Raw genomic sequence first — 288,358 nt, 5'->3', positions numbered from 1 at the left:
TTCATTTTGACCTCTGATTTTTGCAGTTCTATCAGCTTCTATGAATATCTGTTTAAAACTTCTTCCATTTTTTTCCAGTCTTTTGTTATTTAAGTCGATATAATCATTCATTGTTTCATTTATTTTAATCAGCTCTGAGGACAGTTGACCTATTTTCCTCTAGATTACAGGAAGTCATGCTTTGCACCAAAGCTGGAGCTTGAACTGCTTTTTGCTGAACAGTTGCCAGATTCTTCCCAGTCAGAGTTTGCCCTTCACCTTATCTAATTAATTTTCTTTCATGCCTTCTTAGTTTCTTGTTTGCAAGCATCCAGGCAATGCATTTAATAACCAGCAACTGGATTTTACTAACATTGATAGTATCTCTGGTAGCAGTTTCTCATTTTCAGTTTTCATACCGGGGGAGGTGAAGTCAAGCTGTTGATCAACGTGCAACCATCTAGGAAGTCAGGGATAGGGGAATGTTAAGGGAAAGACCTGCTTTGGTAGAGTTTTTAGTTGAATCTGAAACAGAAAATGCTGATAAAACATAGAATTAGTAGGGCATATAAAATACTGCATGGCATTGATAAGAATCAATCATAAGAGGTCAGGAAAGATCGGAAAGAAAGACTGGAACAGCAGTTTGCAAGAGAACAATGGGTGGACATATGTATGGCTTTCAAGTATGCAACAAAGCCAAGCAGGTTCAGGATCTTTGCTTGAAAGTGTTTGCATAGATATTTTTATAACTCAAATAGACTTCAAAGAATATTTCCTCCAAATGAAGGTGTGATAAAGAAGAAAGAGATAACTGGGAACATATGCTTTGGGAGTGTAAAGTACTGTCAGATTTTACAAATTTAAAAAAGAAAGACAGTTATAATTTAAGAATGAAAATGCTTATTATTTGTGCTGCTCTTTGGTATTGTGATCCAAATTGGTCAGTGTTTCATTCCTACTTAAATTTTGAAAATTCTCTACAGAGTACTCTGTCAGAAACATTGGGAGATCAAACGCCTGTAACTAAGGAAATGTTTCTTTTGAGCTGGGACAAAGGATCTGAATTGACTTGACAGAGTGAGGCCTTATTAAGTTTAATTCTGTTGGCTACCAAAAAAAAAACAATCACCAGAAAATAGAAATCAAAGTCTAAACCAACTATATTTCCCTTATAACTGGAACTGTCTTCCCCAAGAACATATAAAGCAGGCTAATAGTAATTATTTCAATACCTTAAGTAATGGTCTTCCTTCACATTGGCTTGTCTTATTTTTTGTGGGAAGACATAACTGTAACTCCTCCATCCTGGAAACTGTTCTCCTTCCTCTGTTATAGTGTTACAAAGTCAATGAACTATGACAAGCTTTTCTGGTTAATAGGGTAGCATTTGAGCTCTTTTGTCCACAAACAGCATAGTACCTACACATATGTGCTTATAGTATTATATTTTCCTTGGAAATGACACCACAGTTGTGAATAATTTGATATGATTTTTTTGAATATAGATTATTTATTTATTTATACTTAAATAAGTGCTTTTTGCGGGGGAGGTAACACTCCCCCTTGCCCCACACTGCCCAGACTTACAAATAAGAACTCCATGGTTGTACAGCAATGGGGAAAGGAGGAATTCCTCACAGAAGTGAACAGTGGTCTCACACAAACTGAGGTCCTGCACAGACTAAGTGTTTAAACATCAATTTCAACCTGTTGTGTTTGGGCGGTTGCAGCCCAACCAATTGGTCCATGATCACCGTTGCAAAAGTACACTGATTTTGGAGTTAGTACATAAAAGAAGCAGTATTGTAGGGGGTACAGCCCCTATGTTATAGTATGCAGAAGGGCTCTTTCAAAAACATTTGAACGCTGTAACAGTTTTACAAATTGCTGTTTTTCTAGCTGTATTGCAGTTTATTGTTTTAAAACATCAGGACTTGCACTATCAGGTTTTGCACTCCTAACACAGATTTTTATTTACGTAATTTACTGCAACACTTATTTCTGAAAGTTTCTCTTCAAGTCTCCTCTGAAAATGGGCTGTAACTTAACTGGGCAAACTAGCTAACAACACATAAATAAATAATGCAAACAAGCCTGTCCACACTGCAGTTCAGAGTATTTAGGACAATGTTTCAACTTACTGTCATTAATAGTGATGATCAGAAGAAGTTTATTAAAAAGTACTTTGCAAGCATTTGAAATTTACCTACTGTTATCCTCAAATATTACTTTATCAATAGTAGAGGTCTTAGAGGATATAAAGTATTAAGTATTATGTATTAACCCATGTTAAGTGGAGCCAAGATGAACTTCCAAACACTAACCACTGTTAACCTTTCTGACAGAAAAAAGTTTTGGAGAAGCATAAAAATATTAAATATTGTCACGTAGATGCTCTCAGGAGGATATCCTTAAGCTACTTACATAACACACTCACATCATGTGACTGCACACTCAGTAGGCATTTCTGCATATTTAACAAAGGAACCACAAGGTTGCATTACATCAGGAAAGTTTGTTTTACTGAAAACACCACCGTGGGAAAACTCTTACCTTTAAGAGGAATATAAAAAGGACAAATTAAGAAAAATTATAAAATCATATAAAATTATTCCCATGTAAATACAAGTTGTTTTCCATATTACTGTAAGACACTTCCATATATTTCCATATTGAAACCAGAAGGTGGCACTATTTTACAGTTTGAGAAAAAAAATCACTTGCACTATAATACATTTTAAATTGTGTTACTGCGGAAGCATGAATTGTGTATTTTTAATAATACACAAAATGAGGATAACGGCCTGATGTATTACACTGAAATGTTCAGCCACATAAATGATGACATCTTAATATGACAATCTTTAATGTGTCTTTGAATTCTGTCATTGATGGTTTCATGATTTGTCCAATAAACAATAAATTTCAGGACCACATATATAAATGTACTGCTTGTTCTTTCTCAGTCTTAAACACTTCAGAAAAATCAAATATTCTATTATTACAATTTTATCATCCGTAGGACAAATTTCCTTATCACAGACATGAATTCCAGAGAAAGCTATACTTTAGTCAGTGTTAATGACTCACCAGGTTGTACACACATATCTTTGATGCCAGGTAGAGCAGAAACTGTGGGTTGTCTTCCCTTACCTGGTCCATGAATTTATAGTTATAATACTAACAATGTAGTATATCATTTGTGGTGGGGGATGTACTAAACTTCGGAGGTGCTATCTTTCACATGAGATATTAAACTGAGGTCTGTCACTTTTAATTTCTCCAAATCTTTTGGGTTTCTAATACCATTATGGGAATGCACCCATTGCTAAGTCAAAGTACGATTAAAGTTCATGAAATTAGTATCGTTTCAATCTTTGATGTCAGCCAGAAGTGCTCCTCGCAGCACCCGCAATGTGCCGAGTAATGACTCCTTCTGCAATTCATATGGAGTTACATGTATGGGTAACATATCTAAATACGATTGTAGATTTTTTTTTATAAGACCTGTTGCTCCTACAACTATTGGAACTGTCTTGGAATCTTTCTTCCACATTGCTCTCATTTCTGCCTTCAAATCCTGATATTTTATGACTTTGTGTAATGATCAATGCTACTTTTGTTTTCTTTTCATGGACCACTATAGCCAGTTTTCTAGCATCTATCTTTTGAATTGTTTGCAATGGATGATCCCATGTAATGTAGATGTCATCATTTTCTATGATGCTTTGTGGCTCATGTTTCCAGTGTTTTTATGTCACTTCAATACTATAATGTTTGCACAATCCCTAGTGCAACAGTCTTGCCAAATTATTGTGTCTTTCAGTATACAATCCTTCTGCCATTAGTATGTCACAGCCAGCAGCAAGGTGTGCGACTGCTTCCAATTCTGTTTTATAAAACCTACCTTTGTCTGTTTTTCCCACATGTTCAATGGGCTTTGTAAACCAATGTGCATGTAGCCCACTATCATGGGCCACCAATATTAACCTTTCATCTTTTGGTTTGAATTCGCCTCTCCTTAACCATTCCTGCATTCGATCCTGATCAACATGAGGTTCTTCCAGACATTTACTATACTTGTAACTATATTTATGCATTTTCCAGATTTCTTGCCTTCTCATCTGGTCCTTCACCTTATATACTTTCTTTTGCTTTTTGGCACATTCTGTTGCTGCCTGATTGTTATCTACTTCTGGTTTGATTTCCATTCCTGCTTGACACCAATACGATTCTGCTAGTTTAAGCAGGAAAGTCATCTTAGATTTATTCTCCTCAGGTTTCAAACCTTTCACTACATTTGGGTCTTGTGAGGTCAGCAGATATGTGTGAAGTTCCACAACTGTAGATTTATACATGTAATCAATTACAGGGAGGTCTATACCTCCTTCAGAACGGGGAATATATAATCTTGGTATGTACTGTTTTTCAGAATTTATTTGGTGAGCATGAAGCATCCTTCTTGATTTCCTGTCTAATCTATCCAACATGTTTTGGGGCCAGTCAATCACTCCAAAACTGTAAGTTAGGACAGGAAGAGAAAATTGATTTATAGCTTGGATTTTGTTCCTAAATGTCAACATTGTTTTCAGGATTAATTTGTTTTCTAAAGTATTCCTTACTAAGTTTTATTCACATTTGTTCATGTTTTATTGCTGATCCTTCATAAATTCCCACATATTTATACACTCCCTTTTGCTCAATTTCTTTTATTTAACATCCCAGTCCCAAACTGATGTTTTCTTGGTGCTGCAGTTTTCCTGCTTTAAAGGTTGCTTTTGCACATTTATCAAGACCAAATGACATTCTTATATCATTTGAAAAAGTTTTGACAACTTAACAGTTGTGCTTTCAGATCCTCATCTAATGAGCTATACAGTTTTAAATCATCAACAAAGAAAAGAGGAGAAGTCTTTACACTTTGTTGTTTTCTAGGAGCCAAATTATAGCCATGGCCTAAGCTGTAGACAGGTTAATGGTTTAATGGCAAGACAAAATAGCAGCGGTGACAGAGAGTCACCCTGGAATATTCCCCTTTAAATTTTTATCCCTGGAATAATAATTTGGCCTTTATCATGGCTTAATTGCAAGGTGGTCTGCTACTGTTTCATGGTCACTGTAATGAAAGTCGATCAGTATAAGGTGTATCTTATACATTATTAAGCACTCTTTAGTTCTCCGCTATGACTTTGGTTAACAACAAATGATCCTGTCTTCCATATGACTTTCTTTTACTGCCATTTTGTTCTATTGACATAGAGTTTTCTTCTCTCCATTAAGCTTCTTATTCTTTCTTTTACTTCTTCTGTCCATTTAGCATCTTTATATTCCCAGGATCTTCATAAATACATCTCCAAAATGTATCTATTTCTTCTTTTTTTGGTGGTCTTTCAATTTCTTTTGCCTTGTTTCCCAATTGTCTATGGAACTTTTTGGGGTCATCAATAAATTGCTTATTTTGTACTTTTCTTTTATATTTATCTGTGTATCTTCTAAGTTTTTTCCACCTGTGGTGAGATTTTTAGATTATTATTTGCAATAGTGCATGATGTTTCCTCCCATATCCAAAAGACATGCTGTAGGTGGAGTGGACACTCTAAATTGGCCGTAGGTGTGGGTGCATGCATGTATGTGTCTTCTGTGGAAGGTTGGACGCCGGGCTGGCAACTCGACACTGTAAAACTCCACTGCCAATCATGAGTGGACAGGTGATCCTCTGTGGTGACCCCTAACCAGGAAAAAGCTGAAAGAAAAAGAAGAAAATTTGCAATAGTGCATGATAGATCCTGGTCTGTTCTAATACTGCACATTGCTTTTATCACATCTATCTTTCTTCGTATTTTTGTTGCTCTATTCCCTCTTCTATAGTCTTCTAAGAGTGATACTTCTTGTCTTAACTGCTTTATATTTTTCTCTATTTGATACTTCCATGATGGTATTCGATTTCTTCCCTTCCTTTCCCTCACTATTCTGTGTTCTTGTGGTAGAACTTTATCAGTTATTAGTTTAGCTGTACAGTAATATATTCTGTTTACTTCTGTTATATTGCATGGATCTCTATAGGCAGAGCTAATTAGTGAGTTCATTTGTTTTATCAGCCTTCTGACTTTTGGGGTTTTATTGACCTTCTGCAGTCTATTTCTTTTGTTGAGCTTAATTTATCTATCTATATCTATTCAATCAAGTAACTCTTCTCCTCATTTTCTTCCAAACTGAGGGCGCATCCCTTGTTTTCTATTTCTTGCGGGCATTCTATGGAAAGTTTTATAGCATCTTCCTGTGGCACCTTCTCTTCAATTTCATCCTGTGCCATCCGTTGCTCTGTCATATGGGAATTCACTGGCCTATCACTCCTCAACATTGACTGCATCAGAATTTCCACAGTTTCATGTTCCTTCCCTTGCTGTCTAGCTTCAAGTGAACATTTATACTGGTTTCCTGTGGAAGGTTCCAAAATATCTTGATATGGCACCTGACCAATTGCTTCCTACTCCACTGGATTCCCCTTAATTTGGATATCCTGTTGTGGTGCTTTCTGCATTAGATTTTCTAGTCTGAATCCTTCACTTTCCAGGTGCTCCATAACCTCAATTTCTATTTCCTTGACTTCTCCATTACTAATCTCCTTTTCTACTTTTCCTCTTTGTCGTCTTATTTTTTGTATTGTAAAGTTTTCCATATCCAGATTCCTTTGCCTGTATTTCTCTTCAAATACCTATGGTGCTGCTCTTTTTGTATTGGTTAGTTTTGCTTTCTCCTTTGCATAAATATTATACCATATTAAATCTCTTTTGATTTCTCATGTTCATATTTCTTCTTCAGACGTCTCCTGATCTTCCTGCTTCTCCTTACTTTGAGGACTCACTCTGTCATACTGTAAAGTAATCTGTGTTAGACCTTCTACATGAAATCTTTCACTTTGCAGGTACTCCATAACTTCAACTTCTATTTTTTTTTAACTTCCACTTTACTAAATGTCTTTTCTACAGTCCATCTTTGTGATATTATTTTTCTTATTGTGAAATGTTCCATATCTAGATGCCTTTGCCTGAATTTCTCTTTCAATATCTTTGGGGCTGCCTACTTTATAGTGATTAATTTGGCTTTCTCCTTTGCATGAATATTGCACCATATCAAATCTATATTTCTTTCCCATGTCCATATATTTTTGCACTTCCTCAGATGCTTCTTTCTTCAAATGGATGAAAGTTTCTTGATCTATATACTGTTTTTCAAAAATCTGTTGTATTAATGAATGCAAATTTTTATTTGAAGCTTCTGACAGTTTTTCTTGTGGAAGTATTTTTCTTCCCTCTACTTCATCAATTAATCTTTTTGTATATACTGTGTCTGGAAATTCTGGGCTTTTTGCATAATAGTAAGAGTACATAATTTATCCTCAATAGTCCACTCTATCATCTTTATGGCTCTTCTTTGACCTATCAGTTTTTATGATTCTTGTGGACTGCTACTTCCTTCTACAACAGGGGGGGCATCCTCCCCCTTGGCCTGGCCTACCCCCATTGTAGGAATATTTCCGTATTTTGAGGATTCTACACTGTCATTTTTTCCAGTCCTGGCGCCAATGCGCCTACCAGGATTGGGCACTTTTTTATCCTGGGTCTTGTGCACCCAGCTATCTTTTTTAGTTTTTGACCTACTTCTGTCCATGATATATGCTATATAAATACAGTCTATACATTAGTGTCACCTTGGTGAGATTTTGTGAAAAATAGGGTCCACCTCGTGAAGGTACTCACCAAGACTTGAGGATGAATTCAATTTCAGCACTACTACTCTCCTTTGCTTGCTGACTTTTCATCCCTCCATTTGGACCCATCAGTAATCATGGCCACATCACAGGATGATATCAGGAGGAAAATAGTAGCATATATGCACTGGCTCACATTGCAGGAACTATGTGAACCACATTGATGAGCGACATGACAGCATGATGTTGCCAAATGCTACATTAGATTCATATAATGACAACAGATATGCATGGGGAAATGACACACAGAACACACAAAGTATCAGGTATGTAGATACAATGTTGGTGTACAGTGGCTTGCCAGTGTGCCACCTATCATAGCATTGCAGTGGCATGGTACCCTTATGAGTCCGAAGGTGATGTGCAAGTAGCCTGCAGCTCCATTAAAATAAGCAGACCTGCCCATACATTCACAGGCCACTTTTCAGTTCACAGCTTGTTAGCACAGGCAGGTTTAAGCCCCACAGTGAAGTTCAGAGACATTAGGTTAAAATGCCTCATTAGCATAATTGCAGCATGAAGACTTGGTCTGCATTGCAGTGGTAGGGGTGCAATAGTCAGTGGTGTGGGGAGGGTAAGAGGATATTTTTGAGATGTTGCATTGTGTGTGTGGGGAGGGGGAATTGACATGTGAATAGGGAGCACAAGGAGGGTTGTCATTGATCTTTGCAGAAAATAATCACAGTGGTCTACAGACTGTAGAATTGTTATGCATCTGCTGTGGTAGGGGCACACAGATCAGCAGCAGGAGGGTTGGATGACTGGCTATGTCTATAATTATTGTAATTGTGGGGGAATTGTGCCATGGAAACTTGCAGAAACTGGATGGGGATCACTGGCAGGGTGCATTCCCATCTGAGCTCCCACACCACCAGTCATGGCCACATACACACAGTGCAATGACATCAACAGGTGCTGGGTAACCTGGAAGCCATACTGAGCAATTGCACACTACAGCTGGACAACTACATCCCTCAGGAAGCACCACATTTTCCCGTACAGTATACCTAGCTGCCCACCTATCATCTATACATACTTGCTTCCTTTCATATCCTGTGCCCCTCCCCACCTGTGCATATGATGGCAACTGTTCTCTGTTCTCACTGTTATGTTATCTATTAGGTAATGTCTGATGCACTTTGCGGATAATCAATGCACCATACAGCATGGCCTGGGTGTAGTATTGCATGCATCAGTTTTAATATTTGTTGTGTCTAATCTGCCCCATAGTTGTGGACTGGATGCTACCTTTTTGCCCTGTAGTAGTTCATTGTATCTGTCTCTGCCTTGCATGGTCTTCTCTCTGTTAACAATTCCTCTGGTGAGTCTTCAGCTGATACCTCCTCTGGCACTGGCTCCACTCTGTCTAGTACTCTAATGATAATCCCCTGATCTAGCTTTCTGCAAACCACCATATTGTAGAGAACTGCAAAAAAACATAAATATATTGCTGCAATTATCCAGAGCATATTGGAGCATTCCACCAGCAGAATCAAGGCAATGGAAAGAGCCTTAAGCAATCCAAACACATGATCAAAAATATTCTGACTATACAGCAGTGTGGTGCTGTATTGCACTTCAGCCATGCTGTGGGGGCTGAATATCTTAGTCATGAGCCATTCCTCAAGGACATACTTGGCATTACCAGTATGATATGTATACCTGTAAGAATTCACTTTACACAAATCATTGATATAAATCTAATGTATGATATATGTGGTAACTGTAAAAAATGTTTGGATAACTCAGACACATTGTATACACCTCTTGGAAGATAATGGAGTGAAAACAGTTCCAAATACTTCTGCTCCACATAGCTAAAAGGACAGTGGTTAACCAAAATAGCAATGAAACACACCACGTTCCCACATTTGTAGAATTTAATAAAAGTTTTAGCTGCAAACCTTTTGAGACACAAGCTCTTTTTCAGTGCATTGAAAAAGAGCCTCTGTCTCAAAAGCTTTGCTGTTACTACTTTTATTAAAATCTACAAATGTGGGAACGTGGTGTGTTTCATTGCTAGAACCTCAAGGAAACTGGCTATTTTTGTAGAATGCCTCTGCATTGTTATGTTTCCATCTTCTACAGTCCATGGGTACTACACATCTCCTTCACATGTTAAAGCATAATATCAAGAAACTGGTGTAGTATTCATAAGAAGGATGCCTGTGATACCCTCAATGTTTCCCCTGATGAGTGGTGGAAGGTCTCTGTAACAGGTATAGTCAGTGCTACACATAATTAAATGTCCATGAGGATCAGTATTCTGTATATCCATGGGAATCCATGTGAGGATGGTACACGTCTACAAGCTCCTGTATGGTGTTTCTCTCCACATGATAGCATTCAACTATGTCCTTGTAATGGAGGTGATGGTATCTTAAGCATGAATGGATCTATCTGAGATGCAGAGGACTGATATTGTACACTGTCATGGAGACAGGGATATACTGGTCAGCTAATGCAGATGCTACTCTTAGCATCTTAGCCTGGTGTCTTGTCTCAGCCTCTATTCATAAAGAAATGATGGTGTACAAATTCACTGGCAGATGCAACTCAACACTCAGTTTTTACATATTTCTGAATCATGCCACCATGTTGTTTATCCTAATTTGTATGCCTGATTGGTCTCATTACCATAATGTAGCACATTTCCATATAATTATACAATCAGTTTCATAATATGCTTGTCTGACAGTTTTGCCAGGTTTTGTGACTACCTGGCCCCATCCTTTGCACTGCCACTCATTGCTCAGTTTCATCTAACATAATGAACTATTTATTTTTGAATCCTGGAATGTCAGTTACACTAAAATTCTGTTTAATTGCAGTCTGATGAAGAGTGTATAATGAAAGCACTCACTATTTTTGTAGATTGTACAATGGAACTTTAATACAACTGGTATTTATTTATTTTTTGTACTTCATTTTACTTTGGCCCTGTTTTAGACTACAGTGATCCTATCGTTTTGTGTTAAATAATCTGTATGGTAAAAATAATCATAATTTAAGAAATATTTAAATATATTCACATGTGCAAGGTAAGTGCAGATCCTGTCACTATGTTTCACTTTGGGAAGAGCTGTGTACCAAAAACAAGGCAGTGATGGATGCAAAATCATAGCAAAATTCTGGTGTGAGTCCTATACTCCTGAACTGACCCAGTAATCAAGAAGCCTCAGTTTTCACCATTGGCAACAGTGAGGGATGTACACAATGGGAGGTTGACAAGTGCACACACCATTTCCCTTAAGAGTACAGAGATCACAGTCAGTCTGGGACTAGTTTCTCCCTCTTTCTCCAGATCCCCAATATGACTCCTCACTGGCACAGCTATAGAGTTACGATCTCAACCGAGTGGCCAAGCTAAAACCTCCAACACCCTCTGTCCAACCAGTGCTTCCTGACCCTTATGAAGTAGCTGACACACACACACACTTTGAGATTTGATTGATATACAAACACACACACATGCACACACCTGGGAAAGGCTGGCACAAATTTACTAGCTATGCCCCTTCTGCCCAGACTATAATGTAGTACAAGTTGTCACCAGCTACCTTTACTTATCAGCTACTATAAGGCCCTTACAGAGGGTGTCCAATCCTACTGTGTATTGTTACTATTAATCCAAATAGTAGTCTGACCAAGACTTGCAAGGCTATTTAGGAGTGACCTGTACAGTGTCACCAAATACATATGCAAGTACACTAAGAGTTTAAATATGTCTCACAAATACCAGTCAGAAAGATAGGTTTAAATATATTTAATAATAAATAATAAGAGAACATAACAATACTCAGAAAATAAACGCAGCTACTTCACAGTTCAAAATCACGAAACATATTTTACAACATCGCAGGACAATCTCAGAAAACATCTAAACTAATCTTTACTATATTCCTATCTATATCTAAAAGAAATTGCTGTTCTCTAGTTACTTACTATTAGCAAGGCAAGTACAGATGATGATGATGAATGTTTCCAGGTCAAAGACAAAATACAAAATGCATGGGCTCTCTCTGAGAGAGTTCTTAAATTAATATTACACATTACTGCTGGGTTAGCCTGGATGACATCACTGTTTGTCACCTGACTTCAGTTCCTAGGCTAAACAGAAACTTAACATCTCTGTGTGAGAAGTACATATCTCTCAGAAGTTTGCAGAACTTGGAAGTCGTAAAACAATAAAACATTTTTACATTTGAAACCTAGTAATTATTTTTGTTTTAAGACAATATAAAACTTCTAGCTCTAGACATTATGTCTGCTGTTGAACTGAAACTGACGGATAACACAATTGTAAAACACTTTAATTTCAACTTATTTACTTGAAGTTTTGCTAACTATGTATGCTCCAGCTTCTACTATTAAAACATACATATGCACAGGTATAGAGCTTATATACATTTTGTTTCTTTTCCAGTAGGGTACACTGTGGGCATATCCTTGAAGCTCAGTAATGTACAAACCCTGTTCAACCATTCCTAAGCACCCTGGAGAATATTAGGGTCCAAACTAACACTCTCTTACTAGGCGACTTCAACTACCCCTCCATTAACAGGGTAAAGTACTCATGTACCAATACACTTGCCCAACATTTCCTGGCGTTCATTAATTCCAATGCCTGGGACCAGCTTGTTCTTACCCCCACTAGAGATAGCAACATCCTTGACCTGGTCATTACTAACATGGGCGACCATTGCTCTACACCAATAGCCAGCTCCTCCCTGGTTAGATCCGACCTCAAACTAATCACCTTGGAAATTGACATCCCTCCCACCCACCCCCACCCCCACAAAGGTAACCACCATGAAAAACTTCTCCAAAGCAAACTTTGGGCTCCTAAAAACAGAGGTGGCTAACGTCACGGTACCCATGCAATTGGAGAATAGTTGCATGACCAAAGAATCATACACCAATGCACTGTACGAACACGTACACAAATGCATGGATCTCGCCATACCCAACAGAACCAAGATGCTCTCCTCCAAAAAAAGGAGGCCAATCTGGTGGTCCCCTGCCATAAACAATCTCTACAACAGAAGGAGGAAACTGATGTGGAATATGTGAAGTCCCAAGACTGGAAAAACTCCTTATCAGCCTCAACAAAAAGTTGAGATACCTCATCAAATCCTCTAAAGCTAGTTATGAAAACAAAATTGCAGCAGATAGTAAAGACAACCACAAGGCCTTTTATATTTGTGTAAAGAATCTCCATGGCAATACCCAGATTTGCTCTGAGCTACTGCAATATGGTACCTCCTATACCAAGCCAAAAGATATTGCCAGTATACTGGCCAACAGATTCAGTGCCAACTTTACCCCTCCCCCCAAAGAACCAATCACAATACCAGTAGATTGCCAAGCACCCAGTATTACTGCTACACAAGTTAAAATGGCAGTGTCCAAGGCTTAGAATACATCTTCTATGGGACCTGACAATATCTCTGGTTGTGTTCTACATGACCTACAGAGTGAACTGGTAACTCACCTGTGTGCCCTGTTCAATCACAGCCTCATCTCAGGCTTTGTCCCTGCTGAGTGGCGCACTGCTACAGTCATCCCTCTCCACAAAGGAGGAACGACTACAGACCCTGGAAACTCTCACCCCATTAGCCTGATAAGTCTAATATGCAAAGCTATGGAACGCATCATCATGGACCTAATAAACAAGTGTATAGGGAATCTCCAAACTCTGGATCCCACACAGTTTGGTTTTGTGAAGGGTAGATCATACCTGCTCAACTTGGTTGACTTCTTTGAGTTAGCCACCAGAGCTGTGGATGAAGGCAAGGTGTTTCATACAGCCTACCTTAATCTGGTCAAGGCATTTGATATCATTCCCCACTCAGGAATCATAGAAAAACTCACTAAGCTTGGCATCAACCCTTATATCAGTAGGTGGGTTGCAAACTGGCTCACAGATAGAACTCACAGTGTGAAAGTAGCTGACTCCAAGTCAGACTGCTGACTAGTCATGAAAGGGGTTCCACAGGGTTCAGTCCTGGGTCCTCTCCTGTTTGGTATCTACTTCTCTGAAGTCCAGGACAACACAAAGGGACTCACTGACAAAGTCTGCAGACAATTGCAAGTTGGGAGCTATTATTAACTCCCCAAATGATGTTGACATCCTACAGAATGGCCTCACTGAGACCAACGACTAGTGTCAGAACCATGGCCTTAAGCTCAGTGCCAAAAAATGTGTCGTCATCCCCTTTGGGAAAAATCTGGTTCCCATGAATTACCACATTGATGGTAGTCCACTGAACACAGAAGGTGTTATAAGAGATCTGGGAACACAGGTTGACAGCAACCTCTCTTTTGATCACCACATTGCCACTGTGGTCAGAAAATCCTTCTACGTGGCACATCTCATTACTAAGGGTTTTGCATCCAGGAAGAAAGAGGTCATTGTCTCCCTCTACTCTTGCATTAGGCCAGTCATTGAGTACAATGCCCCATTTGGCATGTACTTTACTTGACACCTGCAACAACTGGAGAGGCCACAAACGTACCTCACAAAGAGGATCCTAGGCCTTAAACACTTGTCCTATATAGACAGACTCAAAAAACTCCAACTATTCTCTGTTTCATATCGCCTACTTAGAGGCAATCTCTGCTTGACTTACAAAGCCATGTCTGACCCAGCTCTGTTAGAAATGCTACTTTTAAAGAAATCCAAATCCCTCCGCACCACACGTTCCAGAGACCTCAACCTCATTACCACAATTAACAGAACATGCTGGAGGGACAGGTTCATAACCCAGAGACTGCCCATGCTATGGAACAGACTTCCCATACATGTCAAGCAAACCACCTCACTAACCCTCTTCAAGAGAAATCTTGATGAGTGGATGGGAAACAGAAAATTCACCCTGGGGATAACTCCAGTGGCTCTACTCAACAGAGGCACTGGGAAATAAGGTCAGGTGGCACTATGCCAGGGTAACCTATGAACCTATGAACACACACTTCTGCACCAACAGTGTAATATACACATAACATATAGTTCTCTTAAGACAAGCATATGAATCATATTAATATTCAAAAATGACATATGATTATTTACAAAATTCCAGATAGTTGGGCTGGCAGTGTCACAATCCCCCCACCCCCGAAAACTCAAGCTAGTTTTTTAAGTGACGCTTGAGAAACGTTGCTTGAGAGGGTTGAGCCTATGCGGGAATATCTTACCCCATTCCCTGTCTTGAGAGCTCATCTGCGTTGGCATTGCTAATGCCATTGTGGTGATGCACTGTCATATCATATGCTTGCAACCCTAGGCTCCACCTTAGTAACTTGGCATTTTGCTGGCTGACTTGATGCCGCCATGTTAAGGGATTGTAGTCTGTAACTACAGTGAATTTCCTTCCATACAGATAAGGCTGAAGTTTCTGCAGTGCCCACACTATGACTAGGCATTCATTTTCTACAGCTGCATAGCATTCCTCCTTGGGTTGGAGCCTATGACTGAGATATACCACTGGATGCTCTTCTCCCTCTGAGGAAACCTGGCTGAGTACAGGCCCCACTCCATGGTGTGAAGCATCCACATGCACAACAAATTCTTTTCTGTACTCTGGACTGGCTAACACAGTGGGATCCTCCCAAAGCTCCTTTAAGCTTCTGGAATGCCTCCTCACATGCTGGGGTCCACACTACATTATCTGGCCTGTTTTTCCCTATCAAGTCTGTGAGGGAAGCAGCTATGGTACTATAACTGGGGACAAACTTTCTGTAGTACCCTGCTGTCCCTAAGAATTACCTCACCTGTTTTTTGGTAGCAGGGGCAGGCCACACCTCAATGGCTTCCACTTTGACAGGTTCTGGACAGATCTTACTGCTCCCCACTCTATGTCCCAGGTAGGAGATCTCTGCCATACCCACCTGACATTTGCTGGGCTTAATGGTCAACCCTGCCCTCTGTAGTCTGCCCAGCATCTCACTGACATGCTGAAGGTGATCTTACCAGGAATGGCTGTAGATGGCAATATCATCTAGGTAAGCATGGGCAAAATCGCCTGCTCCTGCAAGGATATGATCTACCAGCCTCTGGAAAGTCACTGGGGCATTTTTCATCCTGAAGTACATCTTCGTGAACTCATACAAGCCAAAAGGAGACACAAAGCCTGACCTCTGTCTAGCACTATGAGTCAAGGGCACCTGCCAGTAACCCTTGGTAAGATCAATAGTGATAAGATACTTAGCCCCACCCAGCTGCTCTAGGGCTTCATCTGTCCTAGGCATGGAGTAAGCATCTGACTCTGTGTGACTATTTAATTTTCTGTAGTCCACACAGAACTTGGTGCTGCCATCCTTCTTTGGTACCAGCACCACTGGGGAGGCCCATGGATTGCTGGACTCCTGAATTACCCCTAGTTACAACATTTCGTGTATCTCCTCCCTCAGAATCTGTTTGACTCCCTCAGGCACCCTATAAGGAGCCTGCTTAATAGGCCCTTGGGGTCCTGTATCCACATGGTGCTGCACCAGGTGGGTGCACCCTGGTTTCCCAGTGAACATGCTCCCAAACTCCTGTAACACTGCTTGGATTTCTCAAACCTGAGTAGGGGATAGCTACTGGGACATTGCCACCCCTTCTACGGAGGTGTCAGTTTGAGCCTCACTGAGAAGATCAGACACCAGATCCCCCTCAGACTCCTCTTGCCATGCACTGCAAATACTCAGCACAAGGGCCTCCCTATCATGGTAAAGTTTCATCATGTTAACATGGTACAGTTTGTGCCCATGCCTCTTGCCTAGCAGTTCTACCATGTAGTTAACATCACTGACCTTCCTTACCACCTTGTAGGGTCCCTCCCAAGCTGCCTGCAGCTTGTTGTGTCTGACAGGACTGAGAACCATTACCTCCTGCCCTACAGTATACTCTCTAGCATGAGCATTCCTGTCATACCAGACCTTTTTTTCTGCTGTTGGGCTTCTGCCAGGTTCTCCTGTACCAAGCCCATGAGTTTCCTGAGCCTTGTCCTGAGGTTTAGGACATATGCCACAACAGAATCCTTGTAGGATTCACACTCACCCTCCCACTCATCTTGAATCAAATCTAGAAGTCCCCTCACCCGATGTCCATACAGCAACTCAAAGGGTGAAAAACCTGTTGATTCCTGGGGCACCTCTCTGTAAGAAAACAACAGATGGGGCAAATATTTGTCCCACTCCCTCTTGAACTGGTCTGCAAATGCCCATAGCATCATCTTGAGTGTAGAGTTTAACCTCTCAACAAGACCATTAGTCTGGGGATGGTAGGGGGTGGTCTTTAGGTGCTTCACCCCACAGTGCTTTCACAGACAAGCCAGTAAGTCTGACATGAAATTGGCACCTCTGTTAGTCAGTATTTCTTTTGGGAAACCTGCCCAGCTGAAAATCTCTAACAAAGCATTTGCCACCTTTTCTGCCTCAATAGAGGACAGAGCCAATGCCTAAGGGTATCTGGTAGTATAATTTATTACCACTAGGATATGCATTTTTCCCTGTGGAACTGGGGGTACTCAGAGGCCCCACAATATCCATAGCTACCCTCTAAAATGGCTCCTCAATCACAGGCAACGGCATCAAAGGAGCTTTCACCTTGTTTCCTGCCTTGCCTACCTTTTGGCACTAAAGAAACACCAAATACTCTCCCAAAGTGAACAGTGATAAAAAGACTACGAAATAAACAAACAAACACCATTACTAGATATTCAGGACAAATATGAAAGAAATTCCATGATATTAGTGTCACAAACTGTTTCATAGTCTCTTTCATCAAAAAGACTATTAAACAATTTGTGACACTAATATCATGGAATTTCTTTCATATTTTTCCTGAATATCTAGTCCTGGTGTTTGTTTATTGACCTTCTGGCACTGCTTACAGGTCCTGCAGTACCCTGTTATATCTCTAGAAATCCCAGGCCAACAAAAGTTCTGCATAATATGTCTCTCTGTACATTTTATGACCATATGACCTGCAAAGGGAATATCATGGGCTATGGCTAGAAGTGCCAAACATTAGGCTCTGGGCATACCAACTGTTGTATTCTCTCACCCTTTAGCCCTCCCTTCAGGAGTCTACTCTCTATACAGTAACCTTTTGTCCCAGTATACAGATTCCCCCTTCCCTTGAGAATCAGGTGCCTCACTAGCTACCCCCCTCATGCTTTGTAATGTAGGGTCTGAGAGCTGAGCCTGTCTCAACTCTCGCTTAGTAACCCTTCCCAGTTCCTCTTCCACAGGAAGTCTGGCATCCCCTGACAGCGGTGCCTCACTGTCAGCCTGGGTACTACTACTACTACTCAGCTCTGCCCTTGCAGTCACTCTGTCCAAGGGAACATCAGTATCCACAAGCAGCTGTGGCTCACCTTCAGTTTCACTGCTACATGGTAACTCCCCCCCTGATGTAACCACCTCACCAGTCCTGGCTGCAAGTGTGGAGTCTGTCTGGGTCTCCCCCAGGCTACCAGACCCACATGCTTGTCTCCAAGCCTGACTGCATGCAACTGCATGCACACATGGTACTGCATTATCAAAATCATTCCCTATCAGAACATCTGCAGGGGATATCCTCAAACATACCTACTTGCTGGCTTCCTTTTCTACCCTCCCAGTCAAGGGGAACCCTAGCCAAAGGTATGTGGAATGGGGTCCCTCCTAAAGCTCTGACTGGACTAGACTGCCCAAGCAAGTAGTGCTCCTCTTTAACCATTGCAGGCTTCACAATGGTTAGGTCAGAGGCTGTGTCTCTCCTAGCAATGGCCTCTTTCCCATCCACTAAGATAGGATATAACCTCTTCGGGTAGTTTGGTACCCTTGTTGTCTCAAGACAACTTACTGTTGGCATTTTGTCATTCCCACTTACTGGCAGTCCCAACTTTTGTTCCCCACCTTGCCTCCATGGGCATCTATATGCTTCATGGCCCCACTGGTTGCATTTAAAACATTTAACCCTTGGTCCTGGATGGGTACCTGGACTAGTGACTTCACCTGTTACTGGCGGACTCTGTTGGGGCAGTCTGCACTGCCCACCAAGGATTCCTTAGATCCATGAGCATCATTGGGTGTCCCTTTCCGGTGCAGTGATGCCCTGCTTGCTAGGTATAGGTATCCCTTTTTCCCCAACTCATCTGCAGTATTGCATTGTCTATCAACTAACCATATTCTCATGTCCTGATGCAGAGTGCAAAGGGCTTGTTCCCTCACCAAAAGGTCTGCCAGCCCTTCAAAACTGTGACCTGACATCCACTCACACACCTATGAAAACAAGTGCTTAGTTCAGCAATATATTCAAACACACTTTCATCTACCTTGCATCTATGCTCAAAAAATGTTTTCCTGTAAGCTTTAGGTGTTAACTTAATACATTCTAGCAAACAGCTTTTTACAATATTACAATTTAAACAATCAGTATCAGACAGTTTAGAAATAACATTTACAGCTTTACCATGGAGTAAGGGGGTCAGAAACTGTACCCAGAGCTATTGGTCAACATTATAGTGTTTACATACCCTCTCAAATATATGATGAAACTATCAAAATTATCCCCCTCTGTAAATTTACTGACCTTTGTTGCCTCTGGGGTTTGGTTACTCCATTCCACATTATTTCCATGACTCTAGTGAAGAGCCAGCATCTCCTTTTCATGTTGCCTCTGCCTCTCCTTCTCCTCAGCCATCACAGTTTCTCATTCTCCTCAGCCTCAAGATGTGTCCGTTTCTCTGCTGCTTCTATTTCCAAATGCTTGGCCTCCAACTCAAGTCTCTTTAACTCCAGACAGTTTTTAGGTCCTCTGTGGAAAGGTTGAGCTGTCCATTTTCTGAGAGTTGTACATCTCCATGGCCAGTCTGATTGTCTTCCTGGTTGCTATTCTGTGATGTAACTGTGAATAAAGCTTCAATCATTTCTGCCTTAGTCAGGTTGGCATGCACCAGTCCTTTAGCCTGGCACATTTCAGTCAACTGGCTCCTTGTCAGCTTGCCATACTCCTCTGATGACATGCTTGCCTGCTCTCCTTGTCTAAGTAAGCTAACAAAAAATAAAACAAGTGTGATATGAACTCTCAATGTTCACTGAGTGGTTGATTGAGAGTACAAACACCTTCAGTGACCACTGTACTCAGGCTACAGGAATTAAATATCCACACCATTACAAGCCAATTGATATGTGATATGGCTATATCACCACTGTCAACCAATTAATATGTGATGCCCCTGCACTGGCCCAGTAATCAAGGAGCCTCAATCCTCACCACTGGCAACAGCGAGGGATGTACACAATGGGAGGATGACAAGTACACACACAGTAAAGTACAATTTCCCTTAAGAGCACACAGAGATCACAAATAGTCTGGGGCTGGTTTCTCCCTGTTTCTCCAGATCACAAAGAAGACTCCCCACTGGCACAGCTATAGGGTTACACTCTCAGCCAAGTGGTCAAGCTAAGACCTCCAACACCCTCTCTGTCCTACCAGTGCTTCATGTCCCTGCCCACGTAGCTGACACACACTCACACACACACTTTGAGATTTGACTGATATACAAACACACACACACACACCTGGGAAAGGCTGGTACAGGTTCACTAGCTATGCCCCTTCTGCTCAGACTATAAGGTAGTACCAGCTGCCTCCAGCCACCCTTACTTATCAGCTACTATAAGACTCTTACAAAGGGTGTCCAATACTACTGTGTAATGTTACTATTAATCCAAATGGTAGTCTGACCAAGACTTGCAAGGGTATTTAGGAGTGGCCTGTACAATATCACCAAATACATATGCAAGTACACTAAGAACTTAAATTATGTCTCACAAATATCATTTACAAAGATAGGTTTAAATATATTTAATATTAAATAATAAGAGAACAAGACAATACTCAGAAAACAAACACAGTTACTTCAGAGTTCAAAATCACAGAAAATATTTTAAAACAACATTGCAGGACAGTGTCAAATAAATACAGAAAGCATCTAAACTAATCTTTGCTACATTCCTATCTATATCTAAAAGAAGTTACTGTATCTTTGTTACATACTATTAGCAAGGCAAGTGCAGATGATGGCGATGATGGATGTTTCCAGGTCAAAGACAAAATACAAAATACATAGGCTCTCTCTGAGGGAGTTCTTAAATTAATATCAGACATTACTGCTCAGTTAACTTGGATGACATCACTCTTTGTCACCTGACTTCAGTTCCCAGGCTAAACAGAAACTTAACATCTCTGTGTGAGAAGTACATACCTCTCAGAAGTTTGCAGAACTTGGAAGTCATAAAACAAAATGCTTTTACATTTGAAACCTAGTAATTGTTTCTGTTTCAAGACAATACAAAAACTTCTAGCTCTAGACAATGTCTGCTATTGAGCTGAAACTGACAGATAACACAGTTATAAAACATTTTAATTTCAACTTATTTTCTTGAAGTTTTGAAAGTTAACTTAGTATGTTCCAGCTCCTACTATTAAAACATACATTTGCACAGGTATATAGTTTATATACATTTCTGTTCTTTTCCAGTAGGGTACACTGTGGACACATCATTGAAGCTCAATACTTTACAAACCCTGTTCAACACACACTTCTGCACCAGTAGTTTAATATACCCATAACATATAGTTCTCTTACATTTGTAAGACAAGCATATGAATCATATTAATATTCACAAGTGACATATGTTTATTTACAAAATTCCATATAGCTGAGCTGGCAATGTCACATCTTATATAAGAATGAGTAGGATGCTCCAAATTAATGCTCCTCGGAGACATTTTGTTTTGAAGGCATAGCTAATTGATCCTGAGTATAAAACAATATCAAACTACAAGTGAAGAAAACCTTTGTGAACATTGGATATTAAGAAGTTCTGATATTTTTGATACACATTTATGAATAATGTTATGACTAGAATATTACTTCCTTATGAATAACTCTCAAAGTTCACAGGCTGACCTTTCACTTAAAAAGACATGCAATATGTTTTATTCCCTTTATATTTACAAGAACTTACTAGAAAAATGGAGCAGTTTCATCCTACAATGAACAGTATTCAAGCTATTTTTCCTCAACAAACAAAAAAAAAAAAATTCCAAGACAGAGTAATTTCATTTAATAATCTAGATAGGAAATTACATGAATGAAAATACATGATTTTCATTTAAAATGAAATAATATTTTGTTGGCTATCATAGAATATTGTGAGAACCGAGCGGAATGAGTAATATACAAATACAGAAATATCTGCAAAGAAGGAGAGGGAAATGTGAACAACTTTTTTACCACTTGGATACCAGAATCTCTGAACCTTCAATACAGTTTCTGTCTTGGGAGTGAATATATGTGCAGGTCTTTGATGAAAATTTCCTTAAAGAATCTCTGAATCATAATCCACCACCAAATTCCATAATAATACAGTTTTTGGATAAGGAACCTGTTTTGAAGACTGCTTGAAGGAATCCACTAATTATGACTGGAAATAATCTCGCAGATTTATAAATATTGTGTGGGCATGTACACTGCATTGTGTACACTATATTTTACAGGCCTACCTATCATTCCCAAGATTGATAAACATGCAGAAGCTGATGGTTAAAAAGAGATAATTAGCACTGCATATAAAGTAATGCATGATAACTAAGAATCAATCAGCAGATGTCAGAAAAGCATGAGAATTGAGAATGGAAAGGTGATATACAAAGAAACAATGCGAAGATTTTTGTATGGCTCTCATATATGCAACAAAATCTGGAAGGTTTAGGATTTTTGCATGAAAGTAGACTTTTCAAGGAATTTTTCCATAGGTAGACAACAATTGTTGAAAGTGTGATGAGAAAAAGAGGGTTACTTGGGAGCATGCTTTTTTGAGAATATAATGAGTTGGGAAATTTAAAAATTTCCCTTCAGGTTACTTTGTCAGAAATGTTGGAGGAGCACATTTTTGTAACTAAGGAAATTATTCTTTTCAGCTGGGGTGTAAAAAACAATTTGCCTACATTTAGTTAAGCCCTACTATGTTTAATGTTACTAGCTGCCAAAAAAAAAACAATTACTAGAAAATGGAAATCAAAAACTAAACCAACCATAACAGAATTATTGAATGCTATAAAGGAGATAAAATGATCAAATGCAGGATCTTTATAAAAGGGAAAGAGGAAACTACATAAAATAAATGGAATCTGTGGGAATAATACATACAGAATAATGTTTAGGATAAGAAGTGAAATTAAAGAGAAGGCAGGATTTAATTGAGCTAAGTAATATTTAATTGAATAATAATTGTTAAGAAACAAACCATACCTGCAGAATGCATAAAAAGGAAAAATCTATATCATGGTTTGTTTGCCTTTTTATAAGTGTATGTGCACCCATGTTGCTGTGTAATATGTGAAGTCAATAAGGGTGTTTTAAATCATGGTAGTGGCAGCCCACATACATAAAAGTACATATGTATTTAAATCATACATAAGTGCTCATGGTACATGGTAGTTTACTATGTACACCATGCTGCAGATTGAATCACTGAATAGTATAACAGCACAGCAAGGAACAGTTACTGATTAACGTATGGCTTGTCTGACATACCATACACATTAGCTTATCCCTTCTGTAATGTGATTTTCTGTCATACCACGAAGAGATCCATAAAATATTTCTATTCATGGGTCATTATCATAAAAAAGCAATGAGGGGATCTAGCTCTGTGAGAACTCTCATTGGCTGGAGCTTGGCTGCATAACTGTACAGATGGTGGGGACAAGTGCAGCTCTGCTAGCAAGTTTGCCTGCACCTTAGGGAATTTGGGGACTAGTATAGTTCCTCCAGTAAAAAAAAAAGTATATTTTTAAAATGGCACAACATATTTGAACTTTGTTACACTCATTAATATCTCTAATTCCTTCTAACAAAATGTATTTTTAATCATTCATGCAGGATGTATATATTCTCTTTAACAATTTTCATTAATTCCAGCATTACATAAGTTGATCTATTCCTACCTTCTCTTGGACCTCACTGCTCCTCCTGAACATTGTTCTGCATATATTGCTCCCACAAATTCCATTTATTTCTATAAAATGTGTTATTTCCCTTTTCTGAAGATTCTACCTCCAATTCTTTTACCTTCTTTACAGTATTCAGTACTTCAGTTACAGCTGGTTTAGAGCTTGATTTCAATTTTCTAGTAATTGCTTTTCTGACAGCCAGTAAAATTAAACTTAGTAAGGTATTACTATGTCCAGTTAATTCATATCCTATACCCCAGCACAAAAGAATCATTTCCTTAGATACAACCATTTCTTGTCCAAACATTTGTGTCAATGTACTCTGTAGGAATTTTTGAAATCTGCCAGCTCATTACATTCACAAGTAAAAATGTTACCTATTAACTTTTCCTTCCCCATCACATCTCCAGCATTTGCTACTTACTTGTGGAAAAATCCTCTGAAGTCTACTTGGAGAATAAAATACCTACGCAAACACTTCCATGCAAAAATCCTCCAGCTTCTGAACTTTGTTGTTACATGGGAGCCTTACAAATGTATTCCAATATTTCCTTTGCAAACTGCCTTTCCATTTTCTTTTCCCAATCTTTTATAACCTGTTCTGATTGATTCTTATAGTTATCATGCAATATTTTATATACATACTAATTATCCCTTTTTAATAGCAGCTTTTGTTCTAGGCTCAACTAAAAACGCTACCCAGAGCTGGTCTTTTATTTAGAACTCCCATCTTTTCGCTGTGCCTATATTCTGTTACCAATTCCTCATAGTGAAGGCAGTTTCTATCCTGCAATTCAACTTTCTGTTTAACCTCATCCTAGTCTATTACCTTTCCTTCTTGACTTATTTGTTCACACTACCTTGGTTCCTTTATTAAATTCGTCCAGTAAATTCTAGATCCCTCTTGGCTATTTTGTATACCTTTACTACCAGACATACCTGTTGGTAAAATCTTTGTCCTTTCCTTCACTGGCTTAGTCTATAGAATACTATCTGCTACTTTCTAAATGGAATATTCTGTATAATTGTTGTTATTACTTAAGGACTTGCATCCTGAGATAAGTTGTACAGGAAGTAAGTTACTACTCTATGTTAACCAGAATTATTATTATTATTATTATTATTATTATTATTATAAGGCACATTTAGATAAAATTATTTTCTTTCTTCATAATGTTGGAGTTTTGCAGGACGATATGTGACATTTAGTGACCTGAATAAAACATTTATGTGGGTCCTGTATTTCAAATAGATCAGACATTCTGTTTAAATCAAAGCCCACAGTCCAGGTTTTTAAAACTGTTTTGGAATAGTGCTATTCTCATCTTGTATTATGTGTGTTAATACTAAGTCTGAAGATAGTATATTTTAAGTTATTCTTTTTCCTTTCTTTATCAGCAAATGTAAAAAATGTAATTATATTACCAAATTCATAAATGCCTACACTGAGTGTACATGTTCTGTATTCAAGAACATCCCTACCACATTGCTTGTGCTTTCTAGTCACTTAAAAAGATTACAGTAAGTGTACAAGTGGTATACACTTTGTGGTAACCTTTATGAATTTCCATTGATATTTAAGGCTGCAAGAAAATCAGTAGGAAAAAAAGAAGTTATGTACTCACCAAATATTCCATGATTGTTGTCCTTGATATCGCCTTCCTTCTTGTTGGTTGGGTTCAGAGTCTATCCTTGGCTCCAACTGGCTCATATTCTAATGCTCGAGAGCTTCCACTGGCTCAAAGCTAGACCCTATCCCATCATGCATAGCAGTAGTTACCTGGATCTCATTTGTGATAACCCATAACACTAGACTACAATATGCAGATATATAAACTATAGGCATATATACATACATATATATATATATATATATATATATATATATATATATATATATATATATGTGTATATATACATACATATATAAAAAACCCACCAAGCCATAAGTAGAAGAACTCTTAGCCTATCCAACTCATTAGGCAGGAAGGGAATCAAGGCCTATATAGCCAAACAATGGATAATTCCTCTCGATCCTCCAGGAGGGGGAAGGAGGGTGGGATGCGAGAAGGAAAGTGAGATCAAGAATAACAAACATGGAATGTTACAGTGAGTGCATAACATCTTTATGTTATGTTGTCCCTATCTCGCCTTCCTTCTTGTTGATTGGGTTCAGAGCCGATCCTTGGCTCTGACTCGCCCATATTCTAAAGCTCAAGAGCTTCCATTGGCTCGAGGCTAGACCCTATCCCATCATGCCTAGCAGTAGTTACCTGGATCTCATTTATGATAACCCATAACACTAGACTACAATATGTAGATATATAAACTATAGGTATATATAAATATATATGTGTATATATACATACATATATAAAAAACCCACCAAGCCATAAATAGAAGAACTCTTAGCCTATCCAACTCAGAAGGCAGGAAAGGAATCAAGGCCTATACAGCCAAAAGATGGATAATTCCTTTCGATCCTCCAGGAGGGGGAAGGAGGGTGGGATGCGAGAAAGAAGGCGAGATCAAGGACAACAAACATGGAATGTTATGGTGAGTACATAACTTCTTTATGTTATGTTGTCCCTATCTTGCCTTCCTTCTTGTGGGTTGGGACCGCGTCCCCAGCACCTTCTTCTTGGGTGGCTCAATGGAATAGACTCTTTAGAGCAGTGGAATCAAACTTTGTAATGAGTGATGAAGGTATGGGGATTCGCCCACATAGCTGCCACACAAATTGAGTCTAAAGGCAGTCTGGCGTGAAAGGCAGTAGAGGTAGACATTCCCTGGTTGAGTGTTCTTGAATTTTCCCTGGCAGCTGTTTGCTCTGTGAGTTATAGACGTAAGTAATGGTATCTGAAAGCCATTTTGATAAAGTTACTTTTGAAACTGAAGCTCCATTTCTGTTTTCTGCAAAGGATACAAACAATTGGTCAGATTGTCTGAATTCCTGTGTCCTGTGCAAGTAAAAATGTAATTGCCTATGAACATCCGGTTGTTGGTGGAGTTTATACTCTGCCTTGTTGCCATGGTTCAGAAAGAATATAGGTAGTTCTACTGACTGATTCAGATTGAACTCTGAGCAAACATTTGGTAGGAAGGAGGGGTTAGTTCTGAGAGAAACCCTATCTCTGTGAAAAATTAAGTAAGGGATAGAGCTTGTAATTCTGATACCCTCCTAGCTGAGGTAATGCCGATCAAGAAAATCATTTTCCAAGTCAAAAATTTTAGAGAACAAGAATTGGCTGGTTCGAACGGAGGAAGAATCAAGGCAGCTACGACTAAATTTAGATTCCAAAGAAAGAACAAATAATGGGGCAATAGAAACAAATATGTTTAGGAAAACAACTTGGAGAAATCATTATCTATGTAAAAGTAGCATGCATCCTCGACATATTTCTAAAAACATCATGCATAATGAAACCGTGCGTATTTCTAGACTTTGCACACAGGAGGAGAATTTTGAAGTCAACCAGTTGCAACAAAACTTGCAACAAACAGGCTATTTGAGTACAGACACATATTTGTCTGTAGATGACAAGTATAAATTAAGGAGAGGCAAAGGAAACCCTTACTTTAGAGATTGCATCTCAAATAGGAAGCCAAATATTAATCAAAAAGGAGAAAATGAGGTTAAACTCTTGCTTACTTATGCGGCAGATAATGAAGAAGTCATCATCATAATAAAGAGATATTGGCCCATATTGACACAGGACATGATGCTTCGTGAAATTGTGGGAGATTTCCCACGTTTTGCTTACAGAAATAAGAAAAACTTGAAGCAATTACTCTGTGGGAAGGACGTTTTTTCAAGAACCAGTGAATCAATCACCAAAGGGACTATAGCCTGTGGCAAATGTACAGTTTGCCATTTGATTGATCACAGGCATGAGTTTGAGCATCCAACTACAGGATTTGTACACAGAATTACCTGCAAAGCTACAATGCATTATGTCACATGTTGTTTACCTAGCTACATGCAAACTCTGTACTGCCTTCTATGTCAGTAAAACTGGCAAAATGTTTAAGCAAAGGATATAGAGACACCTTCAGGATATACATGATCAAGATGAACATAATGCATTCATTATTCATATTAAATGAAATGCAACACATTTCTTTACATTTAAGATACTGGAAGTTGATTATGTTAGTCAAAAGAAAGGGGATATTATAAACAACACTGAAAGACAAGAAACTAAGTGGATAATTAATCTGCGGCCGGAATGATTACCAGGATTAAATGCTATAGTTCCACTTAAACCTATTTTGAAAGCCAGAAGACCTAAGATAGGCCTATAAAGAGGTGTGTCTATTTGATGAATCCTTAGAAAGTGAAGGCAATATAAATACTATACCTTTAAAAAGGCTGGACCTCTCTTGTTAAACAAGTAATTTGATAGCTTTAAATAGGAATTAAGTCCCTAGTTTTGCCATGATCTGATGAAGATATTTCGAAAGCGCATATCGTATGAAAAAGGGACATTGTACTACATTTTATTTTATTTTATACTTTCTCATTAAAGTTTTTTAAGTGTTTATAAACCGTGGCGGTGGATCCAAATCTTTAATTTGTATATAAATTTAGATCCCAAGGAGGAAGGGGTTCTCTTTTTGGGGGTCTCAAAAGGATATTACCTCTCAGAAAGGCTTTGCATAGCCTGTGGGACATAACATTGGAACTCATTTCTCCAACATGAAAATTGGAAATAGCAGCCAGCTGAACTCGGATAGTTGCTGCTGCTGCTCCTTGGTTAAAGGTTTCAGCGAGGAATTCTAGGATCTTTGAAATAGGAGCAGTAAAAGGATCAATACTATTTTTGGCTGCCCAACAAGAGAACCATTTCCATTTGCTAGTATACAGTTTTCTTGTAGAGGATTTGTGAGAGGAAATTAGAATATGTTGTACTGCCAGGGAGATGTCAGGAAGCCTGATTACGATGGGAAGTGGAAGAACCAAGCTGTCAGCTTGAGGGTCTGTAAGGAATGGTGGAGTGTGCCTGACTGATGCATCAGCAGATCCGAAATTGGGTCCAGCATCCAAGGCTCCTCCTGAAGATGGGGCCATAGAAACAGGAACCAGATTTGATGAGGCCGGTAGGGGGAAATGAGTGTTAGCTTGCAACCCAATGATTTTGCTTTCTGAAGAACCTTGGGTATCAGAGGGAACAGGGGAAAGGCATACAGAAGTCCCAGGGGCCAATCGTGAACAAGTGCATCCCTGGGTGATAGTCCCAGTGGTTGGACTAGGTCGAAATAGCTGCTGCATTTGGCATTGATGGATGTGGCAAAAAGATCGCAGCAAGGCTGGCCCCACTTGTGAAAAATCTGGTTCTCAATATCCTGTTTCAGGGACCACTCGTGAGGCATAAGGATAGCCCTGCTTAGTTTGTCCATTATCATGTTGGATTTCCCCAGAATGTGCATCGCAATCAGAAAGCATTGGGAAGATATTCCCATTGCCACATTCTTAGAGCCTCTTAACACAAGGGGTAGGATCTGGTTCGGCCTTGCTTGTTGATGTACCATATGACTGACATGTTGTCCTTCTGAATTGCGATTGTCCCCTTGGGGAGAGAGCTGTGAAGTGCTTGCAATGCTAGGAGCACCACTCTCATCTCGTGGATGTTTATGTGCAAGTGGTACTCATGTTGTTGCCAAGTTCCATAAACAGTCTGTCCCAGATAATGCCCCCCCACCCTATCTGGGAAGCGTCCGTGGTCACTGTGGCCACTGGTTGGGGGAGGATGAACGGTCTGCCTATCGTCAGCTGTGTGGACTGAAGCCACCATTTTAGGTCCTTCTTGCAGGTCTCCATGATGAGAATTTCATGGGACATGGGTAGATCTTGCATGGACCATTGAACAAACAGGAGCCACTGTAATAACCTCACATGGAAGCGTGCCAAGGGAACTAGTGTTATTGCTGCTGCCATTGCGCCCAAGACTTTTAGAACAAATCTTACTTGAGTCTTTTTCCTTCCAATTAAAGTTGCAACCTGGTGTCGAATGATCAACATCCTCTCCTGAGACAATTTTGCTATCATGTCTTTGTTATCTAGATTTGCCCATATAAATGTAATATATTGACAGGGCAACAAGGCAGACTTTTTGTAGTTTATAGTGATGCCTAGCTGAGAGCAGAGGAGGATTGTGGTGTCCCTTGTCTCGGTTAGTCGATGCTTGGTGTTGGCAGTAAGGAGCCAGTCATCCAGATATGGAAACATCCAGAATCCTAGATGACTCAGATGAGCCGTGACTACTGCCATGCATTTGTTGAACACCCTGGGGGCTGTGGTGAGACCAAAGGGCAGAGCTCTGAACTGGTGGTGACTGGCTCCCAGCTGGAAGCGTAGAAATCTCCTGGATCCTGTGTCCATCTTGATATGGTAGTACGCATCCTGGAGATCGATGGAGCACATCCAATTGTCCTTTCCCAGGAAGGGAAGTATGGACTGCAGTGTCACCATCTGGAACTTTGTCTTCTTGACAGAATTGTTGAGTCTGCTGAGGTCCAAAATGGGCCTCCAGTTCTGTTTTCTTTGGTACTAAAAAGAACCTTGAGTAAGTTTCGGACACAATTTGGTCTGCGGGGACTTCTTGGATGACTCGAACTTCTAGGGTTGCTTGTTCCCTTAGATTGGGTGGCACAACTGAGATGGCTTTTTGTTTTCGGGGGAGAGGTGGCATGGAGAAAGGAATACTGTATCCCCTGGATATGATCAACTGTACCCATGTGTCTTTTGTGATATTTTGCCAGACTTCTGGGTACAGAAACAATCTTCCCCCGAATGCCTCCAGAGGTGGACAGGCGGGCCTCCTTTCAGGAGCACTGGAAAGGCTTACCAGAGAATGTATCTTTGTCGCCCTGACTCTGCGGACCCCCTCTGCCACAATGGTGGTGTCTACCATTATTATTCCCCCATCTGCCTTGGGGGAAAAATCAACATGCGCATCAGAAAAACTCCCTGAGATTTCCGTAACCACATTTTTCCACCTTTTTGACCTTTAGAATAAGGTCTAGAAGGTACAGAAAAACATACTCCCATGGCAGAGAGAGTCTTGCCATCCTGCTCGCACCTGGTTAGAGTCTCTTTTACCTTAGGCCCTAACAACGACGAACCATCAAAAGGGGCGTTAGTAAAGGAGGACTTGAAGGGCTCCGCAAATTGACAAAGGCGCATCCAGTAATGTCTCCATAAGGCGACTCCTGTGCCTGCAGCCCTGCTCGCTCCATTGGCTGCATAGGAAATAAGCCAGATGGAGGACTTAACTACCGAAGATAAGGTCACAAGCTGAGAAGCAGTTCTATCTGCAGCTCCTGCAGCTGTAGGATCCTGTAGGGTATCTCCTAGCTCTTTCAGGAGATCCATCTGAAGACAGGTTTAATGGGATAAATAATTCAGTGACCTAAAATTAAAGGCCACTGAAGAAAAGACATACTTCCCATATCTGTCCATCGTATGGGAGATGGACAGAAGTAGAGGTCTCTGCTAATTCCTTCTTAGTGGCCGCCGCCACCCCCATAGCATCAACTTGAATGCCCTTGGTCAGGAAAGGTTTGTCATCTGGTGCAGTTATGAACTTATTGCGCCTCTGTGAAACTGGTTCCATTGATTCTGGAGAGCTCCACGCCTTTCAACTTATTCCTAGCAGTGGGTCAAAGGGCGGAGGCACCTAAGAGGTGGAGGATTGGGAACCAAATGCGTCCAGGTACATGGACTTGTCTTCAAAAGAGGAAAGGGACTTCCAGCCACCCTTCTGCTTGAGGATTTCCAGGATGTCCAAGAATGAGACATCCTCAGAGGGGGACCGTGGGGATGCTTCTGAGTCCTCCAAGTCTGTGTCCGATGTCAGGGACTCAGGGGAGTCTGCATGCTTCCTCTTACATGCCCTCTTCTGAGGGACCTCCTCAGGGGGTTGCTCTGGGGAGGTTTTGGAAGAGGGGTGGAAGAGGGGTGGTTGCCCAATGGGGTGTGCTGGGGCATTAGTTCCCTATGCTTAGAATGGAGGGGTGGTGAGAGGGAAGACACTGGCTCCATAGGAGATGGACTCGCTGAAGCCGAGGGAGGAGCTGTCTGAGAGGACAGCACACTCCTCATCACTTCAAAGGCACTACGATCCCAGCCCAATGGTCCCTGGCTCCAAAGAGTCGACAGACCTCTCCCACAGCGAGGGCGATGGCTCTGAGGCCAATGTCGGAACTAAGCACACTTACGCCAAAGCTCCAAGAGGGAGGGTGGGGTCGGATAAGGGTCTGATGCTGCTCCCCCCTCGGAACTGATGAGGGAGTGTCAGCTCCCAGATCCCTCAATAGAAGGAGGTATCGAGGAGATCGGAGTGGATGTCGGAACTGAGAGACTGGAGGTTTTCGGAACCGACAGTTCCACCACAATGACTTCCATGCACTCCGGCTCTGAGCTCAAGTGAGTTGAAGGAGGAATAGATAATCCAGGGGCTGGGCTTGATAAGATTTTGGTGAGAACTGGTGTCTTGAGTAGCCTCTTCACCACCCTCTCCACTTCATCATCTGAAAGGCTCCTGGATGACCGAGAGGAGTGGGTGGATGATCGGTGACTTCTCGCCACTGACTGGAGAAGCAGTGACTGTGGAGCAGACCACACCGGTTCCAAAGAAGGAGATCTAGTTCTTCTGTGACTCCTAGATGGTTCCAAGAACACTGATGGAACCGCAGAAGATAAAGTCTTGTTGGACCCAAGAGGTTTTGGATCCAACGAACTGTAAGATTTTTCTTTCTGCTTTGACGGCTGTGAGTTCGGAACTTACAGAGATGTCAGTTTGGAGGATTTTTCTGGTTTTCTTGGCTGATTCCCTTCCACTGGTGTGTCAAAGGGCCCTTTTAATAAGCCTCTCAATATAAGTTTGTTTTTGTGCTCCTGCAGGACTCTGGCAGTGAAAGCATGACAAATGGAACATGGGTCCTGCAGGTACACTGCTCCCAGGCAATAAACACAGCTCATATGTCCGTCAGTCAGGGACATTTTTTGGGAACAAGAGTCACACTTTCTGAATCCAGAAGGCTTGGATTCTTTGGGTGCTTCTTTTGACATTGTTGATAAGCACAAACAGCAACAAACACACCAAAACTATAGCTATAGGTATCAGGAAAGGAGAAGTATACCACTCTACAATAACAACAACAACACTATATCTAAATTATTATATATATATATTTTTTTTACATAGAAAGTAACAGAAGGGGGAGAACCTCTAAGTTAAATGACAACTCCCCCAACAGAGGAGAGCCTCTAACTTAAATGGCTAACTCATTAAGCAGAAAGAGAGGAGGAGGGAATAAGGAGAAGCCCTCTAAATGAAGCGGACCAAAAGCAAGGATGAATCCTCTAACTAAAAACAGATTTGTAAGGGAGGGGGATAGGCCTGAAGGAAAAAACAATGGCCTGAACAACAACAACAAAAATGGAGATAGGGGTCCTAGAACAAACTACTACTAATCTATAGTAAAAACTTCATTAGATTTTAAGATTTTAGCAACAGATATAATAAGAAAATCAAAATCTTAGCCTGAGCCAGTCTCCAGCAATCTCAAAGCTTCAAGCGGCAAACGAGATCTGGGTAACTACTGCTAGGCATGATGGGATAGGGTCCAGCCTCGAGCCAGTGGAAGATCTCGAGCTTTAGAATATGGCCGAGTTGGAGCCGAGGATTGGCTCTGAATACAACCAACAAGAAGGAAGGTGATATAGGGACAACATAACATATAAAATTAGGAGGAAGGTGTACATTATATGTGTGTTGTCTATTCACTCAGAATGGCATACACTCAGTATGCACTTAGTGTGGGCATTCATGAATCTAGCCAAATTGTCCTGTCCTTTCTGACAATATATCTATTACCATGTGCTTGTATAGATAGTGATATTATAAGTCAATAACATTAAGGGAGAAAAGAAATATTATGTAACGTAATACTGATGCTTAGCAGTTATTTTTACATTATAATAGAGTGCAGACAATATATTACTGACCGACAAGCAATGCAAAGATGTACTGCAAAATATATTAACATGGACCTAAATTACATAGATAGGCCTTAAGAGTAACAGTATATGGCAGTAAACAGGAATGAGAGCTATAGTAACAGAGCTGGACACAGCATTATACACACATGCACACACACGCACACACACACACACACACACACACACACACACACACACACACACACACACACACACACACACACACACACACACACACACACACACACACACACACACACACACACACACACACACACACACACACACACACACACACACACACACACACACACCGTTTTAATATATTCCACAAATAGCCTTTATATGTGTAGTACTGGGGAGTCATACACATTGCATAGTTGAGAGACTAGAGGTCTAGACTGTTCATGGGTTTTTCTGTGTCAGGGTTTGATTTTCATTTGTCATTTATATATTGTGTGATTTTTATTAGTAGTCCTGTTATTTATGTTATTTGACTCTTGTAGGATCTCACCAGAAAACGTCACTGATCTTGCTGTTATTTTTTATTTAACATAAGAATAATAATGCTATTAATTTTGAGAAACTTCTTTTTAACAGTTTTGACTCCATCTATGTCTGGAATGTGGGAAAAAAGCCTTAGTGAAATTTCATTGTTTTTACAGAAAATAATTTTGTAGGTGTACTATAATTAACAGCTGCCTTTATATAGACAGCTATGAATATGCTGTTTATATAGCTATGCTCTCACTCACTCACTAATTAGGTTCCTTTTATGTTATTATTTAGTATAAATTGATATTAAGGAGGTATTGAGTTTAAACTTTTCTTTTAATTTATTTTAAGTTTTTGTCTTTTTCAGAACATACAAGTATACTGTACATCTTTATGCTCTAAATATCTTTATGTTGTACATAGTTTGTTTAGGATTTGAAATGCTTATTTAATATAGCTGATTTTCAATATTTTTCAACTATCAGAGATATATATATATATATATATATATATATATATATATATATATATATATATATATATATATATATATATATATATACATATATATATACACACATATATATATATATATATATATATATATATATATATATATATATATATATATTACTATTAATCTACAAATGTTTAAAATTGTATCAGTTGTCCAATTTATTTATCTTAAGTATCTAACTTATTCCCGGTGGTGCAGCGGTTAGCGTTCTGTGAAGAGTCTGCATGTCCCCTCTGCAGATGAGTGAGTTTTAAAGACATGCAGATAGGTGCATGTGTGTGTGCTTCAGTGAAGTTTGGATGCTGAGCTGGCAACTCCATACCATAAAAACTCCACTGCCAATCAATCTGCGGACCAGCTGTGGTGACCCATAACCGGATAAAGCCAAAAGACTTATTACATTGCTGCCAAGTACTTTATTTAGGCAGGTTGCCTTTATTATGGTGTGATGATGATTAGGTACAGATCTTTTATACTGAATTAAGTAAAATATTTTTAAAATTATTTATAAAAACACATTTTTTTCTTCTTTTATATCTTCATTTCTTCCCTGGATACAAGTACAATATAACTTAATGTAGTTTCTTTCTTCTTCTTCTAGTACATGTATTTGGTAATATCCTTTAAATACCTTTATTTTAATAGGAACACCTGTAAGTATGTATTACAGATCTTAAATAAATGCTGTCAATATAACATGTATTTATTATAGGTCTTAAATAGTCACTGTGATATCGTAATTAGCTTCAGAATTTAAGAGACAGAAATGTCTGTTAGTTCATTAAAAAGAAATAAATATAATAATGGCCCTTTGACTTTGCAAGACATGGGTACATATTTACATTTTGAAAGGATAAAGCATATATATATATATATATATATATATATGTATATATATATATATATATATATATATATATATATATATATATATATATATATATATGGGTCTAGGACATTTTACTGAATGCACATTTCACTGAAAGTCAAATAAGTGTGCACTTTTCACTGAAAGCACAATTCACTGAAAACTCAATTCACTAAAACACATTTCACTGAAAGTTATATATCACCTTTTCCCCACTGTAGTGCGACCCTGGAGTTAGTATATATAGTAAGGAGGGGTGTGGTGGCCCCCCACATATTTTAAATATTTTGAACTGTATACATTAATACTTGCAATTCCAATATATTACTGTTTTCCGAACATAATATATACATCAAATATGTGGGGGGCTGTGCCCATCACACCCCCAGATGTGGGGGGTGGTGCCTCCCACACACCTCCTTTCTATATATACTAACTCCAGGGTCACACTACACTGGGGAAAAGGCTATATATAACTTTCAGTGAAATGTGTTTCAGTGAATTGAGTTTTCAATGAATTGTGCTTCCAGTGATTTGTGTTCAGTCATTGAGTTTCAGTGAAATGTGCATTCAGTGAAATGTCCTAGACCCATCTATATATATATATATATATATATATATATATATATATACTTATATCAGTGCCATTAGTTTGGATGTAGCACACATTTATTGTGTGATGCTGATTTTTATAATTTTTATCGGTGGTGAAAATGGTTGCATTACATTACAATTAAACTTCAAAAGTTCATCTGTAACATATTTAAAAAATGTTTCCCTGAGGTAGTATATTTAATTTCCAGAGGTGTGGGGATGGAACTCCTATATCAGGGAATCTGGAGAGTGAAGCCCCACTTGTAAAAGCCTAGTTTGCAATTGTTTTACATGATCACAAATCTAATTCATTTGTTTACGGTCACTTCACAGTTTTTGGTTTTGATGATTGTGATTGCCGATGAACTTGTTCAACATATTTCTATCAATACAAGCTAATCAACAATTTAAAGAAGTGTACTTATATCTATATATATATATATATATATATATATATATATATATATATATATATAGATATATAGATATATACATACATATTTAAGCAAAGGGTAAAGAAATTACACAAACAAACCATTTGGTAAAAACTTCAAGAAAGACTCATCCAAGCTTAAGTCTTCATTGTGAAATACCATAAACCTCCTGAAGTAGAGGCCCAAGAGTTTTATGCAAATGAACCCTAAATGATATAGCAGTGTTTCAGCTACATGGCTTCTGAATGCTCATGACTTTTTCTTTTTATGTCTTCATGCATACATTAAGGTCAAAAAGGCCAAACTCCATGACCGCAACCTGTACATATGCCATGTTTCAGAATTTTTATGGCCTCATTAGTTCATCATATGTGAATTATTTGGCTATATTTTAGAAACATGGGGCATAAAACCTAATCTGATGCCTGCAAAATACCCAAAACAGCATTCAAGCAAAGGATAAAAGTTACATAAATACATTATACTTTACATTATCTTTCTTTCCTCTGATGTTAGTAAATTTATTTTGACTCCAGATACTTTGTATTAAAGTGATGGCTTATAGAGAGATAGGTAATTAATAATGGAAAATATTTAAGACATGCTTGGTATGCTTTCCATCGGTGATATATATATTACAAAAATAATACATTTCTTTTGTGTTTGTTATCAGTTTAAATTTAGGATCTAAAATTTAATTAGTCACATACATTGTTTTACTCTGAGTCATCTATTTGCGGAAATTGTGGTATTAAACATATTTATAAGGCAGTTGTGGCAGTGGCTGAGCTTTTCATTAGCAAAGTTGGGAAGCTTTTAGATGCCATGGGTTGAGATTTATTGTTTCATATATTTTATTTATAGTTTTGTTGACCAGGTTAGTTCCACTTGGCTAGTGAACTCTTTTCAGTGGAGACCTGAGGTGATATTTATATTCCTTGGGGAAAGCTAGCCAGGGTATCAGGGAACTTCCTCTATTGTTTTCTATAAGTGCTGTGGGATTTTTTGCATGCACCTGAGCTACCACCATCTCAGGCAGATGAGATCTCAGTCTAACATCTCAGCCAAAAGCCAACACACTCAGGAGTATAGCACCCCCTTATGTTGCTCTGCAGTGTCATTTATGGGTATTGATCCATGCACCTGGGGTAGGAATAAAACCCACAGCCTTCTGATCTTCCAGAACCAAAGGTGATTGTGCTACCTTTTGCACCACTGATATCGTTTATGATTTTTTTTTCTTTATGATAGCAAATTTGTTAGGTGCTTCTTTTTTATATACTTAAATTCTGATATAGTAATACTTAACACTATGCTTTTAATGTAGTATTCTCTAGAATGTTATTGCTTATCTTGAATAATAATAGATTTTTTTCTGCATGGCGACTCTCAAAATGCTGAATAAATATGTTTCTGACTGACAAGCATTGCAAACATGTCCTGTGATTTATAATAAAATAATACGTCTCTTTTGTCCTTGATACCAGTTTTAATTTAGGGTCTTAAATCTAATTAGTCACATACTTTATTTTATTCTAAAGTAACATCTCAGACTCTATCAATGTTTCTTTTAATAAAAATGGCTAAATAATAACTAAAAAAAGAGGAGTGCAATGTGTAGGCATCTTAAATTTAATCAAGATGACATTGTTTTTTTCTAGGAGACTTTAACTGAAGATTGATACAGTTAAATTAAATCTCTGAGGGTTTTAATTATCATTTGTTTTTTTTATTTAACAGAAATATGAGGCTATATTATGAAAAAAAAACATCTCTATGGTGTAAAAATGGATTGCTAATAATAGTTACAGTAAAACTACAACATAAAATATTTAGATTAAATAACATCTGTTGGATAGCTGTTATGGGTGCAAACATGCTAAAAATTGTTGCATACCTTGTTAGGTAATACTAAAGGGGAGATAATCTGGAGAATTACTTGTCAAATTGATGAAGCTATTTATAATAAAAGAGCTCAGCATTTATGCAGTGGCTAATTTTTAGTAAATGCACAAGCTTGAATTTGAAGGATCTGATTTGACTGAAAGATCCTGATTCTTTTTTTTTTTTTTTTCTCATTATTCTTCTGTCTTTGGGACCAAACAAGAATAGGCTAAATATTTGTATCTAATGACATTTTTCTTAAATTAATGCTTCAAAACAGTCACTTTTCCTTTATCTGGTCACAAAGAGCTTATTCTTTTTTTAAACAAGAAACATCTTTATTAAATGATCACGTATGACGTAGGCAATCTTACATTTATATAAATGAAAATAAACTATACCGACATGATTTCAGTTGCATACATTATACATTACAAACCATGCTGACACAACTGTAGCTGCAGACATTATACATCAGTTATAATATATACAGTCATTGTCAGTCAAACACTGCATACAGTGCAATGAAAAAGTATTTGCCTCCTTCCTGATTTCTTATTTTTGTTTGCATGTTTGTCACACTTAAATGTTTGAAATCATCAAACAAATTTAAATATTAGACAAACATAACCCAAGTAAACACAAAATGCAGTTTTTAAGTGATGATTTTATTTATTAAGGGAAAAAAAATATCCAAATCTACATAGCCCTATGTGAAAAAGTAATTGCCCCCTAAACCCAGTAACTGGTTGTGCTACCCTTAGCAGCAATAACTGCAATCAAGCATTTGCGATAACTGGCAATGAGTCTTTCACATCGCTGCTGAGGAATTTTGTCCCACTCTTCTTTGAAGAATTGTTTTAATTCAGCCATATTGGAGGGTTTCCGAGCATGAACCAGCTTTTTAAGGTCATGCCACAGCATCTCAACTGGATTCAAGTCCGGACTTTGACTATGCCACTCTAAAACCTTCATTTTGTTTTTTTTAAGCCATTCAGAGGTGGACTTGCTGGTGTGTTTTGGATCATTGCCCTGCTGCATAACCCAAGTGCGCTTCAGCTTGAGGTCACAAACTGATGGCCGGACCTTCTCCTTCAGGATTTTTTGGTAGAGAGCAGAATTCATGGTTCCATCAATCACAACAAGTCGTCCAGGTCCAGAAGCAGCAAAGCAGCCCTAGACCATCACACTACCACCACCATGTTTGACTGTTGGCATGATGTTCTTTTTCTGAAATGCTATATTACTTTAACTCCAGATGTAACGGGATGCATACCTCCCAAAAAGTTCAACTTTTGTTTAGTCAGTCTGCAGGATATTTTCTCAAAAGTCTTGGAGATCATCAAGATGTTTTTTGGCAAAAGTGAGATACGCCTTTATGTTCTTTTTGGTCAGAAGTGGTTTTCACCTTGGAACTCCTCCTTCAGGATTTTTTGGTAGAGAGCAGAATTCATGGTTCCATCAATCACAACAAGTCGTCCAGGTCCAGAAGCAGCAAAGCAGCCCTAGACCATCACACTACCACCACCATGTTTGACTGTTGGCATGATGTTCTTTTTCTGAAATGCTATATTACTTTTACTCCAGATGTAACGGGATGCATACCTCCCAAAAAGTTCAACTTTTGTTTAGTCAGTCTGCAGGATATTTTCTCAAAAGTCTTGGAGATCATCAAGATGTTTTTTGGCAAAAGTGAGACAAGCCTTTATGTTCTTTTTGGTCAGAAGTGGTTTTCACCTTGGAACTCTGCCATGCATACCATTTTTGACCAGTCTCTTTCTTATGGTTGAGTCATGAACACTGACCTTATCTGAGGCAAATGAGGCCTGCAGTTCTTTAGATGTTGTTCTGGATTCTTTTGTGACCTCTTGGATGAGCTGTTGCTGTGCTTTTGGGGTAATTTTTGTAGGCTGGCCACTCCTCGGAAGGTTCACCACTGCTAGATGTTTTCTCCATTTGTGGATAATGGCTCTCACCATGGTTCACTGGAGTCCCAAAGCTTTAGAAATGGCTTTGTAACCTTTTCCAGACTTATAGATGCTAATTACTTTGTTTCTCATCTGTTCCAGAATTTCTTTAAACCATGGCATGACTTTCCTTAGATCGCGGCATGATGTATTCCTTTTTGGGATCTTTTGGCCTACTTCACTTTGTCTGATAGGTTCTATTTAAGCAATCTCTTTATTCAACAGGTTTGGCAGTAATCAGGCCTGGGTGTGGCTAGTGAAATTGAACTCAGCTTTCCCAAAAATGTGATCAACCAGTTACCGCATGATTTAACAAGGAGGGGGGCAATTACTTTGTCACATAGGGCCATGTAGGTTTGGATAGTTTTTTTTTCCTTAATAAATAAAATCATCACTTAAAAACTACATTTTGTGTTATCTTTGTGTAATATTTGTCTAATATTTAAATTTGTTTGATGATCTGAAACATTTAAGTGTGACAAACATGCAAAAAAATAAGAAATCAGGAAGGGGGCAAATACTTTTTCATTGCACTGTAGCTCATTCAAATCTTGCCTTCTTTTAAACCTTGCTCCTCTTCTGCATGTATTGATCCCACAATTCCCATTTTTCCTATGTAATTTGCTCCTACTCCTTTTAAAGATGCCAATTCAGTAATTTTATCTTTGTTACTATCTTCACTCTTTCTAGTAAAGTTAGTTTAGACTTTCATTTCCCTTTTCTAGTAATTGATTTTTGGCAGCTACCATAGTTAAACTCTGCATGGCCTTACTATGTCTAGGCAATTCCAATTCTGTATCATAGCTCATAAAAATAATTTCCTTAGTTACATCAGTTTGCTCACCCAGTATCTCTGACAGAGCACTCAGAAGGGAATCTCTAAAGTCTGCCAACCCATTGCACTCCCAGAAAATATGTTCTCAGTTACCTCTTTCTTCCCCCTCACACCTCCAACATTTACTGTCTACCTGAGGAAAAATTCTTTGGAGTCTACTTGGGATATAAAAATACCTATGTAACCACTTCCAACCAAAGATCCTAAATCTTCTAGACTTTGTTGCATATTTGGGAGACATACATATATCCCCCATTGTTTTTTTGTGAATTGCCTATCCAGTCTGTCTCCGCAAGCCTTCTAACCTACTCTGATTGATTCTTATAGGTATCATGCAATATTTTATATGCTCTACTAATTATTCCCTTCTTAATGGCAACTTCTGTTCTAGAGATTCTACTAAAAACTCTGGCAGTGCTGGTCTTTCATTCAGGACTCTCTGTTTCTTTCTGTTTGCCTATGTTCTGATATCAATCCTTGATAGAGAAGGCAACCTTTAACCTGCAGTGCAAATAAGTTCTTGTTGTTCCCGTTCTATTACCCTTCTCTCTCTAGTTATTTGCTCCCAGTACTTGGTTCCTTTGCCAGTTTTTCTCTAATAGATTCCAGCCCTACTTGCTTATTGTCTTTATACCTAATTGCAGTCATCCCTATCAGCAGAATCTCCTTTCTCCATTCCAGTATTGGCTTAGTACTTAGGATACTTTCTGCTACTTTATGAATATAATATTCTGTATGATTATTGTTATTCTCTTTAAAAGTTTGCATTCAAAATCCCAGTCTCTCCTTGTTTCTTGAGCTTCCCCACTGTTTCATCATCTCTTTCCACTTTGAATTATAGTTTTCTGCTTGTGCTATGTATAGGTTCCTTAACTGTGTTGCTCTGAAAACCCCCTTCAAATTGGGTAATCCCAGTCTGCCTTGTTCTATTGGAATAAGCTTATCCCACTTGGCTCTTGCTGTCTTCCCATCCCAGATAAAATCCTACAGCTCTTTATTAATTGTTATCCACAACATCTTCTCTGGTTGATAAAAATATGCCTGACCTGTGTATAAGACTAAAGAGACTAAAACATTTTAACTGCTTGTGTCTTAATATTGATATCCATATAACAATGCTTCAATGTTCTCAGTTTTTGTATTATTTTTTTTTGTTTAGTCTCTTCCCGCATATCCTTAGCTGACACAACAGAGTCATTTTTAATCCATACTCCTAAATACTTCATTTTATCGTATCTCCATAAATATGGATATTGCTGAACCAATTTGTGTGTTAGTACATAATTTACTGCTATTGCCTTTGTTTTAGTTTCATTCATTTTTTATCCTGAAAAGCTTTGAAACTTTCTCAAAATGTTCCACAACTCTGTAATATCCTTTTCTGGTTTTATCAGGTATAAAATAATATCATCTGCAGATAGAGCCAGCTTTTCTTGACTGCCATACCAGTTATATCCTTGAGTTTCTGAGTCCATTATTTTTTTTTTTTTTGCCAGTGGTTCAAAATATTATGGAAATAATAAAGGGGAGAGAGGACACCCATGCCTGGCTCCTCTGCTCAAGCAGAAATGATCAGAGAGGACCCCATCCACTTTAATTTTTGCCTCCAATCCCTCAAATGTTCTCCTAATCAGCCTTATGATTTTATCAGGGAATGCAAATACTTCCATTACTCTGATCATAAAGTCCCAGTTTACTCTGCCAAATGCTTTCTCTGCATCAAGACCCACCAATAACAGTGGTATTTTCTTATATTCTGCTTCCCTCTCAATCGTTTGTGTTCTGTTAATGTTGTCGAATGTTTGCCTCGCCTCCACAAAGCCACATTGATCCATATCTATCAATTTTGGAATTAAGTTTGTCAGTCTTAGCTATTGTAGACATAAACACTTTATACTCATGGTTTAGTATTGAAATGGGCCTGTATGAAACTGGATCTGATGGATCTTTGCCCTCTTTAGATATTACAGCTCCACTGTTTTCTTCCAGGATGTTAGTACTTCTCTTCCTCTTAAAATACTGTTAAACAAAACCTTCCAGAGCTTTATCAGTTTTTCCCTCCTAGCTTCCAAACCTCCAAAAGAATGCCATCTATTCCTGGGGACATTCCTGTAGATTGGTTGTACATCACCATTTTTATCTCATCTCCTATCCTGTTAGTAACTGAGCCACCTCTGCCTCTAACTTTGGCATATTTAATTCTTCCATAAACATTTCCATTTGTACCTTTTCTTGATTTCTATATTTCTCTGCTTTATACAGACTTTCATAGAATTTCCAAAATACTTCTAATACTAATACAGGATCCCTTGTTACCTTCCTTGTTATAGGCTCCCTAAGCTTGATGACAACCTTTTCTACTTTCTTTTGCCAGAGTCATTGTGCAAAAAGTTTTTGTGCTCTAGACTTATTATCAGAAAAACAGTTTAACAGCAATCTTTCTAAACTCATGCATATTGTCGAGATAATCCCTTATTTTTGATTAGCATTCTGCAGTTGCTCATCCTTTGTTCTGTGAGATTCCCCCTATTTTGCAATACTTTAACATTTGTCAATGCCTCTAAATATTTCTTATTACTTCTTAACCATATTTCCCTTTCTTTTCTTTCCACCATATTTTTAAACTCCACTTTAATTTTACCCCACTCCCTAGCTACATTTTTCAGAAGAAATTTCTATCTTCTCTAACAGCTGCTGAATAATTTCCACTACCTATTCTTTAAATTCCTTTCTTTTCAACAGATAGGAAAGTGCCAGTGTCTCATTTTCATTTCATTACCTGTGTTTTTATTTTAGTTATTATTGGCCCATGATCTGAAATAGTTATTGGATATATATCAAGATCTTCAGTTAAATGCACGTGTTCCTGTGAAATGTAAATTCTGTCTAGCCTAGCCCAGTTTTGTATCTTGGGGAATAATATGTAAATTCACTCTGAACTCCTAGTACTGAATTCACACATTCCATGCCAAATATTGTCATAAATTTCTTTAAGAATCTACCCTCTTTTATTATATTTTCCCCTTCTGGGCCCCCCAGATGCATCTTCATGGTTCCAAATCAAATTCCAGTCCCCACATATAAGTAATATTCCTTGATGAAAGAAAATTATTTCTCCCAGAATTTTTTATGCTCTATTACAGCAGTTTTCAGTGGAATATACATACATGCCAGTGTAATCCTCCCTTGCCAGTAGCCCCTTAGTATTAAAAATCTACTATTAATGTCTTTTTTATCCTCTTCTATCACTATTGGAGGCCCTCTTGGAATTAATATAAGTGCTTCTCTCTTCCTTAGCCCCAGGTATTACAATGAATAACCATCCTGAAAACCTTTCTTAATCAAATTCATGTGTTTAGTTCTTTCCAAATGTGCCTCCTGTATCATAACTATTTGCACTCTACATTTTTAACACAGTTCAGTACTCTTTCTTTTTTGTATTTAACTTTGAAACCATTAATATTTATGGACATTATAGAAAGCATCATACTTCTGAAAAATTATTATTCCCACTTTTATGTATAACAGCTTTTTTGTTAAATGTCTAGTTCAAGCTTTTGTGTTACATGCATGTACTGTTTGGTAGGTTACTCTTTTATACAGTTGTTTCTTGTCATCTCTATTTGAGCTTATGTAGCATCTTAAAGAACGTTTTGTTTTATTGAAAACCCTCAAACAAAAATACAAATACACCCCAATATCTCCAAAACCTATTAACTAAATAATAGCACAGAAAACTAGGTACATCTTCAAATATTGAAGGTTTATTCTCCTAATAGGATCAAATGTTCCAAACTGACAGCCACACATACAGACTTGAGATAACCTAATAGAAAGGTTATCCATGTTAAGATGCATTATACATCCTCTGATTCTATTAAGTACTGTCTAGGTTTGTCTTATATGTATAGTTCTCTCAACTGGGAAAACACGAATGCTTTTAGAAAACATTTTCTCCGAACCATTTCTTTTTATCAGGTTGTTTGCTAGACATGAAAACCAGGCATAAAACTGCCAAGCCTTTGCTTACTAGAAAAAAAGCCTTATAATATTCAATATTCTTTTAATTTACTTGCTTTCTCATAAAATGTATTAATATATTAAGCTAATGCCCTTAACATAGTTCTCCTATACAAGAACGAGAAAAAGTACACTAATTTTTCTTTTGTCATGCTCTTTAACCAGGTTTTTTTTTACATTGCAGTGTCTACAGTTCTTAAAACTGAACAAGGAGAAAGAGAGAATAAGGGAGAAAGAAAAAAAAATAGATAAAAACAGGAGCACCCATTTACATTATTATTCCCATTACACTTAAAATAACTGAAGAAACTTTACTTTATAACATGCAAAGAAAATAATGCACTAAATAGTACTATTAAGAAAATGTTGTTTTACTTACAGTTAACTTTCTCCCTCCTCCTCCTCCCCCCTCCTGAGTATTTTTCCAAACATTAATGACAATTAATTAATTAATTAATTAATTAATTAATTAATTAATGTAGGGCACATGCTTTAGAGTCCCCTAAAAGTTTAACAAAGTCCAGAAAAGCCCAATATTACTAGATTTTCTTATGTCATGTTTCACAAATATATTTATTGTTTTGTATTCCCACATTTGTCAGTTTCCAAGTTATTGATTTTATTCTCCAAACAGTCATGACATGAAATAGGGCATATGCTTTAAAGTCCCCTACAAGTATAACAAAGTCCAAAAAAGTCCAATATTTTCAGATGCTCTTGCTCTATTCCTGTTCATCTCCATCTACCAAACCCTGTCTCTGTTTCATTTCCAATGTACTCTTGATTCTTCTACTCAACTCTTGTGCTTTTTTCCCTCTCTCAAGCATTTTCCATTCAAACACTGGAAAGGTTTCAATGGCACAGTCTGTGTTCTTTATTACTAGAAGAACATGAAGTAGAACTTCCTTCTGTTTCACAGCTCACTTCATCAATGACCTTATTCCTCCAGGGAAAAATATTTTGAAGATAGCTGGGTACAGTAGTTTGAATCTCATGCCTGCTTCTCAACATTCCGTGAATAATGGAATAAATGTATGCTTCTTTTGCCCAGTGTACAATGAGTACTCATTCTCCACAAACACTGTGCTATTTCTCATACTTTGTCCTTCTGCCAGCAGTTTTATCAGAATTAACTCCTTCTGCTGGTAAGATTGCATCTGTACTGTTAAAGGTTTAGGATGTTTTCTCATAGTCAGGTTTGGTGCACACACACACACACACACACACACACACACACACACACACACACACACACACACACACACACACACACACACACACACACACAGTGTGCCCCTTCAATTAAGAATTCCTGTTGTGGAATACCAGTCCAGTAGCTTATTTGTGCTTTCATAAAATGAATACAGTCTGTTCCTTCCAGCTTCTCAGGTACAGCAGAAAATGTCAAGTTTTCCCTATGTGCTCTGTCTCTTCTATTATTTTTTAAACATCTCTTCTTGTGCAGTGTGATGTTCAGCCAGCCTTTTCTTCATTTTAACCTCTGAGTTTTACAGTTTTATCACCTTACATGAGCATTTGTTTAAAGTATTTTCCATTTTTCCAGCCTTTTATTGTTTGAGTTGATATACTCCATCAGTGTTTCATTTATTTTAGTCATGTCTATGTGGAGTTGCCTTATAGTTTCTTCTAACTTACTGGAAGTCATATCTGGAGCTTGCACTGCTTTTTACTGAACAGTTGCAGTACTCTTCCCAATAACATTTTTTGGCAACTTTTGTAGTTGATTTTCCTTCAGGTCCTCTGCATTTCTTTTTTCTGGCATCCAGGCAGTACACTTACTAGCCAGTTACTGAAATATACATAGAAATCCAGGTCCACTGGCTTTCTCAGCTAAGTTTCTGTTTTCACACTGGGAGAGCTAGAATTATGCTGTTACTCAATGTGCAGCCAACTTGGAAGTGCACAAAGCTCTTATTCTTAAACTGGAATTAAATAATGAATGATTTACTTTCTGTTCAATACCTGCTTATTTTATAAAATTGAAAGAATTTAAGAAAGGTTTTTAATTTAATTTATTTCTTCTATGTAATGCAACTGTGATAATAAAAGAATGGTTCTCTGAGATGTGACAGCATGTCTTTAATTCATAGGATTGCAGCTTGAGCAAAAAAACAAACTGGTAAACACTCAGTGCAGAGTTCCAAATAAAGCAGTCCAAGAGTAAAAAAATGAAAGAAACTCACAAAATGATGTAAGAATAAGTTTAACAGCAAAGCTTTCAAGATAAAACTCTTCTTCAGTGCTTAAAATCATACTGAAACACATTTTCATATATACACCATGTGAACAGATTCAGACTAATAGAAGTGTAGTAACAATAAAATAATTAAACAACTGAGTGCTTATTTCATGGAAAAAGAGCAACGCAAATTTCAAAATATGTAAAACAATTATTACATTTCTTTCCAATTTTATTTGATCTGTCCATAGAGCCATTGTCTATGTAATTAGAAATAATAATGTAATAAACAGAAGTTTGACTAATAATACTTTTGAACTCCGATTCTTACTTTTTATTGGTGGTGGTCCTTAGATAATAACTATCATTAATGAATCTATTAATCTTATTGATAATATATGACATACATTTGGTTGTTTATATACTTTAAAATTCAATAGAACTATTTTGTTTGTTTATATACTTTAAAATTCAACAGAACTAAAAACTCTACTGTTAAGCAAACACAAACATAATGAGGCAATTATAGATGAATTTCATTATAAGTGAAATTCTAATGAAGTATTTTGGCATCATTACTTTCATTTTTTTACATTTAATTATTAAACTAAATTAAGATAATGTTCTTAATAACTTAAAGGCAGCACATCTAATTGATTAAAATATGTTATTATTGCAGATAAGCCTTATTTAATAAAGATTTTTTTTTGACACAAGTATTGGATATAATTCAAGCTGTTTCCTTATTTCCCAACAAAATGCATCTTAAGCATTTAAATAAATGAATGTTAAACTTTCTGTGATCCCTTAACAAACATAGAATCTGCACTGAAAAATCATATTATAAATTGGAAAAATAAAGGTACTGGCTTCCAGAATATTAAGACACATTTATTAGCTTTGGTTTTAAAATAGTTGCTTACTATTCGATTGTAATTATGATTCAGGTTGGAATGATTTGCACATGGCATTTTGCAAGAATAAAAAGCTTAAGCTGAATGACACTTATTTATATATATTAAATAATAAGATTATTAAATATCTCATATGAAATCAATAAATTCTTGTGTGAAAAATATTTCTGTGGACCAGTTATTAAAGATCTTTCCACTGTTTCCATTCTGAATGTGTTCATCTGATATATCCAAATGTTTTGTATCTCTTCTAGCACAAAGCAGGCATCCTGCTAAATAGCTGGAAAATGCCTACGATCATAGGATCACAGAAATTGCAAGGAAAGTAAGTAATGTGACCTTTTACACCTTGCTGATACATGTCCTCATGATGTGCCTACTACTTCTAAGTGGACAAAGCAAATTAAGGCAAGGAAGAATTTGCAGATTCCCATCCATTTTTCAAGGTTAGTCATGAAAGATGTGAAGGCGCCAGTCTGTTTAATGTGTAAGAGTAGTTTATTCTAGGGATGGGATAAACAGGTAATAAATGTATCTTTACTACATGTTTTGTTTATATGTTGCTGGGGATTCAAATCCTTAGATCTAGTGTAGGTGGCACTGTTTGTCTTACAGAGATGCAGGAGATCAAGAAAGATTTGGTCCTTGATAGAATGGAATGCAAGACACAGATCTCCACTTAAGAGTTTATAAAAGACCAAGTATAGAGATAGATTATATATTTTGGCCTAAGTTAAAAAACTGTCAGAAAAGTTATAAATAACATTCTAGAGTTTTAGGTATCAAGCCTTTCTTGGTAGCTCAGAGTTTTTAAGCCATTAATCTTCATTAGGAAATGTTGGAGCCTCTCTGGTTATGATATGTTCCTGGACATGTACGTACCACTGGGGTCATTGCACTCTGTAACTACTCTAATCAGAGCAAAGTACAGTAGGATCATAACTTCTTTCAACCTGAATGAGATGTGCTTTAATGATTTTCTGACTACTAATGTTACATGGTGGTCAAAACAATGTGAGTTGTTGACCAGGTGGCTTGACCCAAGGTTACAGTGCCAATTTGGAGTATGGTGCAATCTTTGGTGTAAGCTGTGGATAAGAGTTTGTTTTTTTTTTTTTTTTTAACAAATGTCAGAAAAGTATGTAAGAGTGGTACAGGATATGTATGAGGGTAGTGTGACAGTGGTGAGGTCTGCAGTGGGAATGACAGATGCATTTAAGCTGGAGGTGGGATTACATCAAGGATCAGCTATGAGCCCTTTCTTATTTGCAATGGTGATGGACAGATTGACAGACGAGATCAGACAGGAGTCCCCGTGGACTATGATGTTTGCAGATGACATTGTGATCTGTAGTGAGAGTAGGGAACAGGTGGAGGAGACCCTGGAGAGGTGGATATATGCTCTAGAGAGAAGAGGAATGAAGGTCATCAGGACTAAGACAGAATATATGTGTGTGAATGAGAGGGAGGATAGGGGAATGGTGAGGATGCAAGGAGTAGAGGTGGTGAAGGTGGATGAGTTTAAATACTTGAGATCAACATTTCAGAGTAATCGTGAGTGTGGAAGAGAGGTGAAGAAGAGAGTACAGGCAGGATGGAGTGGGTGGAGAAGAGTGTTAGGAGTGATTTGTGACAGACGAGTACCTAGAAGAGTGAAAGGAAAGGTCTACAAGAGGGTAGTGAGACCAGCTATGTTATATGGGTTGGAGACAGTAGCACTGACATAAAGGCAGGAGTCAGAGCTGGACATGGCTGAGTTAAAGATGTTAAGATTTGCACTGGGTGTGATGAGGGTGGACAAGATTAGGAATACGTATATTAGAGGGTCAGCCCAGGTTGGAAGGTTTGGAGACAAAGTCAAAGAGGCAAGATTACGTTGGTTTGGACATGTGCTGAGGAGGGATGCAGAGTTTATTGGGAAAAAAAGCTAAGGATGAAGCTGCCAGGTAACAGGAAAAGAGGAAGGCCTAAGATAAGGTTTATAGATGTGGTGAGAGAGGACATGCAGGTGGTTGGTGTGATAGGGCAAGATGCAGAGGACAGGAAGAAATGTGAACAGATAATCTGCTGTGGTGACCCCCTAACGGGAGCAGCCAAAAGAAGAACAATACTTAATTTATTTGTATTTAATTTTAGCCTTTTTACCATATACCATTAGTTAGTGGACATTAGTTCCTGATGCAGTGACACTATGTCAAGTGGTAATCAAATGAAATGTAATAAAAAGCCACAAATAAATTCCAAATAAGCAGATCCAGAACTGCACAGCACACCTTTATTTAAAGTTGTAACTGAGTGCTTTTGTTTGGTTAGATACCAAACTTCATCAGATACCATTCAGAATTAATTCATTACTTTTATAATGAAACAAATCATGTGACAAGTGTCATGTGATAATCCAGTCAGCTGACTTAATAAAAAGTTACACATTAAAAACATTTATACTTAAAAAATTATTAAAAATCTGTGTATACTAAACCACAAATATAACTTATCTATCTAAACTTTTTAATTTTAAAACACGTGAAATTGAACATATTTCATTCAACCCAGGGAATACATAAGAGATTGTACGTAGCTACCAGCATAGTTTACTGGCTTCTAACTTTAATGACAAAGGACCACCTCTAACTTCTTTTTGAACATGATCTATCACTCTAAATTTAAAAACATGTCCTGGATGTGATTCTATGTGATTGGCTAAAGCATTGTCCACTTTTTCTTTTTGTTAATTGTGCTTAAATGTTCATATAGCCTCTCCTTCAATTTTCTGTCCATTTTCCCTATATAAAAAATACGGGCAAAACTTACACTTTGCCAAAATAAACAATTCCTGAAGAGTTGCAATTACATTTGTTTTTTTTTTGTATCATATCTTCTGTCCCTGATATAGAATGAACATCCTATATCTAGGTGTTTACAATGGGGACAAACTTCACACCTTTATTCTATGTGATGGTGGGTTTTGAAACTCTAGAATGTTTTTTAAGTTAAAACCTTTTTTAAAAACAAATTTAGGTCTTAGGTCACTAAACCTACCCAAAGTTGGATCAGAATAAGGGCCAATTTTTATTAATAATGTCTCTTATAGCTAAAGAATCCATACTATACCTAGTTATAAATAGTAAATTGTTTGAAAATTCATTTTTATTGTTGTTGTTATTAACTAGGTCTAAAATTGGTTCATCCAATACTTTCTGTGATTGTACACTAATATCTCGTAAAATGGCACTATAAAAACCTTGTGTGCATTTATTGACTACCTCAATTCTTAAGTCATTCACAAACTAATCAGGGTATCCACTTTTCCTGAACATCATACTCAAATTGTCACATTCATTTATAAAATCACTATCTGTAGTGACCATTCATGCAGCACAAAAAAAATTGGCCTTTGACTACTGATTTTTTATGCTGTAGCAGGTGTACACTAGAAAAATGCAAAAATGAATTTGAAAATGTTGCTTTTCTAAAAATCTTTGCTTTATAACCTTTAACACCAGAGTATTTAAAAAGATTGATATCTACATAAGAAATGTTCTCTTTATCATATATAAAAGTAAAATTTAAAAATGTGGTGGTGCTATTTAAATAATTTATAAATACTTTTGCATCATTTGTGCCGCCGTGAAACAGAATAAAAACGTCATCTAAAAATCGTGTGTAAAATTTTATCTTGTTAAAAAAGATATTTTCATTGAAACAAATGTGTTCCCACTGTGCCATGACTAAATTTGCGTAACTGCCACCACAGGGGAACCCCATTGCGAGACCCTATTTTTTGTAAGAAAAATTTTTTATCAAACAGGAAGAAATTATTTATATAAACAACAAAGACTATCAGTGTAAATTTTATTGGAAGGTAGAGCTGGGACTCACTGATAGTCTTTGTTGTTTATATATATACATCTTGCTTGCTGTTGTTTTAATATGACAAGTGAGTCCATGTGCTCCTTTCCTAGAATATTTAGAGAGACTGGTATGGAGATGTTTAATCGGAATGGAGAAAATAGCAACCGTTCCAGTAATTTGCCTAATGACACTGGCACAACAATGATAAAGAATGTAGTACCAGAAGCCACAGGAGACTCAGGCTTTGGTATTATAAAGAAATGGGAAAATTCCAGGAAGAGAACTACTACCAATCCTTTTGCTATGGTAGGCAAAAGAACATTATTTCAGATAATCCAGATGTACAGGATTTGTGTTCTAAACTTGAAAGATTGATTTTAAAGAAACATCTACTTTCTACAATATTGGCAGTCTTGAAAGATATATTGAACTGGATATAACACCTAGAGGGTTAAGGTCTATTAAGAATCCATCAACACCATTTGACCTTACTAATGAAGTAGAAGTTAAATTTCATGAACGATGGATAGCAGCTGCACATCGGTGCAGTTTAGAATGGGTGTCAATTTTAATTGAAAGAGACAATATGAAAAAGACAAACTTGTAGTTGAAACCAAACAAGTTTGTGAACAACTGGTAAATATTACATCAAATTCTACATTAGAGAATTTCCTCTCAGGCATTAACACCAAATTAAATAGTTATGAAAAGATCTGGTAGAAAGAAAAAAATCTAAACTAACTAGAGACATTAGAGACTATGACCACAAGAGGGCGTTTGTATTTCCTAGCTATCAAAGAAACAGGAGAAAGAGTGTCTCTTTTCAAAAGGAAATCCTGCTTCAGAAAAATATGCCAGTAAGAACTTCCTGTCTGGTGAAAGTGGAGCGTCTTCATGGGAAGAAGATGACAGAGAAACTTTTCCTAGACTGCCAGTTGCAGCAAACCCAGAAGCATTTCATAAAACCTACTCAGAATCGAATGGACATTATACCAATACCAGGAAAAGGGGCTGGAACAATCCAGAACGCCAGAGAGACTCGGGCGATGGACAACATAAGAAAGGTAGATGGACATAACTTACATAGTAATTATGTTGTTAACTTGTCCAGTTATAAACTAGACAAGATAGAAATGTCTGTTTTAGAGAAGGGTTTAAAATTTGTCCCCGCATGCTAACGGAAAATGTATGAGGTTAAAACTGAATTGTTCCAACTATGCCGAAAAATGCATTTAAAGGAACACTTCTTTAGATTAAATAAAGCAACTGAGTTAGATACTAACTGTGATGTTTTACTTTCATTAGATAGTGAAACAGAAAGTGAAGAAAGTTTTATTCATGTGCATCGGGTAGTGAAGATGAAAATAATGCTTATGACTTATTAAATACACATATGCTTAAAGATAATAACTATTTTTACCTCCATGTAAAAATTCTAATATAGTACGTTTTGAATCTCTACTGAATACAATGTTAGAAAAGGAAATAGAGAGCTTTATGAATAAAAAGCATACTTATAATCTAACAAAATTGGAATGGGAAAAGCTGCAACAACTGAGTAAAAACTGTAATATAGTCTTTAAACAAGCAGACAAAGGGGGAAAATTAGTTATATTAAATTCTCATGATTATTATAGTATGTGTATGCAACATCTAGATAACAACAATGTATATTGTAAAACAAACATTAATCAGCTATGTCAAGCAGAAAAAGATTTTGAAAAATTATTACAGAAAGGTGTGAGATTACACTATCTAAGTCAAATGGATATAAATAGAAAAATAAATGTAAAGAATAGAAAAATTGCAAAATTCTTTTGCCTACCTAAAATTCATAAAGATCTGAACCGACCACCTGGTCGGCCTATTGTGTCAGCTTTTGGATATTTTACTTACAATCTTTGCACCATGTTACATGAAATATTGATAAAGAAAGTTCTGTTGTTACCTTCTTATATACAAGATTCATATGATTTCCTAAGGAAAATAAAAGATATATATTGGGGTGAAAATATGTACTTTATTACGGTGGATGTAGAGAGTCTCTACACCAATATTTCCCATATTTTGGGCTTGGAAGCTATAAAATTCTTTTGAATGATAGTCCTAAAACATATTATGTCCTGGAACTGGTAGAATTCTGCTTGAAAAATAATTTTTTGAATTTAATGGCACTGTTTATAGACAAGTTACAGGTACTGCTATGGGGCAGCGTTTGCACCAGCCTATGCTAACCTGTTTATGGGGCTATTTGAAAATGAACACCTTTATAGGTTGCCTTTCTTTCAAAATAATGTTCTAAGGTATTTTAGATTTATTGATGACCTAATTTTCATTTGTCATGGGGATTGGGATACATCAAATAACTTCATTGATGAATTAAATAATAACAGATTTGGTATAAAATTTAGTGACATACAAAAAGGAAATCAGGTTAACTTCTTGGATATTTCGCTTAGGGGCAATAATGGCTTTCCCATATATACTAGTATTCATAGAAAATTTGATGAAATAAGCTGGAAAATGTGGGGAGATAGTTGCCATCCCCCCCATACGTTGTCAGCCATCCCCTATGGGGAATTTTTGAGAATAAAAGACTCAATTCTGATATTGATATGGCCTTTAGGGAGGCCTATAAAGTGGCCGAGATATTCAAAACTAGAGGGTATAACCCAGATGATGTAGAAAATAGCTTGCATAGAGCCTTTAAACAGAGTAAGGGCACTATTAGACAAAATAACTATGAAAGTAGCAATAAATATGGGACTGAACAGGAGAGAATGTTTTTGTTACAAAGTACACTAACTTCTCTACGATTGGTAATAAAATCATTATGGAATATTGGAATTTTATTAAAAAGATATAACATCACTGAAAAATATAAAATTAATGACATCATATAGAAAGGGGAAAAATATACAGGACTTTCTGATACACAGCATTTATAAAAAGCCTTGTACTAATGAATTAAATGTTGTGAAGAATTTGGGAACATTCCCTTGTGGAAAATGTGCTATATGTAAACATGTTGTAAATGAAGTGAATAAAATAAATGGCAAAATTTTTGATACAAAAGGCAAATATACATGTATGAGCAAAGGTGTTGTGTATGTCATATTCTGTGATTGTAACAAATACTATATTGGAGAAACAAAAAGAATGCTAGCAGATAGGATAAAAGAACATATTAGAGATGTTAAAAATAATAAAATTACTAGTCCTATTGCTGAGCATTTTAACTCAGTACACCATGGAAATATTGAGAATATAAAAGTGTCTGTTCTGGAACATGTTCCATTATATTATAATGATGTTGATAGGCAAAAAAATATGTTAAGACAAAAGGAATGCATTTTGATTATGAAATTTGGGACTTTGCATCCACATGGAATGAACAGAGAATGTAACTGGCAATGTCTTGTTTAAGACTATGACTTTAAATATATTCAAGCTATGTGATTTGATAGTTTAATTATGTAATTGATTGATTACTTGTTTTTTGTATATATTGCAAGTGTTTTATGAGTTTTACTGTTTTACTCTGTAAAGGCTGTTGGCGAGGCTAGAGAAGGAACTGTTCAACGAAATAAATTTTATTGGAAGGTAGAGCTGGGACTCACTGATAGTCTTTGTTGTTTATATATATACATCTTGCTTGCTGTTGTTTTAATAGGAAGAAATTATTATTTAACACTATATCCAATAGTTCTTCTATGTTTAAAATTTCAATATTTGTAGCACCTCCATTTCTCATTTGAGTGCAAACCCACTCAATGCCAATTTCATGGGGTATACATGTGTATAAATCTTTGACATCGATTGTTAAAAATGAAATTCTTCATTGTATTCCATGTTGTTCATGTTACTAAGAAATGACCACGAATATTTGCATATCTGAGTCTCTTTTGTAACATAACACTTTAGAATACTGTCAACATATTTCGCAAGGGGATATGTTATGGATTGCCTACTATAGGCCGCAAGGGGGGGTTATTTTGATCCTTATGGATCTTAGGGATCCCAAATATCACTGGTGTTTCTGGTGCTAACATAGTAAAATAGCTGCATAAATCAACATCTATTCTTTTTTCAATGAAAAGGTCACTAATCTACATTCTGATCCTGTTATGTGCTGAATTCAACGCGTTTAACGAGACTATTTTATAATTACTATTGTCAGATAACATTTTACTCATCCGTTGTACATGCTTTTCATTGTCCATGAACACCATTCCCCCACCTTTGTCAGGTTTCATTATTCTTAAATTATTAAATTTCAAACTGCTCAGTAGTTCACATTCAGCAGTAGAAATGTTGTTGTGACTCTTAATATACTTTCCTGTACTACTGAATAAACTCCTAATGTCAAATTCACATACTTTCTCAAAAGTCAAAACAGAAGGCACAAGAGGAGGGTTATAAAGACTAGGAATGTGGAATGCTTTTTCATTAGCATTAATATCTGAATTAAATATCACCTTAAAATTCACTTTTCTTGGAAATAACTTCAAATCTATCAAGGACTTAGCCATGTCACCTCTAACTGAGGGGACAAAGGTAAGCCCCTTAGAAAGTAAATCAATCAAATGGAAGTCTATGTTAAAATCAGAATAGTTGTAAATGCTGAAGTCCCCTTCTGTATTTTTAACAATACTAACAGCCCCATCTTGTCGTGAAACTATACCAGTATTAGGTAAACTATCTGAGCTTTTAGCTACTGGTAGCATTTGCGGGAGTTCCACTGATTGTAGTTCTTGTTGAAGCTCGACCTCTGAAACCCCATGAGTTGTTAGATTTATTCTTATTGCCACGGGGTTGCCCGGGGTTAAAATTTCCTTGGTTGTAATTAGTATGTCCTTGAGAGTCATTTTTTTGGTTCCTTATTCTCTCACTATGCCTTAATCCACTCTCGGTTTAATTCCCGAGTTGTTGCACTGCATTTGCATAGGAAATGTTCTCTAATATGACTTCATCCCCGGGTTCATCTGCCAAGAATTCATTGGTGGAAGCCGATTGTCTGTCAAAAGAATTTCCTCGGACATTCCATTGTTACGATTGTGGAGGGGGTGGATAAGCTCGACCATTCACATAATCATTATTATCTTGCTCCAGTTTCTTATTCTTTATTTCCTTGTTTCTTGTTATCTGATTGTTTATAGTGGAAAAATACGAGAATATTCATATTTGTACCGGGAAAAATCAATGTTACTTTTAATCCGAACATCAAGTATAGCTATATCTTTCACTAAACCATCTGCTATTATTTGGTAGTGCTTTATTAACATCTGTAACAGTTCCATCCCCTGTTTATCAAACAATTTTAATAAATCTAGGTGAAAGGCTGAATCTTTAACTAAACCATTTGGATAACGCCAAAGTCTATGTCCCTTTGGTACTTGTTGGCGTTTCAAACATTCATTAAAATAGGAAATTTCTAACTGGAGTTTCTTTAACTTTAAAGATTTGTAATCCAGGATGTCCAAATTTTCAGCTAGAATATCTGTTGCCGAAGAAGATCCTGAATTACCTGTGTTACTAATGTTCACTGAATTGTTTAGGTTTAAAGAAACTGGTGCATTAAGCCAGTCGATTAGGACAGGAAATTCACACACTTGGCTTGTGTTAACCACCGTACTTGAAGGCTGAACACTTATATTACCTTCATAGTTGGCCATATTCACATTTCTTTGTGGTAAATCCAATTCTGCACTGCTCCGCACACCATTCTCTAGTCTGGGTTGATTTGTTACTGGCTTTGAACAAACTAAATTCGAAAGATAGTCTACTTTTTGAGCCAGTACTGTTAATAAATCTGTAAGTTTATAAATCTCAGAATCCTGGTTACCATCGATGCTTGTAGATAAATCCGGTGTACCAATAACGCCCTCTGTAGTCATGCTTCCTTACTGAACTAAGACCAAATGAAATGTAATAAAAAAACACAAATAAATTCCAAATAAGCAGATCCAGAACTGCACTGCACACATTTATTAAAAGTTGTAACTGAGCGCTTTCATTTGGTTAAATACCAAACTTCATCAGATACCATTCAGAATTAATTCATTGCTTTTATAATAAAACAAATCATGTGACAAGTGTCATGTGATAATCCAGTCAGCTGACTTAATAAAAAGTTACACATTAAAAACATTTATACTTAAAAAATTATTAAAAATCTGTGTATACTAAACCATAAATATAACCTATCTATCTAAACTTTTTAATTTTAAAACACATGAACTTGAACATATTTCATTCAACCCAGGGAATACATAAAAGTTTGTGCGTAACTTTAATGACAAAGGACCACCTCTAACTTCTTTTTAAACATGATCTATCACTCTAAATTTAAAAGCATGTTCTGGATGTGATTCTATGTGATTGGTTAAAGCATTGTCCAATTTTCCTTTCTTAATTGCGTATAAATGTTCATATAGCCTCTCCTTCAATTTTCTGCAAGATGCAGAGGACAGGAAGAAATGGAAACTGATAATCTGCTGTGGTGACTCCTAACGGGAGCAGCCGAAAGAAGAGGAAGAACAATACTTCATTTATTTGTATTTAATTTTAGCCTTTTTACAGTATACTGTTAGTTAGTGGACATTAGTTCCTGATGCAGTGACACTATGTCAGGTGCTAATCACACAATAACACGTAAACTGCAGTCATCAGCAAATTGTTTAGCCATAGATCTGTAGTTACTGTTTGGAGGTTGGAGAAGTCTAGGAGGGGTCCCTGCATGGAACATGAGGTACACAACTAGTTATTTTCTTCCTTTCTGAGATGGAACTTACTCATTTATCAATGTAGGTTCTGTCCTTTAGACAGTTTGCTGTCCACCTTACCACACACAGATATACATTTAGGCCTCTTAGTATGTTGATAATACTGGAATGGAGGATAATGTCAAATACCTTTTCTAGATCCAGATAAGCTGTGTAGACTCAGTGACTGCTATCCATGACCTCTATCACCCTCTCGAAGAAGTTTACTAATTTGAGTAGGCATGGTCTCCCTTTCACAAAACCAAACTGTAGCAGGCCAAAGTGCATGATATTTTTGATATTATAGTTTACGAAGTCAGATATAATGGGTTCCATGGCCATGCAGATTAAACTAGTTAGACTGATAGGTCTGTAGTCCTCAAGGTCTGCAATTGGTCATCATGATGGCAGTTCATTCTTCATGAACATACCCTGTAGTTAAGCTTAAGTTAAACAGTGTTAGGCTGTGTTCCAGAAGAACATGTTTGGCACTTTTTTAGGCATCCAGGAATGTTGTCTGGTCCCACTGAAGTGGTATTTTTGGCTTCTGAGAGCACAATTAGGACATGCTCCTTTAAGATCTTAGATGGTCCGAGCCCTTAGGGATTAGTGGAATTTCAATGACTGTTTACTAGATAAAGTTTGAGCTGAACTTACCTGCAAAGAGATTTGCTATGTCCCTTGGGTCTGATTAAGTGATGACATTTTGGATTAGGTTAGAACACTGCTGGGTGGTGTTTCTTAATTATCTGATGTAATTAAAGGTTTTATAATTGTCCTTGACTTCAGAGGTTAATTCAAGTTCATATTTGGCTTTGCTCTTTCTAATGGCAGCTTTTAGATATTTGATGATCTTTTTGATAGTGTCTTTAATGTGGATAGATTTTGATTTATTATACAACTTTATTAAGTGCATTTTTCTTTTATTATAAAGCTTATCTGTCCTTGTAAGGACATTGGGTTGGCTTGGTTTTGAATTTCCACACATATTTGTTTCTAGTAGGGACTTCCAGGTCTAAGCATTTTTCCAGGTGGGAATAAAACCATTGTATAAATAGCAGCTTAAACTGTGTGTCTGGTGATCATACCTCTCAACTGTCCAGATTTTTGCCTCATATTTCTGGTCAGTTCCTTATAAAGTTTGTGGTTCTCTGGCAAATCGTTGCAAATTGGAACCACTAAATAATGACAGACATCAGAGTTTCACACTTCATACATTCAGAAATGCATGCCAATGCATAACCTGTTATTCTATCAAATGTTTATAATAACAATTTTTAAAAACTGCCCCTATTTTTGGGCCTTTGAAAAAAAATACAATGAAATCCGTGAAGCACTGTTTTGGTTTCCCAACCTGCAGCCTCAACAAACTGCAGGACAAAGTAGAAGATTAGGAATAAATATAACTTCAGAATGCTGGATCCTGGCCACAGCTAACTGAGTAAAACTTTGTAGAAATAAAGTCCTCTTTCCAGAGGAAAAAAAAAGCATTTCAGTTAAGGGTTTAAGCAGATCTTTATTCAATGATGGACAAGAGTTCTTGTCCTTGAAGTGATACAAATCTGTTGGTCATCCATTTTGTCCAGGTGAGCCTAGGTCTTATAAGGAGAAGTACATCAATGACTATACCATAAGGTTGACATCCCATGTAATTGAGAGGCCTTCCCATCCTAGGGTTACAACCAGGACTGCAGGAAAAGAGCTAAAGGGATACCCAGGGAGGGAAAAAGAATAAAGTGGAGCTCAAGCAGTGGTTTGGAGGAGTACAGAGACAAAAAAAGGAAAAAATTAATTCAGGTGATTTCTGACTATGAGCGGATGAACAGAGAAGCCTAAAAAGGTAGCGTGTACCAAGTTCCTTTATATCACCGGGACAGAAGGCTTGAATGCAATCACCTATTTTACTTTTCTTGAAGAGGAAAAAGATATAATAGCATTAATAAGAGAAAGGTTTAGGAACTACTTTAAACCTAGAAAGGTTTGCCATTTATTCACCATTTGTTTTTTGCAAGTCTACAAGTTATTACAATGCTATAGAAGGACATGTTATGAGCTGAACAGCAGAGTCAATGACTGAATTGTCGAACTGCATGATTCATTAATAAGAAGCAGAACAGTTTATGGTAGTTTGTGATATAATAAATGATGAAACAACAGGAAAGCTATTATCAGAAACAGCCTACTAAAAAAATATGCATCTTAATATTCTGCACTGAGGAACAGTTATGCCAATGACACAGAGAATGTTAGCCAAGACAGTATTTAGATTGTATTTATTCCTCTACATCTCACACATTTTTAAATGTAAAAAGTAGTTATGTGTCTGTGAAATACAGCTAATAAAATTCAGGGTAGTAGTTTTTGATTCTAGTTGACTGACCAACATCTCTTTGAGTGCTGACTAGTGCTAAAAAAATGTCCAAGGCAACTTTCAGCAAACCTCAGAAGAAAAATTATTTTTGCAGGGGGCCCACATAACTCAAACTACATTTACTCTATAGTTGCACAACAATGCAGGAAAAAAAAAGAAAACTCTACTGCAAGTGAAAATTGTTTTGTCCATATTTCTTTCCTCAGTCAACACTGTCTCAAAAGGTTGTTGATTGATTGACACATTCTTGTAATTTTATGTCTCAGTTTAATAACTGGGTAATTAATATCTTTTCTGGTGTATCATATTTTAACATTAGTAAAATGTGTAACAGAAGAATGCAGTTATAATGTCTAAAAAAGAAAGCCAAGCCCTAAATAAATTACAACATCATTCTTCTCTTATAATTAAGCTAGCAGTTAGGGGGCAAAGTATTGTTATTATGAACATGATACAGCATGAAAGATGCATTTCCATCATCTGAAAAATTATAGTGCCTATACCTGGATGAAAAAAAAGATGTTTATGTATGAGCGTTTCATAGTACTTTCTGAGGAAAGGTATCTTTTCCAGTCACTCCTGCAAAGGATGTATTAAATGGACCGCAAAATAACATTTTCTTCAGTAAAAGTAATCAAAGTACAGTAAACTCTCAGTTAACTGGCACCCATGGGATTGGTAGATGCCGGATAACTGTAGTTTCTGGTTGCTTGAGACTTACTATTAAAAATAGGCCTGACTGATACTGTATCCTATACTATTTGTTTGGTTTGACTTGTTCTCAGGTTGGGGAGAGAGGAAATGTATTCCTATCTTCCTTTATAAAGCTCTAAAACTCTAAAAAAGTAAGTTATGTTTCTGTGGGGAGAAAAACAGAAAGTGCAACACATAAAAATTGTACTGTATTTCTTAGATATTTTTTTGCTGGTTGCTTGAGTTCCAGTTAACTGAGAGTTTATTGTACCTTAAGAGCTTATTCTCTGCTTCGAATACATTTGATGAGAAAATTGGAAATGTTTAAAATATAGCCACCATAACAGTCAAAACTTTGGGTTTTAGGAGTGCTTGTAGACCATATGACAATGACAGTGATGAAACTAAAGTTGAGAAAAATAGGGATGAAAATGCATTCAGATGTGTTTTATTTCACCATATAAGACTTCAGCTGATATTGCTTTGTTATAACTCCAAAACTTGTAAAAATAAATTGAGTGAGCATATGAAAAAACATACATACAAAACAGGAGGTAATAAAGAAAAGTATTGTAACCAAGCAGTCACAGTTTTGTTCCTGCCTTAGAGGAGTAAGGTGAAAGAGCAATATCTATAGTTACATGCAAAACTCGCTTTGGCTGAATACAAGATGACTGAACTGGGAGCTAAGAAATATAAGTGTGTTTGAAGAATAAATTAAAAGCCTGAACTCATTTCTCATTAAGACATATTGGGATAGAGGAGGTATAATGGCTTTTGCCATTGGTATCAGAAGTCACTTTTGGGTAGACTCACATTATTTTATTTCAATACACATGCAATGTTTCAAAAGAAGAGGTCACATCTCAAATTTGGAAATGAAGTAATTCATGTTTATATATCCTACTCTACTTGAGGTTTGATTTCCAGTTGAAGAAAGACTGTTTGTGGATCCACTCGTAGTGTTGGACAGAATTCACAAGGAATTCACAATTTTAAGGTTGAGAAAGCAGATAAAGATTAAGAGTTGGACACTGTAAAAGGATCTAAAATGCAGGTCATGGTGCTATACAGGAATTTTTTGAATGTCAGTGAAGTAAGCAGATTCACAAGAGCATTCTTTACTCTTTCAATGTGAGTGAATACAATTGTTCAATGAAGCTGTCCTTCAAACCAGAGGAATAGTCCTCAAATTAATATCTGGAAGTTTTTAACTAATTCTAAATATTCTGGGACACTGTTTGTTTAAGTTAAGAAAAAGTTTCATGTATTTTTGTATGATCACTAAAAAGTGTTACTTACTGTTAAGACAATAAAGATGTTTATTTTTGGTGAAGCATAAAGTTATATTTTTCATTTGATGGCTAAATATATTGCTGTGGCAAATATGGGTTCTCCCTAATCTAGGAATTGCATTGTTTGGGGGGATCTAAACCCTTGTTGTAGGCTGTGCAGGTTATTTTGTGAGATTATTGCAAATTTTCTTTAGAATAAACAGTTAAATGGCAACTGTTGATGTGATTTGTTTGGGTGTAATGAGGAATAAGTAGGATATTGAGGAAGACTATACAAGTGAATTATTTTATAACTATGATAATTGACTATAGGTCATTGATGTGTGTGCTGGTGTTGTGTAATGGAAGCCTTTGTAATAATCTGTAATATGTAGAATTTGCATGGAAATGCAGAGCAGTGCAAATTGGACTGGTGAGATTATGAGTTCTTTACTGTCTAATTCATGAGCAACTAATTGTATTCTCTGAAAGCTGATAATGTATGCATTATAGACAATGTGTATGTTAATATTATAGTAATCTTTTTTGAACTGAAAAGAAAATGTCCACTAAATTTAAAGATTTTCATCCAAAGCCATTTTTTAATATCAAGACAAAAGATTTTGATCAATAAATATTACCTTAATGGCCGTACAAAAGACATCTTTCAATTACGTGATTCAGTTCTTCTTTTTCATTTAATTTACATGGACATATGCATAGAATTTTACCCTCACTAATTCTGCAATACCAAATATTTCTCACTTGTACCTCAAATGGACTCATGAGACACATTACTTCTGCTTATCTCTAAGGCAATATAAATATTATACAATGTTGTACCAGAATAAGTTTTCTAAAAAGAGGTTTGAAAACTGAGATTCCTAATTGTCCCTCAAAACTCAGACTGTTAAATATCCCTATCATCTTTTTCCCCACCATAACATATTTTCACTGAAGAAAATGTTTTTTTTTCAAATAGTTAATGAAATAACTTAACCCATATTTCAAAAATACATTATCCACTTTACGAAAACATTTTTTTATTCTATCCTGAAACCATAATACTTTTCTTCCCATACATTCATTATAACCAGTCATTTTCATGGGCACATGTTTTTGCTCATTATGTTAATACCTATCAGTCAACACCTCTTCCACAATCTTCCTAATTCATATCTGAGATAAGCTTCAGGAAAGACAGCTGGAAGTCGTAATGCCTTCTTTAAGCATTTTAAATATTTGATTAAAGGTCAGTACCGCATAAGTTAATGGGATATATCAGGATTTATTGTAAATAACCATATCTCATTTAACTAACACATAATTATTCAACACCAAAATATCTAAAACATCAGGAGTTCACAACTCAAAAAAGTGACTCTCCCAAGTTTACAAAACACAAAAACATTTTTGTAGGGGCAAGGCCTCATGAATCCCCAATGTGGGAGCAAAAGCTCACAGTTCCAAACTTTAAAAATACAATGCTCATTCTGTTGTTCTTCTCTAAGTTTGACAACAATTACTAAAAGCTAGCAATCTTTCAGTGATAATGTTCTGAGAGTCAGTTAAGTAGACACTGACAAAGAATAGAATTCCCACTATAGCTTCACCCTAACTGAATCTAAAACAGGTGCAACTGTCATCCACACAAAGACACACAGAGTGAGAATGCGCTACCAATTGTCTTTCTTTTTTCTTAAACTTGCTTACACAGTATTCCTTCTACTGTGATTATTAAGTGTCACTTTTGTTTTTCTGATATTTATTGGATGATCATGAGTTAACATATATAAATCTAAACACTGAATTTTTTTTTTCAAAATTTCATATGAGCTAGCCATTAATACAGTATCGTTAATTTATCCTGCTGGAGAACTGGATAATTTATTCACCATTGATATGACTCTGTTCACTGTTTCCATTTTTCAAAGGCTATTGTAATTGTATATATTTAAAAAGCCACAAGAACAGCATATACCCCAGTCTAATCCCATTAGCAAATTTTGATGTAGGGTACACTTTCATTGAAATTTTACCTCTGTCCATGTTGAACTATAAAGAGCTGATACTCTACTAACCAACTATCTTCAAATCCTTTAGTTTTCTAATTGACCATCATTTTGGTCTACTTATGATTCTGAAAGTGGATTTCAGATCAATAGCAACAAATATTATGTTTGCTTCCTATTCTTTGTATATATTTTTCTATATGATGCAACTGCAAATATGCCTCTGTCATTAATCCATTGGTAATATATACAAAGTGGCCATGAATAGCGGTATATGTGGGATAGCTTAATTATGATTACTAAAAGAGAAATTAAAATTGGAGCTAGCCCACATCACATGTTCAAATATTAAAATGAGACTTTGTTTAACATTTGATATGGTCTTTCTGAATTCCTGTTAAGTAGTGAAAGAGGCTTAAAATAAGAGATGATTAAATTATATATTAAATATGTATTAGGATGTCTCTCTCTCTCTCTTTCTCTGTATATATATATATATATATATATATATATATATATATATATATATATATACATATATATATATATATATATATATATATATATATATATATGATTGTAAGTGCTTGGGCCTAGTAATGGTACATAATACAGTTTGTTTCCCACAGTACTATACCAAGTAGGGTTGGTATGGAATGGCGAAGCCTTATATTGCCTAAACATTTTATAATGGCACAGTTGTTTACCGAGTTATAGCATTTATTTTATTTATTTATTTATTTATTTATCTGATATTTGTTAACTGGGTTGGTCCAACTAAGCCGAAGTAGCCCATTTTTAGTGAAGACGTGAGGAGAAAAGCTCTAGTATGTAAGCATAACAAAAACACAATTCTAATATTCTAAAATAATGAGAAAAATAGGATGCATACAAAATGTATAAGACTGACACAGATACAATAGGAGAAACATACATGGTATATGAAGGCTAATACACTGTTAGACATTTCAATAGAAAAGTATAACCTAGCATTTTTTCTTTTAATAAAATGAGGGAGGTAGGAAAGAGATAAAAGTAGTTTTAGTAGAGATGTATGAGAACAAGAAGATAGTAAAAGTGAAGTTTAGTTATGTAAAGAGAAGGTGGTTAGGTGAGGCATAGTATAGACATATTTATATGGGTTGTAGTGGCATGATATGAGAAGTCGAGAGAATAGACAGAACTGATAATATATATAATGAAGGATTTGGAGAGTACTGTGTAGTGTACAGTTGGCAAAAAAGGGTGTGTAAAAGATTAGGTAGGGTCATGACAGTGACAGGTGCTAGAGTCAAGTATAAATTGTTTTAGCTCTTTTTTGAAGTGAAGGGTTGGGGGCTACAACATAGCATAAGTTACAGCAGGTCTGATTAAAAGATCTGATTATTACAAGGGTAAGGTCTAAGGTTTATAGAGAGATGCCTGAATATTTTTACAAGGAGTTAATATGCTTCCTTTGAGTTGTATATGAGTGGCTCTATTAATTGGGAAGTTATATTAAAGCAAGTTTACTAGGGTGTCTATATTGATGAATAGTATTCATTAATTAAAAATTGGTTTAGCAGTGATGACTGAAGTCCAGACTGGAAGGGGGTAATGTTTTATGAATGCCGAAAAGCTTCACTGTACATAAGCTTGAAAAGCAGGTGATATTATGTTTCTGCTGCTCTATACTTAAAATATCTGCTTGGATACTGCGGGACACTCAACAACATTTTAGATGCAGCAGTGTAATGATTACAGCAGTGTGTAGTTCTAGGCTTCATTGGACTGCTAGCCTTCTCTGTATTTTTTCAACATTAAAAATATGAGTAAAACTGATTATATCATTTAGGTTTTTGTGAATTTATAGTTCTTCTAATAATGTTATACTCAATTTTTAGTAATGGGTTTAAAAGTGGGCATTGCTAAAAAGCAAGATGAGCACTTGGCAAAGAGTTATCAGAGGATAACAGTGCAATCTAAGTCATGTCTGAAAGCCAGGTATTGAAGGAGTTTTGGATGGTATTGCATTCAGCTAACATACTTGTTCCTCCTTCCTCTTATAGATGGGGGTATATATATATATATATATATATATATATATATATATATATATATATATATATGTACAGGAGCTTGGTTTGATTCATGGCAAAAAGTGATATTCATTTATCTATTTGAATTTGTTTATCAGGCAAGAACACTGATCAAACAATTACCAACTACAGGCTCAGCCCAGGTTACATAATGATGTAACAAAACAGCATACAATATACAAATAATGATTTATATTTATATGTAAGCATTGACAGTCTGACAAACAATATATACACAGAAGATCTAACAAACCAAATATATGTACAGTTACATAACTGGAATAGAAAATGGAGAATAGAGTTTACATAGAGGTTGAAATCCTGGAGATACAGGTAGTAGTTACTAGGTTAGGAAAGCTAAAAGAGACCCATAAGGTGAAAGAGAGCATTAGAATATATGTAGTGGGTTTAGAGCAGTAATGGTATGGTAAGCTGAATCATAGTTTAGGATGAGTGAGTTAATCAGGTGGATCAGATATATAGGCGGTAAGAGTGCAACACAGTTTGTGAGATATTGGTTTATGTGAACTGTACTGTAGATGGACAGTTGCGCTACCATAGTGCTGAGATATTGCTTTCTTATTGGTTTGTAGTATATCTTATGACCAAGGCAGCAAAACATTGCTCTTGAGCTGAATTTCTTGGCATCCATGTCTCAAACACATAAGCCAGTTATGATCGGAGACAGAGTAATAATCCTCTATATTTTTAACTTTTCACTACGGAGGTATCTCTACAGATAATGTAAGAGTGGGATGGAGGAATGCACTATATGATTACGTCAGAATGCTTAGCATAATAAGAAAATTGTAAGCCAATATAAAAATCTATGATGAGGGTACACCAGTCTTGATTATATTCTTGTTATTTAGTTTTTCAGATGGAATGTATGACTGGACGGCAGTGCATATTGGGATCACATCTTGATTATGACCCAGAAAACCTGTGCTTAAGTAGCGGTTCAAAGACAGGCCAGCAGAGATTTTTATTTTAATATGAAAACGTTTCCTAGGTTTACTGTAAGTTTTAATTTTGAGTTATAATAACATTATCTCAATGGCCATGTCATGGCAAACAAAAGAAACTTAAAGAAGCAAACCAAAAAAAAAAAAAAAAGAAAGGCACTGGCTCAAAACAAACAGCACATTTTATTAACCAGTAACACACACAAGCTGAGACCAAGTTTTGTGTGTTACTAGTTAATAAATTATGCACTTTGTTTTGAGACAGTGCTTTTTCTTGGTTTTAAAAAATAAAACACAAATTTTCACAGTATTATGCTTTGGCAAGTGTATGATAAATGAGTGTTGGTAGGAATATTTCATTTCATCTCTGACTAATGGTCCCCTATTTGTTCCTTCAACTTTCCATTATATTTGCCTATGTGAAAAGATGAGCATAAACTACATCTCACTAAACAAATGCTCTTCCTAGTGTCACAGGTTGCAGAAACAGCTAAAACATAAACTTTTTCATCACAAGGGTGAATAAATAAATCATCATCTGAGATATATTTGCAGTAAGTATAATTAAAACATTTTCTTTTCTACCATCTATAGGATTATTCTTCCTCTTTTGCTCTTTATAATTTTTTTTTTCATATTCACAGAATTTTTAAAAACGCATTTGGTCTAATTGGAATCACAATACTAAGCATATCAAATGACTGCAGAATAAGTCAATGTTTTCTATAAACATCTTGGTAACTTATTGTACCACTTGTACATCATAATGCATGAAATTATATTATTCTGTATTTTATTATTTCTAGTTCTGTTTTCAAAATTAATTTATGGATAATACATGCTATGGTCTGAACAACCAAAAGTTGTTTTTGATTTAGAGTGTCTTTCATTAGTCACTTAACATCTGTTACCTTCCATCCATTTTCTATTATAACATCTAGTTTACTATTCATTCATTAATATTTCAAGCACTTTCTCACATACATTCTGATCAGTGGTTCTATTGGACACATATAACATTTGTCCATATAGGGTATTTGGAAAATGTAATTAGGATGCATACGTTTCTCATGTAAATAGGTTATGTTTTTCAAATCTTCCCAGTGTATACTGGTTTCCACTATCTCATTAGTATATCAGAGATGTATATTTCAATATCTGATGGACTTGAAATGTAGATTGCAGTGTTAGGTATATAAACACAAAACTCCATTAGTTCATTGAATAATGTATCATTCCATAGTATAAAGATATCACAAACAAATCATTTTTAAAATGAAATCTTGTTCTGAAAAGGATGTTTATCATAAAAAATATATTTCCCATCTTGAAACAGCTGTATTAACATATGTATTAGCAACGGAACAGAGCATTGAAATATAATTAATTCTGAAAACTAAAGACATTCTCTAACACTACTTCTGCCAAGTCACAAATGGAAATCATCTAATGTGTTTCATGCATTAAATCAGGAAGAAGATTGTGAATCAGGGGAAGTAAGGACATTCAAAATATTAATTCATTCTGTCATTATCTGCTTTATCTAATTCAAGGTCATGCGGATGCAAATCATTTCTTTGCACTCAGTCAGTGCAAGGCAGTGAAACTAATGCTGGATAGAACACTACTCTGTCATGTCATAGTTTTATTTATTTAATTATTTATTTACATTTGTTGAGCGGGAGTGTCCGACTGGACTTAAGTCCATTTTCAGTGGAGGCCTGCGGAGAAAAGCTCCACAGTTAAAATATACAGACAGTAGTTACATTGGATTTAGCAATTAACAATTTGATCAACATAGCAATTAAAAATTACAAACATAGTTACAGATGAAGAACATAGTACATCGGTAGACAGCTAGAATCTTTATCATCTGTGAAGTATTTAATAGACATTAACAATTGTTACAATAAGAAGTTCCTGCTGTATAATAATTAGTTAGGCTTATAAGCATCTGAGCTTGCTAACTAGGACGTTATATGAAACTAGGTGATGTCAAAATGGTAGGGATCAGAGTTAATAAATGAAAGTAATAAAAATCCATGCAAAAACATGGAAATGCATGAGAAATGTTATTGAGATACCACATGTAAATGCTACTAGTATTAAACTAAAGGTGGTGGTGAGAGCAGTCCTTGAATGGCTGTCTAGAAAGAAGCAAGATATAAAGAAGTTACGTCCTTACCATAATGTTCCATCTGTCTTGTCAATCTTCATTCATTCTTGATGAATGGGACTCTGTTCTGACTCCTCCAAACCGTTTCAGCCATTACATAGCTCACGCTTGCCAAAAACTCTCAAGTTAATACTCTACCCACAATGCTCCTCTCTTCATTCCCTCAGACAGACTTTGCAGCCAAAGTATAAGATAACAGAAGCCCTGTCTAAGGAAAACCATAAAAACCTCCCCAAACAAGTGTCCAAACCTCCAGAAGTCCTTTGGAGGGGGCAGGAGGGTGGGGTGCCAAGAATGAATGAAGATCAACAACACAGCTGGAACATTATGGTAAGGACATAACTTCTTTATCTGATGTTGTCACTCTTCATTCATTCTTGACAAATGGGACAGAGTCCCCAGCTACTTTAGATCCTGGGGGGCCCTAAGGAAGGATATTCCTGAGCATCATAGAGCCAAAGGATGCTCTTCCTCTGGACACCATATCCAATTTGTAAAGAGTGATAAAGGTATGGGGAGTAGCCCACATTGCAGCTGCACATATTTCTTCCATGGAGGCCTTGGAATGGAAAACAGATGAAGTAGATACAGGTCTGGTGGAATGCACTTTAATAGGTGCAGGCAATTTGCAGTTATTATGATTGTAAATAAAAGTAACACAATCCCTAAGTCATTTTGATAAAGTGAGTTTTGAGACAGGCTTACCTAAAGTTGAACCTGAGAAGGGCACAAATAATTGGTCTGATTTTTTAGACTGTTTGGTTCTGTTAGGATAGAAATGTAACTGTGAACATCTGGCAGATGCAAGCAGTATTCATCTTTATTTGAAAAATTTGGAAAGAAAACGGGAAAAATCTATAGTCTGGTTAATATTAGATTCTAAGACCACTTTAGGTAGGGAGGATGGATTGGTTCTTAATGACATCCTATCCTTGTAAGAAATTATATAAGGGTGTTTCACACATAAAGCCTGCAATTCAGAAACTCTCCTGGCAGAAGTGATGGCCAGCAGAAGAAGAGTTTTCCATAACAGGAATATGAGATTGCAAGTAGCAAAGTTTGTAATACTAAGGTCAAATCCCATGAAGCTATAGAATCCTTGAATCAGGGCTTTAGATGTAAAGCACCATTTAAAAAAGGTTTTGCATAAATGATGGGAAATCAAGGTATGATCATCAAACCCATTGTGAAAATTGGAAATGGCTGCTAATTGGACTTTCATGGTGGAAGCAGAAGCTCCTAGTTCAAAAAGTGAAGCCAGAAATTCCAAGACCTTGTCAACCGGTGCTGAAAAAGGGTCTAAATTATTCATATGGGTCCAGATTGAGAATCTCTTCCATTTGCTAAGATAGAGTTTCCTGGTGAATGGTTTATGAGAAGCCAGAAGGATTTTTTGTACTGGGGAAGGTAATTTGCTCTGCCTAGCAATTAATGGAAATGGAGATACCAAGCTATCAGCTTGTGACTGTGAAGGTTGGGATGCACCAATCCCTGCGGGTGAGACAGCAGATCTGGAACTGAGTCCAGAATCCAAGGATAGTGAATCAGGTGAGGCCAAAGGAAGGGGAACCAGACTTGAGGGGGCCAAAAGAGTGCAATGAGGATCACTTTGCTTCTCAATCTTTGGACTTTCTTCAAGAATAGAAGGATCAGAGGAATTGGGGGAAAGGCATAAAGTAGACTCGGGGAGCCAATCAAGGAGAAGTGCATCTCTCAGGGACTCCCCATGTGGGGGGATTAGGGCAAAATAGCCACTGCATTTGTTCTTTATTGGAGAGGCAAAAAGATCACAACAAGGCTGTCCTCAGTGGTGAAAGATTTTCATTGTTATATTGGAATTGAGAGACCATTTGTGAGGCAGGAGGATGCATGTGCTCAGTTTGTCTACTATCTCATTGGAGCTTCTTGGGATATGCATTGCTATTACAAAGTAGTTAGAAGTGATAGCCCATTGCCAAATCCTGAGAGCTTCCTGACACAGGTGGTAGGATCTGGTTCCACCCTGCTTGTTGATGTACCAGACTACAGACATGTCTGGATTGCAAACATCCCTGAAGGAAGGACAGACTGAATGGCTTGCAACACTAGAAGCAACGCTCTCAATTGTAAAACACTGATGTGCAAATTGGTCTCTTGTGGGGGCCAAGTGCCTTGAACTGTTCTTCCCAGACAATGACCCCCCCACCTGATCTGGGAAGCATCCTTGGTCACTACGGCGGTGGGTAGAGAGGGAGTGAAGGTGCAGCCTCATAGATTTTCCTCTGACTTCATCCACCAGGATACATACTTCTTGCAGCGATTTGTTATCAAAACTGGGTAAGACATTGGTTGTGTCAGTGTTGACCATTGTGCAGCTAGGAGCCATTAAAATAGCCTCATATGATACCTTGTGAGGGGCACTACAGTTATAGTCACTTTCATAGATCCCAGAGCTTGTAGGATGAGATGAGCAGGAACTTTGTTTCTGGATATGATGAGTTGTACTTGCAACCTTATTTTTTGTAGTTTGTGTAGAGGGAGAGAAGCTACACAAGAAACTGTACTGAGGTGTGCTCCTATAAATTCTAGGTCTTATGTTGGAGTCAGCTGAGATTTATCTCTGTTGATCATAATGCCCAAAGACTGGAAAAGATTCAATATGAAGTCTGTGGCTTGAAGAAGTAGATGATTGGTGGGGGCAGTGAAGAGCCTGTCATCTAGGTATGGAAACACTCGGAATCCGTATAGCCTCAAGTGAGCTGTTACCTCTGCCATGCATTTGGTGAACACCCTGGGCACTGTACCGAGACGAAAGGGCAGCACTCTGAATTGGAAATGAATGTCTCCCAGCCAGAAGGAGAGGAACCTTCTGGAGCATTTGTCCATCTTTATGTGGTAATATGCATCCTGAAAGTCAGTAGAGCACAGCCAATACTTCTCCTCCAGAAAGGGAAGGATAGACTGAACTGCGACCATCCAGAATTTTGTTTGGTGAATGAACTTGTTCAGAAGGCTGAGATCGAATATTGGTCTCTAGTCTCCAGTCTTTTTTGGCACTAAAAAGAATCTTAAGTAAAATCTGGATCCTATTTTGTTTGGTTGGACTTCTTGGATGACTCTTTTTTCCAGCAACTTTTGAATCTCTATGGCTGCTTGATCCCTCTTATTGGGTGGAACATCAGGGATTCCTTTTGGGAACTTTGGGAAGAGAGTGAAGGGAATTTTGTAACCTCTGGTGATAATTCTCTTCACCCAAATATCCAAAGTTATCAATAGCCAGGCTGTCTGGTACAGTGAAAAATCTTCTCCTGGCTGCTTCCAAAGGTAAGCAATTGGGCCTCCATTCAGGAGAGCTGGTAGGGCTGTCTGGAGAAAGAGTCTCTGGAGCCCTGATTTCATGGACCTCCTCTGCTTCCATTAGAACCCCCACCCTCAACCCAAGGGGAGTATTCACCATGTGTGTCTTGAAAAGGCCCTTGGGATTTTTTGAACCACATTTTTCCACTCCTCTGATTCTTAGAGTAGGATCGTTAAGGAGTAGAGAAATGAATGCCCACAGCAGAAAGGGTTTTCCCATCTTTTTCACATTTGGCTAGTGTGTCACTGACTTTGGGGCCAAACAAGGAAGATCAGTCAATAGGAGCATTGACAAAGAAAGATGTGAAAGGTTCCATGAAGTCACACAAGCGCATCCAGGCATCGTGCCTTATGGCAATGCCTGAACCCACTCCCTAGTCATTCCTTTGGCTGCATGAGTGATGAGCCATATGGATGAATTTGATATAGACTCCAGGGTGGCAAGCTGAGAGACAACTTTATCTCGCATCTCATCAGACACAGCTCCAGCAAGGGTATCTGATAGATCTTTTATCAGATCCATTTGGAGTCTATTAAAGTGTGCCATGAAATTCAAAGACCTAAGAGCAAAGGTTGATGATGCAAAGGCCTGCTTCACAAACTTGTCTATTGTTTGAGACTCTTGGTTAGGAGGGTGGACAGTGGAATTCTCCTCAGAAAATTCTTTTTTGGTGGCTGCCACCACCACCATGGCATCTACTGCTAAGCCCTTTCCCCAATATGGATGAACTTCAGGAGCTGTCAAAATTTTGTCTGGCATACAGGGAATTGGCTCTATGTAATCAGGAGCCTTCCACGCCCACTGTGTGATAAGCAAAATAAGATTGTCAGTGGGTGGAATCACCTAGGAAGCAGATGGGTGAGCACTGAAAGCCTGCAAGAACACAGATTCCTCTGAGTATGGGATTGTGGACTTCCAATCACCCCTCTGTTTTAAGATTTCTAGGATATCTCCAAATGAGACATCTTCAGGGGGTGACCGGGGGGATCCTTTCCCTTCATCGTAGTCTGTGCCTTCCATGACAGATTCTTCTGGGAATCTAGATGCTTCTTCTTGCAAGTCTTCTCATGGGGTGGCTCCTCAGTGGGAATCTCTGAGGAGGACTCCAAAGAAAAGGGGCCCTGAACAGGGATATCTTGCCATTTCAGTGCCTGCTGTACCAATGTGGAGATGGTGACAGCTGCACTCCAGAAGGTACAAATATATGACACTCTGACATAGATGGAGCCAGCTGAGAGCCCACAGAGGCTAAAACTCTCTTCATAATCTGGAAGGCAGGTCCCCCCAAAGAGGGATGGGAGCCAAGAACCAAGAAAGACAACCTCCGAACTGGGGTCACACCCCACTCTGAAGGACCACCCTCCAAAACAGGAGCTAGGGGAGAGTCCAAAACTGTCAGGGTTCTGAGTGCCAAAGATGGTCCCAAGCAAACAATTTGTACCATACTGTATCCCCCCGAACCGACAGCTGAGCTATGGTGCTGGATGTCTATTGGCTCCAGTGGAGCAGAAGACATCAGAGCTGATCCTGGTACTGAAGAAGGAGCTTCTGTTTGCACCGTAACAGCTGGAACCACAATAATCAAAGCGCTGGGCTCCAAACCTAAAAAGGGAGGTCAGAGGAGGAAAATCCAGACAAATCCTGGGAGAATAGGCCTCGGCTCCAGGAAGGAGGGAGGTCTGAGTGGGTGTAGGAAGAGCCCTGGCTGTCAAATGTTGATCCACTAATCTCACCATGTCTGTCATAGAAGACTTCTGGTTGAACAGACCAACATCCCTGAGGGAGACTCTGGCCTATCCACAAAAGGACTATGAAGTTGACCCAGAAAGGTGTCTGTAGAAGGAGAATACCTTGTTCTGGGAGGTATAAATACTTTGAACTTCAGCACCATATGCTGCAGAGCAGCTGGAGAAGTTGGAACTGAGTGGGAAGTGAAAGATGGTGGTGCCGATGAGGTCACTGGTGCCGAGATTGTCAAGGTCGGTGGCGATGAGACTGTTGGTGCTGAGGTAGTCAAGATTAGTGCAGAAACCACCAGCACCAATGGGGACATAACTGTCAGTGCTGAAGGCTGTTTCACAATCAGTTTTGGAACTTTACTCTTCATTCCAAAAACATTGATGGAACCAGAGACTTATGGTGAGCTCAGTACTGATTGGCTTCTCTTTTTAAGTTCAGTTTTGGAAGATTCTGGCTTAGAGAGGACTTTGTCAAAAGAGAATTTCAACAATCCCTTTGAAATCAGCTTATTTCAATGTTCTGCCAAAGTTTGGGAACTAAAACCTTGGCAGATCTCACAAACAATTTCTAAGTGGGGGGCGCACCCAAATAGTATAGACATAAAAGATGCCCATCTGAATTGGGCATCTTTCTTCCATAATCTTGGCACTGCTTGAAACCCGATGTACCTCTCTGCTTCTCCGCCATTTTAAAGAGATCACACATACTCTCACACTCTTAACAGACAGAAAGAAAGGAAACCTACCAACAATGGTAGGAAGAAATACCTATATTAGGTAAAGAGAAGAGGAAGATACCAACAATGGTATCAAACGAGATTATCTAAGAGGTAAAAAGGGCAAGGGGGAACTTAAATTACCAATGATGGTAATGGAGAATACCATTAAGTAAAAAGGGTAGATAAATGATTATATACACAAACACACACTCACCAAAACGTACAATAGAAAATATATGGAGCAAGTTTTTAAGGAATATAAAGATATATAGATATAATAAAAGCACTTAGCTGGAGAGTATTGGCTGATGCGTCAGAGCAGAAAACAAGAGCTGAGGTAATGGAGAGAGGGGCATTGTGGGTAGACTCTTAGCCTGAGAGTTTTTGGCTGACGAGAGCTATATAACTGCTGAGCTGGTTCCAAGGAGTCAGTACCAAGTCCCATTCATCAAGAATGAATGAAGACTGGCAACATCAGATAGTATGTTTACAGGATATTAGAAATACTGGGGTAAAAGAGGGGGTCTTTTATACACAGATAGTAAAGGGAAATTATATGGCCATTTGGCTGAAATATGTTTGAATATTTGCATTATGTCACATGAACAATGAGACATCCCGATTGTGGATATTACAACAGTTGATAAAAGAAGAAGTGCAATATATGAAAGATAACTAAGTTCAGGGTGTAGAAATGTTGTAGCATACAATAAATATGTACTTGCTGTGTAAAATAAATAAATATAGTAAGCATTTAATTGCTTTATTAAATACTTAATTAGGAGTGGGGCCCCCATTCATCATGCTAACTAGACATTATGATTTTAAATTTTGAGTAATTTCAGTAGTACATATAAAGGGTTTTTATCCTTCCTTGACTTTTCATAAAATGATATTCTGTAAAAGCATGTGTTAAAATTCTAAAAAAATGAGATTGATAAGATTTCTTAAAATTTTGTTTCACGCTAACCACATTGATTGCCAAAAATGTATTCAATATCAAAGCATGATTTTGTATTTCTCTTTTTCAAGACAAAACTTCACCACATTTATATACTTTTTTGCTTCTCTTTTCTTTGTACAATGATACAATGATTACCAACTCTCACTTCAGACCAATAATCAGTCGGTTATGTTCCCTACATGTTATGAAGATGACCATGAAAGACAAGGATGAATAATTGTAAGTGTTCCTGTTACTAGCAAGCAGATGTTACAAAAAAAAAAAAACACATACACACAACACAAGCACACCAAACAAACAGCAATCCACACACATACACCTAAACTCTTACACCTAACCCTACACTAAACTATACATACACCACTAACTATCCACTTACCTTAACCCAAACCCTAACCCTAAGGTCCATCACTATCGCACAGTCACCTCACCCACGCCCTAACCCTAACTCACCTAACCTGCCCTAACCCACATGTCCACAGAATTGCACACTTACCTGACCTGTGCCCTAACCCTAACTCACCTAACCCACCCAAACCCACATGTCCACACAATTGCACACTTACCTGAACCTGACCCGTACCTTTCCACAAGAGCGCTGAAAGTACAGAAGCAACAGAAATGGATAACCAAATTCTTTCCCTAGGAAATAATTCAGTTTCCTGTTACTTCGATATTTTCAGCATTCGCTGAAAATGGGTCAATATTAGAACACTCGACATTTCAAATGTTTGGTGTTCTAATATAGACCCATTAAAAACAAACCACGCTATGAACCAATGGGAAAAAATAAAGCAGTTTCCTAAAGGCACAAATTTAGTAAATACATACTCAATAATACAAAACCTAACCATGTTTGGTGAAAAACACAGTACAATGAACTATAACAAACCCAGCTCTCATAAAAAAAAACTTTTTTAATAATTAAACAAATAAACACTGCCATCCAATGACATTTGCATAAAATAAATAACTTTTTGTATGGACCTCCCCTAAAAGCTTCTAGAAAAGACATGAGATGCCTTAAGTTTTAATAAACTACTTATGGACATGTTTACATTAAGGCCAGGGGCTTGGGTGGCATTCATCCTTAACTGCCATCTTAACTCAAGAAATTCCAGAAAGTCATCACTTGGCCCCCCACACTGCCCTAGATCAACCTGGTCAATCACTATAAACCTAAACTTGTGTGTAGGATTGTTCTTCAAATGTTTATATAAAGTATTTTTGTCATCCTTTTTCTTGATATTATAAAGATGCTGGTAAATTCTTTTCCTCAGGCTTAGCTTAGTTTTGCCAATATAAAATGCAAAACAGCCTTCACACAGAGTCAAATATATCACCCCCTTACTACCACAACTAAATCTATGGCATAAAAAGACATGTCCATAGCTTCTAATGAAACAGGCATGGGAACACTGACCAAAATTCCCACACCTGGACATCTTGCCTGTACCATTAAAGGACACAAGACCCTCCAAGATAATTTTAAAACTACATTTTTTTTTATATACAATAATAGGTTTTGGTACACCAATATCGATGTTTTTCTTGTCGAGCCCAAAAATGGACCAATTCCTCTCATTAACAGATTTAAGATCATGAACATTAAGAGTATAACTTAAAACCAGGGCCCTGTTGTAGGAATTCCCATTATCTCTCCTTACAATGCCTTCAGGGTTGACAATAATGGCCTGTTCGCTGGTGCCCAAAATGGGCATAAAATGCCACCTTCGCTTTGAATTAACTTCTTCAAAAATATCAGAAAAAAAGACATCAGGGTAACCCCTTCTTTTAAACATGTCCCTTAACTTTCCCATTTCTAAAGAGTAATAATCATTATTAATAATCATACTATCTAACACACTGGCCCTTAACAAGGGACTTCTGATGTATAGGGCGCATACTATCAAAATAAAGGAAGGAGTTTTGAGTAGGTAGGCTTACAATAGATGGTAGAATCAAAGCCTCTCCTAACATAATTTTTCTTGATGGTGATGTCCAGAAAATGTACAGAGTCCTGTTGCACATCCATAGTGAATTTTTAAAAATCAGTGGTACTGTGCAAAAATTCAAAAAACTCATTAAGTCTTGCCTCTGTGTCTTTCCAGAAAAAAAATCATATCATCCAAAAAGTGCCCATAAATAAGCCAACTATTTTTAAATTCAGAATTCAAAACAAAGTTGGTTTCCCAATGTGATAAAACTACATTAGCAAACATGGAGGCATATGTTGCCCCCATGGCTACACCATTTTTTTGCCTAAAAAGCTGGTTCTCAAATATTAAAACATTGTTTTCTAATACTATCTCTTTGAAATTTCTTAGGACTTCTATCCTCCATTGGCCTGCAGTGTTTATTTATTTAATTATTAAAAAAAGGGTTTTCTTTTATGATAGCTAGGTTTGTTGTAGTTCATTGTACTGTTTTTTTCAACAAACATGATGAGGTTTTTGTATTATTGAATATGTATTTATTAAATTTGTGCCTTTAGGAAACTGTGTATTATTTTTTCCCTTTGGGTTCATAGTATGGCTTGTTTTTAATATAGGAAGTATTTTTAACATATTTTTTACAACTTTTTAACATTGGATTTAATCAATAATCCAATCATCCAATTATTTAATTATTTTACTGTGTTGACTGTGTTTATTGAGGGCAAATGTATGTATATATACTGTGTGGTTTGACCTGCACTTTGTTCTGATTAAGTCCAATCTATTTATGGATGAAAACGCTTAACATTGTTAATAAAAATTTCATATCTAGCAGATTCTGCTTTATGGGACTTTCTCCTTTCATTTATTTTAGTTTGGTATGACTTGTTTTTTGTGATGTTTTTTCTAAAAATATTGCTTGTTGTTTCCCCATGAGGATAAAGTACTAGGCAAAATGTTTCATCTCCACTCAGTAAAATTATTTGCTGCTTACCATCTGCATTAATTTTTACAAGGCACAGAAAGTACAGTTGCGTAAGTAAGAGTAGATGTTCAAATGAGCACACCTGCAGAAGCCTTAGCTATATGGGTTATATCCTGTCAAGTATATAACAACCAGACAGCTTCCAAAGCTTCCAGGTACCTCCATGCACCCAAACTGGCAGGAAGCTTGAACTGAGATGACTAAAAGACAAGTTTGGGTGCAAAGCCATTCAGAGCTTTTCTGCCAGCAGGGAGAGGGAGGCTGAAAACTGACAGGACAATGTTAGGAACAACAAAATTAAATTTCCACTCTGGGATAAAAAAAACACACCAAAAAAAAGAGGGGTGGAGGGAGATAGTAGCTACTGCTGCAGTAATCATTCAAACATATACAGTTGTGGTACGTTTTACTTTCACAGTTGTACTGTGTTTATGATATTGATCACTGCTTCAATAACCTTAAGTATATGAGTAGATTACCCTAGCTTGCTACATTTGGGAGGTAAAGTTGAAGAGTCCAGGAGCCCTTGTGGAACTCTCCTTGCAAAGCTTGATCTGGACCTAGAGAATTAATCAATCTAATAGTGCTCTCCAAAAGTATATACAGTGGACCCAGTGACATATCTACCATATTTAACACCCAGACCTGAAAATTATTTTACCACCACCCATGCAGACCCCCCACCGTGGAGATGTTTTTCTAATAATGCTCCTCTATGACAACTGTTTTCCGTAATAATCATGAAATGATACAAAATAATGTCCAGAAAACAAAATGGTGAAATGTTTCCTTTTATTGATCTTTGTGTGTGTGTGTGTGTGTGTGTGTGTGTGTGTGTGTGTGTATATATATATATATATATATATATATATATATATATATATATATATATGGGTCCACTTCTTAATTTTGAAATTACAAAATCCCAAAGTTCAATATATCGAACTTGCAATACCGAGATCTTGTAATCTCGAAATTAAGAAAAAAAAAAAGAAAAAGAAAAACACATCAAAAATATGTTTTTGCAGGGGGACAAGCTGCATGGTAGTGCAATCTTGGAGTTAGTATATTTAAGTTGCAGGGGGTATGGGGAATGCAGGGGGGTTGCCCCCCCCCCCTGCAAAAACATGTTTTTAATGTGTTTTTCTTTCTTTTCTTTTTTTTCTTAATTTCAAGATTACAAAATCTGAGGATTGTAGGTTTGATATATTGAACTTTGGGATTTTGTAATTTCGAAATTAATAAGTGGACCCATATATATATATATATATATATATATATATATATATATATATATATATATATATATATATATATATTTATATATATATATATATATATATATATATATATGTGTGTGTGTGTGTGTGTGTGTATATATATATATAGATATATATATATATATATATATATATATATATATATATATATATAATCACGCCAGTAAAATAAATGAAAATATTACAGGAAATCCAAGACAAAAATACATTATTATATTCTTGAAAAAGTAAACACACCTATAAAATGGTTTGTAGCAATATAAAACATTACAATTTCTCTTTCCAGCCTTAACTTTGGCAAATTTATCAATGACATTGTCAGAATTTATCTTCTATACATATTCATGCTCAACAGATAGTTTAGCCAGATTTGTCAATCTAGCTTTGCTTAAAATTGATCAAAGAACACCTTTAATTAATTTTAATTTTGAAAAGTTTCTTTCACTTGCAGCAACAGATACACAAATAATTAGGAAAAATCTTAAACATATGGATAAGTTTGGAAGAGATTCATAAATCCCATTTCACAATAAACTCCAGAAACTGCAATACAGATCATGTCTTTGTTTCTTCAGGATAGACTCTAGCAGCTTTCAAAAGTCATTGCAATCGAACATTTTCAACTAAAAGATCTTCACCAGAAAAGCCATCATACATTTCTATTATACTTAGTAGAAATTTCTTAAGCTGTTGTTCTTCTAGAAAAATATGAGAAAAATGGCTGAATAATAGCAAACACTGGCATTATTTGATCCATTCCTTTTGAATGAGTGTCCATTTTCTGGTGAAAATGATCAAGCCATTCAAACATTGCCCTTTTGATTTCTTCTGGCAATGTAAGCCCTGCATCTTTTATCATTTCTCCTGGAATTCTTCTTCAAAATCTAATTCTTTTTTTATGAGGATATCCATTTCCTTACATTTTGCTTTTGCATAGTTAATGGCCTGCTCCACAATTTCTGTATGCTGCTCCGCAAGGAAAACTGCAAAGTTTGGAGTCTTACTGTACTTTGTTCAAGGTTGACTCCAGGTGTTTGTAAATATTTTTATGTCTCATTAACCTCCTCTAAAACTTTACACCAGAAAAAAGATAACTCAAAAAAGAAAAATCTTATCCAGAAGAAAACAAAATCTGAGCTGTCCCTCTTGTGTCCACATTTTATTTTGAATCACACAGCACTTCAAAGGTTGAGATTACATTTTCAAAAATTGCTTCACTGTTCAAACAGCTTCATAATGAGCACTCCATCTTGTCTGGGAATTTCTTTTCACTATTATACCTGAATTCTGTAAAAATTGTTAATCCATGAAGTGAAACTGAACAGAATGAATATTTTTTTTCCAAAGTTCCAAAAAAAACATTGCACATGATGAAACACTTCCAAAAGAGTGAACACCACCAAGGTTAAAAAAATTATTTTCACAAGATACAAATAAAGATTTTGGATTACTTTCTTAGATTTTTGCCTGAACACCACAATGAATACTGGCCATAGTTGCAGCATCGTCATAACCTTTGCCATGACAAAGGATTATGTCCAGTCCATCACTATCCAGTTTTTCAATATATCTTCTATGAATTTAGCAGCAGTCTTCTCAGAAATAGAAAGAAGTCCAAGAATGACTCCTTTATTTTAACTTTACCATCTTCAATATGGACATATATGGTCACGTGACACATTTAATCAATGTGTGAAATGTCAAGAGTGCTACAAAATGAATTCCAAAATATTTTGCTCTTCTAATATCTCCCACTGTTTTTTTTTTTTTTGTTTGTTTGGGTGTTTTTTGTGTGTGTCTTTGATTTCTCAGAAGATGAATGAATGAATTCTGAATTTTGGGAGATAAGTATGAAATCAATCTCTTTTCAGAAAGAATAGTGTGGTTAATTTTTACAAAATGTTCCCTCCAAACTGGGTTGTATTTTGACAGCAATTTGACCTACTCCAAAAAATTCCCTTTGTTTGCTGATGACATATCCTCTGTGTGACCACAGAAGGGAAGATTTTGTTTGATCAAAAACATAATTACATCCAAAAGATAATGTAAAATGTTTTTCCTTTTTTTCCTCTCCTTATCCATTCCACCTGATGGTTTTTATCAGTAGATTTTTGGAGTTTCAGTCCAGTTGTCAAGGTCTTCCATTTTTCTAAGCAGGAGAGATGTAGTTCAGATTTCTCATGTTCAGAGACCTTAGGATATAATTTCCACCAGGACATAAAGCCATTTATAAAGTTGGATGTCACAGCTTTTGTTTCTTTATCTGCAAACAGTCTGCATCAAAAAAAATATTTTTTTTTTATTTTGAATAAACCATCCATGCTCTTAACACTTTTTCTCCATTTGTTAAAAATTAATAAAACCACGAAGTTGTCAAATGTTGATTGCCTCCTTGGTCTTTTCTCCTTCCAGTTCAACAGCAGAGAAATGTCCATCTGTATTCTGAAGATGTATACTTCCCTGCTTAACCAGATAAACTCTCAAGTCACCTCGAACCAGTACTGTCCAAGAAGCAATATCAGAATAAATTAAAATATTCCTGGTGTTTTCAGTCTTGGTCTTGCTTTCTATTGGTGTCTCTTTCTTCTCCATTATTTGTGTTCTGTTGATATTGACTCTTGCTAATATTTCCTTTTTTTCCGTATTGCTAATGTTTATACAAGATAATTCATTTTTGTCTTTCAACCCTGGGTCATTTGAACCTTGTGTAGTTTCCAGTACAGGTTCTTCGGATGAACAAGCTTGCATTTCTTCATGACTATCATTAATGATATGTAATGATGAAGGCATTGTATATTTTATAGATCCAGACATTCCTTCAATTGCCTCCTCTTTAGCTTTTTTTTATTTTTCTTTGTTGAGCTCCACTGGTTGATGTTGGTTCATGTTAGCACAGATAACTCATATCAAATTTCTTTACAAAATACTGAATTATGAATCAGTTAAAGAAAAGAAAAATGTTAAAATGACATTAAATATAAACAGAATACAGCTGTTTTAAGCTTTGGCTATGACTGACTAGTAAAAAATATATATCTACACACAAACATGAATAAAAAGGGAAAATACAAAGTATCCTGTTCAATCTGTCATTGTATAGCAACCTTGATTCACAGCTCACATTAAGTCCCTCAGATGTCTGTTTTCAAGAAACACATGGATTATGTTCAGTCTACTCCTGATAAAATCTACCAAAGCTAAATTTGAGGTAAATTTGGCCTCCCAGGCAAGGACAACCACAAGGCATTCTTTAGCTATGTCTGCAGCAAAGGCAATACACAATTGTGTGCAGAGCTCATTATTAATGGAAACACCTATACTAAGCCAAAAGATATAGCAAACCTACTGACTGACAAATTTAGCTCCAACTTTAGCCCTCTCTCTCCTTCAACCTTTCTTCGGAAATACCATCAAATATAACTCCCCCTACTATCACTAGGGAACAGGTCCTTAATGCTCTCTCTAAGACTAAGAACACTGCATCAGTGGGCCCAGTATCCAAGGATGCCTTCTAAATAGTATGAAACATGACCTATCAGGCACTCTGGGATTGCTATTTAACTGCAGCTTCTAAACAGGCTTCATGCCTCATGAATGGAGAATAGCAACAGTCATCCCTCTGTACAAAGGTGGGCCATCTACAGACCCTGGAAACTACAAACCCTTAAGTCTCATTAGTCTCATATGTAAAGCCATGGAAAAAATTATCATGGAAATGATCAATAATGATATAGGAAACCTCTGGACACTGGAACCATCTATCCCAATTTGGTTTCATCAATGGCAGATCATGCCTATTCAACCTGGTGGACTTCTTTGAGAAGGCTAACAAAGCAATGGATGACGGCAGAATGGTTCACACTACCTATCTACCTTGACCTGGCCAAGGCATTTGACACAATACCCCACTCAGGCATTGTTGATAAACTTAAGAGTTAAGGTACAAACCCTTATATCACCCAGTGGATATCCATCTGACTCACAGGCAGGACTCAGGGAGTTAGAACTGTGGAGTCCATATCTACAAAGAGGCCAGTCACAAACGGAGGCCCTCACAGATCAGTCCTGGGACAACTCCTTTTTGGCATTTGCTTCTCTGAAGTCATGGCCAATGTCAATGGCCTCTGGCTGACTAAATTTGCAGATGATTGCAAACTGGGAGCTGTAATTGAATCTCCCACCTACAGAAATGTTTTCCAGGAAGGGATGATGCAGACAAATAACTGGTGTCAAAGCCATGGACTAAATGCGAATGCAAAAAAATGCATAATAGTATACTTTTGGAAGTTGTCCACCCCTGGTAATTATCATATTGACAACACACCCTTAAGAGTTGACCCATAAGTCAGGGATGTAGAAACATACATAAAAAATAATCTAGCTTTTGGCCATCACATGTTCACAGTATGAGGAAATCACTCTATATTGTGCAACTTATAAACAATGGTATGGCATCTAGGTCCAAGGAAGTCATTATTCCACTGATTTGGCATTCATCAGACCGATCATTGAGTGCAATGGCCCCTTTGGTATGTACCCAACCAGGCATATCTAACAACTGGAATGTCCACAGAGCTTCCTTACTCAAAGAATACAGGGCATAAGTAACATGTACAGTGCAGACCACCTCAAGGCCCTATCCCTGTATTTTGTCTCCTACAGGCTGTGCCTGGCATCTATGCCTGGCATATAAGACATTGTCTGACCCCACTCTGATTGACCTCATGCATGTCTGCAAAACAAACAGCACCAGAATTACCCATTCTAAAGAATTAAACCTTGCTTGTGATATAAATAGGACATGCTGGAGGGACAGGTATGTATCCCAAAGACTACCCCTTCTCTGTAACAGGATCCCCATCCATGTGAAGCAGAATTCTTCCCTAACCCAATTCAAATGTAACTTGGACAACTGGATGGGGAACAGGAAATTCATCCCTTTTTTGCCACATGTCTCTAATGGACACAGGCAACCTGTAAATGGTTCATCTTCCAGGACCCTGCTTGTAAATGTTTCACCTCCCAAGCCCCTGCTTACATTTATCAAGGGTAACAGAACTTGTCAGAGATTTGGGATGCATGGCTAGGTTTAAAGAGGCCCCTGTGGTCATTAGTCTAGTAAACCCCTATGAACCTATGTACCGATATTATTCAGAGGGAAAGGCAGGTAAGGCAAACATGACTGTGGTCTCCCCCTAAACAAAAGACACAGCTAGAGTGGGAGTCTTTATACTTTATTTTGTGCCAAATACTATCCGTGCCCTTTTAGGAGGACACATAAGATTTTACAGAAATCTCTACACAAAAAATAAAACTCCTCAAAAGGGTGCTTATCTGTATGAAGAAAAAGTAGCTAAAGCTAATTGCCAGTATTGTGAAATGCAAAGGTGACTAGAGTTTGCATAAATGCATTAAAAGTGAGAAAGCTCTGAGTTGTGGCACATATGTAAATCCTTCTTACATTAGCATGTTCTCTACATACTAAGGACAGGTGTACAGCATATAAATAAGAAATCTGAAGCTTTGTAAACTGGCCAGATGTATGGTATTCTTGGCAACCAGGATGCACCCAATGCTGTAATGGCTACTACAACAGTGATCAAATGAAGAACATTCTAGCTGTTAGCCATGTGCACTTGATTACATCCAGTGGTATAAAACTGAAAACAACTCATCAAAAGCTTGTTGTTTTGGAAGTCTTTCCATATATTTTCTGTGTGCTATGTCCTAGCCCTTACAACATTGGAATAAGAAAGAGAGATATTGGTTTTATAACAGAGTATACCCTTACCCTAAAGACTGTGTAACCCTGGAGTTAGTATATTTAGATTCATGGCAGTTGGAGCAGTGCAGCTACCCCATGAAGGTATAAAGTAGCTTCCCTCATGTGAAAAATAATGTTTTTGAGCTTTTTGTCAAATGTGATGCTAAGCACTCAGTGTGAGTGCTCTGTGTGAATTACCTTGTGTCCTTATTCATGTATTTAGGAATCAAATGTAATGTTCCTATTATTATTCCTTGTTTCTCCTTTTAGATAATTCTTAAGATTTATATATTTTTGTCTGTGTATCCTCTGTTGATGGTTTTCTATCACTTGTGAATGAATCTTGTACATTAGTAAGCTCTAATTGCAGAATACTATAAGAAATAAAACTCAATATTGCCCTTACAATGCTTCACTCCATCCCTCAGCTAAAGTCAGAGTCAGATTAGGGTGTTTCAAAAATTGTTTTTCTCTAATCATTCTGCATAGGTTTCTAAAATGTGAGGTCTGGTGAGCTGTGTATATATGCAAAACATTAGAATTGTCTGTCTTCATTAAGTGACAGCTCACAGCATGTAAAAAAAAAATCACACTGTTTCCAGTACCGCTAATTGCATTCCAGTGTTGTATTTATCTACCTCCAGTCAGTTTTACTTGAGCTTCCATAACCTCCTGCAATCTACTTTACTTATTTAAAGTCTTGTGCACTATTTAATTTTAGTTTCATTGTTTAAAATTCTATGCTGTTTCCTGTTTACACTGTGCAAAATGAAGCATTGCATTTAATTACTTTTTAATGATTTATCAATTCATATAGTTTCTGCATGTGTGGCTGGCAGTGTTAATATTTGTTAACTGATAGAGCCCAGTCCCCCAAACGGTGAACCATGAGCTTAGTGAGAAAGTCAACCAGAGCTGCTACTGATGTCTGGCTTGTTGGCCAGCAGTTACCTGCCCTTAATATCTCAACTTGCGCAAATCAGCTTCCAACCAACAGTCACGTTTTATGCAGACTGTTCTATGATGTTAAAACCAACATGTTAACTCTTTCAGTGAGTTGTTCAAATGGTGTTGATGAAGTTCTGCAGTTATGGCAGTTAGCTAGCATACCTACAACGCAGAAGCCGAATGCAGTGGCAAAACTCAAACGTCTGTATGAGAAGCATTCTAAACCGGATGGCTCAAGGTGCTTTGCGAAAGCTCAAGGGACACCTTTGCTATTTGAGCAAAGATCTCATAGCACTGTCCTTGTTCTCAGATCGAGTGTGGAATGAAGAGAAACAGCACATTACTGAGGCCTTGAAAAAGCCTCCCAGTAAGGAAGATCTAAGAAGAGTCAGTGCAAAGCTGTTGCCAGTTTCCAAGGCATGACATTATCTGACTTCACAACAGAATGATCACTGAATCTGTTCACTGCTGTCAACATCTTTCCTAAAAGCTGATCCTGCAGCATGGAGTGACATGCCTGACTTTATCATTGCGAAACAAACTGTTACAGCTTTGTGAGTTGTTAACGACTGTGCTGAACGAGCAGTCAGATTAGCAACTGACTTCTGTCAAGTGCTGACTCACAAGGAACAGGGAAAGACGGTATATCAGATCATTGAACACCATCAACAGAAAGTCACAGAACCACTAAAAAGGCACTATAGTACTATAAATGAACTGATGTAAACTTGAGCTTACTAGCTATGAATGTTGTGAATTTTTACTAGGCTTATTTTTTCCTAAACTGTTTGACATTTGTGTTGCTCAGAATTACAAACAGACGTTTCAGATGCAGCATGAAACTGATATTTGCCATTTGTTTACTGATTTGTGAATATATTTTATTTCTATTGGAGCAATTTGGAAAAAATATAAAAATCTGAGAATTAAAGTCCAGTGAGCTGTCACTTAACTTAGAGTTTAAGGCTTTAAATTTTACATGGTTTTTTGTCCTACCAATCCTCATAAAATCAATATATACACACATGAAGCACCCTAAGTCAGAAGTATTCACTTGTTTGTTAGTTTATTTGCATATTTGTTTTTTTACAATGGGATGGCATTACATTCAAGGGGAGACTCAGGTGGGCATTAAAATAATTACTTAACAGTTGAGTTCAGATCTCTGATCTAAAACCATGGACAGGAAGCAGCTAGCAAAAATGTGAACAACAGGACTGCAATCAACATTCTGAATTGTAATGAACAATAAATCCCCCTCCCTCACACACACACACACACACACACACACACACACACACACACACACACACACACACACACACTCTACTACTGACAAATTTCTCTTACATTATATCTTTCTGTCTCTCTTTCTGTATCCTCTTTTCTCTCCTTATTCTCACTACAGCTGTCATTTGGTTTAATCTCTGCTAAGTCATGTTTCTCTTGCATGGCTACTTTATATATTTGTCATTATGCTCTGTGATACCTTTCCCATTTTAATAATTTCACACTTTTAAGCTGCAATCCTATTCCCAGTGCTTTTTACATCTTTGTTGCCACTTCCAGTGACAGTAACAAGCAACATCCATTTCCTTAATTATGTCACCCTTTTTTCATTCCTTGTCAGACTTTACATTCCCTTCCTCTTCAATAAACAAAGTTAAAGTCAAAGAAAACTTTATTGTCTATCAGATATACACAGCAGTGCAAGCTGAATGAACATCCGTTGTTTTGGTCCCTATGCAAGACATAACAATGAACACATAGTTTAAATGACAGTAAGACTAATGCAAATACAGTAATAATTAAAAAAAATATTAACAACACAATAAATTACCACAACTAGACAGGGAAGACATTAGACAATATTAAACTAGTAGAGATTGCAAGAATATAACATCACGTTGTGATTGCTTAGAATATTGCCTTCATCAATTGTAGAATGGTATAGTCTGATGTTCATATTGCACATGTATGTAATGGTGACTCACTCCTGACTATTGAACATTCAGGAAGTAATAGCATAAGAAATCAGGCTAACTGTACCAGTTATTGAAGCAATTTGCCAGAGTGATTACTATACCCAAAACATAAATAGAAACACACAAACTAATGGCAAATGAGACCACTCAAGCACCAGTGTCTGCCTATCTCCCTGTCAAATGAATAAACAGCAAAGGTTAGCTAACCATTTCAAAGGACTAGAGAGGCACATGCCATACCACTGGTTCTATTTGGAGTTAAACAAATTCATGTAAACCCATGTAACACAACAGCTGGAAAGTCAGTAATCTCCCTAGACCAACATCGAAGTCTTTTTGTAAAGTACTTGATTATTCCCCTTTCTGCTTCAAAACTGTATAAAACTCACAAGTCCAAAACACCTTGAAACTCTGACTGGAGATACAGCCAAGACTTCTACTGAAAATACCAAAAAATACTGAAGCTAGGCAGCCATTTATTCTGAAAGCCTTTAGCATTCACCAATAAAAGCGTTCCCTCTAGTTTCAGACCTCTTGCTAAGGTCCCCTCCACTTCTGCAATAAATAGCCACCCAAATGCAAATATGTGTCCACTATCCAAAAATACTGGAAAGATTATCTATGAACAACAGTTGAATATATTTGTATAGTATGGCATTTTGACTGATAAATACTATAGTTTTATGCCTAAATACAACACATTAACAAAACATATATATGGCAACATGAAACAAGGGTTGCTAACAGAGCCTATAGTCTTAGATCTAAAAGGAACATTTGAACCTGTTTGCCATGCAGTAGTCCTACAGGAATTAACAAACACTATACTTTTAGAAAGGTCAGTTAATAGTTTGAGAGGAATGTTACTAACAGAGTGTTAAAGTTATTGGGTTCAGTATAATCTCTAATAATGGAACATCAATCAAAGGGTCCCATTAAGAGTCAGCCCTAGGTCCATTATTGGTTTCTCTTTTCATTAATGTCCTCACTTGGGATCTGCCACAAACCAATTGTATTTTATATGCAGATGGTTAGTCATTACCAAATAATCTAAGAACTAACCCACACTAAACAAAGGACTGCAGGTTAATTTCAAATCTATATAGAACTAGACTGTTAATAACAAACTAACATAAAATACACAAAAAACAGCAGTAATGGTACTCAGAACACCACAAATGTTATGCACTACAGAAAAAAAAAAATCGCAAAAGAAAAACAGCTACCCTGGACCATGCAACAAAAAATATCTAGAAATTATTACAGAGCCAAACCTCTCTTTTAAACTATATACTAATCCCAAGTTGATAAAGTGTTACTTAAATTAAAAATCTCCTATAAAATATAAATATCTAACTTGTTCTTCATTAAAGCTAGGCTTGATATAACAACAAACATAGTACTCCTAGGAATTGATATGGTATAAGTGGCCCATGTTCAAGCTTGAAATTACATCAGGAAAAAGTTAGTAAACTACCACATTAAAATCACATCTGTACACAACTACAATTAAACTCATACAAATCTAAGCTTGCACCCTTCATTTCATACTACCAATTCTAAAACATAGTTGGCAGCACTTGGGAGCTGTTGGCTTGGTCTGGAAGGTGTTGTAGGATACTGGCGCTGAAGGTGCCAGCTAAAGATTTACTGTCAGAACTAGCATTTTAGAAGCAAGGATTTTGTGTTCATGATGTTCCCATTGCAAAAGGCTTTTGTTAAAGGGACAATCCTAGCTTTCAAATTTTGGACTGAGCTATAGTTTATAGGGGAGTGACACTGCTTATTAGCCACATGGCCACTATGTTGCATCATCTGTATTTCTCTTCACCTCCATATCAACTTACTTTAAATTAATGCTGATTATCCTGTCATTGTTATATTCCTAAAATACAAATACAAACACAAAAAACTCTGCACAGCCAAAGTGTTCCAAGATAAAAATAGTGCAAATATACAAAAAAAAAACAATATCAGGAACACACCATTGCCACCATACAAAATAATAATAGTGAAAATATCCAGTATATACCATGCAAGATAAAAATTGTGAAAATCCAAAAAAACAATATCAGGAACACACCATTGACAATATCAGGAACACACCGTCACCACCAAGAAAGCATTGAAAAAGAGCTTTTCTCAAACGCTTTGCAGTGGTATTTACTGCTGTTTTGTTTTAATAAGCTATCACTTTTATGGTGGCAGTGGTGTGATCCTGACATTGTTTTTCGGATATTTTTGCTATTGTTATATTCCCCTCAGAAAACCATAGCTCTTTGAATTTTGTTCCAAGTTGTCTCCTTAGCTCCACCTCCTAACATTATAAATAGGAGTGAGAATTCTTTATTCATGATGTTCTGATTGCAAACGCTGTTTGCATTCAAAATGGGTGAAAAGCTAACTTATCATCATGTTTTGGACATGAACAGCTTTTACAATCAAAACATCATAAAGTAATGAAAAGTGCTTTACCTCACCCTGTCTGTTTTCGCCCAGGGAGGACCTCCCCCCCCCCCCCCCCATTAGTTCAACTCTGAGCAGACTAAATAAAAGCTTATAGAATACTTCTAGAATTCAACCATTTCCAAAAAGACATAGATGAAGCCAAGGCCCCAGCAGTGTGGGCTTTGACCCTGCCTAGAATAGTTTTGTTATGGTGAGCATAACAACAGGTAATAGCCTTAGACAACCATTTAGAAATAGTCTGTTTTGTTACAGGTTCTCCCTTCGTCTTACCTTCACAAGAAATAAATAATTGATCTGAAGATTTGAAGAATTTAGTTTTGTCAAGATAACACCAGAGTTGCCTGTGAACATCAACATCCAAGGTATGGAGCACCCTTGTTCCCTCATTTTTAGGCTCAGGGAAGAAAACTGGGAGATGGATAGTTTGGCTTAAAGTAAACTTGGATACCACTTTAGGCATAAAAGAAGGATTAGTTCTTAAAGAAACCTTGTGCATTTGGAAAATGAGGTAGGGTTAACTCACCATAAGAGCTTGCAAAGCAGATACCCTTCTTGCAGAGGTTAGAGCAATCAATAAAACTGTTTTCCACGTTAAGAACTTCAAGTCACCCACATTAGCAAGGGATAGCTTCTCTAACTCAAAATTAAAGACCCCCCTGGAGGGGTCACAGGTTTTCTTGGAGGCCTCTTACACAAAACTCCTTTCAAGCACACTTTGACATGAGACTGCATTGAAAGGGTACTGTTTATGTTGTGGGCACTAACTATGAAAACTTTTCCATTTGTTAATATATGATTTTCTAGTTGCAGGCTTTCTTGCCTCCATCAGTACCTGTTGCATGTCCTCAGTAAACAGGTGTCTAAAGGCAATTAAGACACTATCATCAAGGCAGTCAACTGAAGTTGACTGATGTCAGGATGTATCAAACCCCTGTTCTTATGTGAGTAGATGCATTCTGTGATGAAGCTTGTGGTAATTGCACCTGGCCATTTTCAAAAGAAGGGAGAACCATGGTTGCCTGGGAAAGAAGAGAGTCACCACAATGATCTTGGGGGAATTCCTTCTGAATCTTCAGAAGTACTCTGGATATTACTGGAAAAGGTGGAAAGGCATACAGGAACATTCCCTTCCAAGGAAAAGAAAAGGCATCTGTCTTCCAAGACATCTTGCATGGAGTCCTGGAACAGAATCTTGCTGTTGATTGTTCAGAGAGGAGGTAAAGAGGTCTACTTGAGGAACTCCCCACAGATGGATCAAATCTTTGAAGACCCCCTGATCTAGTTTCCATTAATGAAGTCTGCTCAGCTTGTCTGCCACACAATTTTGCTTTGACGGAATGTAGGATGCCTGTAGAGTGAGACTGTGTTGTGAAGCAATATCTCAAGGTAACATGGCTAGTCTGCAAAGGGCATATGACCTGGTTCCACCTTTCTTGCTGATGTACCACAAGACTGTGGCATTGTTTGTAACCACTTGAGGAAGTCCCCGGGACCAAAGATGGTTCAGAGAGATGAGTGCCTTGATCAGGGCAAGCATCTCCTTTATATTTACGTGCTTTCATGTGTCCTTCTTGTCTCACACTCCCTGAACACCCCCTGCACTTGTATCCCTCCTAAAACTACTTCCCAGTCCAAGATGTCTGTGAAGACTGCTGTGGAGCTGGGAAGGAGAAGGGGATACATGGATTTAAAGGCACCTATTATCTCCATGAATAGATTTCTCTTCTAACAAACCACAGAACCAGGATTTCAAAAGATAAAGTATGTTGATGCTGGGACCAAAGAGATTTCAGATACCATTGTATCTTTCTCATGTGGAGTCTTGCCAGGGATATCATGATAACCATAGATGCCATGAGATTCAAAATCCTGAGGTATTCCCTCGAAGTGACCAAAGTCTGAGTGGAACACATTAGATATAGATCTGTTTTTTCTTGTGGAAGAAAAGGTCTTTGAACTGAGGTGTCTAGTTGACATCCCAGGAACAGAATCATATGTGAAGGAGTCAAGAAAGACTTTTAAATGTTCTCTTGGAATCCCAGCTTGTGTAAGAGATCTGTCATCCAAGAGATAGAGATTCCTGACACTTTGAAAAAGACTCTACAAAGATAAGCAAGTTATCTAAATATGAAAAAATGCTGATATATTGCAGCCTGCAATGAGCTATAACTGGAGCTGGATATTTTGTGAGCAGTCTCGGTGCAGTGGTTAGTTCAAATGGTAAGGCAGAGAATGGATAATGTGATCCAAACACACAAAACCTTAAGAAACATCTGAAGTCTGTATCAATAAGGATGTGATGATAAGCATTTCTTAGGTCTAATGTTGCCGGGAAACTCGAAAGAGGAAGAACAAGTAATAGGTTGCAAACTGACATCCTTTTGAATTTGGGCACTATTACAAACAGGTTTAGGAAAGAAAGATCCAGAACTGGTCTCCAAGAATTTTCTATCTCTGGCACTAAAAACATCCTTGAATAAAAACTCTTTCCCACCTGGGAAGGAGGAATTGGTTCTATTGCTCCTTGGGATAGCACAGGATGAAAAACTGGTGAAAACAAAAGAGTCTGATCTGGAGAATGAGGAATGACCCCATGGAAAGGAAGTATTTCCTTCCACTGTCATCAGTAACCTTGCTGAATGATTTTCAGAACCCATTTGTCTGCAACTATCTATTGCCAAAGGGAAAAATGGAGATTCAGACTTTCTGGAAGAAAAAAGAGGTCAGGGTGGGAGGGGTTCACAAGATCTCTTGAATAGTCATTCAGACTTGTTAGACTGTCCTTGGTTTTGGGAGGGTCGAGAGTTCTTTTTGGTACCCTCTTGCCATTACTTCTTAAAAAAAATTGTTTACCTGTATTTTGTTGAGATTGATTCTTCTGTTATTTTATTTATTTATTTGTTTGTTTGTTTTTGCCAAAATTGGATGAAATGATAGAAAATCTCTTGGAAAATTTGGAAAAGAAAAACTGAGAAATCTTAGACAATCCTTGGATCAGGTTGCCCTTTCATCACACATTTGGATCACCTCTGCAGATCAGGGACAAACACTAAATTTCTATCCAAGGGAGAATTTAAAATCTTATTTTTAACATCATCTTGGAGGTTTTAAGAATGCAGCCATGCAAACCTCTTCAAACCAGTACCAGTGTCCATAGCCTTGGAAGAAGTATCAACAAAGACATACACACACTGCAAACAATGAGTAGTGACCTTTGCAATAAAAAAAGTTTTTTAAAGCAGATTTTTTCCTCACAAGAAGAAACTGCAGATAAAATGTTCCTCATACTTCCACGATTTGTCAGAAAAAACTTTAACCTGATAATTAAAAATTCTGAAAATCAGTGCTATTAGTAATTTCCCATCCTTATCAGAAAGAGTAGGACTGGAATTAACTAAGTGTTTAGCAGCAATGGAATTAATTAACGCTATAGCTGCTGGGTCAAGTTTGTGAATAGTGTATCAAAATTTAAAATACTGAGGAGATTTATACTTCCTATCTGTCTTTTTAGGGCAGCCAGGTAATTATCAGGAAAACGACAGGCAGTTATACACATCCTCTAAAGCAGACAGAACATTACGGATGAGTGTAGGTTCTGGAAAATCCTTCTATATCAACTTGTAGTATTTTTGAGGGATTGAGAAACCTCAGTGTTCTTCCACTAAAAGCACTGACACATTCTAACAATAGTCTCAGAGAAAGAGAACCCCCACAAGGAGAATAAGAAACTGAGCTCTTCTCTGAGTCTGAATCAGAAATAGAGAAAAAAACCTGCATCAATTTCTGCAGCTTACTGTTTAGATTCAGAATCTTGCATCTCTTCAGGAAAAGAGGAATCCCTCTTTCTTTTACCAGAAACTACTTTCAACCTTGAGCCAGACCCAGTCAACTACTCCTATCCAAAGAAAATTGAGGAGAAGTGGATACATGCTTGGTTTTCTGTTTGTTTTTATCAGGAAAATGGGACCAACTGAGTTACTAGTGGCAGCAGCAACTTCCCCAGAGATGGACAAAGCACTCTGACACAACATGGAAAACTTCCCTGTTTCTTCTCCAAGGACAGACAAGATTGGCTGTCCCTTGCTGACTGAGGGGACCATGCACAGCTGCAGAGCACATGGCAAAACCAAAGTCCATAGTGGCTGTAGGTGCTACACTAGACAGATCTGGGGTAAAAGACAAGTGGTCTGAGGTACAACAAATTGCCATAGCATAGTCATCCACCTGCAGCTGAGGCAAATTGTTAGCCTGCTGTAGTGGCAAAGGCTGTTTGCGTAAGTTTTTTTTCTTTTTGTGGCTGGAAGAAGGACCAACTGTGGGACTGGTAGTCTGCTTCAAGATGAAGCCAAAAATGGTACATCTTTCCCACAGAAGAAAAGCAGCAATAGCTGGTAAATACTGCTACTTCACAAAAGTTACTTTTTTGACAGAAAAACACAGTAAAAAGAACTTTAAAACACTATGCTAGCCCCAGTACGTTACAGTCTCGACACAATTCAGGTAACACAGAATAGTGCTTGCCAAGCAGGTAAGATCATGTTGCTTCCTGTTGCTTCTTCGTTATCTAATCTTTTTACAAGTAGATTAGCACACTTAATACAGCCTCTGCATGTTTTATTTAGTGCCCCCTATCAAGTATCACAGAATAGTGTTTTCTTTAAAAAATCAAGACATCATTACTGCATGCTGCATCTAAACAATTATATCATGAATGACTGAAAACCCAAAAGAAAAAAAATCACAAAGCATTGATTATTTCTCTCCCACTAAACAAATCCTGATATCAGTAAACCTCCAAATCAAGATCAAGAGTCATCTTGATACTGGCATTGTAAGGGAAAGGGATTTTAGTGAAGTAATGTAGAGCTGGGATTAAGGGCAGGATTAGGGTTGTGGTTAGAATTAGCACACATGAGTAAGGTGAGTGGGGGGGGGCTTCACCACTACACGAGACAAAAGGACAAAGAACACAAATAACATCAAGCATGCACAACACTGACTCTACCCCATACCTAACCCTTACTCCAAACCTAACCTGCAAACACTTGTACATACACACCAACTGCTTTATCAGTTTTTGACGTTTCGATATTTTAAAGCATCTAGATGGATACTTACAAGTGTAATGAAAAAAATTCTTCCAGAAGACAACATATAACCAATTTATGTGGGGGGCTTCACTCCCCACCCCCACCCCAATGTGGGGGGCTGTGCCCCCCCCACACACACCCTACTTTATATACTAACTCCAGGATCGCACAACAGTGGGAAAAAGGCCATATATACCTTTCAACTAAATGAGTTTCAGTGAAATGAGTTGTCAGTGAAGTGAGCTTTCAGTGAATTGGGTTTTCAGTGAAGTGAGCTTTCTGTGAATATGTGTCAATGAATTAAGCTTCAATGAAATGAGTTTTCAATGAAATTATATAGACCCATATTATAGTTATTTCATGCATGTGTAGCTTTTTGTTTTACATTATACTCCCCATTTCTCTTTATTGTATTCATATTTCAGAGTAGCCATATTACCTTATGATGAGATTATTGGTCTTTATCACGAAATCGAACTTCCAAAATGTCGAACACCATAAGTTCGAAATTGGAAGATCGAATTTGGATAACACTGAAACTTCAAAACAGCAAATTTTTTCCCAGGGAAAATATTCGCTGTTCCAAAAAACACACACATAACACAATCACACGAAACACCTTCAAAACCTACACTAGACCTAACATACACCACTATCTATGCACTATCCTTAACCCAGCCCTAACCCTAAAGTCCATCACTACCGCACACTTAACCTGACCCGCGCCCTAACCCTAAAGTCTGTCAATACCGCACACTTACCTGACCCATGCCCTAACCCTAAAGTCCGTCACTACCCGTTTGTACACTTTCCTTGACCCGGTCCGAAAATGCCGAAGCCCCAGAAACGGCCAACCAAATTCTTTCCCTGGGAAAGAATTTGGGTTTCTGCAGTTTCGACATTCTCACCTTTCAAACTACCAAGTTTGGCCTTCTGGTATTCAGCGTTCTTAATGTTCGATTTCGCGATAGGAACCCAATATTATGGGGGTGTAAGTTGATTTGTAAATAGCTGATTTGTGTACTTTTCAACTGCTTTATACTTTTTCTGGGTAGAAATGGACCTTGGATCAATCTACTTATCTAATTACAAAATAGGTAAGTAACTAAATAAAAATAAACAAATTCAAACTGCTTTACATCTGCTCATTCATCTAGTTTCATTAAAACTCACAGCTGGCGTAAAGGCACATCAGTCTACTCAGTTACTTCAGGTCTGGGTCATTGCAGTCATATTGGGAAATAAATGTCCAGAAGTCAGCACTCATGTCTTGTACAGACTGATATTTTATTTAATGGAGATTAATGGCAGCCAAGTAGGCTGTCATGTCCATTTCAATATCAGTAACTATCAATGCAGTTTATTTGTAGGTGAATAGTTGTATACTGGACTCTGTGTTTTTATAATTTCCACTTAATGGAGTGGGATGGGTATTAATGCAAACCTCCCTCCATCTGCAGCATTATAGGTCCTGCAAGACAGCTCAGGCTACCCCTTCTTATAAGGTTTACATTGGGAAATGAATAGACACAACAATAGGGTATAGGCAGACTGCAACAGGTCTGGATTTCATTTCAGGAAATAAAGAAAAAAAAAGGTTAAGCCCTTATTTTATTAATCTCATGCATATCCCTTTAATGTGCTCAGTACTGTAATATTCCAAAATAATCATTTTTTTCAGATTGAAATGAGAAATCATGCTTTTTGTCCCATTATCTTATCCTAGCTAGTAGTTGGAGTTCATTCCAACTTGTCCATTGTCAGGGCACCTAATTTTTTTACTAAATATGTTATCTAGTAGTTCATAAAAAAAACTTAAGACTTACATAATCTGCATCCATTCCCCTGTCATCTACTGTTTTATAGTACTTCAACAACTCCATCTAGAAAATATATTGACACTTGATTTGGTTTAACACAATACAAAGAAACATAGCATTAAATTCAAACTATTTTATTAAGTAGATCAGTAAATTTGAACTCCTTTTACATTGTTTATTGCTCAGATCAACTTCTGTTCCTTCTGAAGCACAACAAAAAAGTGTACCAGGACCGGTGAGGTACAGCTACAAAACAGAAAAAAAAATTATCAAGTTGAAATCAGGAAATGCCATAGAATAGCAAAATGACTTGTTCTGTTACCTAAGGATATAAATATTGCAGTAAATGTTCATAACAATGCATCTTTTAGATGAAAAAGATGAACTAAGCAAAATGCACTATATGTATATCCTTTGTACAACTTGAAAGCATGTAATGTCTTTACTATATCTGTAGTATCAATATTTAAAACCTGTCAAGAATGATAAAAATGTTACCAAAACTGATATAGATTAGCGCATTTTTATGGAAAGTAGACAAAAAAATTATAGTATTAACAGAACAATGACAAGATGGTATCAGAATATAAACATTACCATTATTGTTGATTAGTTTTGATCAGAGAATGAGTTCAATAGAGTTTGCTGGGAATTAACATGTGCATTCCCAAATAGTGTAACAGACTTCATAGGTTCATAGGTAGGTACTAGGCTATCTGCCTGAGGGCATTTATAACCTAGCCAGAGTGTGTTGGCTTTCGCCGCCACATTGATTAATTAACTGAGCCTCTGTCAAGCAGAGCCAATGAAGTGATCCCAGGGGTGTATTTTCTGTTACCCATCCACTCGTCAAGGCTCCTCTTGAAGAGTGTTAGTGAGGGGCTCTGCCTAATGTAGTTAGGAATTTTGTTCCAAAGCATGGGGAGTCTCTGTGACAGGAATCTATCCCTCCAGCATGTTCTATTTATTGTTGTGGTGAGGTTTAGCTCACTAGAGCGTGTGGCTAGCAGTGACTTGGATTTCTTTAGGTGGAGCATGTCCATCAATTCTGAGTTGGACATGGCTTTGTAAGTCAGGCAGAAATCACCTCTGAGTAAGCGATATGCCACTGAGTACAGCCGGAGTTTTTTCAGTCAGGCTACATCGAACATATGTTTGAGGCCAGTAATCCTCTTAGTGAGGTGCTTTTGTGGTCTTTCCAGCTGTTGGAAGTGTCTTGTGAGGTACATCCCAAATGGGGCATTGTACTCTATGATGGGACTGATGAGTGATGAGTAGAGAGGCACTATAACCTCTTTATTTCTAGATGTGAACGGCTTAGTAATTAGATGGGCCACATAGAAGGATTTCCTAACTACTTTGGCAATATGATTGTCAAAGGAGAGATTACTATCTACCTGGGTCCCCAGATCTCTTATTACCTGCTCTGTATTAAGGGGGCTGCTGCCTATGTGGTAATTCATGGGTGTTTTATTTTTCCCAAACGAGATGACTATGCATTTTTTGGCATTTAGCTTGAGACCATGACTTTGGCACCAGGTGTCTGTCTCAGTAAGGCCTTTTTGAAGGATGTCCGTGTCAGCCGGAGAGTCAATTATGATTCCCAGTTTGCAGTCATTGGTGAACTTGGTTAGCCATAGTCCTCCTGTGTTTGCCTGTACTTCTGAGAAATATATGCCGAACAGTAGGGGTCCCAGAACCGAGCCTTGCGAGATACCACTTGCGACTGGTTTAGAGTCGGACCTGAAGCCTGCTATTCTTACCGTGTGAGTTCTGTCTGTAAGCCAGTTGGCAACCCATCTTGTGATGTAGGGGTTTATGTTCAGGCTGATGAGTTTTTCTGTAATACTCAACTGAGGAATGGTGTCGAATGCCTTTTGAGATCAAGGTAGGCTGTGTGAACCACCTTTCCCTCGTCTATGGTCTTGGTGACTGTCTTGAAGAAGTCAACCAGGTTTAGTAGGCATAAGCTGCCCTTAACAAAGCTGAACTGGGTCGGGTCAAGTGTTTGGAGGTTCCCAATGTCTTTGTTAATGAGTTCCATGATGATGCGCTCCATAGCCTTGCAGACCAGGCTAGTCAGGCTTATGGGGCAATAGTTACCAGGGTCAGTTGTGGCCCCTCCTTTGTGGAGCGGAATAACCATTGCTGTGCACCATTCTATGGGCACATAGCCTGTGGAGAGGCTGAACAGCATGTTTAGGTGGGGGGTTAGTTCGTTCTGCGCAAGACGCAGCCTGGGACAGCATCTGGCCCCATTGATGCTGTGCTTTTGGCTTTTGAAAGGGCTGTTTTCACCTGTGCTTCTGTGATTTCCGGGACACTACACTTTTCCGGTATTGTTGTGGGCCCTTTTGAAGGTGAGAGGGAGGTGAAGTTTGCACTGAATCTATCTGCCAGGATGATGGCAATATCAGTAGGTTCAATATATTTTGTGCTATTTTGCACTAGCTCAGAGCATATCTGTGAGTTGCCACTTAGATTCTTGACATAGCTAAAGAAGACTTTGTGGGTATCTTTCGAATCCTTGGCTATTTTCTTTCAAAGTTAGCCTTGGATGATTTTATGAGGGACCTTAGTTTCTTACTGATACTGATCAGGGATCTCTTTCCTTCTTGGGATTTGCTTTTTTTCTAAACTAGTTTCCTCCTTCTGTTGTATAACCTGTTTATTGCAGGGTCCACCAGACTGGTTTCCTTCTCTTAGGAGAGTGAGTCTTGGTTTTGCTAGGGATGGCACGATTCATGCATCCTTGTAGGTGCTCACAGAGTGCAATTGTAAAGGATTCTGCATCTTGGACAGTGTTATCCTTTAGTGTTGGGGCTGTGAAACTTACCACCTCTGCCTTAAGTAAGGTAAAGTTTGTTTTACAAATGTTTTTCACTGTGGTTTCATTGGTTGGGGGTGGTGGTGGGGTGTGGACATCCAGGGTGATTAGTTTATGGTCTGATCTAACCAGTGACGGGTTGACCTCCGGTACGGAACACCTGTCGCCCATGTTGGTGATGACCAGGTCCAATATGTTGTGGCCTCTGGTAGGGGAGTTTACCAGCTGATCCAGGGCATTTGAGTTGATAAATTCCAGGAAGCGCTGAGCCTGGGAGTTTGTACTCAAGTAGTTTTCCCAGTTAATGGTAGGGTAATTGAAATCGCCCAATATCAGGGTGTTTGGTAGGACCTTCATGTTTTCCAGTGTCTCCAGAAAGGCAGAGTGGTGGTCCTGGGTCATGGAGGGTGATCTGTAGCAGGCTACAATTTGCATTGCAGATTTGCCCAATGTTAGTTGCCCCACTAACCTGGAGGTGTGAGTATCTTTGATGAATATGGATACACCCCCTCCTTTTGTGTTTCGGTCCGTGTTCTGTGGCCAAAATGTGTGGTATGAGTTGTAGCCCAGTAGTGCTGCAGTTCTCTCTGGAGCCTTGAACCAGGTTTCAGTTACTGCACAGATGTCGACGTTCTCCATACTTAGTAGTGCTTCTAGCGCATGCATTTTGAGATTTAAACTCCTGGCGTTGAGTAGCATAACCCTCATTTTTTTACTTGTGCTGTTTACAGTGGTGGGTTTGAATTTTGAGCCTTGCCTAAAAAAGGCACCATGGGTTAACTAAAATGAACTTTAGGGAGTTAATAATATAAGAGGAGTCCTTTCTGACAGTTTCTGTTTATTGGAATTTATTCCATTGATTAGGAATTAGTGGACATGGACATGAAGATGGGCAGTAAGACACCAATATTGGAAATATTTTAGCTCCTTTCATAATGTACATAGGTCATACTTTTATCAACAAGAGGACAGATTGTAAACGACAATAAAACATGAAGGAATTTATTTGGGAAGGGAAAGGGGTGAAAGTAAAGTATGATAAAATTATTCTTCCCATGAACAGGGTGGTTTATACTTTGAAGCTATGCAACTGATACCTTTATACATAACACAAGTACACGGATATAGATCACAGTGGAAAAAGATGATGGTGGATCAAGGTGAAAGTGTGAGGGATGCAAAGAGGTTAGGGTTTTGTAAGTAAGCCCATAGAGAGAATAGAAATTATTATACAGAATATTATATTTGGCAAACAACACAATAAAGACTAAACCAGCAAGGGAATTAAAAAAGGACATTCTGACAATTTGCATTCCCAAACAGTGTAACAAAGTTAATAAAGAGAATAAATGATGGATCACAGGCAAAAATAAAAAAATAGGTGGAGTTCTTTCTGACAATTTCTATTTATTGGAATTTATTTAATTGATTAAGAATCAATAGCCAAAGACATAGACATAGACGTAGGCAATAAGAAAACAGCAGTGGAAATATTTTAGTTCCTTTGATAACGTCCATAGGTCATACTTTTATCAACCAGAGGCTGTCAGCATGTCCTCCTTACCAGCTTCATCCGCTAAAATAGTGCTTCCTGCATATGTGGAAAATAGGCAAGAGATGACAGGAAGTAAGTGGAGGAAACTAACAAAGGAACCGCATTACTGGGAACAAATAAGTTGGTAGGAAAAAGTGATGGAGTGGGCAGAACAAAAGAGGTTTTTGATCTGCAGGTCAGTGATTATCTTCTCTATCAGGGACTGTTGGTGGAATATAGTCAACGGGGGGAGAAGTACTGAGTGAAAAAACAGTTCTAGTAGGGTTCTTAGTGGTACCAAGAACATAAGATGCTGTTAACAAAGGGGTAATTAGTAAGACATATAAAGTTTTACATGATAACTTTAAGAATCACGCAGAAAATCAGAAAATATTGGGAGGAAAGATTAGAATGAAAAATTGCAAAAGAACAATGCGGAGAATCTAACAGGCCTCCAGGTATGCTGCAAAGTCCAGAAGATTTAGGACATTTGCATGCAAATGTACAGGTACTGCTATACTATAAGTAGACTTCAGAGGATTTCTCCTCAAGTAGAGAGCAGATGTTAGAGATGTGAAGGGAATAGGAAAGAAAATCGTGAGCATATTTTAAGGAATGTGGGGAGTTAACTGAGTTTAACGACTCCCTATAGAATGCCCTGACACAATTTTGGGGGGAACATATTATAGTAGCCAAGGAGGTAATGCTATTAATTTGGTGCCTTGGTTTAGAGTTGTTGAGAAATAGTAAGAGCTTCTTAAGTTTAATATTACTAGCAGCCAAAAATCAATTACATGAAAGTAGAAATCAAATACTGAACCAGTTGTCTGTAAAGGAAGTACTGAGTATTGTCATGGAAATAAAAGACACAGTGATGGGTTCATTAAAAGATGGAGGGAAAAATTTTATAAAAATAAATGGTACATTTGGAAACAATAAATAAAAAACAATGCTCAAATAGATAAATGAAATACAGAGACTGGTAAGAACTGAAATGTAAATCTATATGTTCTAATGCACAAGAATAAAGAATAGTGTTATGATGAAATGGTATGCCTAATGCTTATGCATAATAATGAAAGCCTTATTTGTTTTTCTATCGTTGTTATTAATATATATGAACACATGTTTCAAATCAATAATGTAATGAATAAAAGTTGTTTCAAAACAAGAAACTGAAAAAAAACACTTAAAACATGCCATGAAAAAGTATTTTAGTTTTACTAGCTACGTTGCTCATAATTCAGTTTCATCTTATATCTATGTATTATTCTTCTTTACATTTTTGTATAGCTCATCATTTATGGTTTTTGTTATTACATACTTAAATCTTAAAATAACCATATTTTCTGACATCTGCCTACACAGCTGTTTACTTACCCCTCTGTTCAACAGGCAGTCTAACTGCCGAACCATGTATGCATATACATCCACACACTTTTAGTACTAATGAAAATGAAGTTCTAAGCACTTAGCATGTGTGTGAATACAGTGTCTACTCATTTTTCCAGAGACCTATTCAGATTTCACAGCTGTATGGAAAGTTAAAAAAAGTCCTCCGTGTTCCCTCCAAAATTAACTAAATAGAAGAGTTTCTCCAGACTTAAGTCTTTAGTTCTTCAGCAAAAGCTAGCTAAAATTAAAAGCAGCACATGCATGCTAAATGCAGAATTTCATATCTGCCAGTTTGACAGTATCTTTAAATACATTTCTTTAGATTTCATGGCTAAAAGTTATATAAAATTTGTCCAAAAAATTCTGTATTTGGGCAACTCAGATTCCTCATAGTCAAATATTTCCAAATAATTCTGTAGCAGTGCAACTTGGATGCTCTTTGGCTATATAGTGGCATTTTGAAGTAGCCAAACTGTACCATGGTGTATTACCTTGAAAATATATGTAGAAAGCATTATCCTAGTGGAAGAAACTGGTAAGGAGGACATGTTGGCTATGTCATACACAAGATAAAGTCTTATCCGCAGCCCAGATGACAAGGCATTGACTAGAAGCTCTGATACTGGAGTGGAAAGAATGGGGTTGAGAGGCTAATCAAGCTCACCCATTCTGGGGAGAGGAAGGAAGTTGGACCACTGCAGTGCTGACACCTATTGGAGAGAGAGGGAAATGGCATGTAACACATGGGAATGGGACAAACCGCATTTACATAGCAGCCTTCATGTGTTGTATGCAGGAATATACATGCTCTGAGAGGAAGGCATTGCAGGCCTTCACATCTTAGGCCATGCACATCAACTACTGTGGTGAGTTAGGAAACAAAACTCCTTAGGGCTCCCTAGATGATAGTTGCATCACAGCCAGATCTTGTCCAATGAAGAAGAATAAATGGATGATTGCAAAACAGACTATCTGGTCATCAAGTATGGGAGGCAAATAAAACCAAATAAAAATGGGAAGGTAGGAGAGAAAAGTGCTAGGAAATGACTAACACATTCCAAATGTGCAAAGTAGCCTTTTAAGCAGTGCTACCATTGCTACTTGCCAGGAAAATCATGAAATAAAAGAACAGAGATTATAACTATTGGCTCAGGGATTGGGCCAAACAGAAAAGAGAAAGAGAAAGAGAGAGAGAGAGAAAGTTGGGAACCAGGAGTAAGCAAGTCTTCCAATCCTGTAAATACATCTGCGCTTCTGGTTTGTCTAAGTAGTACAGTAATTATATGCTTATCAGTCTTGAGATGATTATCAATGATGAGTCCAAGCAGTTTGATGGAACTACCTTCTTCAATCATGGATTAATGAAATGAATAATACACATCATTTTTGTTTGTCAGAGATAGTAGAATCACTTTAACCAGTCCTAGAATCCATGCAGGTAAAACCATGGCTATGTTATTTTGCCAGCATTAAGATACAGTCCAGGAGATTTCAGCCAGGACTGTATGGAGTTGAATGCACTTTGCAGTTTACAGATAACAAATGAGGTAATATCATCTGTGAAGAGGATGGTAGAATTATCAACTTAGTGGACAATCTGTGCATCACTACAGTGATCTACCATCCTGTTAATGTATATTGTTAGCTATATTGCATGTGGATATAAATAGTAATGAGCTAGCAATGACTGACATATTATGTGCTACACAAATGTCTAGAGAAATCAGTTTCAATATAAATCTTATGGAGGAGACCACATCTACTGGTTCTGTGTGTTATTTATTAAGTTAGCTGGCATAACAGTTCAGAGAGTGGAGAAAATATATTTCTCAGAACTCAAGAAATGTCTACACTACTCAATATATATAATTTGCAGTGAAGAATTTCCTGTGAATTCAACTAGAGAAGTATACTTTGCAGTATAAATAATGGCTTGGGTACAGCATCCCAGAACAATTACACTGCAAGGAAGGAAATTTATCTAAAAGCTAGAAGCTTTAAGTTCAGAAATTTGATTATTACTCATTGCAAGTGGATGAGTTGTGAACCGTGAAGAGTTTCAATGTTCATAGGTTCATAGGTTCATAGGTTGGTACTAGGCTATCAGCCCTAGGGCCTATACAAGCCTAGCCATAACAATTCCCTGGCTATTTCTTCCCACATTATTTACTTTCTTGGACCCCTGTCTAGCAGGGCGACTGACGTGATCCCTGGGGTGAATTTCCTTTCTCCCATCCAATCGTCAAGGTTCCTCTTGAAGAGGTCCAAAGAGGCACTCTGCTTGACATGTATGGGCAATCTATTCCAGAGTCTGGGGAGTCTCTGGGTCAGGAACATATCCCTCCAGCATGTTTTGTTTATTGTGATGACAAGGTTTATATCCCTGGAGCATGTAGCTCTGAGGGATTGGGATTTCTTTAAGTGTAGCATGCCCAACAGCTCTGGGTTTGACATGGCCTTGTATGTTAAGCAGAGATCGCCTCTGAGTAGACGATATGCGACAGAGTATAGCTGGAGTTTTTTAAGGCGGTCAGCGTAGGGCATCTGCTTTAGGCCTGTGATTCTTTTAGTGAGGTATTTCTGAGGCCTTTCCAGTTGTTGCAGATGTCTTGAGAGGTACATACCAAATGGGGCGTTGTATTCTATAATGGGTCTAATGAGGGATGAGTACAGTAGGACAATGACTTCCTTTTTTCTGGATGAAAAGCCCTTTGTGATGAGGTGTGCCACATAGAAGGATTTCCTGACTGTTGTGGCGATGTGCTGTAGTCTCGCATTTTGTTGGAAAAGAAGCCACAACTGTACTTAACTATTTTACCTTCCTCAAGGAAAGATAAAACAGCAGCACTCATAGATAAAATCTTTAATTACTTGAGTCTGGCTATAGTTTGCCATTTTTGGTATCTGTTCTTAACAGGAGCACAGCATTCTACAGATACTTTAGATGTACATGTTACTGAGATGAAGCATAGAGGCAAAATTGTCAAGCTCATGAGCTGCATTTATTCTACAAAAAGAGATGTAAAATGATAAAACAAGGGAGAAAGTCTTTACAGAAAGAGTTATTAAACTGTGTTCAGTGTAACCCCTCCCAAAACTCTTTCGTTCAAATCTAGTTTCACTAACTCAAAATCCTCATTTAAGGTCATTTTTATTCTTGCTGTATTATAGTTATCCATAAGGTAAGCAGTTAATAAAGTAAGTTGGGTAGTTACTTGGAGGATATAATTAGAATCTGTCACTATCTTATATAACCTACTGATTGGGAGCACCCCTGACACTCTTCTTAAGTAAACATCTAAGGAACTGACTCTGTTCTGATTAACATTACCCACTGTTTTTAAATCATATTAATTCTCATTTAAACCATCCAAAAATTCACCAAATTCATGCTCTTGCTCATTATGTGTAAACAATAAATATATATTTATTGGATACAAAGCACATCCTTCTCAACATAAAACAATTTGAAGCAGATTAAATCACATTCTACCATGTTCATAAAAATAAATGCATACACTGGTGTGGATTGAGCACCCATTGCAGTTCAGATACATTGCAAAAAATGTCTATGCAAACACAAAATAATTATGTATAAGACATAAGTGTAAGAGGGACATAATATAGCTTGTCATGGGGTCTTCTTGCATTTAAGCAACTGACTGCTATCCATATCTCTAAAAATGGATGTGTATAAAATAGCTATGTCAGCAGTTGCCCAATCATATTAATGTTGCCATTCTGTTTTTAAATTTCTCTAATAATTGTGTAGCATTCTTAATATTGAAGTTAGTTCTTATCTAAACATTGTTTCAAAAAAAATCTAAGAATGAAGCACCATGATGTATAAAACAATTTACTAATGATGCTAATGGATGTCCCAGTGGATTTGTCAAACATTTATGAATTTTAGATACTAATAACGCACTACATATTGACTGCTCAATCCACAACTGTTTGACATATTTCTTAGTACAAAAGGCTAGATGTTATCCCCTATTCAAAACTGATACCAAGTCCTCATTATATTGTCTATGAGAGCATGTTGCTAGTTTTACACCTGCCTTTTCATCATTCAGTAAATCAGAACACATTGTATAATATTTTCTGCATATAATAGGATTATCCCATTTGTTAGCAGGTTTGAATAAATATTTCTTTCCTGTCTGACTTAAACCCTGTAAACATGCCCATTGTTTTTTACTCAAATCATAATAGGCTTGCCTTTCTCTAAATTGTCTTAGTTCACAAGGGAGTAATTTTAGTAAAACTTCTTCAAAAACAATACTACTGTTATTAGGCTTTGATAACATAAATTTACTGAGTATGTCAAAAAAGAACAGTTTTAATTTTTGGGTCTATATTAGATCAGCAAACCCTGGTTGATCGAACTTATTTAAGCGAATGTTTAAAATATCGAAGCAACAGAAACCCAAATTTTTTCCTAGGGAAAGAATTTGGTTGTCCATTTCTGTTGCTTCAGTATTTTCAGTGCTGTGGTGGAAAGTTATGGGTTGGATTCAGTTAAGTGTGCAATTGTGTGGATGTGAGTGTTAGGGTGGGTTAGGTGAGTTAGGATTAGGGCGCAGGCTAGGTATGTGTGCGATTGTGTGGACGTGAGGGTTAGGGCGGGTTAGGTGAGTTAGGGTTAGGGAGCGGGTGAGGTGAGTATGCAATAGTGATGGACCTTAAGGTTAGGGTTTGGGTTAAGGTAAGTGGATAGTTAGTGGTGTGTGTATAGTTTAGTGTAGGGTTAGGTGTCAGATTTTTAGGTGTATGTGTGTGGATTGCTGTTTGTTTAGTGTGCTTGTGTTGTGTGTATGTGTTTTGGATCAGCAATTTTTTTTCCTATGAAAAAAATCGCTGATCTGACAGTTCGAGATTGTAAGCTTTCGCTTACATAAGTTCAATCAACCAGTGTTCGCTTTTTTAAGCGTTCGCTGATCTAATATAGACCCTAATTCTTTCATAAAGAATTGTGACTATATCACCTTATAGGATATGACATGTGAATCATTCTCATGCTTTTTTAAAATATGTACCTACATCACACTCATAATTAAACATTTTATCAGAAACATCCATATACTGAAAGGATATAGACTAGTGTCTATCTGAATTTTGTTGAGAAACAGTGAGCTGAAAAATGCACATCAAATGCAATTTGCAGCAACAAATCTTACAATATTAGCTAATAACACCAACTCATTAAGGACTACTATAGGTATAAATGAAATAACTTTTGCAAGAACTGAAAGGTCAAAATCTGTATGCTGCTAGTATGCTGAATTGATCATAGTCAGTTCCTGCCATTGCCCTTCCTGGATCTGCCATCTCTTTAAGCATTTGGGGTACTCACATTATTAATAGCTAGTATGGGAGGTCTTTTGTTGTTACACTAATTTATTTACTGAATAAGAAAGCTGTAAAGAGAATATCACATACAAATGAAATTTGATGCAATGCCTTCGATTCATACTCCCATAAAAAGACCTATGGCATTCAAGAAGTAAAACTTAAAAGGAAATTAATAGAATGGAATACTTAGGTGCCATTAAGGAGTAATTAGAGCAAACAGGTTGGACAAACAATATAGTCACTGTTATGAAAAATAAGATTTGCATTTGTCTTGTTCCTCAAGATCTGAGTATAGTGAATGGCTAAAAACAATACCCTGTGCTTGCAGTTCAAGAGGTAAGTGGACTCAATAATTCTAAGTGCTTATCATGTCTCAGCTATAGATAAAAAACATGGATTCTGACACATAAAACTAGACTAAAAGATTGAAACTGTGTACATTTAATAGATCATTAAGAAGATTAGATTTTGTAGGTGTGTTTGGTATTTCACCAGCTTCAGAAGTGTACCACAGAGTTGTTTTCATAGTAATTGAATGCTTGGTGGATGTTAGCATAGTTGATTACTTAGTAATGTGGGGATAAGGCACAAGAAGAAAAACTAGGATGATACAGATAACTATTATATTTGTAAATCATAATTCTAAGATAAATAAAAGCAAATGTAGAATCAGAGTAACAAGTCTGAAATACAAGGGCCATATTAATTTTAAGAGGGTCTGAAACCTGATCCAGAAAAAAAAATCCATGTGCCTCTACAAATTCCAAGTCAAGAAAGCAGCAGGCAATACAGAGATTTGTAAGAATTATCCAGTATCCTGCACAATTTGTGTCTAATACATCTGAGATAGGTGTGACTGTAAGAAACCTGTTATAGCAAGATGTAGTCTGGAAAGTGAGCTATGAATAATATAAGAGTTTGGAAATGCTTAAGAAATTAATTACTGATGATCCAGTATTAAATACTGTGAAATAATTAAGCCATTTCTATGCAAGTGACTGACAGTCAGAATGGTATAGTGATTTTTGAAGAGAAAATGCCAATTGCTTATAGATCAAAACTATTTAATGACCCGCATAAGAGATATGATGGATGTTTTACAATTAATTATAATTAATCACATCTCTTTAACTTCTGACATAAATAATTGAAGCTAAAATAATAATGCTCCAAATAGTTGGTATAGCAAATATCTCCAGATATTACAAAATAATAATTTTTGCAGGGGGCAAGTCCCCTCCACTTCCCCTCCATTTCCCCAATATGGGAGGTCTGCTCCTACAACCCATTGTCTAAATACAGTATCTCCAATATTGCACAAACATGGAGAAAAGGAAAAAGTATAAAATAAACATTAGGATTTATATTTTTCCTCATCTACGTTCCCTTGTCCTAAACAAAAAACACAACATCAGCAATGCACCAAGTTCCAATGACCTAAAATATCAACAATATAAATATGCAATATTTCTACTTTGATAGCATGCCACGCTAGCAACTGTAATGTTCCCAATATCCTCAGACTGAAAAAGATGAAATTGCAGAAATACAGTGAAGGAAATGAATTTCATATGGAAAAGCCCATGCATTTTTGTTAAGCATATTCAGAAAGTGTATGCACAAGACACCTCTGAGACTGATAAAGATACTACTTAATCTGCTCTGAAAGTGATATGCAGCCAGGCACAAAATACAATGTTTTGACCATAAATGTCAACTTGAACAGAACAAGTGGTGCAAAAAAACTCCATTATGGGAGGCTTTATCTCTCAACAGTTAAGCTATTGATGGGCAGAAGGGTGAAAAAGCAGATCACCTACTTTAGCTACATACCTGAAAAATCAATGTAAAGTAGAACAAATACTAGCAGAGTCAGGAATACTACTTTTATAGAAACTGTAAAAAAATACCTAGTACGAATCAAATGTCCATCGGAAAATCTACAACCTGAAGCTGCAGTCATTGATGAAGTAGCTAAACCAGGATCCTATTTATTTGTGCAGAAGTTGGAAAGCTATGTAGAATAAATCACTGCCAAATGTCAAAGACAGATATACTAAAGTTTCTTTCTGAAGATCAACCACAAGTGTCACAACCAGGCCTGTTGCAAGAAAACAGAAACTCTGAAAATCAGAATTGGGAGTCTGGCTGCCTGACAAGTTGTCAAGAACCAGGTCAGCAAAGGTAGGTACCTGGAAGCAACAGCAGGCAATCCTGTTAATGCAAATTACCCAGAGTTGTTACCAAAGATAACACTGGATATATATTTTGATATGATGATTGCTGTACACAGTACAGACCTCCAAAAGATTGGATATTGCGGTGTAGTATGTCACCAAACTGAAAGGTATGTCAACATAACCAATATTTGAAGGAGGTGAATACATGAATAGGAGGGGTTTTCAATACTTTCTAAATAGCACCCACTTAACCAAACAACAGTTTGAAGTCAAGAAGTTTCCAACTGACAGTAACAAAGCCACACATTTAAAATTACTATAAAGGCAAAACCAAACTGCAGCACATTTTATTATTGAATAAGAACAGAAATTTACCCTCTGTTAACTCTTGTTTAATCATGTACTATTAGAAATTTTCTCCAACAAAAAATGTTTCCTTTTTATTGTGTCATATTATTTGTTGAAATGTTCTGAAATCTAACAAAGTTTAAATACACAGATACTTTTCAAATACCCTCTGTAGTGTCCTTGTCAGACTGCAGTATTTATTGTATTAAATTTTGCATTGTCAAACAACATGGTGGAATGATAATGCAGTTATTAACATTACTATCTCATAATAATTTGTCTCCTACATTTGTCCCAGCTGGAGTGCCATCTTTATAGTGTTCTGTCTTCTCCAAGTCTGAATTGGTTCTAACCAGTGTGTCTGTTTTTCTCCCATATTCAAAGACATGACAATAGGTAAATTGTCATCTTCCTAAACTTCTCATAGATGTGTGTGTGTGTGTGTGTGTGTGTGTGTGTGTGTGTGTGTGTGTGTGTGTGTGTGTGTGTGTGTGTACACATCTAGGACAGGCCTTTGCTTGTTGGGTAACCTCCAGCAGGTCTATAGTAGATCAACGAAATGGCATTACAGCAAATGCCATTTCGCAGACACATATAGACCAAAATCCCAAAATAGCAAAGGCTCAGGTCAGCGATTTTTTTTCTTAGGGAAAAAAAATCACTTGGCCTGAGCTGTGACATTGCCCTTTACCCCACTGTAGTGTGATCTTGGAGTTGGTATATTTAGTTAGAGGGGGTGTGGGGGGCACAGTCCCCCATGTTGGGGTGTGTGGGGGCGAGTGGTTGCTGAGATACTGTAAGTTGGTTACAAAATATTATAAATGTAATAGTTACTGTGTTTACTATGATTTATATTTGTAAGTTGTTTACAAAATATTACAAATGTAATAGTTACTGTGTTTACTATGATTTATCAAATTTGGTTTAAAACCTAGAACCTAAAGAATACTACCACTATAAAAATAGTTTGTGCTGAGGAATCTGGCATTTATACTTCTTTCATAATTCCTATGGCTCCAGAGATATGAACATTTGTTTGAAATGTGAGGACATAATTTGATTCTTTCAAAAGGCAAAGGCTCCACCCTTTGGAAGTTATAGTGCAAACTTCCTGTACTCCATTGGAGTGAATGAGTTAAAAAGTACATAGAATACTATACCTTTGATTTCATTTTCCTGCTGCAGAGTTTCAACGTATAAGTTAGCATTCCCTAGTATATCGTTAATTGAGTTTCTTGTTCTTTCAACAGTTTCTTCAAGTTCACAGTATTTATCTTGACCCCATAATTCCCTGTTTAAAGAAGGCATATGTATTACTTAAACATTCATTTAATTTGAGCTATATTTTTCTTTTGTTTGTTTATATAAAGGACAAGTGAAGGCTCAAACTTGAAAACAGTTATTAAAATCTATTAAGGTTTTCAACATAAAAAAAGAAAATAAAACAGGAGTTCTGACAGATGGAATGAAAAGGTTGTAGATACATTTTAATGCAAACTGTTACTGTGACTAAGACTTTAAAAGTATCCCTTTTAACTAATGTGAGAACTTGAAGAATTCTCTACAAATACAAATTATTCAAGTGAAGTTAGTAGACAAGTATTCTCAGAAAAAGATTAAAAAAAACTTTGTTTACGTGAAGGAATCCACATCTTCCCTTTCTGGAGTCATGTGTATACACATGGACATTTTTATATAGATGTTTTTCACCCCACACAGACCAGCAATAATGAACAAGAAAGATGAAATGAAATGCTGGAGAAGTGGACACCCTGATGCTGATTGGATGCATATGGTTGTAAATTGCAAAATAATTTCCCCATTTAGTTAGACTTTAAATATCTTTGTAAAGCTCTGTGGAATGACAACTGTATAATTTCTGACTCCCTTATCCTTTTCAATGTTCATGTTCCTGAAGTCATTCCTAAAAAACATTTTTACTATGGTCTAGCCTCTCTATAGCAAGGAAAATTGTTACTAAAAATTGGAAATCACAATCTACTCCTGTCTTCAAAGTTGAGTTTATTCATCTTGTGAAATACATTTGTAAGAATGAGATTGCTACTATAAAAGCAAGGACTAGCAACACAACTCATCACTTAATTGCTTGGACAAAATTGCCTAATCTGCTAAAGAAATATTAAGTGCTCTCCTATGTATACTGCTTTTTTAGTTGTTATGGATATTGTATATAGTTTATTTAAGCAGCAACCGACAATGTCGGTGTGGTATATTAAGATTTACCCATGGTTGGTGTGGTTTAATCATGAGGGCGAAGCCCGAGTGATTAAATAAAGCCAACCATGGGTAAATCTTAATATACCACACCACGGAGTCGGTTATTGCTATTATACAATGACATTATTTAAGAAAAAAACTTACTTCTCCTTGAATAATATCTTTGTATAACAGCACCGTGCTGTCTTTCCTTGGCTGTTAATATCCTGTTGCCTTTTTATGATGTATGCGCAGGCATATGGGACTTGTGTTTTGGAAAGGAAGCAATGGAGAAAAGAAGGTCTCCGTTGCTCTATTTTTTTTTTTTTTTTTTTTTTAATAACAAAAAGCTTCAGACAGTTTAGGGGTAGGAGCGAGACAGAATGGAGGAAATACAAAGAAAATCAGGTACGTGTCTTTAGTTTTAAATAATGTACCTGATTTTCATAGTATTTCCTCCATCCTGTATTTCTCGTATGTACGGAGTCTGGATTACAGATTTTATTTTTGTTAAAAAAATAAATAAAACTTACAAAATATAACAATGAAACTGGACCTTTTCCGATGATATATTCTCGGATTTACAACTGGCACACTAGTTGGACTGGCCAATCAGCATGCTTGTTTTAGAATATTAATGGCCAGTCATTGTATAATTGTTTTTTTTTTTTTTTTTACTGTACTGTTAAGTTATTGTGTTATAAAATGAATAAAAACATTTTGGAAAAAAGCATTCTCTGCAAATACCATAACAAGTTCTTTGATTATTTAGAGTTAATGTCTGGGGCTGGTACAAAAGGAGGGTGCCTGTATGTACTTTTGATAATTATGTAGGCTCAATGCACAGAACATATTTCAGTGTGAAAGTACTAGGTTCATAGGTAGTTAGTTGACATGTAGTCCTGAAGACCATTGAAAAGCCTAGCCAAGTTTATTAACTGGTTAAGTGACTTACTTAGAGTCACACAACAGGCAAATGTAGAATGAGGGAATTAAACTCCAGGATATAGGAAGAAACTCAGTAATTCAGAACTTTAGTCCTCTGTGTTAACTGCCAAACACAGCTAGGCAGCTTTGGCTATACTCCATTGAAGAGGTCCATTGAGTAAAATAGTTTAGGAGACATTATGTCTTATGGGAAGGACAAACAGTAACCTGTTTCACAAATAAAAGAGGTTTCTGATCTACTGCAATTCTACATGGAAAAAGATAATGAGAAACCCTTTATATAGACTTAACAATCATTTAACGTAGATAAGACTAACATTCTAGTGGCTTCTAGCCACATGGTGCACCAAAATGTTGATGGTACTGGCCGGAGGATTTAATAAGGCACCTGTTGGTAGGAGTGTTCTAGCTCCTGTCACAGTCTGGAACAAAATTATTCTACATTCCTGAAAAGAAAAAAAAATCTTAACACTAGTTTCATGCCTCCTCTGGAAGAAATTGTTTTGGACACATTATCAGTTAGAGGAATTCTCAGGAAATCAGCAGGAAAGACTTTAACAGACAGAAGAAATGACTTAGACATGCCAAGAAAGTCAACAAAGTAGAATAAGATAGCAGTAAGTGAAAGAGTTACAGTAATGTATCAGTGTGTTATATAGGAAAATGAAGGCCAAGTCAAAAAATCATTTTTGCTAAGACATTTTGCCCCCATGTTTACCAACCATCAAGCCATTGCCAATCAGATTCAGCCCCTTTGATCCCCTATATGAGGGGAAAACACACCAGTACCACACAGAGAGAATTGCACACACACACACACACACACACACACACACACACACACCCATCTCTCTCTCTTTATATATATATATGGGTCTACTTTGACTCATTGAATTTACATTTGTTTAAATGTCACTTACCCGAGTCCACTTCTTCGAATCTTCATTAATCCAAAAGCACAGACTATTGAAATCCTTTCCCTGTGAAAGGAACCACTTGGCCACCACGGTGAACGTTGCCCTTTCTTCAATGTAGTGTGATCTTGGAGTTGATATATTTAAGTAGGGGGTGTGGGGGGGGGGGGTTAGTGAGTTTAGTTTTTGCCTGTTTAGGTATTTTCTCATGGTGGCCAAGTGGTTCCTTTCACAGGGAAAGGATTTTGACAGTCCATGCTTTCGGATTAATGAAGATTCGAAGAAATGGACTCGGGTAAGTGAAATTCTAAAAAATGTAAATTCGATTTTTATATATATATATATATATATATAGATAGATATATACACTACCAATGTGAGAGCCAGAGAGGAGACCTGTATACAAAAGTACTACCAATGTGACAGGCACTGAGACTGCCTCTGTACAGAGGTACTACTAATGTGGGAGCCACAGAGGGTGCTTATACCTAAAAGTATGACCAGTGAGACAGCTACTGACAAAAGCAGTATACAGAGGTACTTCTTCAGGGATAGCCAGTGACCAAACTTGTAAACAAAGGTATTATCAATATAAGAGCCAGTGAAAGTGTCTATTTATAATGGTACAAATCAATGATAGCAGCTGTATACAGAGGTACCACTCATGGGACATTAAGTGGCAGTGCTTGTATACATAGGTACCGTCAGTGGATTTTCCACTTTTCTCTACTGTAGTATGACTTTGGAGGTGGTTTATATAAGGAGTGGGGGCTGAACTCCTCACATTGGGAGTATAGGGAGCTTGCCCACCCCAAAAAAGTTTTTATTTTCTATTTTATACTTTTCTGATTTACATTTCCCAGTACTGAAAAGGGATGAAGTATGCCTCGAGCAAAGGAAAAGCCAAAGATACTACCAATGTAGTATTCAATGACAGTGACTGCATTCAAAAATATTAAGAATGGGATAACCGCTTACAGTGCTTGTGTGCAGAGATATGACCTGGGAGACAGCCTTTGCCAGTGTCTGTACACAGAATACTATCAATGGGACACTCTGTAACAGTGTCTGTATGTAGGTATTAACAATGGGACAGCCATAGACAGTGTCTGTACGCAGAGGTACTATCAATTTGACACTCTGTAACAGTGTCTGTATGCAGGTATTAGCAATAGGACAGCCATAGACAGTGTCTGTACACAGAGGTACTATCAATTGGATAATCTGTAACAGTGTATGTATGGAGGTATTAGCAATAGGACAGCCATAGACATTGTCTGTACACAGAGGTACTATCAATGGGACATTCTGTAACAGTGTCTGTATGCAGGTATTAGCAGTAGGACAGGCATATACAGTGTATGTACACAGAGGTACTATCAATTGGACACTCTGTAGCAGTGTCTGTATGCAGGTATTAACAATGGGACAGCCATATACAGTATCAGTACCCATGGGGTAGCCATTGGCATTTTTGTATACAGTGGTACCAACAATGGGACTGCCATTGACAGTGTCTGGACAAAGGTACTGCCACTGGGGCAGCTACTGGCAGTGCCTGCATACAGTGGTGCTAATAGTGGTACATACATTCCTCAGTGCCTGTATACAGATGTGCTAACAATGGCAACATTATTGGCAGTGCCTGTATACACAGGTGCTTCCAACGTGACAGCTATTGAGAGTCCCTGTAGAGAGAGGTACTAACAATAGGACAACCACTGTCAGTGCATGTATGCAGAAATACTACCAATGGGGCAGTCATTGTCAGTGCATGTATACAGAAGTACTACCAATGTGGCAGTCATTGTCAGTGCATATATACAGAAGTGCTACCCATGGGGCAGTCACTGTCAGTGCATGTATGCAGAAGTACTACCAACAGGGCAGCCACTGTCAGAGTGTGTATACAGAAGTGCTACCAATGGGGCAGTCACTGTCAGTGTGTGTATACAGAAGTACTACGAAAGGGGCAGTCTCTGACAGTGCGTGTATGCAGAAGTACTACCAAAGGGGCAGTCACTGTCAGTGCATGTATACAGAAGTACTACCAATGGGCAGTCACTGTCAGTGCGTGTATACAGAAGTACTACCAATGGGGCAGTCACTGTCAGTGCATGTATGCAGAAGTACTACCAATGTGGTAGTCACTGTCAGTGCGTGTATGCAGAAGTACTACCAATGAGGCAGTCACTGTCAGTGTGTGTATACAGAAGTACTACCAACGGGACAGTCACTGTCAGTGCGTGTATACAGCATATTGCCAATGGGATGGCCATTGAAAGTGTCTGTGTGTAGATGTACTACCAATGTAACAGCCTCTGTGGGTGCTTGTATATAGTGGTACTAGAAACAGGGCAGCCATTGAAAGTGCCTGTATACAGAAGTACAACCATTGACTGTGCTTGCACACAAAGGTACTTACAATGTTTCAGTCACTGATAGTACCTGTATACAGAGGTAATACCAATAAGACAACCATTGACAGCCTCTGTAGAGGGGGGTAAACCAGTAACTTTATTTTTAAGGGAGTAAGTGGAACAGTGATGTGGTATGAGGCAGATCCAGCCATGAGTGGAATGATGTGCGGTTAGTCAAAAAAAAAGGAATAAGAAGTGTGTCACAGCACAAGGCTGATCAGTAAGGCTTGGTAGGCAACAAAAAATAAACCTTTTCTCTTATTACTGACCATGGCTTTGTGTGCATATGTAACATGCATAAGTGGGTATATATAATATGGTGATATGTCATAAGTGAGCTAAGCATGAGTCATTAGTGAGTAGGATTACATGGTCTGTCATTAAGTAAGCATGCATGTGCTATCAGTGAGGGGGAGTATGTCTCCAGTGAATGAGCTGACATCTACTTTCAGAACAGGTTATTAGTAAATTGGTGTACATATTCAGTTAGTGTGTGGATACATATGAACCAAGATGAGCATGGCAGACGTGTGATCCACAGTTTTTTGCTACTTGTATGTGCAAACACTAAAGTGCAATTGCTTTTTCATAAACTAACTCTGAGGCTTGGTATCTTAGAGGATTCTTCTTACTCCAAGAAATAACAATCTCAAAATTAGTATGTACAAGTAACAGGGGTGTGTGGGTGCAGAATGTTAACTCTGGTGTTGCATTGCAAGCAACAATTTTTTTGTTGTTGTTATTGTTGCTGCATCACACTTAAGCATTTACGCTTTATAGTGTGAGACACATATTGTGCGATCCTTAGTCATGAAGTCATACCAAGAGTAGATTGCTACACGTATCATTAGTGCACATAATTACCCTTGGAGGGTTATGATAATATGACTGCCTGTTTATGCCCATTTTGCTGGCATTTATTTCATTGATGCTGATAGGGCTATAGAATGCTATTTCTCTTGTTTAAGACAATATATTTTGCCTATGGTTGCTGTGGTCAAGAATTTAACTTTTTTGACATGCAGCAGTCTTGAAATGAAAATAATACATTCCAGGCTGCAGGGATGGAACCCACTTGAAGGGAGCTGTTACGGACTTGCTCTTACAAGAAAATAATGTTTTCTTATATTCTTAGATACCATATTGCTGATGTTGTGGGTTTTGTCAAATTGTGAGTCAACAGAGCTTTTGTTGGTAGTCATATATTCCTAAGTAAGTGACTGTCATCACTGAAGGGTCTACATATATCCATTTGGTGAGCTACAATATACATCCCCAGTAAGAAGTACATGTCATTACCAAGTGGGCAAACATGTGCCGTTTTTGAGTGGCTATCTATATGACATCACTGAATAGGAGTGTACATAGTATGAGAGTGTAGGCATCTGTCATTAGTAAGTAGAAGTACAGGTGCTACAGGTAACTTAGTGGACATTTGTCATCAGTGAATGGCAGTATATGTCATTAATGAGTGGGCATACAAAACTCATAACTGAGTATCTGTGCCTTCAATGACGTGGCTGTGTCATCAGTGAAGTCTGCCCCTTGGTGTTCCTATCTATGTTGTTACCAGCAGCTGAAGTTCAACTAAGACCAGCTAGAAGTGTTTAGATGAATACATGATAGCTTTATTGACTGAAAACCAAATTATTTGCATATGTTTTGCTACCTCTAAAATGTTAACTGTAGTGAAAATTTGTAAATAAGGCTTTTTGTTGGGCTTATGTTGTAATTTATTCTTGTTCTGCAGCAACCAGTGCTATGTTCAACTAATTACTTATCTATTATTTTTATATTTCCTCACAGTTATTTCTAACTGCTTTCTCTAGTGAAAAAAAAGTTATGTACTTACCATAACATTCCATCTGTGTTGGCAATTTTCATTCTTCCTCAACTGTTGGATTTGGATCTGAACCTCGGGTCTGACTTGGCTGTTACTAACGCTCGTGGTAGCCCAAAAGATCTCAAGATTCTCCCTTACCTCTAATGCACCAATCCCTAACATACCTCGTATCTTGTTTGTTGATTGACCTAAAGTGGTATCTGCCAATGTGATACATAAAGACACATAAATTTGTATATGCCCTACAGAAGGAACTATATCTGGAGCTCAGTCATAAAGGACAGTGGTATCCTTACAATATCTCATTCTTCCAGTAGTTTGTTGAAACAATGGTTGGAGGGTTGGGGGGTGGGTAGTTGAAGAATGAAAATGGACAGCACAGATGCAACATTATGATGAATACATAACTTTTATATCTGATGTCAATTTTCATTTTATCCTGAACTGTTGGGACAGAGTCCCCAGCGACCTAAAATCCTGGGTGGACTCTAAGGAAGGATATTCTTGAGCACAGTTGAGCTGCTCTACCCCTCAAGACCATATCCAGTTTGTAATGAATGATAAAGGTATGAGCATTTGCCCAGGTTGCAGCTGCACATGTCATCCATGGAAGCCCTGGATAGAAACACTGAAGAAGTTGCCATTGTCCTAGTTGAATGGGTTCTCACAGGTTTAGCTTAGATTATACCCAAGTTGTTACAGTTAAAAGAAATAGAATCAGTCAGCCATCTGGCTAGAGTTACTTTTGCAACTGGCTTATCCAATTTCAAATCTTTAAAGGAGACAAACAATTCATCTGTCTTCCTGATTTCTTTTGTCCCGTCTAAGTAAAAATGCAATTGTGAACATCCAATAAATGCAACATATATTCATCTTTGTTTGCAAATTTAGGAAAGAATATGGCAAATTAATGGATTGATTGATATTGGATTCTGACACCACCTTGGGAAGGAAAGACGCATTGGTAAGTAATGTAACTCTATCCTTATGAAAAATCAAGTAGGGAGTTTTCAATGATAAAGCTTGAAGTTGTGAAATTCTTATGACTGAGGTAATGGCCACTAGAAAGACAATTTTCCAAGTCAGGAACGTAAGGTCACATTTAGCTGTTGGTTCAAAGGTGGAATGAATTAAGGTCTGCAGTATCAAATTCAAATCCCATGGTGGAGTAGGATCTTTATATGGGGGTCTCAATATTTGAGAGTGACTCTTAAGAATGCTTTACAACGTTTAGAAGAGGCCACAGAAGAATTTTCAAATCCAATATGAAAATTAGATATTCCTGCAAATTGAACCTTAATAGTAGAGGAGCTTGACCCTTCATTAAACATCAGTGCTATAAATTCAAGTATGTTATGTAGTGGAGCTAAAAAGGGTCAATATGCTTTTGTTGTGCCCAGTAAATTTTTATTTTCCACTTACTTGTATAAGGCTTTCTTGTTGAAGGTTTATGGGAAAATAAAAGGAACTGACAGACAGGGGAAAAGAACATCCATTGTCTGGCTGTTAATGGAACTGGAGAAACCACGCTGTTAGCTTGAGGTTTGAGAAATCCAGATGAACCATATCTGTTGGATGTGACAGGAGATCTGGAATCGGATCCAGAATCTAAGGTTGGCAAAGATGATGAGGCCACAGGAAAGGGAACCAAATCTGACAAGGGCAGTAAGGTGCAATGAGGATGACTTTGCTCTTCAACCTGGTGGGTTTCTGCAGGAATTTCAGAATTAGAGGAATTGGTGGGTATGCATAAAGAAGAGTAGGGTGAATCATGAAGTAGAGCATCCCTTAGTGATTCTCTCTGAGGGGGGGATTAGGGAAAAGTCGCTGCTGCATTTGTTGTTTAGGGGAGAAGCAAAAAGATCACAGCAAGGCTGGCCCCATTGGCAGAAAATCATTTCTGCCACTTTCATGTTGAGAGACCAATCATGAGGTAGAAGACTGGACCTGCTCAATTTGTCTGCTATCATGTTGGATTTCCCTGGAATATGCATTGTTATGAGAAAGCAGTTGAGTGAGATAACCCATTGCCACACTCTGAGTGCTTCTAAACACAAGGGGTAAGATCTAGTCCCACCTTGTTTGTTGATGTAACAAGTCACCAACATATTGTCTGTTTGAAACGCAATTGTCCCTAAAGGGAGAGTGTCTTGGAAGGCCTAAAATGCTAGGAGCACTGCTCTCATCTCTAGGACATTGATATGCAATTTGTCCTCTTCGGGGAACCAAGTGCCTTGGATTGTTCCCTGCAGAAAGTGTCCCCTCTATGCAATCTGCAAAGTGTCTGTGGTTACTATGGCCTTGGACTGAGGGAGAATGAAAGGATAGCCTTGTAGAATGTGATCTGAATGAATCCACCACCAGAGGTATCCCCTGCATGCCTGAGTGATTTTTATTTGTGCTGACATGCACTAGCAAAGAACAGACCATTGTGTTGCCAGCATCCTTTGAATAAATCTCATATGAAATCTTGCTAGAGGAACTAAGATTATGGCAGCTGACAATGACCCCAAGGCTAGAAGGATCAACCGGGCTGAAATGTTGGTACTACGAATTATTGTCTTGACTTGGAATCTGATAGTCTTTACTCTTGAAAGCAGAAGAGAAGCTGTCACTGATATCATGTTGAAGACAGCTCCTACAATTCTAATATTTGAGTTGGTTGTAGGTGAGACTTGTCATACTTTATGGTTATCCCCAGATAAGAACAAATCTGAAGTACCTGATTGCTTGCCCTTAATAGCATATGCCTAGTTAGAACAGTAATGAGCCAGTCATCTAGACATGGAAACACACAGAATCCCTGCCATCTTAAGTGAGCTGCTACCACTGCCATGTATTTGGTAAATGCCCTGGGGGTGAGGCCAAAGGGCAGTGCTCTGAACTGGTAGTGACTGGCTCCCAGCCAGAAGCTTAAGTACCTTCTGAATTGCCTGTTCATCTTTATGTGATAGTATGCATCCTGAATATCTGTTGAGCACTTCCAGATGTCCTTACCCAGGAAAGGGAGAATGGACTGAACCACGACCATCTGAAACTTTGTATTTTGAACTGACTTGCGCAATATGCTGAGATCCAAAACTGGTCTCCAATCCCCTGTTTTCTTTCACACTAAAAAGAATCTTGAGTAAGTTCTGGATTCTATCTGGTCTGGGTGGACCTCTTGGGTGACTCTTTTTCTAGCAGCTTTTGTATTTCTAGTACTGCTACTTTCCTCTGACTGAGTGGAACATCGGGAATTTTGCATACAGTTGGAACTGAAAGGGCAAAGGGAATTATATATTTTTATATCTAGCCAGGCTCTCTGGTGCAGGGATAATTGACTCCCAGTTGCCTCCAGATGTGGACAATTGGGCCTACTTTCAGAAGAGCTGGCCTGGAGTTGCAGGCCTCCTCTACCATGGGGGCATTATTGTCCATTAGAGTTCCTCCCTCTGCCCCTAGGGGAACTTTCTCCACATACAGTATGTCCTGGAAAGAACCCTGGGACTTCATGAAACACATTTACCGACCACCTCATTGATTCCTAGAGAAAGATCACTGAAGAGTCGAAAAATATATGCCCACTGCACTTAAAGTCTTTCCATCCTTCTCACACCTGGATAATGTGTCCTTCACTTTTGGGTCAAACAATGAACTGCCTTCAAAAGGAGCATTGATGAACAAGAACTTGAAGGGCTCCACAAAATCACAAAAGGGCATCCATGCATGCCTCCTAATGTATATGCCTGAACCCACTGCCCTTGAGGCACCTTCAGCTGTATGTGAAATAAGCCTCATAGATGAATTTGAAATGGATTGGAGGGTAACCAACTGGGAGGCCACAGACAACTGGGCCTTTGCAGGAATGTGCCCTGAAAGAGATTTTGAAAGTTCTTTAATTAAGACCCTTTGTAACCTCGCAAAATAAACCAAATAGTACAGCGGCCTAAGAGCATAGGTCACTGAAGTATAGACATGCTTTCTGAACCTATCCATCATCCTAGACTACCTGTTAGGGAAATGGACAGAGCAACTTTGCTCAGCACGTTCCTTCTTGGTGGCCACGACCATTACCATGGCATCCATGGACACCCTCTTACTCCAAAACTCCTTCTCAACAGGTGTAACCAGAGTCTGATCTGGCTTCTTAGGGAATGGTTTAGCTGGGTGAGGCTCCTTGCATGCCTGCTGAGAGACCAAATCAATGAGCTTGTCGATGGTGGAGTAACCCAGGAGGTAGATGGGCCAGCTCCAAAGGCCTCCAGAAATACTGCTTCCTCTGATGAAGGGTTGCTGGGGGTCCAACAACCTCTCTGCTTAAGGATCTCAAGGATATCTCCAAATGAGGCATCTTCTGGGGGTGATTATGGGGACCCTTCACTTTGTTGAAATCAATATCCTCAGTGACTGTCTCTTGTGGAAAGTCCAAGTGCCTTCTCTTGCTCTTTCTCTTCCTGGGGACTTCCTCAGTGGGATATTCCTGGGAGGTGTCAGAAGAGATTGTGAAACCCTGCTGAGTGGTCTGTGGGTCTCAAGCTGGCTGTCCCTATGGTGTAGAATGATGAGGCTGTAAGTGCAGAGACATCTGGGAACTAGATTGAAGATCTGATTGGGTTGGATCTCTCAGTCCTGTTGGTGCAAAAAATACCCTCCTCACACCGCAAAGGCAGACCACTCCAGAGAGAAGGAAGACAGGCTTCTGGCCACAGTCTCCTTCTACCCTGAAAGCAATCTCGCTGAGGAAGAAGTCGAAGCCAAGCTATCCAGTGCCAAAGCACCAAGGCACAGAGACTGCTCTAAAACCTTTGGACTCAACTCCAATGCCTCAGATCTGACAAGCAAGCTTTGGCTCTGAGAGACAACAGGATGTGAAGATATCAGAGCCAGTGCACTCAGAGTTAGCATTGGATCTGAAGATAAAGTTATCGTCAGATTCAAGCCAGATGGACCCAGAAGGTTCAGGTCCAGGTACTCTGAAGCAATTAAAGGGATCAAAGAAGGAGTAAGAAGTGATGGTGTGGTAGATGGATGAACCTTTCTGACCCAAGGGGGGTGGAGCTGGTAAAACACCCATCTGGATCTGTGCCTAAAGAAACTTCCTCATTATTATGTCTACATCTTCCTCACTCAAACTCCTGGAAGAATGAGACAAAGCAAAGGAAGGAGACTATGATCGGTGCCTTTCCAAAAAAGGGGAAGTGACCCTGGAAGGCACAGGATTATAATAAGGGGAATATCTGGTCCTTGGAGTAATAGCTGGACCCAGAGCAGTGAGATCCGTAGGTTTCTTTGTTGGATTCAAGGCGTAGGCTCCACTAGTTTCTTCTTCTTTGGATTCAAAAGGGAGGAGCTTTGAGATCTTCTCAGATCCAATTTCAATCTCTTCCTTGATGGCAATGAAGATTGGAATCGAGGAAGTGGAAGACTTAGGAGCCTTTGATGTAGACTCCTTAGCTTTGATTTTGGGGGATTGAGACCCAGTGACAGCTTCACCAAAAGAAGATGGCAATAATCCTTTGAGGATAAGTTTATTTCTCCTATCCACAAGAGCCTTGGGAATGAAATGATTGCAAATGGAACAGTACTCCTGAAGATGTTTGCAGGCCTAAACAATAAACAAAAAACAATGACAGTCTGAAAGAAGCAATTTGTGCCCACATTTCAGAGACTTTTTAAAACCAGAAGGTCCTTTCTCAGAAATGCCAGTGACTATCAGAGAAAAACAGTAATACAGGAGAAGACCTTCTTTTTTTTCTATAAATGAAGAAAGAGGAAAGAAAGAATACCAGCAATGACGTAAGAACTATGCTAGTGTGTATAATAGACAGGAAAAAGGGAAAAAAATACCAACAATGGTAAGAAAAGAGTTACAATACTGTAAGGGGATAAGGGAATAATACATAAAGAGAAATTTAAGATATTAAACAGAAGAAAGTGCTCTTATCTGAATGAAACTCAAGAGCTAAGGCTGACCAGGTCTTTTCGCGAAAAGCAGCAAACGAGATCTGAGGTATGTTAGGGGTTGGTGCATTATGGGTAAAGGAGAAGCTTAAGAGCTTGTTGGTTACCACACGCTTTAGTAACAGATGATTCAGATTGGAGGTTCAGATCCAAACCCAACAGTTGAGGATAGAATGAAAATTGACAACATCAGATCATACTGTTAAATATGGTTACACTATATAAGATCAAGAGTCACTTGTTGGAAAAAAATCACTCAAGTGATTGATTACAACGTACTGGAACTGTAAAAATAACCTGTACCCCAATGGTACAGATCAGAACAAGTGCTTATTGCACTAGGCCACCCTACAACCCCCCCCCCATCATTGGGGAAGCTCCACCACACCCTGTGAAGTTTTATATATATATATATATATATATATATATATATATATATATATATATATACATATACATATCTATATATATATATATATATATATATATACATATACATATCTATATATATATATATATATATATATATATATATATATATATATATATATATATATATATATATATATATATATATATATACCAATTCCACAACATGAGCACTCAAGCAATCACTTTTTTTCTCAGATGCTCAAGCAAATAATTTCCAGTGGACTGATCATCAAGGAAGCACAGAGCGACCATTTAATGCAGCACCACTGTCCTTAATTGGATATTTGCCCAGCTAGTTAATGCTGCATTGAATGTTATGCACAGTGTATTGGCATTGTATTCCCATTACATTTAGTGCGACTGGTAAATTATTTGTTGGGGGTCATTTCACCCATATCCTTGACATTTTGCTGTGTTTAGTGATTATACGTTCATCTTTATGGAAAGGAACTTAGCAACACAGTGCTGTTTTCCATGCATCTGAACTGGCTATATATTAGCCGACAACTTGTGTACCTATATATTTGATGGGGTCACAGTTGTATGAAGTCATAGTTACCTGTCTGAAGCTAGAGTGATCACAGCTACGCACAGAGTAACCACTAGTAATGTCCTGTCTTAGCACTACTTCTGAATGTCAGTCAGTATGTGGCTACACCTTTAAAGTGCCCAACTAATGCATTTTAGGGTCAGCCATACCTTTTTATGTACACTTCTGATAAAAGTTTCTGTGAACCCCATTCTTTTTGTGATGCACTTAGTTCTTTTCCTATACAAGAAGTTTTTTTTTTTTTTTTTTTTTTATTTCTGAAACATTTTCTGACACTAACGGGCAAGAGGTATATGTGTATATCCTTGAATGAGGATTGTGTTTTGCCTTTCTTTCTAAAATTAAAAACAATATAATCACCTGGTTGACCACAGAAAGATTCTTTTTTATTTGTCTCCTAGGGTCTAATTTATACCGGACCGGACAATTCTGTACTAAGCTAAACTACCCTTCTTAAAACTACAGCTACCATGACAGCCCTTGTAGCAGCATCCAAGCATCATAAGCACATTCCATGTATGCACTCCAGTTTTATTTATTGGTGTAACTTCTGTCATTGTTCTATAGGTAACATTACTGTTTTTTCTTGAGTTTTCGCTAGAATACAACTCCGATATGATATCATGTGAATCAAATAGTTTAAAGCTCTAACTCTTAAGGTACTAGATATCTAAACTGTTTTACCATATTTATCTATTAAACTTGAATCATTATCCAGTGGGAATGAAGCTCGGAACTAGTTGTTCCAGTTTGGGTAGAAGTAGCAAAACTGATGCCTGCAAGACCAGCCTTATGAGTATTATATAAATCCTCTCTATCTGAGTGAGATTTATACAACCTGGCAGGCTTTTCAGGTGCTGGAGACTATGATTAACGCACTAACTGATTATCTTCAACACAACTTGAAATATAAAGTTTCAATAAATAATATATCCTCCTGTTGGGGATCAGGGTATTGGGGATCATTTTCCAGATCATAATCAGATAGAGGAGAATTCATCTGCCTTAAATAAAAACCATTCTCTTCACTCAAGACGTCAGGAGAAAGAGATCTGTTTTCCTTTTCTCTTGCCTTTTTGATTTTTCCTGAATACATTTCAAAGAGATGCATCTCAGTGTTCTATACACAGAATGACAATGCTTCGGGTCCACTAAAGGTACTAGCATAGGTCCCAGTTATTTCACTTTGATTTCTTGTACTAAATGAAAGTACTCCTCATCATAAATGTATAGCTGAAGAAGGCTGCAGTAAGACAATAGCCAAATAAGATGGTGTTACAGAGTCTAGCTTGAAAAAACACTTGACATGAGCCAAGGTATCCTCCACATAAGATCCTTGATCTGATGTGATTAAAGTAGACACTAACATAGAAATTGACAAAGGTTCTGCTGACGTTTTATCACATGGCTTTACTGATGTCAGTGAAGGGAAGTTTGTTGCTTTAAACAATGATTTCATATCTTTGTTTTTGAGAATAATTTATATTAGTACCATACTCAGATTTTGAAACGGAAAATGGGGACTTTCATTTTTTCTGTTGTTTTTCAACTTGCTTTGATGAATTCCTGCTACTAATCACCAGTTTATTTCTTTTGTTTTGAATACTACTAGATTTTTTGAATTCCTTTTTCAAGAAAACATTGTGAGCTTTAAGAGAAAAGTCATAAAAGTGTTATTTTATGATAAAAAAATCAGTCTGTAGCATACTATAATTACAATTAATAGTTAAGTACGTTTTGACTGAAGATTTCCAAAGAAAAACGGCAGTCGTTTGCCAAGATGAACTAACACAAATTAAATTGCTCTGGCATTAAAGCAGAAAATGACAAAGTCAAAATGGTAAAAAGAACCAAAAAAGATAATAACAATGTTGACTTTAACGTATGAAGGAAGATTGCATAAGACTAGAAGTGGTCTTCGCACAGCCAAAGGCACAGGCAAACAAACAGTAAAATTTATGACCAGGAATGAAAACAAAAAAATGTAAATGTTGTGATTTATGTTTACATTGACCATCCTCTAAGGAGCATTCAACATATTTGGGGATTGAGACCCATAATTTGCAATGGTTAATTTATAGGTAAGTGAATGATCTCTGTGAAAAAAATGAATAAATTAAACCAGTAAATATGCATTTGGCAGGCATTGTATTTGAAAATCTATAAATGCCTGATCTCTGCAGAAATTATATCTTCTTATGGTATGACTGTGACATTAACACTATTGAGGCAGGGGAATAAGTGTGGCAAAGATTCCTGCAGAGAGAATGGATTACCTTTCTCACCATACCCCCCCCCCAAAAAAAAAGTATGGTCAACTTTGATATAGCTGTAATTTTGGAATTATCTGAATGTAGTATGTACCAAATGAAAGTATCCACCATATATAGCAATATATATATATATATATATATATATATATATATATATATATATGTATATGTATTCCTATTACAAGAATGAAAGTTCACAACTTCAAACTTGTAATAGGAAGCCTCACTTAAGCGAAAGTTCACTTTAACGAAAGTGAACTTCCGCGAAAGTGCACTTCACCGAAAGTACCGCAGCACAGTGGAGGACATCAAAAAAAAAGCTATGTCCTCCACTATGGTGCGATAGTCACGGATTTTAGGGTTAGGGCACGGGTTAGGGTAAGGGGATAATTAGTAAAGCTATCCCTTTACCCTAACCCATGCCCTAACCCTAAGGTTCGTGACTATCACACCATAGTGGAGGACATTGCTATGTCCTTCACTGCGCTGCAGTCATCATGGACCTTAGGGTTAGGGCACAGGTCATGGTAAGTGGATAGCCATACGGTCTATCCCCTTACCATGACCCGTGCCCTAACTCTAAAGTCCATGAGTACTGCACAGAAGTTCAGTACAATGCCCGTTCGTTGTACTGAACTTCGCGTAAGTGCACTTTCGATTAAGTGCACTTTCACTGCAGTGTGCATTCCATACACTATTTCAAAGTAGTGAACCTTCAATCTAGTGTATGGAATCCATATATATATATATATATATATATATATATATATATATATATATATATATACATACACACACACACACACACACACACACACACACACACACACATATATATATATATGGGTCTACTTCGGGAGACCGAACCGACGATTCGCCGACACGCGGGAAGAGGAGACTAAACGACCGACAGGTAGGTTTACCGACTGGGAGATTCGCCGACAGCGGAAAGACCGACAAGGGAAATGTGCGATCGTGACATGATGAGTGTGTGACAGTTACGGAGTGAGGAGCGGTCAGGTAAGTGTGCGAAATTGTGGGATGTCGGGTTAGGCTGTGGGACAGGTGAGTGTGTGTTTGTGTCGGAGGTAGGGTTCGGGTTGGGTAAGTGTGTGATAGTGAGGGACTGTAGTTTTGGGACGGGTTAAGTGAGTTAGGGTTAGGGTGCAGGTAGGTGAGTGTGCGATGGTGTCGGTGCTTGGGTTAGGGGTGGGTAAGTGAGTTAGGGTTAGGGTGCAGGTAGGTGAAGTGTGCGATGGTGTCAGTGCTTGGGTTAGGGGTGGGTAAGTGAGTTAGGGTTAGGGTGCAGGTAGGTGAAGTGTGCGATGGTGTCGGTGCTTGGGTTAGGGGTGGGTAAGTGAGTTAGGGTTAGGGTGCAGGTAGGTGAAGTGTGCGATAGTGTCGGACGTTAGGGTTAGGGTTTAGGTTTAGGTTAGTGGATGTGTTGTTGTGTGCTTGTGTATTTGGCGATTTTGTGTCGGTGTTTTGTTGTTCGGTATGTTGCGTGTCGGTGTGGTGTGTTGTCGGTTGTTTGGGGTCGGGATGTGTGTGTCGGTGATTCGACGTTCGTGTATGAAAGTAGACCCATATATATATATATATATATATATATATATATATATATATATATATGTGTATATATATATATATATATATATATATATATATATATATATAGAGAGAGAGAGAGAGAGATTTATATATACAGTGAGAATGTAAAGAACCAGTGCGGTCACCACAGAATCATGCATAAAAACATTTTAATGTTAATTTAAAAACTTCAAATTAAAAGCTGCATATTAAAATAAAGGAGATAAGCACTTTTGGGTATTCCTACCCTTCTTCAGATCTATTGAAAACACACTAATTGAGAGTATATATAAGATTTTTAAATTCCATTAACCATGATTACCATGCAGAAGAACTATCTCTGGAGTTTCCACCCCTTAAGGGTGGGCTTCAGGGATACATTGCCATTCAATCCAGGTGATTTGTTGGCTTGTAACTCTATTATCTGGTTTATTTCTATTTGTTCTGTTACATCAGAGATGTTTGCACCTCTGATATTTTCTAATACAGTTTGTACCACCAAAAAGTTGAAGCTGTGCCCCTTATTTAACATGATATTTCTAGTTAATGGACTTTTACTATCTCTTAGGCAAATGTCTCCCATGTGCTTTGATATTTGTTCCTTCAGCTGTCTATCTCTTTTTCCTACATGAAAGACTTTGCAAGGATCACATATAGCGATTTATACCACATGTTTAGTTCAACAATTTGCATAGGTGTTACACTTGTATCTTCTACCAGATGTAGCAGGCAAAAAATCCTTCCTGTTTGCTATATATTTATAAGATGAACGTTCTACAGGGAAAGGTACCAGAGCTCATTAATTTCTTATTTTGAGTTGGATATATATTATAGTACAAAAGTTGTTTGAGATTACGGTTCCTCTTAAAGATGAAAGATGGAACATTACTCACAATATCTCTCAAATAGGGAACCACTTTCAATATTTTCCAGTTATCTTTAATTATCTTACATGTATGATGAATATCACTTGTATACATGAGAACCATTCAAATTTTTGCAGCCTCTGTCTGTTTATTGTTTGTGCCTGACTAGACAGAAAAGGTTTCTCAGTAGTGTTTCTAAGTGCCAGCGTTGTATGAATTTCTGCATTAACTTCTTCTGATTTGTACCCTCTCTCTCTAAAGTGTTGTCCTAAACCATACATAGCTTTCTTTAAATCTTCATCTTCCGTATGTAGTCTTGAAGTTTGTAGGAAATTATTTTTGGCAACATTATGAAAAATATATGGGGGTGCATGCTTGTTCTGTGCAAACAACTGTTTTTCCAACAATCCTTCTTGTATAATGAAGTGCTGATGTTACCTGTTGCATCTACAGATAATCTAACATCTAAAAAATCAATCATTGTGAATTTCAAAAAGTCTGTCATAGCTTCTAGATATTCAGTGAAACAATCCAGACATTCATTAGTGTCATTCCATAAAAAGTATATGTCATCCACAAATCTTTTATAAAATTTCAAAGCTGGTAAATATGGATTATTGTCATTATATATATGAATAGATTTCCAGTAAGTCAGGATGAAGTTCACATAACTATTGGCACGGGGGTGCCCATGGCAACCCCCCATATCTGCCAATAAATGCCCTTGTCTAAAATGAAAATTTTATTTTCCAAAACAAAGTCCAAAAGAAGACATAGCAATTCAGTCTTATGAATGTCAAGACTGCTGTTGTCACTTAGAAAACATTTGATAGCAGAGATACCATAGTTGTTAGGGATGATGGTAAACAAACTTTGCATATCCAATGTTAGATCAGAAATTATCCCATTTCATGTCCCCTATTTAAATATTCTGACAACACATATAAAAATTCTGTCGTGTCTTTAATTACAGTGGAGGCTTGAGTCAAAACTTGCTTAAGCTGATGTTCAATGAATATAGAAATAGGCTCCATTGCCCAGCCATTCTCAGATACTATGGGTCGTACCGGTGGATCTTTCTTAGATTTGTGCACTTTAGGGAGCCCATTTATGGTTGGAATAATTCAGTAATAATGTAGTTGAACAATTCCTAAGTAATCCTATTGGAACTTAGGAGATTTCTTAGTTTATCTTGAATGTTCTTAATCATGTTATTAACTGTCAGTCTACTGATGTTCTTACAAGTGGATGCATCAGTTAGTAATTCATTCATTTTTTGGTAGTAATGATCACAATTCATAATAACAGTTCCACCCCCTTTCTCAGATGGTCTTAATGACAATATCTCTGTTCATTCTAAGTTGTTGCAAGGCAACAGCTTCTTCCCAGTTCCAGTCATGAGAGCAATGCTTTGATTCATTGAACTTCTGAAGGATCTCAGTTTCACAGACTTGTATAAACGTTTCCATAGTGGCATTATTCTGTGGTATAAAGGTACTCGGTTTCTTGAACATATTAAAAATATCAGATGACTCCTTTGCCAAACATAGTTTTTAGCATAATGTTACGTCCAAAGAGTCTCAAGTTCAAAATTATTATGTCACTTCAATCGGATTTTATTGCCGGTACAAAACTCAAACCTTTATTTAAAGGAGCATACTGCACATCCATCATATCCATATCAGGTAGATTCACCACCAAAGAGTTCAAGTCTGTTGCCTTTTGCCCTGTCCTCGCTGTTCTTTCCAGTCAGTGGAAGGTCTCTTCCTCTTTCTCCTTCTGCTCTGTGATCTTATCCTCCCCTTGTTCCAACTAGATGTAATCTGTAGTGGGAGATTCGGAAAAACCTGCGAGGGTGGGGAGGTAACTTTCGGTGTAGCTCCAATATCTGTGTACCTGAATTGGCATTAGATGTAGAAGCAGTCATGATGTCACAATCAGTTACTTGTGTTGGCAGAGACGTTTCTTCTCCCATTCCTGATTTTTCATTATTTTAGTAGATGTTAGTGCTCATATGCATATGTGGCCATGTAAAAATATGTCCTTCCATAAAATCATTGTAATCACATAGTACTTGTTCCAATTTAGCATCATATAACAAAATATTCACATGTATATCATCCAATTTCATGCTGAACATCTCACCTGTAAATGTAGTCTCTATATGTTTCTGTAATTTCTCTATATTTAGAATCAATCCATCTTCAAAAGGTTTAATCTCTATATTTAAAGCTGGCCATTTTTTTTCAATAAATTGGGGTATGTCTCTCCATAGGTAGGCATTAATAAAACAAAAAGGCCTCCAGGAATGATTCTATAATGCAAACACACCTTTAAATGTAGGCGTTGCCATTGCTATCTTTTAAGTTTGTACAAGGCATTTTCTAGTTCTCTCACCTTCATTCGGAAAATATCCAAGTTGTCTGGTGGATTGTCCTCTATTTTATTTCTGTTGTTCAAGTCCAAATGAAGTAATGGATTGAAGTTCACCTTCAATAACTTCTTGATAAGTTGGAGTCCATACTGGAACATATTCCAGGACAATAATTGAATTCTAAATCAATTAAACTGCAGGCAACTCCCTCAGCCAAGTGTGTAGCCTTTCCGTGATAAAATTACTAGTAAATCCAAAAACACAGAGAACAGCCACTAACAGTGCCATTCACCTGGCTTGAATGGAAATGTACCCCTGAAGCCCACCCTTAAGGGGCCGAGACTTGGGAGATATGTATCCAAAAAATGTGTAGTGGAACCTGGACTTGGGAGATAGTTCTTCTGCATGGTAATCTTGATTACATCATGAGAGGTATGAGTGGTAATCCTGCACTTGATTGGAGCTAGTTACATCATGGGAGGTGTGAATTGTAACTTTGCACTTGATTGGTTAATGCAATTAAAAGTCTTATATATACACTAGATTAGCGTGTTTTCAATAGATCTAAAGAAGGGTAGGAATACCCAAAAGCACTTATCTCCTATATTTTAATATGCAGCTTTTAATTTGAAATTTTTAATTTAGTATTAAAACATTTTTATGCCAGATTATGTGGTGACAGCACTGGCTCTTTACATTCTCACTGTGCTCATTTTTCTATGCTGTGGTTCTTTGGTAGCTGTTCTCAGTGTTTTTGGATTTACTGGTATATATATATATATATATATATATATATATATATATATATATGTATAAAATCTACGTGATGAGTATCAGACACTAAATCGAAAAAACACATTTTCAAATGGCGAATGATTGAACACAAGTATATGAACATCTACTGACCAAAAATGAAACAAACATGTATTTGTAAGGGGGCACCCACACACCTCCAGTTAATTATATATACCAACTCCAAGATCGTAATGCAGTAAGGAAGGGGTAAATTCCCCAGTTCCTACTGCACTGTGCATTAAGTTATGCCGGCATTCTTCTGAACATTTTACCAGCTGTCTGTTTTCCATATCTAATATCTATAGATATATATATATATATATATATATATATATATATATATATATATATATATATATATAGTTTCATGGTATAGTACTAGGCTATCTGCCCTGGGGCATTTGTAAGCCTAGCCATAGTGATGTGGCTTTTGCCACCCCATGAAATGGTACAAAAAATGTACAGAATAAATTTAGAATACTGTGCCTCTGTCTAGTAGTGACACAATGAAGGTCCCCTTATATAATAGAATTAGTTTACTGTGCCCCTGTCTAGCAGTGACACAGATGTGACCCCTGGGGTAAACTTACAATCTCCCATCCACTCATCAAGATTTCTCTTGAAGAGAGTCAGTGAGGGGATCTGCCTAATATGAGCTGGGATCTTGTTCCAAAGCTTGGGAAGCCTCTGGGTTATGAATCTATCCCTCCAGCATGTCCTATTCATACTTGTGCTGAGGTTTAAGTCTTTAGCTCTCGTGGTCCTGATGGATTTGGATTTTTTGAGGTGGAGCATGTCCATCAGATCCTGATTGGACATGGCCTTGTACGTCAGGCAGAGATCACCTCTGAGCAGGCGGTATGCTACTGAATAGAGCTGAAGTTTCTTTAGTCTGGCAGAATAAGACATATGTTGGAGACCCTTGATCCTCTTGGTGAAGTACTTTTGTGGTCTCTCCAGCTGTTGCAAATGCCGGGTGAGGTACATACCAAATGGGGCATTGTACTCAATCATGGGTCTGATGAGGGAGGAATATAGGGTACAATGACATCCTTGGATCTGGATGTGAATCCCTTCATGATGAGGTGTGCAAGGTAGAATGTTTTTCTAACCACTTTGGCAATGTGGGTGTCAAATGAGAGGTCACTGTCGACTTGGGTCCCTAGGTCTCTGATTACTTTTTCCGTACTCAGTGGGTTGCTGTCTATGTGATAATTTGTGGGTACTTTGTTTTTCCCAAAGGAGATGACTATACATTTTTTGGCATTTAGTTTAAGGCCGTGACTCCGACACCAGTTGTCCGTTTCTGTGAGGCCTTTTTGTAGGATGTGTGTGTCTGCTGGTGTATCGACTATGGCGCCTAGTTTGCAGTCATCTGCGAACTTTGTCAGCCACAGCCCTCCCATGTTTGCTTTAACATCTGAGAAATAAATGCCGAACAAGAGGGGTCCCAGGACAGATCCCTGTGGGACACCACTTGTGACTGGCCTAGAGTCTGACATTGCTCCAGCGATTTTAACTTTATGGGTTCTGTCCTTTAGCCAGTTTGCAACCCATCTAGTGACATAAGGGTTTACTTTTAAGCTGTTGAGCTTATCTATGATGCCTGAGTGGGGTATTGTATCGAAGGCCTTAGCCAAGTCCAGGTATGCTGTATGGACTGCTTTGCCCTCATCAATGGCTCTAGTGACTGTTTCGAAAAAGTCAACCAGGTTTAAAAGGCAGGATCTGCCCTTTACAAAGCCAAACTAGGTGGGGTCAAGTGTCTGTAGGTCTCCTATGTCTCTGTTTATGAGTTCCATAATGATTCTTTCCATAGCTTTGCAGACCAGGCTGGTTAAGCTTATGGGGCGGTGGTTTCCAGGGTCTGTAGAGGCACCCCCCTTGTGGAGTGGGACCACTGTTGCTGTACGCCAGTGTTCAGGTACATATCCCGAAGTAAGGCTAAGGTTAAATAGCATTTTTATGTGTGGGTTTAGCTCCTCTTGGAGTTCACGTAACACGCAACCCGAGATACCATCAGGTCCCATTGATGCTGTGTTTTTTGCTTTGTTTAGGGCGGTTTTCACTTGGACATCTGAGATGACAGGGAGATTACATTCAGCTGGGATAAGTATTTCTTCTTTTGTGGGTGAAGGAGGGGAGAAATTTGCACTGAACCTGTCAGCCAGAATGTTGGCAATATCTGTGGGTTCAGTGTATTTTATGTTGTTGTGAACCAACTTTGAGCATATCTGAGGGTTTCCGCCCAGGTTTCTAACATAGCTGAAGAAGGCTTTGTGGTTATCTTTAGTGTCCTTAGCGATTTTTCTCTCAAAGTTGGCCTTGGATGTTTTTATGAGAGAACGTAGCTTTCTGCTAATGTTGATCAGAGATGTCTTCCCTTCATGGGATTTTGCTCTGACGTGCAGTAGCTTCCTTCTTTTGTTATACAATTTGTTTATGGCTGAGGTCCACCAGACAGGACGCTTACCTTTGGTGGAGAGGGACTTGGATTTGTTTGGGATTGCATGATCCATGCATTCTTGGAGATGTCCATAGAAAGCATTTGTGAAGGATTCGGCATTGTGGGATGTGGTATCCACTGGCACAGTGGGCTTAAAGGATACCATCTCAGTCTTAAGAAGAGTGAAGTCTGCTTTTGAAAAGTTTTTCAATGTGGTCTTTTGTGCTGGGGGTGGAGGTGGGATATGTATATCCAGGGTGATTAGTTTGTGGTCAGATCTCACTAGTGAGGGGTATACTTCGTGTGGAGCATTTTGTCCCCATGTTTGTGATGATCAGGTCTAGTATATTATCTCCCCTAGTGGGAGAGGTGACTAGTTGTTCCAGTGCATTTGAATTTATGAATTCCAGGAACCTTTGGGCTAGGGTATTAGGGCTAGAATAATGTACCCAATCTATGTCTGGGTAGTTGAAGTCTCCCAGTATGATGGTATTTTGTGATACATTCATATCCTCCAATGTCTTCAGGAAGGCTGAGTGGGGTTCTTGAGATTGGGAGGGTGGTCTGTAACATGCTACCAGTTGTATAGCAGTTTTGCCTATGGTTAGTTGCACCTGTATGGTCTCTGATGCTTCATGTGTTGCTACTAACCTGGAGGTGTGGGTGCCCTTGACGAATATGGGCACTCCCACTCCCTTTGCGGTTCGGCCTGGGTTTTGGGGCCGAAAAGCATGATACGAGGTATAGCCTGGTAGTGCTGGGGTGCTCTCCGGAGCCTTGAACCAGGTTTCAGTTACTGCACAGACATCGATGTTCTCCATGCTGAGGAGTGCATCAAGTGCCTGCATCTTGAGATTTAGACTTCTGGCGTTGAGCAGCATTACCCTTAGTTTTTTTCCATTTTTGTTTTCTAAGGAGGTGGGTTTGTCTTTTGAGCCTTGCCTAAAAAAGGCACTATGGGGGTGGCAAGAGCCTTAGCCAATATCCGGAAGCCCAGTGGTGACAGGTGTAAGCCATCCCTTGCGAAGCAGCGTGGCTTGCCCAACATGTCATCCCAGGCAGACAGACATTGGATCCCCTTAGAATGACACCAGTACTTGAGACAATTGTTAAAGCTGATCATCTTATCTTTGTATTGTGGTATCATTCTTGGTGAGGGCAGGATGCTGCTCAGGGTCAGGGTCATACCAGCCTGGGCTACATAATCGGAGAGCTCCTCTATGTCTCTTTTCATGTAGTCCAAGGAGGTACGTCTCAGGTCATTCACACCAGCATGGACAATGACGGAGTCATATTTGTACTTGCTTTGGAGTGACCTGAGTGCGTGTGTTATGTGGCGGATCCTAGCTCCCGATAGACAGCTCACAGTCACCTTCTCCTTGTTCAGCCTGGTCAGCGGGACATCAGTGTGTCTGACTATAGAGTCACCTATTACTAGTGTATCAGGCAAGGTGTTTGGCCTTAAGGGCTGTGATTGGTTGACACACTGATTTATTGAAGTATGTGTTGCATGTGTTTTGTTTTGAGGTGGTGGATTTTTGGGTGTCTGCTTTGGGAGCCTCTGTTGTTTTGGTAAGTTTTTTATTAGAGCCTCCGAGTATGTCTTTGCGTTTTTATGTGTTTGGTTTGCAGTTGTGGTAGGTCTATGTGGGACTGGGATTGTTGTGTGTGTGGTTGCCATCTCCTCCTGTCTGGTCATGCCAGCCCTGAGTTGAGAGAGTTCAGCCTCCAGTTTGGTTATATAGTTGCATCTCTCACATGTATTTGTGTTTGTTGGGAGGAGGAGATGGTTGTCTGTGTACATGAGACAATTGTAGCATTGTCTCAAGATACCCAGATTGACCAGCTGAATTGGAGACGACGCCAGTAATCTACCACTCGACATGCTAGAACTGTATAAAGGAGTGATGTACCTTTAAGGGAAGTGGATATTCACAGGGGTGGTAAGTAGATGTAGTGCTTTACTTAGTACAAGAGTGCTTACTTAGTAGAGAAGTATTGAGAACAAGTGCTAGGTTTATAATATAGTGAGTAGTCTGGTTATACTAAGAGTAGAGCTTCCTTAAGGGAAAATTTGAAGAGCAGACTTGGCGGAGCCAGAAAAAGTTTAACCGGCGCTATGCGCATAAAATCACAAAAGCCGCAAACGCTGGATTTTAAACAGTGAACTACAAAAGAGCTAGAAATGGTCCAAAACAACCAATTACTACAGCTTCTTGTGCTGAGGTCACTTCCTACAGGGACAGGTAGGCTGCTCAAGGCTCCCCACTCCCACTGGTGAGCAAAGAAACTTTCTTCTATCCAAGTAAGGTAATGGACAACACAGGAACTACACCACAGCCCAGAATACAGCAATGCCTGTAAACTGGTCGAAACTAGTCGAGGAGAGGCGGGAAACAAGGATTATTTTTGTTTTTGGTAGAAACACACAGAAAATGCAGAAACAGTGATAAATTAGTTACACAGGCTAGCACACTTTAGTGGGCAGCCTCCACAGTTAAATTAAACAAACAAACAACAAACTTTCGATCAAATTCGACTAAAATGTAACTTTAAGTGCAGATTTTAAAATAATGCAGCAAACAGTTAAAAAACAGTTCAAGCTAGTTCAGGGTAACCTACAGAAGCTATTCCAAGGTTCTCCTTCTGTTTGTCGAAAACACACTTTATCGGCAAACAGAAGGTCGAACCCACTTAAGCGAAAGTGCATTACTTTTTCAAGTGGCGAATGATTGAACACAAGTATATGAACATCCACATCCATAGCGTTTACAGTAGTTTTTTTATTTTTTTTTTCCAATTCTGTGAATCGGCGTTTGCAAAAGTGAACTTTCAATGTAGTGCACTTTTGCGGAAGTGGGGTTTTACTTTTCTTTTTCAAGATACTGCCCATGTTTTGGTACCATACAGTAGTACTGGTTGCACCACTCTTTTATGCACCTTACTTGTCATCTTCTTTCTCATTCTGTCACATACTACCCTGATACTCTATGGCAGCAGACTGTCGTTCCTCTGATTCTAGCTTCAACCTCCTCATTTATACTTTCCTTCTTCTCAACGACCCCTGTCAGATACTTGAAACTGTTAACCTGTTCCACCAGTTTCCCTTCTGTTTCAGTTCTCAGCTTTTTTTGATTTGCCCCATTTGTTGCCATTACAGCTGTCTTAGTTTCATCATGTGTGCCTTCTGTTCTATATTACACTCTCCTGTCATTTGTTGGTGTTCTTGTTCAAAGTCTCCATATAATACCACATTGTCTGCATACAGCAGCTTTGTAGATCTGTCTCCTCCAACCTGGTTGCTAATGTAGCCTATCAGCAGTATGAACAGCAGTGGTCTCAGACCTGATCCCTGATGCACACCCACTCCCACAGGGAACTCCTCTGTGAGTATGAGCACTGTTTGTACTTGTGTCGTTGGGTTCTTGAACATAACCTGCAATAATTCTAACAGTGTTTCCTGGGACTTTAAACCATCACAGGAGTACCCAAATCAGCTTTCTGGGGATATTGTCATATGATTTCTCCAAGTCTGTGAATGCCCAGTTGGACTCTCTCCATTTCTTGCTTCTTCCCAACTATCTGTCTTACTTTAAGCATCCAGTTAGTTGTGCTGCATGCTGATATACATATATCTATCTATCTATCTATATATATATATATATATATATATATATATATATAAAGAATATAAAGCATATTTGAGATATATATATGTGTGTGTGTGTGTGTGTGTGTGTGTGTGTGTGTGTGTGTATATATATATATATATATATATATATATATATATATATATATATATAAAAAAGAATATAAGCATATTTGAGATATATATATATATATATATATGTGTGTGTGTGTGTTTGTTTTATATATATATATATATATATATATATATATATATAGATATATATTATTTACGTATATATATATATATATATATATATACATATATATATGTATATATATATATATGTTTGTGTGTGAATTACGTGCTGGTTGTCAAAAGACAACTTGTTGAATGGGAAAAAAAGCTGATCAAATATACTGTCTTTTTGCTGTTCAAGACTGTAGTACAGTAGGGATCAGGGAATTTGCTCTTTACAAGCTGTAGTGTGATCTTGGAGTTGCATTAACAAGGGGTGTGTGGATGCAGGAGGGCACCCCCTCCCTGCAAAAGCAATGTTTTTTATTTTTCATTTTGATAGGTAGCTGAATTTGTCAGTTTGCCGAATGGTCATGTGATCAAACCTGACAGTATCGATAAAAATCACAATAGTGAAACTCAGAATATCAAAGGAGGGAAGTGAACAGGAGATGTTTTAGTTGAGATCGCAGAACAGTGGGGATCTGGGAAATGGGACAAACCCTCTGTAGAAAGCAGCAAAAGGAGGAGATCTTCAGTAATGGCCCTTTCCTCACTGTGGTGTTGAGGGTGCTTGGGAGTCAAATGTTTACCTTCAATGATTGTGGTAATTGATGATCTGGCTTTCACTATTGCCAGCTCGATTCTGTGAGGTTTGATTATATGGCCTTTCAACAAACTAATATAGGTCTGTGTGTGTGTGTGTGTGTGTGTGTGTGTGTGTGTGTGTGTGTGTGTGTGTGTGTGTGTGTGTGTGAGAGCGTGTGTGTGTGTATATATATATATATATATATATATATATATATATATATATATATATATATATATACATATAGATGATTATGGTTCGTTTCACCTAAAAATCTAAAAAAAAGCTGTGGTTTATTTGATCGAAAACTCATTTGAGCTAAACTAGAAACCTCTGAAACTCATTTCTCTGAAAATTTATTATACACTAAATATACTTCCAAAAGCTTTTTTGTAGGGGGCAAGCCCCCCTTCTTGCACAAACACAAACTTCTAGACATGGAGGTACAACTTAACAATGGGCTTTAGAAAGGAACTAATAATGATTAGTACTAATTTGCATTATAATTCCTGTACGCCAAAATTAACAGTCATTTTCTACAAGCTAACATAGTTTTCAATCAAATGTGATTTTTTTTTCAGTTTAGATCAAATGAGTCTTAGATAAAATCAGTCACTGCTTTCTTTTTAGATAAACTAAGCCTTAGCTCAAATAAATAGTAAATGTATATCTTTATGTATATTTACTATATATGTATATATATATATATATATATATATATATAGCTATTTAGATATATAGATATATGTAGCATTATCTGTGTGTGTGTGTGTGTGTGTGTGTGTGTACCAAAGTGGGTGTGCTACCTCAAGCATGAGAGTCTTTCCCTATTTGTTATCCTAAATGTTGACCTGCTTGTTTCCTGAAAATCCGAAATGTAAAATGGTCTTTATGTATGTACTGTAAATATTGTAAACAACTTTCGTTTTACTGTTAACTCAATCTCTGCAACGTTTCTAAGTACATAAAGATTCTGTAACAAAGATATTGATCTATAACAGTCATTAGTGTATTCCAAGACCCTTCAAAACATTTGATTTTGCATTTGCTCTTATGTATTGTATGCTTCTTCAGTATTCTTGTAGTTTATTTTTGTTTCTCTACTTTCGGGTTGTGGCTGAAAAGGGTCTTTGGACCATCCCAACTACCTAGTTACCAAGAAGTAAATAAATAAAGTCTCATTGCAGCAGTAGTTGATTACCTACCTGTCTTCTTTAAACTCTTCATTAATTTTCACAACCTCTGTTATAAAAAGTCTTAATTTGTTATTATTTTCTTTCAAGTTATCCATTTCTCTATTTAATTCTCTTGTTTCTTTTTTATGCTCTTCATTTTTCTTTTGCAGTTTCTCCTAAGAAAATCAAAACAAACAAAATATGTTGTAATTCAAATTACAACACTCTAAATACTCTTGCATTTAATACAGTATTTGATAAAACTGCACAAACTAAAGGAAGAAAGAATGTATCCATATAAAGAAAGTATTTTTCATATAACTGTCTCTGTTAGTCAGCCTGTCTGTCTATCTATCTATCATCTGTCATGCAGCTGATAATAAAAAGCAATAGTGAGGGAGTTAACAGGCACTCAGCGAGAGAGCTGGGTTCTGTTCCTACGTTTATTTATTTATTTATTGTCTATTGTTTACTGAGAAAATCTGACTGGGCACAAGTCCGATTTTCAGTGGAGGCCTGGGAAGAAAAGCTCCACATAAAATATATATTTACAATGAAACACAGGAGAAATAACCAAAAAATGGTGAACTATTTAATGACAAACAAAACACATCAAACAGTAAGCTCTTTCGTCTGCACTGGACTTCTTCAGACTGAATCTGGTGTTTTATTTTTGTACTTTTTGAGTTCCAGTTTTTGAAGTGTTTTTGGATATATTCACGATGAACAACAATAAAAATGAAACATTTAAGCATTATTTTGCAAGTAGTACTGAGACAAATGGTAAAGACATTTATCAGTACTTGAGAAGTTATGTTATTTTGCATAAGGCAAAGACATGTTAACATGTAATAGCTGGAGATACAAGCGCAATGTTAATGCACATAGGTTTGACATATTGACATTAATGAGGTAGGATGTCACTAGAGCAGGAAGAGTATTTAAATAGAGGAAGAGGAGGAGGAAGGGTATAAGCAGAAATAATCAAGAAAAACATAAGTATAAAAAGTCCTAAGAGTGGAGACGTTGAGATAACAGTAGATACTGTAGGTAAGATGGTGAGGTGGCTAAGGGTGGAGTATTAGTAAGAGAGGGTTAAGGATATAGGTTAGTTGGAGGAGCAGTAGTGGGGATGAAAGAGAAAGAGACAGGGATAAGAAAGGTGAAAGAGTCAGGGTGATTGATAGAGAGACTGGCAATGGAAGAGAAACATAAAGGTGGGTTTAGTTATTATAGGAACCTGAACATAGCAATGAGGAAGTTAGCTGTTGATTTAGGTTGTGTTTGAAACATGTGGCAATGTTGTCTTGTTTTAGGGTGGGTGGGATGGAGTTCTAGTGTTTAGCTGCACTGTTATGAAACCTGGTCCTGGTCAGGAAATATTTGTTCTGTGTGCAGAGGTTCCTTGGAAGGAAATGTATTTGAGGATATTTTGTAGTGATGGTCAGGTGTCAGGTTTGTGTATTATTTTGTGGGTACTAAGCAGTTGGGAGTGGGTAAGGTAGTTTCGGCCAGTGTAGGTGCTTCAGTTCTAGGTAGTGGTGTGAACGGTTTGTTAAGTTGTATGCAAACTTAGCTATTTGATTGTAGCAAACCTCTAGTTTATTTTTTAAGATGGAGTGATGGTTAGTCAGGATGGGTGCTAGATAGAGAAGTAAAGGGAGAAGATAAGATGTTGCTAAAAAGTTCCTAAAGTAGTCAGTGAAAAATGTTTTGTTTCTGTACAGGAAGCCCAACTTTTTGTGGGTTTTCTTGATGGCTAGATTGATGTGTTGATCATATTTTAAGTTATCAATTAAGACACCAAGAAACTTTCTGTTGGAAGCTTTTTAAACTTAAGTATTATTCACTGGTGTGACATTGAAGGATTATTTCTGTGCTGACAATCATTTGGGTAAAAAAAGCATTAATTTTTTAGCATTTAAAAGTAGTTAGTAGTCATCTAACCAGTCCTCAGCTAAGGAAAAGGAGTCCTAAGTCATCTTGTGGAGTAGAGACTTGGTGCAGAGCATATGAGTGTGGCATCATCTGTGTATTGTACTATGGAGTCTTCTTTGGTAACGTTATGTAGATTATAAGTGAATATGTTGAACAATAATAGAATACTTCCCTGAGGTACAACAATGACAGACAGAAAAGGGGAAAGATCTTGTTTCCATTTTATATGTTTGAGTCTGTTGGTGAGATAACCGTGGAACCAGCTAAGGGATAAATGGGAAAGTCCTAGGGAGAAGAGTTCATGGACCAGGCATTAGCATGGGTGTGAAAGTGTGCCAAATGCTTTTGACATGTCTAAGAAGAGGGTGAATACTAGCTTGTCACATTTCTATTAGAGTGCATGATTTCAGTAAAACTGAGCAGAGCAGTAGTGGTGCTGTGGTGAGATCATAAACCAGGTTGAGTGTTGGAGAGGAGATTGTTATTGGGAAGATGGAAAAGAAGTTCAGAATGAATGCACTTTTCTAACATTTTGGAGAGTGGAGGTTGAATGGCTACAGGTTGGTAATTGGAAAGGTAGGTGGATGATCCCCCTTTATGTAGGGGTATGATGTGGGATTTTTTTTCCAGATGGCAGGGATGTAGCTTTCTGTAATTGATCAGCTTATGAATATAGATACTGGGTATGCATACGCAGTGATTCTGAGATATTCTCAGGGCAGGTTGTTAACCGCTGGTGTGAAATTCTTTACTTTTATGAGGTGTTTTTTGATAGATGAAGTAGATACTGGTGGGAGGAAGAAAGGGTTTGGTGGTGATTAGTACTGTTTGGGATAGTGAGGTTGGTGGGTGGTTTGATGTTAAGTGGGGAGAGGACAGACTGTATGAAATATGTGTTGAATTGGGTAGCTATAAGGACTGCGTTGTTGTTGGTAGTTGATGAAGAAGTCATAGTTTGGCCTGGGTGTATTAGTCTTTTGACTGCGTGAAGAAAAGCTTAGGGTTCTGTTAGTTGTTTTGGAGCTTGGAAAAATATATATTTTTGTCTGGTCTGATTTTTTGTTTAGAAAGGTTCCTAAGCTGTCTAAAATATTGCCACTTTGTGGTGTTTTTGTACTATAAATAGTAAGCAAGTATGATAGGGTGTGGAGTAATGGGCCTTAAGTGGGAGGAATGGTTGTTAGAAATGATTCTTTTCCTGCTATTATTAATACTTAATAAGGATAACAGGGTGAAGCATTGGTACCTCATTGGGAGGGCTGAATATAGTAACAGTACTGATCAAACCTATGATGAGCAGGTATGTAAAGATGAAGGGATATGATTTTTATTTTATTTAACATTTGTTGACTGGGAAAGTCCAACTAGGTTCCACAGAGCCTGTTTTCAGTGGTAGCCCAGGGAGAAATGCTCTAGATGCATGTCTTCGGAATGTGGGAGGAAACCCACGCGAACACAGGGAGAACATGCAAACTCCACACAGAAGGCACCCCAGCCGGGAATTGAACCGGAAAACCTCTTGCTGTGAGGCGACAACGTTAACCGCTGCACCACTGCGCCGCCCAATTGTTGTGATCAACTCCCGCTGGAAGGCTGGTTATGAGTTGTGGCTCTGATCCTACAGTTGTCAGCAAGTGACAGGTACACAGTGGAAGGTCTGGGGCACAGAAATGTTGCTTATGCTGCAACTATGAAAAGTAAAGGTGAGAGGAATGTAAATTGATGGAGTCCTTGGTGGGGAGTAGAGAGGATAAAGATAGACATTTCATTTATTATAAAAACTGAGAAATAAAAGCCCAATGCTGTTTTTCTTCATTTTTGTGTATTTGATACCACCACTCTCCTGAAAGTGGGTAAGAGGACAGTGAAATGCTTGGCATCTCAAAACTAGTATGAGGTGCAGATTAGGTGATATAGGTATTTCAGAAGAAAAAATAAGAATAGTTTTAGAGGTGAGCATTTCAGAAAAAAAAGAGACAGGGATGTGAATAGGCCTCCTGTCAATGTCCTGAACAGCAGGACAGGCAGTATCCTAGCAATGTTTACAGCAGATATGTCAAAGCTGAATTTATCACACCTGGCTGCCAGTAACCAAATTAACCATATTGGAGAAATTTGCATTTTCTTCATGACACAACAATTCAGAGTTGGAATACAGAAAATAGATGTGCAAGAGGTCAAGGCTGTCCCTCAGCATGAAAATATAGCAGAAAAAACCTACACAGAAAAAAGATGCAGTCTTTCTTTCTTTCTTTCTTTCTGTTTGGTGAGTGCCATTTTACCAAAGAGCTATTTAGAAATAATAACCAGTGAACTCAAGTTTCTTTAGAAGCTACAGGAATTGGAACAGGCACAAGGAAACTAGGCTATATATATTTCCTTAACCATATTGAGAGATTGGGAGAGGGTACATTACAGGAAGTAACAAATGATGAGGACAGGAATTTTATTTCATTTATTTGACAGCAGCAAAAGCATACCTGATATCATCATGAGTTAATTCTGTACGTACTGAAGAGTAGGCACGCTTTGTGTCATGGACTGTGGAATGGATACTTACAAACCTATAATTTTGAGAGCATGGAAAAGCAAGGACATATCAAGATTATCTTCAGCTTCCTTGCTCATCTCTGCTGTTCCACCACTCTTTCCATGAAAAAGATATCTATAACACAAGTGGAGTTTGGGGTTTGGCATAATGGTTAATGTGTTACCTCACGGACACAAGCTGCAGGGTTTGATTCTTACCTTTGAAAGGGAAATTGCCTAGACTTAAAATGGCCCACAAAGGCGGCTACCCTAGTACTTTCCTATGAGATCTAAATTTGTGATTCTGGAATCAAGCAACTCTGAACAATAAAATGTAATTCATCCACCAGCATAAGCAGTTACACCATGTATCTGTTATGCTTAGACATACACTAACAAAGAGATCCATGTACCTCAAAGAGGACTACTCAAACATACCACTACCTCAGACTTAGTATGTATATTTTTCCATTTGCACTTCCAGTGTCATAATTCCACAGACTGTAATTACAGTCCTCAGAATTTCAATGGACACCTAAGAAAATGTATTTCCTTAAGCCATAGTTTAACTGAAACTCTTTAATTTATTGGCCACACTTTGCTCTTGCTGCCTTTTCTACCCAGGTCTAAATTGTCTCAATACCTGAGCAGAAATTTGGGGACACAGATTACATCCCTCTCTTTTCATCTATATCTCCAACAAACACAGTCCTACTCTATTCAGTCTCTTCTGCTGTACCTCTTTTTCTAAACCCCATAATATCCACATCATCTTCCTTTGCACTTTTATAATAAATTTTGTGTCCCTCTTTATAATACATTTTTGTGTTCCTCTCACTGCAAGGCCTCTACTGCTCCATATAGTATTTCAGTACTCCAGAAGCAGTCTTACTAGTGCCTGATACAACACAAAACAACTTTAACCTTAGTATCAGTTTCAGATGTGGCCACGTCTCGCATATCTCCACATGTATTATACTGACTTGTTAAATCAGACCATAAATTAGTGACCTTTTTCTTTAAAATGGGTGGTACTTCCCCTGTAAATACCTCAGTGTTTAGGAACGTCTCAAATGCAAGCCTTCTTCAGTTACCACTTAAATAGCTGTATTAATATGGCAGTCCCTATCCACACCAAATATAATAAGGATAGCCATATAAAAGCATTATATAAAGAGAGAAAGACATTGCTTAATGCTAAGAAGAGGTTTTCTTCTACTTACTTTATGAGCACACAATCAAAATAGTAACGAGCTTAAGGGAACCATTAGTATGCTCAAAACTGAGTAGGAACTTAAAATAGACATTTAAACCAATAATAACTATAAACCTTTCTCTAACAATGTCAAGAAGTTAAGAACTAACACACAACAATGTTCAGAGCTACTGCACAATAATACAGCATGCTCAGGCCCAAAGGAAATAGCTAATACCCTGGGTGACAAATTTAGTGCAAATATTACTCTAACCACAGGTATGATATTAGATAGATTCCACACTCCCATTCACCCCCTTAAATTACTATGGAACAAGCTGTCCCAGCCCACTCAAAAGCTAAGAACACCATATCCATAGGCCCCAATAATATACTAGATTGCCTGATTATCAGGCTGAATATGGCCTATCTAAACTCCCTACTTAATCTCTTTAATCTAATCCTCTCCACTGGTTACATTCCTGAAGTCCGGAAAACAGCCAATGTAATGCCATTACACAAAAAGGTCTCAACTATGGACCTTGGTAATTATAGACTTACTTGTCTCACTAGCCTCATATGTAAAGCTATGGAGCATATTATGTCAGACTTCATTAATCTGGACAGTGAAAATCTCTTAACCCTAGATCATCATCAATTTGGCTTTGTCAAAGGGTGATCCTGCCTCTCTAATATCATTGCCTCTCTAATCTCATTTAATTTATTTCAAAAAGTAACCAAAGCATTTGGTAGCAGTTATGTAGTACATACAGCATAACTGGGCCTGGCCAATGCCCAGTTATGTAGTACATACAGCATAACTGCACCTGGCCAAGGCCCTTAACACTATTCTTCATGCAGGCACTATTGACAGACATATAACTCTGAATATAAACCCTTATGTTAGGTGCGGGATAGATAACTGGTTTTCTGAAAAAAAAAAACAACACGTAGTTAAGAGTTGCAGGTGCAACTTCTGAAAGGAAAAAAAGTTACCAGTGGTGTACTACAAGGTTCTGAGTTGGGCCTTTTAAAATTTGGCCTTCAGGCCAATACTCATGACGTATGATTATCTAGGTTTGCAGAAAAGTATAAAATGGATTTTATTATTCAATCTCCCACTGACTAAGAATCACTCCAACATGGGTTAGAGCATGTTAACAAATGGAAGGACAATGGCCTTAAGTTAAATGTGTCTCTTATGGACACGGGCAGCTTATAGATGTCCTAAGGCAAAGGTATATATGAAAGCCATTCTAGTCCGTGGGCATTGGTAAATGTGAAAATACTGGGGCATGAATGGCTATGCTTTGAAAGGGTCTAGGGTAGTTAGCCTAGTAAGATCCTATGATCCTATTAAAATGTAGCAAAGTTCATTTTGGTAAACAGCACATTTTACATACCATATAGGTGATACATTTCTCCAATCAGAGACTGTTGTTAAGGGTTCTAGGTACTCTTGTTTATAATTCCGTATTGTCTGACTATGAATTCTCTGCAGTAATTCAGAAAACCTTATGTCTGTGTCATCTAATTTCCAAATTTGTCTCCACTAAATCCAAAGAAATCTTAATTCCCTTTACTTGTATCTGATCAGACCCATTATTGAATGCAATTCACCTTTTAGTCTTATTTGTCAAAACATATCACTTAGTTTGAGAAATCTCTGAGATTCATGACTAAAAAGATCAATGGCCTCAAAAATCTTAGGGTCAGATTCAATAAAGCCTACGCTAAGTGTACACTAAGTGTACACAGTATGTATTCAAGAACATTCTTATCACATGTTTTGTACTTTATAGTCACTCAGAAAGATTCCATTAAGTGTACATGTAGTCTACACTTTGTGGTAACCTTTATGAATCCTTGTCAATATTTAAAGTTGCAAGAATATCAGTAGGAAAACTAAAATTAGGAGGAAGAAGGTGTGTTATGTCTGTGTTGTCTGTTCACTCAGAGAGTGTACACTTAGTGTAGGCATTATTGAATCCTGGGGTTAGTTATCAGGATAAGCTGGCAGCCCTCTCTCTGTGTTCAGTCTCTTATAGACTCATCTGTGGGGCCTCTGCCTAGCCTTTTGTACCATGAAATATCTAGCCCTATTTGTCCTCCTCCTCCATTGTAGAACTAATGGTATGTCAAATACTCAGTTAAAGAAACTAAACTTTCATCAGCAGATAAATAAGACATGTTGGCATGATAAGTTTATATCCCAACATGTCTCTTACCTGTGGAACAAACTTACACTACATGTCAATCAGAGTAGCACCTTTGCCACATTCAAGGTAAACCTACAAAACTGAAAGGCAGCCTTAAATTCTCCTCTGGTCCATCTTGTCTTATCTTACTTGAGAGTGGAGGGAACAACTGAAGAGGGGTTTTGTCTAGGCTTGTAATGGCCTGTAGACTGAGTGTCTGTTACTCACCTATGAAAATATGAACCTATCTCACTATATACCCCAACATTCCACTGGTCTTAGTTACCATCCTTTCAAACTGCTCTTGGTGACTCATTTCTCCTGTTGTTATTGCCCCACGGTCATTTTCTTGTGCTGTTGCCAATAGTCATATAACTCAATAAGTAATGTATTTCAAGATTTGCCAGTAGTCATATACCCCAATAAGTAATGTATTCCAAGATTCTCTATTCTCAAATGCAGGACTCTGCAGCTGTCTAGATTAAATCTGTGATGCCATCTTTCTGGTTATATTGCCAGCCTAATCAGATTCCTCTTGGGACTCCTCCTTCATTTATGTACTGTCATTATTGAAGAAGTTTATCATGTTTTCCATTCTCAGTATTATGCCTGAAACAAGCGTACTGAACAATGTGAAACTCAGGACTAACCCACTATGACATAATGTTAAAAATACTTTTGATAACATTAATGGCAATCAGTACCTGAATCCCACTGTGATAATTTTTTTATACTTTGACACCCAGTCATTGAATGTAAGATGTAGTGATACTGTAGACAGTAATTTTATACATATATATATATATATATATATATATATAATATATATATCTTCAGAAAAAATTCAAAAGTCATATAAAGCCACAAAATGTAGTCAAAAAAAGAAAAAAAAAACAGGCCTTCATGAGATTTATACTACATACATTGATTACAAAGTAAAATCAGCATTACAAATACTACTGTTAATACCTCTTAGCAGTTCAGTAAGCTAGCATGCACTAGGACAAAACAAGTGATGTGAAATATTTCCCTCTCTATGATTATTATTATTATTATTATTATTGTGAAAAATGAAAATGCTAAAGTAAAAAATAAATAAATAAAAATAAAGTGCAGCATGTGGAAGAAAAAAAGGCTATATGTATATATGTGTATTCAAAAAGAATGATAACACGACTGCGCTGTAATAAATGGTGCAGTCAGAACTGTGCAACATGGTTCAAGAGGGATGAGTTATGTGCTGCCTTTCTGAGAAAATGCTAGGAATAGTGGTGAAAAAAGGTAGCTTTAAGGCCATGAGAACAGCGGTCACCTTGCTACTGAGTGAACCATGGTATTGGAGGTTATGTGGCCCAGGGCTTTCAGAATACAAGTTACTTGCTTGACGTGGTGTATATTCAAATATACATTGAAGTGCCACATATCTGTTCTGTGGCAACAACCGACTGTCCATACAAGAGCTACACCGCAAACTGCCATCTGGTTTTATTGTATGAATGAGAAGGAAATGGCATGACAGGAGAGTCAGAAAGGGGGAAGAACAAACAGAAAAAATGCATAGAATGACAATACAGACAGGGAACAGTAGCCAGATATGGGAAAGAAGGGTCCATATACACAAGAGGACCTTTGTTAACCTGCAGAAATTGTTGGGAACTGCTAAGGACCCTACAATTGGTGCAGCAGCCAGTACATGCAATGGTGGTCACTGCCTCACCCCTGCAAGATGCATGACTGATCCTGCAGGAAATATGAAAAATAAGTGGAAAGAAAGAAAATAAGAAATCAACATAATAAAAAAGAGTATATGACAGACAAAGATAACTGAAATTGGTCAGTAATGGGCAGTATGAAGTGGTTCACTTTAAGACTGTACCTGGAAGGAATAAAAACAACTGTCAGAACTCTGTTCATAGCAGTGGCTGTAGAATTCCTACAATAACATCTGGAGATAGCAGGGGATATGAGTGGCTGTGCCACTGTCACCAGTGTGTGGGATAGTGGCACACAGTATGTCTGCTAACTAGCCTGTGTGCAATGGACAACAAAGCAATCGAGTAATAATAAAACTGAACAAATTAAATGGCCACTGTTGTGGAAAGCAGGGGTATGTGGAGTTTCAAATTCAAGGATGTATGGTATAGGTAAGGACAGCTGCATAAAGGACATACCTAAATCTAGCAATACAAATAAACAATGGACAACTAATTAATGCTGTAATAGTCCAAAGGGGATAATAAGCTTAAATGTAGTAGTGCAGACCTTTAGTACTGTTGCATAACTGCAGTGGTACACCTTGAATCAGTACAGTTGCTTTATGGATATATATATATATATATATATATATATATATATATATATATATATATACCCATGGCAGTGCTAGCCACCCGGCAGTTTAAACTTTGGCTCAAGATGATTGTCACTGCAGAAGTGACACCCCAATCCCATGTGCAAAATGGGAAAAGGGGTTGCGGATGGATGGATATATATATATATATATACATATATATATATATATATATATATATATATATATATATATATATGTGTGTGTGTGTGTGTGTGTGTATGTGTGTATGTGTGTGTGTGTGTGTGTGTGTGTGTGTGTGTGTGTGTGTGTGTGTGTGTGTGTGTGTGTGTGTGTGTGTGTGTGTATTTATTTATTTATGGCAATGTCAGGCATAATTCTTACAAATACAGTTCAGGAAACAGTACAATACATTTACCCCATCACCTGGAGAGTCTGTCTTGCCTTCTTTGGCAGAGAAATCTTGTAGAATAACGTGTGTTGTACATTTAAGAAGTATTTCTAAGACCTGAACGTGCATATAAATAGTCTCCACCCCTCAAATCACCTACAATTACAAAAAAATTCCTTTTTTCTGTACTTGAACAAGAGCTAGGTAATTTGAGCAGCAGAGACTTTAAGAGTTATTTGCAAGAAAAAGAAGCCTTATGGCAAATAAGATCAAATTCAGACAAGAAACATGGGTTGAATGATGTAGTCGATATTAAATGTTTTTTAAAAAATCGTACAGTATATTTAAACAAGTGATTATTTTATTACTGTATTTTAATCTCTCATTTGGGATTTTAAAATAATGTATGTGACTTATTAGCTAATTGAGATTAGATTTTTATTGGTTGAGGGCATGTATTTAATGAATTTATTGTGATTTTTGAAGTATTCTGAAGAAGTCTTAGGATGAAAGCGTTGAATAAAGTGTTTTTGGTATGCTAAAGTTTATCATTGGTGTTCAGCTTGGTTCAGTTTTTAGCTTCCTGTTCAGATGTGAAAAATGATAACTGAAATATAACACTACAAATGTTGTACACCATGTAGCATGCAATGATGCGCAGCACATTAGAGCAATACACACCTATGGCAGTGATATGGATATGGTCAGTAGTGTAGGGCATGGTGACAGTTGCACAGCCAGGCTCCAGAGGTGCACATACTCTACATGCCAGATGGGTTGTGGAATAGTGTGATGACCATGGCCTTTACCACAATGCAACTGTGTAATGGCACTCCCAGGCTACAGAGCTGCACACACATTAATTGGTCAGTGCACATGCATGAGGCAGACCAGGCCTCATAGCATAGAAAAAAAGTGATAACACAGTTTGCTAAATTACCTCATTAGCTTAATCTTTACACTACAAGCAAGATAAATAGCACAATTGCCACACTACAAGAGGCCACAATCCAGAGACTAATAGGCTACAGTAAATAGGGAATAGTACAGAAGGCTCTTTTTGACCTATAACTTAGTTTAAACAACTCTGTTCTTACTATAAATCACACTAACCTTAACTATCATTCTAATCCTTCACCCCTTTAAAACTACCCCACTAGTGTTTTTTTTCTTTCCCTTTATTAATTCTTTCAGCTTAACACTATGCCCAAGTGATCTTGTCCTTTTTTAACTTTCAACCTATTCCAATATTTACAAAAAAAGTGTTTGTGTGTGTGTGTGTGTGTGTGTGTGTGTGTGTGTGTGTGTGTGTGTGTGTGTCTCTCTCTGTATATATATATATATATATATATATCTTGTAAATTACACTGTTTTTCTCTCTGATATTGTAACTTCCCACAATATATGTCTGTTTCTCTTTTGTTGTATTGTACTGCATTGTACTTTATTTTCTGTAAATTCTGTAAATTCTTGTAAAATACTGTGTAATCATAATGTGCTTGTGGAGCTTTTCTTCACAGGCCTCCGCTGAAAATGTTCTCCTGTCCCCAGTTGGACTTTCCCGGTAAAACAAATGTCAGTCAATCAATCAAGTCAATCAATCAATCAATTAATCAATCAATCAATAAATAAAGCCAACATACAGAGAAATTAACTGCAGAAAGAGTGCAGGTAATGCACACTGTTTTAAAGGGACGAATGCAGGGTATAAGGCTGACTGTGTTGATGTAGGGTGACAAACACAGTAAGGCCACAGGGAACAGGTAGAACATGGTAGCCATTAGGGATTCTTCTGGCTCCTTGTTAGTGACAGACACAGGTAAGAGACAATTGCCTTCTGCAGGTGTGTGTGGCCACTTTACACAGATGGTTGGATCAACCATGGCCTCCATCTCTGGCCATGACCTCTCCTGTGGATGTGGATGTCATTCTTCTGGCTCCACCATGGCCTCCACCATTGGCCATTGACAGTCACAATGGAGGTGGACTAAATTTATACAGCCTCAGTCTAAATACATCTTATACATCCCAGTCAAGGTCACAGACTTCCACAGTGCCCCATTCCCTGGTAAATGACCCAAAAATGACACATATCCCTGGCCAGACAGGGCATAATGCAGGCCACCAACCTGTCAAGACCACATGGCAGGGGCTATAGCCACATTCCTGTATATGTAATCAATGTACTATGGTCTCACTAGAAGCACCTGCCTTCAGACGTGACTCTACACGGACAGATAATACAACTAGCCAGCATCCTGTGTCTCGAAAACCCAACATCATCACCTGAGGACATGATCCCTGACAATCCCCAGCACTCTAACTGTGTGTAGACTTACCACAGGCACACCCTAATATTGCTGTCCCATGCCACTGTGCCCACCCCCCAACTGTTTAAATGATGATAATGGTAGCATGCCCACCCCTTGGATCATGTGGGTATGGTAATGTTTGATGCACAATGTGACCACTCTATGCACTGTACTGCTGTACTAATTTGTTATTTTAAATTTTGGGGTTAATGCAGGATTAGTAATGACACAACACACCAAGGCTCAAACATAACAATTTATTTAAGTTATTACTAACAATTTATTTAGAAAAATCTATCAATCAACTAATAAAAACATTAAACTATTAAATCATGTACTTACAAGCATATGTAAAACCAAAATCATCTTTGCCACTGATAGGGGGACTTTAATCCTATTTATTGCAGCTATTTGTTCAGTTAATACAGGGCCGACACTGGCAAAATGACTGTATGTTCAGTTTAGGCTGATGCTTTAATCAAATTTGGATGATGAGTTTTTGCATATGCTTGTAAGTACATGATTTAATAGTTTAATGTTTTTATTAGTTGATTGATAGATTTTTCTAAATAAATTGTTAGTAATAGCTTAAATAAATTAAGTTTGAGCCTTGCTGTCTTGTGTAATTTCTAATTCTGCATTAACCCCAAAATTTAAAATAACAAACTAGTACACTTGGCGTAGTCAGCAGGATCTTGGGGTTTGCAGTAGAAATGTCACAACAACAGCCAATGTTTTTTCCTTTAAAACATATAGGTATAGGTAAGAAGGATTTTACAGAAGGTACAAGTAAGGGGAGAGCAAGTACTGTGATGCCAGCATTGTTTGCGAAATGGGACCCCCTTGCTAAGGTGTTGTCAGGTTTCACCTCCACCTTTCCCAAAATCCTCACAAGCAAAACCTAAGGCAGACCCTAATGAATTAGCCAGGGCCCTATCAGGTTTAAAGTTGGATGATAAGGGAAAAAGGTGAAATAAGGAGTAGGAGCAGCCGGATGGCTGTTCTTCGAAGCAATACAGGAATTAGACAAAGATGTAGAAAACTTAAAAGAGAAAGTTCTTGAATTAGAAGAACAATGTAAAGAACATGTACATATGCACCAACCAGATAGGGATGCCTTGGAGAAGGCAAATGTGGAGCTTGCCAAGGTAGGAGAGGAAGCAAAACATTGGAAAACCAATTCAGTGCCTCTTGCAGCATAGGCAATGGATGGGGAAAAAAATCATCACCCAAATTTGATTAAAGCATCAGCTTAAACTAAACATATAGCCATTTGCCAGTGTTGGCCCTGTCTTGACTAAACAGATAGCTGCACTAAATAGGATAAATAACAAATGGGTAGATTCTCCCAGTTGTCTGACCTTAGAGGAATTAAGGATACTTCCCTCATTTGTACTTTTAGAAAGGGTCTGAATATTAAAAATTTGATAGAAAGAAATGTTTCAACTAGGACTAATCGTTATAAATTAGGGATATACAAATGTGGTAGATCCCCCAATGCCCTCTGATAGCACAAGATGAAACGGTGACTGTAGAAGCACATAGCAAATGCATAGCTGCGACTAGCCAGTCCTCATGTTAATCTATGGGTCTGGTATATATAGCTAAGTGTGGATCCTGTCCCACTTATTATATTGGTAAAATGGAGAGAAAGCTGAAGAGACGAATATATGAGCACAACAGGGACATTCGTAACCAAAATGTTAACATCCTGTATAAACACACTTTGGTTTGTGACCAGGCTGTTTATTCTTTTTATGTCTTAGAAGAAATTCCCTGTGATGTGAGAGGTGGTCAATGGGAGACATGAATTGAGTACCGTGAATTATATTGGCAAGTTATACTTGAAGCTTACAGGGAACCTGGATTAAATGAGAATGTTTCCCTTTTACCTGTCCTGAAGTTAAGGGCAGCAAGATTGTAATGTGAAAATTGTGCAATATTTATATAAGTTTTTAAAAAAATTTTTTTTTCAATTTTAATAAAATTATTACAAATTTTAGACAGTAATATTTAGGGTAACAAGGTTTATGGTTACAGTTTTATACATGTTTTTAAATTAATATACAAGACAGTTTACTTCAGTGCTATATTTGCATGGAGCCTAATATGCTTCTATTTGTTCTGTCTCTTTAAATGTTTCTCAAGTTGTTAATGGCTTTTGAGTTTATTAATTATTCAATTTGATTGTAGATATAAATAGGGAAATGATTTTAGTTCCAGTGTTCATTTCTGAAGAAGTGTTTTGATGAAAACGTACATAATAAACTAGTGGCGTTAAATACCCAAAGTGCCTGCCTTTTATTAGTTTGGGATTATTTGTGGCTGTACATCTACTGGAGTTGGTTGAATCCTTGGCCTTTGGAGTGTTCTGAGTGTTTAGTGACTGAGGGTGCCCCTATTTTATTGTATAATAATAATTATATAATAGTACCTCGTTAGTATTCAAAAAAGTGCATGCTGATTGGTCAGCCCAACCAGTGTGTCCATTGTAAATCGAGCATATACCATATACAGGACTTTCTTCTTTTAATATGCAAAGGCTTTGCATTTTTCTTGAGCTAAGAGGATAAGAGGTACGTACAGAGGCTATAGAAAATACAAGGAAAATCAGGCACATTATGCAAAACTAAAGAAACGTACCTGATTTTCCTTGTATTATTATCCTGTCTCTCTTGTACCTCTAAACTGTCCTTCCACGTTGTCTCTGCATTCACAATTTTTTTTTAAAGAAGAAGCAATGGAGATCTTCCTTTCTCTGTTGCTTGATTTCCAAAGCAGTGATGTACAGAATAAGCATGGGAATGTAAGTCCCATACGCATGCGCAGTACATCAACAAAGTAGAAGAATGCAGAAACAATGCAGAAGAACACCATGGCGCCATTATGCAAAGACATTATTTAAGAAAAGTAAGTACTTTCTTTCCTAAATAATGCCATTGTATAATAGCAATCGCCAACGAGGGTGTGGGTATATTGAAGATTTACCCATGGTTGCCTTTGCTTAATCACTCAGCCTTCACCCTCATGACTAAACTACTCCAACCATGGGTAAATCTTCAATATACTACACCTTGTTAGTATTCAAAAACGCGTATGCTGATTGGTTAGCCCAACCAGCGTACATTGTAAATCGAGCATATATCAACAGAAAAAAGTCCAGTTGGACTTTATTCTATTAATATGCTAAGGTTTTGCAGTTTTCTTGAGCTAAGAGATCAAGAGGTACGTACTGATGGTATAGAAAACACAAGGAAAATCAGGTACGTTATGCAAAACTAAAGAAACATACCAGATTTTTTTTGTATTTTTTCCTTTTCTCTCTCTCATACCTCTAAACTGTCCTGAGCATCTCCTTCGTAATTACATCACACCAACCATGAGTAAATCTTCAATATACCACACCCACTCATCAGTTATTGCTAAGTACAATGTCAACAGCAGCCAAATCAGTGGGAGTGGATTTACTCTCATGAACAAAATAGACAGCAGAATTTGTTTGAGACTATACAGACCTGATGGAGGAATACAGTGCCAATAAAAGATGTGTATCTAGATGACCGATGATGCTAGTGTAGCCACTAAGATGTATTTAAGTTGTTTTATTTTGTTTCTCTGCAAAAGTGCTGTGGGAGAAGTGTAAACTCATAACAGACAAGAAGGGGACAACAAGTGAAGCCACATTACATAATTCCTCTTGATGTTGCATATGGTTTAAGAATGGAATTCTGAGTTGTACAGTACATTACAGTTACAAAAGTACAGTGAATATAAAAAGTGTACACACCCCTGTTAAAATACCCACTTTTGTGATATAAAAAATGAGACCACAATAAATCATTTCAAAACCTTTTTCCACCTTTAATGTGGCCTATGACCTGTACAATTCAATTGAAAAACAAACAAATCTGTTAGGGGAAAAATATAAAAAATAAAAAACATACAATAAGCTGGTTGCATAAGTTTGCACACCCTTAAACTAATACTTTGTTGAAGCAACTTTTGATTTAATTACATCATTCAGTCTTCTTGGGTAGCAGCCTATCAGCATGGCACATCTTGGCTTGGCAATATTTGCCCACTCTTCCTTGCAAAAGCGCTCCAAATCTGTTAGATTGCGAGGGCATCTCTTGTTCACAGTCCTCTTCAGGTCACCCCTCAGATTTTCTATTGGATTTACTTCTGGGCTCTGGCTGGGCTATTCAAAAAACTTTAATTTTCTTCTGGTGAAGCCATTCTTTTATTGATTTGGATGTATGCTTGTGGTCATTGTCATGTTGAAAGGTGAAATTCTTCTTCATCTACAACTTTCTAGCAGATGCCTGTAGGTTTTGGGCCAAAACTGACTGGGATTTGGAACTGTTCATAATTCCCTCCACCTGGACTAAAGCCCCAGTTCCAGTTGAAGAAAAGCAACTCCAAAGCATGATACTGCCACCACCATGCTTCACCGTGGGGATGGTGTTCTTTTGGTGATGCAAAGTGTTGTTTTTGTGCCAAACGTACCTTTTGGAATTGTGGCCAAAATGTTCGACCTTGGTTTCATCAGACCATAACACATTTTCCCCTCATGCTTTTGGGAGACTTGATGTATTGTTTTGCAAATTTTAGCCAGACATGGATGTTTTTCTGTGTAAGAAAAGGCTTCCGTCTTGCGACCCTACCCCATAGTCCAGGCATATGGAGAATACGGGAGATTGTTGTCATATGTAGTACACAACCAGTACTTACCAGAAATTCCTGCAGTTCCTTCAGTGTTGCTGTATGTCTCTTGGCAGCCAACCCTGACCAATTTTTGTCTTGTCTTTTCAACAATTTTGGAGGGACACCCAGTTCTTTGCAACATCACTGTTGTCACATATTTTCTCCACTTTTTGATGACTGCCTTCACTGTGTTCCGTGGTATAGCTAATACTGTGGAAATTTTTTTGTACCCTTCTCCTGACTGATACCTTTCAACAATGAGATCCCTTTAATGCTTTGTAAGCTCTCTGTGAATCATGGTTTTTGCTGTAGCAGGCAACTGAGTAAATGTCAGGAAAATCCTACTAGGACAGCTGAACTTTATTTGGGGTTAATCAGAGTCTCTTTAATTGATGTCAGGTGTGTGCCCAAGAAGACTGAATGCTGTAATTAAAATCAAAAGGTGCTTCAACAAAGTATTAGTTCAAGGGTATGCACACTTATGCAACCAGCTTATTGTAAGTTTTTTATTTTTTATATTTTTCCCCCTAACAGAGTTGTTTGTTTTTCAATTGAATTATACAGGTTATAGTTTTGAAATAATTTATTGTGGTCTAATTTTTTTTATATCACAAAAACCTGGCATTTTAACATGGGGTGTGTACACTTTTTATATTCACTGTATCTGTATGTATGTGACTGGTCATTTCAGCTATTTTGGATAATGTAATATTTGTGAAAGTAAGGGTTCCTCTACTGTATTTCATAGCTACGTTACGCTTAATGGTTACTTTTTTCACATTAAGCTGGGTAACCAGTTTAGGGGATGACCCATAGCTGCACTTACTAAGTCCTAAAAGTGGCACATGTTTAAACTATGCTTTGCATCCTACACAAGAATACCATGAAGCTGACTTTTGTATATTAAATGGTCAGTTGAAAAATAAATGCCCTTTTCAGCCATACTCATCCATTCAGCTTGACATTTTTTCTTTGCCAAACAACATCAGGACATTGCTATAGATTAATATACGCACCTCCAACTCATAATTATTGTCCCTTAACTTGTTGTTCTGTTGTTTGTGTATCTCTATTATTGCTTCCAGCAAAGTTAGTCCATTCTGAAGCCTGCACTCTTCATTTCTGAATTTTTTACTGCTTCTGTTAACTTCTTCCTGGAGCATCTGAAGCCTATGTAATAGGGCAGAGAAAAAATGAAAATATTACTTTCTATATACTTTATTCCTCTTCTTCATTTAGAAATAGAAAAGAAAAGGGATATTAAAGGAGGGGGAGCATCACAAACAGTAGGTCTTCTGTTTGGAAAATCTAATGGTTACACAGATTTCTTCCTATTATTTCTCCTTCCTCCTCCATACTCTATATGTTTGTCTGATGCTTTTATCAGAAACTATGCTTTATTACATTCTGATTTGTCTGGTATTGAAACATCAAAGCAGGAAGATTATTTGTTTCTTACTACCAAATTTTAAATATATTGGCACTGGCTAGGTCACAAATTGTGTCCTTGTTTGCCGCTCATTGTACTCAGTGAAGAGGGAGAATGTGAGTTTCATGCTTTTTTTCCTGCTGTCTCCCTTTTCTCCATGATTGTGGAAACTCAGAATAATTATATATACATTTTAAGGATGTGGGGCTTATTCCCACATGGGGAGGATCCAAAAAGGCTTTCCTAATGCAAATAAATGTCTCTGTGTTTGTTCTAACCTTGGGAGTGTCACTAGTTTGAGCTTATGAGATACCAAGGCTTTAGATGTTTTAGCTTAGAATAAGTGCCTCTTGATTAAATGGTGATGATTATTTATAGTGGGTATGCTTTAATCAATGAAGCAAATACTAGAAACTAGAAAACATTGGTCTAATGAGAACCCAGTTTTACAGCTGTTAACTCCACATGCATTAAACTTCTTTAAATGCCTTAAAGTATCTTAGGTAATGAAGGGATACTATGCAAATGACTTGAAGAACTTTAAGAAGATAAACTGTACATCATGAAATGTCCTAGTTGGGACAGTGACCAACAAGTGAACTCAGTGGCAGCATCTTTCTTCAGCTCTGTCGTTAAGATCTATTTCTGATAGGAAAAATTTAAAAAAACATTGCTCGTGGACAGTTCAACTTTGCCATAATATCACAACTAATGATATAAGAAGTCTACATAAAAAATTGGCATTTTTTACAAATATTCCTGTCAAAAACCTGAAGACAAAGCGTCAGGACCAGAGAAAAGATGAGCTTCACAAAAAATATTATGTCTGACCAAAGAATGAAGAAGGAATTACAGTCATTATTAACAACAATGCAGGACTTGTCACTGAAATTTGATAAAATGAACAAGAAACTGGATGCTTTTGAAGAGAATATTAAAAAGCAAATCCAACAACTACATGAATTGACAAAGCAACAAAACTTGAAGATAGAAAATATGGAAGAAACATTAGCTGATGTAGAAAACAGAATTTCTGACTATGAAAGACATAGTGGCACACTAAATAGACAAAATATTTCACTAATGGACAAAACTGAAGATGTAGAAAATAGATCCAGTTGCAACAAACTCAAGATTTATGGAATACAAGAGGAAAATGAAGGTAGTAATATGGTGAACTTTCTTAATACATGGCTTCCAGACATTTTAAAACTTCCAGAGACTATCTGCTATGGGGTTGAGAAAGCTCACAGAACTTTAAAGCCAGTCTCAGCATCAAACAAAAGAACAAACAGTCCCAGGCCAGTCATAGTAAAACTTTTCATCTCAAGATAAAGAACTTATATTAAAAACTGCCTGGTCTAATTCCCCAATCAAATTTGGAGAGCACATAATCCGGTTTGATAATGATTATTCATCTGGGGTGATGGCCAAAAAGAAAAGAATGTCTACCACTATTAAAAGATCTTAAAAAAGGCAACTCAAAGTACATCTGCTTTTTCCAGAAAGAATTAAAATCTTCTTCAGTGATGGTCCAAAAATAGTTGACTCAATAGAAACAGCACTTACTCATCTATCAACTAATAAAGTCTTAGACAAGACAGAAGAAATGGATTGGAGTTCTTTTGGTTTGAAACTCCATGCTGAGAAAAATGAATGGAAAACAAATGACAAGAAGAAGAAGCTGAGAGACAAAGATGAAAATCTAAAGATGTTTAAACAAATATTAGAATAGAAGTACTCATTCAAATGTTTAACTAGTTAGATAGAGCCAGATTTTGCAACAAAACCACCATGGAATATAAAAATTAACTGGGTGATATATACTATTTGGAAAGAATCTTATTTACAACGTAAATGTCTTTTTTTATTTATACTAATGCAGTATTAAACATCTAAATTAAGACAAATATCAAAGAACTGCTTTAATATCTAGAACAAGTATTACTAGCTTGCTATGTCTTAACAGATAAAAAATGAAATTATTATACATGCTTTTAGGCTTTAATAGTTTTAATAACACAATGCTATACTGTTTTTGACTCTGGTATGAATGACAAGGAAAATGCCTTTTTATTATTTATACTAATGCAGTATTAAACATCTAAAATAAGACGGATTCCTATTACAAGAACAAAAGTTCACTACTTCGAAGCCTCACGTCTGCGAAAGTTCACTTTAATGAAAGTGAACTTTTGTGTAAGTGCACTTCACCAAAAACACCGCAGCACAGTGGAGGCCATAAAAAACAAGCTATGTCCTCCACTATGGTGCGATAGTCACGGACCTTAGGGTTAGGGCACGGGTTAGGATAAGGGGATACTTAGTAAAGCTATCCCTTCACCCTAACCCATGCCCTAACCCTAAGGTTCATGACTATCTCACTATGTTGAAGGACATTGCTATGTCCTTCACTGCGCTGCAGTCATCACAGACCTTAGGGTTAGGGCACGGGTCATGGTAAGGGGATAGCCCTACGGGCTATCCCCTTACCATGACCCTTGCCCTAACCCTAAGGTCCGTGAGTACTGCACAGAAGTTCAGTACAACACCCGTCCATTGTACTGAACTTCTCATAAGTGCACTTTCAATTAAGTGCACTTTCACTGCAGTGAGCATTCCATGCAATACTTTGAATTAGTGAAAATTCGATCTAGTGTATGGAACCCAATAAGACAAATATCAACAAACTGCTTTAATATCTAAAACAAGTAGTACTAACTTCCCATGTCTTAACATATGAAATATGGAATTACCATACATGCTTTTAGGCTTTAATAATTTAATAACACCGTACTATACTGCTTTTGACTCTGGTATGAATGACAAGGAAAATGTCTTTTATTATTTATACTAATGCAGTATTAAACATCTGCAATAAGACAAATATCAAAAAACTGTTTTAATAACTAGATCAAATATTACTAACTTGCTATGTCTTAACATATGTTTTTGTTTGTCTTTTGGCTTTTCCCGGTAAGGGGGTCGCCACAACAGAACTCTGGTCCGCTAATGATTGGCAGTAGATTTTTACGAAATGCTCGACGTCCAACCTTCAACGAAGGCACGCCCATTTACGCACGCATGTCTTTCGAACGCTACCCAACTGCAGGGAGGACATGCAGACTCCACACAGAAGGCACTCCTAAGCCAAGCCAAGAATCGAATGGGAGAACCTCTTGATGTGAGGTAACAATTCTACCACCGTACCACCGCGGCAGCAGTATGTCTTAATATATGAAAAATAGAATTACCATACATGCTTTCAGGCTTTAATAGTTTAATAACACAATGCTACACCGCTTTTCACTCTGATATGAATGACAAGGTAAATGCATTTTATTATTTATACTAATGCAATATTAAACATATAAAATAAGACAAATGAAGAACTTCTTTAATATCTAGAACAAGTACTACTAAGTTGCTATGTTTTAACATATAAAATATGGCATTACCATACATGCGTTCAGGCTTTAATAGTTTGATAACAGAATGCTATACTGCTTTTGACTCTAGTGTGAATGGTTTAGGAAATATAAAATGATATAACTTTAAAAACAAATGTTTATGATTTGTTCCTTTCTAACCTGTGTGCTAATAGTTAAAAGAGTGCTGTTAATATTAAAAATGTTGTTTGGGGCACTTTTCTGTGGTAGACTGGGTGCTGGTAGTCATTTTAAATGAATAAGAAGAAACCGAAAGTAAAAAAATGTTCTTTAAGCTCATGGCCTATTCTAGAACTCTAAAAGCTTCACTTACACTTCTCTGCTTTCCCACGGAAGCCATGAGCTGGTAAAATTTGTTTTTAATCCATATTGAGGTATTACAATAAAAAAACTGTTAAGAGTCCATTAGAGTCATTTGCATATTCATAAATAGCCAAAAACTAAAGTACTTGATTACAGAGAGTGACTAGCACTTGAAGCAAAGCAGTATGGAGCTTAACTTAAACCAAAAGGCTCTTAAAGTGACAAGTACATAATCTGATGTTGCAAATCTTTGTTCATTCATTACAAATAGTACTTCGGTTCCATCCTCGGAACTGATACGGCCATTTCCAAGCTCACGCCAGCCAAAAACTCTCAGCTAAGACCTATCCATAATGCCCCCCTCCTAGTTACTTCAGATCTCGTTTGCCACGTTCCTAGTCAGACGTGCTAGCCATCTCTGTCAAAGCTAAGTAGAAAATTCTTATTTTTAAGACAGTTTCTCTTTAAAATAGTTTATTTTTTAGTCAATTTAGCCTTTTCTCACTGTTGCCTATAAACTAATTCTATTCCCTACCCTTTACCTTGGTAATTTAATTTCTACCATTATTGGTGGTATGGCGGTAGCGTTGTTACCTCACAGTAAGAGGTTCTCCTGTTCGATTCTCGGCTTTGCTTGGGAGTGTCTTCTGTGTGGAGTCTGCATGTCCTCCCCACGGTTGGGTAGCGTTTGAAAGACATGCGTGCGTAAATGGGTGCGCCTTCATTGAAGGTTGGGCGTCGAGCTGGCACCTCGGCGTTTCGTAAAAAAAAAAAAATCTACTGCCAATCATTAGTGGACCAGAGTTCCACTGTGGTGACCCCTTACCAGGAAAAAGCCGCAAGACAAACAGCAACAACACTGGTACTGTCCCTCTCTCCTGACTTTGACAGGTCCTTCCTTACCACTTGTGGTATTTTTAAATACCATCATTGGTATTCTCTCACTTATTTTTTTTCTCTCCCTTATTTTGTTTTTTTCTATAGGATAGCCTTGTTGCCTTACTATGTCAGACAAAGCTAAGATGGGGTTTAAACAATGTGACAAGTGTGGGAGTAAGATGCCTAACTTGGATACACGTGCTCTTTGTGTCTACTGTTTGGGCGTGGATCATTTTAAAGCTGACTGTGACATTTGTGCTAGTTTTAGTAATCATTTACTAGCAGAATGTAAAAGTAAACTTATTTTAAAAGGTTTAATCAAAACACCTTTTTCGGAGGCTCTATCTGGGTCGGAAGTCTCACCCCCTGCAAAGACCAAAAAACATAAGGAAAAATGGAGTCACTCGATTCCTGCATTTCCGTCAGTTACAGAACCGAGTCGGCTCTGTGCTTCAAAAGTGTCCTCGATGCAGACTTCTTTGGCACCAGGCTCTGTATCTTCTCCCTCGGTGTCATCCATGATATTCACCCCTATTTCAATTCCAACCTCGGCATCACTGACTTCGGTGCTGTCCTTAGATCCGACATTGGCCCCGATGGCAGTACCTGCTTCTGCACCATCCCCGACCACGGTGCCAACAGTTTCTTCGGCTCCATTGGCTCCAAAACTCAAATACCTGCCAAGGACAAAATACTCTCCAATTTATGACCCTTTTTTGGGGCAGAGGTTTAGCCCCTTTCTAGAAAGACCTGATTCTCCTTTAGCAGCCTCCTTTAGATCCACTAGGAGTTTGTCTGAATTAGATCTAGTGTGGGTTGTGGACCAGCTTCTGGCAGCTAGGGGATTACCCATTCCAGCTAGACCTTCTGTCCCTCTTGGCTCGAAATCTTTTACTACATCTTCCCCTGTTTATCCTCTTCCTGCCTCTACCCATATCCCGGAGATCCCAGTACTGATGTCCACTCCAGTGCATACTGTCTCGGCTCCAATAACAGTGTTTCCCCTGTCAGCCTCAACCACTGGAGCCGATGCTCTCTCGGAGCAGAGCTTGGACCATCCGTACCTTGGTACCTAGCCCGACACCTATTTTCTTGCTGGCGCCATCTATGTCCACAGCTCCAACGGCTTTCAGTCCTCTTGGAGCTCCTCACCTGGAGGTGGGGTCCTCAGGGTGGGGTGTGACCCCTGTTCCAAGGTTGTCCTTCCCATTTCTGGGCTCCCATCCCTCCTCGGGTGGGCCTGTTTTCCAGGTGATGGAGGGGGTCCTTCACTCCGAAGGCTCACAGTCAGCACCAATGACATCAGTATCAGAACCCCACCCTAGCATGCACCTCTCCCAACCCTCTATTTTAGGACCCTGGGCATGGGAGTCACAAGAACCCCCCTTTGAAGAGAACCCCTTCTCCGGAGTCCTCCTCAGAAGATCCCACTGGGGAGCCACCCCGGAAGAAATGGTGCAAGAGGACGTAACTTGATTCTCCGGAGGAATCTATTACCAAAGACACTGATTGTGATGAGGAGGAAGGGTCCCCAGAGTCTCCCCCAGATGACATCTCATTTGGAGACATTCTTGAAATCCTCAAGCAGCGGGGAGACTGGAAGTCCTCTAACCCTTCTTCTGAGGAATTGGTTTTCTTGCAGGCCTTCCGTGCCTGGCCATCTACTTCCTGGGTGACCCCACCAGCAGATAACCTTGTTAAACACATTGTACAGTGCACCTGGAAAGCCCTGGACAATGTAGAGTCTGTCTTCCGGTGTCCAGACAAAATTTTATCTACACCTGAAGACTAGCCCCACTGGTCCAAGTAGTTGACAGTTGATTCTATGGTCGTGGTGGCGGCCACCAAGAGGGATCTGGCAGAAGATAGTTTCACTCTCCATCCTCCAAACAGGGAGTCCCAGACCATGGACAGACTAGGGAAGTGGACCTATGCTTCAGCAACCTTCGCCATTCGGTCGCTGAACTATCTGGCACACTTTACTCACCTCCAAAGAGGCCTAATTTCTGAAATGTCTTCCTCTTTGGTGGGGGTACTGCTTGTGGAGGTGCGTGATACTGTCACCTTGCAGCTAGCTACCCCTGAATCCATCTCGAACTCCTCGATGTGTTTGATATCTCACACCACTGAGGGGGCAGCTCGATCTGCCACATCAGGAATTGTCATGAGACGTACTGCTTGGATGCAGTTGTGTGACTTTGCAGACCCCTTTAAATCTTCCTTTGTCAATGCACCTGTCAATGAATCTGCACTTTTTGGACCCAAAGTATAAGACACACTTGCATGTAGTGAGAAAGACAGAAAGACCTTGTCTGCTGTGGGCATACGCTTTTCCAACTCCCAGAGGTCCTACTCCAGGAACCAGAAGGGAGGAAAAATGTGGTTCAAGAAATCACAAGGATCTTTCCATGACACTCGTGGTGAACAATCCCCCCAGGGCAGAGGGGGCAACTAATATGGAAGACACCCTTTTGGGGTAGAGGGGGTCTGCATAACCAGGGTGCTAGAGATTCTTTCTTGGGCAGACCCTACCAGCACTCCTAAGCAATGGCCCGATTGCTTTCCTCTGGAAGCAGTCGGGTGTCATTTGTCTGTGCACCTACCAGCCTGGCATCTTATTACTACTGATGCTTGAGGACAGAGAATAATATCCAGAGGCTACCAAATACCATTCGATTTAATTCCCAGACCTGTCAAATGAATTCCCGATGTACCACCCAATCAGAGGGAAATAGCAGCCTTAGAAATAGAAAAAGGGCTAAGAAAAAGAGTCATCCAACCAGTCCCACCAGACCAGACAGGATCCGGGTTTTACTCGAGATTCTTTTTAGTGCCAAAAAAGACAGAGGACTGGAGACCAATCCTGGATCTCAGCCTATTGAACAAATTTATCAAACCTCAAAAATTCCAGACGGTCATGGTACAGTCCATTCTTCCCTTCTTAGGGAGGGACACCTGCATGTGCTCTATAGAACTCCAAAACGCGTACTACCACATAAAGATGGATCACCGCTCCCGGACGTTTCTCCACTTCTGGCTGGGAACCAGTCAGTACCAGTTCAGGGCACTGCCATTCGGTCTCTCAACAGCTAACCGAGTGTTCACTAAATGTATGGCAGTTGTGCTAGCTCATCTTCAACTACAAGGATTCCAGGTGTTTCTGTATCTAGGCAATTGGCTCCTTACCACTCTGACCAGGAATCACCTAGTCTGCAACCTCTCTTACACTCAAGGTCTTAGTCTCCACTTGGGGATTACAATCAACAAGGACAAATCTCAAATGCCCCCAACAAAGACACTGGAATTTATTGGAGAGGTCTTCGACACAACATCCTGTCAAGCTTCTCTCCCCTCTCACAGGCTTTCGAAAATAAGACACCAAATTCAAGACCTTCTTCCTCAGGCCTATATACCAGCATGCCTTGTACTGCAACTCTTAGGCTCCATGGTAGATGCCATTGCATTAGTACCACTGGCAAGACTGCACATGAGAATCCTGCAGTGGTTCCTTTCCCCACAGTGGTGTTGCTAACTCACCCACTCGACCACGTGACACGTCTTACAAACCATTGCAAGGAAGAAATGCTATGGTGGATGAAGCCACAAATGAATCTTTGGTGTCAACCGTTCTGTCTTCCCCAGCCCACAGCCACGGTGACCACAGATGCTTCCCTGTTAGGGTGGGGGAGGGGTATTTCCAGGGAAATACTGTCCAAGGCACCTGGTCACCCATGGAGGCCAATTTGCACATAAATGTCCTGGAACTGAGGGCAGTTCTTTTAGCATTGCAAGCGTTCCATGCATCCCTACCCCCTGGGACCATTGCAATTGAGTCAGACAACATGTCAGTCATCTGGTATATCAACAAACAAGGCAGAACCAGGTCTTACCTCCTGTGTCGGGAAGCCATGAGGATTTGGCACTGGATGATAGCTTCCAACCGCTTTCTTATAGCAATGCACATTCCTGGGAGATCCAACCTTATTGTGGACAATCAGAGCAGGAACATCCTGATGCCTCATGAGTGTTCCCTCAACCCTGTAACAGCAGATCAGATATTCCAATGTTGGGGCAAGCCTTGCTGCAGTCTGTTTGCTTCTCCCTTAAACTACAAATGCAGAAGCTACTTTGCCCTGATCCCCCCCTCAGGGGGAACCACTGAGAGATGCTCTAACTCATCTTCTGTATGCCTTTCCCCCATTTCCCTTCATTCCAAAATTTCTCCAGAAATCTCAGAGGTCAAGAAGCAAAGTGATCCTCATTGCCCCCTACTGGCCTTGCCAAGTCTGGTTCCCATTTCTATGGCCTCATCTGATTCACAGCCCATGGATCCTGGATCATTCCCAAGACCTGTTATCTCACCCTCAGGGACTGATTCATCTGAACCTCCACAGTCTCAAGCTCACAGCTTGGTTCCTTCATTTCCAATGATTGCCAGGCTGCCTGACATCCCATCTCCTGTTCATGAAATTCTTCTGGCTTCACACAAACCTTCCACCAGGAAAGTTTATTCTAGTAAATGGACTAGGTTCTCTATTTGTCCCAAAGATCAGAACTTAGACCCTTTCTCTATGCCTATTCAAAAGATCCTACAATATGTGACTACTATTTTACATGCAGTAGCCTCAGCATCAACGATCACTGTACATTTAGCAGCTGTCACCAATTTTCATAATGGACTTGATAATTCTTCGATTATGTCACATTGCCTATGCAAGATGTTTTTGAAAGGGGTATTACATGTTAAACCTCTGGTGAAGCCTCCCTTAGAACCCTGGGACTTGACTTTGGTACTTCAAATGCTCACAGGCCCTCCTTTTGAGCCCTTTGATTCATGTGATTTAAACTTTTTGTCATGGAAAACCTTACTTCTAGTAGCACTCACCTCAGCAAGGAGAGTATCTGAGCTACAGGCCTTGAGTGTCAAGAGACTTTACTTGATCTTCCACATGGATAGGGTGTCCCTTTGTACTGACCCTTCTTTCTTGCCCAAGGTCATTTCTGGATTTTCCATTAACCAATCTAATGACCTGTCAGTTTTCTTTCCTCAGCATTCTAATAGAGGGGAGTACCTTTTGCACACCCTTAATGTGCATCGGCAGCTTTGTTATTTGGACAGGACTAAATCTTTCAGGAAAATAGATCAATTGTTTGTGACCTTTGCAGGACTCAGACTGGGTAAACCTGTTTCCAAAGTGACTTTATCCTCCTGACTTAGAAATGTCATTACCTTTATCTACCAACAGAATAAGCTACCCTTTCCTTCCAGAATAAAATCTCATTCTACCAGATCTATGGCTGCTTCAGTAGCATTTCATTCTAGAGCCTCTATGGATGATATTTGCACAGCAGATACTTTAGCAAGACCTCATACCTTTATCTCTCATTACAAATTGGATTTGGCCTCCAGGTGACGAGCATATTTTGGTTCTATGGTGCTCAGGAATATCCTTCCTTAGGGCCACCCAGGACTCAAGTAGCTGGGGACTCAATCTTATTTGTAATGAATGAAGAAAGATTTACAACATCAGATAAAGAAGTTATGTCTTACCATAACGTTCCATCTGTGTTGTAAATCTTTGTTCATTCATTACTTCCCGCCTTCCTTCCCCCTGCCCGGACTCCTGGTGGACTTTAGGAACTCCTGGTTAGGGTATTTACTCAGACAGAGCCTTCTACTATTTTTCTATTACTGCCTCTATTACACAGGGGAGGGCAAATTCGATCTGAAGTAACTAGGAGAGTGGCATTATGGGTAGGTTTTAGCTGAGAGTTTTTGGCTGGCGCGAGCTTGGAAACAGCCATATTGGTTCCGAGGATGGAACCGAAGTCCTGTTTGTAATGAATGAACAAAGATCTACAACACAGATGGAACATTATGCTAAGACATAACTTCTTTTTTCACCAAAATACAAGTGCTTCACAGCATTATTGAGACAAATTACCACAAAAGTACTATAATATATGCAAAGAAAATAACATAATGAACAAGATAGAAGCAACTGATGTAAACAGTTAATGCAAACTCATATGTATGCATACTAGGACACAAAGCTACAAAAGAAAGCATGACTACTTATAACAGCAAAAGTAATAACAACTTAACAGCTAAGAAACCAATAAATAAATATCTACACAAATTTATTCAGTAAGTAGCTGAACCAGATGTAATAAAGAACTAGTATAGTAGGATATAAATGTCATGAAAGCATTATAAGAATTATCAAACTTAACACGACTGGTAAATAAGAAATGACACTTATATGGGATAAACATGAACAAGTCTGATGTCAGCCCACAGTTAGTCATTAACTATGAAGATGAATAGATTAAGTTCAATTGTTAAACAAGACATACAGAAATACTGATATGCTTAACATACTAAGAGCAGTTCAGGTATTACTTATGAAATGCTTAGGGTTTTCTTGTGCTTCATAGAGAAAAACAAGGCACAAGAAAAATTAAAAGAGATTACATGAATCAAATGAAGCCTTAATAAATTCATATTAATTGACGATACTATCTAAAGTATAAAATATCACAAAAAATGCATATAACTTATCTATTAAACAAGAACATTATGAAAGTCTATAATATGAAAACAAACAGACCTAAATCTAAAGTTGTAAAGAATTCAACTCAGCAGATGAATGTACTATATGAATGTGTCATTTATTTTATACATAGAGATTACATTATAAGCCAAATGTTATTATATATTAAAATCTACAGTTTATAACAACAATAACAATGTTTTCATTAACTTGACTGGATGAAGTTTCATAAGGCTCTGTTGTCTTAACAGCAGATAATATGAACCTACTTGGACTGTGTACATCTTAGCTGTATATTAAATCTTGTGTAAAGAAGCACTAAAAATAAAATGGTTACTTAGAAATATGCATATTGGCAAAAGGATATATATATGTATACAATGATATATGAAGAAAGAAATGCATTGATAATAAAGAGTTGTCTAAATAAAATGTTCGCACTGTACAATAGATACTGTTACACTGAAAGGTGTTGGTTGAAGGACATTAACTAATACAGTGAGATAAAATATAAGATGTATATACTAGAACAACGTATTTAAAGTTGGTTACACTATTTTATTTAATTATGGACAGTAATATCATATAACAATCTCTGTAATAGTGTTTAATTGAATATTATACAGTTCAATAGCTAAAGATTGATAGCACACAAGCAATAAGAATTTGATGCTTTTAGTTGTATTTGTTGTTGGGAAAGCTGAGGGAAGATGCTGAATAGGGATAAGAGGGGTCACTTGAATGGTTAACCCATTCAAGGATGGGATGTCTTCTCCCATGAAGGGAATGATTGGTTGTTTATATTTTGAAAACCATGTTTTATGCAGACAGTTTTTATTTGTACGTTTTAAATGGATGTCTGTGCAATTTGTTTATAACCTATATGAAATGAATGGTAAAATTTTTCAACACACATACAAGGTTATGTACAAACACAAAAACAGGACAATGGTTAAATACAAAGGTATAGTTAGTCCAATTGTGAAATGCATTTCTATCAATGTCAATGGCTTAAATAACAGCTGTAAAAGAGGAAGATTACAAAGATATCTTAAGGTATGTAAAGCAGAAGTAGTATTTTTACAAGAAACACATCTTATACAGCAAGCCATTAATAAGATTAATATACATAATTACATATTACTAGCAAGTTCAGAATATAGTAAAAAGCAAAGAGGTATAGCAATATTATGGAGAAGGACTACCTTGATGCCCAAGATCATAAATACAGTCAATTATAACTCAGGAATGTTTTGTTTAGTGTCAATATTAATAAATGATTTGGCTTATATGTTGGTAAACAACTACTGGATACCAGGACTGGGTGTCAGGGCAGACAAACAACATTTAGAGAACATAATACAACATTCCAAAGGTAATACAATAATTGAAGATATTTTAATTGTATAATGAAAGAAGAGGACACAAATGCTAAAACCACAAGCAAGAAATTGCCACTATCAAAATTATTTACAGAGTTTAATGACTCATATAACTTAATGGACATTAACACATATGCTGAACAAGATTCATTGATATTCACACATTACTCACATAGACATAACACCTTTTCCAGAATATATATATATATATATATATATATATATATATATATATATATATATATAAAACAAAAGATCCCATTACAAAAATAAGCAAAGTCAAAACAATCCCCTGCCCCTTCTCAGACCATAATGCAATAACTTTTAAAATATATTTTAACTTTAAGAGAAAACATACATCATAAGAATCCCAGCCTATATAGAAAACCTTAAAGAGTTTAAACAATACTATACTGCAGAGATGCAAACATTTCTAGACTTAAAATTCACAGACGAGGTAGCAGGCATATATATATATATATATATATATATATATATATATATATACACACAAACACACACACACATACACACACACATATATATATATATATATATATATATATATATATATATATATATATATATATATATATATATATATATATATATATAGGATGCAATGAAAGCATATTTATATGGGAAGGTGGTAGCCTGGTATAAAAACAAACAAAAGCATTGGAATAAAGAACTGGCAGAACTACAAACTAAAATAAATTAAATTAGATATTCATAAAGGCAACTTAGCTTCAGAAAAAGAATTAGAAGACCTCAACAAAAAATACTCAGAGATATTGAACCATAAAACAATGATTAATCTAGAGAAGGTCAAACTATGTGCTTACTCTATGAATCCAAAAAATCAAAAGAGAATAGCTAACAGGACAAAAAGAATGATAAAGGCAAATCAGATAAAATAAATATACAATATAGACAAAAAAGAAAAGTATCAGGCTTAGCAGGAATGCTAGAAGCCTTCAGAGTATATTTTAATAAACTCAAAATTCAAGAAAATAAAATAGAATCAAGTGAAGCACTTAGAAAATTCCTTAAGGAAAATATAAGACTAAGATAAGATGAACACAGAAAAATAATAGATAAAGATATAACTATGACAGAAATTAAAGCGCAAATCAAGAAACTAAAATTAAACAAAGCTCCAGGTAATGATAATATGACACCAGAGATGTTTAAACTACTATCTAATAATGCATTAAATCTATTACAGAGTGTGTTCACATCTGTTAAAGAAGGCAATAAATGTCCTTCTTTTTGGAAATACATTCAAATATCACAAATTTTGAAACAAGATAAAAAACCTGATAAGTGTACCTCATATAGACCCACAAGTTTATTAAATATAGTTTATAAAATATTTATCACAGTTCATGCAAACAGAATAAAACAAATATTGTTGTTATTGATAGAAAACAATTAGACAGGATTCATTAAAAACAGAAATACATATGACAATATAAAGAAAATTTTGACCCTTATTGATTTCTTAAATAAAACAAAAAATAAAATGAATGTTATTTGCTTAGATATTAACAGTGCATTCAGTTCTGTGAATTGGGATTACCTTTGGCTTGCACAGGATTTTTGAAAAATGTTACCTCATTAATAAGGTCTCTTTATGATAAATCTTTGGCATGCATAAAAGTAGGATCCTGTTTGTCGGAGACCATTACCATTACAAAAGGTACAAAATAGGGTTGTCCACTTTCTCCTTTGTTATTTGCATCAGTAATAGAATCATTAGCAAATTTCATACGTGCAAACCCAAACATTCAAGGAATTCAACTAGATATTGACCTTGAGTTAAAGATTCAACTATTTGCAGATGACATTTTATTGACTTTAAAAGAAGATAATAATGCACTAAAAAAACTATGGAAAGCAACAAAACAGTTTAAGAAGATTTCTGGTTAAAAAACACACATGATACAATAAATAGACATATGGAAATAGTACCAAATAGCTTACCTTGGTTACTGAAGGAATGTGTGGCAACAGGGAAACATAAAAATATAAATTCTAAATACATTATCAATACCCTAAAGTCTTTTATGCACTTTGTAAACAAAAATCCAGATATAAAAGCAAGGTCTTTTTTCATATTCCCAATAGCATATACACAAAATAATATTTTAACTCAGGACTCAGTAGCAGTTAAAACACTTTGTAAGAATGGTCTAATTTACTGGCATCAGTTGATAAACACTAATAAAGTACTAATGATAGAGCAAATTATTAGTGAGTTCAGCCATGAAAATAGCATGTGGGGAACACTGCAGGGATTAAGACAAACAGTTTTAAACCAACAGGCAATAATCCAGAAGTCTGTTACGGAAAATGTTCCTAAGTTCATAGAGCAGTTAATAACACTGATAGAATTTCTCACAGATGGGAAAGGAATTTTATCAGTATTGTACAAATTAGTTAAAGAAACAAGAGTTCATAATAAACAAAATATATGGAAATACTATGAAACAGTTAATGGTAGAATGCCAGATGATATAGATAAAAAACAAATTCTTACCTCTCCAAAACTAACATCTTTATCACTATACTGGCAACTTTTCACATGGCACTTTATACATAGAACATACTTAACACCACACAAATTAGAACTAATACATAATAAAGAAAATAGATGTTGGAGGTATAAATCACAATCAAAGCCAGTTGGCAACATGTGTTCTATGAATGCCATTTATTTAAACAATATTGGGAAAGTATTAACTATTTGTTATAGGCACTGTTCACTGATAATTTCCAACTTACAAAATCTCTAGTTTTGTTGAATACGCCTGTGCTGTCTCAGTGTTCCAAGACAAAAATATGTAATTTTGTGGACTCTCCTTGCTATTGCAAGGAAAAATATTACACAGAACTGGAAAGCTGTAACTCCTCCCACTTTTAAATATTTCAAGAACATGGTTTCATCAGTCTCAGAGTTAGAATTGAAAACAATCAAGGAAAGAACAGAACGACCTACTTCCTTAAGTATTGTTTGGCAGAAAGTAAATCAAGTGTTGGAAACAGAAGACTGTAATAAATTATTATCTTATTCAAAGATACATTCAAGAAAACAAAGTTTTTAAGTATAGACATCCTATGTAAATAGTTGGTTTTGTAATGTTTGTTTTTGGAATTGTTTCTCCACTTTAAGCTTTGACTATGTAAATATTTCTTTGCTATACATACTGTATATATGTTTCTGAAAATCAATAAAAATATATTCAGTAAAAAAAAAAAGAAATGTTCTAGGTAGTCCATAGAAGCACAAATGAGTCCAGAAGAAAAAAGAAGGCAGCGCCAAAGAAGGCTGCTTAAAATGGTTGCATACATAAGGTTTCTGAATGTTATGAAATGAACAAAGCTCTGATTAACATGTAGACACGTGTTTAATGGAGAAAAGTCATTCTGGAAATTCAAAACTTCAAAAACAAAAAGAACAGGAATGGGGACAGAAAAATGGGAACATAATGTCTCCAATAATATCTCAGTGAAAGACAAGGAAAGTTAATTGGAGCAGAAGGTGGCAAATCATTTTATTGTTGCAGAGGTGAAACAAGTTTGCATATGTTCTGAATGCTGGTTTTCACTGTAGATGAACTGGAAGAATAGTTATTAATAAAATACAAAACTATATGGTAGATAGCAAGTATAAATTAAAGCAGATATTTTTCTGTGCATTTAAATTGACATGTTATACAAAGTATACAATTTTCATGCAGTATAATTTTCAGTCTTGGTCAGATTGTTTACATTTTTTATCTTGTGTGGTATTAATTATGCTGCTTAATACTGAACAGTACTTGTAAGTGAGGAAATACAAATAAAATTGACTCTTGATCCTGCAGCAATGTTTTTCACTTGCACACATGAGCAAGCCAACACAGAAATAATAGAAGATGAAAGGAAAATGTTTCTTTTTATTTCTTAAAAATCTACAAATATTAGATCTTACAACTGTCTGACTTCAAGTACAGGTGTAGACTCCCTATCTGTGACACTAATGATATGAGTTTAGTTAGAAAGCCATGTGCCACAAGGCCAGTGGACTTGCTATCTGTACTTTTCCCAGTGGAAGGATGCTGGTTTCACCCTACCTGGCTAATAGTGTCTGGTGAAGCCCAAAGACTATAGCCTAGGCAGATAAGTTATAGAATGAATCCAGGCAGCTTGTCCATAACAGATACTAATGTTGTGGAAGCAGGTGATTATCAGCTGCTTTGATATCATTATATGCTACGCACACTGGATGAGTGCAAAAGGGAGTTGCACGGAAATTACTTCCTGTCATTAACATGATGTTGTACTGACAACCTGTATGCTCCTATTTCTTTTCCATAACCATTACAGAGACCAAGATGAAGAATTATTACATGGCTGATGGCAGACAGTCAGGGTGGCCAAGATGAAAAAAAAAAATAATAAAATTAAAAAAAAAACCTCTGAATGTTAGTGAATAACCTTTGCATGGGCCATGTCACTGATTTCAGTAATGCATACAAAACAGTTAATCCACCTTTATTAAGAAGATCATGGGTGTATGCAGGTATACCCCAAACACAATATGGTGTACAAATTAAGTTTTAAGAGGGCAGTGTTTTACTCACCATGAAAGTACCAAATGTCCTAACTTTCTAACACATCAGTCAGATTAATACTGTTAAAATGTGCCAGTAATAATATATTGTGTCCTCAGTTATGGATGCTTGTTATATTACATGTTATCCAGACTTCTAATTTAAAAAAAATTGTTTATGTGTTGCATCTTTAATTTTGTAATTAGACTACATTCCATAGAAAAAGGGCAGTTATTTTGGAGGAAGGTATTGTTATGGTAGTCTGATTCTCAAATCAAAAAGGTTTACCTTTTTGAAGAGGGGAGGGTGTAACAGTCAAAGAGATGATGTGCATTTCCAAAAATGCAAGCCAGGCTGTATACCCTTGAAGAACATTAATATCTATAAACAGAGTGAGCCTCCTCCATAGTATGCAGCGTTAAAGTCTTAATTACATTGTATGTAATGCAGGTTGGATTTGGAGCTGACCAGGGAGGGGTCTATATTATAACATCGAAGTCTTAAAACTTCGAATGTTATAATACTGAAGCCTATGCACTGAAATCTGAAAATAGCGAAGCTGCAGAATAGCGAATACTTTCCTAGGGAAAGTATTCTGTGGGCCATTTCTGCAGCTTCGCTATTTCCTCGACTGTGGAGCGAAGGTTACGGACCGGGTTAAGGTAAGTGTGTGAACAGATCTGGTTAAGGTGAGTGTTTGATAGTTAGGGACCTTAGGGCTAGGGAGCGGGTAAGGTGAGTGTGCGATAGGGACCTTAGGTTTAGGGAGCGGGTAAGGTGAGTGTGCAATAGGAACCTTAGGGTTAGGGAGTGGGTAAGGTTAGTGTGCAATAGGGACTTTAGGGTTAGGGAGCAGGTAAGGGGAGTGTGCGATAGTTAGGGACCTTAGGGTTAGGGTTGGGTTAAGGTAAGTGGATAGCTAGTAGTGTATGTATGGTTTAGTGTAGGGTTTTGTGAAGTGTATGTGTGTGGATTATTTATTTTGGTGTGCTTGTATTGTGTGTATGTTTGTCGGAACAGCAAAACTATTCTGAGTGTTCGATGTTATAGTCTTTCGATCAAAATGGTTCGATATTATAACATTTGAAGTTTTAAGACTTTGATGTTATAATATAGACCCACCAGGGAGAATGGGTGTGAATGGCAACTGCTAGCTTGTCTACCTTGGCAGAGGGAGATGGCTCTGCCTCACCACACAGGTGACACCTAGCGAGACTACAAATATGGTCAACTACTGGAGGTCTGAGGCAGATGGGCACATGCTGCTATTTGACATATATGATGTGCAGGTAAGGGAAAGTTGGCATGCTGAGGCACTCTTACCTTCGGGGGGAGCAATTGTGGGCTCAGATAAGATGCTGAGGGTGGAGGGGGCTGCTCCCAAGAGTAGACGGTAGGCTAACCCCCAGGACCAGCAAGCTGACCCACTATCTACCACTAGAATCTCACCAGGAAATGAAGGGCCGACTGGAGTTCCTGAGCAAGAACAAATGGGCAGAAGAGCTCTCACTTATCCCATGAATACCCGGCTCCAGTTCCAACAGAATGAATGGGCCAAGTGAGTGAAGGCAGAGCAAGGTTGTGGGGGGGGGGGGCAAAAATAAATAAATACATCTAAACAAAGTAAAATAAATCTAGGATCAAGATATCCTAGCAGTTGACCATTACACTGGACAGTTATGCAGACTAGAGTACTTGCTTCTTTGTTTTCTGGCCAAATAAACATGGTGCAAGTTAACTTGTTTTTAACCATTAACCAAGATATAATATTTAAAAAAGTAACTCATCCTTTGTAGTATGCCATGTTTTGTGTACAAAATAGTAATCAGAGTTACTGCTGCACTCATACTGAGTTATATTTAGTTATATTTAGCTGAGTCAGAAGATAAACTGACATGTTACATGAAATTAATGTAATTAAAAAAAAAAAAAGCTGATCAAGAAGAAGGCCACTAATCTAGCACAAGGTGACTTATTGCCATGGCGACCTGTGACTTTTGAGTTTATGTTTCTTATTATGCAAACTTTTTTATTTAAAAAATACCTATTGATGCCACCAAAATACAAAAGGAAGCAAAATTAGAAGTTATGTACCTACCATAACGTTCCATGTTAGTTGTCTTCTTCTCGCCTTCTTTCTTGCTGGATGGGTTCGGAGCTGATCCTCGGCTCCGACTCGGCCACTCTAAAAGCTCGAGAGCTAGTTCCACCAGCTCGAGGCTCCCCTATGTCCCACAATGCTAGGCGGTAACTCCTCAGATCTCGTTTGAAAGCTAAGCCCAGCAAGGAAATTCCATAAAAGGAAGAAAAGAAAACTCCTCTAGGTCTGTCCAGGCTAGGGGGAAGGAGGGTGGGACGCAAGAAAGAAGGCGAGAAGAAGACAACTAACATGGAACGTTATGGTAGGTACATAACTTCTAAATGTTAAGTTGTCTATCTCGCCTTCATTCTTGCTGGATGGGACCCTGTCCCTAGCACCTTATCCCGGGTGGCCTATTGGAACAGACTCTTGAGTACAGTGGAACTAAAGTTGGCTCGGTCTCTAGAGGCCAAGTCCAACTTATAATGAGAAATGAAGGTATGGGGAGAAGCCCAAGTAGCTGCAGAACAAATCGAATCAATAGGCAGCCTATCTTGGAAAGCTATAGATGTGGCTAAAGCTCTAGTTGAATGAGCCCTGGGTTTGGATGGCAAGTGTTGATGTCTGATCTCATACACAAGGGTAATCAACGAAGTAAGCCATCTAGAAAGAGATACTTTAGAAATTGGAAGGCCCATTCTACGTTCTGCATAAGAAACAAACAGTTGATCAGACTTCCTGAATTGTTTGGTCCTGTCTAAATAGAACCTAAGTTGGCGATAAACATCTAAACAGTGTAACTTTTGTTCTGACCTATTGGAATAATTAGGGAAGAACACAGGAAGTTCAATGGTTTGATTCAAATTTGCCAGTGAAGCTACCTTGGGCAAAAAGGACGGGTTAGTACGTAAGGACACTCTATCCTTATGAAACACAAGATAAGGGGGTCGACTACACAGAGCATGGAGTTCAGAGACTCTTCTAGCTGAAGTGATAGCTACTAAAAAGAGTGTTTTCCAAGATAGTAACTTTATTGAACATGAAGCCGCAGGTTCAAAGGGGGGAAGAATTAAGGACGCCAGAGCCAAGTTGAGATCCCATTGAGGAGGAGGATCCCTGATTGGTGGTTTGAGGAGAAAAACTCCCTTTAAAAAGGCTTTGCAGAGTTTGTGAGACATAATGGGGGACTCTGAGACTCCAACATGAAAGTTCGATATTGCTGCCAACTGAACTTTGATGGTAGACGGGGACGAACCTGAGTGGAAAAGTTCGGCTAGAAAGTCTAGAACTGATTGAATGGAAGCAGTGAAAGGATCTATATTCTTTGACTGCGCCCAATAGGAAAAATGTTTCCACTTGCTATGATAAATCTTCCGAGTGGAAGATTTATGAGAGGCTATCAAAATATCTCTAACTGAGCGATATATCAGAGGAAGCCTGGCTAGAGTTGGAATTGGAGGAACCACGCTGTGAGGTTCAGAGAAGGGAGGGAGTGGTGCAACTGACCCGACTGTTGGGTCAAGAGGTCTGGAACTGGGTCCAGATGCCAAGGTTGCTCCAACAGATAACAGTGGAGAAACGGGAACCAAACCTGTCGAGGCCAGTAAGGGGCAATAAGGATCATGGAAGCTTTCTGAGCGATGGCTTTCTGTATTAGCTGAGATATCAGTGGGAAGGGAGGAAAAGCATACAGAAGTCCCCGGGGCCAATCGTGTACTAGAGCGTCTCTGCTGGGGTGGCCTGGTTGGGGAAAGAGGGTGAAGAAATCGTCGCACTTGCTGTTTTGGGGAGTAGCGAAAAGGTCGCAGCAAGGCCGGCCCCACTTTCGAAAAACTTTCTCCAACACTGAATTCTTCAGAGACCACTCGTGAGGCATGAGAATAGCTCTGCTCAATTTGTCTGCAATCACATTGGACTTCCCGGGAATGTGCATTGCTAACAGAAACCGCTGAGAAGAAATCAACCATTGCCACAGTCTGAGTGCCTCTCGACATAGGGAGTAAGATCTGGTTCCGCCTTGTTTGTTGATGTACCACACTACAGACATATTGTCTGTCTGAATTGCTATTGTCCCCATGGGAAGAGAGTCTTGTAAGGCTTGCAACGCTAGAAGCACTGCTCTCATCTCTAGGACATTTATGTGCAAGTGGCACTCGAAAGGTTGCCACATGCCTTGGACCGTCCTGCCCTGGTAATGCCCCCCCCCCACCCGATCAGGGAGGCGTCCATTGTCACTGTAGCAACCGGAGGGGAAGGGACGAAAGGTCTCCCTAGGTGGAGCTGGGGAGATGTGATCCACCAAGAGAGATGATTCTTGCGATTGAGTTATCCGAATAGGATGGGACATTGGAAGTCGTTGGAAAGACCATTGTGTGAAGAGCATCCATTGTAAAATTCTCATATGGAAGCGAGCTAATGGTAGAAGAGGGATGGCCGCCGCCATAATCCCTAAGACCTTCAGGATCAATCTGGCTTTGACTTTGTTGCTCTGCAAGACAAGAGAGACCTGTCTGTCTATGTCTGCTATTCTCTGCTCTGTGAGTCTGGCTGACATGTTGACTGTGTCTAGATTTGCGCCTATAAAGGTAATAACATGACAAGGCGACAAGACAGACTTTTCGTAATTTATTGAAATGCCTAGTGTCTGACATGTGTGAAAGGTGTAGTCTCTGGCAAGAAGCAAAAGATGCTTGGTGGGGGCTGTAAGGAGCCAGTCATCTAAATAAGGAAACACCTGGAATCCTTGTCATCTCAGATGAGAGGCGACCACTGCCATGCATTTGGTAAACACTCAGGGGGCTGTAGTGAGACCAAAGGGCAGGGCTCTGAATTGGAAATGACTGGTTCCCAGCCTGAAGCGGAGGAATCTCCTGGAGCGTCGACTCATTCTGATGTGATAGTACGCATCCTGGAGATCTATCGAACACATCCAGTTGTCCCGCCCCAAAAGGGGTAGAATGGACTGCAGCGTGACCATCCGGAACTTTGTTTTCTTGACAAACTTGTTCAAGTTGCTGAGATCCAAAATGGGTCTCCAGTCCCCTGTTTTCTTTGGAACCAAAAAGAATTTGGAGTAGATTCCAGATCCTGTTTGGTCTGCTGGAACTGGTTGAATGGCTCTTTTTGCGAGCAGCTTTGAAATTTCTAATGCTGCTTGCTCCCTTTGACTGGGTGGAACATCTGGAAGAGATTTTTTGGATTGCTTTGGAATGAAAAGGAATGGGATTCTGTAGCCTTCGGAAATGATAGACTGCACCCACTTGTCTTGAGTTAGGGATAGCCAGGCTTCTGGGTACAGCGATAATCTTCCCCTGACTGCCTCCAAAGGTGGACAGTCGGGCAACACCTCAGGGATGCTGAAAGGGCTTATCGGAAAAGGATTCTCGACTGCCCTGATTCTGCTGGCCCCCTCTGCCTCTAGGACGGCGTCTACAATTATTGTTCCCCCCTCTGCCTCTAGAGGGGAATCGACTCTGTGCATCAGGCAAATCTCCCTGAGATTGTTTGCGGAACCACATCTTTCCCCCTTTCTGGCCTTTGGGGTAAGGCCTAGAAGGAGTAGAAAAACGGACTCCGACGGCAGAGAGAGTTTTACCATCAGTCTCGCACCTAGTCAGGGTTTTCTTCACTTGAGGACCAAAGAGGGATGATCCATCAAAGGGGGAATTAGTGAAGGACGCCTTGAAAGGGTCCGCAAAGTTACATAGCCGCATCCAGGCGTGCCGACGCAAGGCTACACCTGTACCTGCCGCTCTACTTGCTCCATCCGCCGCATATGAAAGGAGGCGCATGGAGGAGTTAGTTATAGAATTAAGGGTCGCCAGCTGAGAGTTCATCCTATCCTGAAAACCCGCAGCTGTTGGGTCCTTTAACATTTCACTCGCTTCCTTGAGCAAATCCCTCTGAAGACGAGTGAAATGACACAGGTAATTCAGCGAGCGCATAGTAAAGGTCGCTGATGAGAACATCCGCTTCCCGTACCTGTCCATCAGCCTAGACTCCTTGTTAGGAGGATGAACAGGCACCAAAGGATCAGCTAACTCCTTCTTGGTGGCCGCAGCCACCACCATAGCATCAACAGAGATGCCTTTGGTTAAAAATTCCTTGTCCTTGGGGGCAGTGATAAATTTTGATGGTCTCCTGGGGGTGGGTTCTACTGAATCAGGAGCCGCCCAGGCCTTCTTTGCCACCACTTGCATAAGGGGGTCAAAGGGAGGGGACACCCAGGAGGTGGAAGGGCGAGAGCCAAATGCCTCAAGATACACAGATTCATCCTCTGAAGGGTTGAGGGCTGGCCAATTCCCCCTCTGTTTTAAGATTTCGAGGATGTCTGCAAAGGAGACATCTTCAGAGGGGGAATGAGGGGAACCTTCAGAATCCTCTAAATCAGTGTCAGAGGTGACAGACTCAGAGGAGTCAATGTGCTTCCTCTTGCACTGCCTCTTCCTAGGGGGCTCTCCTACCGGGTCAGGAGAGGCCTCGGAAGAGGAGGAGATCCCCACTGGGGAAACTTGAGGAGCTGGCTCTCTACGGTCGGGGATGAGAGAGGGAGCAGAAATCACCGGAGGCACCATGGAGGGAGGGGCAGAAGGAGCCAACTGTGGAGTTGAACCTGGTTCTAACACGCTCCTCATGACCTCGAAGGCACCCCTGTCAGGCAGAGCCGGAGGTCTCCGCTCCGAAAAGCTGAAGACCTCCCCTGGCACCGACAGTGATGGCTCCGAGGCCGATGTCGGAGCCAAACTCACCAGCGCCGAAGCACCGAGAGGGAGAGCGGGGTCGGACAAGGGTCCGATGCCACTCGCCCCCTCGGAGCCGACGAGGGAAGTCCAGCGCCGAGATTCTTCCAAAGAAGACATCGGAGCAGACGACGGCACCGAAGACAAAGGTATCGGTTCCGACGCCACCACAGTCTCGGGTCCGAGCCGCCCTGGCTCCGAACTCAGAAGAGTCAGAGGAGGAACATTTTGAGTAATGGGAATAGTTCTCGACTGTTGAGTTGGACTTTGAAGCATCTGGGCCAGTGCCTCGGACTTAAGAAGTCAACTCACTACTCTCTGAAGGTCATGATCCAATAGTCTGGAAGACACACACACACACACACACACACACACACACACACTGATTACACTTGTAATATTTTTAAATTAAACTTAGAAATTAAATCCCTACAAAACACAGTCACTCCAACTACTAAGGTAGGGAGGGACTGGGCCTAAAGCCCAAGGGAATAAAATTAGCAAATTTAGGAAAATAAACTGGGGAAACTTGACTATAAAGGGGAGTAACTACTTAAGTTTTAAAACTATGAGGAAAGCTAACTTAAAAGGGGGTCTATCTGAGATACAACTCAATATTTCAACTAACCTGACGAGCCGGTTGAAAAGCACCTCGATCGCTGTAGCGGCAAACGAGACCTGAGGAGTTACCGCCTAGCATTGTGGGACATAGGGGAGCCTCGAGCTGGTGGAACTAGCTCTCGAGCTTTTAGAGTGGCCGAGTCGGAGCCGAGGATCGGCTCCGAACCCATCCAGCAAGAATGAAGGCGAGATAGACAACTTAACATCACACAGGTTCAGTCAGGGAAACACAGAGGAGGGACAGTAATAAGCAAAAGAAAAAGGAACTTTTCTACTGAGAGATTAAGAATTATATAATTAAGCCCACCAGGCAGAACATTCAAGGAAAATACCAGAGCACCCAGGGGTGTTGTGTGGCCCAGTGCAGTATGCACAGGGCCTCATCTCCCCTGAAAGACCTGTTTACATAGAATAGCTACTTGGTCCCTCTGATTGGGTGGAACATCGGGGACTCTTTTCTGGAACTTTGGAAATAGAGTAAAGGGGATTTGGTAACCTCTGGTGATAATACTCTGCACACATGTATCCGAAGTTATCAATAGCCAGGTTGTCTGGTGCAGTGAAAATCTTTCCCTGACTGCTTCCAGAGGTAAGCAATCGGGCCTCCATTCAGAAGTGCTGGTAGGGCTGTCCAGAGAAGGAGTTTGGCGCCCATACCTCTGATTAGTAGAGTAGGATCATTGAGGAGTAGAGAAATGAATGCTCACAGCAGAAAGGGTCTTTCCATCTTTTTCACACCTGGCTAATGTGTCTCTGACTTTGGGCACAAACAAGGAAGATCTGTCAATAGGAGTATTGACGAAGGAAAACTTGAAAAGTTCCGTGAAGTCACACAAGTGCATCCGGGTGTGGCACCTTATGGCAATGCCTGAGCCCACTGCCATAGTCATTCCTTCAGTTGCATGAGCAATGAGCCACATGGACGAGTTTGATATAGACTCCAGTGTGGCAAGCTGAGAGGCAACTTTATCCCGCACCTCATCATACACAGCTCTAGTGAGGGTATCAGATAGCTCCTTTATCAGATCCTTTTGGAGTCTAGTGAAGTATGCCATGAAATTCAAGGACCTAAGTGCAAAGGTCAGTGATGCAAAGACCCACTTCCCAAACCTGTCCATCGTCCGAGACTCTCGGTTAGGAGGGAGGACAGTGGAACTCTTCTCGGCAACTTCCTTTTTGGTGGCTGCTGCCACCACCATGGCATCTACTGCTAAACCCTTTACCAATGTGGTTGGCTTTCTGGAGCTGATAAAATTTTGTCTGGCATCTGGGGAATTGACTCTATGGAATCAAGATCTTTCCACTCCCACTGTGCAATTAGCCTAATAAGTTCATCAGCAGATGGGGTCACCCAGGAATTAGATGCATGAGCACTGAAAGCCTGCAAGAACACAGATTCCTCTGAGGATAGGTTTGTGGGCTTCCAATCACCCCTCTGTTTTAAGATTTCCAGGATGTCTCCAAATGAGACATCTTCAGGGATGACCAGGAGGAATCTCTCCCCTTCATCATAGTCTCTGTCTTCTGTGACAGATTCTTCTGGAGAATCTAGATGCTTCCTTTTGCAAGTCTTCTTATGGGGAGGTTCCTCAGAGGGAATCTCTGAGGAAAACTCAGAAGAAGAGGGACCCTGAACAGGGATATCTTGCTGTTTCGGTATCTTCTCTCCCAATGTGAGAGATGGTGGCAGCTGCAGTCCAGAAGGTACAAATATGTGACACTCTGATGTAGATGGGGCCAGCTGGGAGCCCACTGAGGCTAAAGCTCTCTCCATGATCTGGAAGGCATGTCCACAGAAAGAGGGATGGGACCCCAGAACTGGGAAAGACAACCTCAGAACTGGGGTCACAGCCCATTCCGGAGGACCACCCTTCAGAACAGGAGCCAGGGAAGAGTCCAAAACTGTCAGAGTTCCGAGAGCTAAGGATGGCTCCAAACAAACTATCAGTGCCATACTGGAGCCCACCAAACTGACAGCCGAACTACAGCCAGAAGAGTCTATTGGTTCCAAGGGAGCCAAAGGCATCAGAGCCAATCCAGGTACAGAAGAAGGAGCTTCTGTCAGCACCTTAACAGCTGGAACCAGGGTAATCGAATTGCTGGCCTCCAAACCTAGAAAGGAGGTCAGAGGAGGCAAATCAGGAGGAGTCCTAGGAGAAAAGCCCTCGACTCCAGAGAGAGGGAGGTCTGAGTGGGAGCAGGAAAAAACACTGGCTGCCAAAAACTGATCCACTAATCTTACTACATCTACTTCAGAAAGACATCTGGTTGATTGGACCAACATCCCTGAGGGAGACTCTGGCCTATCCAAGAATGGACTTTGAAGTGACCCAGAAAGGCGTCTATAGAAGGGGAGTATCTAGTTCTAGCAGGTACAAATGCTTCAAGCTTTGGCACCATATGCTGTGGAGTAGATGGATAAATCAGAACCAAGTGGGAGGTCAAAGATGCTGGTGTTGACGAAATTGTCGGTGCTGATACTGGCAAGGTTGGTGCTGATGAGACTGTCAGTGTTGAGGTTGTCAAAGTCAGTGATGAAACCTTCGGTCATAACTGTTGGTGCTGAAGGCTGTTTCACAATTAGTTTTGGAACCTTGCTCTTCGGTTCTGAAGAGATTTCTGGAACTGGAAACTTATGCCTTTTGGAGTCCAGTGCCAATGGTGAGCTCAGCAATGAATGACTTCACTTTTTATGTTCAATTTTGGAGAAGGCAAACTCTGTCTTAGACAGGGCTTTACCAAAGGAGGATTTTAACAATCCCTTCAGAATCAAATTATTCCAGTGATCTGACAAAGTTCTAGAACTAAAACTAAAACCTTGGCAGATCTTACAATTATTCTCTAAATGGGGTGCACACAAGCAATATATGCACAAAAGATGCCCATCTGAATTGGACATCTTTCTTCCACAATCTTGGCACTGCTTAAAGCCTGATGTGCCTTTCTGCTTTTCTGCCATTTCAAGAAAACACACACACACATACACACACTTAAAGAATATATAAGAAACCTACTAACAATGGTAGGAAGAAATACCAAAAAATGGTAAAAGGAGGTAAAGTGGGGGTAATTACCAATAATGGTAATACAGAATACCGTTAGGTAAGAAGGGTAGACAGCTGATTTACAGATACACACACTAAAATACAATTGAAAAATAGAAAAATAAACTAGTTTAAAATATATAGAGCAAGTTTTAAAGAAATAATGTGTATGTATGTATGTATATATATATATATATATATATATATATATATATATATATATAGGTTCATAGGTTCATAGGTTCATACTAGGCTATCTGCCCGAGGGCATTTACAAGCCTAGCCCATAGTTTTGTGGCTTATGCCACCCCTTTAGTTTGGAGAAACTATGCCCATTATTTTGCTGTGCCTCTGTCGAGCAGTGACACTGAGGTAACCCCTGGGGTGTATCTGCGATCTCCCATCCATTGGTCAAGATTCCTCTTGAACAAGGCCAGCGAGGTGCTCTGCCTCACATAAACCGGGATTTTGTTCCACAGCATAGGGAGTCTTTGGGTGATGAATCTATCCCTCCAGCACGTCCTATTAATAACCGTGTCGAGGTTTAAGTCTCCCGCCCTTGTGGCTCTGAGGGATCTAGATTTTTTGAGATGAAGCATGTTCATCAAATCTGGGTTTGACATGGCCTTGTATGTCAGGCACAGGTCACCTCTGAGCAAGCGGTAAGCAACTGAATATAACTGGAGTTCTTTCAGTCGGGCAGCATAAGACAGATTTTTGAGACCCTTTATCCTTTTGGTGAGGAACTTTTGTGGCCTCTCCAGCTGCTGCAAGTGTCGGGTCAGATACATTACGAATGGGGCATTGTACTCAATCATTGGTCTGATGAGTGATGAGTATAGGGAGACTATGACCTCCCTTGATCTAGATGTGAATCCCTTCATGATAAGGTGGGCAATGTAGAAGGTCTTCCTAACTACTTTAGCAATATGAGTGTCGAATGAAAGGCTACTGTCAACCTGGGTTCCCAAGTCCCTGATAACTTCTTCTGTGATCAGGGGATTGCCACCTATATGGTAGCTAGGGGTAACCTTGTTTTTCCCGAAGGGTATGACTATGCATTTCTTGGCATTTAACTTTAGGCCGTGGCTCTGGCACCAGTTATCCGTTTCTGTGAGACCCTTCTGAAGGATATCTGTGTCAGATGTGTTTTCGACTACGGCGCCCAGTTTGCAGTCATCTGCAAACTTTGTCAGCCATAACCCTCCTGTGTTTGCTTGTACTTCAGAAAAGTAGATGCCAAACAAGAGTGGGCCCAGGACTGAGCCCTGTGGGACACCACTTGTGACAGGCTTTGAGTCTGACATGGCGCCAGCAACTCTGACTCTGTGGGTTCTGTCACTCAGCCAGTTTGCAACCCATCTTGTAATGTATGGGTTTACATTTAAGTTGATGAGTTTATCAATGATACCCGAGTGGGGTATTGTATCGAAAGCCTTCGCCAGGTCTAGGTAGGCTGTATGGACTGCCTTTCCTCGTCAATGGCCTTGGTGACTGTTTCGAAAAAGTCAACCAAGTTTAAAAGGCATGATCTGCCTTTGACAAAGCCAAACTGGGTTGGATCCAAAGTCTGCAAATTCCCTATGTCTTTATTTATGAGATCCATTATGATCCTCTCCATGGCTTTGCAGATAAGTCTTGTCAAGCTAATGGGACGGTAATTTCCAGGGTCGGTGGAGGCACCGCCTTTGTGGAGTGGGACCACAGTCGCTGTGCGCCACTCCTGGTGCACGATCCGGAGGTGAGACTAAGATTAAACAGCTGTCCTAACTGTGGGTTTAATTCCTCATTGAGTTCGTGGAGCACACAGCCGGGGACACCATCAGGTCCCATGGATGCTGTGTTCTTTGCCTTGGAGAGAGCAGTTCTCACCGGGGCGTTAGAGATGTTTGGGGGGCTACAATCATTTGGTATAGATATCTCTCCTTTAGGGGGGGGGAGGGGGAGAAGTTTGCACTGAACCTGTCAGCCAGTATGGTGGCAATGTCTGTAGGATCAGTAATCTTTACATCATTTTGAACTAATTCTGAGCATATCTGGGAGTTTCCTCCTAGGTTTCTGACATAGCTAAAGAATGCCTTATGGTTGTCTTTAGAGTCCTTAGCTATTTTTTTCTCAAAATTAGCTTTGGATGATTTTATGAGAGCTCTTAGCTTTTTACTTATAGTGATCAGCGGTGTCTTACCTTTTAAAGATATTTAAAGCACTTATCTGGAGAGTATCGGCTGCCACATCTAGTTATCAGAGCAGCAAACGTGATCTGATGTAATGGAGAGAGGGGCATTGTGGATAGAGTCTTAGCTTAAGAATTTTTTGGCTGGCACAGGCTGTATAACAGCCAAGCCAGTTCCAAGAGATCAGAGCCAAGTCCCATTCATCAAGGATGAATGAAGATTGACAACATCAGATATCCTGTTTACATAGAATAGCTTTCCTTGTGGACATCATTACACTGAAAAATGGCATCTGTCTTTGAGGTTAAATTATTTTAATGAACTTTTATTATTATTTATTTGTTTATTTTATATTATTACTGAGGTAGAGCACTGATCAAATATGACCAGGCATAGGCACAACAAGTAAGGACAATTTGAGTGCAAAATAAGAAATAATGAAATATAACAATGCTACAGCATATAGATAATGCTAGGTCATAGCAAAAAGGTTATAAAAAAGAAGTTATGTACTCACCATAATGTTCCATCTGTGCTGTTGATCTTCATTTATCCTTTATCTTTGGGATTTGGTTTCGACCCTCGAAATCGGCTCAGCCATTACATAGCTCGTGCCAGCCAAAAACTCTCAAGCTAAGACTCTACCCACAATACCCCTCTCCATATTACCTCAGATCGAGTTTTCAGGTACACAGAAAGACAAAGAAATTTGTAAACAGGCCATGTCCAAGATCGAACCTGATAAAGTTACCAAGACAAGAGTCCGATCCTCCAGAAAGTCCATAGGAGGGGGAATGAGGGTGGGTTTTAAAGGATAAATGAAGGTCAGCAACACAGATGAAATGTTATGATGAGTACATAACTTCTTTATCTGATGTTGTCAATCTTCATTTATCCTTTACCTTTGGGACAGTGTTCGCAGCTATTTTAGGTCCTGGGTGGCCTTATGGAAAGATATTCCTGAGAACCATAGAGCCAAAGGATGCTCTTCCCCTGGAGACCATATCCAATTTGTAATGAGTAATAAAGATATGTGGAGTAGCCCGGTTGCTGCTGTGCGTATTTCATCCATGGAAGCCTTGGAATGGAAAACAGCAGACTGGGCTATTGATCTTGTGGAGTCCACTCTCACTGGAAATGGTAATTTGAGATTCTTTTTATTGTATATGAGAGCAATACAGTCTCTTAGCCATTTTGACAAGGTAACTTTTGAAACAGATTTTCCCAGAGATGGACTGGAGAAAGATACAAATAACTGGTCCAGTTTTCTAGATTCTTTAGTTCTAATGAGGTAGAAATGTAATTGTCTGTGAACATTCAGCAAATGTAAGCAATATTCACCTTTGTTGGAAAAATTGGGAAAGAAAATGGGTTAAATCAATGGTTTGATTAATATAAGCTTCTGAGACCACCTTAGGGAGAAAGGATGGGTTGGTTCTTCGTGAAACCCTATCCTTATGAAAAAACAAATAAGGGGGTTTTGAAGATAATGCTTATATCTCAGAAATTCTTCTGGTGGAAGTAATGGTTATCAGAAAAATAGTTTTCCATGAAAGAAATGTTAAATTATATGTAGCCGCCGGTTCAAAGTGAGGAAGCACTAAAGACTGCAAAACCAAGGTCAGATCCCAAGGTGCTAGAGGGACTTTAAAAGAATGTTTCAATCACAAAGCCCCTTTCATAAACACTTTACATAATCTATGTGAAATCAGTGAATGGTCTTCGAACCATTGTGAAAATTGGAAATAGCAGCTAGTTGGAACTTAATAGTGAAGGCAGAAGCTCCTTGATCAAAAAGCATAAGTATAAACTCCAAAACTTTTTCAACCAGTGCAGAAAGGGAGTTAAGAACATTATTGTACACCCAAACAAAAAATATTTTCCACTTACTTAGGTACAGTTTCCTGGTGGAAGGTCTATGCAAAGCCAGTAGAATTTTTTCCACTGGAGAAGATACATTTTTCTGCCTGGTGACTAGTGGAACTGGAGGAACTAAGCTGTAAGCTTCAGGTTCTGAAGATTGGGGTGTACCAGTCCTTGAGGATGAGACAGAAGATTTGGAACTGGGTCCAGAATCCATGGACAGTGGATGAGATGAGGCCACAGAAAGGGAAACCAGACCTGTCGAGTCCAGAAGAGCACAATGAGGATCACCTTGCTTCTCAACCTGCTGGCCTCCTTTAAGAAGAGGGGAATCAGAGGTAATGGGGGAAGGCATAGAGAAGACACAGGGGCCAATTGTGAAAGACAGTATCTCTCTGAGACCCTCCTGAGGGGAATTAGGGCAAAATATCTGCTGCACTTGTTGTTTTGGGGTGATGCAAAGAGGTCACAGCAAGGTTGACCCCAGTGCCAGAAAATCTCCTTTGCCACTCTGAGATTGAGAGACCATTCATGAGGCAGGAGAATGCATCTGCTCAATATGTCCACTATCACATCTGAGCTTCCTGGGATGTGTGTCTCTGTGAGGAAGCGGTTGGAGGATATCGTCCATTGCCTCACTCTCAGAGCTTCTTGACAAAGGGGGTAAGATCTGGTTCCTCCCTGTTTGTTGATATACCCGACTACTAACATGTTGTCTGATTGAATTGCAATCGTTCCTAGAGGGAGGACAGATCGGAAGGCTTGCAATGCTAAGAGTACTGCCCTCAGTTCCAGAACGTTGATATGCAGGTTGGCTTCTACGGAGGACCAAGTGCCTTGGACTGTTCTTCCCAGATAATGCACCCCCCACCCCATCTGGGAGGCCTCTGTGGTCACTATGGCCTTGGATTGAGGTGGAACAAGGGGGAGACCTAAAAGAACTTCCTCAGATTTCATCCACCAGGATAGGCCCTTCTTGCAAAGACTGGTAATTAGAACTAGGTACGTCATTGGCTGGGTTAGGATTGACCACTGGGATGCTAGAAGCCATTATAGTAGCCGCATGGGAAATCTTGCAAGTGGAACTAAGGTGATGGTCACTGCCATGGACCCCAAAGCTCAAAGGAGTAGTAGTGCAAGAGCCTTGTTGTTGGAAGGGATAGCCTGTACTTCAGATTTTATTTTCTGTAGCCTGTGAAGAGGAAGGGAAGCTACACAAGAGATGATGTTCAAGTGAGCAGCTATGAACTCTAGATCTTGAGTGGGACTCAGAAGATATTTTGAGTGATTTATGGTAATGCCCAGATGGGCGAACAGGTGTAGGATGAAATCTATTGCTTGAAGTAGTAGATGCATGGTGGGAGCGGTGATGAGCCAATCATCTAGATAAGAAAATACCCGGTATCTGTGCAATCTCAAGTGAGCTGCTACTGCTGCCAAACATTTGGTAAACACCCTGGTAGCTGTGGTGAGGCCAAAGGGCAGCACTCTGAACTGGAAATGACTGACTCCTAGCCAAAAGCAGAGAAACCTTCTGGATTTTATTTTTTTTTATTTGGTAATATGCATACTGAAGGTCTATAGAGCACATCCAATTGTTTTCCTGTAGAAAGGGAAGTACAGACTGAACCATGACCATCCAGAATTTTGATTACTGAATAAACTTGTTCAGAATGCTGAAATTTAATACTGGTCTCAAATCCCTTGTCTTTTCTGGCACTAAAAAGGACCTTAAGTAAAATATGGACTTCTTGGATGACTCTTTTTTCTAGCAGCTTTTGAACCTCTAGGGCTGCTTGCTCCCTCTGATTGGGTGGAACATTGGGGAGTTATCATTTTGATTTCAGAAAGAGAGTGAAAGGAATGTGGTAACCTCTGGCAAGTATTCTTTGAACCCAAGCATCTGTAGTTATTTGTCACCAGGCTGTTCAGTGCAGTGAAAATCTTCCTCCGGCTGCTTCCAGAGGTAAGCAATTGGGCCCCTTTTCAGGAGCACTGATAGAATTGTCCAGAGAAAGAAGCTCTGGAACCTTATTTTAAGGACCATCTCTGCCTTGGGGTCAGCGTCTTCCATTGGAGCTCCCCCTCTGCCCCGAGGGGAAATGCCACCATGTGTGTCCTGAAAAGCCCCTGGGATTTTTTGAACCACATCTTGCCACTACTCTGATTCCTAGAGTAGGACCATTGAGGAGCAGAAAAACATATGCCCACTGCAGATAGAGTCTTTCCATCTTTCTCACACATGGCTAGAGTTTCCTTGACTTTGGGGTCAAATAAGGAAGATCCATCAAAAGGACCATTGACGAAGGAAGACTTAAATGGCTCCACAAACTCACACAAGTGTAGCCAGGTGTGACACCTAATGGCAATGCCTGAACCCACTGCCCTTGTCATCCCTTCAGTTGCATGGGAAATGAGCCTCATGGATGACTTGGAAATAGACTCCAGGGTGGCTAGCTGGGAGGCCACTTTTTCCTGGACCTCCTCAGATACAGCTCCTGCTAGGGTATCTGATAACTCCTTGATCAGATCCCTCTGGAGCCTAGTGAAATGTGGCATAAAGTTCAAAGACCTTAATGCGAAAGTCGATGAAGCATAGACCTGCTTTCTGAATCTGTCCATCGCTTTGAACTCTCAATTAGGGGATAAACAGTGGAACTCTCTTCAGCTAGTTCCTTCATGGTGGCCACCACCATCACCATAGCATCTGCTGCTAACCCTTTTGCCCAATGCTGGTGGTCCTCTGGAGCAGATAGCATTTTGGCAGGTCTTTGGGAAATTGGCTCTATTGAATCAGGAGCCTTCCAAACCCACTGTGAAATCAATTTAATAAGATAGTCAGTGGGAGGCATCACCCACGAAGTAGATGGGTGAGCACCAAAAGACTGCAAGTACACTGACTCCTCAGAGGTAGGCTCTTTAGGCTTCTAGTTACCACTCTCTTTTAGAATCTCTAGAATGTCTCCAAAGGATATGTCTTCCAGGGGTGACTGGGGGAATCCTCCCCATCATCGAAGTCTGTGTCTTCTGTGAATGATTCCTCAGGGGATCTAAGTGTTTCCTCTTACACATCTTCTTCCAGGGTTATTCCTTAGTGGGAATTTCTGAGGATGATTTGGAAGAAGAGGGGCCCTGTGCAGGGGTATCTTGCAGGTTTGGCACCCACTATCTGGATGTGGAGGTTGGTGGAAGCTTTGGGCAAGAAAGAGTCTTGGGATAAAACTCCAACACAGAAAGAGCCAGTTGAGAGCCTGCAGAGACCAGTGCCCTCTCCATAACCAGGAAAGCAGGTCCCCCTGAAGAGTGATGGGAGCCCAGAACCGAGAATGACAACCTTAGAACCGAGGTTACACCCCGCCCCGAGACCCACCTCCAAAGTAGGAACAGCCCACGTCTGCCGAGGTTTCAAGAGTCAAGGATGACTGAATAAAAAACTGGAGCTGATCTGAAACTTTCAAACCTGACAGCAGAGCTATGGCTCCCAGAGTATGTCAGTTCCAAAGGAAAATATGAAGTCAAGGCAGATCCTGGAACCATAGGGGAAAAACTTGTCAGCACCAGAGTAGCTGGAACCAGGGAGATCAGAGTCAGGGGTTCTAAGTCCTCAGAGTAGGTTAGAAGAGAAAGATTTGGTGGAGTCCTGGGAGAAAACACCCCAACCAGAAGAGAGAGGGGTCTGGGAAGAGAGAGATAGACCCCTGGCCACTAGGAGCTGATCTACCAGCCTTATTATGTTGACTTTGCTAAGACTCCTGGAGGATCTGACAGATAAACCTGAGGGGGATTCTGGACTTTGAAGGAAAGGGCTAGGGAGTTGTCCCATCAAGGGGTCAATTGAGGGAGAATATCTTGTCCTGGGTGGGTAAGTTATGCTGGAGTTCAGCACTGATAGAGGTTCCAAAGTCTGTGGAAGCATAGATGGAGATGCTGGTACTGACCAGGATGCCAAAGAAGTCAGTACCGAAGATGGCATCAAGATTTGTGGCACCACAGAAGACGATGCTGAGGATATTGTCAGTTCTGAAAGTTTGCGAACATTAGCCTTCAGCTCCATGGAAGAAGTAGCAGTGGAAGGCTTATGCTTTTTTGCCACCAGAACCGAAGGAGATGTCGGTACCAAGTGGCCTTTTTTGGTTTTGGAGTCAGATTTTGAGGGGGACGAGTCTGTCTTGGATAAGGCCTCCTTAAAAGATGATATTATCAGTCCTTTTAGGATGAATTTATTTTTAAGTTCATTCAAAGCCCAGGTACTGAAAGCCTGGCAGATAAGACAGTCTTGTGAAAGATGATCCAGGCCTAAATAATAGACACAGGAAGAATGCCCATCAGAATTGGGCATCCTTTGACCACAATTCTGGCACTGCTTAAAACTTGTAGTGCCTTTTGGTTTCTTGGCCATGTTGACAGGAGTACACACACACACACACACACACACACACACACACACACACACACACACAAAGGAAGAAAACTACCAACAATGGTAGGAAAATTACCAACTAGTAAGAAAACACACTCACTTGACAGAAAAGTGGGTAGAAAGGATAATGAATATATATATATATATTAATTATATATATATATATATATATATATATATATATATATATATATATATGTGTATAGATAGATAGATATATAAAGAAAGAAAGTTATACTAAAGCTGAAATATGCAATAAAATTTCACTTAGCTGTGAGAGGAAATGCCTGACATCTTTCAACAAGAGCAGCAAATGAGATCTGAGGTAATATGGAGAGGGGTATTATTATATAAGTGTAGCTCGAGAGTTTTTGGCTGGAGCAAGCTATGTAGAGGCCAAACCGGTTCCGAGGGTCGGAACCAAATCCCAAAGTTAAAGGATAAATGAAGATTGATAACATCAGAAATTACCTGCTATACAGAACTAAAATTACAGACTAATCTATGTATCCTAAAGCTACAGAGCAGTAAGACTACTTACATATACTACAGAAGTGATTAGTACAAGGGTAGGGCAAAGTCAAAGAGAGACAGAGAATGTTGTAACAAAATGAGGGGTACTGCAAAACTAAAATATTTAGTTAGATCATATGACCTACATTGCTGCACTTGAATCTGCTTTGTTTAAATGGGAATTTCTTGAATAGGGGTCTGAACTGTGAGTAGCTGAATAGGTTTGAAGGGAGGAATTACCACTGTTTGATGGCAAGCACAGAGAAACTGAAATCAGGGCAATGGATTATTTTTGGGGGAGTGGGAGGTGGGGGTTGACTACTGGATCTCAGCTGGATTGGCATCTTCAGTTTGCAACAGGGGACATTTTTAAGAAGTTTAGTGAAGACTGGAGATGGAGTTTCCTGATGAAGAAGTTTGAAAAGTGGCGAAACAAATAGGAGGTAAGCTCTTTTTTCACTAATAGCCATTTAGTTTTCTTGAGTGACAGACAGTGGTGCTCATGTTAAGGAGAATTAGCATATTTTATTAGACATGGTTTACAGACCTGTGGTGTTTTTGCTGGTGTTGTGGCAAACAGTCAACGACCATATTCCAGGTGGTCAAAAAGGATGCCTTTACCTATGGCTGCTCTGGTAGGAGGATTTAGCAGGTGGTGAAAGAAAGTGAGATATTTTCTAGGTCCAGAAGAGTAAGTAGCTGATTTTTTTATCTGATTTTCTCAAAGGTTCATATGTAAGTGCTAAGCTAGCTGCCCTTGGGGGCAATTTTAGGCCTAGATGCTTTCCTTTTTTTGTGCTCAAAATAACCTATTCCATTTGGTTATAAATTAGATTCACCCATCTTATGGACGATAATCACCCAGCAAGCGACAGCAGCTGACACACAAAACCATGATTCTGGTATTCGGACCGAATGAGGGCTACCACAGCATGGATAACCCTATGGTTAGGACTGCAGCAATGAAACACAAAGAACATCCATATTGTCAGCATAAAGTAATTGTTATTGATGGGGTAAGTCAAATGGTGGCATGTTTTCAATGATTGAAAAAAAAGGAAAGGGTCCACTATTGATCCTTGTAGGATGCCTGGTTGTAAGGTGGCTTTGGGAAAGAGGAAGAAATTGATTTTTACTCCGAAAACTCAGTTTGTGAAATAGTCTTTGAGACATTCTATGGCCTGTTGACTAACACAAATTTCAGCCAGTTGGGATACTGTAGTGGGTTTTATCCACTATGCCAAAAGCCAAGGTAAGGTAAATGATAAGGGAACATTTTAGGTTGTCTCTATCCATGCTGATTATGACATCATCTGTCAGGGTCCAGAGTGCAGTCATGGTATTCCTTCCTGACCCGAATCCATGTTTTTATGGGAGAGTAGGTAGTATTGTTGTAGGTCAGTCCACAACTCTTTCAATGGATGTACCCAATGGTTCCATCCAAACTCGTCTTCTCTTCTCTTCTCTTCTCTTCTCTTCTCTTCTCTGTTTTCTTTAATTTATTACCATATAACCTTTATATCCTACAACTCATCCACTATGCTGTTGACATGATAATCTTTAGGACCAGCTGCAACTACTCTGTAATTGAAACACAACTGCAAAAAGGCATAACTCCCTCAGTTCTTGGCCCATTAACCACAGACTAATGCTTACCCCACAAAAACAAAAAGAATATTATTTGACACTATCCAAAAACTAAAAAAAAAAAAAAAAAATCACCAGAGTCACTTAGTATCACTAGCTTTTGTGGCACCCTGATAGAAATAACCACATCCTTCAAATTCAACGGCTTGTAGCTAGACCAGTCACTAACATTCCATACCCATATTGAGAAATCAAGGTCAAAAGATAACTCACTTCTAATCTGGGCTAGGTAAATCTCATGCTACCTATCCAACAAAGATAGGGTAGCTGTAGGTAAAGAAGTCCTTCTGGCCCAACTAAAAATGGATTTTCCATACTAGCATCTAAAAATATATATATATTCTTTAGACTATCGCAAGCATCTGTCTCTTCATCACTCACTCACTATATCTGCCATTAGCAGCATTGCCTCACCCTCAGTAAAACCAAAAGGCTTCCAGTGCAGCACAGAGTAGACCCATTACTAAGCTTTCTTTATACAACATAACAATATTCCCACAACTAGATACCAAACGTTATACCAAACACACACACTACAACCTCAGATGCTTCTCACAAACAATAACCCCACACACACTCCAACCCCCACAAGCCAGGCTACACTGCACTAACCACTTTTGTCCATCCATGCTCCTAAACTATAGAATGCCCCCACATAAAGGAACTATGATTCCCCTTCCTCCTCTTCAAAGCTGTACTTAAAAATATTACTCCACACCAAATTAAAATGTACTTTCCCTACAACAAGCCACATCATGTAAGGGCCTCTCAACCTCTAGTCTTATTCTCACTCAACTACTATTACCTCTTAAATCCACCTACTTCACCCTCCCCTGTCTGATTCTTATTACCACCCAGCATTTCCATCATGTTGTTAACCTGAATTATAATCATGTAGAATTGTAAAATGTCCATTTCTCTCATAATTATTGCTACATCAATTAATTTTTACTGTACAGTTTGTGTTATATATCATTATTTTCTGTTCGGTTTTTGATATGTAAAATATATTGCCTCACTTTTTTCTCTTTTGTGAATTATTTCACCTGGGTATTACCTGTAAATGGTCAGTTATGATCAGTGGGCTAAAATAAAATACAAATAAATAAACTAGGTAGGTGGTCAGTTTATTACATATACTTTCTTTTTCAAGAATTTTACCTAGACTAGGCAGCATAGAGATTAGCCAGACATGAATGGATGAGGCATGTTTAGGTTCCTTTGGAATCTAACTGACTAGTGTTGATTTCCAGATTGCAAGCATGATGGTAGACGTGAGGCAAATATTATAGATACCGGGCCAGATTCCAAAAGAGTTGCTTTCAGTATATGTCTGCCCTGATTCCAAAAGACCTGCTCTCAGTGTAAGTGACTTACTTTGGTGGAAGGCCTATCTATAACAGGCTTACTATGGAGACCAGATTCCAAAATACCTGCTTTCAGACTGCTCTCAGTTAAGTGGTCACTTACGCTGAGAGCAAGTTTTTTTGAATCAGGACCACTGAGTAAAGGATTGACAATAGATACAGTCGCTATAGTGATATAAAGCCACCAGAGCCAAAGCTGGTTCATATAGTGCTCAGAGATGGTCTGGGTGCCCTTAGCTCTTAATTTGAAGAAAAAAAAATTGGTCCACTCCCTTAGTCTGACAATTTGCTTGCTATAGCTTACTACACACAAAGCACTGATGCACTCAACCGACTTTCTGTACTGGCATTTAGAAATGCTGGTACAGACAGAATAAAGCACTGCAATTTACAACCATGCCCCCTAAAACTTTGCACCTGGGGCAGCTTCACCATCACCCCACCCTTACTATGCTTCTAGGAGTCACAGACAGAGATTATCTGAGCCTGCCGGAGAATCAAGAGGAATTAGTTCAAACAGTGGTGTGATCTGCTTAGTATTCATATAAGCAGTTTAGCTAGTACCTATTCAAAAACAAGCACAGTGATTGGACAGCCCAACCAGCAAGCTCATTGTAAATTGAGCATATACTAATAGAAAAAAATCCAGTCTTTGAAGTACCATTGAGCGGACTGACTTTTCTATAGGCATATACTGGAGGACATAAAATATTATGAGAAAAATCAGGCACATTATGCGAAACTAAAACAGAAACATACCTGATTCTCCTCACATTTTTGTGCTTGTGCTGTCCTTGTAAATGTCTATTTTTAAACAGTTAAAAAAAACTAAGCAAACAGTAATGAAGATTCTGTTTTCTCTGTTGCTTCTCCTGCACTAAAACATTGTGCAAGTGTGGAAACGTTAAGTACCATATACATGCTCAATACATCAGTATAGCAGATACAATGCAGAAGAAGACAGAAGTGCTCTTACACAATTGCATTATTTAAGAAAGATAAGTAATTTCTTTCTTTAAATAATGTTATTGTATAAAAGTAATTATTTAGTCCTGTTTATGGGTATATCAGGATTTCTTCATGGTTGGCTTTGTTTACTCACTCGGGATTCACCCTTGTTACTCTCCTGTGAAAGTTATTTTTGTTGTTATAAAAAACAAATATGGTATTTTTAAGGAAAACTAACCATAGCTGCCATGCTAAACAGTGAAGTAATAGAATATATAATACTCATTAGAGAAAAATATGAAATGTTAGCATGAGTAAAGTGGCACCTGTTTATTATAGAAGTCAAATGTAAGGAAAAGACCATCTTTCCCATTCAGGACTGTAAGAGAAGTCTTAAAGAAATAACACTTTTGTATGGTGTCCTTCTGTTGCGGTCTATCCCTCAACTTCCTCTGCAGCAAAAATAAGTTATGTTAGCCAGCTGTACTTGCTTAAAGGGATAAAGTCTTGACTATGACCTGAGTCACCTGTGTTCATTTAGTAGAATACCTGCTGTAACTGCCATGGGGATGATGATTGTACCAATCATGAGGAAAGGCCAGAAAAGGGCTGTTCAATGCTGTAATTCCTTAGAAGAGGGACAGTGACACTTGGGGGGGGGGGGGTCCTGGGGTGTGTGTGTTCAGCTCATTAAGCTGTGAGCACTGTAGTCTTCCTCAACAGGTGTGCAACAATGTGCATATGTATGAAGGGGTATAGTGTCCCCCACTATGACATGAAGAGCATGTCCCCAGCCCAAGGTGAAGGGCTATAGCCTTAGAAGAAAAACATCTTCAGTGCTGGGATACAAGAAATGGCACAAGCAACTCCTATGGCTGCCAAGATGATGGCCCTGTCTAGAGAGGGAGAGGCTTAATGGTCAGCAGGGATAGGGCAAAAAAACGTACACAAAAAAGTAAGTTATGTTTATAGTGCTGCTACTTGTGATAAAGGTTCATGAAGTGCTGAGACTGAGAGTGACTGGGTTATGAGTCTGTGTGCAGAAGTAGGGAGAGTGATGCTAATGAATGTGGAGATGCTGGTCATTGAATCAGCTGCTTAGATCTGCCATTTTGAATGGAAACAGAGATAACTTGTGTATTTTAGTTAGTTGTTGAACAGGTAGTTCATGGTTTCCTTTAATTTAATCTTTTACCAAAGGTTTCTTAAACAAAAAGACAACAGGCCCTAAGTCCCTGTGCTACAAAGGGAGGCTGGAAAATACACTTGTATAAGTAAACGTACCATAACAGTAGATGTTCAAAGAACATTGATGATCCAGAGGAAAGCAGAATGTAAGAAAATACCACATTTGTTGGTAAGTCTTGATGCAAAGAAACCATTTGACAGAGTAAGCTGGGAGTTTATGAGTAGAGCAATGGAAGCATTTGCATTCCCTGATTAAATTATAAAGTTCATTAGGAGGATATATGAAGGATCAGAGGTGAAAATTAAAGTGGGTGGATTACTCTCAATAATTTCTGTTTGAGCAGAGGAACCAGGCAGGGGTGTCATCCTTCCCCTTTGTTATTTGCATTATATTTAGAACCATTGGCAAAGAAAATAAGGTACTCAGAAATTCAAGGATATGATTAGTATGGTAGACAAGAAAAGCTGGTTCTATTTGCAGATGATATTATTTTATACCTGATAAAACAGAAAAGGACATTTCAGTGTTCTGGAACATTTTCAGACAATTTCAAATCTTTTTGGGATAAAAAAAATTAATGAAGCCAAACCAAAGGCAATAGCTGTAAATTATGTACCCACACATGAACTGGTTCAGCAATATCCATATTTATGGAGACATGATAAAATGAAGTACTTAGGCGTATGGATTAAAAAGGATTCTGGTGTGGCAGCTAAGGATATGTTTGTGAAGAGACTAAACAAAAGATAATACAAAAACTGAGAAATTAGAAGCTGTTTTATGGATATGGATAATAAGATACAAGCAGTTAAAATGTTTTTAGCCCATTTAGTTTTATACACAGGTCAGACATATTTTTATCAACCAGAGAAGAAGTTGTGGATTACAATTAACAAAGAGCTGAAGGGGTTTATCTGAGAGGGGAAGATGCCAAGAATCAAGTGCGATAAACTGATTCTTCCAATAGAACAGGGCAGTCTGGGATTACTTGATTTGAAGGGATACTTCAGAGCTACACAGTTAAAGCTCCTATACATAGCACAAGCAGAAATGTATAATTCAAAGTGGAAAGGGAAGATGATGAAACAGGGGGAGCTCAAGAAACAAGGAGAGACTGTTATTTTGGATACAGATCTTTAAGGAGAATAACAATAACCAAACAGAATATTATATTCATAAAGTAGCAGAAAGTATTCTAAGAACTAAGCCAACATGGGAATGGAAAAAGTAGATTCTGCCAATAGGGATGACTGCAATTGGGGCTACATACAATAATCAAAAAGGGGCTGGAATTTATTGGAGAAAAGTGGCAAAAATAAGGTATAGGGGGCAAATAATTAGATAGGGAAAGGTAATAAAATGGGAAGAGGCCAATAATTTATTTGGACTGCAGGCTAGAGATTGCCTGCCCTATCAAAGACTGATATCAGAGTATAGGCAAAGAGAAAGAAATAGGGGGATCCTAAGCAAAAGACAGCTATGGTAGAATTTTTAGTAGAACCTGGAACAGAAGCTGCTGTTAAAAAAGGAATAATTAGTAGAACATATAAAATATTGCATGATAACTATAAGAATCAATTAGAAGAGGTTAGAAAGGACTGGGAAGAGAGATTGAATAAGCAATTCACAAAGAAACAATGGCGGGATATATGTATATTTCCCAGGAATGCAACAAAGTCTATAAGATTTAGGATCTTTGCTCCGAAGTGTTTACATAGGTATTTTTATACTCAAAGTAGAGTCCAAAGAATTTTTCCACAAGTAGATAGCAGATGCTGGATTTGTGATGGGGAACGCAGAGGTAATTGGGAACATATTTTCTGGGAGTGCAATGAGTTGGCAGACTTTAAAAATTCGCTGCAGACTACTCTATCAGAAATACTGGTTGGGCAAATTGGTATGACTAAGGAAAAAAGAAGTTATGTCTTACCATAACATTCTATCTGTGTTGTAGATCTTTGTGCATTCATTACAAATAGGACTTCAGTTCTGTCCTCGGAACTGATATGGCTGTTTCCAAGCTCGTGCCAGCCAAAAACTCTCAGTTAAGACATACCCATAATGCCCCTCTCCTAGTTACTTCAGATTGAGTTTGCCCACTCCTATATAATAGAGGTAGTAATAGAAAAATAGTAGAAGGCTCTGTATGAGCAAATACCCTAACCAGGAGTTCCTAAAGTCCACCAGGAGTCCAGGCAGGGGGAAGGAGGGCGGGAAGTAATGAATGAACAAAGATTTACAACACAGATGGAACGTTATGGTAAGACATAACTTCTTTATCTGATGTAAATCTTTGTTTATTCATTACAAATAAGACCAATTCCCCAGCTACTTGAGTCCTGGGTGGCCCTAAGGAAGGATATTCCTGAGCACCATAGAACCAAAAGATCCTCCCCTGGAGGTGAAATCCAATTTGTAATGAGAGCTAAAGGTATGAGGTCTTGCCCAAGTGGCTGCTGCTCAGATATCCATAGAGGCTCTGGAATGAAATGCTACAGAAGTAGCCATAGATCTGGTAGAATGAGCCTTTATTCCGGAATGTAAGGATAGCTTATTCTGTTGTTAGATAAAAGTAATGGCATTTCTAAGCCAGGAGGATAAAGTCACTTTGGAAACAGGTTTACCCAGTCTGGGTTCTGCAAAAGCCACAAACAATTGATCTGTTTTCCTGAAAGATTTAGTCCTGTCCAAATAACAATGAAGCTGCTGATGCACATCAAGGGTGTGCAAAAGGTACTTCCCTCTATTAGAATGCTGAGGAAAGAAAACTGGCAGGATTAATGGAAAAAACAGAAATGACCTTGGGCAAGAAAGAAGGGTCAGTACGAAGGGACACCCTATCCATGTGGAAGATCAAGTAAAGTCTCTTGACACTCAAGGCCTGTAGCTCAGATACTCTTCTCGTTGAGGTAAGTGCTACTAGAAGAAAGGTTTTCCATGACAAAAATTTTAAATCACATGAATCAAGGGGCTCGAAAGGAGAACCTGTCAGAGACTGAAGTACCAAAATCAAGTCCCAGGGTTCTAGGGGAGGCTTGACCAGAGGTTTAACATGTAATACTCCTTTCAAAAATGTCTTGCATAGGCGATGTGACATAATCAAAGAATTATCACGTCCATTATGAAAATTGGCGATAGCTGCTAAATGTACAGTGACCGTCGATGCCGAGGCTCCTGCATGTAAAAAAGCTGTCAGGTATTGAAGGATCTTTTGAAGAGACATAGAGAAGGGATCTATGTTCTGATCTTTGGCCCAAATAGAAAACCTAGTCCATTTACTAGAATAAACTTTCCTGGTGGAAGGTTTGTGTGAAGCCAGAAGAATTTCACAAACAGGAGATGGGATGTCAGGCAGCCTGGCAATCATTGGAAGCAGAACTTGAGACTGTGGAGATTCGGATGAATAAGTCCCTGAGGATGAGATAACAGGTCTTGGAAATGATCCAGGATCCAAGGGCTGTGAATTAGATGAGGCCATAGAAACAGGAACCAGACTTGAAGGGGCCAGTAGGGGGCAATGAGGATCAATTTACTTCTCAACCTCTGAGCTTTCTGGAGAAATTTTGAAATTAGTGGAAATCGGGGAAAGGCATACAGAAGACCCAGGGGCCAATAGTGTGTTAGAGCATCCCTCGGGCTGTCCTCCTGAGGGGGGGATCAGGGCAAAGTAGATTCTGCATTTGTAGTTTGGGGGGAAGCAAACAGATCACGACAAGGCTTGTCCCAGCGTCAGAAGATCCGATCCGCTGTTACTGGGTTGAGGGACCACTCATGAGGCATCAGGATGTTCCTGCTCAGATTGTCCGTAATAAGGTTGAAACTCCCAGGAATGTGCATTACTATAAGAAAGCAGTTGGAAGCCATTGCCCAGTGCCAAATCCTAATGGCTTCCCGACACAGGGGGTAAGACCTGGTTTTGCCTTGCTTGTTGATATACCAAACGACTGACATGTTGTCTGACTGAATTGCAATGGTCCCAGAGGGTAGAGATGCATAGAATGCATAAGACACTAAGAGAACTGCCCTCAGTTCCAGGACATTTATGTGCAAATTGGCCTCCATGGGGGATCAGGTGCCTTGGACCATCTTTCCCTGAAAATGCACCCCCCCACCCTAACAGGGAAGCATCCGTGTTCACCGTGGCCATGGGCTGGGGAAGACAGAACGGTCGACACCAAAGATTCATTTATGGCTTCATCCACCATAGCATGTCTTCCTTGCAACGGTTTGTAAGATGTATCACGTGGTCAAGTGGGTGAGTTAGAAATGACCGTTGTGCGGAAAGGAGCCACTGCAGGATTCTCATGTGCAGCCTCGCCAATGGTACTAACATAATGGCAGCCACCATGGAGCCTAAGAGCTGCAGTACAAGACATGCTGGTACATAGGTCTGAGGAAGAAGGTCTTGGATTTGGTGTCTTATTTTCGAAAGCCTGTGAGGGGGGAGAGAAGCTTGACAGGATGTTGTGTCGAAGACCGCTCCAATAAATTCCAGTGTCTTCATTGGGGACATTTGAGATTTGTTCTTGTTGCTTGTAATCCCCAAGTGGAGAGCGAGACCTTGAGTGTAAGAGAGGCTGTGGATTAGGAGATTCCTGGTTGGAGCAGTAAGGAGCCAATCTTCTAGATACAGAAACACCTGGAAACCTTGTAGTCGAAGATAAGCTATCTCAACTACATTTGGTGAACACTTGGGGGGCTGTCGAGAGACTGAATTTCAGTGCCCCGAACTGGTAGTGATTGGCTCCCAGCCGGAACTGGAGAAACCTCCGGGAGTGGTGATCCATGTTTATGTGGTAGTACACATCTGGGAGGTCTATAAAGCACATCCAGTTGTCCCTCCGTATGAAGGGAAGAATAGACTGTACCATGACCATCCGGAATTTTTGAGGTTTGATAAATTTGTTCAATAGGCTGAGATCCAGGATTGGTCTCCAGTCCCCTGTCTTTTTTGGGACTAAAAAGAACCTCAAGTAAAACCCGGATCATGTCTGGTTTGGTGGGACTGGTTGGATGACTCTTTTTCTTAGTGGCTTTTCTATTTCTAAGGTTGCTAATTCCCTCTGACTGGGTGGTACATCAGGGATTCGTTTGACGGATCTGGGAATTAAATTGAATGGTATTTGGTAGCCTCTGGATATTATTCTCTGCACCCAAACATCGGTAGTAATAAGATGCCAGGCTGGTAGGTGCAGAGAAAAACGACCCCCGACTGCGTCCAGAGGAAAGCAATCAGGCCACTGCTCAGGAGCGCTGGTAGGGTCTGCTGGAAAAAGAATCTCTAGTACCCTGGTTACATGGATCCCCTCTACCCTGAAAGGGGTGTCTTCCAGATGAGTTGCCCCGTCTGCCCTGGGGGGGATTTTTCACCAAGAGTGTCACGAAAAGATCCTTGGGATTTCTTGAACCACATTTTTCCTTCCTTCTGGTTCTGGAGTAGGACTTCTAGGGGTTGGAAAAATGTATGCCCACAGCAGACAAGGTCTTTTCGTCTTTCTCACTTCGTGTAAGTGTGTCTCATACTTTGGGTCCAAAAAGTGCATAATGTCTCATGACCATGCCTGATGGGGCAGCTTGAGCTGCCCCCTCGGTGGTGTGAGATATCAAATGCATTGAGGAGTTCGAGATGGATTCAAGGGTAGCTAGCTGTGAGGCGACAGTGTCATGGACCTCATCAGGCAGTAACCCGCCAAAGAGGAAGACATTTCAGAAATTAGGTCTCTTTGGAGGCGAGTAAAGTGTGCCAGATAGTTCAGCGACTGAATGACGAATGTTACTGAAGCATAGGTCTGCTTCCCTAGTCTGTCCATGATCCCAAAATCCCTGTTCAGAGGATGGACAGTGGAACTATCTTCTGCCAGTTCATTTTGGTGACCACTGCCATGACCATAGAATCAACTGTCAACTGCTTGGCCAGTGGGGTTGGTCTTCAGGTGTAGATAAAATTTTGTGTGGCCTCCGGGGGACAGGTTCTACATTGTCTGGGGCCTTCCAGGCATGCTTCACAATGAGCTTAACAAGGTCATCTGCCGGTGGGGTCACCCAGGAAGTAGATGGCTGGGCACGGAAGGCCTACAAGAACACCAATTCCTCAGAAGAAGGGTTAGAGGACTTCCAGTCTCCCCGCTGCTTGAGGATTTCAAGAATGTCTCCGAATGAGATGTCATGTGGGGGAGACCATGGGGACCCTTCCCCTTCACCACAATCAGTGTCTTTGATGATAAATTCCTCTGGGGAATCAAGGTGCTTCCTCTTGCACCATTTCTTCCAGGGTGGCTCCCCTGTGGGATCTTCTGAGGAGGACTCCAGAGAAGGGGTTCCCTTCAAAGGGGGGTCTTGTGACTCTGGTGCCCGTGGTCCCAAAATAGGGGGTTGGGACAGCTGCATGCTAGGTGGGGGTTCTGATACTGATGTCATTGGTGCTGACTGTGAGCCTGCGGAGGCAAGGACCCTCTCCATCACCTGGAAAGCAGACCCACCTGAGGAGGGATGGGAGCTCGGAACCAGGAAGGACAACCTCATCACACCCGCCCTGAGGAGCCCACCTCCAGGTGAGGAGCTCGGAGAGGACTGGAAGCCATTGCAGCCATAGACATAGATGGTGCCAGCAAGAAAATAAGTGCCAGGCTAGGTACCATGGTCCAAGCACTGCTCTGAGAGAGCATCGGCTCCACCAGAGCCAATGCAGCAAGCATGGTCAGTGCCAACAGGTGAAAAACTGCTGTCGGAGCCAAGACAGTATGCACTGAGGTGGACATCAGTACCGAGATCTCTGGGACCTGTGTAGAGGCCGGAGGAGGATAAACAGGGGAAGATGTAGCAAAAGATTCCGAGCCAAGAGGGACGGAATGTCTAGCTGAAATGGGCAATCCCCTAGCTGCCAGAAGCTGGTCCACAACCCGCACTAGATCTAATTCAGAAAAACTCTTGGTGGATTTAAAGGAGGCTGCTGAAGGAGAATCAGATCTTTCTAGAAAGAGGCTAAACCTCTGCCCCAAAAAAGGGTCATAAGTTGGAGAGTATCTTGTCCTTGGCAGATATTCGAGTTTTTGAGCTGACTGAGCCAAAGAAACTATCGGCACCGTGGCCAGGGATGGTGGAAAAGCAGGTATAGTCATAGGAGCCAATGTCAGATCCAAGGACGGCACCAAAGTCAGTGGTGCCAAGGTTGGAACCAAAATAGGGGTGAATATTATGGACGGCACCGAGGGAGAAGATGCAGAGCCTGGTGCCAAAGAGGTCTGCGCCAAGGGCACCGGTGAAGCATGGAACCAACTCAGTTCCATAACTGAAGGAGATGCAAGAATTGAGTGACTAAGTTTTTCCTTATGTTTTTTGGTCTTTGGAGGGGTTGAGACCTCCAACCCAGATAGAGCCACCGAAAAAGGTGTCTTGATTAAACTTTTTAAAATAAGCTTATTTTTATGTTCTGCTAGTGTGCAATTACTAAAACTAGCACAAATGTCAAAGTCAGCTTTAATATGATCCATGCCCAAACAGTAGACACAATGAACATGTCCATCCGAGTTGAGCATCCTATACCCACACTTGTCACACTGTTTAAACCCCAATTTAGCTTTGTGTGACATAGTAAGGCAACAAGGCTATCCTATAGAAAAAACAAAAGAAGGAAGAGAAAAAGATGAGGGCATACCAACAATGGTATTTAAAAAATACTACAAGTGGTAAGGAAGGGCCTATCAAAGGCAGGAGAGAGGGACAGTACCAATAATGGTAGAAATTAAATTACCAAGGTAAAGGGTAGGGAAAAGAATTAGGTTATAGGCGACAATGGGAAAAGGGTAAATTGATTAAAAAAAAAATTGAGGAGAAACTATCTTAAAAACTACAATTTTCTACTTAGTTTTGAGAGAGATGGCTAGCACATCTGACTAGGAATGCGGCAAACAAGATCTGAAGTAACTAGGAGAGGGGTGTTATGGGTAGGTCTTAGCTGAGAGTTTTGGGCCGGCGCGAGCTTGGAAACGACCTTATCGGTTCCCAGGACAAAACCAAAGTCCTGTTTGTAATGAATAAACAAAGATTTACAACATCAGACTGATTTTTTTGAGCTATGATACAGAATCAGAATTGCCTAGACATTGTAAAGCCTTGCTGAGTTTAGTTATGGTGGCTGTCAAAAAAGCAATTACTAGAAAATGGAAATCAAACTCTAAACCAACTGTACTAGAAGTAGTGAATATAGTAACAGAGATAATAGAAACTAGAAATGGCATCTTTAGAAAAGGGTTGGGGCAAATTACATAGCAAAAAATGAAAATTGTGGGAACAATACATGCAGATGAGGAATGAGGTTTAAAAGAAAGCAGGAATGAGCTGCATAATGTTTGACAGTGACTGGATAGATTATAAGTGATGTATAACGTCTGCAACTAAAATTATGTCAATATGGTTTGTTTTCATTTATATAAGTGATAATTTAATAAAGATGTTTCTTGTTTTAAACAAAAAAGTAGATATTTAAATAATCACTGCTGCAGTAGCCTTAGCTATATGAGTTATATCCTGCCAAAGATATAACAGCTGGCCAGCTTCAAAAGCTTAAGGGCACCTTGCACACACCCAGCCTGTCAGATAGCTTGAGCTGGACTGACAAAAAGACAAGTTTGAGTGAAAAGCCCTTCAGAGCTTTCCTGCCGGCAGAGAGATGGAGGCTGAGCCCTGAAAGGACAATGTTAGTATGAACAAAACATAAATGTCCACATCGTGGTATAAAAAGCACACCAAAAAACAAGGGAGATGGAGGGAGGGAGGAAGCGAGCAGCTACTACAGCAAACATCTACTGTCATTGTAAGTTTACTTACACAACTGTACTATGTTTATCATATTGATCACTGTTGCAGTAGCCTTAGCTATATGGATAGATTACCCTAGCTAACTAGATTTGGGAGGTGGAAGGAGAAGAATCCAGGGGCCCCTGGAGAATGGTCCTAACAAAGCCTGATCTAGACCTAGAGAAGGAATCAAGCTTATAGTGCTTTTTAAAAGTATGTACAGAGTACCAGGTAGCAGCTTCTAGGACATATTTAGAATCTAACCCTTTCTAAAAAGCCATAGATGAAGCCAAGCAGTGGAAGAGTGAGCCTTGACCCTGCCTGAATTAGTTTTGTTATGGTGAATATAGCAGAAGGTAATAGCCTTAGACAACCATTTGGAAGTAGTCTGTTTGACACAGGTTGTCCCTTTTTCTTGCTTTCACAAGAAATGAACAATTGATCAGAATATCTGAAAGATTCAATTCTATCAAGATAGTACCCGAGTTGTCTGTGGACATCTAAGGTATGGGGTATCCTTTCTCTCTCATTTTTAGATTCAGGAAAAAAAATGGAGAGATGGATGGTTTGGCTTAAAGTAAATCTGGATACCACTTTAGTCATAAAAGAAGGATTAGTTCTCAAAGAAACCCTGTACCTATGAAAAATGAGATGGGGTTGACTCACTTTAAGAGCTTGCAACTCAGATATCCCTCTTGCACAGGTTAGAGCAATCAATAAAACTCTTTTCTATGTTAAGAACCTCAAGTTACGCAGCCAGGTTAGCTGGTTCAAATGGAGCAACTGTTACCTTCTCTAACACAAAATTAAGATCCCCAGGAGGGACCACTGGTTTTCTTGGAGGTCTCTTATTAAAAAACCTTTTTTTAAAAACATTTTGATATGAGACTGCATTGAAAGAGGAGAATTCACGGGAAAACATGCTGAAATCACCAATAAATGAACCTTGACAGAGGTATAAGAAAGGCCATAGAATAGTAACTCATACAAATATTGTAAAACCAGACAACAACTAGCCCTAAATGGGTTCTGGTTATTTTGTTGACACCACCTAGAAAACCTTTTCCATTTACTGTTATATGATTATCTAGTAGCAGGCATTTTTGCCTTCATTAATGCTGCACATCCTCAGTAAACAGGTGCCTAAAAGGGATTAAGACCCTATCATCCAGGTAGTCAGTTGAAGTTGATTGATGATGGGGTGTTTCAAACACCATTTGAGTAGATCCAGTATGTGAAGACGCTTGTGTTAATTCCCCGTGGCCAGTTCCAAAATAAGGGAGAACTACAGTTATCTGGGGCATAAGAGAGTCAACACCATAATCTTGGAGAATTCCTTCTTAATCTTCTAGAAGTACCCTGGATTTTATTGGAAAGGGTGGAAATGCATACAGGAGCATTATTGCCCAAGGAAAAGAAAAGGTACCTGTCTTTCAGGCCTTGTTGCATGGAATCGTGTAACAGAATCTTGCCAGTTGATTGTTCAGTGAGGAGGCAAAGACGTTTACTTGAGGAACTGCCCACAGATGGGTCATATCCATTTATAAGGGTCTGACCTGGTCCTGCTCAGTTTGTCTGCCACACAGTTTTGCTCTGAGAGAATGTAGATTTGTCTGTAAAGTAAGATCCTGTTATGAAGCTATATTCCAAGCTAACATGGCTAGTCTGCAAGGGGGGATACAGCCTGGTTCCCCCTTCCTTGTTGATATACCACATGACTGCAGTATTGTCTATAACCACTTGATGAGGTTCCAGGGAACAAAGATGGTTCACAGAGTTGGGTGCCTCGTTTAGGGAAAGCATGCCCTTGCTATTTATGTGCTTACATTTGTTTTTGGTGTCTCACACTCCCTTAACTTTTATCCCTCCTGAAACTGCTCCCCAGGCAAAGTCACAGACATCTGAGGGAACTGCTTTGCAGCAGGGTGTGAAAAGGGGAGACTTGGATTTAAGGTTATCTGTTGTCTCCACCAAATGATTTATCTTCTATCAAACCCCAGCACTGGGATTTGAAAAGATAAAGGGTATTGGTATTAGTACTGAAAATAAAAAGGTTTCAGAAACCACTACATCATTCTCATGTGAAATCCTGCCAGGGCTATTATGAAAATCATAGATGCCATGAGACCCCAAATCCTGAGATATTACATTACAGTGACCAAAGTCTGGGTGGAAAATCTTAAAAATAGATCTAGATATGGATCTATTTTTCCTTTGGAAGAAAAGCTCTTTGAACTGTAGTGTCTAGTTGACATCCCAGGAATACAATCATGTGTGAATGAATCAAGAAAGACTTTTGAATGTTCTCTTGAAATCCCAGGTTGTGTAGAAGAACTCTCACCCAAGAGAGAGAGAAAGAGATTCTTGACACTTTGAAAAAGACTCTGCAAAGATAAGCAAGTTGTCTAAATATGGAAAATGTGGATACCATGTAGCCTGCAATGAGCTATAACTGTAATTAGAAACTTTGTGAACACTCTTGGTTCAGTGGGTAGTCCACAGGGTAAGACAAAGAGCTGATAATGTGATCCAGAAAAACAAAATCTTAAGAAATATCTGAAGTCTGGATAAATAAGGATGTGATGATAGATAGACATCTTTTAAGTCTAGGTTACCAGGAAATCTGAAAGAGGAAGAACAGGTAACAGGTTGTGAAGTGACATAATTTTGAATTTGGGCACTATCACAAATAAGTTTAGGAAAGAAAGATACAGAACTGTTCTCCAAGCATTTTCTTTCTTTGGCACTGTGAACATCCTTGAATAAAAACCCATGACCACTCGGGAAAGAGGGACTGGTTCTATCACTCCTTGGGAAAGCAGCTGATGAAGAATGAGTGGAAACAAAAGCATCTGGTCTGGAGGATGAGCAATGACCCTCAATAAGAAAATTTCCTCAAAATGTCATCTGCAACTTTAATGAATGATTTTCAAAACCCGTTTGTTTAATACTATATGTTGCTAAAAAAAATGGAGAGTTGGACTTTCTGGAAGAAAAAAGGGGGCAAGGTAGGAAGGGTTCACAAGATCTCTTGAAAAGTCATTCAGACTTGTTGGACTGTCCTTGGTTTTGGAAGGTCTGAGACTTCTTGTTTGAAACCCCTTTCCATTTCTTCTTAAATCTCTGCTTATCTGTATTTTGTAGAAATTGTTTATTCTGCTTTTTGCCAAAACTGGATGAGAAAATCCTTTGGAATATTTGGAAAAGGATGGCTGAAACATTTTAGAGATTCCCTGGATCAGCTTGACCCTTTTATCACACTTTTTGATCACTTCTACAGAGGGGCCAAACACTAAACCTCTATTGAAGGGTGAATTTAAAATCTAATTTTTAGCATCATCTAGGAGGCTCTGAGAATGCAGCCATGCAAACCTCCTCAAAACAGAACCAGTGGCTATAGCCCAGCAACCTCCTCAAAACAGAACCAGTGGCTATAGCCCAGCAACCTCCTCAAAACAGAACCAGTGACTATATCCCAGCAACCTCCTCAAAACAGAACCAGTGGCTATAGCCCAGTAACCTCCTCAAAACAGAACCAGTGGCTATAGCCCAGTAACCTCCTCAAAACAGAATCAGTGGCTATAGCCTAGCAAGAAGTTTCAACAGAGTCGTACACAGACTGTAAAAATGAGTAGTGACCTGTGAAAGAGAAGAATCTAAGTTATTTAAAGCAGATTTTTCCTCACAAGAAAAAAAAAACTACAGACAAAACATTCCTCATGCTTTCACAATTAGTCAGAACAAAGTTTAACATATGAGCCTGACAATTCAAAATACTGAAAATCAAAGTCGCTGAAGTATACACCTTTTCTCCATACCTATCGATAGTTTTCACATCCTTATCAGAAAGAGTAGGACTGGAATTGACTAGGTGCTTAGCAGCAGTGGAATCAACTATAGCTATAGTGGCTGCTTCAGGTTTGGGAATAGTGTATAAAAATCATAAACAAATAAAACATGGTAGAGGGACAGGTTCCCACTCCATCACCTCCCAAACCTCTGGAATAAACATTCCCTGCATGTTAAGCAGTACAACTCACTATCTTCCTTTAAACATAAACTAGATGACAGGATGGGTGACTCACTATCTTACTTTAAAAATAAACTAGCTGAATGCATGGCTATTTACAAATTCACTCCAGGATTTACCAGTGTGGCCTGAGACAAAAATGGTCAGGAGACTCAGTGTTCTTGGAGTATATATGAATTTATGATCTCATTAAAGGCACAGTCACAATATGCATGTGCTGAGCTATTTTGGTTAAAAGTAGTTCAAAACTCTACTGATTTTTGAAAGTGGTTTGGCAAACTGATTTCCATCCATTATTCATTCATGATATCATGCCATTTTTCTGTTGTAGCCAAACAGGTGTCACTATCTACACAGGCCATTTTCTAAAGCAAGATACAAAATGTTGCATGCCAAGAATAGTATATTTGAAGATCAAGCACACAGGAAGCAGGGGCAAACAATTATGATAGGGGTAATTTTGCATTAAAATAGGTGGGCATAAATTAGGGTATGGGTGGAGTTTTCTTCCAGTTTTAAGAAGCATTAGGTGATTTCAATATCCTGTGAAAGTTCATGTCTGGTGAGTTGAAGCCTAAGTTTCCTTCAGGAGTAGGCATCTGCACGCTTTCAAGCAGATTTCACCAATGTGCTCTATTACTCAAAACAATAACTGAGCCGACAAATTTTGTTGAAAATCAACTTAGTAAGTTAACTTAATCTTAAGATTTTGAAGTCAGGACAGAACAGCCTAAAGGAAAGCAACAACACATTTCTGAACTAAAGAATCCAGTAAGCTCATTCTGATTTAGGCTGACAAAATATTTCCTTGTCCATGAAATCTAGATGTTTATTTAGAGTAAGGGAAAAGGATTAAGATTACTTAGGCAGCACATTTTTGAAGTTGGAGTCTAAAAATCTTGTGTGATAGTTTGAGTCAGTCAAGGCTACTTTCTTGACAACAGAGTCTCCATGTGAGTGTGAGGTAAAAAAAATGATTCAAAGCCATGTGAGTGAGGGGTAAAAGGAATGATCCAAAGCCATGTGAGTGAGGGGTAAAAGGAATGATCCAAAGTGATATTTACGATAGCAGTGCCCTATGGATTCTAGGTTGGAATGGATGATGAGGATGGGAATCTTTGGATGGTGCCAAAATGTGCCAGAGATGCAAAAATCAAAAACACTAAAAGATTCAGCCCGTTCTGTTTCACTCTAAATTTAAAAGTTTTGTAATCCATACATATCTTTAGTGTCCAGAGTATGAGACTTCCAGTATTCAAGCTCTTCTCTCAAAGAATGGTATCTTGCTTCACATTCGTGTTCCTCGCACAGAGTACCTGATGCATCTTGTTGCTCCATTTCATTTCCTGCCTTAGTGGTTGCTAACTCTGTAAATTCAAATAAATGCAACACTTTTACATCCAAAATCTCACTATAAAAATGTAAATATCACACAGCATTAACCATTAATGCCATGAACGTATTTCACTCATTTAACTATTTAACTCAACATGAGCAGTAAAAGAAACATTCTAACAGTCTTCAGTCAGGCATACTCCAATATGCCATGGCAGATACTTTTTGAAGGTTTGTTTAGCTACTTTTGTGAGACCCTGACTGAGTGATCACAGCCATGATCACACAGTCAGGACCCCTTCTATCAGCTGTGTAATATGTTTTTGAAATGTTGGGTAAATTATTTAGCTGAGTTAGCAGTACTGAAAAAAAAGAAGTTATGTACTTACCATAACGTTTCATGTGTGTTGTCCATCTCCACCTTTATTCTGGGATCAGATCCAATCTGTCAGATCCATCTCAGCCTTATGCAGAAGCTCATGGCCTTCAACTAAGCTCTTGGGCATGCTTCCTTTCCCAGAATGCACTTCCCCATTACCTCAGATCTTGTTTGCCCAATAAAGAAGTCAGTATTTATATAAAAAAGATAGAAATAATAGTATTGAAGGTATTTAAAGAAACATTTCAAATAACAAGGAGTCCTAGAAGGCCTCATTTTGTATCACCCATTCTTCCAAGAGTCTAGGAAGGGGGTTGGTGGGAGAGTTGTGAGAAAAAAGGCAGAGATGGACAACATGCATGGAACGTTATGGTAAGTACATAACTTCTTTATGTGCTGTTGTCAATCTCGCCTTTATTCTCACATATGAGACAGCGTCCCTAGTAACCTGAATCTTGGGTGGCTGATGGAAGAATATTCCTCAGAATCATTGATCCAAAGGAAGCCCTACCCCTGGAGGCCAAATTCACTTTGTAGTGAGTAATAAAGATATGGAGGTTTGACCATGTAGCTGCTGTGCAAATATTGTCCAGAGATTCTCTGTCCAGGAAGGCTGAAGAAGTACCACAGCTCTAGTAGAATGTGCTTTGACTGGTTTAGGTAACTGCTTATTTTGGGATTTATAAATGAAAGTAATACAGTCAGAAAGCCATTTTGACAAGTTAACTTTGGAAACTGGCAAGCCTTTTCTCATTTCAGAAATGGAAACAAACAATTGATCTGTTTTTCTGAAGTCCTTTGTTCTATGTAGGGAGAAGCACAATTGCCTGTGAACATCTAATAAATGTAGCAGATATTCTCCTTTGTTTTGGAAATTTGGACTGATTGAAACTACTTTGGGCAGGAAGGAAGGTTTAGCTCATAATGAAACTCTGTGAAATATTAAATAGGGTGGGTTTATCGACAAAGCCTGTAATTCAGATACCCTTCTGACAGAAGTAATAGTCACTGGAAAAACTGTTTTCCAAGCTAATAATTTCAAATTACAATTTGCTGAAGGCTCAAACAGAGAAGGCATTAAATGAGATAATACAAAATTCAAGTTCCAAGGGGCAGAAGGAGTTTTGTAAGGTGGTCTCAGCAACAGAACTCTCCTCAAAAAGGTTTTGCAAAGTTTATTGGACATGACAGGGGAACCATCCTCTTCTAGGTGAAAATTTGAAATTGCAGCTAACTGATCTCTTACAGTAGCAGCAGCAGCTCCCTCGCTAAAAAAGTTTTGCTAGAAAATCCAGAATGAGGTGCAATAGAGCAGTAAAATAATCTACATTTTTTTCCATGCGACAAATCTTTTCCACTTGATTTTGTAAAGTTTTTGTGTGGAAGATTTATGTGAAGAAAGCAAAATGTGTCTCACTGGAGAAGAAAAAAGAGGATTCCTGGCTATCATTGGAATCGGAACAGCCATGCTGTCAGTTTTAGGTTTTTCATGTTTGGAAAAGCCAGTCTTTGTGGATGTAAAAGTAGGTCTGGAACCGGGTCCAGAATCCATGGATCTTCCTGGAAATGAAGCTGTAGATAGGGAAACCAAATCTGTCAGGGCCAGTAAGGGGCAATGAGGATGATTGCTCTCTTCAACAATTTTGCTTTCTGTAACACTTTGGGAATCAAGGGAGTTGGAGGATAAGCAAAGTCCTGGGTGCCAATCATGTACCAGTGCATCCCTCAGTGACTCTGCCTGAGAGGGGATTAGGGTAAAGTAGCTGCTGCATTTGTTGTTCATGGGTGATGCAAACAGATCACAACAAGGCTGACCCCATTTCTGTAAAATTCTTTCTGCCACTTCCTCTTTGAGAGACCACTCGTAAGGCATCAAAATTGCCCTGCTGATCTTGTCCGCTTTAAAAAGAAGTTATGTACTCACCATAACGTTCCATCTGTGTTGTCAATCTTCATTCATTCTTGACCAGTGGGACTCGGTTCTGATCCTTAGAACTGGCTCAGCCATTATACAGCTCACACCAGCCAAAAAAACTCTCGAGCTAAGACTCTACCCACAATCCCCCTTCACTCCATTACCTCAGATCGAGTTTGCAAGATAGAAGAATATATAAACAGAGTAGAGGCTATATCCAAGATCAAACCTATAGGCTCCCAGGACAAGTGTCCGGCCTTCCAGAATATCTACAGGAGGGGGAAGGAGGGTGGGATGTCAAGAATGATTGTAGATTGACAATACAAATTAAATGTTATGGTGAGTACATAACTGCTTTCTCTAATGTTGTCAGTCTTCATTCATTCTTGACCAATGGGACAGAGTCCCCAGCTACTTTAGGTCCTGGGTGGCCCTATGGAAGGATATTCCTGAGAACCATAGAGCCAATGGATGCTCTTCTCCTGGAGACCATATCCAATTTGTAATGAGTGATAAAAGTATGAGGCATAGCCCACATTGCAGCTGCACATATCTCGTCCATGTAAGCTTTTGAATGAAAAACAGCTGATGTAGCAATTGATCTAGTAGAATGCGTTCTTACAGGCTTAGATAACTTGTGTTTGGTATGATTATAAATGAAGGTAACACAATCTCTTAGCCATCTTGACAAGATAAACTTTGAGACAGAGTTTCCCAGAGTTGGGCCTGAAAAGGAAACAAATAATTGGTCCGATTTTCTAGACTAGTTCTGTCAAGGTAAAAATGTAATTGCCTATGAACATCCAGTAAATGCAAGCAATATTCACCTTTATTAGAAATCTGGGGAAGAAATCGGGCAAATCAATTGTTTGGTTAATATTAGACTCAGAGACCACTTTAGGAAGAAAGGAAGGATTAGTCCTCAACGAAACCCTATCCTTATGAAAAATCAGATATAGGAGTTTTGCACATAATGCTTGAATTTCAGAAACTCTCCTGGTAGAAGTAATGGCCAAAAGAGTTTTCCACAAAATAAATTTTAGATGACAAGGCACTGCTGGTTCAAAGGGAGGAAGTACTAAAGACTGCAAAACCAGAGTCAGATCCCATGGAGTAATATAATCCTTGAATGAGGGTTTTAGACATAAGGCACCATTAAGGAAACCTTTGCATAAGTGATGGGATATTAAGGAATGGTTATCACAGCCATTGTGAAAATTAGAAATGACCACTAACTGAACTTTAACGGTGGAAGCAGAAGCTCCTTGATCAAAAAGGGAAGCTAAAAATTCCAAACCTTTCTCAACAAGTGCTGAAAAGGGGTCTAATTTATTCTTACAGGCCCAAACAGAGAATCTCTTCCATTTGCTAAGATAGAGTTTCCTGGTGGATGCTCTGTGAGAAGCCAGAAAATAATTTTGCACTGGGGAAGTTATGTTATTTTGCCTGGCGACTAATGGAATTGGAGGAACCAAGGTGTCAGCTTGAGAGTGTGAAGGTTGGGGTGCACCAGTCCCTGCAGGTGAGACAGCAAGACTGGAACTGTGTCCAGAATACATGGATGGTGAATCAGGTGAGCCCAAAGAAGGGGGTACCAGACTTGCCAAGGCCCAAAGGGTGCAATGAGCATCACTTTGCTTCTCAAACTTTGGGCTTTCTTCAAGAAGAGGGGAATGAGGGGAAATAGGGGAAAGGCATAGAGGAGACCCAAGGGCCAATCGAGAAGGAGAGTGTCTCTCAGGGACTACCCCTGAGGAGGGATTAAGGGAAAATAGCTGGTGCATTTGTTGTTCATTGGGGAAGCAAAGAGGTCACAGCAAGGCTTACCCCATAGATGAAAAACTTTTAGTTATGTACTCACCATAACTTCAGATGTTTGGGATCCATCTCGCCTACATTCTGACTGATGGGTTCGGAGCCGATCCTCGGCTCCGACTCGGCACGCTTATGCCAAAGAGCGAAGTCTCTTATTGGCTGAGCTTACTATATCCCAGGATGCACCACTACCAGTCCCCCAGATCTAGTTTGTCCGCATACATGCACACACGCATGCACTGCTTATATAACATTGACAGATGATACAAGATAAAAACAGTAGAACCCAAACCGTTCAATCTCTTCTGATCTCCAAGGGAGGGGGAAGGAGGGTGGGTATTAGGAATGTAGGCGAGATGGATCCCAAACATCTGAAGTTATGGTGAGTACATAACTAAAAGATGTTATGTGATCCTATCTCGCCTACATTCTGACTGATGGGACAGCGTCCCTAGCACCTAAATCCTGGGTGGCTCACTGGAAAACACTCCTGAGTACCGTGGAACCAAATGATGCTTGTCCTTTAGATGCCACATCCAATTTATAGTGGGAAATGAAAGTGTGCGGGTTGGACCAAGTAGCCGCAGCACAAATCTCAGAAATAGCGAGCTTGGAATGGAATGCAATAGAGGTAGCCATAGCTCTAGTAGAGTGAGCTTTGACAGATGTTGTAAGTTGTTTATTTGAAGAGGAATAAGCTTGAGTTATGCGATCTCTGATCCATTTGGCAATAGTAGCTTTAGTGATGGTTTTACCCAGTTTATTATCTGAAAAGGACACAAACAATTGATCTGTTTTCCGAATTTGCTGAGTCCTATCTAGATAGAAGCGCAATTGCCTGTGAACATCCAATGTATGGAAGGTGTATTCCGCTTTGTTTGAAAATTTTGGAAAGAAAACTGGTAGCTCTAAAGATTGTTGGAGACAGAGATTAGAGCAAACTTTTGGGACAAAAGATGGATTAGGTCTAAGTGATACTCTATCCTTGTGAAAAATCAAGTACGGTGGTTTGATAGATAGGGCTTGAAGTTCTGAAACTCTTCTTGCAGAGGTAATTGCAATTAAGAAGGCAGTTTTCCAAGACAGATATTTCAACTCACATGTAGCAGCCGGTTCAAAGGGGGAAGATGTTAAGGCACGAAGTACCAAATCAAGATCCCACGGAGGCGCAGGATGAAAAATTGGGGGTCTTAAAAGCACAGCACCTTTCATGAAAGTTTTACATAATCTGCTGCTCATCAACGGTGGGTCTGTGGAATCGTGAAATTTGGAGATAGCTGCTAGTTGGACTTTAATAGTAGAGACTGAAGATCCTTGATTAAACAAGGATGTTAAAAATTTCAAGACCTCTGGTATCGGGGCAGTAATAGGGTCTAAGCCTCTGAGTTGAGCCCAGATAGCAAACCTCTTCCACTTACTGTGATACAACTTCTTAGTGGTGGGTTTGTGGGCTGAAGATAAAATGTGAATAACTTCCGGGTCCAAGGTGTGATTTCTGACTATAGTCGGAAGTGGAGGAGCCAAGCTGTTAATTTCAAAGTGTGAAGGGACTGGTGCTGTTGTCCCGACTGATGAACCAGAAGGTCCGGAATTAGATCCAAGAACCAAGGACCGTCCAGAGCATATTTCTGTAGGTAGGGAAACCATACCTGACGAGGCCAGTACGGAGCAATTAGAATCATTGTGGACCCCAATTGGGAAGCTTTCTGGATGACTTTGGGGAGGAGTGGAATCGGAGGAAAAGCATAAAGCAGTCCTGTTGGCCAAGGTTGGACTAGAGCATCCGTAGCTGTCTCCCCTTGATGCGGGGTCAAGGAAAAGAACCTGTTGCACTTCGTGTTTCGTGGTGTTGCAAACAGGTCGCAGCACGGAATCCCCCATCTTTTGAAAATCTGAGCTGCTACTGTTTCGTTTAGAGACCACTCGTGAGGAGAGAGAATAGTCCTGCTCAGTCTGTCTGCCAATACATTGGATTTGCCTGGAATGTGGGTCGCTACCAGGAAGCGCTTGGTAGCCACTGCCCATTCCCACACCCTCATGGCCTCTCTGCAAAGGGGGTAAGATCTGGTCCCGCCTTGTTTGTTTAGATACCAGACCACCGACATGTTGTCTGTGTGGATGGCGATAATGCCTTGAGGGAGAAACTTGTGGAGGGCTTGTAAGGACAGAAGTACAGCCCTCATTTCCAACACATTGATATGGAGAGATGTTTCGTTGGGAAGCCAAGAACCTTGAACTGACCTGCCCAGACAATGCCCCCCACCCCGTCTGGGAGGCATCCGTAGTCAAGGTGGCCACCGGAGGGGGTATAACAAAGGGTCTTCCCTGATTCAGATTGGATGGCAGAAGCCACCAGCGGAGGTCCCATTTGCACGTTTCTGTAATCAGTATGTGATGATTGAGGGGGAGATCTTGAAAAGACCATTGTGTCGATAATAGCCACTGGAGAATCCTCATGTGCAACCTTGCCAGTGGAACTAGGAGAACCGTGGCAGACATTGAACCTAAAAGTTGCAGGACCATCCTGGCTGGGGCTTTGGATCTTAGAAGCAGGGCTTGGACCTGATTTTGTAATGTTTGTATCCTTTCGGTAGGAAGGAAGATCCGCATTCATTTTGAGTCTATCTCTGCTCCTATGAATCTTATGCGCTGAGAAGGCAGCAAGACAGACTTTGACCAGTTGAATGTAATTCCCAGGGAAACACCCAGGGAGATGGTGGCTTGTAGGTTCTCTAGTAGTAGATGCCTGGTGGTGGCAGTCAGGAGCCAGTCGTCCAGATAGGGAAACACTTGGAATCCGAGACTCCTCAGGTGAGCAGTCACTACTGCCAACACCCTGGGGGCTGTGGTGAGACCAAAGGGCAGTGCACAAAATTGGAAATGACTGTCTCCCAGGCTGAAGTGCAGATACCTCCTGGACGCCTGATGTATCGGTATGTGATAATAGGCGTCCTTGAGATCTATGGAGCACATCCAAACATCTTTCTCCAACAATGGGAGAATGGATTGTAAAGTGACCATTCGGAATTTGGACTTCATGACGGACTGGTTTAGTTTGCTGAGATCCAAAATGGGTCTCAGGTCCCCTGTCTTTTTTGGCACTAAAAAGAACCTTGAGTAATTTCCGGATCCGATCTGGTCTGTGGGGACCGGTTGGATGACTCCTTTTTCTAGCAGCTTTGAAGCTTCTACGGCTGCAATTTCTCTTTGACTGGGTGGAGGGTCCGGGATTTTTTTGGACGGTGGGGGTGGACATGTGAAGGGAATGGTGTAACCTCCGGCAATAATCTGAAGCACCCATCTGTCCTGAGTAATAGATTCCCAGGCTTTTAGGTGCTTGGCAAAACGGCACCCGACTGGCTCCGGAGCAGCACAGCCGGGCAATCCCTCATGGAGTGTGGGAGGCTGAAGAGCCATGAAAGGACTCGCGGTCTCCAGTGTTGCGGGGGCCTCTGCCGCCTCTGGGACGGCGTCTCCCAGAAAAATTTCCCCGTCCTCTGCCTCTGGAAGGGGAATCTTCCTGCTGTTGAGGAAAGAATTTCTGTGATTTGCGGAACCACATCTTCCCTCCTCTTTTAGCCTTGGGATAAGGCCGAAAGGGAGTGGAAAATCGTGCTCCTATGGCAGATAAAGTCTTTCCCTCCTGATCACAGCGGGTAAGAGTGTCTTTTACCTTGGGTCCAAACAAAGAGGACCCATCAAAGGGAGCATCGGCAAAGGAAGACTTGAAGGCCTCCGAATGACACAAACGGAGCCAGGCTTGTCTTCGTAGAGCCACACCTGTGCCTGCCGCTCTGCCCGCCCCTTCGGCCGCATATGAAATGAGCCTCATGGACGAGTTAGAAATCGAGGTAAGGATAGCCAACTGAGAGTTAACCGACTGGGCTAGCTGCTCAGGTAGGTTACCTGAGAGGGAGTCTGAGAGCTCCTTGACCAGATCCCTCTGTAGTCTGGTGAAATGTGCCAAATAATTCAGGGACCTCAGAGTAAAGGCCGCTGAAGTCAGGGTGCGCTTCCCGTGCGGTCCATGCTCCTAGACTCCTTATTAGGAGGATGGACGGACGTTGAAGCCTCTGCCACGTCCTGCTGGGTAGCAGATGCCACCACCATGGCATCTACAGCCACGCCTTTTGTTAAGAACTCCTTTTCGGGTGGGGCAGACAAAAATTTGTTAGGGCGAGAAGGCACTGGTTCCACAGTATCTGGATGTTCCCACGCCCTCCGACAAACCAAATCCAGGAGCTCGTCGAAGGGCGGAGACACCCAGGAGGTGGAGGGCTGAGCCCCGAAGGCCTTGAGGAACACCGACTCATCAGTGGACGGGGGTTTGGAATTCCAGCCGCCTCGTTGCTTGAGGATCTCTAGAATGTCTGCAAATGAGACATCATCCGAGGACGACTTTGGGGACCCCTCCGCATCATCAAGATCAGTGTCCGATGTAAGAGACTCATCGGGGGAGTCCACGTGCTTCCTCTTGCACGATCTCTTCCTTGGGGGCTCCTCCGAAGACAACTCCAAAAGACCCTCAGGAGGAGGGGAACCCCCAGTGGGGGTAACCTCAGGCCCCGGGGCTCCGCTGCCTAGAGACAGGGGAACTGCCAAAGACCCAGTCTCCATGCCCAGGGAAGGTGCCGGTAAAGCCGTAGAGATGGCCGAAGAAGATTTGGCCAAGGCACTCCTCATAGCTCCGAAGGCCGGACCCCCAGAATCCTGGGAGGGTCCAGTCTCCGGAGCCATGATAGCAGACGGAAGTCCTGCAGCCGAAGCACCGAGAGGGAGGCTTGGAACCGACAGCATTGGTCCCGAAACGTCACCTCCGGGCCCGGCCGAAGAAGTCCGTATGCTAAACTCGGACCCGAAGGCCGGGGTTGGAGTAAGGGTCGGAGCCGACCCTAGGATCTCTACTGGCTCCATCAGCACCTGCTCCGACGGAGCCGAAGTGGTCGGAGGAGGAATGGCAATGGAATGGGCTATCGGCTCCGAAGCCAATTGGGTCGGAGCCGAAACAAATTTCTGAAAGACTGGGGACTGGAAAAGTCTTTGGAGTACCCTGTCTATGTCCGAATCTGACATCCTTGATGACCTGGAAGAGACCGAACGGGTCCGAGTAGGCCTCTCCAACGGCTCCAAGGGACTAGGGGACCCGGCTCGAATCGACTTCGATAATTATCGGCGCCCGGAGTGTCCAAACCAATTTCGATCGGTGCGAAGGGCTTCGCGCCGAGGAGGAAGTGTCTGAGCGGACAACCTTCATCGGCTCCAAGATCAGTGGAGCCGATGAAGATGACCCGCCTCTCGAGGCCCCAGCCGTCAGCTCCGAACCCAGAAGAGTCGAGGCTGGAGGCATCGAGGCAGACCGTTCCGCCCTCGGCTCCGAAGTCCGTGGAGCCGAAGGAGAAGCCTGCCTATGTCTTTTGGCGGTCGGATCCGACGGGCTGGTCGGAGCCGACGCCCTTTTCTTCTTTGCAGGAGAAGGAGAGGAAGCTAATGCCTCTTCAAATGAGGGTTTAATAAGGCCTTTTAAAATAAGTTTATTTTTCCTCTCTTGGAGGACCCTTGAGGAAAACGCGTGGCACACGCTACAGGACTCCTGCAAATGTTTGACGCCCAAACAGTACACACAGAGAGAATGGTCATCTGTAACTGACATCTTGAAACTACACTTAGTGCACTTCTTAAGCCCTGAAGGCCTAGGAGCCTGTGACATTATGGCAACCAAACTGGTGAACAGCAAATACACTAACTATCACAGAAAAATTCTTCTTTTTCTTTTTCTTTTTCTTTTTCTTTAAACAAGACTGACACAATAGAAAAAACAACTAAAGGTATCCAAGAACCCTAAAAATAAAAACGGAACTTGAATGACAACGGACTGACAGGGGAAGGCCCTTCAACTCAAATGGGACCTCTAGTCAGACAATACACAATCACCACACAAATATTTTACCACAAAAAATATTCACTCATACACAAAAAACACGAGATAGCTGTTAAAACAGCTTTTTGTTGAATTTTAGGAAATCCCTGACAGGAAAGTAAGTGAAAAAACACTACTTAGGTCAGCCAAGCTTGAGACCACGTCTTTGCTTATTAGCGGCAAACGAGATCTGGGGGACTGGTAGTGGTGCATCCTGGGATATAGTAAGCTCAGCCAATAAGAGACTTCGCTCTTTGGCATAAGCGTGCCGAGTCGGAGCCGAGGATCGGCTCTGAACCCATCAGTCAGAATGTAGGCGAGATAGGATCACATAACATCTTCCTTTGCCACTTTGGGATTGAGAGATCACTCGTGAGGCAGGAGAATGCATCTGCTCAGTTTGTCTGCTATCACATTGGAGCTCTCTAGGATATGTATTGCCACTAGAAAGCAGTTGGAGGATATCGCCCATTACCACACTCTGAGAGCTTCCCAGCACAGGGGGTAAGATCTGGTTCCACCCTGATTGTTTATGTACCATACAACTGATGTGCTGTCTGACTGAATTGCAACTGCCCCCGGATGGAGGGCAGAATGAAAGGCTTGCAACACTAAAAACACTGCCCTCACTTCCACGATATTGATGTGCAAATTGGCCTCTTGCAGAGTGCCTTGGAGTGTTCTTCCCAGATAATGCCCCCCAACCCAATCTGGGGAGCGTCTGTGGTCACTATGGCCCTGGGCTGAGGAGGAATAAAGGGACATCCCAGTAGACTTTCCTCTGCATCCACCACTTTGTCTTTGGATATAATCAATTGTACTTGAGACATAATCCTTTATAGTCTGTAAAGAGGGAGAGAAGCTACACAAGAGATTGTGTTAAGATGAGCTCTTATGAACTCGAGGTCTTATGTGGGAGTTAGCTGGGATTTTTGTCTGTTGACTGTGATGCCCAAGCAATTGAATAGGTTTGGAATGAAGTGTGTGGCTTGAAACAGTAGATGCCTGGTGGGGGTGGTGTCTAAATAAGAAAACACCCAGAATCTGTGTAGTCTCATGTGAGCTGTGACTGCTGCCATGCATTTGTTGAACACCCTGGGACTGTGGTGAGACCAAAGGACAGCACTTTGAACTGAAAATGACTGGCCCCCTAGCCGAACATGGAGATACCTACTGGAGCATTTGTCCATTTTCATGTTGTAATATGCGTCTTGAAGGTCTGTAAAGCATATCCAATTGTTTTCCTCTAGATAAGGAAGTATAGACTGAACCTTGACCATCCAGAATTTCGTTTGCTGAACAAAGTTGTTCAGAAGACTAAGGTCCAATATTGGTCTCCAGTCCCTTGTATTTTTTGGCACTAAAATGAGTAAAATCCAACTTCTTGGATGACTCTTTTCTCTAACAGCTTTTGAATCTCCAAGGCTGTTTGGTCCCTCTTACTGGGTGGAACATTAGGGACTTTTATTAGTGATCTTGAGAAAAGAATACAGGGGATATGGTAACCTCTTGTAATGATCTTCTCCACCCATGTTTAGGTAGTTATTTGTCTCCAGGTTGTGGAGTGCAGTGAAAGAGGTAAGCAATTGGGCCTCCTTTCAGGAGCACTGGTAAGGTTGTCCAGAGAAGAAGTCTCTGGGGCCCTGGTTTCATGGACCACCTCTGCCACAGGGTCAGCATCTTTCATTAGATCTCCCCCTCTGCCTCGAGGGGAGCTATCACCACATGTTTCCTGGAAAGGCTCTTGGGACTTCTTGAACCATATCTTTCCTCTCCTTTGATTCCTGGACTAGGATCACTGAGGAGTAGAAAAATGAATGCCCACAGTAGAAAAGGTCTTTCCATCTTTTTTGCACCTGGCCAGTGTGTCCTTGGCTTTGGGGCCAAACAAGGATGATCCTTCAAAAGAAGCATTGATGAAGGAACACTTGAAGGGCTCAGCAAACTCACACAAACACATCCAGATTTGATGCCTTATGGCAGCACCTGAACTCACTGCTCTGGAAATCCCTTCAGCTGCATGCGTGATGAGCGGCATGGACAAGTTCAATATAGACTCCAGGGTGGCCAGCTGAGAGGCAAATTTATCCTGCACCTCATCAGACACTGCTCCAGCAAGGGTATCTGATAACTCCTTAATCAGATCCCTTTGGACTCTAGTAAAATGTGCCATGAAGAGGTTAATGCCCTCTCCATGACTAGGAAGGCAGACTCTCCCGTAGAGGGATGGGAGCCTAGAATTGAGAAGGACAACCTTGGAACTGAGGTCACACCTCAGTCTGAGAGACCACCCTCCAAAGCAAGAGCCAGGGTAGAGCCCCCAACTGTAAGGGCTCCCAGGGTTAAGTACAACTCTGAACAACAAACAGGAGCTGATCTGAAACCCTTGGAACTGACAGCCAAGCCAAAGCCCTGGGAATCTATCAGTTCTGAGGGAAATGAAAATGTCTGAGCAGTCCCTGGAACCAAAGAGAGCATGCCTAACTGCACTAAGACAGCTGGAACTGAGGAGATCAAATTGGTCGGCTCTAAGCCTTCTGAGGAGTTTAGAGGAGGAAAATCCAGAGGAGTCCTGGGAGAATATGCTTCAACTCCAGAAGAGAGAGAAGGCCAAGAAGGGGCAGGAAGACCCCTGGCCACTAAAAGCTGATCCACCAAGTTCACAAGGTCTACCTCGGAGAGACTTCTGGAAGATCGAATAGACAACCCCAGGGGAGATTCTGGCCTTTCCAAAAAGAAAGTGAGTAGTTGACTCACAAAGGGGTCTATGGAAGGGGACTACCTTGCCCTGGGAACATGCACGACTTCAGACTTTGGCACCAAAGTTGTGGATAGAGTCTGCTCCAGTGCAGATGGTGAAGCTGGCACAGACTGAGAAACTAAACAAGTCGGTGCCAACGCTGGCACCAATGGTGCTGTAGAAATAGAAGCTGGTGCTGAAGATACTCATTCCATTAATTTCATGACCTTACTCTTTGGTTCTGAGGAGACAGATGGAACAGAGGACTTGTGTTTCTTAGCCACCGGTGCCATTGGGGAAACCTGCACCAGATGACTCCTGTTTTTGTTGTGGTCAAATTTAGAGCAGGAATTTGCTTTGGAAAACATTTCTTCAGAGGAAGATTTTAGCATTCCTTTTAAAATCAGTGTATTACATCTCTCTACCAAAGCCCTGATACTAAAGCCCTGGCAGATCACACAGTCTTAATCCAAATGGGGATCACCCAAAGAATATATGCAAGAAATATGTCCATCTGAATTAGGCATCTTTCATCCACAGTCTTGGCACTGTGTAAACCCAGAAGTGTCCTTTTGCTATACCGCCATTTTGTCATTAACTGGTTCAAGGGTCACAGACACACTGAACACACACACACACACACACACACACACACACACACACACACACACACACACACACACACAAAACTGCAGTCAAAGAATGGTGAAAATTCTACCAACAATGGTAGAGAGAAATACCAAGAATGATAAAAAAGAAAAGAAATACCAACAATGGTAATTTAGAGCTACCTTAAGATGTAAGAAAAGGGGAGAGAGAAGGTTACCAAAATGGTAACAAAGATACCATGAGGTATTAAGGGTAGAGAAACGGTCACTCCAAAGGGTACAATGAGAAGGAACTATAATAATAACAATAGTTAAAGAAGCAAATTTAATCAGAGAGTTTAAATTAAAAAAATTTCACTTAGCTGGAGAGTATCAGCTGATGTGTTTTGCTATCAGAGTTGCAAATGAGATCTGAGGTAATGGAGAGAGGAGCATTGTGGGTAGAGCCTTAGTTCAAGAGTTTTTTGTCTGGTGCAAGCTGTATAATGGCCTAGCTGGTTCCGAGGATCGGAACTGCGTCCCATTGGTCAAGAATAGATGAAGACTGACAACATCAGATCATTGGATTTCCTCAAGATGTGCATTTAATAAGAAAGCAGTTGGAAAATATCACCCACTGTCAAACTTGGAGGGTTTCCCAACAAATGGGGTAAGATTTGGTGCCTCCCTGTTTGTTGATGTACCAGACTACTAACATATTGTCTGACTTAACTGCCATTATTCCCTGAGGAGGAGAGTCTTGAAAGGCCTGCAATGCTAGAAGCACTACTGTCATCTCTAGAACATTTATATGCAGATGGGCCTTGTGGGGGACCAGGTGCCTTGGACTGTCTTTCCCAGATAATGCCCCCCACCTTATCCAGGAGGCATCCATGATCAACATGGCCTGGGGTTGACTGGGTACAAACTGATGACCTAGAGAGACTTGATTGGAATAAATCCGCCAATAAAGATCATTCCTGCAGGCATCAGTTATCAAAATCTTGTGCGACATTGGTAGATCTAGAAATGACCATTGGGTCAATGACAACCATTGCAGAATTCACATATGAAGGCGGTCTAGAGGTACCAGAATAATGGAAGCTGCCATTGCCCCTAGGATTTGAAGTACTAGTTTTGCAGATGCTCTTTTCTTGCAAATTAGGACTTTTACCTGATTTCTTAATGAAATAAGTTTGCCGGGTGGAGCTTGCTATCATTTCTTTGGTGTCTAAGTGAGCTCCTATGAAAGTCAGATTTTGACAGGGTTCTAGACCTGGTTTCTCAAAATTCAAGATGATTCCCAGATGACAGCAAAGATTTATAGTGACTTCTCTTGGCCTTAAAAGTTGATGCCTGACCATGGTGGTTAGGAGCCAGTCATCTAGGTACAGAAACACTCGGAATCCTTGACATCTCAGGTGAGCCGTAACCACTTCCATGCATTTGATGGACACTCTGGGGGCTGTAGTGAGACCTAAGGTCAAGGCTCAAAACTGGTAGTGACTGACTCCCAGCTGGATACCTTCTGGAGTGCCTATCCATTTTTATATGGTAGTATGCATCCTGAAAATCTATTGAGCACATCCAATCATCTTTTCCTAGAAAAGGAAGAATTGACTGTAGGGTGACAGTTCAGAAATTGCTCTTTTTGATCAACTTGTTTAGATCGCTGAGATCCAGAATAGGTCTCCAGCCCCCTGCTTTCCTTGGTACCAAAATGAATCTTGAGTAAGTTCCATATCCTTGTTGATCTGAGGGGACTTCTTGGATGAGTCTTTTGTCTAGCAACTTTAGAATTTCAGTGGTTGCTTGATCCCTTTGACTGGGTGGTATGTCTGGGATTCTTTTGTTCTGAGGGAGGGAATAGGTGAAGGGAATGAGATAACCTCTGGATATTATTTGATACACCCATTTGTCATTTGTAATGTGTGGCCACAACTGTGGGTGCAGGGACAGCTGACCCCCGATTTCCTCCAGAGATGAGCAATTGGGCTTCTTTTCAGCAGTGCTAAAAGGGCCTACCAAAGAAGGAATCTCTAGAGCCCTGATTGTGTGAGCCTCCCCTGCCTTGAGGATGGCATCTTCCATTATTGTTCCCTCCTCTGTCTCTAGGGGGAACTTTCATCCTGTGTGTCCTGGAAAGACTGTTGAGATTTTTGGAACTATATTTTTCTGCTACCTTTCTGACCTTTGGGGTAGGGTGTAGTCAGAGTAGAAAAATGGAATCTTATGACAGACAAGGCCTCCCTTTCTTGCTCACATCTGGTGAACATTTCTTTCACTTTGGGCTCAAAAAGAGATGAGCCATCGAAGGAGGCATTCACAAAGGAAGACTTAAAAGGCTCCGCAAAATCACAAAGTCACATCCAGGCCTTTCTCCTAATCAAGATACCTAAACCTGTGGCTCTACACGCTCCATCCACAGGCTACTTTATATGAGACCTCATCAGCCATAGCTCCTTATAGGGTATCTGATAACTCTTTCAACAGATCCCTTTGCAGTGTAGTAAAGTGCATCAAATAATTCAGCGAGCACAATGTAAAGCCCACTGAAGAAAAGACATGCTTCCCATATCTATCCATCAACCTAGACTTTGCTAGGAGGATGAATATTGGAAGTGGTCTCAGAAAGTTCCTTTTTTGTTGCTGCTGCCATGACCATTGCATCTACCGCAACTCTCTTTGTTAGAAAGTTCCTATCCGGAGATGAAGTGATGTACTTATTTGGTCTCCTCCAGGTCAGATCAGTGGAATCTGGGGTCTCCCATGCCTTTCAGGAGATTAACTCAATAAGCTCATTGAAAGACGGGTTCACTCAAGAGGTGGAAGGATGGGATCCAAAAGCCTTAAGTTATACTAACTCCTCCACTAAAGGGGTGTTGGACTTCCAGTCTCCTCTCTGTTTCAGCAATTCTAGGATGTCTCCAAAAGAAACATCCTCTGGAGAAGACTGTGGGGACCACTCAGCATCATCGAGGTCAGTATCTGAAGTGACTGACTCCTCTGGGGAGTCCAACTGCTTCCTCTTACAAGTTCTGCTCTGAGGGACTTCTTCAGTGGGGTAATCTGGAGAAGTTTCAGAAGAGATAGGGGGTCTCCCTGGGGACATTCTGAGGCTTGGAATCCCACTGTCACTGGTTGGGGAAGGGAAAAAAGATCCTGGGAAGATTGTACCCTTGACTGAGAGACAGTCAAAGCTCTCCTCATGGCTTTGAATGCCCCCTGTCCCTGATCCGAGGAGCTCCCTGGAGCCGACACAAAACCCAGAGCCAAAAGTCCTCTGCAATCCAAGGAAGGAAGATCTGAGGCCAAGGTAGGAGCCGAGCTCAGCTGCGCTGAACCTCCCCTATCAGCCTTGTAGAGTAAGAACTCTGGACAAAGCCATTAAAAAAGTGGTACAAATAAGGGCAATTTTGAAATATTGCTCTTACAAACTTAGAAAGTTGATAGAACAACAGGTTTTGCATTAGCATGATTTTTCTGAAGGGTGTCAGGTCTAAAACTCAAATGTCTGTCATTATTTTCTAACTTCAGTCTTTAATGATTTGCCACTATTTTGCCAGAAAGACACAATTTTATGAAAAATGGACCAAAAATACAAGGCAGAAATCTGGACATTCTATGAAAATCTGTACAGTTGAGAGGTAGAGTCCCACAGGCAAGGCAAGGGAGCTGAGATGAAATTCTTTCCTATGATGAGGACCAGCTCCATATAGTGAGCAATATCAGAATCTAAGTCATCAGAGCTGATGACTTAGAATGATGCGGAGTTTCCTAGGATCCGTGAGCTGACTGCTCAGTAAAAGCTATTGGAGCAGACAACTTTCTCAACTTTGGTGCTGGCTCCAAAGATTCAGTCGGTGCCAGTGGTCTTTTCTCTGTCTTGTCAGATTTTAGAGCAGAGGCAGTAGAAGAAAAAGAAGAGGATCCATGTTTTGAGAACTCCTTGCCACACAAAATAGCTTCAGCCAAGGGGCCCGGAATCATACCCTTAAGCATAAGATTGTTACACCTTTCTAGAATGGCTCTCTGATTAAAGGTGTGACATATACTGCAGGCGTCCTGCAAATGTATAGGCCCCAGACAATAGACACATAAGGTATGAGAATTACTCAAGGGCATTTTCTTGCCCAAATGAGTGGATTTTTTAAAGCCTACAGACTTATATCCCTTATCTTTTTGAGACATATTTAACAGCCTAAAAAAGGAACAAGCACAAGCAAAAAGCACACACTATAATTATTTATATTAAATAGCTATACACACACACACACACACACATATATATATATATATATATATATATATATATATATATATATATATATATATATATATATATAAAGAGAAAGAGACTAGAGAAGTCCTATATCAAAAAACTGATGGATTCTCTCTAAACAGACTAGACTAACTACACTATTTGTTATATAAGTAGGATAAAGGGATAAAAAGGGCAAGGCAAAATGCTGTGAAAAAGTCAACTGACAAAATTAACAGGAAGGGAATAAACAAAACACACTAAGAGCTATTAGAAATTAATGCTACATTGAAAACTATGAAATATTAAGAAATATTCAGAAATATTAAATTTTAAGAAATATTCCTCACTTAGCCCAGAGCTAACAAAGGTACCATGTCTCCAGCAGAGTGGCAAACGAGATCTGAGGTAATGGGGAAGTGCATTCTGGGAAGGGAAGAATGCCCAAGAGCTTAGGCCATGAGCTTCTGCATAAGGCAGAGACAGATCAGACGGGTTGGATCCAACTCCATATGTAAGAATAAAGATGAGATTGACAACGCATCATATACTTCACAGAAATATGCACTGGATGGAGCTGGATTGGGACTATATTGGGTGGCTTCCTTTTGGAAGGTATGTACAGATGTGTGCAAGTTAATGCACAATTCCAAAAAATCTAGGCTACACCTCTCACTGTCAGTATGCACCTGTCTTCTCATGATCATCCCCACACGCAATCAAATATGTGGTAAGGACTGGCCTTCTGCATATTGAAAAAAGAATCAGTCTACAACTTATATTACTACAGTAAAACAGGGCTACTAGTGTCTGATTATTGACACAGAGGCATCGTACATTTCAACACCAGCAATGACCCAGGTGAAAAGCATCCTGGGGTGTGGAGTTTTATTAGTAAGGCCTACTATATGTTCACTGAGGAGTATCATGTTACGGCTGCTGTTCCTCTTACCTGAATGATGCTGGAGGAGTAGTCACTTGAGAAGAAAGATTCAGAGTCACTGCAGACATCAAGGCATACAAAGTCCAGTTTCTGCCTAATATGACATCATCACAGATGAGGCTAATTTAGAATAAGGATCGCTGACTATAACAGTGTCAGTTGAAAGCCATTAATGGAAGACATATAAACACAATGTATATTTCAGACACTTCTGATGTTCTTTAGGTGACCTTGGCAGTAAAATTAAGTGGGGCTAAGGTCATCTTCACATGGGAAGGAAAACAAAACAAATGCAGAACTGTAATGTGAAAATAAAAGTAATTGGTGCACAAAAGATACTAAAAGCTAAGAAGGACACAGAGGAAGAAATATGGCTAACCATGACTTTACTTGGGATAAGTGCAGAGATACAAAAAGTAGCATAGTTTTAAGTAGTGACCCAGTCAGAAAACATGGCATACTGCATATGGAAATTACTATGATATTGGTATATGCAGGTTTAAAGCAGAACAGTCTTCATGATATAACAAGGAGTGCTGTTAACCTGCATCCAGGTTTTATAGAGACCCCATAAACAGCCAATTCCATCTGCAGAATATACTAGGAAAGTAGGGAATGAACGTAGATTGCCGTGCCTTTCTTCTGCATCACAAATATGCAGATAAACACCAATACCCTAGTGTTAGCAATCCACCTAACACATATCTTTGGGATATAGGAGGAAGGTTCTCCTTCAAAACATCTAAAACTCATAACATCTAAAATCAAAACATCGAGACCATAACATCTAAAATCGATAACATCTAAAACTCATAACATCGAATTTCATAACATTTAAAATGTATAATATGTAATAGTGTATCATCAAACGTGTAAATGTTATAGTTTAATCTGTTAATCTTGTGGTATCACTATGAGGTGTTGTAGTTTTTATTTCTATAGTTATTATTTATATAGTGTAGGAATTTATACTATTTATATAGTGTTTATTTTGCCACTCTGTATGTGTTTTTTAGATCAAACAGGTAAGTGATATAGACATTATGTGTACATTCTTTATGGTGATCGTGATACAGTGGGTTAGGAAATTAACTTTTTCCCACTGTAGTGTGATCTTGGAGTTGGTATATTTAATTTACTGAGGTGTTGGGGGAAGAAACTCCCACATGGGGGGCGCAGGGGGGGCTTCCCCCCTGCAGAAACATAGTGAAAAGTGTGTTTGCTAGTTTGGTGTCGTTATATGTGGAAGGGATGTTATTGTGATGCACATTTTAGATGTTATGAAATTCGATGTTACGGGTTTTAAATGTTGTGAGTTTTAGATGTTATGGTTTCGAAGTTATGATTTTAGATGTTATAGGTTTTAGATGTTTTGAAGGGAAACAAGGAGGAACCCAGAGTACCAAGAGAAAACTCAAGGAAGACATGCAAACTGTACACAAAAGGCAGCCTATTTGAGAACCAAATCGGAGAACCTCTTGCTGTGAGGCAACACTGCTATTCACTGCTTCACTGCGCTGTTAAGAAAGGTTACTGAACAAGACTACAGAATGACACAAACAGCCTACGTGAATACACAACATACATGAAAGGCTCTGTTTAGTCCTACCCACATCAACAAAACTTCATTCACTCTCAATAGGTTTTTTAACCTGTGTGTGACTGCATGTTCTGCGATTGAAGGATTAAGTCTGTTATGTTGAGAGCAAGCTGGATGACCACTGATGCATTAAAACATGCATGAAAAGAGCAGAGTGATCAACTAACCCACTAAGCAATAAAGCACCCCACTGAACACACAAGAATGTGCACACACACCAACATACACAAACTCCCCCAACACACCTTTCAACATCCACACATAGAAACACACACTAAACAGTTCTGTCTTGGGGACATGCCCTCTCCACACCCAACAAAACTTATATAACCAAGTTCAAGGTCACAGTTGCCTTTAGGTAAATGCCACTCAAAACACAGAGTCACATAAACACCAGTCTCACATATCGCCTACCTCTTACATCTTTCACACAGTGAACACCTAATATACATATCATGCAACAAACACTTTCATACGGACACATCTTCCCCTAGTTGCAAACACACACACACACAAATACATATACACACACACACACACACACACGCACACACACGCACACACACACACACACACACACACACACACACACACACACACACACACACACACACACACACTGCATGCCTATTACAGCTGAGCATTCATTCCCTACCTGCCAGACACATTTAAGCCACTCACTCCAATACAAAAAATGCACACCACACACACTCCATGTCCTACCTGCACATACACATTACCTTTACTCACTCAGAGCACATAAAACCCACAGGCACTGCATGCTTTTGCACACACACACACACACACACACACACACACACACACACACACACACACATTTTACATCTTTTTTTCCTTACTTGTTCCTTCTTAAGACACTCCCTTCTTTCCTCACTATCTCATAGTAGGGACAAAAGACCTCAGTTTAACATCCATACTTGTTAAAACAGTTAAAGGCAATAGTGCTGCACTCCAAAAATGAGTGGTGATGGCAGTATAAAACTGATTGTATATATTATGCATTTATTTTATGCAAATATATGAACTTATAAAAACTGATGTGTGTGTGTGTGTGTGTGTCTGGGGTACCTCATATAACTTATCAGACTTCCTGAAATTATAGATAAACTCACTAAACTAGGTATAAATCCCTCTGTCACAAGATGGGTTGCCAACTGGCTTACTGACAGAACCCACACTGTGAAAGTAGCAGACTCCAAATCAGACTTCAGACCAGTGACTAGTGGAGTACCACAGGGTTCAGTCCTGGATACTTTCCTGTTTGATATCTACTTCTCTGAAGTACAGGCTAACACAGAAGGTCTTTGGCTAACTAAGTTCACAGATGACTACAAACCAGGAGCCATAATCGAAACTCCTAAAGATTTGGACATCCTACAAAAGGGCCTCACTGAAACAGATGCCTGGTGTCAAAGCCATGGCCTCAAGCTCAATGCCAAAAAGTGCATTGTCATCCCCTTTGGTAAAAATTCTGTACCCATGAACTACTACATAGGCGGTAGTCTACTTAACACCAAAAGTGTGATAAGAGACCTTGGGACACAGGTGGACATTAGTCTCTCCGTTGATAATCACATCGCCACAGTGGTCAGGAAATCCTTCTACGTGGCACACCTCATGACAAGAGGTTTCTCATCCAGAAAAAAAGAGGTCATTGTTCCCCTCTATTCAGCACTCATTAGACCCATTATAGAGTACAACGCCCCTTTTGGTATGTACCTCACAAGACATCTACAACAACTGGAAAGGCTACAGAAATACCTCACAAAGAGGATTACTGGCCTCAAACAGATGCCCTATGCAGACCGTCTCAAAAACTCCAGCTTTACCCCGTCGCATATCGCCTACTCAGAGGTGATCTCTGCCTAACATACTCCCCCTATGTCAAACCCAGAGCTGTTAGACATGTTCCACTTAAAGAAATCCCAATCCCTCCAGGCTACAGGCTCTAGGGACCTAAACCTTGTCACCACAATAAACAGAACATGCTGGAGGGATAGATTCCTGTCCCAGAGACTTCCCATACTTTGGAACAGACTACCTATCTATGTCAAACAGAGCTCCTCATTAGCACTCTTCAAGAAAAATCTTGATGATTGGATGGGAAATAGGAAATTCACCCCAGAGATCACTTCTGTGGCTCTGCTTGACAGGGGCACAGGAAAATAATTTTATTGGGTGGCGAAAGCCAGGGTACCTTTTTGTCTAGGCTTGTAGCCAATAGCCTAGTACCTACCTATGAACCTATGAACCTATGGAAGCAGGAGGCTGACAATCAGGTAAGGTCGAAGCACTGAGAAAAACATTCTCTAATGAATGAGATGTTTTAAGAGTTTCTATTAAACCATGAACTTTGATCCAAGGATTATCATTCCATTTCCTGGGGTGAATTCTTGTTTCCTTGACTTTTGTAATAAAAATTTTTTGAACAAAAACATTCTCTAATGCAGGTAAGACAGGAGGGATAGCAGCAGAGCTGGGCATCTGTAAGTGTAACAAATCATAATACATTTTCTCTGCCACAGAAACTTCATTCTGGTCCCACTGAATAGCATTTTTCATCTTAGATAAAGTGTCAGAAAAATAAATCTTTTCAGCAGGGACATCTGATGAAATAATTTCCACATAATCATAGAACGCTGAGAATAATATCTTGAATTACAGCTATCCTTATGCAATGTCTGCTCTTCTGACTGAAATTCCCTATCAGAAAGGGAAGGAACACTCTTCCTTTTTTCTTTCCCAGGGAAAGAGAGGGCAAAGAAAAAGCATTAATAAGTTCCTTGGCAAATAACAGTAAATCTGCCCTGTCCATAGAAATAGAACCAGGAGACTAAAAGTTTTTCTACTAAACACACTCACCCTGAAAACAGACTGACTAATAGTAGGCATACCAGTTTCAACTTCCACCTTCTTAAGTCAACCAAGTGAAGACCCTTCACCATCTCTTTCCCCTAGCACAGGCAGAAGTGTCTCTCCATTGTCCACCAAGGGCATTCATACAGCCACATTGGAAGTGGCTGTGACCTAGTCTTTGGTGGCTGAAAAAAATACACCAGGAGGATGAGTGAAAAAGAATGGTGATCTGAAGTGCAATAAGCAGTCACAACAGGGTCAGCCAACAGTGACTAAGGCAGAATAGGAGCTGGCCTAACACCCAAAGATTCTTTAACAACTTTCCTCATTTTGAATATAAGGGAAGGTACCACTACGGAGACTGGAGGTTGCTCCATGGGTAAGCTGAGGAAGACATGGAAAAAGGAGGGAACAGAACCTGGATCAGTCAGTAATGTGCAAGGTAGAGAACAAGTGGTAAGAGGTAAGTACTGAAGTAAGTAAGCCACTGACAGTTTCCCACAAGTACAGTATCCTGCCACAAACAGAAAACTTACAAAGCTTACAAATTCATGTAAAATTTTAGTGAAAAGAAAAACTTTTTTTTACAAAAAATTCACACAAGCATACACATAACTAGTTCCTTAAAAATAAAATGACAGACCACAAAATTTCAGTTACCCTGCTAAAATTCTTATTTTAGCAGGGAAAAAAGTACTGTTGTGTAAGATGAACTTACCATGACAGCAGATGTTCCATTGATCACTGCTTCAGTAGTCTTAGCTATATGGGTTATATCCTATGAAGGATACAACAGTTGGCCAGCTTCCAAAGTATCAAGGCACCCTCCACTCTCCCAAACTGTCAGGCAGCTCAAGTTGAACTGACTAAAAGACAACTTTGGGTCAAAGCCCTAGAGGGCTTTCCTGCCAGCAGAGAGAGGGAGACTGATACTTGAAAGGACAATGCTAGAAGTAACAAAAAATAAAAGTCCTCACCCTGGTATGAAAAAACACACCAAAACACAAAGGGGATAGAGGAATGGAGTAGCCACTGCAGCAGTGATCATTTGAACATCTGCCTTTACAGTAAGTCCAACTAACACATCTGTGCTATGTTCATCGTACTGCTGTAGTAACCTTAGCTATATAGGTAAATTCCATAGCTAACTATATTTGGGGGGTAGAAGGAGAATGGTCCAGGATCCCCTGGAGAATGATACTAGCAAAGCAGTATCTAGCTCTAGAGAAGGAATCCAGCTTATAGTGCTTTGTAAATCTATGTATAGAGGACCAAGTAGCAGCTTCTAGAATACTTCTAGAATCCAACCCTTTCCAAAAGCCATAGATGAAGCCAAGGCCCTGACAGTGTGGGTCTTGATCCTGCCTGGAATAAATTTGTTATGTTGAGTATAACAAAAGGTTACAGCCTTAGCCAACACAGGTTGTCCCTTCTTCTTACCTTCACAAGAAATAAGCAATTGAATTGAAGACCTGAAAGATTTGGTTCTGTAAAGATAGTACCTGAGATGTCTGTGGACATCCAAGGTATGGGGCATCCTTTCTCCCTCACTTTTAGGTTGAGGAAAGAAATTGGGAAGATGGATAGCTTAGCTTAAAGCAAACTCAGATATCACTTTGGGCATAACAGAAAGATTAGTTTGCAAAGAAACCCTGTCCCTATTAAAAATAAGACAGGGTTGACTCACCATAAGAGCTTATAACTCAGATACCCTTCTTGCATAGGTCAAAGCAACTGTTTTCCATGTTAAGAACTTCAAATCAGCTAGACTGGCTGGTTCAAATGGAGCAAGTGTTAGCTTCTCTAACACAAAATTAAGATGCCGAGGAGGGGCCACCGGTTTACTTGGAAGCTTGTTATGCAAAACCCCTTTCAAGAACATGTTGATATGAGACTGCCTTGAAAGAGGAGGATCTATGGGCAGACATGATGAAATAGATGATAAATTAACCTTGATAGAGGAATTAGAAAGGCAAAAGGATAGTAACTCACAGTAGAAAATTATACATAATAAATAATGATAGTAATTATTGTTATAGGCTTCTTTTAGTTCAGAAAATGTATATTCATTCATATTCTCTTGTTCTATCAGTGTCTCAAGTTAATATTGCTAATATTTTAAAAGTGTCTCTGATTGTCCCTGATTATTTCTGGATGTGTCCATTATTCTGTTGAGATCTGTCCCAGATTCACTGAGAGCCATGAATTTAATTGTGGGTAGTATATGGGCAAGGTTTGCTACTGTGTATCCAGGGGGATAGTTTTCTAAACTATCTCTAAACATTGCACCCCACCTGTGCATTAGAGTAGTTCTCAGAAATTTACAGTGATGGTGCACCTAGGCAGTCTTTACCACAACATTCTGATAAAGTGCATCAAGGTTTTGATTATTTCCATTTGTAACAGCCATTAACCCCCATTTTTTTAAGTACAGAGACTGGGGCAAATGAAATGATCTTTCTGTTGATTTCACTGCTGAAAAATATATTAAAATTGTCACCTCCAATAGAGAATAAGTGTAGCTCAAACAACAGTGTAGTAACTGGAGATTACAGAATACAAGATCTTGCATAATGACACCACTTGATACTCTGGACCCACATTTACACAAGGTCCAGTGCTGTACATGACAAACATTCATTACAATTTAGGGTGCCTTCTTTATTAAGCATAACACTATGTGTGTGTGGTACACTTCACACAATCAGAGGGGGGACCCAGTGACTGGTTCCTTGAATTTAGAGAACTTATGTGGCAACTAAGAGTTAATGCCACTACTAGCCCAGGTTTGAATGACATGGTGTCCCTCACCGGTTATTTAAAACTAAAAGCTGACTTTTTATTTTAATGAGGTGTACACTATGACCTTGTTTTTCATTTCTATGTAAGTTTTTATAGCACTGATACTAATTATTGCTTGTTCCAAGACATTTTGGGTTTTTTATTGTACATATTTTATTGTATTACTGTGGTGGTGGTGCTGCGGTAGCGTTGTCGCCTCACAGTTAGACGTCGCCCGTTCGATTCTCAGAGCGTCTTCTGTGTGGCGACATGCGTGAATGGGCGTTCCTTCGTTGAAGGTTGTGCGTTAGGCCTGGCAAGCCAGCACATAAAACTCTACTGCCAATCATTAGCGGACCGGAGTTCCGCTGTGGCGACCCCTAACCGGGAAAAGCCGAAAGACACATACATACATTGTACATATTTTATTGTACATATTGCTTGTTGCACAGATTTATACATATTATGCTCACATTTTCTCTAATAGCAGTAGATGGTTTAGTATTACATCTACCAGCTGGCATTTTTTGTAATTTAGTGTCAGGGTGCACATTTCCCACATATTTTTACAGTGGTACTAAGTAATGGCTTATTTTATTTTAGTTTATTGAAAAAGAAACAATTCAGAAAATAAGGGAGTCTATGTCTTTAAACATTTTTATGCTCAATTATTCATTTTATTCAGTCAATGACTTAATTGTTTTATGTATAAAAGGATGGTCTTGCTGACTGTTGAGTATTCTGAAGAAGTCAATCCTAATATTTGACGAAAGCGCTTAATAAATTTTATTTATTTTTGTATCCTGCTCCATTTTCGTGCTTTTTGTTATTTGGTGACAATCAGAGTATAGCTACAGACTGTATATTTTATTTATTTATTTATTTAGTTATTTATTTATTTGACATTTGTTTACCAGGAAAGTATGTCTGGATAAGTAGTACATTTTTAGCAGAGGCCCAGGGAGAAACGTTCCACATGACAGTAAATACATGCAGTTGTATACAGAGTAATAAAAAAAACACTGTGTATGTAGTATTACAAGGCACATTACAAATACATTGGATGTATACAGAGAGATAAGTGTATTTACATCCAGAACAATATGTAAGTAGAGTAACTTGTTTACATTTTGGCCTAAGAGTGGAAAGAAGGAATAATACAATGTGATTTGTTGATATATTAGTATGGTTGATCAGATAATACAGGATGAGGGAAAGTAAATAAGAGAGTCTATAGTTTATAGTGATTGTTGAGTTTATTAAAATGATGGAAGAAATATCATAGAGATGGGAAATAGTGTAGAAATGAGAGAAAGGTTGGAAAGAAAAGAATAGTAATGGTAGCATATGTTATGGGAAAGGGAAAGAAAGTGAGGAGAGATAAAACTGGAAAAGAAGAAGTTAAGTTAGCAGTACATAGGAAGTGAGAGTGGTAGCAGGAGTGAGTATGGGGGAGTGAGAGGGGATAGTAAAAGACAACCAGGGGATATGCAAGTGCAGCGCCATGGGGTGGTTAAGTATGACTTGAGAAGTTGTTTGAACTTGGTGAGACTGATGATAGTTATGATGTGTTGAAGGATGGGAGTAGAGGGAGTCCACATAGTTGTTGTTGGCTTTTGTGTTTTTTAGTAGAAATTTATTAGAGGATCTTATAGTTCTGTTGTTGGATTGGATTTGTAGAATATTTTGGAGACCCTTGGACTTTGTTGGGTTGGTATATTATGGAATGAGAGGCAATAAGTTGGGTGTAGGAAAGGAGATTTGGTAGCTCTAGCCAATTCATTTGGTGGAGGGCATTGCAGTGCTGGGTTCTATATGGGGAGTTGGCAGCAAATCTGGCAATCTTATTGTAGAAGGTTTCAAGCTTAGTTAGGTCTGTTTTCCTGAGTTTAGTGAGGATAGGAGAGGTGTATAATAGGATGGAAAGTAAATGGGTTCTAGCAATGGATTGTCTGGTGGAGTTAGTGAGGTATGGCATGACTGTATAAGGATCCAGCTTTTATATGGGTCTTTTTAACTACTGCTGCTAAGTGTTTGTTGAATTTTAAGCCATAGTTAATGGTTATTCCCAGGAGTTTTGTGTATTACCAGGTCAATTACAGTATTACTTGATGAGTAAACAAGGAAGCGAGATAAATAATCGTAGGAATTGTTGTTGGAGAAGATTATTAGTTTTGTTTTATTGGGCTCAATATGAGTTGATTGTCAGTGAGCCAGGATCCTATATCTGAGAAAGATTGTTGGGTTAGTTCCTGGAGTTGGGGGAGGGTGGGTGCAGCACAGATGATAGTGGAGTTATCTGTATATTGAATGATAGTAGCATGCTGGGTAGCACTGTGAAGTTTGTAAAGATAGTGAATAGAAGTGGACCTAGGATATATCCTTTTGGGACACCTTCTGTGATGGTAAGAGGGAGGAGAGGTCTGATTGCAATTTGACAACCTGTCGGTGATCTGATAGGTAGTTGTGGAACCATGAGAGGATTGTTTGATTTAGGTTTAGAAGTGAGAGTTCCTGAAGGAGTTTATGGTGAGCCACAGTGTCAAATGCCTTGGACATATCTAGGAAAATAGAGGCTACTAGTTGTCCGTCATTTTTAAGTTGGTTGATATTGTTGGTGAATGTCATGAGGACAGTTGTGGTACTATGTTGGGTATTAGTAAGGAGATTATTTTTGAGGAGATGATTCATGAGTCGTAGGTGTACACATTTTTCCAGGATTTTTGACGATGGTGAAAGTATTGCTATTGGCCTGTAGTTAGGGAGTTCTGTAGAGGTTCCGCCTTTATTCAGTGGGATGGTGTATGATATTTTCCATAGCATGTGCATGTATTGTTCTCTAATGGAATGGTTGATTAAGATAGAGACAGGGTATGCAATAGCTTCGGTGGCTAATTTCAGATATTCAGCTGGTAGTTTGCTTGCAGTGATAGATGTAGGTTTTAGTTTATTGAGCATTTGTGGTACTTATGCATTATCGCAACCAGATTTACGAAGACCCCTAATTCATTCTGTTAGTGCAAAAACAGGAATGTTAACCTGAAAAGGGGTGTATAAACCACTATGTAGTACTGGGTCATAGCAGGTATGAGGCAGCAAGAGGAATGATGGTGAAAATTTGTAGTCCTTTGCGGCGTAGCTCATGTGTTCTGTAAAATCCACAGAGGCAGACTGCTGTGCAAAGCTTGCATTCCTGATTACTGATCATAACTGTTTCCAGTGCATAGGGTTGTATGTATGCTACCATTTTAAAAGAAATGGGTTTTACTGTTTTTTAAAGCCAGTACAGCATTTTGCAAGTGCTGTGTCATACACTAGCAAGCAAATATCATTACAGGAAAAAGGCAGGGAGTGATGTCTGCAAACCGCTGCAAACAGAACTAAAATTTTAAATCAGCACTTCTGAGTTAAAAGTGAATTAATGTGCCTTCTCAGATACCAGACTGTAACAGGGATGTGTGACAACTCCTCAGATGCCTGCCATAGGAGATTTCAAAATGAAGTGGGTCACTTTTGGTTAACGAGCCATGTTCCCGACTCCTTGTCTTGCTGGGAAAGTGGTGACTTTCATGAGTTGTAATATTAACGAATACTGGCAAGCAGCAGTCAGGTGTATAGGTTGGCAGGGGGTGCTACCAGGGAAGAGGAATTTTGCTGTTATTCCTCTTCCTGTGTGAAAAATTATCTGACACAATAACACTTACAGAGTTTACACACCCCTTGATAGGTTAACATACATGGTTTCTTGAAAACATAACAAAGTGTGGATCTTTGTAAATCTGGTTGCGATAATACGTAATTACCGCATTTTTTTATGGTACTGGTTTGCACAAGCTCAAGAGAGAAGGCATTGGTGGATACTATATCTCTATAGGTGATGTTGAGGGTTTATTGTTGGTTTTATTTGCTAATGAGTATGGAGTTAATGAAGTATGTATTGAACTGGGTAGCTATGCTGTCAGTAGTATTTGCGGTAGTGGGGATTGGGGTAGTGGATTGTCTAGGATGTAATAGGTGATTTATTGCAGTACAGAATTTTTGTGGATTATTTTGGTGTTTTTGTTTTAAGGTTGGAGTGGTATTGTTTTTTGTTATTTATAATCTGCTTTTTGGTTTCATTTCTTAGCTTCCGGTAGTTATCAAGGCTGACTTGGCTTTTGTTGGCTTGGTGATCATTTTATAAGATGGGCAAAGAAAATCAGCCAAGCAGCTGCCTTATTTACGTATGCACAACATTAGGCAATAATGAAAAACACTAGACCATGCATTAGTTGCAGTTAGGAATGCAGAAGCTAGTATTGCGGATGTCACTAAAATGCAGGTATAACACATTCATGAAGCAGTTGTTGCCTCTATAATAAATTAAACTAAGTAAATTAACATTAGTTAAATTTAAGGTTATTTATCAAAGATGCACTATGGATATCCATTAGCCATCCCCACCCTTCCCCTTCATCTCAGGAATAAACTGCATAACTTACAGTCAGGCACATTCACCAATGCCAGCGGTTATGTATCGAGAATATTGATGTAATTGTCTTTAAAAGTTAATAGAAAAACTTGTTTTGCGGGAGTAATACATTTTCTGAGCAATAGGAAGTATGAAACTTTAAAGATTTGCATTATTTACTGACTGTAATCCCTGGTTATTTACTGGAAAAAACAAACATTTTATGAGGGACAGGAAAAAAAATGTGAGAAAAAGTCAGGGACCTTGCAACTGTACCTATGTTTTAGGAAAATCCCTAATTTTGTCTTGGAATGCAATTTTTTTTTCCTCTAAAAAGTGGACTTTTTTGTTAAAAGGTGATGGGTTACAGTCTATAAATAATGGTTGTAAGAAAATACTGGTAATCACATGTCCTCCCCCCCGGCCAAGTGATGTTAAAGACATGCAGGTAGGTGTGAGCGTGAATGGGTGTGCCTTCTTTGAAGGTTGAGCGTCGGGCTGGCAACTCGGCACTGTAAAAATCCACTTCCAATCATTAGCGGACCAGAGTTCCGCTGTGGTGACCCCTAACCGGGAAAAGCCAAAAGACTGCAATTACATAATTCTTTTCCATCCTTTTTTGTATCAACTTTCTAAATTAACAGGCCAGTATTTAACACTTGTACTATAGTTGGGGCTCCACCATCCCAATTATTTTTGTTTTGTTTTGTTTTGTCATTAATTCTTTAGGTAAAAAGTTGAGAGCTGTACATGGAGTTATCACTAAATGCATGTTATGTATGTTATTGTGCAAAGAAGCTGATAGCTGTGGCCAGGATGATATGCATCAGCTCCTAGATATTGCACAACTGTCATAATTTTCTGACAGCTACAGAAAAATACTGGTTCATAAGCTCATGGATGTTTATTAGGCTAATGACCACAAGGGACTTTTTAAGCCTAACCATGCATCCCAAATCTCTGACAAGTTCTGGTATCCTTGATAAGTGTAACCAGCGGCATGGGAGATGAGTCATTTTTAAGCAGGGTGCCTGTGTCCATTAGGGACATAGGTGCCAAACCAGGGATGAATTTTCGGAGATATTGTAGTTGAGGGCCTCACCAGTTCGTTTCGCGCAGAAGTGGGCGCGTCGCAAATTGAGTGACAACCCGTCTGCATATTTAATTTGCTCGTGCATACATGATATGAAAATATTAAATGTACACAAACGGTTAATACAGTATCGCCCAGGAAAGCTGTTCTTAGTAAAAGGTTCTGCCAATGATACTGAGGAAGAGTTGGCTGTGACACCTGCACGAAAAAAAAGAGTCCGTTTGGACATTAATTGGAACAGTGAACCATCGCATTCCAACTCTGACAAAGAGAGCTATAATGCTACACAGTAAAAAGCTTGATGGTATGTGTTTTGATGGTTTTGTTTCTTTGCTGATTATAGTATATATAATTAGTGCAATAAAACTTGTCAATTACAGATGTTGGTAAACAGTTTACGGTTATATTTACTGTCATATTACAATGTCAGTGCACTTTTTCTTCAGTTGTACATTCGGAGGGAATGCATATTCATGAATGACATATCAGGGGGTGGGTTTTAGACGGGGCTTGCTACTGCGCATCTGGTGAGGCCCTCAACTACAATATCGCCGAATTTTCTGTTCCCCATCCAATTGTCTAAGTTACACTTGAACTGCGTTAGGGAGGAACTTTGCTTCATATGGATGGGAAGCATGTTATAGAGATTTGGTAGTCTCTGGGATACATACCTGTCTCTCCAGCAGGTCCTATTTATATCAGAGGTAAGGTTTAAGTCTTTAGAATGGGTAATTATGGTTCTGTTTTTTGCAGATATGCATGAGGGCCATCAGAGTGGGGTCTAACAATGCCTTGTATGCCAGGCATAGCTCTCCCCTCAACAGCCTGTAGGAGACAGAATACAGGAACAGTGCCACGGCGATGTTTTACAATAGTACCCCCCCCCCCAATGTGCAGTAGCAAGGTCCACCCAAACCCCGCCTAAGTTATAGGGCAATGTCTTACCAGTTAACTCGTCTAACCAGTTAACACACAGAAAGCAAAAATTACTTTATTCCCTCACTTTTTTGCAGGGGGGAAGCCCCTCTGCACCCAAGGGGGAAGCCCCCCTTCACCCCCCACTACTTAAATATACCAAGTCCGAGATTGCACTACTTTAAGCAAAAGGGTATACTACGATTACACAATGAATATTGTTGATATCACTGGCAAATCTGCATGGTATGTCAATGTCAGTCATGCATCATTTGCATAGTACATCGCAGCCACTAGGCATGTCAGTCACACTGGCCACACCCATTCCTGCACAAAACGATGGGGGGAGCACTGTTGTAAAACATCGCTAGTGCCTTGAGGTGGTCTGCAAAGGACATGCTACTTATGCCCTGTATTCTTTTAGTGATGAACCTCTGATGGTCCAGTGTTTTTCATTATAGCCTAACATTTCTACTAGGTATATGTACTAAATCCTGCACTCAATGAAATTACTTATAAATAAATTAATGTACAGAATGAACAAGTCACAAATATGCATACTACCTTTACTCTGAGTAAAGACATTAAATAGAGGCCTGCAATTAAAACTCAGCCCATAAAATAAATATTTTCATATTATTCTCATACTAGTTTATAATACATAAGCACATTAAAAATCAAATGGTGTTCATAGTTTTGATTACCTGAGTTATTTGGTGCAGCTAGAAAATCTATCATGTGCTTTAACTTCTCGCCCAGAAATGTTCTCCTGCTTTCTCCCTCAAAAAATAACAAGAGTCACAGGCTTGGAGGATCAGAATTATGGCAGCAGCAACATTCCAATTAACTCAGTAGATCTATGCTGCTGTTTCCATGGTGAATATTAAATGTAAACATCTCTGGCTTTCACTGTTAGCTAAACATACAAAATGAGAGAAAATCAAGCAAAATGATTTCTAATAAACTGAAAGATGGATGGGTAAAACAATTACTCAGTCAGATAGAAAAAAGACATGTTTGTATAAATTCCATATGCCTGTAAGAGTATACAGTTTCATCCAATATGTTTCGGTCACAAATATTTTGAACACACTAATTTATATGACAGATGCAACCATTTCAAAGAACTGTAAATGATACTGCAGGACAGGGAGAAATGTTATCCAGTTCACAGGCATTAAATGGCAAACTTGTTCCAAGAATCTTAGCTAACCTGGAAGGAGCATAGCAACTCCTAATGCTGTAGGCTTTAATCCCTCACCAGTCACCTGTCATTTGGAAGTGCTGAATTCATGAGGTATTATCTTAGCTGCTAGACTGAAGTCTCACTTAAAATCTTTGCTAACAGCTTATGTGGACATTGAAGATCTAAAGCAATCAATAAAAAGGTATCTTTTGGGGATTACACCTAAAGTGCATCATTTTTGCAATGTGATTCTGGGTCATTTACAAAAAAATAATAATAAATAGGTCACCAGTGAACAAATTAATCAGGCTTGCAACAGGTCACAACGTGGAAACATTGGTAAAGCAAACGGCATCATTGTAAGTGGCCCTGACCAACATTTAGGGATAGTTACCAGTACTGGTACCACAGAGGTCAGTAGTGGGTTTAATGTATTGATATCCTCATTGTCCATGCTCAAGGATTGTTGAGAGATGTACAAACAGGAAATACAGTATTGAAGTGAACCACAGCCAGCGAGTATAGTAAGCTATTAGTAAAAAGACCTAATAGTAAAGCAACATCACTAACAAATAAGTATAAGCTTTTAGTGGAATCTTGCTAATGGATTTTCTGATATTTTCATACTGATTTATTTTATAGCTTTCTTTAAGCTTCCATTTTGTTGTAAAATGGCTAAAAGCTCCGCCATTATTTCAGGCCCTGATTGTAGGACAACATTGTTTGAGAGCAGTTTGGTTTGAAATTGCAACAAATTATGGTTAATGAATTTATTCACAGGTTACTTCTAAAGCAAAAAAAAAAAAAAAAAAAAAGAAACTTTTCAGGTTTCAAATAGGTCCAGCATCTTATCATTGAATGCAGTGTTGGACCTTTGGATCCTTGATCAAGTTTACTCCATTTTCACACACTAAATCTGTGTTATAGCCTTGTTACACTGCCATTACAGTTCATTTAGAGGTGTCTAGACTCTAGGAGACATCATATAGGTGGCACAGCAATATAACATAGCTCCAGCAGTTTGTAAGGCAGTCTGATTTTTAGGACGAAATCCAATGTTACCGTCTTTGCAAACGTTCAATTCACAAGCTAAACCCAAATGCCTGCTAAGAAGAATACAATAATTTTGTATGTTTTACTTCCCTTTTCAAGCAGGAAACAGCAAACAATAAATTTGCAACAAGTTTTCCAGCTCTTTGCTTCTCTTTGTACTTCTTTGATTACATGTGAATCAGTTGCTAATATTTCCATGTAGATATCATGGATGTTATTAACTATTCCTGCTACTTACGTATTATCGCACCCACATTTTAACGGTCACAAAATTGACATACCTCAATTGTTCCGAGTGCAGGAAACACTGAAAGGTGCTACACAAAGTCCTTATTGCTGAGGAAAAAGTTTGCATTACTTTCAGGAAGAGAGAAATTGTAAGAAATCCTCTTCTTGATTTGCGTGCATTACAGAAGCATGCTTTCATTGTCATGGCTGCTATCATGCTGACAAATGGAAAGTGTAAGCAGCGGTTTGAGGCTCCAATTTCTACAAAAGGTCTAACAGCAGCTTTGAAATTGTGTCCCTACCTTTTGTGGGTTACAGTTCACAGACGTGGGTTACAGTTCACAGACGTGATGTATTATTAAGAACACGCACAGCAGAAGAGATGAATGGGCCTAGGATGAGCTACAGTTGTTTCCTGCATTTCCCATGTAACGGTTTATGTTTTTTTTATTTTTTAACATGTCTGTGTCCCCAGTCCCTTGCACGCACCTAGGTACATGTTAATCTCTGCAGTGTCCCATTTCCTTCTCATGTTTTTAAAGTAGCCCTCGCAAACTCATTGGTATCTGACTCACCCTACACTCTTACTGTCAGTAAATAATGGCGTGCGTTCCTTTTCAGACCTCATCAGCCTGAAACACAGAACAGACTTCCACAAGGAAAGTGTGTGTAGTTTTTACTTTCCAAATGCATGCTCCTTCTCCAGCTGTGTATGATTTCTGATATGTTGCATTAAGTTCCTGCCATCTGAATAGTGCTCATCTTTGCTTGATTGAGGCAGTGAATGTGACAGGGAACACACGGCAAGAATGATGGCAGCTTTGGCAGCTGCTTGCAAGAACGGGCAAGGGCATTAGTGCTATATCATAAAGGAATACAGTGTGAAGCTGCTGACAGAAAGTAGCTGCCTCTGATTACAGTTTACTGTGTTCTTCAGACTTAAGCAGTGTAATCCGACAGTTGAAAAAACTTTGAACATCAATTATCAGTGTTACATGCACTGCTGTCATTTGCAGTATCCGCATTTTGCGGCCGATAAAATGTGGTTGCGATAATACGTATGTACCCTATTCTTAAATATTCTATGGATCTGAATTTAAATCCTAGAATAGACTGCAGAATAGACAACTAAGCTAATCACTTAACAACTATACCAAAACTCCAGGGTCAACCTGGAAACAGCACTCTATTATTTCTTAATGGGTTAAAAAATGAATGAATAAACAAATGCATCCATCTATACATACATTGACGTAGTGGGTATAATTGTTCAGTCCACCTATCCCAGTGTAAGACAAACACTAACCACTCTAAAACAAATCATTATTTGGTCTTTTAAACCTCTAATAACCAACTATGGCTTAGTCTTAGAAAATGTGTCAAGTTCCTGGATTAGCCTAGATATTCTGTGGTAGCTAAATCAGGCCCTTGAAATAGTATATATTAAGCAGAAAAATGTCAGTGGTTCAACAGGTAGCACACTCATCTTTGATGTTGGAAAATTAGAAGGATGTAGGTTCTATTCCCAGCCCAGGAGCAGTGCTATATACATAAGGCGGTGCTGCACGCCTAAGGGTGCCATCTTTAGATGAGAAGTTAAACCATCTGCCTGATCTGGTGGTAGCTCAGGTGGGAGTAAAAGATCCCATCTTATTGAAAAGTGTAGGGGAAGTTCCCTGATGCTGTGACCAATTTTCCCTTGTAAGTAAGAATAACACCTCAGGCCTTCCCTGAAAGGAGACCACTGAGCTAGTGGGACTAACCAGGTCAGCAAAAGGTAAATAAATAAGAGAGAGAGAGAGAGATTCTTGGATTTGTCTCCCTTATCTACTCCTCTGCAGTCTGCAGGTTATTGTGGCTTCATGTGTCTCTACAGTTAGATCAGCTATACTGTACAGCCAGTACAGTGTTTTTAGGCTGTGGACACTGACCTGATCCAACTTTCATGTACAAGACACAGTGGAGTAGCTAACAGTATTTCTGACTCTGGAGGTGAGTAACGGTGAGTGGCGGAGTAAAGAAATCAAGATTATTTGGATAGGGGCACCAGCCATAATTCCTAAGGGAATTAAGCAAGCAGAAAAGTACCCAGATCATGACTGTGTGGTTGATGAACTAATTAGGTGACCTTGACATTATCAATGGTTTGGACGAACATCTCCATCAGCTTTACAACTACATCTAGTATTTCATATCGTACCTTATCCTCTGTAACTACCTTACAGTGAGATATCTAAAACTGCAGTCGTAAAAATGTTGGCAGGGATGCTATTACTTAACTCTTAAGTTAAACCGCATGAGGTTGGCATATTGATTTGTGCTGTAGTACTTCCACTTATTTTCATGCCTCAAACTGCGTGCTATACCCGAGGTGAAATAATTACTATAGCTATTTACCTTGGATTTAATTCCATCTAAGCTGTCAACAGCTAAATGTTTGCATTTGTTGGGGAAAATAATGGCATGCATTGGAACAGCCACATGCATCTAGCTTAAGAGTGAATGAGATGTTGTTTTTTGTGTTTATTAGTTGAATGAGTGAGCTTTTTTGATTCCACATACACGCACAACTCGCTGATATTTGCAACTTTTTGGGGGTTTGGCACTCATTTAACCCTCATATTATTTACTACATCTCCTCCTAACATATTCTGCATGTCTATGTGTGCTCTCTGTACACCCTATTTATTACTTGGTGTTGAATTTTAGCAGCTACCGTATTATACATTTACTGAATTCATTTTTCGTGCCGTTGAATGCAACTTTTGGTTTTATTGCTTAGGCATATTTTTAAATTTGTAAAGCTTTTCCATGGTACCATATCAGAAATTACCTACATGTATAAGGTAGACTGAGTTTCATCACTGTCATTCTGCACATGCCATGTGTTAGGTTATGTAATGTTATAACTATACAGATTGTTTAGATGCCTATAAGGATTTGTTTTATTTAGCTGTTAACCAGGTAAGTCCACTGGATACAAGTGTCCCTTTTCAGAGACGACTCAAGAGCACTATCTGGTTAATGGATCTGCTCAGAAATACAAAGTATTCAAGTGGAAATTAATGAAGCTGCTGATATGATATGATGTCATATATAATAACTGATATAATGGAAGCTTTCAGCAAGTTATTAAATGAATCTGAATAATGTTGAGTAGTGGCAGTTTAAATCAAATTCTATTCTTTAGTAGATTAAATATCACAATGATTTCAGACAACTGGACAATGGCATGAAGATGGGTAAAAGAAACTAAATATGCTTTGCTGAAAGTGAAAAAAAGTGTGTGTGTGTGTGTGTGTGTGTGTGTGTGTGTGTGTGTGTGTGTGTGTGTGTGTGTGTGTGTGTGTGTGTGTGTGTGTGTGTGTGTGTGTGTGTGCGTGTGTGTGCGTGTGTGCGTGTGTGTGCGTGTGTGTGTGTGTGTGTGTGTGTGTGTGTGTGTGTGTGTGTGCTCGTGCGTGCATGTGCAGTGTGTGTGTGAACAGTACCAATTAAGGTGCAAAGAAACCAGAAATGCAAACAGAAGAACAAAGGCCAATGCTGAAGGTATAATTATTTTAAAAAATTAGATAAATGAGAATCAAGAAAACAAAATACCAGGATAAAAACTCAGTGCATATATAAAGATAAATTATAAATACACATTTTATATATATATATATATATATATATATATATATATAATGATAAATATTTTCATGAAAAGCATGGTGTATGACTGAAATATATAGCAGCATCAAAATGGTATCAGAGTTCAACACTGCAAGAAACAAATGGCAGTAATACTTATGCCAGGTGACGGAAAAAAGATATAAAGTATTATATAAGTATGATCTCTTGCTTATCCAGAAGACAACAACTATGACAGCTAAATGGTTTATATAGTCCTTAGCTGCCATCAAATCTATGTTTATGTGCCTATGAATACATTAACATTGCTCTGGTGGCAGCTAAGGACATCTATTTCAGAGGTGTCTAGTCTGGAAGGTTAAAGCATCTACCTAATATGATCATTTCTAAGTCAGAAGCCATACTACCCAAGTGCGGGAGTATGGTATGATTTAGAAATGAGTGGAAATAAGGATGTTCACCATATTGATCACTGCTGCAGGAGCATTAGCTATATGGAAGTTATACCTGCCAGAGCCTCAGGGCACCCTCCATGCACCCAAACTATCAAGCAACTAGAGCTAAGCTGACTAAAGACCATTTTGGGTGTGAAGCCCTTCAGAGCTTTACTGCCATGAAGAGTAATTTTTTTCTACTTCAAAATTTTGCTTACTTTTCTTTTGTGGGGCTGACATTGTTTTAAAGTGCTTTTTGCTGTATTTGTTCTGTCAAAAAAGTAACTTATGGACTGGTAGTGTTTAATGGCAATTGCTGCTTGTCTTCCCTGGGAAAGAGGTACCATTTTCTGCTTGACCATGGAACAGACTACTGATCCCAAATTTAGTCTTCTTCTAGCCACAAAATGAAAACGTTAAGCAAACAGCCTTTGCCACCACAGCAGGTTAGCAATTTGCTTCAGCTACAGGTGGGTCACTCTGCTGTGGCCACTTGTTGTGCCTCACACTGCTTATATTTTACCACAGATCCCTCTGGTGTAGCATCTATTGCCACTATGGACAGGGGTTAGCCATGTCCTCTGTGGCTGTCGAGGTCCCCTCAGTGGGCAAGGGAGAGCCACTCTTATCAGTCCTGGGGGAGGGGACATGGAAGGTTTCGCTGTTGTGTCAGAATACTGTGTCCATTTCTGGGGAAGTAGCTGCTATTAGCAACATGCTTGACTCATTTTTTCCTGTAAAAAAGAAACAGAAAACCAAACGTACTCCTCCTCAAATTTCTTTGGATAGGAGCAGTTGACTGGGTCTGGCTCAGGGTTTAATTCAGGCTATTGCTCCTTCTTGTAAAGTAGTTTCTCATAAAAGAAGGAGGGATTCCTCTTATCTTGAACAGATTCAAGATTCTGAATTTGAACAGAAAGATGTAGGGAGGTGTGATAGCCTATCTTTACCCCAGACCAGTAATCAAGGAGCCTCAATCCTCATCACTGACACCGGTGAGTGACTGTGACTAAAACAGGAATTCATTTACACAGCATTTTCAGATGCAGATTTCTGCGTAAAGAACAATTACCCCCAAGAGCACACAGAAAACATGCTCATGAGCTGGGACTGGACTCTCTGTCTCTCCATATCCCAAACAAGACTCACTTTGGAGCACTGTGTCCCACTTCCACATAGCTGACACACCCACACCAGAGTATTTGAGTTTTACACACACACTCCTGGGAAAGGCTGGTACAGATTTATTAACTGCAACCTTTCTGCCCACACTACAAGGTAACTATGCCGCCACCAGTCAACCACTCTCAGGTTCTTACAAGGGTATCAAATTATACTGAGTAAAATCAATACTAACATAAATGGTTGAGTGTAACCAAATCATCCAGGATTTTTGGAGCGGCCAACGCGTCACTAGAATAAGCACAAGTACTCTGGAGACATTAAAAGTATTCTTTAAAAGACCAGCCACAATAAAAGGTATAAAAATATTTAATAATAAATAATAAAATAGAAAACATTAGAATACTAAATATCTAAGTACAATAAACACCAGAGTTTCAATTACAGGAGAAATAAAAATAACACAGTTGGACAGATTCAAACAGATAGAGAAAAACACTACTTAACTAATCTCACTGTATTTTGTGACTGTCTAAAGAATAACTGTTCCCTAGCTAAGTTAAATACAGCAAGGCAAGATTAAAGGTTGAAATGCTTACTTCCAGAAGGCAAAGTGATGAGCTTCTAACTAAACTGAACTGAACTGGCTAGCTGATCAACTGACTGTAATAACTGTCATAGATTTTTATAACAGGTTCCAAAGAGACCAACACAAAACAAAAGAAGCTGTGGTGTGAGTTCCATTCTCTCAGTGGTGATTATAGAATGACATCACATTTGATCACCTAACTCTGGTACAATACACACTCAAAGCTTTGCTAAGATCTGTGGCAGTATCTGAAAGCTGTAGAACAATTTCAAAAACTTCTACTTTTCCCTTCTTTGTTTAAACATATACAGTTAATCAATTATAATAACACTCTTGATATGTTTTTAACACAAGCCTGTCTACAAATCAATGTAAAAATCAAATGACATAAAATTATTTATAAAACTCCAGCTAACTATGCTGGCATATGTTACACACGCACTGCCCTATTTTCCCTGGCATAGATGGCAACACTTCACATTGTTACATCTCTCCCCCACTTTGAAGACTCAAGTTAGTTTTCCAAGTGACCCTGGAAAAAACATTGCTTGGGAGAAATGGGCTTGTCTGGGAACACATTAACCTACACCCTGTCTTGAGAATCCATCCGTATGGCATTGCTGATCCCACTACGGTGCTTTACTGTCATGCCATATGCCTGCAGTCCTAGGCTCCTCCTTAATAACTTTGCATTTTGTTGGACGACTATATGTCGCCATGTTAAGAGATTGTGGTTCTTAACAACAGTGAATTTCCTTCCATACATAAAAGGCTGAAGTTTCATCAATACCCATACTATGGTTAGACACTCTTTTCCTACAACTGCATAACATTTCTGTCTGGGTTGGACTCTACAGCTGAGATATACAACTGGGTGCTCTTCTCCCTCTGAGGAAACTTGGCTGATTAGAGTCCCCACCCCATGGTTTGAAGCGTCCACCTTCATAACAAATTCTTTACTGCAATCTGGACTGGCTAGCACAGGGGGATCCTCCCTAAGCCCCTTTAAGCTTTTGGAATGCCTGCTCACAGGCTGATGTCCACACTACCTTATCTGGCCTGTTTTTCCTTGTCAGGTCTGTGAGGGGAGCAGGTATTATACTATAATTAGAAACAAACTTTCTACAGTATCCCACTGTCCCCAAGAATGCCCTCACTTGCTTTTTGGTAACAGGGGCAGGCCATGCCTGAATAGCTTCCACTTTGACACCTTCTGGCCTAATGTTACCACTCCCTACTCTATGTCCTAGGTAGGAGGCCTCTGCTATACCCACCTGACACTTACTGGGCTTAATGGTCAACACTACCCTTTGCAGTCTGCCCAGGGCCTCCCTGACATGCTGAGGCTTCATTATGTTAACACAGTACAATTTGTGCCCCTGCCTCATGCCTGCCAGGTTTACCATGTAATTAACATTACTGGCCTTCACTACCACTTCAAAGGGTGCATCCCAAGCTGCCTGCGGCTTATTGTGTCTGACAGGAATGAGCACCATAACCTGCTGTCCCACAGCATACTCTCGGGCTTGAGCATTCCTGACATACCATACCTTTTTCAGCTGTTAGGCTCCTGCCAGGTTCTCCGGGGCCAAGCCCATGAGTTCTCTAAGCCTTGTCCTGAGATTTAGGACATATGCCACAAAAGACTCCTTGTGGTATTCACACCTACCCTCCCACTCATCATGAATCAAATCTAAAGGCCCACTCACCCTATGCCCATGCAGAAACTCAAAGGGTGAAAAACCTGTGGTTTCCTGTGGTACCTCTCTGTATACAGACAGGAGATGGAGCAAATATTTGTCCCACTCTCTCTTAAACTGGTCTGCAAATGCCAGTAGCATGTTCTTTAGTGTAGAGTTTAACCTCTCCACAAGATCATTAGTCTGGGGATGGTAGGGGTTGGTCTTTCGGTGCTTCACCCCACAATGCTTCCAGAGACAAGCTAGCAGGTCTGACATGAAATTGGCACCTCTGTCAGTCAGTATTTCTCTTGGGAAACCTATGCTGCTGAAAATCTCTAACAAAACATTTCCCACCTTCTCTGCCTCGATGGAAGACAGAGCCACCACCTCAGGGTACCTAGTAGCATAATCTACTACCACCAGGATATGATTCTTCCCTGTGAAACTTGGGGTATTCAAAAGCCCAACAATATCCATAGCTACCCTCTGAAATGGCTCCTGAATCACAAACAAAAGCATCAATGGAGCTTTGACATAGTCCCCCACCTTGCCTGCCTTTTGGCACTGCTCACACATCCTGCAGTACCCTGTCCATCCCTTGAAATCCAAGGCCAATAAAAGTTCTGCATAATATGTCCCTTGGTATGTGTTATACCCATATGACCTGCAAAAGGAATGTCATGGGGTATAGCTAGAAGTGCCAGACAGTAGGCTATGGGCACTACCAACTGCTGTATTACCTCACCCTCTAGACCTCCCTCAGGGGTCCACTCTCAATACAATAACCCCTTTTTTTCAGTATACAGACTCCCATTTTCCTTGAGCAGCAGGTGCCTCCTTATCTACCTCCCTCAAGCCTTATAAGGTAGGGTCCAAAAGCTGAACCTGTCTCAACTCTACCTTTGTGACTCCTCCCAGCTCCTCTTCCACAGGAAGCCTAGTATCTTCTGATAGCAGTGCCTCACTGTCAGCCTGGGTACTACCACTCATCTCTGTCCTTGCAGTCACCCTGTCCATGGGAACATCAGGACCTACCAGTAGCTGCGGCTCACTTTCAGTCTCATTGCTACATGATAGCTCCCTCCCTGAAATAGCTACATCAACAACCCCTGCTACAGGTGTGGGGTCTGTCTGGATCCCCCAGCCTACCAGACTTACATGCCTGTCTCCAAGCCTAACTGTATGTAACTCCATGCACACAAGGTACTGCATTATCAAAATCATTCCCTGTCAAGACATCTGTAGGAATATCCTCAAACACAGCTACCTGCTTGATTACTTTTCCACCCTTCCAGACAAGGTGAACCCTGGAAAAATATATTTAGATTAGGATCCTTCTAAAAGTTCTGACTGGAATGGAATGCTGAAGCAAATACTGCTCCTCTTTAACCACTGCAGGCTTCACAATAGTTATATCAGAGGCTGTGTCTCTCTTAGCAGTGGCCTGTCTTCCATCCACTAAAATAGTTTGGTACCCCTGTTGTCTCCAGACAACGTAATACTGGCATGCTGTTATTCCCACTTACTGGCTCCCTCATCTTTTGTTCCCCACCTTGCTTCAATGGGCATGTGCATGCTACATGGCCCCTCTGGTTACATTTAAAACATCTAACCCCCGATCCTGGCCATGTACCTGACCTAGTGACTTCAATTGTTACTGGCAAACTCTGTTGAGGTAATTTAAGCTGCCCACCAGGAGTTCCTTTATATCTATGTGCGGCACTGGGTATCCCCTTCTTGTGCTGTGATGTCCTGCTTGCTAAGTAGAGATCCCTTTTTCTCCCCAGCTCATTTGAAGAATTACACTCATGGTCTGCCAACAAGATTCCCACGTCCTCAGGCAAAGTACTAAGGGCTTGTTCCATCACCAAAAGGTCTGCCAGTCTTTCAAAAGTGCTGTCCTGACACCCACTAATCCACCTATGAAAATAAGTGTTAACTTAGTAATATAATCACATACACTTTCATCTGCCTTGCATCTATGCTCACAAAACTTTCTTCTCTAAGCTTCAGATATTAACTTACAACAGTTCAGTAAACATAGTTTAACTCTATCATAGTTTAAAAATCAGTATCAGACAATTTAGAAGCAGCAGTTACAGCTTTACCATGGAGTAAGGGAGTTGGCTTCATATACCTTGGCCAACTGGCTCTTTGTCAGCTTACCATAATCCTTTGTTGACATCTTTGCCTGCTTTCCTGACTAAAGTAACAGAAATAAATGAAACTGTTGTAAAAATGAAACTCTGAATGTTTACCTTGTGGCTGTTGAGAGTACACACGCCTTTAGTGACAACTGCCCACAAGCTACTGAAGTTCAATTAATGTCCCATTGCTCTGCCACCAATATGTGATGGCTGCTCTTTACCCCAAAACAGTAATCAAGGAGTCTCAATCCATGATACTGACACCGGTGAAAGATGGTCACTAAAAATAGGAATGAATTTACCCAGTTTTTTCAGATACAGATCTCTGCATTAAGCACAATTTCCCCCAAGAGCACAGGGAACACACTCCAGACTTCGAACTGGACTCTGTCTCTCCAGATCCCAAACAAGATTCACTTTGGAGAACTGTGTCCCAGTTCCAAGTTAGCTGACACACCCACACCTGGGTATTTGATTTTCACACACACACTCCTGAGAAAGGTTAACACAGATTTACTAACTGTACCCCTTCTGCCCAGACTATAAGGTAACTATGCTGCCACCAGTCAACCACTCTCAGGCTTTTACAAGGGTATCCAATTATAGTGAGTAAAATTAATACTAACATAAATGGTAGAGTATAACAACCAAAGTAGCCAGGCTTTTCGGAGTGGCCAAGGTATCACTAGAATAAGCACAAGTACTCTCAAGATGTTGAAAGTATTCATTAAAAGACTGGCCACAATGAAAGGTACTAACATAGTTGATAATAAATAATAAAATAGAAAACATGAGAATACTAAATATCTAAATACAATAAACAACAGAGTTTCAATCACAGGTGAAATAAAAATAACACAGTTGGACAGATTCAAACAGATGCTGAAAAACACTACTTAACCTAATCTCACTGTATTTCCTGTCTGAAAAATAACCGTTCCCTAGCTAACTTAATTAATACAACAAGGCACTATTACATGCTGAGATTGTTAATTCCACACAGCAAGGTGATGAGCTTCTAACTAAATTGAATAGAACTGACTAACTGATCAACTGACTGACTGTGATAACTGCCATAGATTTTATATCAGGTTCCAAACAAAACAAAACAAGCTGCTGTGTGAGTTCCATCCTCCAGGTGCTAGTTATAGAATGACATTATTTTTGATCATCTGAATCTGGTAGAATACATACTCAGAGCTTTGCTAAGATCTGTTGCAGTATCTGAAAGCTATAGAACAATATCAAAAACTTCTACTCTTCCCTTCCAGAATTCTTTCTTTAAACATATACATTAATTGGTTATAATAACACTGTTGATACATTTTTTTAACTCAAGCCTCTGTACAAATCAGTGTGATAATCAAATAACACAACATTATTTACAAAATTCTGGTTAACTATGCTGGCATATGTTACACATGCACTGCCCTATTCTCCCTGGCTTAGATAGCAACGCCTCACATCATTAGAGGAGGGATACATTTTTTTCACCAGATTTCTGATTCAGACTCAGAGGACAGCCCAGTGTCTGATTCTCCCTGTGGGGGTTTCTCTGTCTCTGAGACTATTGATAGGATGTGCCAATGTTTTTAGTAAAACATTGAGGTTTCTCAGTCCCTCAGAAAATATTGAGTTGTTAAAGAAAGAATTTTCCAGAAAGCACACCCATTCCTCCTGTTCTGTCTCCTTTGGAGAATGTGAGTCACTGCCAGCAATTTTCTTGATAGTCAGCCAGCTGCACATAAAATGCAGATAGGATTTATAAGGTTCCTCAGACTTTTAAATTGTATACACTATTCCCAAACCTAAACCAGCAGCTATGGCTTTAGTTGATCCCACTGCTGCTAAACACTTAGTTAATTCAGTCCTATTCTTTCTGATAAGGATGGGAAAATATTGATAGGTATTGGAGGAAAGCACATACTCCTACAACTTTGATTTTCAAATTTTTAAACTGTCAGGCTCATATATTAAAGTTTGTTCTGACAAATTGTGAAAGTATGAGGAATGTTTTATCTGATGTTTCTTCTTCTGAGGAAAAATTTGTTTAAAGTAACTTAGTTTCTTCTGTTGCATAGGTCACTACTCATTGTTTCCAGGGTGTGTGCATGCCTGTGTTGATATTTCTTCCAGGGCTATGGCCACTAGTACTGTTTTAAGGAGGTTTGCATTGCTGTATTTTCAGAACCTCCCTGATTATACTAAAAATGAGATGTTTAATTCTCCCTTGGATAGAGGTGTAGTGTTTGACCCCACTGTTGCAGAGGTGATCAAAAAATGTGATGAAAGGGGTAAGCTGATCTAGGGATTTTTCAACCCTCTTTTTCCAAATTGTTCAAGGTATTTTCTATTGGCTCATCCAGTTTTAGCAAAAAACAGATTAAGCAGTCTCAAGAAAATTCTGGTAAACCAACATTTAGACAAGTCTCGAACCTCCTAAAGCCAAGGAAAATCCAACAAATCTCAATAAATATTCAAGAGACTCTGTGACTCCCTCCCACCCTGGCCCATTTTCTCTTATAGAAAATCTGAATCTCCTTTTTTCTGTTTGTTGAAAGGTTATTTCAGACAAATTGGCACTGAAAATCATTCATCAAGGTTACAGATGGCAGTGTTAGGAAATTCCTTCTTTCCAGGATGCCATTCCTCATCCACAGATCAGACTGTTTTGTTTCCACCTGTTCTTCATCATATGATGTCCAAAGGAGTGATAGAACCAGTTCCTCCTTTTCAGGTGGGAAGGGTTTGTATTCAAGGATGTCTATTTGCGAAAGAAAGAAAATGCTTAGAAACCAGTCTTCGATCTTTTTTTTCTAATCCTGTTTGTGATGGTGCCCAAATTCAAAATGATGTCACCTCATAAACTGATCCCTCCTCTTTCCCTTTCAAGTTACCTGATAACACTAGACTTAAAATATGCTTTTCATCACATCCATATTCATCCGGACTTTAGACGATACTTAATGTTTTGTGTGTCTGGATCACATTATCAGTTCTCTGCCTCATCCTTTAGACTATCCAATGCACCAAGAGTGTTCACAAAGTGTCTAGTCCCAGTTATAGCTCATTGCAGGCTACAGGATATCCACATTTTCCATAGTTAGATGACTTACTTATCTTTGCAGCATCTTTTTCAAAGTACCAAGTATCACTCTTTTGGTTGAGAGATCTTTTACACAAGCTGGAATTCCAAGACAGCATTCAAATTTCTTTCTTAACCCCCACATGCAGGATTCTGTTCCTGGGATGTCAGCTAGACACATCAATTCAAAGAGCTTTTCCTCAACAGGAAAAAAATACATATCTTTATTTACATCTATTTTTAAGGTTTTCCACCCAGACTTCGATCATTGTGAGGGAATACCTCAAGATTTTGGGTCTCATATCCTCTATGATTCTCATGATACCTCTGGCAAGACTCCACATGAGAAAGATACAGTGGTATCTGAAATCTCTTTGATCCCAGCATCAGCACCCTTTATCTTTCCAAATCCCATTGCTGAGGGTTATCATGAAAGAGATCTTTTCGTGGAAACAACAGATATCCTTGAATCCCTCCATGCTCCAAGGCATTCAGACACAACAGACACTTCAGACTTCACTTGCAAAGCAGTTTCAAGAGGGATAAAAGTGCAGGGGTGTGGGACACCAAGGGCAGATATAAACACATAGATGTCAAGGAGATGCTTGCCCTGATTAAGGCACTCAACTCTCTGAACAATCTTTGGTCCCCGGAACTAGTCATGTGATACATCAGCAAACAAGGGGAATCCAGGCCATATCCTCTTTGCAAACTAGCCATGTAAGCTTAGGATATAGCTTCACAGCACAATCTCTCCCTTCAGGAATTCTATATTCTGTAAGAGCAAAATTATATGGCAGACAAGTTGAGCAGGACCAGGGCAGACCCTACAAAATGGAAACTAAATCGGGGGGGGTCTTCCAAGATCTGATACATCTGTGGGGAGGTTCTCAAGTAGACCTCTTTGCCTCCTCTTTGAATAATCAACTTGCAAGATTCTGTTCTAGGACTTCATGCAACAAGTCCTAAAAAACAGATACATTTTCTTTTCTTTTCTTGGATGTTCCTGTATGCTTTTCCACAATTTCCTCTAATATCCAGGGTACTTCTGAAGATTCAGAAGGAATTCCTAAGACTGTTGTGGTGACTTCTTTCTGACTCAGGCAACTGTGGTTCTCCCTTCTTTTGGAAATGGCCAGGGACAAGTACCATAGGCTTACTCACTGACTAGCTCAACTCACACAAGAACAGGAATGTTTGATACACCCCATCACCAATCATCTTCAGTTGACTGCCTGGATGATAGGGTTCTAATTCCTTTTAGGCACCTGTTTACTGAGGATGAGTAGCAGGCACTAATGGACGCAAGAAACCCTGCTACTAGAAGATCATATATTAGGAAACAGCAAAGTTTTTCTAGTTGGTGCTAACAACATAACCAGTACCCATTCAGGGCTAGTTGTGCTCTGGTTTCACAATATTTGTGTGATTTACTATCCCATGGCCTTTCTTATTCCTCTGTCAGTGTTCATTTATTGTCCATTTCACGTCTTCCCATGGATCCTCCTCTTTCAAGGCTGTCTCATGTCAAAATGTTCTTGAAAGGGGTTTTGCGTAAAAGGTCTCTAAGAAAACCAGTGGTCCTTCCTTGGGATCTTAATTTTGCGTTAGAGAAGCTAGCACTTGCTCCATATGAAAGAGCTAATCTGGCTGACTTGAGGTTGTTAGCATGGAAAACAGTTCTAATGATTGCTTTCACCTCTGCAAGAAGGGTATCTTAATTACAACCTCTTTTATTAAGTTAACCCTATCTCATTTTCCATTGGGTCAAGGTTTGTTTGAGAAGTAGTCTTTCTTTTATGTCTAAAGTGGTATCGAAGTTTACTTTAAGCCAAACTATCCATTCCCCCATTTTCTTTCCTGAACGTAAAAATGGGCGAGAATGAATTCTCCATACCTTGGATGTCCATACATAATTCTTAGATCTTCAGATCAATTGTTTATTTCTTGTGAACATAAGAAGAAAGGACAACGTGTGTCAAAACAGATTATTTCCAAATGGTTGTTTAAGGCTAATAACTTTCGTTAGACTCACCATAGCAAATGTATTCCAGGCAGGGTCAAGTTTCTTTGTACCAGGGCCTTGGCTTCATCTATAGCTTTTTGGAAAGGGTTGGATGATATAAATATTCTAGAAGCTGCTCCTTGGTCCTCTGTATATACTTTTATAAAGCACTATAAGCTTGATTCCTTTTGTGGTCCAGATCAAGCTTTGTTATGATCATTCTCCAGGGGTCCTGGTCTCTTCTCCTTCCAACTCCTAAATGTAGTTTGTTGTGATAATTTAACCATGTAGCTAAGGCTGCTGCAACAGTGATCAATATGATGAACCTAGTACAGTTGTGTAAGCTGACCTTACCATAACAGTAGATGTTTGTATGATCCCTGCTTAAGTAGCCACTCCCTTCCTTCATCTCCATTGTTTTTTTGGTGTGTTTTTTTATACCAGGGTGTGGACATTTATTTTTTGTTGTTCCTAGCATTGTTCTTTCAGGGCTTATCCTTTCTCTGTCTGCTGGCAGGAATGCTCGAAAGGGCTTTGTGCCCAAACTTCTAATTTAGTCAGTGCAGCTTGAGCCGCTTGACAGTTGGGGTGTATGAAATGTGCCCTGAAACTTTGGATGCTTGCCAGCTGTTATATCCTGGGCAGGACATAACCCATACATTTAATGCTACTGTAGCAGTGATCATTCGAACATCTGCTGCTATGGTAAGTTCAGTTTACACAACTGTACTTCTGTACTTTTTACAGTTCAAAATAGATAGTACTGAAAAATATTACAGTTAACTTATCAGCAAACTGGAAGAAAGCAAGCCAGAAGGAAAATGAAGAATGGAAACAATATAGAACTGAGACTTTATAATGGTATTACCATGGAGAATTGTCTGAACTGTTTGTAATATTTTCCATTTTAAGCAATACTAGGAATTCTAATAATGCTTCTAAGAATTGTTTATTATTCTCATTTTTCATGAAGTTCATATATTGCTTTTTCTTTTAATTTCTCCAGAGGTTTTGGGTTTCTAATTCTATGATAAGAATGGACCCCATTGCTGAGTCAGATACCATTAAAGTTCATGAAATTAGTATTGTTTTAGCCTTTGATCTTTGCCAAGACTGCTGCTCTCAGTACCTGCAATGTACCCAGAACTGCCTCTTTCTGCAATTTATACTGGCTGTTATATATATACACACATATATATATATATATATATATATATATATATATATATATATATATATTGATAGTATATTTTGATTCACTTAAAAATTATTTTTATTAGTCCTTTTGCTGCTAATACTACTGGAATTGTCTGGGTTTGTTTCTTGCACGTTTCTCTTGCTTATACTTACAAATCCTGTTATTTTATAACTTTAAGTCTCTCAGTACGTAGGACACTATAATTGCTAGGTGTAGCAGTTTCGATGATTAATGTTACTGTTGTCTTTTTTTCTTGGACAATTATATCAAGTTTTCTTGCATCTAATTTCTTAACTTTTGTACTCAGTAATCTCATATGATGCAGATATCATCACTGACAGTAATGCTTTGTGGTTCATTTTTCCAATGATTCTCAACTACTTCTAGATTGTAGTGTTTTCACAATCCCCAGTGCAATAGTCGTGTCACATTATTGTGCATTTCAGCATATAGGCCATCAGCCAGGAGTGCATTTCAACCAGCAATGAGATGTGCAACTGTTTTCAGCATTTATCAACAATGAGGCACTGATAATGTTTATCATTATTATTATTATTTTTTTTGTCTGAGGCAGCACTAAATGGAAAAAATTATGACCTGGTAGCCTGGCACAATAACTAGTTACTAGATGAGGTGCACTCAAGTTAGACTATACTGGGGGCTAGTTTGGAGTAACAAAATAATTCAGATTTAAATAAAAGAACCTCAGCTGTTGCTTTTTGGCTAGACTGCCTTAACATTTCTTAATTTGAAAAAAAAAAGAAAAAGAAAAAAGTTAGAAAACTGGAAGGATTGTGAGAATGTTTGCTTTACTCTTTTTTTCTGTTTATGTTTTTTAATGAGACAGATTATAATTCTGATGTACATATTTAGTTTCTGATAGAATAATTTCTCTCTAAGGGAGAATTAAATACAAAATGGTTTGAAGTCTTGGTCTGAGACCTTGGTTCTCTGCAAACATTAGTACAGAGTCAATTTAGAAAATGCGCATTGGAAGCAATCTTCTTAAGGAAGAGGAAACAGCTAAGGGGTTTAAATTAATACACAGCATTAAACATTTGTTGCTCCTTGTCCTACTATTTATACTTTCTGATTTGAAGAGCACATAACAAATATAACAGATGTGAAAACGTTTTCCATATTTGGTGCTACCCCTTTTACTTACTTCTAACAGGTCCCTATCACTTCATCAAAAAATCAGTTCAGCGAATGGCATTTTTAGTGCAATTACATCGAACATGCCATTTATTGAACTGTTCATACTGAGATCGTGATACAGTGAGGATCAGGAAATTTACCCTTTCCCCACTGTAGAGGGATCCCAGAGTTTGTATATAAAATTAGCGGGGGTGTGGGGGGCTGTGAGGGAAATTTGATGAACGGCATTTTTAATGAAATGCCATTCGTTGAAATAAAAGTTCATTGCAGTGATATAGACCCCTTCTTTGGTTGTATATATTCTCAGTCCCAGAATATCCATGATAAACTGATGAATAACACATATAATTTGGTCTATGACTGTCCTCATCTCCCTAGATGTCCTCTAATCCAACCATTTTTGTTAGCTTGCCAAAATATTTGCCCAAACTGTTTACTCTTAATGTTATAGGGCTTTGTTGTACATCCTAACACCTGGTTAACAAGTAGAAATCTACAGCCCATAGTACTAATCCATCCTGGAAAATCGATATTTCCAAGATTCAAGAGTTTTAAGGAAGATTGACCTTTCTTCAGAAGGGATAGCTAGAGAGTGATAAAATGAAAATAGACTTTAAAATATGGTAGAATTAAGAGAGAAAGATATGGGAAAGAAATAACATGAATTAAGCACAGAGGTTGTTAAAAGTTAAAATTTTGCAGAAGCCGAGTAATCTTATAGAAGAAGAGAAGTAATTGTTGAGGGCTAAAGGGTAAATAAAGGGGTATTTTTATAATATGCATGAGACGTACTATAAATATTTTGGAAATTCAATGAAAATTCATCTTAAGCAGAGGAATGTGGTAAACAAGAAAAGACACAAGTACAAATATTTATGGAAAACGTAACTATGCCAAGGAGGGGGGTAGACGGCAAACATCAAGTGAGATAACTTGATCCTTCCAATAGAACAAAGTCTTTTAGGATTACCTCATTTAAAGGGATATTTTAGAGCTACACATTTAAGGCTGGCATACATAATACAAGTAGAAAGCTATAATTCAAAGTAGAAAGGTATGATGGTGAAGCAGGGGAGAATCCAAGAAATAAGGAGACAGTGTGATTTTGGATGAATATCTTTAAGGAGAGCAATAGCAGCCATACAGAATATTATATTCATAAAGTAGCAGAAAGTATTCTAAGAACTAAGGCAGCATGGGAATACAGAATGGAGATTCTGGCGATAGAGATGACTGCAATTAAGGGTACAGAGAATAGACAAGAGGGGATTGGAATTTACTAGAAAAAATAGCAAAGGAACCAAGGTATTAGGAGCAAATAACTAAAGAGGGAAAGGTAATAGAGTAGGAAGAAGACTTTTGGACTGCAGGGTAGAGACTACCTTCCCTATCAGGGATTGATATCAGAGTTTAGGCAAAGAGAAAGGGATAAGGGAGTCCTAACTAAAAGACCTGCTCTGGTAGAGTCTGTAATTGAGCCTATAACATAAGCTGCTGTTAAAAAGGGATAATTAGTAGGGTATAAAACATATTGCACAATATCTACAGGAATAACTCAGAGGAGGTTAGAAAAGATCAGGAATAGAGACTGAATAAGTAATTTATAAGGAAACAATGGGAGGGCATATGTATGTCTCCCAAATATGCAACAAGTTCTATAAGATTTAGGATTTTTGCTTGGATGTGTTGGCATATGTATTTGTATGCCCTAAGCAGATTCCAAAGAATTTTTCTTCAGTTAGATGGCAAATGTTGGAGGTATGATGGGGAAGAAAGAGGTAATTGGAAACAAATGTTTTTGGTAGTGCAATGAGTTTGCAGACTTTAAGATTCGCTACTGTGTACTGTGTCAGAAATATGGGGTGAGTAAATGGGTGTAAATAGGGAAATGTTTTTTGGACCTGGGATGCAGGATCTCAATTGCCTATACATAGAAAGGCATTGTTAAGTTTAATTCTGGTGGTTGCCAAAAAAGCAATTACTTGAAAATGGGAATCAAAGTCTAAACCAACTGTATTTGAAGTAGTGACTATTGTAACAGAGAAAAAAAGAACTGGAAGTGTGATCTTTAGAAAAGGGAAGGAAAAATGACATAGTATATATGTAAATTGCAGGAACAATACATGCAGAATAATGTTTTGGAGGAGGAGTGAGGTTTAAAGGAAAGCAGGTTCAACAATTTATGTAATGTTGGATTGAAGATAATTGTATAAAATAGTATATGTGATGTATAATGTTTGTAACTCTGAACATGTTAACATGGTTTGTTTTCTTTTATGTAAATTTAAGTTTGCCTAGGTCTTAAGTGATAATTCAGTAAAGGTGTTAAAAAAGAATTAATAGCTAAGGTAGAAAAGTATAAGATAAAAATTACGATTTATAATTGATCAGCAGAGAAGGCATCCAGAACAGATGGCATTTCCGTGCATGCTTGGAAGTTAGGAAGGAAGAAATTGATAAAGATACAGAAGATTTTGTTTAACAATACTTTTAAAAGGATGGACCATACCTGTTTTTTGAAGAAAGCTGTGGTGGCTATATCGAAACAGGATAAAGACACTTCAGACTCAGTTTCATGTAGGCCAAGTTCAGTTTTAAACAAAGCTTGTTTATGTCTACACTAGGTAAGAGAATGGCAAAGGTGTTGCCAAAATTGATAGATATAGATCATTGTGCTTTTTGTGGAGGCATGGCAAACATTTGACAACATTACTAGAACAATAATGATGATACAGATGGCAGCAGAATGTAAGAAAATGCAGCTTTTGTTGGTTGGTCTTGATGCAGAGAAGACATTCAGTAGAGTCAGTAGGGATTTTATGAGTAGGGCAATGGCAGCATTTGCTTTCCCTGATAGAATAATAGGGTTAAATAAGAGTATATATGAAGGGTCAGAGTCAAAAATTAAGGTGAGAGGGTTCTTCTCTGGAAGCTGTGCTTGAAAAGAGGGACCAGGCAGGGTTGTCCCTTTACCCTTTGTTATTTGCTTTATACTTAGTGCCATTGGCAAAGAAAATAAGGGGCTCACAAACTGAAAGATACAACTGATATTGTAATCAACAAAAGTTAGCTTTACTTGCAAGTGATATTATTTTGTACATGATAAATCTAGAAAGGATATTTCAGTGGTGTGGAACATTTTGAATCAGTTTCAAGTCTTTTCAGGATATAAAATAAAAAAAGCTAAAACAAAGGCTGAATTGATAAACTATGTACCCACTCATGAACTGGTACAGCAATACCCATATCTATGGGGACATGATAAGGTGAAGTACTTTGATGTATGAATTGAAAAGACTCTATTATGGTAGCTAAGGATATGTGGAAGAGACTAAACAAAAGATAACACAAAAATGAGAAGTTGAAAACTCTTGATTATGTTTATGGATAGTTAAGATACAAGCACTGCAAATGTTTCTCTTCCCTGTTTTATATACAGGTCAGGCATATTTTTATCAATCAGAGGAGAAGGTAGTATAGACCATAATTAATAAAGAGATTAATTAATTTATTTTGTTAGGGAAGAGAGCAAGAGTTAAGTCGGATAAGTTGTTTCTACCCATAGAACAAGTTGGTTTAAAACTGTACCTGATTTGAAGGCATGCTTTAGAGCTACACAGTTAAGGCTCATATACATAAAACAAGTAAAGGATTACAAATCACAGTGGAAAGGCATGATGATAAAATGGGGGTGGGAGTCAAGAAATAGGGAGAGAATATAATTTCGGATGGAGAGCCTTAAGGAGAATAAAAACTACCATACAGAATATTATAGTTATAAAGTAGCAGAAAGTATTCTAAGAACTAAGCCAACATGGGAATAGAGAAAAGAGATTTTACAAAAATTGGGATGACTGCTAGTAGAGGCATAGAAAATAATCATCAGGGTACTAGAGATTACTGGAGAAAATTAGCAAATCTGCAAATGAACCAAGATATTAAGAGAAAATAACAATGGATGGAGCAGTGATACAGTGGGATGAGGCCAAGTGGGCTTTGGGCTGCATGTTAGAGACTGCTTTCCCTACCAGAGATTGAGAGCTGAGTATAATAAAGTGAAGGGGAGGGAGTGCTAAGTGAAAGACCAGGTCTGGTTGAGTTTCAGCTGAGTCTAGAACAGAATCTCCTGTTTAAAAGGGGGTAACTATTAGGGCAGAAAAATACTGCATTATAAGAATCAATCAGCAAATGTTAAAAAAGACTGTGAAGACAGAATAGAAAAACAATTTACAAATTTGGGAAGAGAAAATGATTTTAACTAAGAAAATGTTTCTTTTGAGCTAGATACAAGATCTGAATTGCCTCACCATAAAAAGCTTTGTTAAGTTTAATGCTCTAGACTGTCAAAAATCAATTCTAGAAAATCAAAATCTAAAACTAATCCAACTGTAACTGAAGTATTCAGTATTATAAAGGAGATAAAATAATTAGAGGTGGATTCTCTAGAAAAGGGAAGGAACAAATTGCAAATACAAAAATGACTAGCTCATGAAAATGTTTACAATGGTTTATTTTATTTTCTTTAACTGTATGTGTACCCATGTCATTGCTGAAAATGTGAGGAGTTAGTGTGCAGTTAATAAATGCATTAAAACATAGTCAATTATAGGATGTCAGAAAAGATTGTGTAGGAAGACTGGAAAGATGGTTTACAAAAGAACAATGGGAGGACATCTATATGGCTCCCAAGTATGCAACAAAGCCCAGAAGGTTTAGGATTTTGCTTGGAAGTGCATGCATAATTATTTTATATCTCAAGCAGACTTCAGAGATTTATTTCTCAGGTAGATATCAAATGCTGGAGGTGTGATGTGAAAGACAGAGCAATTTATGTAATGTTGGAAATAATGATTATTAAAAATAAAACATATGTATACAGTATGCAAATGACAATGAAAAATGTTACTGTGATTTGTCTTCTTTACTATTAATGTATATGCACTTATGTCATTGATGAAAATATGATTAAATAAAGATGTTTAAAGGATATCACTTTCTCAACTCAAAGAGCTGCAAGCAGTGGGCATTCTACCATTAACAAAACATAACAAAATCATGGCATAACTCAAATACAACTATCAAGACCAATTTCAGAAGTTAATGCAACAGGAAACAAGAAGAAATGAGCAGAAACTGGCATAATTTGATTGGAAACCAGCAGATGGGCAGAAAATTGTGTTAAACTAATAGAGAAAAATACAAAACACTTCAGTTCAATTAGGTGACACAGCATAATCTTGTCAGACAAATAAGCCACTTACATTTTAACTACATTGGTGGATACTGGGCAGCTCAGCAAATTGAGCTACAACCACATTACCTTTTATGAGGAGTGGTATTTCTGTTATAGCATACCTCCTGCCACTTATTTCATCAACAAACTGGAATATTCAGAATAGTTTGGAGGTAAACAGGAAATGGCAGCTCCAAATATTTAATCACATATGTGTTAAATCTGGTACAGCACAAAAAAGTAAAGGGGTGCAAGTGGCCATATTTCTTATCTTGTCAGAGATGATGACACAAATATAGTTAATACAATTAGTCTTACTGAAGAGAAGCAGTTTGACCTACTAGTTATAACATACACATTTAAGTAATATTGTGTCTGTGAGAAAATCTGTCATATATCTATCATTTGTTTATCACTAGAAGGCAAGGACTATAGGAATCCATTGATGCCTGCATGCCTGAGAAGCTGCATAATTCAATAGTTACAAATATAATTGTGTGTGGCATGAGGAATGAAAAACTGAGAAGCAAATCTCTGACCGAATCAGATTTAAGACTTCATAAAACTGTAACTGTATGTTAGAGAAGTATTAATGATTATTAAAAGGAGATAGAGCTTGTGCAAGATCTCAATGATTTCAAAATTAAGCAAAAATGCTAATATGAAGCACAAAAACTCTGCACACAGAATAATGTGAGACAGTGTGGAAACTGTAAGGAAATGTAAAGAATATAAGTATAGTCATGGTGATTGAGAAGAAAATAAGAGCATTTCAGCTGAATGGATATAACGGTGCCCTAGTGTGGTTGCAAGCATGATGGCAAAAAGAGTGCAGAAACTGTGGTTTATTGAACAGTTATCAAAAAAATGTGCTGAAATGCAAATGGTGAAGAGTAGAAAAAAAAGTTTTGCAAGTTACTGATGGCTGTAGAAGTGTAGACAGTTGAGTCACTAACTAGAAAGCAGGAAGTGATTTTTTATGAATTCTATAGTTGTATATGTATTGCAGCTTGTTTCTGCATAGTGCAAAGAAGCACAGGAATGTAATCAAAAATAGAATTACCAGATTGGGAAACTATAAATTTGTACAAAATGTTTGCTTTTAGTTTGACACTGTTTCAGATTGCGACATCTTGAGTGATAGAGCATTTAGAGACTTGGACTTGAAGGGCACAAAATGAGGCTCTAAAACAACATTGCTGACTTATTATGGCTATAAACTAATATCAATATGTCACTAAAAACTGGGTTGTGTTTATAAAATTACAACTTACAATATGTTATTTCATGTTGTGTCACCATAGCAATTCACTATTCTGGAGAGAATGACTTGCAAATATTTGGGCATAATTAAATGCATCCATAGCACCCAGATGCAATATACAAGCACTAGAGGACAATATGCACTCAGTGAATGAAAACATTCACAGATGCGTGTAGGCAAAATGTTGCAAGCTTCAACAGTACATTACTCACATGCCTAGAAGGTCAAATATTTGCACAGTTGTACAAGAAACGATTTATAAGTTCAGACAGACAGTGACCTTTGTGTTTGTGAAGCTGACAGCTTGTACATTCATGCAGAATAGTCACAAAGGTTTTCAATGCAGTCTAGCTATTTTATAACAGAAAATGTCACAAATTATACTACAATAAATACTGATGCAGATAAAATAGATTCAATCCTATCATTAGTCTAATATTTTTTAACAATTGCTATTTTTTTCATGTTTAGGTTACATTCCAGGTCATTATGACATAAAGATATACCTAGAGATTTTTCCAATGATACATATATCAAGAAGAGTTCCTATTGTATAGTAGTTGGGTGTGATTGGGAAAAAAACTGAGTATATTCCATGGGTAATCCAATACTTAACTTATTAGCACCTGCTGGCAGTCATTTAAGTGTGTGTCACATTCCTGATTGCTAGCAGGCAAAGCATGGCTGCCTAGAACTAAATGTAAAAATAAAAAATGTATGTGAGAAAAAATATTCATCTGAATAAGAAAAACAGCTTTTTTGCATTTTTTTGTTCAGCTGAAGTGCTTTCTCAAATGTAATGTACTTAATTGAATATCATACATTCACTGTCAGCATTAAATTACTGTGAAACAAAAGTGATGCAGGTGGTATGCATTTAACGTGCAATTTGCTTGTATGGGACAAGGTAGTGATTCTTCTACTTCTATTCTTTAACTGGGTAAGTGCACTGGACAAATTGCCTCTTTTCAGGGGTGACCCAGGAGCACTGCTTGGTTAAAAGATTTGCTGAGAGTCACACGGTAAGCAAATGAGGGCAGGGGGGTGGAAGGAAATAAAACCCTGGGTGTGATTGGGAAAAAAACTGAGTATATTCCATGGGTAATCCAATACTTAACTTATTAGCACCTGCTGGCAGTCATTTAAGTGTGTGTCACATTCCTGATTGCTAGCAGGCAAAGCATGGCTGCCTAGAACTAAATGTAAAAATAAAAAATGTATGTGAGAAAAAATATTCATCCGAATAAGAAAAACAGTTTTTTTGCATTTTTTTGTTCAGCTGAAGTGCTTTCTCAAATGTAATGTACTTAATTGAATATCATACATTCACTGTCAGCATTAAATTACTGTGAAACAAAAGTGATGCAGGTGGTATGCATTTAACGTGCAATTTGCTTGTATGGGACAAGGTAGTGATTCTTCTACTTCTATTCTTTAACTGGGTAAGTGCACTGGACAAATTGCCTCTTTTCAGGGGTGACCCAGGAGCACTGCTTGGTTAAAAGATTTGCTGAGAGTCACACGGTAAGCAAATGAGGGCAGGGGGGTGGAAGGAAATAAAACCCTGTGCCATTTTAACTACAGGATACAGCTCATTAAACGCTCATAGCCTTAATCATGTCTGCTAACTTACAGACAAGCAGACTGATTAGTCCTTTGGTCTTTGAGTTAAACCAGACAAGATTAGAATCTACTTTGATCCACAAGATTGAAGAAGAGTGATTCTAAGGGTGCATTATCCACTTAAGACCATTGAAGAGACTGTAGCTATGATGCCTAGATCTAAGTAATTTCAGTGCTTAATGCTAACCAGTGCTTTTGGCAACTCAGACTAGATTGAGATAGTTCAAGGATGTTTGCATTCAGTAGGGAGATACCAATTTCTTATAATGCCATTTGTTATTGCTTCAGCAACACTTGTTTTTAAACTGATGTTACATAAATCATTGACAGACCAGAAGTATTGTAAATATCTCTGATGATATATTAGCCTGAGAAGTAACAAAAACAAAGCATGACAAAAGATGGAAAAAATGCTTGACAAGGTAAGTCAAAGCAATTTAAAGCTTATAAACAAATGCCAAATGTGTTTGATAAGTATTAAATAACAAGGACCTGTCTTGACACATCACAGTGTTCAACAGTGGCGGCTGGTGACGTCAAATTAAAGGGGGGCTGCAGGAGACAGATGAATGGCTGGGGTCAATGGGAAGGGGTGCGGCCAACTAGAAAGGGGAGGACCTATGCTCAAAACCACAAAAACTGTAACTTTAATTAAATATGCTGCCCTGGGTGCCAAACCGTCATTATGAGAGGCCAATCAAGACAAAATGAAGTGTAGAAGAAAAAAAAATATTTCAATGCATTGACTGCATGACAGCTTACTTAATATCTAGATGGAAACAAAAAGGTTGTGAGGCATGAAAAAATAAATTACTTTTTAAATACATTACTGGAATGCCAGTCAAAATCAAGTATAAGAAACTCAACTCAAACCACTTCTCCTTGCACTGCAGTTCTAATTATAATTTATATTCAGTTTTATTAAAGTACCAAGTAACATACTGAAAGTAGCAATCTCTGTGATACCCCCACTTGTAAAAATGTTTCTTATTCAAAAAAGACCTGCTGCCTGACAACAACGATCTACTTGTTTCATGGAGAAAACATGATCAAAGTAAAAAAATGAAAAGCAAACAAAAGAAAGCACAAGCTACATTGCTTAAAGGATTACTGTACAGGTAATGGACCACACATGATAAATTGGCATTCTGTTTGGTTTACAGGTAAAGCCTGCAAAGATGACTGCAAGTCTCTAACAAATGTTCATAGGTAAGTACTAGGCTATCTGCCCAGGGCATTTATAAGCCTAGCCAGAATGTGTTGGCTTTCACCACCCCCTTAGATTAGTTCCCTGTGCTTCTGTCCAGAAGAGCCATTAGTTCCCTGTGCCACTGTCCAGCAGAGCCACGGCAGTGATCCCCGGGGTAAAGTTTCTGTTTCCCATCCACCCGTCAAGGTTTCTCTTGAAGAGTGTTAGTGAGGGGCTCTGCCTGATGTATATTGGAATCCTGTTCCAAAGCATGGGGAGTCTCTGGGACAGGAATCTATCCCTTCAGCATGTCCTATTTATCGTTGTGGTGAGGTTTACATTTCTAGAGCGTGTGGCTCTTCGGGATTTGTTTTTTTTTTTTTTTTAGATGGAGCATGTCCATCAATTCTGGGTTGGACATGGCCTTGTATGTCAGGCAGAGATCACCTCTGAGTAAGCGGTATGCAACCGAGTACAGCTGGAGTTTCTTGAGTTGAGTTGCATAGGGCATCTGTTTGAGGCCAGTAATCCTCTTGGTGAGGTACTTTTGTGGTCTTTCCAACTGTTGCAGGTGTCTTGTAAGGTACATCCCAAATGGGGCATTGTATTCTATGATGGGTCTAATGAGTGATGAGGAGAGAGGCACAATAACCTCTTTTGTTCTAGATGCAAACCCTTTTGTGATTAGGTGGGCCACATAGAAGGATTTTCTAACCACCTTGGCAATATGATTATCAAAGGAGAGATTACTAGCTACTTGGGTCCCCTGATCCCTTATTACATTTTCTGTATTTAGGGGACTACCACCTATGTGGTAGTTCATGGGTACTTTATTTTTTCCAAAGGGGATGACTATACACTTTTTGGCATTTAGCTTGTGGCCATGATTTTGACACTAGGTATCCGTCTCAGTGAGACCCTTCTGGAGGGTGTCTGTATCAGCCGAAGAATCAATTATGGCCCCTAGTTTGCAGTCATCTGTGAACTTGGTCAGCCATAGTCCTCCTATGCTTGCCTGTACCTCTGAGAAGTATATACTGAACAGGAGAGGTCCTAGGACTGAGCCCTGGGGGATGCCACTTGTAACCGGTTTAGAGTCGGACATAGAGCCTGCCACTCTCACCATGTGGGTTCTATCCATGAGCCAGCTGGCAACTCATCTCGTGATGTAGGGGTTTATGTTCAAGCTGGTGAGATTGTCTATAACACTAGAATAGGGAATGGTGTCAAAAGCCTTTGCAAGGTCTAGATAGGCTGTATGGACCTCCTTTCCCTCATCTAATGCCTTGGTAACTGTCTCAAAGAAGTCCACCAGGTTTAAGAGGCATGATCTGCCCTTAACAATGCCAAAATGGGTAGGGTTCAAGGTTTGGAGGTTCCCAATGTCTCTGTTAATGAGTTCCATGATGATGCACTCCATAGCCTTGCCGACCAGGCTAGTCAGGCTTATAGGATGATAGTTCCTGGGGTCCATTGTGGCTCCACCTTTGTGGAGTGGGATAACTGATGCTGTGCACCACACTGTGGGTATGTAGCCTGTAGAGAGGTTGAGTTTGAACAGTGTGTTTAGGTGAGGGATTAGTTCATTTTGGAGCTCTTGTAAGACACAGCCTGGGACACCATTCGGTCCCATTGAAGCTGTGTTTTTGGCTTTGGATAGGGCTGTTTTAACCTGTGTGTAGGTGATTGACAGGGCCCTACATTCTTCTGGTATGGTTATGGGCCCTTTAGGGGGTGAGAAGGGGGTGAAGTTTGCACTAAACCTGTCTGCCAGAATGTTGGCAATATCAGTCAGTTCAGTGCATTTTGTGCCATTCTGCACTAACTCAGAGCAGATCTGAGAGTTTCCACTTAGGTTCTTGACATAGCTAAAGAACGCTTTGTGGTTATCTTTGGAGTCCTTGGCAATTTTTCTTTTGAAACTACCCTTGCATGATTTAATGAGGGTTCATAGTTCCTTGCTGATACATCAGGGATGTCTTTCCTTCTTTGGATTTTACTCTTTTCTGTACTAGTTTCCTCCTTCTGTTGTATAGCTTGTTTATGGCAGGGGTCTACCAGACAGGTTTCCTTTTCTTGGAGGAGTGAGTCTTGGTTTTACTTGGGATAGCATGATCCATGCATTCCTGCAGATGCTTATAGAGTGCCTTTGTAAAGGTTTCAGCAGCTTGGACAGCATTGTCCTTTGGCATGGGGGCTGTGAACCTTTCCACCCCAGTCTTAAGTAATGTGAAGTTTGCTTTTGAAAAGTTTTTCATGGTTGTTTCCTTGATTGGGGGTGGGGGCGGAATGTGGATATCCAGAGTGATTAGTCTATGGTCTAATCTAACCAGCGAGGGGTTGACCTTCGGTGTGGAACACCGGTCGCCCATGTTGGTGATGACCAGGTCCAATATGTTGATCCCTCTGGTGGGGGTGTTGACCAGTTGATCCAGGGCAATCGAGTTTATAAATTCTAGAAAGCGTTGGGCAAATTTGGTAGGACCTTCATATTTCCCAGTGTCTCCAGAAATGCGGAATGGGGGTCCTGGGTCATGGTGGGTTATCTGTAGCAAGCTACAATTTGGATTGCAGTTTTGCCCATTGTTAGTTGCACATGGATGATCTCTGATGCATTGTGCTGTGCAACTAACCTGGAGGTGTGGGTATCCTTGATGAATATGGATACACCCCTGCCTTTTGTGTTTCGGTCCTGGTTCTGTGGCTGAAAGGTATGGTATGAGTTATAGCCTAGTAGTGCCGGGTTGCTCTCAGGAGCCTTAAACCAGGTTTCTGTTACTGCACAGATGTCGATGTTCTCCATACTGAGGAGTGCCTCGAGTGCATGCAATTTGAGGTTTAGACTTCTGGCATTGAGTAGCATTACCCTCAGTTTTTGGTTACTTGTGCTATTTATGGTGGTGGGCTTGTCTTTTAAGCCTTGCCTAAAAAAGGCACTATGGGGGTGGCAAGAGCCTTGGCCCATATTCAAAAGCCTAAGGGTGACAGGTGCAAGCCATCTCTTGCGAAGCGACGTGGCTTGTCGAGCATGTCATCCCAAGCAGAAAGATACTGGATCCCCTTTGAATGACACCAGAAACTTTCTTCTTTATACTGTGGCATCATTTTTGGTGAGGGCAGGATGCTACTCAGGGTCAGGGTCATACTGGCCTGGGCTACATGATCAGAGAGCTCTTCCATGTCTCTTTTCATATAGTCCAGGGAGGTACGTCTGAGGTCATTCACACCAACATGGACAATGACAGAATCGTATTTGTACTTGTTCTGGAGTGACCTAAGTGCTTGTGTTATGTGTCGGATCCTGGCACCCGACAGGCAGCTAACTGTAACCTTCAACTTGTCCAGCCTAGTTAGTGGGACATCAGTGTGCCTGACTATAGAATTGCCTATTACTAGTGTGTTGGGTATGTTATTTTGCGTTAAGGGCTGTGATTGCGTGGCACACTGATTATGTGAAGTATGTGTTTTATGGTTGGTGATGGGGTGTGGAGGTTGCTTGGATGTCTGCTTTGGAGGTCTCTGTTGCTTTTGCAGATTTTTATTTAGAGCCTCCGAGTATGTTTTTATGTATTCATGTATGTTATTTGCCGTTGATGGTTTATTAGGTCTATGCGAGACTGGTGGTGTGTTGCAAGTATTACCCTTCTCCTCTTGACTGTCAGTTCCAGTCTTGGGTTTAGAGATTTGTGCCTCCAGTTTGGCTGTATAATTGCATCTCTCGCATATATTAGTGTTTGGTGGTAGGAGGAGAGGGTTGCCTGTGTACATGAGGCAGTTGTAACACTGCCTCAAAATGCCCAGATTCACCAGTTGGACTAGAGAGTACACCGGAAACTGCCCTTTGGACATGCCTGAACAGGTAGAGTAAGCTGTTTTTCTGACTGGCTGGTGGAGACGAATAGAGAGCCTTGTCCTTCTGGACAGTCTAGTGCTAGGGGTTAATTAGTGCTTAACAAGTGTTTGACTGTGAAATGAATGGTTTGAGTGCTAAAGTTGAAGGTTTGTCTGGTTCCAAGGGAAAAATTGAAGAGTAGACTTCGTGGAGCCAAGAATAGTTTAACTCTAGCTAACCGGCACTGCCCATGTGCAAAACCGCGCAAATGCGTTTTTTATAGCAGGGAAGTGAAAGAGATAGAAATTAGCCCAAAATGGCTGATAAACTACTAATAAATCCAAACGACAAACCACAAACCAAGTAAAAACTGAAGGCAGCTGCTGTGAAACAAAAAACGACTCCAAAGATAATGTAGTAACACTTTATGCACAACTGTTAAAAACGATCACTAGATGCACTTCAAAAAGACAGGATTAAGCGCTTTCGTCAGGTAAATGACTTCATCAGATTTCTGATGAAGTCATTTACCTGATGAAAGTGCTTAATCCTGTCTTTTTGAAGTGTATCTAGTGATTGTTTTTAACAGTTGTGCATAATGTGTTACTACATTATCTTTGGAGTCGATAAACTACTAACTTCAGGACTGAAACCACTTCTCCAGGGACAGATAGGCTGCTCAAAGCTCCCCTCTCTCACAGGTGAACAGAGAAACTTCCTTCTCTCTGAGTAAGGTATGGGCAACACAGAAACTTGTAATACAGCCCTGGATTCGGATTCAGCAATAACCTGAAAACTGAACTATACTAGTTCAGAAAGGTGGGAAAAAGTATATATTTTTGTTTTTTTGTTTTTTTTTTCAGAAAATAGAGCAGATCCAATCAAAATTAGCCCAAAATGGCCAATAAACTACTAACTTCTGAGCTGAAACCACTCCTCCAGGGACAGATAGGTTGCTCAAACCTCCCCTCTCTCACAGGTGAACAGAGAAACTTCCTTCTATCCAAGTAAGGTATGGGCAACACAGAAACTTGTAACACAGCCCTGGATTCAGCAATAATCTGAAAACTGGACTATACTAGTTCAGAAAGGCAGGAAACAAGTATTTTTTTTGTTTTTTCAGAAAATAGAGCAGATAAAATCAAAACAACACTTTAAATGCACAGAAAAGGCTATCGCACTTTAGTGCGTAGCCTACAACAGTTAAACAGATTATTTAAACACAAAAATGACTTAATTCAAGTGCAGGCAGCAAATAAGTACAATATGTAGCAATAACAAACTTTTTAAATCACAGATTCACTAAAAAAACTGGCGTTTTAGGCGGAATTACTTAAGACAGCAAGAAAAGCAGAAAAATGATACTTAATCACTCCAAAGTCTCTCTTTTGTCTCTCTGCTGCTGTAGACTCTGCAGAACACATGGAAGGCACTTGCTGAGCGGAATACAAGCGCAAAAACTGTGCAAATGCTGTTTTTATAGCAGAGAAGTGAAAGAGATAGAAATTAGCCCAAAATGGCCAATAAACTACTAACTTCTGGGCTAAAACCACTCCTCCAGGGACAGATAGGCTGCTCAAAGCTCTCCTCTCTCACAGGTGAACAGAGAAACTTCCTTCTATCCAAGTAAGGTATGGGCAACACAGAAACTTGTAACACAGCCCTGGATTCAGCAATAACCTGAAAACTGGACTATACTAGTTCAGAAAGGCGGGAAACAAGTATATATATATATATATATATGTATATATATATATTTTTTTTCTTTTCAGAAAATAGAGCAGATACAATCAAAACAACACTTTACCCAATTAACCAGTTAAAAAGCTCAAAACTGAGCCCTGTTCCAGCAGTCTTCAATCAGACAAGTTCTAACTGCAGACTCCTGCCATTAGGGTACAGAGAAACCTTCTCTAAAAAAGACGGCCTGGATCAGTGCACAAGTTATACAAACAAAGCTAGATCCAGCAGGCCTGAATCTAGTCTATGCTACAGCAAACAAGGCGTACCGATTTCATAAAGAAGTAGTTCAAGTAAGCATGCACAATAAGCCTTTAACCAGAAATTCCCAGCTCAGAAGGGCAGAATCTAGCCTCTCCTCCCACAAGAGTGCAGACCACAAACCTTCTTAATGTAAAATAACTGGCTTGAAGCCCAAGTGCTTAACCCAGAACTAATACACTTTTAGAATAACAGACACTGAGCCTTCAATCAGCAGTTCCCAACTTAGAAGGATGTACACTACCTGTCCTGCTGCAACAGTGTAGACCACAAACCTTCTTAATGCAAAACAACTGTTTGAAGCCCAAGTGCTTAAACCAAAGGCCTTAGAATAACAGTTACAATTTAATCAGGCTACTAACAAGCAGTAATAAAGGCAGCAGAATAAATTCAATTGAGTACTTTTGCTTCTTAAAATAATGTAATCCTGTCCTTTATTACAAATAGTGTCATATGCATTTCAATACCCAAGGCTTATACATTATCTAGTTATGTACGTATTCTCTGCATGGCAACAACAGAAAGGCTTTCAATGTTGGCAATTCTTTAACAGTATGCTTATTAAAGCTTACTTGCATCTTACAATCTCAGACAAGTGTACCTGATGGCCATTAAATCATTGCTACTTAAACACAGAGCAACAGACACTTTCTGATTAAGAATAAGCATAAATCAACAGTATAAAAATATGACAGAAACCAGAACATTCTACAAAATCAAGGATAGAATAAAAGTAGCACTTGTGTCTACTTTGGATGGGGGGATACTCTGCACATTTACACTGCATAACTGCTCCTTGCCTTGCTTGGACACATCCAGAGTCACTACATGGGGGAATGGGGTGCAACAAGTATCTCACAATTTGAAGTGTCTCTGGCTGACTGTGATGGCCCTGACACAGTTGTCATACCTCTCAACCTCAGAACAAGAAATATGGACAGAGCCATACATAGAAGTGGGACAAAGGCCCAAAAATAAGGACAATTTTTAAATATTGCTCTTATAAACTTAGAAAGATAATAGAATAGTAGGTCTTGCATTAGTATGAATTTTCTGAAAGGTATGAAATCTGAAACTCAAAAGTCTGTCATTATTTTCTAACTTCAGTCTTTAATGATTTGCCACTAATTTGCCAAAAAAAACACAATTTTATGAAAAATGGACCAAAATGTGATGCAAAAATATAAAATAGTCACACAATACAGCTGGGAACCTGTCAAAGAAGGGACACTTTTTTAATATTAGTACTGCTAACTTGAGTAGCTGATAAAATAAAAGACTCTACGTGCATTTCTGAAATAAAAGTAATCTATAACTCTGATTATTGCAGTTATTTCTTAATTGTAAGCCCTCCACATTTTCTTCCAAAATTGCCATTTTGCGGTGGGATTATTAGGGGAAGATCAACATTTTGAGCCAAAATCGGGGACAGTTCAGAGGTTTGGATATGCCTAATTCTATAAAGCAATTTATTTGCACGTACCTCTCAACCTGTTAATGCAGGAAATCTGGACAAGGCCAAATATACTGGCGGAACATTTAAACAGTACTATAAATTGTTGTATAAACTGAGACAATTGATAGAATAACAGGTCTTGCTTTAGCATACATTTTTCTGAAGGTTATGAAGTCTGAAACTCAGTGTCTGCCATTATTTAGCGACTTAATTCCTAAATTATTTGCCAGAAAAATGCACATTTTATGAGGAGCAAACCAAAAATAAGAAGCAAAAATCTATTCATTCTGCAAAAATCTGGACAGTTAAGAGGTATAGTTCAGCCGGGACTGTCTTTGAGTTTGCTGCCCTTCCCCCTCACAAAATCATGGTCGAATGGAGCCTCCCCCCTGCAGCCATGCCAATGAACCATTACTTGGTTATTTCACCCCGTTTACCATAAAC

The 288,358-nt window shown here is 39.0% G+C and overlaps 1 protein-coding gene across 1 annotated transcript; it reads right to left on the bottom strand.

Moving 5' to 3' along the window:
- Positions 1-99,824: 99,824 nt before the first annotated feature.
- Positions 99,825-252,578, bottom strand: LOC122804069. The gene is made up of 6 exons (XM_044073734.1): positions 252,504-252,578; positions 219,411-219,558; positions 163,183-163,336; positions 144,619-144,764; positions 114,509-114,639; positions 99,825-99,952 (listed from the first exon to the last, which is right to left on the bottom strand). Exons 1-6 carry the CDS (start codon positions 252,535-252,537, stop codon positions 99,894-99,896), a joined length of 672 nt encoding a protein of 223 aa, XP_043929669.1. The 5' UTR covers positions 252,538-252,578; the 3' UTR covers positions 99,825-99,893.
- Positions 252,579-288,358: the final 35,780 nt, after the last annotated feature.

Source organism: Protopterus annectens, chromosome 6.part0 (assembly GCF_019279795.1).
Source record: "Protopterus annectens isolate FY-2018-M chromosome 6.part0, PAN1.0, whole genome shotgun sequence".
Lineage (NCBI taxonomy): Eukaryota > Metazoa > Chordata > Ceratodontiformes > Protopteridae > Protopterus > Protopterus annectens.
The sequence above is the reverse complement of the archived record's forward strand: the minus strand, read 5'-3'. Positions and strand labels throughout refer to the sequence as shown.

Coding starts and splice junctions, on each gene's coding strand:
- LOC122804069 (XM_044073734.1), bottom strand. CDS start 252,537: ATGATAGATTTTCTAGCTGCACCAAATAACTCAG. Junction 219,559..252,503: donor AGCTGCACCAAATAACTCAG/GTAATCAAAACT, acceptor TTGAATTTACAG/AGTTAGCAACCACTAAGGCA. Junction 99,953..114,508: donor GCAGGAAAATGAAATCAAAG/GTATAGTATTCT, acceptor TCTGTTTTGTAG/CTGTACCTCACCGGTCCTGG.